The 219,898-nt window shown below is 46.9% G+C and overlaps 3 protein-coding genes across 9 annotated transcripts; all 3 read right to left on the reverse strand.

The window, feature by feature from the left end:
* Window positions 1-38,115: 38,115 nt before the first annotated feature.
* On the reverse strand, window positions 38,116-49,207 carry HERPUD1 (homocysteine inducible ER protein with ubiquitin like domain 1). 3 transcript variants are annotated; one of them, XM_030298114.1, is made up of 8 exons: window positions 48,951-49,204; window positions 46,217-46,294; window positions 46,054-46,125; window positions 44,665-44,795; window positions 42,479-42,601; window positions 41,632-41,982; window positions 40,175-40,280; window positions 38,116-38,880 (listed from the first exon to the last, which is right to left on the reverse strand). In XM_030298114.1, the coding sequence occupies exons 1-8, from the start codon at window positions 49,101-49,103 to the stop codon at window positions 38,716-38,718; spliced, it is 1,179 nt and encodes a 392-aa protein (XP_030153974.1). In that variant the 5' UTR covers window positions 49,104-49,204; the 3' UTR covers window positions 38,116-38,715. The 3 variants fall into 3 exon arrangements, with proteins under 3 accessions (XP_030153974.1, XP_030153973.1, XP_030153975.1); XM_030298113.1 differs by having other exon boundaries at window positions 46,054-46,128; XM_030298115.1 differs by lacking the exon at window positions 38,116-38,880 and having other exon boundaries at window positions 40,201-40,280; window positions 41,789-41,982; window positions 46,054-46,128; window positions 48,951-49,207.
* Window positions 49,208-61,888: 12,681 nt separating this feature from the next.
* On the reverse strand, window positions 61,889-100,414 carry SLC12A3 (solute carrier family 12 member 3). Of its 3 annotated transcripts, XM_030299054.1 has the most exons (26): window positions 100,121-100,414; window positions 99,538-99,684; window positions 98,155-98,230; window positions 97,119-97,214; window positions 96,674-96,813; window positions 96,222-96,332; window positions 95,129-95,240; window positions 94,798-94,928; window positions 89,907-89,991; window positions 88,786-88,940; window positions 88,386-88,493; window positions 87,592-87,715; window positions 85,524-85,625; window positions 84,469-84,624; window positions 83,671-83,770; window positions 82,851-82,962; window positions 82,303-82,443; window positions 81,056-81,162; window positions 79,599-79,681; window positions 78,476-78,565; window positions 77,656-77,757; window positions 75,680-75,791; window positions 73,230-73,316; window positions 70,016-70,151; window positions 68,262-68,329; window positions 61,889-62,771 (listed from the first exon to the last, which is right to left on the reverse strand). In XM_030299054.1, exons 1-26 carry the CDS (start codon window positions 100,400-100,402, stop codon window positions 62,630-62,632), a joined length of 3,105 nt encoding a protein of 1,034 aa, XP_030154914.1. In that variant the 5' UTR covers window positions 100,403-100,414; the 3' UTR covers window positions 61,889-62,629. The 3 variants fall into 3 exon arrangements, with proteins under 3 accessions (XP_030154914.1, XP_030154916.1, XP_030154918.1); XM_030299056.1 differs by lacking the exon at window positions 78,476-78,565; XM_030299058.1 differs by lacking the exons at window positions 61,889-62,771; window positions 68,262-68,329 and adding an exon at window positions 68,336-68,931.
* A 15,601-nt stretch (window positions 100,415-116,015) lies between these two features.
* Window positions 116,016-219,574, reverse strand: NUP93 (nucleoporin 93). Of its 3 annotated transcripts, XM_030298431.2 has the most exons (22): window positions 219,498-219,574; window positions 200,354-200,546; window positions 190,516-190,633; window positions 151,737-151,799; window positions 146,619-146,747; window positions 138,021-138,095; window positions 135,904-135,993; window positions 133,961-134,100; window positions 130,022-130,154; window positions 128,424-128,581; window positions 127,098-127,263; window positions 126,735-126,828; window positions 125,773-125,964; window positions 125,049-125,175; window positions 124,863-124,935; window positions 124,509-124,553; window positions 122,717-122,833; window positions 121,827-121,945; window positions 120,829-120,946; window positions 120,304-120,387; window positions 118,736-118,864; window positions 116,016-116,287 (listed from the first exon to the last, which is right to left on the reverse strand). In XM_030298431.2, the coding sequence occupies exons 2-22, from the start codon at window positions 200,530-200,532 to the stop codon at window positions 116,177-116,179; spliced, it is 2,460 nt and encodes an 819-aa protein (XP_030154291.1). In that variant the 5' UTR covers window positions 200,533-200,546; window positions 219,498-219,574; the 3' UTR covers window positions 116,016-116,176. The 3 variants fall into 3 exon arrangements, with proteins under 3 accessions (XP_030154291.1, XP_030154292.1, XP_030154293.1); XM_030298432.2 differs by lacking the exons at window positions 190,516-190,633; window positions 200,354-200,546; window positions 219,498-219,574 and adding an exon at window positions 166,346-166,425 and having other exon boundaries at window positions 116,074-116,287; XM_030298433.1 differs by lacking the exons at window positions 190,516-190,633; window positions 200,354-200,546; window positions 219,498-219,574 and adding an exon at window positions 161,778-161,817 and having other exon boundaries at window positions 116,074-116,287.
* Window positions 219,575-219,898: the final 324 nt, after the last annotated feature.

Consider the following 219,898-nt stretch of genomic DNA (forward strand, 5'->3'; position numbering starts at 1 on the left):
CAGGAGGACCCCGGGATGAGTTCAACGGTCCGCTCTCCTGGGACGCTAAGGAGGCGGGGACGGGGTGGGAAAGAGGAGATGGTGGCGGCGCGCGAGGAGATGGAGCCCACCCGGCCTGGCTCCTGTCCCTCCATGAAAGGAGGGAGAAGGGAATAACGGCGACAATTGGTCTTATGAACTGAGCCTTTGGCTTTCTGACACGGTGCCAAACACCATCTAGGAATTTCGCTAATCCTCAAAAGAACCCTAAAGCGCAGATGCGAGCGTGACCCCGTTTTACAGATGCGCAAACTGAGGTCGAGCGGAGAGAGGTGAAGGACTCTGCCCCCAGTGGCACAGGCAGAGACAGGAAGAGAAAGGCACCAGGAGCACTGGGCGGACAGAAAGATGAGCTGGCTTCCCCAGGAGGGGCTCAGCAGCAGTCCTGAACGGGGCGACGGCAGTGGGGGGAGTGGTCCGACTCCCCTTCCAAAGCTCCACTAACAACCTCCTGGCTTTTGGCACCCCTCCCGGGACAGGGAGCTCCCTTTCTCCTGCAGGGAATACATCCATCCCTGGGTTCCACCCACGCCCGGGTGACAGCCCTGCAGCGAAGCAGCTTTCCTCTCATCACTTTTGTCCCCCTGCCTCCCAGGCCACGTGTGTGAGGGTGTGAACATGGAGGTAGGCAAGGTGGTGGTCATGAGCACAGCCACATCAGTGCCAGGCACCCCTGGATTTATGCCCTTCTCTCCAACTACTGGCCAAATACCTTTACTCAGGGCTCAAGGACTGTGAAACCACCTTGACCCTGCGAGAAGCACTGCCTGACAGTCCCGAGGAGTGCTCCTGGTCAACTTAGTGAGCCTGACCCTTGATTTGGGCTCCAAGATAAAGAGAAAGCAGCCCAAGAGAGCATTGGAGGGGACAGAGCAGGGGTCAGAAGGAACCTGACTCACTGACAAATCTTCCCAAACCGGAAGGGGCATCCCCCTGCCAAGCACCATATCAGCCCTTGCCTCCTAGCCATCAAGATACAGGCCAGCCCCCTTTGGCATCCTCATGATGTGGACCCTGACCTCATCTCTCTCCCTCTGCTCTTTGTTCTCTGTACTACGTCGGCCTCCATGAAGTTTCCTGAGTCTGTCATGATTCCTTCTTCCCCAGGGACTTTGCACATGCCAGTGTCTTGCTTTTTTTCCCCCATCCGATTCGGCCAACGTGGCAGGAGGGATTTTCTTCATGCGTCTTTCCTGGAGCCTTAGTGCCTCCCACGACCGGGATGATAGAAACCTTTCGTACTACAGCCTGAGGGTGGGAAGAAGACCTCTGATCATAATAAGGTGGTCCAGCTGAAAATATGCTTATGAGAGATTTCTCTTCCATGTTAACATCTGATTTACTTTTTAGGGGCTCCATCCCCCTCTTTTACCGGAAAGCAGACCTCTGTGAGGGTCGCTTACTGCCCCCCCCCGCCATCTTTAGGATCTGAAGCCCCTCGTGCCCCCATAGGTCCTGTCCAGCACTGGAACCACATGGAACAGAGGAGTGACAACTCACGCGGGAAGCTGGTCAGGAGAGGAAACGGCACCTTTGATGGTGGGTAGGCAAAGAGGCTGAAAGGAGCCAGCGCTGTGGGGGAGGGGAGAGAGGGTCTGAGAAATGCTCTCTGCTGACCAAGGGGAAGGCTAGGAGACCCAGCCAAGGCCATTCCAGCTTCCACTCTTTCCTCTCTCCCAAAGCCACATGGGCAAGCAGATATTCACAAGAAAAGCAAAGCCAGCGCACGTATCCTGTGGGGAAGGGAGCAGAAAGCTGTCAGGGCCTTCTCGGGGCCTTCCCCTCGGCACGCCCCAGTAATGGTGTCTGACACTCCGCCATGAGCGTCACCTCATATGGATGAATATCCTACAATGTCGGAGAATTTGGAGAGCATCAAATCCAACGCCCCCATTTTATAGGAAGGGAAACTGAGGCTCAGGGCTGGGCTTGCACTGGGTCCCAGCTTTCCAGCCCACAGCTCTTTCTGTCACACCAGGTTGCTAGTAGGGGACCTGTGCCCTTAAAGTGGGTTGAGCCACCCTGTGTGATGGCAGAGGTAATATTCTTCGGGTCAACCCAGAAACAGGGCTCCATGCTCTGGCTGGGCCATCAGCGTGCAAGGCCACCAGTAGGAAGAGGTGCCTTGAAGGAAGGGAACCTGGGGCTCCTAGTGGCTAGGGGGTCAGAGGCATTTGCAGCTCTGTCTGAGGAGAGCCTAAAAGGTGGATGAGTGCCTCCCCATGAGGTTCGCGTCCCCCAACAGCTCTGGACAGACTTGAAGCTGCTGTGCCTGTCAAGAGAGCCACTGTGAGTGCTCCCTGGGCACTCACGTGACCAATGTGGCGGGGGACCCTACGGCCTGGGCAGGCATCCATCTGTATGGCTGTGATGAAGTCCATCCCAACCCACACCTCTTGTCTTGTTCCCCACCTCGTGTGGTACCTCTCCTGAGAGAGGCCCCAGGGTGGCCTCTGACTGTCCACAGAGGGGAATCCAAGGCCCAGGGAACAGCCTCCTGGCCATTGCTCTCCTGCCCCCTTCGGCCCCCTTAAGCCATACCACCAGGATCCCCTTCCCAACAGACACTCAGGGAGAATGGCGGGTTCCGGAAAGAGACAAGGGAAGGATCCTGGGGTCTTATTTCCTTTGGTCCTGTTGCCTGATTTTCTTTGGGGTCTTCTGTCTGCTTTAAGACATGAGGTACTTGAGGGGCGCTTGGGTGGCTCAGTCAGTTGAGCATCCGACTCTTCATTTTGGCTCTCACAGTTCATGAGTTCGAGCCCCGCATTGGGCTCGGTGCTGACAGCTCAGAGGCTGCTTGGGATTCTTTCCCTCCCTCTCTCTGCCCCTCCCCCAAGTGCATGTGCTCTCTCTCTCTCTCTCTCTCTCTCTCTCTCTCTCTCTTTCTCAAACTAAATAAATAAACATTAAAAAAAACAAAAGACGTAAGCTAATATAGGGCTTAGCTCTCCCCGTCTACCCAAGACCATTTCCCTCTCTCAAGTTGGAAACAGTCTTCGATATAACTCTGAAATCAAAAAGAGATGAGAATTTGGCCCTCCGTTGGACCCTCATGCCCCAGAAAAGAAACTCTGGGAATATTCCAAGTGCTTCTGTCTAATATTTGAGGCCCTTCTTAAGAGAGCCCTTTTGAGCGCTCTCTTGAGATCTGCCTCCAGCCTGCAGTCCTTTGCTCAGGTGGTCCTTTCCTCCCACCCTGCCCTCCCTCTGGTCTTCATAGTGATTCTTCCTCCTAATTAGGAGTCAAGGTAGAAGGGGGCACCTGGCTGACTCAGACGGTAGAGTGTATGACCTGACTCGTGAGTTCAAGCCCCATGTTGGGGCCGAGCTTACTTACAACAACAACAAAAAAGTCTAGGTAGGATCTTGTCAGGTCATAAGTCCTGGAGGGAAGGGACCATATTTCCCCACCGATATCTGTGCCTGTCCCCAGGGGGGGCTGGGGAGAGATCTGGGGAGTCAACCACCCCCTCCTCTCTCTCTCTCTCTCTAAAGCACATCCCAGGAATCCCAGAGGCTTAGGAAGAGCTTCTTGTTGGAAAGTTGTTGTTGGTAAGTGTTGTCAGAGTATACTGAACTTTTCAGATTCCTAAATAACAAACAAACAAACAAAAAAGTAAATAAAATAATACAAAACCTTAAGAGGTGTTCAAAAGGCTAGCTGCAATGTGCTATCCTGGATTGGATCCTAGGACAGAAAGGGGTATCAGTGGAAAAAGTCTGGAGTTTGGTTAACAGCAATGTACCAACATTAATCTCTAAGTTATGACAAAAATACAAAGGTTAGGAATGACTGTGGGGGGCAGTACGCTTTTCTCTATTTCCCATGATGTATCTGCATTCCTTTCGTCTTCAGCATTTGTGCATTAAGAAATATTGAAGATACACATAGTCCTTAGGCTTGATTCCTTATCTACAATGACAAAAGCAAGTGAGCTCTGAAAACTGCACATTTTTTCCTTCAGTCTGTCAGTAGACCCGGCCATTTGGATAGGGGGCTATCTATAGTATTTATCTCACTTCTTGTGATGTGGAGAGAGACCAGTGTGTGTGACTGTGGGGTGCCACCCCACATCCCATAGGGGGTGTCCTGCCGTGTATCCAGGGCACACACAAGGTGCTACCTTTCTGAAATCCGCAAGATCCTGAATGTGGAAGTTCATGTGGTCTTAATGGCCATGAACAGGGGGTTGTGGATCTGTGTGACAAACCCCCCATGTCCTACCTCCAAGCCTAAGAATGAAATGTTACTAAAATGGCTGAAACCCCATGTGTACCCCTCCATAACTTGTGTCATATGGTTTTGATTATCAGGAAGATGCCCATGTTTTTAAAAGCAGTCAATTGCAACAGGGGTGGTGAGAAGAATTTGGAGGTTTTGGAGGCCCCTCTGTGGGCTGCATCCCCTATTTCCCCACCTCGCCCCATACCCTCCTCGCCTCTTCTAAAGCATAAGCCACCAAGAGTTACCTGCTTGGGCATGGGAGGAGTTACACTATCACAAAGGAACTGCCCATGACCTTGTTCTGACAAGCAATCTTGGGCATCCTAGAGCAGTGGACAGTTACTTGAGGATGGATGGTGGGGAAACCAGGGAAAAGCTGTAGGAGACATAAGGGGTTCCACGGCCAGGACAGGGACCTGTCAGAACAGCTGTGGTCACTTCCCCCAGAGATGGGAAGAATGCGTTGATATGGGGTCCCCATGGCTGGGAAAAGAGGAAGCAGCCTGGGGCAGGGGCTGGGGTCTAGGCTGGGCTCTGTGGCTTGAGTCAGAGGCCCCACTCCATCACTAATTTGCCACTGCTGACCTTTGCCCTCTCTGGCCCCTGGCGCCCTCATCTGTATGACAGTGAAGCAATCCCTTGCCTTGTCCACCTGTCAGGGCTTGGCAAGGATGCCTTTACTTAGCCTTCTGTGACCCATCTTCTTCTGCAAAGTGAGGATAGTAATAGTAGCTACCTCATAGGGTTGTTGCAAGGATAAAATGAGATAATCCACATAGAGAGCTTAGAACAGGATCTGCTGCATGGGAACCCTCCAAGAGATACTGTTGCTTTTTCCAACAATATTCCTGGAATAATGACTATACTTCAGCCCTGGGTGAGAAGGTGGGGTACAGCAAAGAGGTGAAAAGACATGGTCTCTACCTTTAGGAAGCCCAACATTCATCTGCTAACCCCAGAACCAAATGCAAAATTGCACCTGAGCAGTATTTTAAAGGAGAAATGCACCAAGCTGTGGTTTGATGACCCTGAAGAAGAGATCTGACCTAGTGTGTGTGTGTGGGGGGGGGGGGGCTTTTCCTGAGGATGAGGAGGAATCAGATGGGGGAAGAGAGAGAGAAAGCATTCAGGGTAGAGGTAATAGCATGTGCAAAGGCCCTTTGTGTGGGGGGAGCATAAAGCATGGCTAATGCAGGGGATGGGGTTGGGGAGTGTGGCCTCAAGTGACCTGGGAAGGTCAGCAGGATCTCCAGTTTACAGACTGTTGGGCTAGGCTCTGGGAGACCTCTCTCCTCAACAAACAATTGAAATCATGGCTACATTACAACAAAAGGTTTTATTTAATACGCAGCTCAAAAGAAAGAAAGGGATGATCCCAGGCACTAGAGATGAACTAGGAACTGAGAGCTAACACTAAGTAAAGTAGCCCAGAGAAACAAATTTGAAGATGTGGGTTCAAACCACACTGGCCTGGGGTTTAACACCCTCAGAGGGAAAGAAGTGAGATGAAGAGGTAGAATAAATAAATGATAATAATATCATAATAGTAGGGGACTTTAACACCCCACTTAGAGCAACGGATAGATCATCTAAGCAGAAAACCAACAAAGAAACGATGGCTTTAAATGACACATTGGAGTGGATGGACTTAACAGATACATTCAGAACATTTCATCCTAAAGCCGCAGAATACACATTCTTCTCCAGTGCACATGGAATTTTCTCCAGAATAGACCATATACTGGGACACAAATCAACCCTCAGCAAGTACAAAAAGATCGAGATCATACCGTGCATATTTTTAGACCACAACACTATGAAATTTGAAATCAACCACAAGAAGAAATTTGGAAAGACCATGAGCACTTGGAGATTAAAGGACATCCTACTAAAGAATGAATGGGTTAACCAAGAAATTAAACAGGAAATTAGAAATTCATGGAAGCCAATGAAAAGATTAACACGACAGTCCAAAACCTCTGGGATACAGCGAAGGGGGTCATAACAGGAAAATATATAGCAATCCAGGCCTTCCTAAAGAAGGAAGAAAGGTCTCAGATATACAACCTAACCTTACACCTTAAGGAGCTGGAAAAAGAACAGCAAATAAAGCCTCAAACCAGCAGAAGATGGGAAATAATACAGATTAGAACAGAAATCAATGATATCGAAATAAAAAAACAAACAGTAGAACAGATCAATGAAACCAGGAGCTGGTTCTTTGAAAGAATTAACAGGATTGATAACTCCCTAGCCAGATTTATCAAAAAGAAGAAGGAAAGGACCCAAATTAATAAAGTCACAAATGAAAGAGAAGAGATCATGCAGAAACACAAACAATAATAATAGAATATTATGAGTAATTATATGCCAGCAAATCAGGCAACCTAGAAGAAATGGAAGAATTCCCAGAAACATATGAACTACCAAAACTGAAACAGAAAGTAGAAAATTCAAACAGACCCATAAACAGGAAGGAAATTGAATCAGTAATCAAAAATCTCCCAAAAAATAGGAGTCCAGGGCCAGATGGCTTCCCAGAGGAATCCTACCAATTTATTTATTTATTTATTTATTTATTTATTTATTTACTTACTTACTTACTTACTTACTTACGCTTTTATTTTTTAATTAATTTATTTATTTGTTTATATTAAACATAATCTATTGTCAAATTGGTGTCCATACAACACCTGTGCTCATCTCAACAGGTGCCCTCCTCAATGCCCATCACCCATCACCCACCTTCCCCTCACCCCCACCCCCTATCAACCCTCAGTTTGTTCCCTATATTTGAGAGTCTCTTATGGTTTGCCTCCCTCTCTGTAACTTTTTTCCCCCTGTTCCCCTCCCCCATGGTCTTCTGTTAAGCTTCTCAAGATCCACATAGGAGTGAAAACATGGTATCTGTCTTTCTAGGTCTGACTTATTTCACTTAGCATAATACCCTCCAGTTCCATCCACATTGCTACAAATGGCCAGATTTCATTCTTTCTCATTGCCAAGTAGTATTCCATTGTATATTTAAACCACATCTTCTTTATCTATTCCATAAATTTGGCTCTTTCCATAATTTGGCTATTGTTGAAAGTGCTGCTATAAACATTGGGGTACATGTGCACTCCTGTATCCCTTCGGTAAATTCCCAGTAGTGCTATTGCTGGGTCATAGGGTAGTTCTATTTTTAATTTTTGGAGGAACCTCCACACTGTTTTCCAGAGCAGCTGCACCAGTTTGCATTCCCACCAACAGTGCAAGAGGGTTCCCGTTTTTCCGCATCCTCGCCAGCATCTATAGTCCCCTGATTTGTTCATTTTAGCCACTCTGACCAGTGTGAGGTGGTATCTCAGTGTGGTTTTGATTTGTATTTCCCTGATGAGGAATGATGTTGAGCATCTTTTCATGTGTCTGTTGGCCATCTGGATGTCTTCTTTAGAAAAGTGTCTATTTAGAAAAATGTCTTTAGAAAAATTTCTTCTGCCCATTTCTTCACTGGATTATTTGTTTTTCGGGTATGGAATTTGGTGAGTTCTTTATAGATTTTGGATACTAGCCTTTTATCCGATATGTCATTTGCAAATATCTTTTCCCATTCCGTCGGTAGCCTTTTAGTTTTGTTGATTGTTTCCTTTGCAGTGCAGTCTACCAAACATTTAAAGAAGAGTTAATACCTATTCTTTTAGAAGCTGTTCAAAAAATAGAAACAGAACGAAGGATCCCAAACTCATTGTACGAGGCCAGCATGACCTTGACTCCAAACCAGACAAAGACCCCACTCAAAAGGAGAATTAGAGACCAATCTCCCTAATGAACATGGATGCAAAAATTCTCAACAAGATACTAGCCAGCCACATCCAACAATACATTAAAAGAATTATTCACCATGATCAAGTGGGATTTATTCCTGGGCTGCAGGGCTATTTCAAAATCTGCAAATCAATCAATGTGATATATCACATTAACAAAAGAAAGGATAAGAACCACATGATCCTCTCAATAGATGCAGAAAAAAGCATTTGACAAAATACAGCATCCTTTCTTGATAAAAATCCTCAAGAAAGTAGGGATAGAAGGAGGGAAACCTCAAGATCATAAAGGCCATATATGAAAGACCCACAGCTAATATTGTCATTAATGGGGAAAAACTGAGAGCTTTCCCCCTAAGGTCAGGAACACGGCAAGGATGTCCACTCTCACCACTGTGTTCAACATAGTATTGGAAGTCCTAGCCTCAACAATCAGACAACAAAAAGAAATAAAAGGCATCCAAATCAGAAAGGAAGAAGTCAAACCCTCACTGTTTGCAGATGACATGCTATTCTACATGGAAAACCCAAAAGATTCCACCAAAAAACTGCTAGAACTGATCCACGAATTCAGCAAAGTCACAGGATGTGAAACCAAGGTACAGAAATCGGTTGCATTTCTACACACCAATAATGAAACAGCAGAAAGAGAAATCAAGGAATCGATCCCAATTACAACTGCACCAAAACCCATAAAATACCTAGGAATAAACCTAAGCAAAGAGGTGAAAAATCTATACGCTGAAAACTATAAAAACTTATGAAAGAAACTGAAGACACAAAAACATGGAAAAACATTCCATGCTCATGGGTAGGAAGAACAAATATTGTTAGAATGTTGATACTACCCAAAGCAATCTACATATTCAATGCAATTCCTATCAAAATAACATCAGCATTCTTCACAGAGCTAGAACAAACAATTCTAAAATTTGTATGAAACCAGAAAAGACCCCAAATAGCCAAAGTAATGTTGAAAGAGAAAACCAAAGCAGGAGGCATCACCATCCAGCTGTGTTACAAAGCTGTAATCATCAAGACAGTGTGGTCACTGGCACAAAAAAAGACACATGGTTCAATGGAACAGAATAGAGAACCCAGAAATGGACCCATAAGTGCATGGCCGACTAATATTTGACAAACCAGGGAAGAATATCCAATGGAAAAAAGACAGTCTCTTCAGCAAATGGTGCTGGGAAAACTGGACAGCGACATGCAGAAGAATGAACCTGGACCACTTTCTTACACCATACACAAAAATAAACTCGAAATGGATGAAAAACTTAAACATAAGACAGGAAGCCATCAAAATCCTAGGGGAGAAAGAAAGCAAAAACCTCTTTGACCTTGGCCGCAGCAACTCCTTACTAGACATGTCTCCAGAGGCAAAGGAAACAAAAGGAAGGAAACAAAAGCAAAGGAAACAAAGGCAAAGGAAACAAAAGCACAAACGAACTATTGGGACCTCATCAAGGTCAAAACTTCTGTACAGCAAAGAAAACAATCAACAAAACTAAAAGTCACTCAATGGAATGGGAGAAGACATTTGCAAATGACATATCAGATAAAGGTTTAGTGTGCAAAATCTCTAAAGAACTTACCAAATTCAACACCCCAAAACAAAATAATGCAGTGTAGAAATGGGCAAAAGACATGAACAGACACTTTTCCCAAGAAGACATCCAGATGGCTAACAGACACATGAGAAAATGGTCAACATCACTCATCATCAGGGAACTACAGATCAAAACCACAATGAGATACCACCTCACACCTGTCAGAATGGCTAAAATGAACAACTCAAGAAACAATAGATATTGACAAGGATATGGAGAAAGGGAAACATTTTTGCATTGCTGGCGGGACTGCAAACTGGTGCAGCCAACTCTGGAAAGGAATATGGAGGTTCCTCAAAAACTTAAAAATAGGCCTCCCCTATGACCCAGCAACTGCTCTACTAGGTATTTAGCCAAAGCATACAAATATGTTGATTTGAAGGGGCACATGCACCCCAATGTTTTAGCAGCACTATCAACAATAGCCAAAGTATGGAAAGAGCCCAAATGTCCATCAACTGACAAATGGATAAAGAATATGTGGTTTATATATACAATGCAATATTACTCGGTGATCAAAAAGAATGAAATCTTGGAGCTCCTGGGTGGCTCTGTCAGTTAGGTGTCTGACTTAACTCAGGTCATGCAATCTCACAGTTTGTGTGTTCAAACCCCACATTGGACTCTGTGCTCTGACAGCTTGTAACCTGGAGCCTGCTTCAGATTCTGTGTCTCCCTCTCTCTCTGCCCCTCCCCTGCTTGTGCTCTGTCTCTCTCTCAAAAATAAACATTAAAAAAATTAAAAAAAAAAAGAACGAAATCTTGCCATTTGCAACAATGTGGATGGAACTAGAATGTATTATGCTAAGCGAAATAAGTCAGCCAGAGAAAGATAAATATCATATGACTTTGGTCATATGTAGAATTTAAGAAATACAACAGATGAACACAGGGGAAGGGAAGGAAAAATAAGATAAAAATAGAGAGGGGGGCAAACCATAAGAGACTCTTAAATATAGAGAACAAATTGAGGGTTTCTGGAAGAGTGTTGGGTGGGGGGATGGCCTAAATGGGTGATGGGAATTAAGGAGGGCTCTTGTTGGGATAAGCACTGAGTTTATATGTAAGTGATGAATCACTAAATTCTACTCCTGAAACCATTATTACACTATATGTTAATTAACATGGATTTAAATTAAATTTAAAAAATAAAAATAAGAGAGGTGGAATGAAGGCATCTCCCCTCAGTGAAAAAAAGGAAAAAAAAATGAATAAGGAAGCCACAAGGAGTGTTAGGTGGGTCTGGGTGTGGGTATAAATTGAAAACTCAAGCTCATGCACATGAAGCAATAAAGTGTGTATTTATACTGCCAGCAGGGTGCAGGACTTCCTGAACTGAGTAAGTAACCTGGGAACACATCCAGACTAATGACTAATGCAAACTTTGAGGTTCCAGGCAGGAATAAGTGCAAAACCACCCTTGAAGGAAATGTGGGTAATCCAGAGAGCACGCTGTCCACAAGACACCCAAATTCCACTCAAGATGAGCTTCCAAGTAAATGAAAACTTCAAGCCATATAAGGAAGCCATCTACCACAAGAGAGAGCTAGCAAAACACAATCAGTAAGAAGATAAGCACCCCAATGATCTGATGCAATAGAACAACCTGGACGAAACTACAAAGGAACTAGTTTTTCACTGATGAAGGAAACAGAACCATAATGAAATCGTAGGACTTCAGGGGTTAAAAAAAAAAAAAAAAAAAAAAAAGAACAGTTAGATTGGAAAATGAACTCAATGGAAATTTCTAGAAATAAAAATTATTGATAATAACATGAAAAACTCAGTGAATAAGTAAATGGATTAGACACAGCTATAAAAAGTGAGAGAATTGAAAGAAGTATCTAAGGAAATGATCCAGAATTTAGCAGAGAGCTCATAAATAAATGGAAATTACAGCAGATCAGCTAAGAGGCATGTGGGAAGGGATGAGAGGGCCCAACATACGTCTAATGGAAATTCGAGAAGTTATGGGCCAATAGAACAGGGAGAGGCAGTAACTGGAGAGACAGTGACTAAGAAACTTCCAGAGCTGATGGAAGACATTGACTCCAAAATTGAACAATTATGCTGGGTCCAAAGCAACTAGGTTGAGAGGCAGACAGGGGCCAGATAATGTAGGACCCTGGAGCCCATGCAGAGAATTTTGCCTACATCCTAAGACTCTCTTTATTCTTGTTGAGTTTTTGGCATGCAAGTGAATGATCAGTTTTGCTTCTTGAAGCTGCCGTGGGGAAGAGATTGTAGGGGATGCCACAATGCAGGAAGACATCAGGATGCAGAAGGCTATAGATGGATCCCCATAAGAGATCATGGTAGCCTGACCTAGGGTGGAGATGGAGACAGGGAAAAGTGGGTAGGCTAGAAATATTGAGGACATAAGATGGACAGGAGTCAGTGAAGGGAATGAGCGAGAAGAGCAGGTCAAGGGCTGCATGCAAGGGAAAGAGAGACATTCCTAGAACTGAACTCAAGGGCTGGAAGGGGTTGGTCTGCAGGACCATGCTCTGTTAGCACAGAAGAACAACAGCAAGTTGGGTGTGTATGGGTTACAGGAAACAGGAAGATGAGGGAGAGGTTCTGTTGACCACACTGCCCAGCAATCTGGAAAGTAGGGCACAAGGCTGATTGCAGGGAGAGAGCTGGGAGATAGATAGGAGGGGGCAGCTGCAAATTTCAGGATGGTGGAGAAGGATCAAAGATATTGTGGCAGGTGGAGAGGAGGGTTGACCAGAAAGCTGAGGGAGGCCTTACTCAGGGCAAAGGTCTATTGGAGGTAGGCGGTCATGGATTCTCAGTGGAACCTCACACTGGGGAGTGGATTATGGACACCACTGCCACTGGGCAGAGCAGGCATAACTTGTGATCTCTAAGGAGGCTATGACCTTCAAGGAGCTTGCCTGAGGTCGACTTTGGAATTGGGAGTAACCGATAGTCACATCCTATTGCTGGGACCCTCTGAACCTGGGTTTGGTCATGGGGTTCCAGCTCCACCACCCCCCCCCCCGACTAGGCCTTATGGGCTTGAGTAATGCCCATCCAGCAGGGGCATGGAGCAGAGTCTTTGGGGGCATCATGGCTGGGCTCAAACCCCACTCTGGCACTTACTAACAGCTGCCCTGCATGTAAATGAGGAACATAAAAGTGCTTTGCCCATGGGATTTTCGTGAGCACTGAATGAAGCGATACATAAAGCATCTAGCTCTGTGCCTCACACCTAGAAGGAACTTAGAGTTAGTTATTATAATGCTTGTCATTGCTATTGGCTCTAGGGGGTGCGGTGCTCCTGAAAAAAAAAAACACAGGACTGGGTGTGCATGAGATAAAACCCAAGCAGGTGAGGAGTCAGGCCTTGGGTCTCCAGCGGGCATGAGGTGCATGATCAAAGGTGGGTCTCGGCAAGGTCGTCTGGGTAACAAAGACCAGAGGGCAGAGACTGGAGGCAAGAAGGTGGGAGGCCATTGGGACACACTCAGACTCTCGGACCCTTTGACTCACCCAAGCCCTCACCATGGGCCTGATCTCAGCCTGCAGAATACAACACAATGAAAATAGCAATTGCTACTGTGTGTCGGGCACTGCCCTGAGGGTTTGTGGGCATTTCCCACATTGATCCTCACAACGTCACGAGGTGGTTACTACTGTTGTACCCATAGAACACAGATGGCAATGGCTCAGAGAGCTTATATGACCTCCAGAGAACTGGGATTTGATCCTGGGTCTGTCTCAGCCCAAATTCTGTATGTGAAGCCACTGTGATCTCATGTGCCCAGCAGCGAGAATCCAGATATCCTTGGTGTTCTCCCTCTCTATTCTGTTCTATTCTTTCTTTCTTTTTCTTTTTTTTTTTTTTTTTTTTTTTGCGAGAGTGATCTAAAGAATTCTCATTGTACCCATCATCCAGCTTCATCTAATGTCAGTCATGGCCAATCATATATTAACTCTATTCCACCCATGTCTGTTTTGGCTAACAATTATATATTAATGAGATTTACTCTATGGCAATCTGGTCTTACTGCATTATTGATGATTTATTAAGGGCAATATTTCTTTTAACTTCTACGGGCACGTTTGCCATCTCTGACCTCTTGTGACATAGGTCTAAGTTGGCCTTATCTACATTTTACAGAAGGGAAAATCGAAGACCAAGGTTCCACAGAGAATGAAGGACTGGATCTGGGACACTCGCACTCCGAACCCTGGCATCTGGTGCTTTCCTCCTGCAAAGTATGTGTGTTCCGGCATCACCAGCACCCCCTTGTGGCTGCAAGACGTTTGCACCGCTCCAACACCAGCTTCCCTGGGTAAAGCTCATTCCACTGTGGTAAGCTTATTTCAGGGGAGGTTGAGGCGGGGGAGGAAGTTGCTTTTAGGACAAAGATAAGGTTTCTGAACAGTGTCTTCCCCACCCTTTGGGCCTCAGACGCACAGACATGGACTCAGGCTCAAGCTTTGTGCTCAGACCTGCGCTTGAGCCTGAGACTGCTGCTGTCTCCATGTGACCTCCAAGCTACTTGACCTCTCTGAGTTCCTGTCTCCTTGTTTGGTTAGCAGGGCTATTAACAGGACGTGATGAGGATAAAACGAGACCTGATTTGTAAAGGTGCCTGGCCCATTGCATGCTTCAGCCCTTATGGAGTCAGGAGACCCATTTTGCTAGGCGATCTCATTACCCTGCCTTCCTTTACCAAAAATAAGACCCTCATCTGCCTAAGGCAGTGGAAAAGGGCTCTTCCAAGGCCTGAATCTTACTGGGGTTGCTGAAGTATATCCCCAGTATATCCAATCTATCCCCAAAGGGCATGTAAGGTTGGGGTAGATTGAAGAAGCATGGCCAGGGGGTGGGCAGGGGTATCAGGCTTCTGCCCGTGGAACCAAGTTAGGTGGGGAGGCCTGAGTTCTCTCTGTGGGCTGGGGGAAAGTATCAGGCTACTCCCACGACCCCAGTGTCCAGCTTGTTCACATGCCCCAGGCCTGACTTACTCAAACAGATCATATTCGACTTGGCCAAGCATCATAATGACCTCTCACCCTTGTTATCTGGGTACCTGGCTCTCCGGGCCACCTCAGTGGTCTCCTGGTTCACTAGAAGAGAGGGTAGTGGTGAAGGGCTACAGGCCCAGGCGCAGCCCCCTACAGGCACCCGCAGCCTTGCCCAAGGCTCAGCCTCTTTGGGATGAGGAGTTGGACTGCGCTGCCTTCCTGTGTAAGTCAGACGACTGTGCCGAAGGGACACAGAGACAGCCCTGACCCCTAACCCTGGCCAGAGATCCCGGTCATATGATAGCTTCTCGGTCCCACACACAGTAGCCCTATGACCCCAAATGGCAGCTCCTGAACCAAGCCGTGGTAAGTCTAGCCTCACCCAGACCAAGCTGGGACACCTCCTCCCTCCAGTACAAGCTGAGTGTACAGTCCTGGGCCTCAAACTTCTGGTACCCTCTGTGTTAGAGATCATCACATTTGGGCCCCCTATGCCCTAACTGTATTGAGCAAGAGGCTGAGGCCCAGAGAGGGAAGAGGAACTTCCTGGAAAAGTCACACAGCAGTCAGTGAGAGGGCCTCCCCACCCTGGGCTCTTTCGGCACCCCTAACCGGGGCGTTCAGGCCTTGGGACATTGACCCGTCGTCCTCTCCCCAGAACTTCTGCCCTCCTTGGAGTCTCCCAAACCCTGTCCATCACCAACAGCCTGTCTCTGGGGGCAGGCTGAAGCCAGGGGCCCTCCTGGAATGCAGCTTCATGACCCCTTGCTGGCACCCTTCAAGTTTTTCTTGTTGTTACAGCTGCCTGGAATCAGAATTTTTCTGGGTGTCTGGACCACTCCTGCACCTGGGCTCCCATACTCTTGGCTTCCATACAGGAGGGGAGCACGTCTGAGTGAGTGCCTCCTGTGCCCAGGCTTGCACCAAACACTAACTATCACAGTGGCCCCCAGGAGCCCTACAGATGGGTGAACACAGGGCAGGAGAAGCCACCACTCACCTGGCACCTCACAGGGGCAGCTCAGAAGGTCTGGGGAGCCTGGGTCCAGGGGGTAGGAGGCCTGGGGACACACTGAGAGAGTGGTGTGCAGGCCTGCCTCACATCCTAAGCTAGTAACAGGAACCAGGCTGATAACGGTCCTGGCTCCCGTGGCCAAGGTCTCTGCCTTTATGGCTGGTTGCTGCCCTACCCACTATAGGACTCCTTCCTTGACCACCCACCTTGTCCTGCCCTCCCGGATGAATTCTCACCGTATCTGCCACCGGACACAGCACTGTTGACCTCGATGAGCTCTTGTGCCATAACATTTTAAAATATCGATCATATTAATTTTTAAAATATAAAATGGGTGCCTGCATGGCCAAGATGATATAGGGAAAAGGAAATCAAGCCACCCGATAGTCCTTCCATCCTAAAGCAGTCCTGTTTTGTGTGAGGGGTGGGGAGCGGGGGACAGGGGCTTTCCCCGAGCAGGTCTTTTGTGCTTCCGCACACTCACTGGACAAATACTTACTGAGCATCTACTCAATAAATGGCCCCAGGCAGGGATGCAGAGGTGGGAGAAGAAGAGAGCTGCTCGCCCTGCCTCTCACGGTTCCACATTCCAGTGGGAGACACAGACACGGTCTTGGGCTCCTGTTCTGTGGCCTCGCCTCCACTGTCACAACCAGAAGGCCATGTGACTAATTGCTGAATAATAATGTCCACTGTTCATTGAGCTCTTTTCTGGGCCTGCTAGACCGTGAGCTCCTCAAGCCAGGATCGTGGCTGCATTGGATCCTCACGTAGTAGGTGCTTGGCACGTAGCAGGTGCACGATAAATGCTTGTTGGGTGAAGACTGAAACAGCAGGAGCTGTGCTGAGCTCTTCACCTGCCTTATTCCACTGTCATGATCACTCTGTCAGCAGCCACTGTCTGTAATCTCCAGTTCCTAGGCGGAGGTCTGAGCCCAGAGAGGTACAGCAAGCTGTTCTAGACGATGCAGCTGGTGGCCTTGAGAGCCAGGACTTAGACGGCAAGGCCATACTCTGTGCAAGGCCCCAAACCCGAGTGAGGGTCGGGTGAGGGCACGCACTGGCGTCAGGGGTGTGATCTAGCCACACCCTGACTCAGTTGCTGTGTCACCATGGGTTGGTCACTAGCTCTCTCTGAGCCTCAGTTTTCTCATCTGTAAGATGGGAAAGTATTGATTGCTGCCCTTTGCATTCAAAGAGATAAAGGGAGTAGGACCCATAAAGCATCCTACACGTAGGCTTTCTCCTGATTTGCACACAATATCTCCGAGTGGGTGGCTCTGAAAACAGGGGCTGCCTCTGGGAGGAATTGGGTGTTTGGGAGAAAGGACAGGGATGCTTTTGTGCCTTTGGAATTTTGACTCGTGTGAATGTGTTATTTTTAAAAACATTACAATATCCAGCATTTTACCCACAGCTGGAGCTAAGTATTCCGTTTGGCAAAAGACCAGTGGTCAGTTCCTCTTCCTCAGAGCTCCTGGGCAGGAATCCAGGCCTACAGGGATACGGCAGGACCTCTTGGGTGGGTCCTTCCCTAGGCCCATGTCATACTCCCGCTCACAGAGCAGGGTGAGCCTCGCTGATTCCCAAGGCCCAGCCAGGGAGGCCTGCTTCTCCTGGGGCACCCACCTGGCCCTCAGGGGTTCACACCCACAGTCATTGCGGGGCTCCCCTTAGCTGAGCTGGTGTGTGCCCACTGGCCTCGCCAGGGCAAGGATTGGAGGGCATTGGTTTTGCCAGGCCTCCTGACACCCCCATCTGGATGGGGAAGCCCTGTTGACGGCTTCCCAAGGAGCAGGAGAACTTCCTGGCAGGCTGCTGTCCTGGCTGATGTTTCTGTTCTGCTCCTGGGGCCGTGGAAGGCAATGAATGTGAGTGCCCCTGGCTGGGGTACTGGTGGTCAATGGCAATGCCTGCCAAGGAGCGGGAGGCATGTCCCTCTGCTGGTGCAGCGGGTGCTGGGACCTGGCACAGGAGTGTGAGAGGTCATGGGATCAAGGTTAAAAAGCAAAAAAAGTAACAAATAAATAAATACATAGATAGATAAAACCAAACAAAACCCAGAAATGCCTCTCCCTGCATCTTAGACTCTTAAACTGTCGTCGGCACCACCATCATCCCATCAGCTATATTTTGAGTGACGTACTTTTTGCATTCTCTCATTTGATCCTTGTTCTTCCTCTTTTTGTTGTGGTAAAATACACAGACCTTAAAATTCATTATTTTAAAGAGCGTACAGCTCAACGGCATTCAGGGCATCCAATACAACCATCAAATTCCAGAACATTTGCATCATACCCACTAAGCCCTCCTCCTTCGGCCCTCCCACCCCCACCACCCCCGGAACCACAGATCTCCTTTCTGTCTCCATGGATTTGCCTCTTCTAGGCATTTTATATAAATGCAATCATGCAATATGATGATTGCGTAAGTACAAATGCCGGCCTTTGCGCCTGGCTTTTTGTAAGAAGTGTAATGCTTTCTTGGACCCTGTTGTAGCATGCATTGGTGGTTGGTTCCGTTATGTGGCTGGAGAGTGTCCCATTGCATGGCTAGACCACGTTGTGTTCAGTCCTCATCCATCACAGACTCTTGGCTGGTTTCCTATCTCATTCAATCTTCATACCCACTCCCTGAGGTACCTTGGTTGCTTCTGCTTCATCACAGCTCAAAAAATGGAGCAGAAACTGTTTCCGATTCTGTGTCTCCCTCTCTCTCTGCCCCTCCCCCGTTCATGCTCTGTCTCTCTCTGTCCCAAAAATAAATAAACGTTGAAAAAAAAATTAAGAAAAAAAAAAAAGAAAAAAAAATGGGGCGCCTGGGTGGCGCAGTCGGTTGAGCGTCCGACTTCAGCCTGGTCACGATCTCGCGGTCCGGGAGTTCGAGCCCCGCGTCAGGCTCTGGGCTGACGGCTCAGAGCCTGGAGCCTGTTTCCGATTCTGTGTCTCCCTCTCTCTCTGCCCCTCCCCCGTTCATGCTCTGTCTCTCTCTGTCCCCAAAATAAATAAACGTTGAAAAAAAAATTAAAAAAAAAATGGAGAAGAAGTTAACATGCCTCAGGTCAGGATTTGAACTCAGAGCTGGGCTCCAAAGTGGGCAGGCCAGTTAATGGGACACGCTGCCCCTTTGTTCCTTGATGCCCAGAATCTGAGAATCATGGAAACACAGGACAAGGACTTTCAGAGCATGACAGCTCCCACGACCCTCCTGGTGTGGCTCCTGGGGAAGGGGCTCCCTGGGGTGGGGAGGGCCAATGACATTTTAAGGTCATGATCCCATGACCTCTCACACTCCTATGCCAGGTCCCAGCTTAGCAGAATACATTCTACTTCCATCCATGTTGTTGCAAATGGCAAGGTTTCATTCCCTTTGATTGCCGAGTAATACTCCATTGTACATGTATATACCACATCTTCTCTATCCATTCATCTGTCGATGGACATTTGGGCTCTTTCCATACTTTGGCTCTTGTGGATAGTGCTGCTATAAACATGGGGGTGCATGTACCCCTTTTAAAGAGCACTCCTTTAACCTTTTGATAAATACCTAGCAGTGCATTTATCCAAAATTTTATCCAATTTTATCCAATTTATCCAATTGCTGGGTCATAGGGTAGTTCTATTTTTAAATTTTTAAGGAAACTCCATACTCTTTTCCAGGGTAGTTGCACCAGTTTGCAGTCCTACCAGCAATGCAAAAATCTTTCCCTTTCTCCATATCCTTGTCAATATCTATTGTTTCCTGAGTTGTTCATTTTAGCCATTCTGACAGGTGTGAGGTGGTATCTCATTGTGGTTTTGATCTGTAGTTCCCTGATGATGAGTGATGTTGACCATTTTCTCATGTGTCTGTTAGCCATCTGGATGTCTTCTTGGGAAAAGTGTCTGTTCATGTCTTTTGCCCATTTCTACACTGCATTATTTTGTTTTGGGGTGTTGAATTTGGTAAGTTCTTTAGAGATTTTGCACACTAAACCTTTATCTGATATGTCATTTGCAAATGTCTTCTCCCATTCCATTGAGTGACTTTTAGTTTTGTTGATTGTTTTCTTTGCTGTACAGAAGTTTTGACCTTGATGAGGTCCCAATAGTTCGTTTGTGCTTTTGTTTCCTTTGCCTCTGGAGACATGTCTAGTAAGGAGTTGCTGCGGCCAAGGTCAAAGAGGTTTTTGCTTTCTTTCTCCCCTAGGATTTTGATGGCTTCCTGTCTTATGTTTAAGTTTTTCATCCATTTCGAGTTTATTTTTGTGTATGGTGTAAGAAAGTGGTCCAGGTTCATTCTTCTGCATGTCGCTGTCCAGTTTTCCCAGCACCATTTGCTGAAGAGACTGTCTTTTTTCCATTGGATATTCTTCCCTGGTTTGTCAAATATTAGTCGGCCATGCACTTATGGGTCCATTTCTGGGTTCTCTATTCTGTTCCATTGAACCATGTGTCTTTTTTTGTGCCAGTGACCACACTGTCTTGATGATTACAGCTTTGTAACACAGCTGGATGGTGATGCCTCCTGCTTTGGTTTTCTCTTTCAACATTACTTTGGCTATTTGGGGTCTTTTCTGGTTTCATACAAATTTTAGAATTGTTTGTTCTAGCTCTGTGAAGAATGCTGATGTTATTTTGATAGGAATTGCATTGAATATGTAGATTGCTTTGGGTAGTATCAACATTCTAACAATATTTGTTCTTCCTACCCATGAGCATGGAATGTTTTTCCATGTTTTTGTGTCTTCAGTTTCTTTCATAAGTTTTTATAGTTTTCAGCGTATAGATTTTTCACCTCTTTGCTTAGGTTTATTCCTAGGTATTTTATGGGTTTTGGTGCAGTTGTAATTGGGATCGATTCCTTGATTTCTCTTTCTGCTGTTTCATTATTGGTGTGTAGAAATGCAACCGATTTCTGTACCTTGGTTTCACATCCTGTGACTTTGCTGAATTCGTGGATCAGTTCTAGCAGTTTTTTGGTGGAATCTTTTGGGTTTTCCATGTAGAATAGCATGTCATCTGCAAACAGTGAGGGTCTGACTTCTTCCTTTCTGATTTGGATGTTTTTTATTTCTTTTTGTTGTCTGATTGCTGAGGCTAGGACTTCCAGTACTATGTTGAACACAGTGGTGAGAGTGGACATCCTTGCCGTGTTCCTGACCTTAGGGGGAAAGCTCTCAGTTTTTCCCCATTAATGACAATATTAGCTGTGGGTCTTTCATACATGGCCTTTATGATCTTGAGGTTTCCCTCCTTCTATCCCTACTTTCTTGAGGATTTTTAACCAAGAAAGGATGCTGTATTTTGTCAAATGCTTTCTCTGCATCTATTGAGAGGATCATGTGGTTCTTGTCCTTTCTTTTATTGATGTGATGTATCACATTGATTGATTTGGAGATATTGAAATATCCCTGCATCCCAGGAATAAATCCCACTTGGTTGTGGTGAATAATTCTTTTATTGTATTGTTGGATGCGGTTGGCTAGTATCTTGTTGAGAATTTTGCATCCATGTTCATCAGGGAAATTGGTCTTTTGTTCTCCTTTTTGGTGCAGTCTTTGATTTTGGAATCAAGATAATGCTGGCCTCATAGAATGAGTCTGGTAGTTTTCCTTCCATTTCTATTTTTTGGAACAGATTCAAAAGAATAGGTATTAACTCTTCTTTAAATGTTTGGTAGAATTCCCTTGGAAAGTCATCCAGCACTGGACTCTTGTTTTTTGGGAGATTTTTGATTACTAATTCAATAGCTTTCGGTTATGGTCTGTTCAAATTTTCTACTTCTTCCTGTGTCAGTTTTGGTAGTTAATATGTTTCTAGGAATTTGTCCATTTCTTCTAGATTGCCTGACTTGTTGGAAAGTAATTGGTCATAATATTCTCTTATTATTGTTTGTATTTCTGCAGTGTTGGATGTGATCTTGGTTTTATTTATTTGGTGCCTTTACTTCTTTTTGATAAATCTGGCTAGGTTATCAATTTTGTTAATTTTTTCCAAAGAACCAGCTCGTTGTTTCATTGATCTGTTCTACTGTGCTTTTTAAATTTAAATGTTTATTTATTTATTTATTTATTTTGAGAGACACAGAGACAGAGCATGAACATGGGAGGGGCAGAGAAAGAGAGGGAGACACAGAATCTGAAGCAGGCTCCAGGCTTATAGCTGTCAGCACAGAGCCTGACATGGGGCTTGAACTCACAAACTGCAAGATCATGTCCTGAGCTGATGTCGGACGCTCAACTGACTGAGTCACCCAGGCGCCCCTGTTCTATTATTTTTTTTTATTTCAATATCATTGATTTCTTCTCTAATCTTTATTATTTCCCATCTTCTGCTCGTTTGGGGCTATATTTGCTGTTCTTTTTCCAGCTCTTTAAGGTATACGGTTAGGTTGTTTATCTAGACCTTTCTTCCTTCTTTAGGAAGGCCTGGATTGCTATATATTTTCCTGTTATGACCCCCTTTGCTGTATCCCAGAGGTTTTGGGATGTCATGTTATCATTTTCATTGGCTTCCATGTACTTTTTAATTTCCTCTTTAATTTCCTGGCTAGCCCATTCACTCTTTAGTAGGATGGTCTTTACTTTCCAAGTATTCATGGTGTTTCCAAATATTTTCTTTTGGTTGATTTTGAGTTTCATAGTATTGTGGTCTGAAAATATGCATGGTGTAATCTCAATCTTTTTGTACTTGTTGAGGGCTGATTTTTATCCCACTATGTGATCTATTCTGGCAAACGTTCCATGCGCACTGGAGAAGAATGTGTATTCTGCTGCTCTAGAATGTTCTGAATATATCTGTTAAGTCCATCCAGTCCAGTGTGTCATTGAAAGTCATTGTTTCCTTACTGATTTTCTGCTTAGGTGATCTGTCCATTGTTGTAAGTGGGGTGTTGACGTTCCCTACTATTATGGTATTATTATCAATGAGTTTCTTTATGTTTGTGATTCACTGATTTATATATTTGGGTGTTTCACATTGGGGACATAAATGTTTACAATTGTTAGATCTTCTTGGTGGATAGACCCCTTAATTGTGATATAATGCCTTTCTTCATCTCCTGTTACTGTCTTTATTTTAAAGTCTAGATTGTCTGATATAAGTATGGCTACCGCAACTTTCTTTTGTTGACCATTAGCATGATAGATGGTTCTCCATCTCCTTACTTTCAATCTAAAGGTGTCTTTAGGTCTAAAGTGGGTCTCTTGTAAACAGTGTATAGATGGATCTTGTTTTCTTATCCATTCTGATACCCCATGTCTTTTGATTGGAGCATTTAGTCCATTGACATTTAAAGTGGGTACTGAAAGATATGAATTTATTGCCATTGTGTTGCCTGTAGAGTTGGAGTTTCTGGTGGTGTTCCCTAGTCCTTTCTAATTTTTGTTGCTTTTGGTATTTTTTGTTTTGTTTCATCTTTTCTCCCCTCAGAGAGCTCCCCTTAACATTTCTTGCATGGCTGGTTTAGTGGTCATGAACTCCTTTAGTTTTTGTTTGTATGGGAAACTCTTTATCTCTCCTTCTATTTTGAATGACAGCCTTGCTGGATAAAGAATTCTTGGCTGCATGTTTTTCCAATTCTTCACGGAATATATCCTGCCACTCCTTTCTGGACTGCCAAGTTTCTGTGGATAAGTCTGCTGCGAACCTGATCTGTCTTCCCTTATAGGTTAAGGACTTTTTTTCCGCTTGCTGCTTTCACAATTCTTATCTTGTCTGTGCGTTTTGTGAATTTGACACTGATATGCCTTGTTGATGGTCAGTTTTTGTTGAATCTAGTGGAAGTTCTCAGTGTTTCTTGGATTGTGATATCTGTGTCTTTCCCCAGATTAGGAAATTTTTCTGCTGTAATTTGCACATAAAACTTCTACTCCTTTTTCTCTCTCTTCATCTTCTGGGACTCCTATGATTCAGATGTTATTCCTTTTTAATAAGTCACTGAGTTCTCTAATTCTTGTATCATGGCCTTTTGCCTTAGTTTTCTTCTTTTTTTTCTGCTTCATTATTCTCCATAATTTTGTCTTCTATATTGCTGATTCACTTCTCTGCTTCATCCATCGTTAATGCTGTGGCATCTATTCATGGTTGCATCTCGATCATAGCATTTTTTTAATATATGAAATTTATTGTCAAATTGGTTTCCATACAACACCCAGTGCTCATCCCAAAAGGTGTCATCCGCAATACCCATCACCCACCCTCCCTCCCACCCCCCATCAACCCTCAGTTTGTTCTCAGTTTTTAAGAGTCTCTTATGCTTTGGCTCTCTTCCACTCTAACCTCTTTTTTTTTTCCTTCCCCTCCCCCATGGGTTTCTGTTAAATTTCTCAGGATCCACATAAGAGTGAAAACATATGGTATCTGTCTTTCTCTGTATGGCTTATTTCACTTAGCATCACACTCTCCAGTTCCATCCACATTGCTACAAAGGGCCATATTTCGTTCTTTCTCATTGCCATGTAGTACTCCATTGTGTATAGAAACCACAATTTCTTTATCCATTCATCAGTTGGTGGACATTTAGGCTCTTTCCATAATTTGGCTATTGTTGAGAGTGCTGCTATAAACATTGGGGTACAAGTGCCCCTATGCATCAGTACTCCTGTATCCCTTGGGTAAATTCCTAGCAGTGCTATTGCTGGGTCATAGGGTAGGTCTATTTTTAATTTTCTGAGGAACCTCCACACTGTTTTCCAGAGCGGCTGCACCAATTTGCATTCCCACCAACAGTGCAAGAGGATTCCCGTTTCTCCACATCCTCTCCAGCATCTATAGTCTCCTGATTTGTTCATTTTGGCCACTCTGACTGGCGTGAGGTGATATCTGAGTGTGGTTTTGATTTGTATTTCCCTGATAAGGAACGACATTGAGCGTCTTTTCATGTGCCTGTTGGCCATCCGGATGTCTTCTTTAGAGAAGTGTCTATTCATGTTTTCTGCCCATTTCTTCACTGGGTTATTTGTTTTTCGGGTGTGGAGTTTGGTGAGCTCTTTATAGATTTTGGATACTAGCCCTTTGTCCGATATGTCATTTACAAATATCTTTTCCCATTCCATTGGTTGCCTTTTAGTTTTGTTGGTTGTTTCCTTTGCTGTGCAGAAGCTTTTTATCTTCATAAGGTTCCAGTAATTCATTTTTGCTTTTAATTCCCTTGCCTTTGGGGATGTGTCGAGTAAGAGATTGCTACGGCTGAGGTCAGAGAGGTCTTTTCCTGCTTTCTCCTCTAGGGTTTTGATGGTTTCCTGTCTCACATTCAGGTCCTTTATCCATTTTGAGTTTATTTTTGTGAATGGTGTGAGAAAGTGGTCTAGTTTCAACCTTCTGCATGTTGCTGTCCAGTTCTCCCAGCACCATTTGTCAAAGAGACTGTCTTTTTTCCATTGGATGTTCTTTCCTGCTTTGTCAAAGATTAGTTGGCCATACGTTTGTGGGTCTAGTTCTGGGGTTTCTATTGTATTCCATTGGTCTATGTGTCTGTTTTTGTGCCAATACCATGCTGTCTTGATGATGACAGCTTTGTAGTAGAGGCTAAAGTCTGGGATTGTGATGCCTCCTGCTTTGGTCTCCTTCTTCAAAATTACTTTGGCTATTCGGGGCCTTTTGTGGTTCCATATGAATTTTAGGATTGCTTGTTCTAGTTTCGAGAAGAATGCTGGTGCAATTTTGATTGGGATTGCATTGAATGTGTAGTCGATCATAGCATTTTTAATTTCATCCTGACTAGATCTTACTTCTTTTATCTCCGCAGAGGGGATTCTATGCTTTTTTTCCACCCCAGCTAGTATTCTTATTATCATGGTTCTAAGTTCTAGTTCAGACATCTTGCTTATATCTGTGTTGATTAAGCCCTTGGCTGTCATTCCTTCCTGTTCTTTCTTTTGGGGTGAATTCCTTTGTTTTGTCATTTTGGAGGAAGAAAAAATAAAGAATAAAATAAAAAAATAAAAATTTAAAAATTAAAACAACACAAAAAAATAAAATAAAGGAAGCTAGAACTTAGGTGTGTTTTGGTCTGGTTGTTGAAAGAAGCTTAATAGAATAGAGAAAAAAGGGAAAGAAAAGAAAAAAACAAAGTTTAAAAGTTAAAAAATGTATATAATGGTTAAAAAGAATACAATGAAGGAAGTGAAACAGAATAAGAAAATTTACAAAAAAAATAAAAAACATAGTAAAAATAATTTTAAAAAAATTTTTAAATGAAAATAACAATACATTTTTCCCTTTCTGTATTCAAGAAAAAGAAAAGAGAGAAGGGGGGGAAAAAGCCAAATAGATGGACCAGCAAACAGAATGAAACCCAAATAAAGTTACATCCAGTTTTTCCTAGAAGTCAAACTATGAAGCATTCTATAATCCGTACACTAAGCAGATGGAGAGACTTGTGGCAGTCCTCTAGGCATGTGCTGGGAGGGCACAGTTGGACGGGATTTGGTGTAACGACTCTGTTCTCCACTAGGGGCGCTGCTTAGCTTACTGGGGTAGATCCGTGTGGCACCCATGTACATGCATGTGTATGCGCATGCACAGGAGAGGCGAAAATGGTTTCAGCCAGCTTTCTAGTCTCTGGCACAGGTATTCTGTGCCCCCACTGACCCGCAATCAAGCATCCCTCCTTTATCTTAGGCTTCCGTCCACTCCCTCCTTCAACACTGTCCATGTCCAAGCCATCAGCCTGCCAGGCAGCACCTCCCTCCAAAATTATATCTCAGATGGGGCTCTGTTTCCAAACCCCTCACTTCAGAGAACCCTGTGGCTTGGACCCTCTCTGACTCTCTGGGGCAGGGTCTCTCTGAGCAATGGCCAGATGCCAGCTTGCCCCAGAGGATGTTTGTGCAACTGCACTGCAGCAGAGGTTCAGAGATTGTGGCCAGGTGCTGTCTTGCCCTAGAAAAAGTCTATGCAATCGCCCAATGGCAGAGGTTCAGAGATTATGGCAAATCACAATACATAGCCAGTGCCAGGTTTCACCGCACTCTGGTGTCTTTGTTCTAATACCAGCAAACATGGCTGTTCTCAGTACGAAATTGTTGAATGTTGACTGTAGGGTATATGTGTCTGCCTGCATGTTCTTCAGCCGCTGAGTGGACGGGGAACCACAAGCACCTTCATGCTCAGGTACGCACAAATACAATGGGCATCAAAGAGTTTGCCCCCGTGCCTAGGCCACTGAGACTGCTGTGAGCAAAGCTACTCTTGGATGTCACTGAGTCAGAGACAGCATTCCCTACCCTCCTCCCCAGGTTCCTACGCCATTTATAGCCCACGACTTCTAGCCTAACACCTTCCTTCCTTCTCCTTTTTTATGGCCATGCAACATTCCATCGTGTGTGTATGTATGTGTATATATATATATATATATATATATATATATATATATACACATACCACATCTACTTTTTTTAATGTTTATTTTATTTTATTAAAAAATTTTTTTAATCTTTGTTTATTTTTGACAAAGAGAGAGAGAGAGTCAGTGTGAGCAGGGGAGGAACAGAGAGAGAGGGAGACACAGGCTCCAGGCTCTGAGCTGTCAGCACAGAGCCCGATGCGGAGCTCGAACTCAGCAACCGCGAGTTCATGACCTGAGCTGAAGTTGGAGTCTCAAATAACTGAGCCACTCCAGGTGCCCCTATGTTTATTTTATTTTTGAGAGAGAGAGAGCATGAGTAGGGGAGGGGCAGAGAGAGAGAGGGGGACAGAGGATTTGAAGTAGGCTCCGCACTGACAGCAGCGAGCCTGATGCGGGGCTCGAACTCACAAACCATGAGATCATGACCTGAGCTGAAGTCGAACACTCAACTGAGCCAACATATGCCACATCTTCTTAATCCACTCATCTGTTGATGGACACTTGGGTTGCTTCCATATTTTGGCTATTATGATAATGCTGCAATAAACGTAAGAGTCCATCTATCTTTTCAAGTTAGTGTTATTATATTCCCTGGGTAAATATCCAGTAATGGAATTACTGAATCACATGGTAATTCTCTTTTTAATTGTTTTGAGAAGCTGCATGCTAACCTAGTGGGGTCTTTTGAGTTCTGCGTGACTTTTTTAGGACAAAATGAGCTTTCCACCTTGCTGTGATAGATTCACGTAACTCAAACCAAGGCTGGGACTAGGGTGAGGCAAAGGATGCACTCATCTTGGGCACAAAATCTGAGAAGCCAGAAAAATTAAGTAGTCAAGATAAAGATTTTAATGAAATAGTTTTAGAAATCAGACTTAGGGAATCAAAGAGATATTTGTACACACATGTTCATAGCAGCATTATTTACAACAGCCAAAAGGTAGAAGCAACTCAGGTGTCCATCAGTGGATGAATGGATAAACAAAATGTGGCATACGTGTACAATGGGATATTATTCAGCCTTGAAAAGGAAGGAAACTCCGACACCTGCCACAACATGGATGAGCCCTGAAGACGCTGTACAAAGTGAAATAAGCCAGTCATAAAAGGACAAATATTATCGTATGCTCTCTCTTACATGAGGTTTCTAGAATAGTCAAATCCATAGAGACAGAAAGTGGAATGGTGGCTGCTGGGGGTTAAGGGAGAGGGGAATGGGGGGTTAGTGTTTAATAGGGACAGAGTTTCAGTTGGTGAAGATGAAAAGTTCTGGAGATGGATGACGGTGGTGGTGACGGTCCCACGACCATATGAATGTACTGAATGCCCCCAAACCGCATACTCAAAAATGGTTAAAATGGAAATACAGGTTATGTATATTTGATCACAATTTTAAAAATCAAAATTAATACAAAAGATCCATAACGAATACAGTGTCAAAACTTTAAGGAAAGACTAGGTCAGTATTACTGATTTCTCCCTTGTGTCTCAGGCTCCAACATGGCTTTGTCAAAGTCTATCCTGTGGCAGAGAAGGCGACAGCCCTTTTCCCCCAACATGTTCCTTTAACCACTCAGTGCTGCCTAAAATCACATCTTCAGAGGATACATCTAGGGGGAGAAATTTATGGCAAAACTGGATCCAGAACCCAGGTCAAAAATTCCCATTCTAATAGGGGGATTCCATTGACTTTGCCATTTAGTCAAGTACACAGTAGTGAGAACTAGCTAATAAATTTCCTTCCTAAGAGTAAGCATTCATCATGAAGAAATGAAGAAGTATGTAGGCATTAGGTAGGAGGAAAATAAACTTAGGATGGGGAGACTGAGGCAACAGTGAGAACCGACTTTATCATTTGTCCCAGTGTGGGCAACTCTGACCAAGGATTTGGCATGGCAGGACCTGTACCCCAGCCCTGGAGGGAGCGTGGATTAAAAGCAGCTGTGGCCTGAGCAGAGTCATGGCCCTGTGGCCTGGCCCCCTAATTCTCTTGGGGAGGGTCCCAGCCTGGGAGATGGAGGGTGGTTATGACGACCCCTCCCAGAAATGTTCGGCCTCACTTCCCGGGAGAGAGCTGGTGGAGGCCTCTACATTCACAAGAGAGGCAGGACAAGGGGTCAGCCGGCTTGGGCAGGAAGGCCTCACCTAGGTTGCACGGACTGAGCTGCCCCTTCACTGGAAGGACATGAGGCGCCCAAGGCCTCCTGTTAGCACCAAGGGCTGAGGCAGAGACTGGCATTCTTGTTGCAGGTCAAGGGCCTGGGGAAATGCACACCCGAGGACACAGCCCTGGCCATTGTCACGGCTCAACTCCAGTGGGATCTCAGGCTTGGAGCACCTCAAACTCCAAGAGACGGCTTCACGGAGTAGAGGGGAGACCTGATCTACCCATAGGAGTCAACTGTTAAATGTTTAGGAATTTTGCAAGCCAGTTATTAAATGCAGTTATTATTAGAAATTAAATGACGTAAGTGATATTAAAAACAAACTTAACTCAAAACGTCACTTCCGAATTATTTCACTTGGGGTTATTGGCATCCGCTGGATCTGTAGAGCGGCCGTAACTATAGGGTGCCATGCTACTGTGCATCTCTTGCCAACTTTGCATTCTGTGACATCATGTTGGGAGCTTGAACTTGGCCATGGTCAGAGTACTTACGCCCCAGAAGTTAGCAAAGGCTATTATATACCAGGCTTTCCTCTCTGCCCCCCAAGAACTGATTTTTAGGCTTCTGCCAGCACACCACTGACTGGGAGCCCGAAATCTAGTCCACTGGCCCCACCAACCCGCCCATGGCTTCCTCCACCTCCCCCAAACCCCCCTTCCCAGCTCCGATGGCACCTCTTCCAGGAAGCCTCCCCTGAGTTCTTAGCCTGAGCTCCCAAATTCTTTCTCACCTCTTCTGTCCTCATATAGTCAGTTTTGTACTTTAGCCTGGCCTTTTCTCCTCCTTAGACACTGTTTTCTTTAATTATATGTTTTTCTTTCTTTTTTTTAATTTTTTTTTAACGTGTATTCATTATTGAGAGAGAGAGACTGAGCACGAGCCGGGGAGGGGCAGAGAGAGGGGGAGACACAGAACCCGGAGCAGGCTCCAGGCTCCGAGCCGTCAGCACACAGCCCGACGCGGGGCTCGAACTCACAAACCGTGAGATCACGACCTGAGCCGAAGTCGGACGCCCAACCGACTGAGCCACCCAGGCGCCCCGTAATTATATATTTTTCTTTATTATAAATAGAATTTGTGCTCATTAGAAAACATAATTCGGACAAGCAAAGTAAAGCAAAGCTTAGCAGCACCGACGGTCCCACTCACCTCTCACCACCTACAACTGCTGTGTGCACCTTAGTTTCTATCCCTGCAAACACTTTTCCTCGTATCTAGGTGATGATTAGTATTTATTTTTAAATGAGATCCTATTATACAAATTCTTTTATAACGGCCTCTCTCCTTACTTTTTTACTTCCTGCCTTCTTTTAAAAAAAAAAAATCTCTATAGCAATCGGTACATTTACACAAGATCTTTGTTTAAAACTCTGTACGTGGGGGAGCCTTGGGTGGCTCAGTCGGTTAAGCATCTGACTCTTGGTTTCAGCTCAGGTCATGATCTCACACTTCATGAGTGCGAGCCCCACGTCGGGCTCTGCACTGACAGCGCGGATCCTGCTTGGGATTCTCTCTCTCCCTCTCTCTGTGCCCCTCTCCCACTCCCTCACACTCTTTCTCTCAAAATAAACACATAAACATCAAAAAAATAAACATCTACACAGTATTCTACTCGGCAGCTGCATTATGATTTATTGAACCCTACTGGACTGGACTGGACACATCCCTTCATGTATAGCCTTAATTATGTCTTGAGTTTAAACGCCTTGCTGGGTAACGAGCATGTACGTGAGTCTCCCCAGTATTTTCCCATGGCTGTGTGGATCCACACGCACACACACACACGCCACATTTTTTACAAAAATGGGTTCCTACTACACATGCTTCTCTGTGTCCTGCCACTTAAAAATTGTTTTATTATTTTGATGATGATGGTGATGATGATGATGTTGCTAATACGTCCTTCCTAGTCATTTGGTGCCTGCATTGGTCTCCTGCGGCTGCTAGGACAACTCACCACGAACTTGATAGCTTAAAACAACAGAAATTTATCCACTTACAGTTCTGGAGGCCAGCCGACTGCATTCGGCGTCCCTGGATGGCACTCCTGCCGAGGCTCTCCGGTGATCCCGTTCCTCGCCTCTTCCGGCTTCTGGCGGCTGCCAGAACGCCTTGGCTTGTGGCCACATCTCTCCAATCTCAGCCTCCGTGTTCACGTTGCCTTCTCCTCTTCTGTCCATGAGTCCCATCTCCCTCTACTTCTCTGAGACCGCATTTATGAGCCACCTGCCTAATCCACGATAATCTCAAATCCTTAATCACATCTGCAAAATAAAAAAAGAAAAAAAATATTTTGTGGCTATATCAAATAACATTCACAGGGGCCAGCGATCAGGACAGGAATATCTTGGGTGGGGGGAAGGCATTACTCAGCTTGCCACAGTGTTTTTGCGGGGAGAAGCCTATATAACATGACCCCACTTCCGTAAAGCAGATAATGATGACAGGCCCAGAGCTCATTCTGTACAGGGTTATTTGTGAGGACACACACTAGATTGTGTTGTAGAGGCTGCTAGGCAGTCCTCCCACCCTGTCCACGCTGGATTATTAACTTGTCACCTGGGGCAGGGGTGGGAAGTAATGTTACCCCTGAGATGCAGGGGACGGCCTAGCTCCTTGTGTTTGGTCACGGGCAAAGACGAGGCCGCCGTGTCCGGGGGTCTCTAAAGAAAGGGAAGGACTTCTGAATGAGAACAAGCTATGTGTGACTGCCAGCACGGGTCACTCACTGGCGGTGTGATCGGATGCGTCACGTAACCTCTCAGAGCCTCAGTTTCCTCAACCATGAAACGGGCTGAGCATACCCGTTGGTGCAAATTCGAGGAGCTATTGCTTAGTACGGGCCTGGCCCACAGTTGGCTCCAGCGGGGAGGAAAGCCGCTGCCCATTCATGTATTCTGCCCCAGCAAGGCCCTGTCACCAAGACTGGCAGCAGAGGGAGCCGCCCATCCCCGGAAGGTGAGTGCCTGGCACACAGGAGGACTTCGGTAAGGATTTGCGGAGAGAAGGATCTGAGAAGGAGCTGGGATTTTTTTGTTAAATGTTGCCGTGGCCTCCAGGCTGGCCTTGGGGTGGTGCAAGTGGTGGTCTTGGACATGAGGACATCTGAACAACACAAAAGCTGTAGGGTCCAGCGGCCCCTCTGATGCCCACTTTGGAGCCTCAGAGAGGCCCATTCCCCACAAGCCCACAGGTTTAGCAGAATTCTGAACAGGCTTAGGACTGAGAAGAGTGGAGACAGACAGCTACAGAGCAGCCCTGAAGAGACCCAGAGACAGAGTGACAGAGCCGAGGCTGTGGAGGAGCCAGAGGTGGCCAGGCTGGCTGACTCCCAGACGTCCGGGTGCCAGAACTCCAGAGACAACTGGCAGAGGCCTGGGGGAGGTGGAGAGGGGCACAGAGAGACTTCGGGTGGAGAGGTGGCGCCAGGCTCAGAGTGGAAGTGGCCTGGAGTGCAGAGGCCTGAAGATCCTGAGGCTGCAGGTTGAGGAGCCGGCGAAAAGAAGGCCCCGCAGCGCCGTCTGCTGCCCCCTAGTGGCTACTGACCAACCAGCCGCAGACTTTCCGCCAGCCCAGTCTCCCTCGGGTAGAGCTGAGGGCTGGGGACTGGGGACGGGGAGGCGGCTCACAGGCATTCTGGTGTCACTGTTAACCGCAGGGACTCAAGATGCGCACACACCGATGCACCCCTACCCACGCACCTGCCCAGATAAAGCAGCGCACGTGCAGATAACCTTGTGCACACGTGTGCACAGACATGCCCACCCCCGTGCCCACACAGGACCCCTACTCACAGGCTCTTACACAGCAACCCCAGCGACATGTGCCTCTGAGACCCATTTGCCCACACACGTTCATGTACAGCCACAGGAACCATCCAAGGCACATACGAACAAACGCACTGCTGTCCCTGTCTTTTTTAAAAAACATTTTCACGGGCCATATGTTCACAAAACTCTTGGTGTTCAGTGTCTCCGGGACGTCGATCATTCAAGAACTACGATCATGATTTTTGTCATCTCTGTATGTGCTTTTATTTTTTTACACCACGAGGAAATTCTTTACTAAGCTATTTTAAACGCTTTAGAACTGCACTGTGCTTTATTCAGTCTATTATTTATTTAACCTTTGAAACTGACTTGGCTTTTTACTTAAATATATTTTTAAAGGGAACTTTATATTCTCACTTGAAGTGGAAAAATACACTTAACTAAACCATTTAAAAAGAAAATAGTTACCGGTGTTCGGGTGGCTCAGTCGGTTAAGTACCTGACTTCGGCTCAGGTCATGACCTCACGCTCTGTGAATTTGAGTCCCGCTTGGGGTAAACACAAGTCCCACTTCGAGTGAGCCCCACTTCTCTCTCTCTCTCCTTTTCTCTCCCTCTCCTTCTCCCTCCCTCTCTTTACCCCTCGTAGGATTCTCTCTTCCTCTGCCCCTCGCTCACCTGCATGCACCCTGTCTCTCAGAATAAATAATTAAATAAATAAAATGTATAAAAAAATAACATGGTTATTAAAGGGTTCTACCATGGACCCTCTAGATTTGTTCTGCATTCCCATCCCAGGTCACCCCTGCCAACTTTGGAAAGCACTGCATTATTCTGAGCCTTGTGCCCCCCGTGTGGTGGGCAGAGCAGGTTTGATATGTCCCCGGGGGTCTGTGTTATAGGTGCGGAAGCAGGAGCTCAGCACGGAGGTTCAACTTCCCTGGGGCCCCACGGCTAGGGCTGAAACCAGCTCTCCTGTCCCCACACACTCTGCCCTTCCCAGGGGACGACCCCTCTGGCCTCACCCCTCCCAACAGCTTCCTGTCGCAGGCCAACCCCAGCAAGAACACAGCACCGCCTTCCCTGCTGTCTCCCCGGTCAGCCTTACTCTCTCTGACCCCGCTTCCCCCAGTCCTGCCCTGTCATCTACAATCTCCATAATCCCATTATTCTCGCTCTTGCCTATGCTTTTATCCCCCGTCCCCCATGTCATTGTCCGTCCACTTGTTCCCTCGCACAGTCTCTGTTATCCCACCAGGATGGAAGCTCCCTGAGGGCAGGGATCACCCAGCACCAGGTCGGTCCCCAGTGGGTGATCGTTGAGTGTTGACGGTAGGACACGTGTCCGCCCGCATGTTCTTCAGCCACTGAGTGGACAGGGAACCACGAGCACCTTCTTCATGCTCAGGCACGCACGAATACGATGGGCATCGGAGAATTCGTCCCTGTGCCTAGGCCACTGGAACTGCTGTGAGCCAAGCTACTCTTGGATGTTACCAAGTCGGAGACAGCACCCCCCACCCTCCTCCCCAGGGTCCCATGCTATTTATTGCCCACCACTTCTAGCCTAACACCTTCCTTCCAGTTGAGGCCTCCTCTTCCGGCAAGCTTACCCAGCCCCCTCCCCAGAACGGGAGACCTTTGCAAGGCACAGAGCGAAGCCTTCCCTGGAGCCTCCCCCGTATGCTTTCGGTCTGAAGCACAGGCAGAAGTGCCCCCTGAGTAAGGGACACAGCCTGCCTGGAAGCCACCTCCCACTGGCCAGCACGACACACGAGGAGAAGGAGCTGGACCTGTAATCTCCAGAGCCGGGACCCAGTATCAGTCAGGGTTCTTTCTGAGAAACAGAACGGGTAGGAGATTAATGTTTTGTTTATTTCAAGGAAGGGGCTTACGTGATGGTAGAGGCTGGCTGGGTGGAGGCTGGCCCGGCAAGTTGGAAGTCACAGGGCAGGACGGCAGGCCGACCGGAAACTCCAGAGCTTCTCCGCTGCATTCCTTGGGCAGAACTGCTGCTTCCTCAGGGAAGCTTCTTCAGAACTTTCAGTTAATTGAATGAGGCCCGCTCAGATTATAAAGGATAATTGCCTTCACTTCAAATCTGATTGTAGGGGCACCTGTGTGGCCCAGTCGGTTAAGCGTCCGACTTCGGCTCAGGTCATGATCTCGTGGTTCGTGGGTTGGAGCCCCACGTCGGGCTCTGTGCTGACGCCCGGAGCCTGGAGCTTGCCTCAGATCCTGTGTCTCCCTCTCTCTCTGCCCTTTCCCTGCTCACACGCTCTCTTTCAAAAAATAAGTAAACATTAAAAAAAAAGATTAAAAGAAAATCTACTGATTGTAAATATTAATCTACATCTGCAAAATACCTTCACTGGCAACACCTAGCTAATGGTTGATTGAATAATTGGACCTAGCCACATTGACACGTTAGACTAACCTTCCTCAAGATCACCCTTTGTCAATTCAGTACCCACGCACATGTTCTCAAACCACACTTAATCCCCAGATAAAGACAATAACAGAGTCATGATTGCATTCAGTGTGATGCAACTCCTGTGTTTAAAACAAAAAACACATGATCTCGCGGTCCGTGAGTTCGAGCCCCACGTGGGGCTCTGGGCTGATGGCTCAGAGCCTGGAGCCTGTTTCTGATTCTGTGTCTCCCTCTCTCTCTGCCCCTCCCCCATTCATGCTCTGTCTCTCTCTGTCCCAAAAATAAATAAACGTTGAAAAAAAAATTTTTTTTTGAAAAAAAAATAAATAAATAAATAAAAAATAAAACAAAAAACATGCTGACCTTTTTCCCAGGAAATGATGCCAAGTCCTTGGGTGATGATTACTTTGCTCCTGGATATCCTGTAACTAAAATCCTGTAATGTGACGTTAGGTATTATTAATTCACCTTATGTTAGAAGATAAGGAGATAAGGGAGGAAAACATAGGTAATATACAAGTTTGCATGTGCGTATAAACGTATACATAATATGAGGAATATTCATGACAGCTACAGTCTTCATTTCTACAACTAGTCACATGGTTGTAATTGGTATTTGCAACTCTCTTCTACCACTATTCATTCCATGTCCTCAGCGAGCACCTCAGATGGTTATGGTTCTCTACCTGGCAGTGGGGGTGGGGGGGAGGGGCAGTGACCCAAACTTTCACTCCCGAAGAGTCAAGGCCATTAGTAATCCTACCTGAATTGGGTTGTAACTTTCCATTGACTTTACTCACAGGGCATGGTACTAAAAGACACCCTGATGGATCTCCTGTATTCCCCAAATCTTATCTTCATTGTACAGTAACAGCCTAATGTCTTCCTGATAGCCAGGATCAATCCACCCAGCCAATAGAACAACTCCCTTCTTTGCCTATTGATTCAGAAGCATGAGGACCCCAAAGTGCCCAGGCGGTAGTCTTAGCTTCCAGTTCAATGGAATCATTGTGTGTCTCCTAGCAGAAGCATTGCTCTCTGTTGTGGGTTTAACTGTGTCCCCCAAAGCTCATGTCCATTCAGAACCTTGAAATGTGAAAAGGGGCCTTTGCAGGTATAAATCCAATGACTGGCATCCTTATAAGAAGGTCATATAAAGCCAGAGACACAGAAACAGAGGGAAGAAAGCCATATGAAGGAGGCAGAAATTAGAGTCACACAGCTACAAGCCAAGGAGCACCAAGAATTGCTGGCAACCACCAGAAGCTGGGAGAAAGGCCTGGAACAGGTTCTCCCACAGGGAGCCCAGAAGATCCAAACCAGTAATTTTCTAAATATTGAGTGACATGAAGTACATTATTTTACTACATTTAGCTACCTGCTGTGGATGCATTGACATTTCTGCCACATCCCCCACCCGTCAGCTGTCTTAAGCCTGATCTGTTGTCTGAACATTCCCCACTTTCTCCTGGTGCAGCTTGGGCCAATCTGAACCCTTGTCAGCTGTCCTTAGGAGCATCCTCCTGGAACTATTTTGGGCCCATGGAATCTGGAAGTTAGGGGTCACAAGCTGACCCCACCTCCTTTAGAAACAGGAGCTGGGCATCTCGCCAAATGGTGATGCCCCCTCCTCTGAAAATGAACAGGCTTTTCTACCCAAGACTTGAGTACTAACGATCACTTTCATAAATCGCCAAAACTAAATACCAAGCATGCCAAGAATCCAGCTTTGAGGCAGGAGGCGGCAAATCTCACCTCTGCGCTCTTGCTTTCACTGGGACCCTTCATCTCCTCAGATTCCTTCCATTATTTCAGACCCACTTCCTCACTCGCAAAACCCTCAAATCTGCAATCTCAAGTCCGTTCTTCCGTCAGGCAAATCCTGCCTTCTTCATAACTTGTCCATAATGGCTGCCTTCTCGTCGCTCCTCTGCTCTGGAGGCCAGCGTTCTTTGAAACTCCAGGCCATTTAACTCCTGGCACAATTATATTTACTGGCTTTTTAAGGCACAACCATATACAAAATACCTTTGTGTCTACCCAGCATCTTGCTTTGAATTGTTCAATGAAGGTTTATTTGATGTAAATGTTTTCAGTAATGATTCATTTAAATGATCACAACACCATAGCATAAGAAGTGATTTAGTGTGCCAAAAACACACTGCCCAGGCCTTTAGCGTTCTGCCTGTAACATTATTTGTGTGAAAAATACACAGGACTGTGCTTTTAAGATTAGTCTTAAATAGTTAAAAGATTAAAATCACAAAAGCAAGCTCAGCTTACAAAAGCCTGATATATGAGCAGGTGTAACTACCGCAGAATTGTCAAGGTGGAAGGTACTTAATGCCTTTTTTAAGAAAATTTTTTAAAGGAGGCTCCATGTCCAACATGGGGCTTGAATTCACGACCCTGAGATCAAGTCACACGCTCTACCGACTGAGCCAGCCAGGTGCCCCAATGTTACTAACTTTAAATCTGGAGAATTCAAGTTTGATGGGTTAGTATATAAGCCAGTACTGCTGGAAACAGGGAATGGGGACAAACACAGTATATTCTTAGTAAATTAAAACTTTCATGGCCTTACCTTATCATTCTTTATTGGTACAAATAGTCCTTTTATAAAAAGAAGCAAAACATTCAGATTACTTGCAAGTCAGCAACTCAACTATTGACCCTCCAGTGACAACGGACATGGAGCAAAATGCTAAGATGACAGGAGTCTCTTCCACGGTCATTCATAGTAAAACTTTATTGAACAGAAAACCCAGCAAAGGTTTTCACCTCTGCGAAGTTCCCTTGGTTTAAAGTAAAGCACTGCATTTTAAAAAGCAATTATACATAAGTCTTCCCTAGAAAAGTCCTGCTAAAACATGTCTAGCAATTTCATTGATTATATAAAGTAGTACACTTAGTGTAATTTAAACATTCCAACAGGAATCAAATCGTACCAGCAGAACCATTTCTGCATCTATGAGATCTATGTACAAACACACATGCAGACACACACATCTGAAAAGTTCCTCAGGCATAAGCATGCGACACTAATGCCTTCTACTTACAATGCCTATTAAACTACATACAGTATATATTAAAGCTCTTCAGAATAAAGACAGGAGAAGCCTTGGGCAAAATTTTTGTTCATCAATTTGAATCATGGCTTCACGTCTTAGTTTCTGCTTTTGCTTGACCACAAAAGCATGTCCTTCTCCTTGTTGGTTCTTTACTAATTCTGTGCCACTGCCATGGCTGGGTGAGGAAATCTAGCTGGAGCTAGATGATCCGGTCCACGCCTGTCGAGGCCTCCAGCAGCCAGAAAGCAAGCACCATCAGTTTGCTATGGCTGGGGGACCTTCCGGAAGAAGAGAGGCAAAGAAAGTCTTGAAGACAAGCCAGGCTGTGCTCATAAATGAAGGGCTGGTCTGCTCGTCATCCAGTACGTCCCTGTCCGGAGGGAGGTGGTTGGGGTCTTCGATTTCAGGATCGGGACCTTCCTGCAGTTATGAAATACAACGAGAACACAATCAGGACCGTGATAAATACCAAATAATGTAATAATGTTAGGAGAGGGCAGACTAAATCCCTGGCCCCATATTCAAAGCAGCCAGGCAGACAGGACCCCAGGGAATGGTGTCCTAGGCTGCATGGAGTTCTCAGGCCTCACAGCACAACTGTGCTAGTGACATTCTCACAGTCCTGAAAGTTCCTGGCAGTAACATTAAAAGAAATGAGGTAACTACATCTTTATTATTAAACTCATGAATTAAGTTAACCACTTCATTAACTATGAATATTCTAATTTTGGCAGTATTCTGAGTTAAGAAACAAAAATAGAAACCCAAAGTGATAATTTATATTATAAAAATGGTAATAGTAGGGTGATAATTAATAATATAAAAGAATTCCTTTAGGATTATGCATTAAACTGTTTTATAAATCTAGGGAAGTTCTCCAGGACATCTATTCTGTGAGACATGCTTATATTCTTAATCCTTAATTAGATTAACTATCCATTAGCTGGGGTGCCTGGGTGGCTTAGCCAGTTAAGCGTTCAACTTCAGCTCAGGTCATGATCTCATGGTTTGAGTCTGAGCCCCGTGTTGGGTTGTGCTGACAGCTCAGAGCCTGGAGCCTGCTTTGGATTCTATATCTCCCTCTCTCCCTGCCCCTCCCCCACCCATTCTCATTCTTATTCTCTCTCTCTCTCTCTCTCTCTCAGAAATAAACATCAAAACAAAATTTTTTAATAAATTATCCAATAGCAGTTTCCATGATAGAACACATTGTTACAGACCACTGAACACTCAAAAACAGTGTGCTAAAAAAAACCATTATTTACATATGCCAAAATGCAAACTGCCAAATGCCAAAAAATACCTGATGGATTTTATGGCACATTCAATGTTTTCTAAAAATAGCTACTGCTCGGGGCGCCTGGGTGGCTCAGTCAGTAAGGCGTCCAACTTGGGCTCAGGTCATGATCTCACAGTCTGTGGGTTCGAGCCCCATGTCAGGCTCTGTGCTGACAGCTCAGGGCCTGGAGCCTGCTTCAGATTTTGTGTCTCCCTCTCTCTCTCTGCCCCTCCCCCACTCATGCTCAGTCTCTCTTTCCCTCCAAAATAAGCATTAAAAAAAACAATAGCTACTGCTCTAAGAATAAATTTGAAAAAATCTTGAAACTTCCGCCTAATGAAATGGTAAACCAGGAGGCTAAATATCTAAAGGTTAAGGATTTGAGAGCCCGGCACTTCACATCAAGCTTGCTGAACTCCAATGGGAGTTCCTTACCTGTAAGTTATTGTTGGGGTCCTGATTTACAGCTTCATGCGGAGGACCATCATTGGGGAAGTTCTGAACTGGCCTCTGTCTAAATGGAAACCATCCAACGTGATGCCTTCAAAGGAAGCACATAAAAGCTCATCTTAGCTAATCACAGTGAAATTTACTCAAGAATTTGAGTCTTCTTGATCAGATAATGTTCCCCTTGCTCCCCTCCTCCAATCAGAGCAGTGCTCTGACTATAAGCTCACAGCGGGCAGATCTGCAGAGATGTTCTGTCACACCATCTCCTAGACTTCCTCACTTGCCCATTGGCTTCTTCAAGGTCACTATGGGGACTATGTTTTATTCACCACTGTATGCCCGGCAACATTAACAGCACACAGTATGTGCTCTATAAATGCTTGCTCATCCAAACTAAACTTTACACATGAAAACCTGAACCGAGGGATGGGGGGGGATAAATACACACACACACACACACACACACACACACACACACACACACACACACAGGCAGGCAGGACTGGGATTATACGTAATAACCTAAGATAATAATACCTAAATTTGATCACTTAAATATATGATTCTAGAGACTATAAAACTTAAACTGACTAGAAGTTTTATTTGGAAAATCCAATTAAGTGCAAGTTTTGAAGCAAATATGACAAAATATTAGTAATGATTAATTCTGGATTTATGAGTATTTTTTATTTTATTCAGGTATTTCTCAAGATTTTTAAAACTAAAGTAAAAATTCTTTTTCACCACAGAGGAAATATTTGTCTATCTCGACCACAAAGGAGGACATGTCACTCGATGCCAGGGTTTCTTAACTTTGGCACTACTGACGTATTGGGCTAGGTATTTACTGGGGGGCTGTCCTATGCACTGTAGGATGATTAGCAGCATCCCTGGCCTCTACCCACTAGATAACAGCAGGACCACCCCCTAGTTGCCAATCAAAAACGTCACACTCTGGGGATGCAAAATCATCCTGGTTGAGAACCACTACTCTGAGCTAAGGACAAGCCAAATGTCAGGTCTGTACAGGTTCCTTGGCCCTTTAGAGCTATGCTGACAGTCAGTGCCTGACCTTTATCCTGGAAAGCAGCAGCTGCAGCTTGGTAAACATGTTTTTATTCAAAACAAATCAATTTTCCCTTCCATGCCTCAGAACGGCCGTTATTATTGTGGTTCATGAGCCTGGCAGGTACCTTATCTAGAAGAAAACAGAATGTTCTCCTTGCATTCACACACGATTGATGTGTTTTCAGCAGTGCCCAAACAAGCCATCAGTTCCTTGCATTGAAAGTGCCAGAATGATATGCTATCGAAATACACTTCCATTAACAATGACTGAGACTGCTCAAAAAAGAGAAAAATCTGTACTTGGCTTGAGTTGAGTCACCATGCAGTGTTAATCTGTATTAAGGGAAAAAAGGAAAGCAAAATCACGTGCTTACAGGTACATGACAACGGTGGCCCCCATGACCATGAGGAACCTGCTCAGGGAGGAGTAGAAGTAGAGGATACTGAGAAAAACGGAAAACGTGGCTGCTGAGTAGGTCCAATCCAACCAATCTCGATTTATCTCATCATCTTCTTCCACAATAGGGCCACCTTGTGCATTCATCCGCAAATTTTGATTCGCCCCAGGATTAACCACCACTGGAGGAGCAGCGTTCTGATTAGCTGGCTGGTTCTCGGCTGGAAACTGGTTGTGAATAGGGGCTGGAGCAGGTGCAGAAACCACAGGTATCTCTTGTGCACTTGGTGAGGGGACAAAAGCCCCTGAGGCAGCAGTGGCTGCTAAACTAAAATAAAAATGATAGAGGCAGATACTGTTGAAAGCAAATCACCGTGAAGACTGTGCTTCTCATAATCTCATTTACGCAGGGTCTTTTACTGTTAAGAATTGTCCGTAGGTACATGAAAAACCTGACTTTTAAGTTAGTGAAGAATTTCTTTACTAACAGTCATATCTATACATGCCTCTTCTGCTCCTAAGAGAGACTGGCCGTAAATTTCATCTGGAGTTAAACATTAAGGCCGCGATAAAAGTACGGTATGTTAAAAAAACTAATTAAACCTTCCGCAAAACTTTAAAGCTACCACATACTGAAAAGGAAGTAAAGTAGGTACAGACACAAACACTCCTGAATTAACACACGATTTAGATAGCAGATATCATTTATACTCTCCTCCACCCACCGAACCAGACAGAACAGAGCTCTGCAGAAACTGATGAAAGTACACTCCTTCCTCCATTCCCAACCCCGGGCGTGCCTAGCATGACGGGAAAGGACTCACTATTGCATGTAGTACTGCCGTGCGTAGATCTGCTGGAACCAGGAGAGCTGCAGCCAACCGTAGGTAGTATAGCCCGAGAAACCAGGCCCCAAGCCTTGGAAGGCTGGCTGGGCAGCTTCAGGCCTACGAGACATTGTTAAAAAACACTCGTTTTGACTTGGTTTAGTATGAATAAATGGAGTTTAAATGACAATAAGGATTTCAAGTCAAAGAGACAAAAACTCCATGACAGCTACATGGTAGATTACTGTGCGATGCCCCCGTGTGACCCAAGCACGGAAAGTGCTGCCAAAGCCCTCCTACCATGGTCCAGACCCCACAGAGAAACGAGCGCCCGTGGCCAGCACTGGGTTCTCATGCCATGTCGTTGCTATGGCGTATAAACAAGCTGGACCCTTTCAGACTAGATGGATACTCACTCCCATTTTTCATTTGCTGAGTCTCACTGCAGCTCGAAACCCACTGTTTATCCTTCAAAGGACAGCTCTAAAAAGCCACATCTCTCTCAAAGCCTTTCCTGAAGGAAACTCCCTCTTCCTTCTGACAGCCATTTCTCCCCACCCCTAAACCTGACTACATGGGGGGCAGAGTTCTGTGTATATGTGGCATCACTCATACATGCTTTCTGACCACTTGTGCCCTCTACAAGCTGCTGGGTTGTTGCCTCACTGGATTCCTGACAACCTTGTGGGGAGGGGGCTATCCCCTCCATTTCACAGAAGGGAGTCTGAATAGAGCTCAGGGAAGACCAGGGATTTGCACAAAGTCACTGAGCTGGTTAAATAGCATGCTGGATTTGAGACCTGTTTGACACCAAACTCCTGTTTCTTAAACAGCCTAGGGCAGAGCATAGGAGTGTCATCTTTGGCCTTGTGTGCCTTAACAGAGTGAACTCCTTTGGCAGCAATTCGCAAAACTGAAACTATAAAAACTTATGGTAAGATCATGAATGGATTATGTCAACACCTCTGCTGGTTAACTCCCATCCTTAAACAAAGTTATATGTATTGACTGTTCAATAAATACGTGTTGGATAAAATCGGTAAGCTTTATCCAGGTGAAATTCACATAGATATGGGCCACAATTCTCAGGCTGTATAGCCAGAATAAGGGAGGCAATTTTAAGTGGTTCTATCCAATTATCCAATTTATAGGCTGACAGCCTTTTACCCAAATTCCCTACCCAGAGTGCTTCTAAAATGGTATTCCAGTTCAAGTAGGTCTTGCTAGAATACTGGTTTTGATCATTCAAAAAAGTTGCAGTGCAAGGAAATGAGACCATAACAAAGTGCTTTTGTAGCTCTGATGAGAACAGCATTGTAGATATACAAGATAACTCTATGGTTTTACTCAAGTATGTAGGGGTGAACTGACATGAAGTCTGGGAATTACGGCAAAAGGAAAAAGCAAAAGAGGAACAGATGAAACAAGCATGGCAAAACCTTCATCATTATTGGGCCTGGGGGACGGTTATGCAGAGATTCATTGCACACTTCCCTCTGCTTTTGCGTGTATTTGAAATTTCCATGAAGAAAAAAACAACTCCTCATTCCCTAAAGACCTGACTTGTCAAAATCAAATATTAAAAACTAGTAGGAAAAGGGAAGCAGGGGAATGGAGGGGTTATAGAATTTCAACTCATAGTTAATGATTTTTTCTCATAAGAACTTTCATAATAAGGTGTTCCAGGAGTTATGAAATCCAAACATCAGAGCATTTAGTCTAGAGCTCTAACTGCTCTAAAGAAACGATCTTTTTTCTAGCACCACCAACTCAGTCCTTGGCAGAGCATTTCTTAAACAATTTTTCACCTTTTGTCACCCATTGTTATGATAGACAAAGCACAAAGCCACTCAGCAAAGCAGCTGCGAGATGCTTACACCAGCTGTTTCCTCTGCAGCAGCACGAATTCCCTATCATGAGGTCAGCACAATGCAAAGCATCTCCATGTGGGAGGGGAGATGCCTATGTTGTCAACACACGCATCCCTATATTTATATGTACTTAAAAGGCTATGTATTAAGAAGAGTTAAATAAATAAAAAATCTTTAAAGTGAAACCCTTAAAGCAAAATTCTGTACATTAAGTTCTGCGACTATATACTATCAACACACTTAATTCTTAAAATTGACGCAAATGATACACATCCATGTTGTATAAACCTGGTTCTTTATTATGACACTCACCTTGAGATGTTCTCCCATCCAGAGGGAGAAAGGTTCCGAAGAATCTCCCTTTGCCTTAAGCTATCACCTGAGGAATCCCCAGGATACTGTCCCTGATGAAGACCAGCAGGCTGCTCTGTGGATTCGGCAACCTAAATAAGTGGAAGATGAACATTAAAACAAAGGATCTGATGCAACAGTCTGCAACCAAACTGAAAGGATTATTCTGCTGTGAATGGCTTATATCTCTCACCCCGACCTCTGAACTTCACAAAATTGAACAGATGCAGTGTTATGTAAAAAATATTCTGAAATTTGTTCAACCCAAATTCAATATACAGATATTCTTTAAATCCATATTTTTTCCTAGAATAACTATGCTGTGGTTTCATTAAAATCTTCCAATGAAGTTATCACTGGTGAGAAAGCATCCTGATAATGTTCTACAGATCCTACAGTGCTAAATTTACTAAATCAAGAAACCAAATCTGACCAACAAGATTTATAAATACAACCCAGCCAGCAACCTAAAGGAAAGAATGTTTTATGCTATGTTCAGATGTTTTAGGAAATAGAGCTGTAATGCTAATTTACAGTCCATCACTACACTAGAATATTATTACTATATATTCAAATCAACACCATGAAATGAAAAATAAACAATTTTGACTGTCAAATGTAAGTCTTTAGAGATCACTTGATAGAGATTGTGGTCTTTTCCTATCCAATTAAATAAATCATGATGAAAATTTCCAAAGAAGGGGTGCCTGGGTGGCTCAATTGGTTGAACTTCAACTTCAGCTCAGGTCATGATCTTGTGGTTCGTGAATTTGAGCCCCACGTTGGGCTCTGTGCTGACAGCTCAAAGCCTGAAGCCTGCTTCAGATTCTGTGCCTCCCTCTCTCTCTCTCTCTCTCTCTCTCTCTGTCCCTCGCCTGCTCATGCTCTGTTACTCTCTCTCAGAAATAAACATTAAAAAAAAAAAAAAAAGAAAAGAAAAAGAAAATTTCCAAAGGAAATATATTCACTTTTGCACTGTTTATAAAAATTAGTGATTCCTTAGAAGAAATTTATTGTGTGCTAAATTTAATAAAAACCCATTTTGAGTGCCTTGCTAATTCAGAGATCTGGATACACAGCTATTGTAGGTCAAATCATGTCCCAAAAGATAGAGTAATGTAGAACTCTACTCTTCTACTACAACGCTAATGGCATACAGTCTACTACTGTAATGATAAACACACACTTGTACTGATAAGTTTCTCATTCTTTATTCTCACTGGGGAGAAACAAAATTTTACTTGATAAAAAGGTAATAAAATCTCTTCAGAGTTTTATCCAACTCCCTTTATTTTTACCATGTGGGTCTGAATGACACAGATGGTTACAATCTTGAAAAAGCAGACATACCTTTGTACTGGTCTCTGACACTTTTGAAGGACCCTTCACATTGCATACCAGATGCAAAACATGCCGTTTTTCCTGCTAAAAGTAATAAGGAGGTACTTTAGGACCTGAATTCAACCTTGTTTAAGTGCTTAAACATTCAAAAGTTAATGTGTAAATGATGTACCTTTGGAAGCAAGTCCTTGAGACACTGGTGATCCAACAAGAGCTTCCCAGAATAAATTAACCTCTGGTCCTCTGGACGCTTGTCATGGAAAGAAAGAGAAGCACAGGTCAGTACTTAGCTCACACAAGTTCCCAAATACAGAAGAAACTGTTTTATACAAACAACTTGAATATGTGTGTTTTTTTCCTAGAATCACAGGAAAACATTTTTTACAAAAGTCTCATATACAAACCTTTCCTTTAGAAAGGGCTGAACTTTGAATTTCTAACATGCAAATAAATTTAGGATGGCAAATTATCTCTAGTCCACAAAACCACAGCCAACTACTTGACTTTTAAAGTCCTAAGGAAATTCCTTTCTGCCACTAAAAACACAAATTTTATTTGGGGATCCTACAGCCTAACTTCAAAACCTGGTTTGGTCTCACACTATAGTCAAAGTACTCCCAACCAAGGTCAGCCTTCACCGAAACGACCTCGTACTGTCCTGAGATAACATAAGGCAATTCTAAACTAAGCTCTCAAAGAGACTTCCCAAAATACAAACGCAGTTATAGAGAAGATGGTGTGTAGGTACCATTTCATATAACCCTGTGAGATTTAGTATCCCTATGTGAAGGGAGGAAAAGTCTGAAATTAACTTGTCCACAGTCAACCTGCTGTTGAAGAGTCAAGATTCCAAACCCGCTTCTCCATTCCAGTGATTTCAAAATCACAGGGACTCTGCACACTTTCATACAAATCTGATTTTTAAAAATCTAGTTTTAATTCCTTTAAAAACCATACTTAAAAATAATGGCATCAAATGACACATACCAAAGTAGGTAGTGATCACCAAACAATGCCAGAATAAACAATTTTGCAAAATTTGGAATAAAGCCGCTCCTGCCAAGTAGCTGGAGATTATAAAGCAAACTGTTTAAAACAATCAAAACAATAACCGCATCTATTTATCTGCAGAAATCAGGACTTTTTGACACTGTGCACCTAAAACAAACCACAGAACCGAAGTGGATACTGCGTTCACCACTGTTCTGATTGACTTTACAGGGAAATCCCATACACATAATTTTGTAAAATGCTACTGCAGAGGTGGGATCCTACATTAAAGAGTTCCACACTAGTAAAGGTTTTGAAATCAATAGGTGCCTGTAATTTAAATTGTTTTCCTTTTTAAAGGGCTGACTTGATATTCTGTGCCTTTACCTAGAAAGCTCATTTGAAAAAAAATAATAAATGTGGAACTATTATAAAAGTAAGACTTCTCAGGTTAGAAACCAAATGCTGAGTGCTCTCTAGCCATAATTTTTAAGCACCAATGTACACACCTGAGAGACCTTTTACAACTTTGGGTCTTCAGACTTAATAGGAGTCATGTTTGTCACCCAAGGAAGCCCTTAAGGGAAGCTCTTCTCCAAAACACTGCCTTTTACCAAGTGATGCAACTAGAGACTACGCCAATCTGTATCTAACAGCCATTCTCGCAGCAACACGGCCACCTAGTTTCTTGGAAGCAGGTGCAGTGAAACTACAAACAGTCCCAAGGTGAGTGCTAAGGAAATGCAAGCTTATTAGATAAATACGCAAAATTCAAAAGAATAAGTCAGAAGGAAAACTCACTTCTACATTCCACCTTGAACAAATCAGGAACAAAAACCACCTGACCCGTGAGCTACCACACACTGCAACTCTTCAGATAATGAGGAACAATTTCACAGTGTTTTTGGGTCCCCATGCTTTCTCTGGTCTGATGGGGATTTACACTTGTGGGCAGTAAGGCACACTGCTGACACTTACATAATATCAGACAGAATAGAAAGTAAATACAGGAAGGTCCAGCTCACAGCCTCCATCACGTGGTGGGGAGAGAGGGCGGTGCTAAGGGTGATGTTGACAGATGTGTCAACCAAAACAAAGCGAGGAAGTCTGTAATTGAGGGGCCAAAGTCTTAAAACGCAGACTCAGGAAGACTCTTGCCGCCTGCTTCCCTTCTAACTCACTCTACCCAGAAAGCGCCAGGGGCTCCTCCCTGGGACTAGGCAAAGGCTGCGGAGTCCGGCGCGGCAGGGAGGGGCCCCGGGCGGAAGGTGGACAGGGCGGGGAAAAGCCACGTCTCGCTCCTGGGCGTGGGACCTTAAGTACACACTCCCTGGGCGCTCACCATGGCTCCCTAGCACTGGCCCAGGGAGCCTCCTCCGCTCCGCACCGACACGCTGCATTCAGAAAATTCACTTCCAACCATTTCCGTGTCCTCGCTTCTATCCAGTGGATGCAATCCTAATGCGGAACACCTAGTCGCCCTGTCTTTTCGGGGAAACTGAGGCTGGGAGGGTGAAATAATTCACCCAAGGTCAAACTGCTGTCTCAGCGGCGTGGCTAAGGCCGGAAGCCAGACCTAGGGGACGGGGCAGTGGTCCGGGTTGGGGGGAGGGGGCGAGGAGAGGGGCTGGGGTACAGCGGGAGGCGAGGTGACAGAGGAAGGCGAGACGACGGTGGCCTAGGACGTGGAGGTGACGGCCACTGGGCAAGGCGAGGCGGCGCCTACAGCGGTAGGACAGGGAACGGGGAGACCCCAGCCAGGGGAGGTGAGCGGGTGAGGGCCAGCCGTCGGGGGAGAGATGGCGAAGGGAGAAGAGAAGCTGTAGGGGAAGGGGAGACGGACGCAAGGAGGGCCGAGGTGAGGACAGCGGGGCCGGGAGTGGGCGCTGGCAGCGGGAGTCGGGGGCCCCTCTCACCGGGCGCTCGGGATAGACGCGGCTCAGATGGGCCTTGAGGCGGCCCACGCTCCAGCTGCGGTCGCCGCTCAGCTCCAAGTCGCGGTGGCGCTGGTTGGGACTCTTCACCAGGAGCGTGACCGGCTCAGGTTCGGGCTCGGGCTCGACCTCCATGTCGGCGGCGCTTGAGGCTTCCGCGGCGCTCTTGAGATGCCAGGCAGGCGGCGTCGCAGCCGCCCCGCAACCTCCGCAACGACCGTACGCGCCTTTGGGACGCGCGCCCCCGCCTCGGGCGCCTTTTATAGGCACCTCGCACTGGGGCTCTGCGGCGAGAACACTCTGTGGCTGCCTCCCATTGGCTGAGGCGGAGGTCACGGCCCTAACGTGGCCCAATCAGCGCCCGGATCCGTGGGCGGAGGGACGGGCCGAGCACGTGGGCGCGGGCTGATGCAACCCGCCGCCGTTGCGTCACCCGGAGTCGCGGCCGAGGCCCCGGAACTCCCGTTCGGCGGCCATGTTTGGGTGCGCTTCGGCCCTGACGGAACCGGAGTGCTACGTAGCTTGGGCTGCTCCCAGTGCCTCGCGGAGGGTCCGGCCGGCGGGCCGCCGATTTGGCGGCCTCTGCAAATTGTTTCCTCACAAAGCAGCAATCCCCGCCCCTTTCCACCCGCAGCCGCCGAGGCCCACTTCCCCTTTCCCTGCCCTTGCGCTCCAACCAGCCCTGCTAGGGAGGCCTCCCCACGCCTACCGCCGCCCCAGCCCAAAGAACGGCTGGGTCGACCCGTTTGCGAGCCCACCCGGAAGGGCAGCCCCACAGGCCTTCGCAGGGCGAGGAAGAAGCCTGGCGGATTCTTCCTGGGGCTACGGACAAAGGCTTCCGAGCCGCACTTGCCACTTACTTCATCTGTGGCCTCAGACGTACACCTTACACCCTCAAGCGTGGGACATCACCTTTGTGCCTGGCAAACGGGCCACAGTCCAGCTTAGGCTAGGAGACCCTTGCAGAGGGCCTCGCCTCAAAGGATACTAACACATGCTTCCTTTAAATTGCAGTTGAGACAAGCCAGGGAGGGTTCTTAGTTAAGGCCCCTCTGACGTAGGCCCCCTCCCTCCCTTCCCTCTGTAGGAAAAAAAGATCTTGAAAAACAAAACTGACATTGCACGGGCCCCATCCTTATTCCAGTCCTGTTGGAACATCTGTTTGTGCAGGTGTCGGGAACTTGACAAGGGCAGGAGGCTAATGGGAGGAGCCTGGTCTGGTTGGTGCCTGTAGTACCACAAACCGGGTGCCCTGAAGGACAGAAATGTGTCGTCTCGCAGTTCTGGAGGCCAGAAGTGGGACATCAAGGTGTCGGGCAGGGTTTGTTCCTTCTGAAGGTTTTGAGAGAGAATCTGTTGAATGCCACTCTACTAGCTTCTGGTAGTTTGCAGGCAGTCTTTGGAGTTCTAGGGTGTGGGGCTGCATCATCCCATCTCTGACTTCGTGGTTACATGGCGTTCTCCCGGTGTGCATGCCTTCACATCATTTTCCCTGCATGCATGTCTGTCTCTGTCCCAATCCCCCCTCCATCCACCCTTTTTATAAGGACACCAGTCGTAATGAATTAGGGTCCACTCTAATGACTTCACCTTAACTTGATCATGTGCAAAGACCATATTTCCAAATGCGGTCACATTCACAGGTACGGGAGTTAGGACTTCAGCATCCTTTTACACAATTCAATCCACAACAGTCGGCCTTACTCTAACACAAAACTAGGATAGCTTCTTCTTCTTTTTATTAATATTTATTTTTGAGAGAGAGAGATACACACCGAGCACAAATGAGAGAGGGGCAGAGGGTGAGAGAGACACAGAATCCGAAGCAGGCTCCAGGCTCCGAGCTGTCAGCACAGAGCCTGACTTGGGGCTCAAACTCAAGAACAGTGAGATCATGACCTGAGCTGAAGTCAGACACTCAACCGACTGAACCACCCAGGTGCCCCTCGGGTGGCTTCTTTTTCAGCAGGCTTTATGTTAAGAAGGGAGGTGGAGGGCTTTAGAGAGAAATTGTCCCCATGGTGCTTCAACTTTCTGTGATTGGCTTTTGTCTGCTGAGGAGGATCTCTGTCCCTTTTCATCAGGGCTGGCTTTACAGAAGTGGGACCTATACAGTCACGTGGAACCCCACTCTTGGTTTAATGCTCTGCTGTTACCATGTGAAAATTCTTAATAAATTTTGAACAAGAAGTTATGCATTTTCCTGTTTCCCTAGGTCCCCATAAATCATGTAGCTGGTCCTGCTTTTCATACATCAGGATGGAAGAAGGTGACTGATTATGATCTGGTAGTTTTGCACCTAGCTAGAAGCTGACAGATGGGGCCAGGCCATGTAAAACAAGCAGAGGCCTTAAAGGAGGCAGCCAGGCAGGTGATACTGACTTCCCTGGGAAATTAAGTATGCCACATGGCATGGTTTCCTCTAGCCTGCAGTGACAATTCTTAGGACCCCTTAAGACAGCCCATCCACTTGTATCCAGTAGTAAGAAAGTAAAGGGGTGTAGTTTTTCTCCTTAGGGCAAAGGGAATCTAATTTCTGTGATTCCCTTTTATCTTCCAACAAGAGAGCTCCTTTTATTTTTATTTTTCAAGTTTATTTATTTTGAGAGAGAGAGAGAGAGAGAGAGAGAGAGAATGCTTGTGAGAGCACAAGTTGAGAAGGGGCAGAGAGAGAGAATATCAAGCAGCCTCTGAGCTGTCAGCACAGAGCCCGATGTGGGGCTGGAACTCACGCACCATGAGATCATGACCTGATCCAAAGTCAAGAGTCAGGTGCTGAAGTGACCATCCATCCAGGTGCCCCTAGAGAGCTCCTTTTAAAGGACTTTGGTGATTTTGCCTATAGCATATTTAGAGAAACATTGCCACAAATAGGAAGATACATGGCCATAAACGTGCCAGAAATAGGAAAATAAACATGGAGTGACCCTATTCTTAGTAACCTTACAAACAGTATGGGCGTGATAAGACAGTACAAAAATACAAAGGTAAAGGACAGCCCAAAAGTCTCCCACTTTCCTGAAGGAATCATGATTACATTGAGGGACTCCGCAGTGCCAGGAGGAGAGGGGGAGTCAGAGAAATCTGGATGGAAAAGGTGGAATCTAAGCTGAACTTTGAATGATGCATGTTTGAATGAATACAAGTAATAATGGCGGCAATTACCGATTAAGCCCAACAGGGTGCCTGTATACAGAATTTGTGTAGGCAGTATAACTCAGTGATTAAACTCAGGGTCCCACATCCAGACTGCCTGTTTTCAAACCTAGCTTTTGCCACTTGAGAGCTACGTGACGTTAGGCAAATTACTTAATTTCTCTGTACCAAATTGTCCTCTTCTGCAACATGAGAAAAATAATAGTATCTACTTTGTAGGATTGTTGTCAGGCTTGATGAATAGAACATCGCTGAAGGTCTTGCGACAGATCCAGACAGTAAGTGCTCAACAAATGTTGGCCGTTAGTACTTAGCAAACTGAAACAAGTCCGGCCCAGTGGTCTTTAAACCCGGCTGTGAGAGAGGATCACCCAAGGAACTCTCTTGTAAAGTGAAGACCCCTGCAAGACTGAGTATTGGCGAAGCTATGAAGCAATTGGAACTCTCATACGTGGCCGATAGGAGTGTAAAATGGTACAACCCTTTTGGAATTCGCTCTGGCAGTTTCTCATAAAGTTAAACACACTCCTCCCTACAACCTAGCCATTTCACTCGTGGGGATTTACCCCAAATAAATGAAAGACTGGCACAAGAACATTCAAGACAGTTTTATTCCTAATAGCACCAAACACTGGGAAACAGTCCAGGCGTCCATGACCAGGAGACTGCATGAACAAACTATGGAACATCCACACGATGGAATACTACTCACTAATAAAAAGGAACCACTGGGGCGCCTGGGTGACTCAGTCAGTTGGGCGTCCCACTTCGGCTCAGGTCATGATCTCGCGTTCGTGAGTTGGAGCCCCACATCAAGCTCGCTGCTGTCAGCCTGTCAGCACAGAGCCCGCTTGGGATCCTCTGTCCTCTTCTCTCTGCCCCTTCCCTGATTGCACTCTCTCAAAAATAAATAAACCTTTCTTTTTTTTTTTTTTTTTAAAAAAAGGAACCAACTACTGATACAGGCAGCAGCATGAATGATTCTCAAAACCACAAGCGAAAGAAACAGACAAAAAGAGTACATATTATAAGTTTCCATTCATATGAAACTCTAGAATAAGCAAAGTTAATCTATGGTGACAGGAAACAGATTTATGGTTGCCTGGGGGGTGAGGTGACAGAGATTGACTTGGAAAGGACACAGCAGTGGTGTGCCGAGGTCACCTGGTACTGGGTCACAAGAACGCACTGTGAACCTCTTCAGTGAGAACTCTTTCAAGGGACATCCTATTGATAGCTTGAAATTGGCCATGCTGGGAATATTTACACCACGGAGATCAGCAAACACTACAAAGAGAGGCTGCTTTTTTTTTTTTTTTAATCCCAGGGAATCAGATATTAAAATTTACCGACACAACACCGGACACGAAGAAAATTTCTGGGGTGTTGAAATGCTCTGTCTTCATAGGATGTGGGTTATACAGGTCCAGGCATTTGTCAAAACAGATCAAGCTGCACACTTAAGATTTATGCATTTCCCTGTGTGCACATTATGCCTCCACTAAACGTGTAAATGAACAAACAAGAAACCCAGGATGGGTGTCTGGGTCCCTTTTTAGGCCTAGCAAACGGGGCCTGATGCATCTAAGTTGGTACTGGTTCAAGGGCCAGGTTTGGAAGTCACTGGTCAAGTTTGACAGTAAGTACAGGGCTTATTTTAAACTAGTAATAATGATAATGTCAGCGAGAGGTAAGACTGGAAAGAATTCTTGGGACCCCCTCAGGAAAGACTTTACACGGCCACCCTTGAGAGCTGGAGCCTCTTTGGTGGGCAGTGGGAAGTTTTCGAGCAGTAGTTCTGCCTCTTCCGGAAGTCCATATAAATGAAATCATACGTACTTATTTTGTGTCTTTCAAAGATAGAAATTCAAGCAGATCAGAAAAAGAAATATAGTGAGCTAAAGGGAAATCCATATTCTTATTTTTTAAATGCTTTTATTTATTTTTTGAGAAAGAGCTCCAGCGGGGGAGGGGCAGATTGGGAGAGGGGGACAGAGGATCCCAAGCAGGCTCTGGGCTGACAGGCCGACAGCGGTGAGCCCGATGTGGGGCTTGAACCCACGAACTTTGAGATCATGACTTGAGCTGAAGTCCAACCCTCAACTGACTGAGCCACCCAGGTGCCCCAAGGGAAATCCATATTCTTTTCTTCTTCTTTTTTTTTAATGTTTATATATTTTTGAGAGACAGAAGGAAACAGAGAATGAGGGGGGAGGGGCAAAGAGAGAGGGAGACAGAGAATCCGAGGCAGCAGGCTCTAGGCTCTGAGCTGTCAGCACAAAGCCGGATGTGGGGCTCGAACCCATTGACTGTGAGATCATGTCAGATGCTTAACAGACTGAGCCACCTGGGTGCCCCGGGAAATCCATATTCTTAAATGAGATTTCTGGAAAGGTGGACATTGAATGGACTATGGAGATATTTTATCTTGATTGTAGTAGCACCTCCATGATGTTGTCTCTGCTGTGACCTAATTCATATTTAAATTCTGAGGAGCGGAAAGGGAAGAAGGAGCCAAGAACTGTTTTCCTTTACAGTCCAGTCGTGAAGGTCTGGAAGGGGCCTTTGAAAATCTCGAACAGGCAAAAGATCACTGACAGTGCACGTGCTTTATTTTAAACAATCTGGTGATTAGGGCCCACTGCACCTCTGTACTTTGTTCTTGGATCTCTTATTTTACTGGGGTGTTAGAGATTCCCCCCAAGCTCCAACCCGAAACCTTGCCTTTTATGGTCATTTCTGAAGTCCCAATTTGGCCACACACGCGCGCGCCATCTTCTTTGGCCCAGGAAATGGACATCCTGTTCTATACTCACGAAATCCATTCCATAGCAACTCTGGTGCCCTTGCTAAGCAAGGCCGGAAGCAGCTTTCTTTCCTCACCAAAAGTAGCTCCCCCGTCCCAGGCAAATCCTCCCTTTTGCCGGGCCAGTGATGGGGGAAGTGTCTTTGCTTGATAAAGGAAAGAGGTATCTCAGATTATGGTTCTCAATCTTTGAGCAGTGTGGCATCCACTTCCTGCAGCTTCCCAACCGTGCTGCCGATCTCTTAAAAGTGCTTGTTACATGCCTTTTTAATTCACAGAAAATTGAAACCGATTCGGTTTTTGAAAACCCCAGGTGCCTCTTGAATGGGAGACACCAAGGGGTATGGCCAGTCAAGGTTGACCATTGTGGCCAACAATGGGCCTGACAGTTACCTGCAGCGTGCGCTTCTAAACCTGGCCCTTACAAGGTTTAAAAATACACCCGGGGTTCATTTACCGGGTAGGTTAAACATAGAATTACCATATGCCCCAGCAGTTCCACTCCTGGGTATATATCCAAAAGAACTGAAAACAGGGGTTTAAACAAAAACTTATCCGCGAGTATTCAGAGCGGCACTGTTCATAATAGCCAAATGGTAGGAACGACTCAAATGTCCGTCACCTGAATATGAATCTATTTATATGAAATATCTAGAGCGGCCAAATTCACAGAGACAGAATTTGTGGTTGCCAGGGGTTAGTGAGGAGGGATTGCTTAATGGGTCTGGGATTTCCTTTCCAAGATGACAAAAAAGCGTTTGGAGCTAGGTGGGGGTGACGGTCACACAACAGCGTGCGTGTACTAAATGTCACTGAACCATATGCTTTAACGCCAGGCTGGGTGTCGGGGTGCAACGATGAGTCAGATGTGGTCGCCATCATGGCTGATGTGTACTCACTGAGCTACTTCAGCAGTTGAGATATTGAAATACCCCATGCCGGTTGGTAAACAGCCTCTCCCCTGAGTACCTTTCAGCTGCCCTGGGCCCTCCCCTGAGACTTCTAGATCTCACTACCATCCATCCAATAACCCAGATGTTCACCCCACTTGCCACATTCGCAGATCTCATAGTCAAATGGTGGACATTGGGTGCCTTGGTGGCGTAGTCGATTGAGCATCTGACTCTTGATTTAGACTCGGTTCACGACCTCATGTTTCATGAGATTGAACCCCTCATCAGGCTCTGTGCTGATGGTGCAGAGCCTGCTTGGGATTCTCTCTCTCCCTCTCTCTCTGCCCACCCCCCTGCCCCACCACCAAATAAATAAAATAAACTTTAAAAAAAAGCTCTAGATTTTGCAAGAATATTATTACCTCCTGCAGAATCTCACACATACTAACCACAAACTACCCTGTATTCTTCTGTCTCCCTCTCTCCCACTCGCACCAAGCACCCTTTCTGTCCTCATGAGACCAGCCCCACTGGTCTCAACTCTTGTAGTTCACTTCTGGCCTCTTAGCAACCTTGGAGCTCATGGTCAGCCATCTCCAGGTATTTTTATCATTCTCCTGGACTCCCTTCTGCCTTGGCCTTCCACTCTTGCTTGGCCAGCCCCATTGCTGGGGAACATGTCAGCTGCCTTCTGCATGTTCACTATCTGCCCTGGTGCTCAGGAGCCCCGCCAGGGAAAGTCACAAGGGCAGGTGTCCTGAGAGTTCTGCACCCTTGGGCTGGCAGACATCAGCGAGGCCTTCTCTTCTGACTGGCAAAATCCCGCCGCCCCCACCCCCGCCAGTCATTTTCTTGATTCCCCATTACCGCCTCTTTGTCAATTATTTTCTTTCTTGCATCCTGAATCTACCCACCTCTGACCTGTAGATACACTCAGGTCTCTATTACTCACCCCCACCCTATAACAGAGACATTTGTGGCTCCGTGAATATTCAAATGTTCCCTCCAATTTTCCAGCACTCTGGCAGTTAGGTGGAGACAGGGGACTTACCTGGCTAATGAGCTTTGAACGGAAGTAACATGTTGCTTCTGGCCTGAAGCATTTGGAAGCCAGAGCACGACATTCCAGCTTTCTTTTCCCTTCCTCAGCTACCGGCTGGAGTGGTGTCCTCACTAACTGGAGGTAGTTGGGATCACTGGCTGTTGATGTGGAGAAGAGGGGCCCCGAAGAGTTGCCTAACCAGCACGGAGATGTTCGGAAAAGAGAAATCAAACTTTGCCATGTAAGCCACCGACAATGCATGGCCTAGCATTGTCCTGACCGATACGCGCCCTAAGATAACAATAATCAGAACTTCTCTGGAATCTACTTCTCCCTCAAGTTTCCAACTTGTTTCTCCCCCACCTTCTTGTCCTTGTGTTTCTCTCCCTTGCTGGGTCACTCACGCATAAGGTCTATATATGCGTGTCTGCCGCTTTCCTTTTCTCTCTACAAATTATTCCTCAGTCCCTGGGCCCTGACTCACCACTTTACCAGATTATTCTCTGCAAAGCTCCCAGTGATGCCCAATACCCCAAATTCAACAGCATTTCTCAGCCGCTTCAGCCCCTCTGCAGACAGCCGCCCTGAGGGCTCTATTGCACTTCTTTGACCCTTTCTCTGGGGTCTTCTGAGGGCGTGGTTACCTGGGTTTTCCTCCTGCTCCATCAATGCTGTTTTTTAGACTGCCCCTTCTTCTTTCTTCCCCCTAAATATAGCCCATCCCAGGGTCCAGTCTATACCCCTCTCCATCCTCTGTACTTTCTCTCTTGGTGATCTCACTCAAGCTTTGGCTTCAGTATTCCTGTTCGAGAATGTGACTCTCAAATCTGTTTATGGTCTCTGTTCTCAAAGAGCGCCCAGCTAACAGTGGACACCCTGAGCTCTCAGAGCCCCAGGACCCCAATTCTGCCCACTGGGACGTCTTCACACTTCAAGTATTCAAAACCAAACCCACTCTTTCTTTCTCCACCAGAAAGCTTGGTACCTCATCCTCCATATTACATGGTTTCTCCATTCTTATAGCTGCCCAGGCTGTCTATCTCCACCCACACATATATCCAGGAAACCCATAGTTCTGGAAGGTATGGTTTCTTCATCCTCTTTTCCGTAGCTTTTGCCACTCCTAGAGCGTTGGGCCTTGCTGACTTGCCTTTGCAGTCTGCACAGCCTCCTCCCTGGGTGCCCTGCCTTCTCTCTTCCAGGCTCCTCCGTCTCTTGTCCAGCCAAGCTTTCTAAGGCTCTGCCCCTTCACCTTCAGTGGCTCCCCAGTGCCTCTGAGTCAGTCATGCGCTCCCCGGTCTGAGAGGGGGAGCCTTCCACATTATGACTTTCCTGATCTTATCACCACCCCGCACCCCCCAGCTCTCATGCTCCAGGAAAACTGGCTTATTTCTTATTTTCCAAACAAGGGCTCTCCTTATTCGAGTCCTTGTTCAAACCACCGATGCCGCCTGAAATACCTCCTCCCAACCACAGTCCTTGTGTCTATCTGTAGAATCCTACTGATCACTCAAACCTATTCTAAACACCATTTTCTCTAGAGAGACTGGCCTAATTCCCTTGCTCTTATGGGTTTGCTCCCTCCCTCACATCCTTAGAGCCTTTGATTTGTAACTCTCTCATAAGCCGGGATGAAAAACACTTGTTCTCTGTTGACACTGTCCTTCATCCGTATGACATGTTGCTGTCCGTCCTCTCAGCCAGGTGGTTCTGCACAAGGTTCTGCCCACATGGCATTTTTAGAAACCGAATTTATTTTGGCTCCCTTTCAGGAAGCAGTGCTTACATGATGCTTGTGCTTTCGATCATAGGTTTAACCGTCACGTCAAGTGGGGAGTTACCGATGCAGGGGTGGCTGGGCTCTCCTGGGTCCTGTTTTTGTGAACACTTTTGAATTTAGCAGCATTTGTTGGGTAACTTCCTGAGCTAAACACAGCTACAAGCGTAACCTGGCTGCTCTGCCTGTGCCTGGGGGCCTCGCAGCTAGGTGGTCCTTTTGGAACATTCCAGCTGGTCTCATCCTTGTAACACCCATCTCTCCCTTGCCACGCAGGAAAGGCCAGGCAGGTGTGTAAAAGGGAACCCAGTCCAAATGGGGACTCTCCGTGTGCTAATGAGGCCCACAGCTTTCTGCCTGGGAGGTAGAACTCAGCAAGCCTATTGGGTGAAAAATGGGCCACACTGTGCTTACTTCAAAGCCACAACAAGTCTGAGCAGGAACTGAAGGAGGATGTGAAATCTGGAGGCTGAAATGGTGAGGGGAACATTGGGAGCTGACTGGGCAGTGGATCCTGGGGGGGACATGAGGGAGGAGTCCCTGCTGAGGTGGCCAGTGTGGCTGCTGGCTGCCGCTGGGCTCCGGCCGTACCCAGCCACTTCCCAGCCCTGAAACTCACGAAAGTGGAGGATTTTACCACTCAAAGGCAGACACACACACACACACACACACACACACACGGGACTGAAATCTGTCACACCTGTGCTGCCCTGTGGGCCAAACAATGAGCTGGAGGACCTTGAGAGCCTCTGATCACACATTAAGGCAGGAGGCAGTGGTGGCTGAGGGTGGGGGGTGACAGAAGAATGTGGTTTTCGCCCCACCCCCAGCATTCACAACTTTGATCAACCATGTGTGGGCCAAACCATAGCCATCAGCAGGCAGCCATCTGGTGACACCTGTTCTGGTCCAGTTCTCTCGTTCTACACAGAGGCCCAGAGGGGTTAAGGGGTATCCGAGGTCACACTGCCGGTTTGGGGAGGAGACAGAAACTCAAGTCCAAGCCTCCTGGTGGCCATGCTGTGACTCTTTCCACTTAACCCCTCCACCTCTTGGCTTGAGGTAAGATTGAGATACTCAGAGACTTTTATCAAGACAGAAGATGGGGCGCCTCGGTGGCTCAGTCGGTTAGGCGTCCGACTTCGGCTCGGGTCATGACCTTGCAGTTTGCGGGTTTGAGCCCTGCATTGGCTCTGTGCTGACGTCTCAGAGCCTGGAGCCTGCTTCAGATTCTGTGTCTCCCTCTCTCTCTCTGCCCCTCCCTGCTCATACTCTGTCTCTGTCTCTCAAAAATGAATAAACATTAAAAAAAAAAAAAAAAAGAAGAAGAAGAAGGAAAAGAAAATGAGTTCCCTGTGAATCTGCAAACACAAGCCAGAGAAGCAAAGGGAAAATTAGTGGCTCCTGTAAATGTTCACGTGGAAGTCTGGCAATATGACCTAAAGATCTAGAAGAAGCTCAGAGAAAAGTTCAATCCAGGGTTGATAAAACAATACAGTTAATTTTTTCAAAACACTCAGCAGAGTTGAGAAACAGCATGTTCCAAAAGAAATAAATTCTGTTGACCAAGTGAGCACATTTTTTATTCATTTGTTTTTGACCTTACTGTTAAGGCTTTTTTTAAAAAAATTTCTTTTTAATGTTTATTTATTTTCGAGAGAGAGACAGAGAGACAGAGTGAGTGGAGGAGGGGCAGAGAGAGAAGGAGACACAGAATCCAAAGCAGGCTCCAGGCTCTGAGCTCAGCACAGAGCCCAATGCAGAGCTTGAGCTCATGAACCGTGAGATCATGACCTGAGCTGAAGTCGGACACCTAACCAACTGAGCCACTCAGGTGCCCCTCAAGGCTTTTTTTTTTTTTTTAAACAAAGCTATTATCATTGCTCAAAATGCAGTTTCCAACAGAGTGAAAATTGGTTTTTTGTTTGTTTTTCTAACGCCCTAACCCAGAGCATTTTTTGTCCTTGGATCAGGGTCTCCCTGAGATCTGAAAAGGCAGCACCCTTCTCCAGGAAATGGTTTTCTATGTGGCTCTAGAAAGACAAGCATTCCCTGACTGAAGCTTCGCCTTATCTGGAGTTGGGGGTTGGTCCCAGGTCTAAAGAATGGCTCAGAGGCAGGACCCCTCTCCGGTCCCTCAGGAGCAGAGGAGCCATCCCTAATGAGCTCAGCCAGGCACTAGGTGACCCTCACCAAGTCCCCATGCGGTGAACCTACTGTGGGGCTTGTAACAGCCTAGAAGCCCCCAGCCTTTGGTGTCTGCAGCCACAGGACCTGGGAGACACTGAAGTCCCTTGGCTCCCGATCCTAAGAAAGAGATTTTTGCCTTCGTGACTAAGTGGGCACTTCAGTGGGCTTGGAGGGGGCTTACCAGACCCAAAGATGCCTCGTTCCTTTGGCCGCCCTCAAGAAAGTGGCCATTGCAAGGAGGCCCAGCCAGTCATACCTTCCAACAACCCACTTGTATGGGTTGCAGGGGTGCATCTAGAGCTGAAATGCCCTTTCAGGGAGGCTCGCCCGCTGGCACGGGGCATCTCTTAATGTACCTTCTGCTCTTGCGTCCTATCTTGGTTGGCGCAAACGCTCTGTAAGCATCCAAACACCCTTACCTGAGCAAGGCTCATCTTCCCCAGGTTCCCTCTCACTGCTCAGCCCCGTCTTGCACTCACCTCCACCGCAGCCCCCTCTGCCTCCGTCTTTGGCTGGTGCTTCCTTACCCCTCGCTCTTCACCAGGCCTTGGACGGGGTGTGGACCTTTCTGGTCCTTTGCCAGTCTGGCCATCTTTATACCTCTTCTCTGCTTCTCCATTCCTGACCCCCCACACCTGCATCCTGAACATCCCTAACCAGACCTCCATCCTCCCTCCCCATCCACACCTGAAAATTAACATCCTTCCATGAGACACCCTAACTCTTGCCCCTCCTTTGAAGCTCGTTCTCGACACGTCCACCACCAGTACCCCTCCTCACATGTTTTTTTCCTTCCTTTTCCTTCTCTGTGGGATATGATGGAGAAACGCCAGTGATGCCCAACATGGCCTTTCTGCAAATCATGGGTCACCACCCATTAGTGGATTGCAACCAACGTCAAAAGAGAAAAAGAGGGGCACCTGGGCGGCTCAGTCTGTTGAGCATCTGACTCTTGATTTCAACTGAAGTCGTGATCTCAGGATCATGGGATCAAGCCCCGAGTCTGGCTCCATGCTGAACATGGAGTATGCTGGACATTCTCTCTCTCTCCCTCTCTCCCTCTCCCCTCCCTTAAAAAAAAAAAAAAGAGGAAACAAAATATAACAGAAAATATCAGAGCGCATCACCCATAGTAAGGATAAGTATCGTTTTGTGACAGTTTATAGTTTCAGTGCATGTTTGTTTCAAGTCTCAACAAAAAATATATTTATCACTGGGGGTTGCAGCCCAAACAAGTTTGAAAGTCCCTCGTCTACTAAAGAACCAACCCAAATGCTGAAGACACATTATTGAAAGTGAAGAGAGTGAGAAGTGGTTAAAGAAATTTGCATCATGGAGGCCCAGAGGGCCCTGTGATTCCTCCTTGGAAGGGCTGCAGGGGGGTGTCCATCCTCCTGACTGTTGGAGGAGGGAGGAACACTGAGGGAGCACTCCTAGGGAAGGTCTAGAAACTTCCAGATTCACACTCAGCACTCCGACTCAAATTTGCAGATAAATCAAAGACGGAAATCTTAATTCGTTGTAATCAAGATCAAAAGAAAACTTAAAAGGAATATATATCCACCAGAGAACTTTCCACACGACTTCATCTGCTACTTCCCTAGCCTATACAAACAAAGCCCAGAGGATGTGTCCGTTGGGAGTGGGGTCTAGCCAAAGTCTGGAAATCTACCAGCTCCTTCAGTCGGATCATCAGATGCTACCAGTTAAGGTACATCAGGGCACGAGTCTTGTCCCCACCGACAAACAGATGTCCCAGGCCTCCTCTGCTTTGGGTAGGCGTGGCCATGCCTGGAGTTACTGGCAGTAAAAGGTGAGCACGTTTTCCTGGTTTCCTCGGATCAGGATGACCGGAGGTCTGAGGTCCTGGGACAGCGTCTCCAACCAGGCCATGTACAGGGAGCTCGGACACTTTCCTTTCCTCCCTATAGGCAAGGTACTGCAAGGCAGGAAGAAGCGGCAGATGAAAAATTACCAGGAGGCCTTCCCCGCACAGCCCCCCCAGCTCATGACTTGCTTTCTGAATAGCAACTCTGTTTATGGAGTCCTTCACCACTCCTTCTTCCTAGCCACCCTAAGAACCATCTCCCATTCTCCCTGAAAGCTCGACTCCAATGTACCTTTACCCACAAAGCTTGTGTAAACAAAGCCATGGCCCTGGTAAGACTCACACGATCTGGTCTCCACCTATCTCCACAACCTCACCTCCTCCCAGCCTGGGCCTCGCTCACACCCCTGTGGACACAATGACTTTCTCTCCATTCCAGAAAAAAAAAAAAAAAATGGCAAGCTTGCTCTTGCCCCAGGGCCTTTGCATGTGATGTTCTCCCCACCCAGAAGGCGGGCCTCCAGCTCTCCACTTTGTCTCCTCCTTCAGATCACTCAGGCCTTGGCTTACAAGCACCTCCTTCTCTGATCACCTTATCCAGAGCCGGCCTGTGCGGGGAGGGGGGGGGCATTGGTGATACAGTGGTTAACATAACTGCCTTCCAGAGCAGGCCACCGTCTCTCTTTATCACAGCACCCTGTTTCATTGTCCTCACAGCCCTTCCCACTCTCCAAAACCTCTTTTCATTTGTTGTCTGTGCTGCTCACTATCCTTTCCCTGTGCCTAGAGCACAGACTGGTACAGTTGGTCCATCGCACGGGTGATCTCACCCCCTCAGGCCCCTCGAGTCGTGCCAGCCTGTGGCCACAACAGTGTGATACGCTCACATGTTTCAGTGTGTTCTTGTCCTGCCTCCTGCCGTGTATGTGAGGCCCTGGGAGCAGCACTTCCCCTTGCCTTGGGACAGCCCTTTGTCCGCACTGCAATGCCGTGCAAATAACGAGGTGCCCTGGGGCGGCCGTTCAACCACATAATTACGGCTATTTCAGGAAGTGACTTTTCCACCACCTTAAGATTCCAGAAATACTTCAGGATGACGGCGGCTGCCCTGCTCTTGGCTCCAGGAGAAGGCGCAGTATCTCACAGGCCCAGCGGGCGTTACATGAACTTGAGACACCGGCATCTCACACGGGGCTGCACTTTACAGTCTGTTTTCCTACGGTCCATCCCAACCGTTATTTCATCTGAACTTCAACACGACCCCGGGGGATGGGCAGGGCCTGCAGCAACCCCCCTTCTTCCCAGCCGAGGGCACCCGGGCAGAAAGGAAGACTGAGCGACTCTGGGCTGCAGAGAACGGGCGGGAGCTGGCAGCAGGGAAGCTGTGAGCAAGGCTCTGCCCCTCCTCGGTCACGTGGCTTTGGCAGGTGGCTCACCGCCCTAAGGTGAGGACACACCAACCCCCCTCACAGGATGCTTGCGAGCTCTACAGAGGACAAAGCACACAAAGGGAGCCACGCAATGCCTGGCACACAGCAAGCACCTCCTAACGCCAGCCACTGATGTCGCACTCATTACTACTTAGCGGCCAGAAAGGACAGAGCTAGTGCGTGGCAGAGCTGGGGCTCCAACCATGGTCTGGGATCACCCCCCCTCTCCCCCGCCAGCTGCCTCTGCTCACTGCAACCCTCACCTCTGCTGAGAAGGCCAACCAGGGTCCCTGAGCAGCTGTCTCTTATTTAAAAGTCCAGCCTCGGGGCGCCTGGGTGGCGCAGTCGGTTAAGCGTCCGACTTCAGCCAGGTCACGATCCCACGGTCCGTGAGTTCGAGCCCCGCGTCAGGCTCTGGGCTGATGGCTCAGAGCCTGGAGCCTGTTTCCGATTCTGTGTCTCCCTCTCTCTCTGCCCCTCCCCCGTTCATGCTCTGTCTCTCTCTGTCCCAAAAATAAATAAACGTTGAAAAAAAAAATTAAAAAAAATAAATAAATAAAAGTCCAGCCTCAAAGCCTCCCTTGGGACCACCTCTACCCTCCTTTAGAAAGCAAGTTCCCTAGGGGTGCCTGGGTGGCTCAGTCGGTTAAGCATCCAACTTTGGCCGAGGTCATGATCTTGTGGTTCATAGGTTTGAACCCTGTGTCATACTCTGCACTGACAGCCTAGAGCCTGCTTCAGATTCTGTCTCTTTTTCTCTCTTTCAAAAATAAACAAACATTGCAGGGGCAGGGGCGGGGGCGGGGGAGGGAGGGCGGAAAGCAAGTTCCCCAGGACTGGGAAAGGTGGCGGAAACAGGGGTATTTCAATCAGCTAGTGTCACCACAGTTAGGACATGTTTGTGTCTGGTGACACTCAGGGGAAGGGAAGTGGAAAGATCGAAACCCAACTTTTCTGATTTAACAGGCTGAAGTTTCAGTTACATTGAAAGACTCTCCGGGAACTCCCACGTCATTCTCAGGCACCGAAATCAGAAATTTCAAAGCTGGTGGCTGCATTACCAGGGGCAGGGGACACCCATCACTCCTGCTGTGGCCTTTCAAGCTTCAGCACCACGTTCCCTTCCCCAGCGGAGCCTGTCCACCCGTCCTCCCTTTGCGCTCCACCCTAGGCCCATCACTCCCGTTCCCAGGATTAACAGCTTTCAGCTGTTAATCTTTAGAAATAACGCTGCTCCAGAATAAAGGAACCTTTTGTTCAGATTTGCATCTGACCTGGATCCAAGGTTTCAGAAAACAATCCCCATTTCACAGCTGTGGGATCCTGGGCAAGTTGCCCTAACTCCCCTGAGACTCAGTTTCCTCATCTTCAATGTGTGTGTGTGTGTGTGTGTGTGTGTGTGTGTTGTGGGGGAGACAGGTATAAAACAGAAGCACTTCACAGCGTTGTGACAATTACTAAGGCCCAATGCCCGAGTGTGGCATAGAAGCTCGATCGACAAGATGCAATGTCGACGACTACTATTGCCTTTGAGGAGGGCGTCTTTATGGAAGAAAGGCGGGTCCAAACCCAAAAGTGGGACCAGAGACAGGTTGTTCATCTCGGCAAAAGTCACCGGGCTGGCTTATCATCCTATAAGGCTGGTTTATCAGCTGCGCAGGTTAAGCTGAACTCAAACACGGGCCATTAATCAGATAAACCGCTGATGGGTACAGAGCAAACACCAAGTTCTGCCCCAAACCTGCTCTAGAAAATGGTCCAAGTGCGCTCTTCAAGATGCTGAAAAATGTAATTTTATCTTTTCACCACGGCCTGGGAGGATTCTTTTCCTTCCTCGGAATTTCTGGGGAATGCAGTTTCCTTGACTCCGCCCCAGACATTTATCTGGAGGGAACAGAGGAACGGGCCATTTTGCTCAGTGCCCCGGTGGTTCTGATGGAAGACCCTCGCTGAACTTGTAGAAACACTGGCGGGCGTGTCTCCAGGGTGGAGACGGGCAATGCCGAGGTGCGGCCGCCGTGCCCTCCCAGTGAAGGTGGCCCAAAGGCTGGGGCCCCTTCGCGCAGCAGATGTAGCTGGTCCCATGGGTTCGGACACCATGCACAGGCGTCTTCTCTAAGATGTCTGGACCCACGATTATTTGTACCTGCCAATCCCACGAAGGTTGGTGGGGGTGGGGGACTGGCTTTCCCTCTGAGGTCCCGGGGATTGGGAAATGGGAAGGGAGAGGTATCAGCAGGGGCTCATCTCCCAGGATGAAACTGCTCGACTTATGGCTTGAGAGACCGACTCATTTTAGTGGCAGGTAAACTTAGAATCACAGCATGTTAGAGTGAAGGACAACCTTGGAAATAATTAGGTTTAACTCTTCTCTATAATCAGGGAGACAGAGACACAGAGAAGTAGGGTTACTTGCTCAAGGCCACACAGTGAGCTAGCGACAGCAGAGACAAAATGCAAAAAATCTGCTTCTCAGGGGCACCTGGGTGGCTGGGTCGGTTAAGCCTCCAACCGGTTAAGTCTTCGGCTCAGGTCATGATCTCACAGTTCCTAAGTTCAAGCCCTGCATTAGTCTCTGTGCTGACAGCGTGGAGCCTGCTTGGGATTCTCTCTCTCCCTCTCTTTCTGCCCCTCTCCTGCTCATGCTCTCTCTCTCTCAAAATAAATAGGCAAACATCGAAAAAAAATTTTTTTTGAAAATCCCACTTCTCTTGGCTCAGTCAAACATCTGACTTCGGTTCAGGTCATGATCTCGCGGTTTGTGGGTTTGAGCCCCGAGTCGGGCTCTGTGCTGACAGCTCGGAGCCTGGAGTCTGCTTCGGATTCTGTGTCTCCCTCTCTCTCTGCACCCCCCCCCCACTTTGTCTCACTCTGTCTCTCAAAAATAAGTAAATATATTTAAAAAATCAAAAACAAAATCCCACTTCTCCGAACACAGGTAGCGTTCATGAAGAGGTGGTTTCGCACACACCAGGTACCACACCCAAAGAAAGTTCCGGGGAGTCAACCCAGGATGCAGCCATCCCCACTGTCTTGCACTCTGACCCAGTCCACAGCCTAGTCCAGCCTTGCCCTGGGAACGTTCTCTGCTGGGCGTTGGCCAGAGGCTCACAAATAAACCCAGCTCTTTCTCTTACCACAGTTTGCACATCAAAGAAACACGAAGCGCTTTCTTTGTACAAAAAATGATCTCCCTACTGGCCCCGGGGAGCACTGCTCCCGCAGAGCCAGCCACGTGGGCGTGCAACCCGTGCAGTCGCGTGGGGCCCCTGCACTTGGAAGGGTCCCACGCTGGGTTTAATCCTCTGCTGCCGCCATCTTGCCATCCTTAATAACGTTTGAACACATTTTCATTTTGCATTGGGGCCTGCAAGTGGTGTGCCGGATCCTGGTTTCAGGATAGGAAAAACCAGTCTCCGCAGGCTTCCTGGCTGCCCTGAGGAACTCCCAGGTGACTAGCCCTCAGGAAATGTGAGCCAGGTCAGCTAGCTGCCTTGCCCCATAGCCCCATTCCCTGGGAGCTGGGCTTCCCTCAGGGAGGGCGCTCAGAGGGCTTGGCCGACCATGTTTTTCCTCCTGGCCTCCGAGAGAATAGAGCCACCCTGAGACCCTCAGTGCCACTGCCACCTGTCCCCTCGCCTTCCGCATACTCAGAAGTGGCCCATAACCGGACACAGCCAGCAGCAGCGGAAGCCGGAGGGTCTGACGGGCATGGAGCCTGGGATGGCGAGCCTCTCCTTCTGCTGCCCAGGCTTGGCACCAACATCAGTCGGGGGTGGCCAATGGCCAAGAAGGGCCGGGTGATTCCCAAACAACCAGGAATTGATTTTCTTCTGGAATGGGCTGGGTCCTCTTTGCCAAGCTGAGTTTGGCAGGAAAAGGAGGCAAACGAGGGAAAACCATGGTCAGGGGAGTCCGTGAGGCCTGGGACGTGTGAGGCCCTAGACCTCTGCCAGCTGGCACTCAGGCGAGGGGGGTGCCGCGGACGCAGGCCCAGCCACGTGCTAACGAGCCACCTGGACTGTGTTTCCTGGAACTTCGGGCCCTTCCGCCTCACAGGGGAGGGCTCGGGTCCCCAGCCCTCCTGAGGTGCGCACCTCCTGAATCCCTTCCCAGAGCGGACGCCCCGGGCCTCTGCGACAGGCTTCCCCTCCCACCAGGGGCCACTTACATGACCACTAGAGCAGCGTCCTGGGAGGAATCCAGCAGGATCTCGTTCAGCCTCACCTGCCGAAGGGACTGGAACGAAAAGCCACGTGGTCACTGCCTACATTCTTGGGAAACGTCCCCGCTAAGCCCACCAGCCTCTTTTAACATTCAAACCAGATGCATGAATTGTTCCCCCTAAACTATTACAGACTCTCCTTCCTCTGAGATGGAAGGGGCCCCTCAGAGTCACTGAGTGCCAAGTTCACCTTGAGAAGCCCTCCGCGGCTTTTCCTTGCCGGACCTTATTACCACAACTGGGGGCGTAGTCGGGGGGAGCGAGCGCCTTCTGTGGTGCGGAGGGAGCTGGGTCTGAATCTTAGCCCTGATAGCTCACAGCAGAGAGAACCCGGGCAAGGCATGCGGGCCCCCCAAGCTTCACTGTCTTCGCTGCAAAATGGGTAGGATAATCCCCTCCCTGGGGGAATTTGGGCAGCGTGGAGAGCGATGACCCATGCAAATCACCAAGCCGAGGTCCTGGCATGTGGAAGCCTCTCGATAAGGTAGAGTCGGAGCAGAGGTGGAACATGCCGTCTCCTTCTCTGCACCAGGCCAAGCCAGAGCCTTCTGGGGACACTATGCTTTATCCAGCGTTTCCCAAGGAGCTGTGGGCCCTCTGGGGCGGAGCCTCAGGGCTGTGACAGATCAGAATTCCCCAAAGCTTACGTGAGGTTGGGTTGGGAGGCTCCCTCCCACCCCAAGACCTGTCTCCAGATGGTTCAGAAATGACTGACACTCAAGAGTCTGACCGTGGGAGGACACCCCAAAGAAGGAGGGAAGTGAGTTCACTGAGATCCCAGACTCCGGATCCTGCCCTAGTGACGTTTGCAGGGAGTAATTCTTCCTTGCGGGAAGGTGGGATGGGATGGTGTCCCAGAGTTTGCTACGTGTCCTCTAAGGGGCAAAGTGGGGGTGGGGGGACCACCGACCCAGAGCACGCAGGGAGCGGAACTGTGATCCCCAGGCGCTCCCACAGCTCGCCCCACCGCAGAGTGGCCACGGCAGCCACCACTTTCCTTTAGGCCTTGAAAGAGTCTGGAAGATGCTACCTGGGCAGGAGCATCCATGGCTTTAGGCTGCTTGTGGGATGGGATCCACAGGCTAAGGGGAACCACCAGGCAGCTTGTTGGCCCATAGCACAAGGTCTACCTTGACCTTTGCCACCTGTCTCAGGAATCCCTCCCACCAGCCATAGAGAGGAGAGGAAGAGCTCCGGCCAGTCCATTGCCATGGCCGGGGGTGACTCAAATGGGCAGGGGGACCAGGCTCTCATGCCAAGAATGGCTCTGAGTTCCACGACTGGGCTACCAAGCATCTGTGGCTTGAGGATACCCCAGAGGCTGGGGCATGGTAGAGGGGGAGGGTTAAGAGGAGAACGTTAAGAAAGTTCAGAACAGGGGCGCCTGGGTGGCTCAGTGGGTTAAGCATCGGACTCTTGATATCGGCTCAGGTCATGATCTCACAGTTCACGGGTTCCAGCCCCTGCATCAGGCTCCATGCTGACAGTGCAGAGCCTGCTTGGGATTCTCTCTCTCTCCCTCTCTCTCTCTCTTTCTCTCTCTTCCCCTCTCCACTCACTCACTTGCTCTCTCCCAAAATAAATAAATCAGCTTAAAAAAAAAAAGAAAGAAAGTTTAAGACAGATACAGCACATGGCCCTGACCCAGAGGAGGGCCTTGACCCCCACCCACCCCGGCAAGGCCCTTCTCTCTCTGGTACCTTGACTCTGTTCTTGTTAATCTCCTCATCTGAGATCTTCCAGGGGCAGTCCCGCCTCATCTCGGTGACAGCAGCCTCATCCTTGCAGCCGTCATTCAGGCGGAAGGGTGCAATCATGTCCTCAAACCTCTTGGTGCTAGGGACAGAGAGAGGAGGTGAGACCAGGTGAGATGGCCCAGTTTCCATGGGAACCAGGTCCCCCGAGGGAGATGGACATGGGAACCAAAGGGACGTTCTTTATAGGCTGAACCCATTCTGCCACTGCGGTTTACATCAAAGCAGCTTCTGCGCAGAAATCAGCACTGACGCTGGCTGTGGCATTCAGCCAACCTTCTGCAAGCTGTCCACACGACCGCCTTGGGATCCACTTCTACCCACTCGACCAGTCCCCAGGTAGCTCCTGAGTACCATCCTGTGCCAGGCTTTGTGCTACTTGCCAGGGAACAAACCCCACAACGTCCACTATCTACAGAGCGCACAGTCTGCTGGGCAATAAACAGGCCAATATAGAGGGGAAGTTTCCTGAAGGCACAAACTGAGTACCAGGACTGGGAATATTTGGGGTGGGGAAGGCCTTCCTGAAGCTGAAGGATGCCTGTCCCTCTGAAGCCAGCTCCTCACAGGTCAGCGGGTGCTGAAGCACACAGAACTGGAGGTGCAAAGGCCCTGAGGCAGAAGTGTGTTTGGTGTGTCTGGGGAGCAGCAAAGGAGCCAGCATGGCCAGAGCAAGGTGAGTGGGGCACCCAGATCAGACAGGCCTTCATTATTTGCCCTGAGTGAGACAGGAAGCTGTCTGTGGCTGTTCTGTGACTTGACTTACATTATTTAAAATAGAAATTGGGACTGGTGAGCATTCAGATGAAGCCACCTGAAGCCACATGGATGGATGAGCTCACATGGGGGACAGAGTCAAGAGAAAAAAATGTCCAGGGCCCAATCCCAAGGATGCAGACTAGTTTACGTCAGATAAAGGAGGAATAATCAGCAATCAAAACTGGAAAGAAGGATGGGGCACCTGGGTGTCTCAGTCGGTTGAGCGGCCGACTTCGGCTCAGGTCACGATCTCACGGTCCGTGAGTTCGAGCCCTGCGTCAGGCTCTGTGCTGACAGCTCAGAGCCTGGAGCCTGTTTCCGATTCTGTGTCTCCCTCTCTCTGACCCTCCCCCGTTCATGCTCTGTCTCTCTCTGTCTCAAAAATAAATAAACGCTAAAAAAAAAAAAAAATTAAAAAATAAAATAAAAAACTGGAAAGAAGGATCACTAAGGTAGGAGGGATCCTGTCAAGGGCGACGTCTCCAGAGCCAAAAGAACTGTTTCAGGAAGGATCGCTGTGTCAAATGTAGTGGAGAGGCAGAGAAAGATAAGGACAGAAATGAGCTCTGTGGACAAGGTGGTGCGGAGGTGAGCAATGACGCTGGCGAAGGTGATTTCCGTGAGGCCACGAAGGGCTTAAATCTCTTTGGAGAAGTTTGTGCAAAGGAGGAGACAGTGGGCCAGGAAGTGGAGGCAGAGAGGGACCAAGGCGGGGGTTTTAAAGATCAGGGCTGCTGGATGGGGTCTGCGTGCTTTTGCTCTCAGTCTCCTCCCCGCTAGAAGGTATTCCCCAGTGTCTCTGCTCGGGGCCTTTCTCAAGGCTTTGCCAACAGAGACAGCTGCATTGTCTTGTGTGTTCTGGTCCGTGTCAGCAGCGTTCTGATGGCTCTTGACTTCCTCTAGCCTGCACTTGGGCCAGAGTAAACCCTGGTGGTGGGAGCTGTGATTACTCACCTCTGCCCCAACACGCAGTAGGGGCCAATATACCCATCACCACTGACTAGTTCCTTTCTTGATTTCCTTCCCTTTCCAGGAAATGGGGAATCTAAGGGAGAATTAAGAGGTCGGACGGACCTTACTTTTTACTAGGGAGGTGGAGTGCTGGAAAACCTCGATTAGACTGATTTACAGAAAGCAAACCCTACTGTAAACGTCTTAGTTTCAGAATATGAAATTGAATCATTGAGCAAGCAAATAATCTTCCTTCTGACCCCACCATTGAGCCTAGCTACAAGTTCACATGGGGGTGTTGCTTAAAGTCTGTGTGCTTGCTGCTGTGGGGGTGGGGGGAGAGGAGGAGAGCCGTGGCCCAGACCATTCAACATTCGCCCCACTCTAAGCACCGATGTATTTAAAAAAATAACATCGGGGCTGTCGCTGCCATGTTTCTGCCTCAGGGACTATGTACCTTCAGTTCTGGAATGTGCCTCTGCCACGGCCCCTGCCCTCCAGCCATGTGCTTCTGGGCCTGTGACTCTGCCAACCCTGGCCACAGCCAACTGGAGCAAAGGAAGCCAAGAAATAGGCTTTGCGGCAACCTCTACCTTCGCCTGGCAGGAAGAGATAAACTAGGCCAGTCTTAGTTCCTTTCTCAGGAACTTAAATTAGGCAATGCCTAGAGAAGGAGTAAGTTCGTCGTGGAGCTGAGACCTCACAAAAAGGTCAAGGTCTAGAGCTCAGAAGCCACAAGTAGGCAGAAGCCATCAATCTGGCATTTTTGAACATCGACTCAGGACTAAGACAGTGGTTCTCAAAGTTGGGTGCCTGGACCAGCACCTGAGAGCTTACTAGAAATGCAGGTTCTCAGGCACTGACCCAGATCTGCTGACTCAGCATCTCGGGGCAGGGGGCGGGGGAGGGGGACCCAGCAAGCTGTGTTGTCATACGCCCTTCCATGTGATTTTGACAGCGGCCATGGTTTGAGAACCACTGCTTTATGAAAACATTCGGGGTGTTGGAGAAAATTTAGAAACTTATGAGTAGCAAGCAGTGGGAAGTGTGAAGCCAGACATCCCCCCCCCCCCGCCCCCGCAGGTCCTTGGGGTGGGTGGGGGTGGGGTCCCTTAAGGATGAAACACCTGCCTCCCCTCGAGGGGCAGAGCAGCCGGGACGCGCGCCAGCGTGAAACACGTGCTCTGAGAAAATCACGAACTGACCATTCACTGTCCTCCAGCCCAGCTGTGTTTCTGGCAAAGCCCAGAGCTCTGATATGCAAAGGAAGAAACCGGCAGGAGAAGAAGCGTCTGCAAACTCCTACCCCTTCCTCTTTCTTCCCCTGAGCCCCGGGTAGGTGGCTGACTGCCCGTGGCTCACCAGACACACAGGGGCAACACGCACAGGGGTCTGCAAGGCACATGGCTGGTCCTTCTGCCTGGGAAGGAAGTCACCGCAGAGAACTTACTGCTCCGCCCGCGGCTTCTGGTTGATGTCGGGAAGGACGTGAACGTCGTGGAATCCCAGTCGGAACTTGCTCAACAGAGAAATGATCCTGGAAGGTGGAGAGTTCTAAACATGAGTTCTTCCAGTCAACGGGTTGGTCTTGAGTGTCTACCGAGGACCCAGCAGCGAGTACAGCAGATCAAACCCTGCCCTCAGGGAGTTTGCATTCAGGACAAGAGCCGAATATTGATAGAGTAGGTCAGATGATGACGAGCAATGTGGAAAAGTAATGAAGCAGGGTTTCCCCAAGTATCTCCGTACTATACTAGCACGCCTTACGTTTTAATGTGTCTATACATCTGCCGGGGACCTTGTCACAATATGCAGTCTGATTCACCTGGTCGGGGGCAGGGGCCTGGGACTCTGCATTCTGATAAGCTCCCAGGTGACGTATACGGCTGCTCCACGGACCACACTTTGAGAAACAAGGGTCTAAGGGATGGGAAGGTAAACCACAGGAAATGACAGCGTGGGCGAAGGAAACAGAGATGCCGCACATGAGCTAAATGCAGAACCAGGAGCGACAGCCACATAGCACTGGCTTTGCATGCAACAGGGGAGGAGACGCCAACGCCGTGGTTTGTGGCAGTCAGGGAGGGCTTCATGGAGGAGGCGGCAAGCTAGCCAGACAGTGCCTGGTGTGTAAGGTTACTATAAGGGGGTGTGGTGTCCACACTGGAGCCTTCTAAATAATATACCTGACTTGGCTCTAGCCCACCCACTGCATCAGAATTCCTGGACGGGATGGGACTTGGGGGATACTCCAGAATGAGCCGGCAGGGTTTGAGTGCATGGGGGTGGGAAGTCCAAATGAGTGAGAACATGGGGGCGCAGGGGGTGAAGGGGGAGCAGTGAGTGGCTAGCTGGGGGAGGCAGGAGGGAGGGATAAACCTTAAGGATCAGGCTGGGGCCCAGGTATCAAGCTGCTGCTGGTCCCTGAACTCGGGAGTGAAATTCGGGAGCGGAGCTGTGGGCAGATGTGTTGGTGTGCAGTGTGGGGGTGGCAGGAGGCAGCACAAGCCTGGTCTTGGGGTCACAAAGTGGGGGGAAGAGGGCTTGGCCTGGTGGAGGGACGGTTGGGAGGCAGAGAACACTCTACAACCTTCCCCTGCAGGGCAGCCCGTGACCCCCATGGGGCCATGGTCTTGAGCCCAACTAACCCTGCTGAGCCCGGCTTCCACTGGGGGCTGGAACTGGAAGCTGAGCCGGCAAAGCAGCCTTCCTGGCCTGTTTCTGGAGATCACAGAGAAGCTAGATGCTGCTCTTTCCAAGCAACGCTTTCCTCGGCACTGCTGGGAAGGGCCTTCCGGTATAGAAGCTCTCAGCAGGGGTGAGGACAAGGAGATGGGGTTGCTGGGCACCCTTAACTCGCACAAGGGGTGACTGAGAAGGCATCATGGGGACGTAGTCCTGGTGCGGGACCGGGGTGGCAAGGCCACAGGGTCCCGGCCCTGGGGCGTCGTGGCTGGGATTGTTGTAGAGGGCACCAGAGGCTGGGCGGAGTTTCTTCTCTTTGGCTAATTAATCGCACGACCTTGAGCAAGCTACCCATTGTTCCCAACCTGTCTGCCCCGTCCAGCGGTCTTCCACCCTACAGCCTTTCACCTCACTTGACCTTGCCCTTGCTCTAAAACAACCGTGGCCCAACTCTAGGCACACGTGAGCCACCTGCCCGGCCGCACACCTGTATACCTGCCTTACCATCTACTTCCTTTTCGACTTAAATCAACTCATTTCTTACTTAGCCACATCTTAAAAGGAAATGTCATAGGGCAATGTTCAAGAGAAAACCAGCATCTCCTGCCGGAGAGAGGCGATCGGTAAAACCCACAAACCACCGTGGCTAAGTTCTGACCGGTAGCCGTTGCCGGCCAAGCTCCCCAGCCAGGCCTGTTCTTTTCGGGTGAGACGGATTAGCCTGGGTTTCCCGGCAGAGGGCCCTCCTCCTGTGGAGTGAGCCACACAATTGGAGGAGAATTAAACGTCACTTCTCACCAAGAAATTCAGTAGGATCTGCGGCCCCGTCTCCTGGCCACGGAAGTCACCTCCTGTCTCACCAGGAACAGCATCCCAAGCTTGGGGGGATGTCGCCCTGAAGGATCCTCAGCCCCACCTCACCTCTCAGCAGGAGGGGCCTTCTCCATCCTTCCTTTCACACAGATTTCTCCTTGAGCAGATTTTGTGGTTTTAAAATGTAACACTCCTCCCCCTCATGGCTGGAACTAGAGCGCCTGCCGCTTATTAAAAGGGGGACAGGACACCGAAGCCTGCCCCGGCCCAGAGCCCCCTCACCACTGCTGTGACCTGGGGAGAGCTGAGCCCACCCGGGGCAGGGGTGCGGGTGCGGGGAGCGGGGGTGGGGGCAGCCCTGGGGAGAGCTGGGCTGGCGCTGGACGAGCAAGCCCCACTTACGCCTTTCTCTCCTGGTCCATCCTGTTGATCTGGCCCCCCACGAACACGCGGATCCTGCATTTGCTCCACCTCTTCTTGCGGCCGAGGAGATAGGGGATGAGGAGGGTGAGGCCTGGCAAGGAGGGTCCCCGTAAATCAAGAGGGAAGTGCTCTCAGGGCAAAACACCCTCCGGGTTCTCGCCCCGCTCTGCCACTGGCAAACCTCTTCCCCTCGCTGGGCCTCAGTTTACCCATCTGTATCATGAGGGTGCTAGACTAAAGCAGGGTGGCACACGGGGCTCTGTGGGCTGGGGTTCATTTAGCCTGCATGATGTTTTTATTCTACCTATTTATTAATATAATTTATTGTCAAATTGGCTAACATACAGCGTGTAAAGTGTGCTCTTGGTTTTGGGGGTAGATTCCCGTGATTCGTCGCTTACATACAACCCCCCAGTGCACATCCCAACAAGTGCCCTCCTCAATGCCCATCACCCATTTTCCCCTCTCCCCCAACCACCCTCAGATTGTTCTCTGTATTGAAGAGTCTCTTATGGTTTGTCTCCCTCCCTCTCTGTTTGTAACTATTTTTCCCCCTTCCCCTCCCCCATCGTCTTCTGTTAAGATGCTCAAGATCCATATGTAAGTGAAAACATATGATATCTTTCTCTGACTGACTTATTTCACTCAGCATAATACCTTCCAGGACCATCCACGTTGCTGCAAATGGCATGATTTCATTCTTTCTCATCTGCATGATGTTTTTAAATAAGTGAGCTGACATTTAATAATTGGGGGCTCCTGGGTGGCTCAGTCGGTTAAATGTCCGACTGCAGCCCAGGCCAGGATCTCACAGTTTGTGGGTTCGAGTCCCACGTCGGGCTCTGTGCTGACAGCTCAGAGCCTGGAGCCTGCTTTGGATTCGGTCTCTCCCTCTCTCTCTGCCCCTCCTCCGCTTGCACTCTGTCTCAAAAATAAATAAGCATTGGGGCGCCTGGGTGGCTCAGTCGGTTAAGCATCCGACTTCGGCTCAGGTCACGATCTCATGGCTTGTGAGTTCGAGCCCCGCGTCGGGCTCTGGGCTGACAGCTCAGAGCCTGGAGCCTGTTTCAGATTCTGTGTCTCCCTCTCTCTCTGACCCCCCCCCTCCATGCTCTGACTCTCTCTGTCTCAAAAATAAAAAACCGTTAATAAATAAATAAATAAATAAATAAGCATTAAAAAAATATGTTTATAATAAGTGGGGGCTTTGCATGTGAAAATCTGGATTGCTGGCATTTTTTGAAGATGAAAGATTTGACCAATGGATGGGAACCCTCATCCTTCCTTGTCATCCCTTCATAGAAGGCCAAGAGCAGCTGTCACTTATCACTGCATAACCCTGGACAAATTACGTCACCACTCTATGTCTCAGTTTCCTTATTTGTAAAGGAGTCTCAAACAACTTCCTACCTAAGGATTGCATTAGGTTAGCCCACGGAAAGCACTTAATGTCAAGCAAGGGTAAGCGTTCTCTCTATATTAACTTTCACCAACAGGATACATACTACCGGAGTGGGAATATTTTCTGTCTACCTGGGGCCCTATTTCTGTCTACATGGAATAATAAAGCTGAGAGGCATGTATCTTAAGAAAAATGGGAGAGGGTATATTTCTTCGGGAACAGAAGAACATTCCTACAGCTTTTCTGTGCACTGGCCCATCTCCCCCAGTTATGGCGGGTGCCCGTGGCTCCTAAGGCCCAGCTTGTCTGAACATTCCATCCCGTGCCAAACTCAGCTCCTCCTATAAAGTGCTCCATTTTATAGCTGAAACACTGGGGGCCAAGAGAGGGGCCCGGCCAGGCTCCCCCAAGCCCAGAGGTGAGCCCGAAGGCCCCTGTTCCCCTTTTCTGGGCCCCGGGGTCCCTCTAGGAACCTTGTCCAGAGTGGCCAGGAAGGGTAGGCCATGTAGGGAAGACAGCCTTGGGGAGAGCTGGCGTCCAGGGGGGCACTGACCTCCGTCGTCAAATAGCCAGTAGATATCTATGGTCTTCTTGCCCTGCTCAGACTGGAAGATGGTGCTGGCCTGCTCCTCCCGTACCAGGGCCTCGGGGTCCACTGCAGGAGCACAGGGGCAGGTCACCTCAGAGCAGTGCACATTCAAATGCCTGCGTCTGTCTGAAAACAGAGCCACCTGCCCCGTGAGGTGGGCTCGCTGTCACCCGGGCCACGCACACAGCAGCCAGAAGCACCCTGCTCAGGACATGCATGGTGGGGACTGGCCCAGATCACCACCAGTGGCTCTCCTGACAGTGAGACCCTCATACCCGATTGTCAGGCAGGTGGACCAGGAGCGGCAGTCCCAGACATGCAGCGCTAGGACGTGCCCCTCCCTTGCTCCTAGCGTCTCTCTCCCAGGATTCTGGTGGGCATTGGAGACCAGGGACCATTCTCTTAAAAACAACCCTGTGCCCCTCGCAAATGCCCACCGGATGCCCCCAGCTCCTGTGCTGTTCCCCTGCCTCCCAGAGCATCAGTGGGAAAGGACTGAAGGAGAAGCCTACTCCTCTCCTCCCTGACATCTGAGTGTGGCCAGGTGCCTTTGGAGGGGTCGGACGTGGGCTGCAGAGCCAGCTGGGTGGGTCCTCACAATGTCAGGATACTGAATTCCCAAAGAGGGTTGTGATGTTGAATATTGCCCCAGCCCACCTGCTCTGGCCCCCAGTTACCCATCCCCAAGGGTCTCGAGCACATCCTGCCCTTGACCAGCTTCCCTCATGGCCCCCCACTAGCTGCCCCACGAGGTGAGAGCGCCTTGAGTGGGGTGTGGACTGACGTGTGCCTGAGACAGATGGCCTGGCCCCGCTGGTGCCGGCTTCTTTGCTGTCCTCCGCTGGGTCAAACACTGGGTCAAACACTGGGTTAACTGCAAGAGAGGGGACAGTTTTGTTCCCAGGCTCTCCTTGCCTAGGGCACTTCCAGGCTCCCCCTTATACTAGAAAGTCCTGACTCCTCACCTTCCACTGACCTGGCCCCTGCCCCTGAGCCAGGAGCCCTCAGAGCATTTCCCCGTCTCAGCGAAAGTCCCCCTCCTCCGAGAGGCCTTTCGGACCACGTGCCCTGTGTTGGCGTCACTGTCTAAAATGACTTGTGGGTCCACTGCACTTCCTATGGGAACAGCAGCTTCCCAGGGGCAGACTTTGTTTTACCCCTGCAGTACCCCTGGCGCCTAGCACAATGTCTGTCAGGAGCATGGGCTGCTGTTCTGTAAATATTGGTTGCATCAATATTCATTGCACAGCCGCTGTGTGCTAGGCATGCTGTCTGCACAGGGTGACATGGGTTAGCACGCCCCGGTCCCCACCAGCCAGAACTGTAGCATCCGTACCTGTCAGCTCCCCCTGTGCCACCCCCACTTATTTTCTAGACCATATATTATTTCTTTCAGCCCTGCAAATATGACTAATTCAGGGTCTGCAGATTCCCGCATGACTAAACGTAAAACACATCCGTCCTCGGTGCCCCAAAGATGGTCTTGGAGATGTCCCGTCTCCGTGGCCTTTCTCTGTGTATTTTCATATTCCAGTGTCTTTATCTGGGCATTCTCCTTTCTTCCCTCTTTTTCTTTCTTCTCTTAGATCCTCTTTATCTCATCTGGTTGCAAAAACCCTGATAGTGATTGGGGAGCCCTGAGTTCCAGTCTCATTTCTGTACCCAGCTGGAAGTGTGGCCTTGAGCTGATCACTTCTCCTTTCTGGGCCTCAGTTTCTTCATTTGGAAACCTGATGAGTTCTAAGAGGCCATTAAAAGCTAACTTTTTATGAATATATGAGCTTTTATTCCTTACTAGCTTCTCTCTCTCTCTTCCCTCTACCACTTAAAAAAATCGGGTTCTAGAACTTTCTGGGCTCCTGTTCTGGCTTTTGACAGGCATGCCAATAGGTGGGGCGTGTACTCACTGTGTGCCTGCATCACTTCCGAGACGTTGAGCCCCTCACGCATCCTCATGACACACACACCGTAGTTGAAATCAAAAGCATCGCTGGGAGGAGAAGAGGTGGGGTCAGGTTCCTCTCGGTCCCAGCCCTCAGCCCCCAGCCCCCAGGAGACCAGATGTCTAGAGTTGGCCTTGCCTTCCACCATGCCCCTCTTCTCTGGGCCTCATCTCCCCCTCTCCGTGACACGCAAGTGGAACCGGAGAGCCCCCCAGGACCCCTCTGGCTCTATGGTCTGTGGCACTATGGATGCTGTGAACCCTGTACTCAGAGGGAAGCCAAGTCAGGCCAGTCTTTGAAGCAGGCTCTGTCCTCCTGATACATTTGGATAATCTGCACAACTCTGCCAACAGAGGTGGGCATGGGAATCGCTAGCCCCATCTTATAGATCCAAAACTTGAGTTTTGGGGAGTAACTTGCCCATGACTGCACGCTAAGGAAGTGGCCAGCTGGGTCTGGAGCCAAATGGCTGAGACAGAACCCTGAGGGCAGGCACAGACACAGGAATGGCCTTGCTCAGGAAGGCAGCCAATAGCTTGTCTATGTGGAATGTCTAGAAGACTCCTACCCCGGAAGTGGATTTACTGCCCGGTTGACAGAGGGCCCCGGAGACCACCAGTAGGGCTTGATCTGATGAGCCAAGCATTGCCCCCGTGGGTTCTTTCAGTTACACATCTCTGGGACAGGGGCTTCTCAGGCCCCAGCATTTCGGGGTCTTGGAGCGCCAAAGCTGGGGGGTGGGGTGCTGAACAGACATCCCACCACTTCCTGCTGTGACTGTGTCCGTGGTGGCTCAGGTGCATGGCTCAGAGTCAGGCAGCTGGTTCACAGCAGACCCGGAAGCAGGTCCCAGGGACCCAGCGCTCAGCCTTTGTTCTGGAAATGCTACTACACACTGCCTCTCTATGCCACATCAACACAGAAAAGCAACCCAGGCAGGCATTTGCTGGCCATTGCGCAGCAAGAGCTGAAGGAGAAAAGGTTCAGAGTTCACCCTGAAGTCCCCAGGGAGTCCCCACATGGTCGCCTCCCTGGAGGCCTTCTGTAGCCCACAGGCGAGCACAAGGTTTTCACCTAAAAACCCACATTTTCAACTTCTCTGAAAAACCAGAAGATCTGGGCAACACTGGGCCCAGGCCCACATTTCTGCCTGGGCACGGCTGGCTGCAGCCAAGTGACAGCTGCTCACTCCAGCTCGCACCCCATCGTCCCACACCCGGCCGGTCCCCTTCTCTGTGTTCCCTGCCTGCCCCTGCCCATCTTGGTGTCCGTGCCCCAGAGTGGCGAGCCCTCAGTGGGTCTGTTTCTTCCTGAGCTTTGAACCGCCTTCTTCTAACACCCACTGCTTCCCAAGGCCCAGGAAACTCCCAAGGCGCAAATCAAGAGACCCCAGGCCCTGCCTCCCTCGTGCCCTCACTCACTGCAGGATGCCAATGTAGTCCTCCACTGTGGCCGGGTGAGCCGACTGCCAGTTCTTCTTGAACCCAATCACCAGAATGTTGGGCTTCATTCTCCCGAGACCTGTGGCCTGCAAGGGGTAGGGGGTTGGGGTGAGGGACCAGGCCTCGTGCCCCGCAGGGGCTCTGTGCTGTGACGAGGGTGGGGCTCTCTCAGCCCCCGCTGCCCTCTTTGCCAGGTGGCGAGGGCTCAGAAATCCCATCCTGCCAGTTCAGGGTCCTGCCTGTCTGGACACACCTGCGAGAAAGGTGACGTGACAACCAGAAGCTACGATCACCGCACCGTCCCCATTAGCTCTGGATTATTCCAGTTCCTGCTTCTCCAGCAAATTATTCCTCGTCACAAGTGACTTGAATTTGGATGTCAAGCTTTAGAGTATCCCCAGGCCATCTCACCTGCCCATCTTTTGTATTTCTTTTTTCAGTGTTTAAAAATGTAAAAAAAAAAAAAAAAAAAAAATCCCCAAATGTGGGAAACTCGACTGCATAATTTGTGGTAGTGGGGGACTGCGTTTGCGCTTTCCCCTGTAAAATAAATAAATAAATAAATAAATGAATAAATAAATAAATAAATAAATAAAAATAAAAATGTTAAAAAAATTTTTTTGACGTAAAATTTACATAACACAAAATTAACCATTTTAAAGGGTATAGAATTTGGTGGAATTTAACATATTCAGAATGTTGTGCAACATCACTGCTATCTATTCTCAAAATATTTTCATACCCCCCCAAAAGACCCTATATGTTCTTTTTTAAAAAATCGTAAAAAATATTTAGAATTATTAGAAAGGACTCCCAATGTTGACTCAGAATTAACACCTATTATTTTATCCCGTTTTACAGATGAGAAACCTGAGCGGTAAAATGAATGGCCTGGTAGAACATTCCGGAACTTGGTCTGAGCGGTGGCATCATACCGCTGGGTGGTATCTTCTTACGTAAACATTTATCAGGCTATACACTTAATACTTTTTCACTTTGCTGTCTGTGAATTATATCAGAAAAGAAAAACAAGGACGGCTCAAGCTCCCACCATCCCCACAGACTTCCAGGTCAGTTTCCCCTAGGCCCTGGGGACCCCGAGAAAGTGCCCCAAATTAGCATATCTGGAAAGGTGAGGAAGGTAGGAGACTCCTGTGGGAGTAGGAGCTTCAACTAGCCCCTTAGGACATCCTGCCTTCCGGGTTGTCCCACCAAAGCCACGGCACCTGCATGAGAATCTGTACACCACTACGGAGGTCCTCGGCAATGACGTCTGAGTAGAAGGCCTTGATCTTCCTCTTGTTCAGCCACTTGGTGTGCCCATTGGCAATGAGCCGGAGCTCAGGCATCCTCTGTTTGTGGGGTCCCTGCAAGTGGGGGGAGCAGGTGACCTCAGGGGCTCCTTCCTTCACCCTCTGGCCTGAATGAGATTCAGCCCCTCTCCTCCCTGGAGGCTGCCCCATGGGCTCAGCCACACCCAGAGGTGCCCATTCTCCCATATGGAGTTAGGGGAGGGAAAGAAGAGGAGGGAGCAGGGTGGGGGGAGGAAAATGGAGGCAAGAGGTGAGAGGTAGGGCAGTGGGGAGAAGCTGGTGACTAGAACAGGGGAGGGGAGAGAACCAGGCCCACAGCAGGGTCCGGTAGGCTTTGCTTCTCCACAGCCCTTCCGTCCCCCACGGCCCCCAACGCTGCCTGCCACCCTTCCAAGTATGGACTTCATGCCCAGGGGCTCCTCCAAGGGTACGTGCCCACCCCACCTGCAGGGGCCACTCACAATGAGCACGTGGCCACAGACCATCAGGCTGAGGTTCCGGGTGAAGGTGCCCACAAAGTCAACCAGGGCCGGGCGGAAGTTGGGGGGCCCCGTGAGCACCAGGCACTGGGGGCTGAGGAGGGGAAGGGAAAAGGGCATGAGCCATCTGGACAGAGCCCACAGGGGTCTGGGTGCAAAACGCAGGTGCCGGGAAGCGTAAAGACTGGGAGTGGGGAGGCATAGCATTTACAAGATCTCTGTGTCACCTGGGTGGGTGACTCGGCCTCTGGTCAAGGGCTGCTGCCACACTCAGCTGGAGCCAAAATTGGCCACGCCTCAGCCGTGTGACCGTAGGCCAGCTACGTAATTTCTCTGTGCCTCCGTGTTCTCATCAGTGACCGCGGTAATTTCATACACCCCAGAGGGCTGTGGTGAGACGGCGGATGGCACTTTGTGCAGCAATGCAACGTTAAGTACTTAATGGCTGACTGTTAGCTATTAAGGTGTGGTGGGAAGGGGTCCAGGACACCCGAGTCTCCCTCTAAGGAGAGGTTCGTCATAGCCTGACGGACACCTGTGGCAGGGATGGCAACACCCCATCGCCCTTCTAGAGCCCTCTGCATTTCAAAGAGCAGATCCGGCTGTGGAAACTCAGGTACAGAGAGGTCACTTGCTTGGTCCCCACTGAGCCACGTCAACCTCGTCTCCTCCCCGCAGGGCGGTTCTCCTCCACCTCTGTTCCCTCTCTGAGCAAGGACCGCGCCCACCCTGGGTTTTCCCCGGGGCAGGGGCACGGGTCTTGGCCTGGAGCCTCCCAGAGCAGGGACATGGCTTTGCTCACCGGTAGTTCTTGATGTGATCCTCCACCTTGTTGAGGCCCACCGAGTAGCTCAGGGCCAAGTTGTAGGAGCCGGCCTGAACCGAGGAGCCCCAGTTCACCTCTGAGCAGGAGGGGTGAGCACAAGATTAGAAATCCCCGGGAGAAGCCAGACGTGCCAAGGGAGGGGACGTTGACCTTCTTTAGGAATCGAGCACCACGGGAGCTGGGCTGGCTGGTGGGTGGACAGCCTACAGATCTCTTCCTGAGTTTGCACATTGTCATACGGCTACATATTTAAAAGTTATACTTCATAGGATCAAACTCTATAAAATATTCTCCTCCCTTGACAAGCAGACAACGACCTGGAAAACCAGGTTCAAATTTAGAATTCCAGGCCTTCCCGGATTGCTGCATCCTGTCCCCAGACCACTGTCACCCCTGGATCCGCACTCGCGCGTATGTGGGCACCACGCTGTGTCCACCTGCCCTGCGGTCAGCCAGCCCCTGGCCACCCGCAGTCCCGGGTGTGCACACCAGCAGGCCGGCCTTTTCAAGAGGATGGACCTGGGCAGGCAATTCCTGGGTCCTGGGTGCCGGCGGGGGTGGTCCGGACCCAGAGATGTGGGTTCTGAGCAGACACATTTCCCGTAGGCTTCTCACCCCACTGGGAGGGACGAGGCTGGAGGGTCAGAGCAGGGCCCTTGAGAGCACAGAGCCTGACACAGGCCCTCCAGCCGGGCCGAAGGGCACGATGGCGTGCTTGGCACCCTCAGGGGGAGAAGGGGCCCCTGGGCCCCTGGGCAGCCTGAGACCGCACACCTGGCTTCTTGTAGATCACGTAGAGCAGGAGGAAGAGAACGACGCCGATGGCGATGAGGGCTGCCCACCAGGTGAGAAGGAACATGATGACCACAGAGATGACCGCCCCGAACAGCGCCGTCCACTTGCTGTAGTATTGGAACGAGGGTCTCCACCCTGGGCGGGGGACACAGGTCACACTCGAGCCTCCTCCTGGGCCGGTGCTGCTGGGGCAGGGCCTGGGTGGCAACACCAGCAGAGCCCAGAGCCGGGATCCCGGGCTGTGCCCACCACCCGGGTCTCCTGGGGCTGGGCCTGGAGGCTCCAGGGAGGACCGCCCGCCCGCCCGCCTCGGCTGGCACTTGGCCACGTCAGGCTACTCCAAGGAGGAGGCATCCAGCTCTGGCCAAATACGGCCACGCGTCAGCAACAGCACCGGCTCCCGTGTCTCCCGGGGAGCCAAGGGGGTGAGAGCACGAGGAAGGATGTGGTTCTGCAGGGCTCCATGCCACCGGGCCGTGCCCGGCCCACCACTACTGACAGCTGCCCACGGCACGACTGTGGGGCACCACAGCCCCCAGTCTAAGGCAAAGGTGGCCTGGCGACCAGCCCACTGGGGATTTGGGGCCTAATAATAATAAGAAGAAAAAGGTTTTCTCGAGACTCTTTACTGCCATCTGCTAGAAGTTTTTCAGGACAAACATAGAAATCGATGACGCAAACAGGCGGCACCCCAAGAGCTGTGGAGTAAACAACCTACAGCAACCCTCTCTGTGACTTTGGGCCATTCTCTTCCTCTTCTGGGGAGTCAGACTCCTGACTCCTGTAAGATTGGTGCAGGAAGGCACTAGAAAAATCTCTGCACCCTGGAAACAGTGTATGAATCCACATACAGGGGACACTGTCCGTGCTTGAGAAAGGATAGCTATTATGATGATGATTTCAATGGTTCCTTGAATCGGTTTTGATTTGGGAGGTGACTTTTGTCTGCCCACCTGCATCACGCCTTCCGCTCCCCCACCCATGCCCCCGCCCCAGGTGCTTCCTCCCACAGAAGGGTGGAGGGGGCTGCTTACCGGGCGAGTTGGTGATGGAGGCGTGGAAACAGCTGAAGTTGATGAGGGCGTAGGAGCACAGGAAGAAGTTGGAGATGATGGGGGCAATGGTGTTGAGCTCAGCTTCAAGGACCCGAGGGGAGAGAGGACAGTCTGTTGGGCAACCAGCCAGGGAGCCACCTGGCACCCTCCCTTGCAGTTGGGGGATTCCAGACAGGCCACAGAGGCTCAGTGAGTCTCGGCCTTCTCATCTGTGAAATGGGTCCATCGTGTTGTGACACTCAAGGGGCCGATGTTTCGTTAACCGTAAAATGCCAGCTCTTAAGAGGATGGAGAGCAGTGGGGAGAGGCTACGGGATCACAAGGACAGTGGCTGTCACATTTTTTTTTTGTAACACAAATTACAGTAGGGAATATACTTTACAGCGTGACCGAAGACACGGGACCTATACGATCTTTTATCTGAAACCCTGAGACCATAAGACACACACAGTTCCACCCGCAGTAGAAACCCACTCAAGAACAAGTTCCTTCCCTCCCCTGCCTCACTCCACTGCCACTGCCCCGAGAAACCCCAGACAAACTTGTGTATGTGTATCCTTGTCTCAGGGCCTGCTTCTGGGGGATCCCAAAACAAGACAAGCACCTCTTACGCATCAGGGCCTCTGTGCACGATTCCACTGAATCCGCCACAAGAGCCCTGCCCCAGAGCATCTGAAATGATGGTTCTCAGTCTGAAGTGCAATCAGAACCGCCCAGATAAAAGGACATCAAATCTGAGTCGGGGGCGGGGGGGGGGGGCACTGCACGGTGAGCAGGAAGCAGAGGTGTGTCTGGGGAAGCCCAGGCCTGACTAGTCATTTCCATCCCCCGGGGGCGGTCCTGCTGCCTCCTCCTCTGGTTCAGGATCCAGAGCAGCCAGTGTCTGGAAAGGTTCCCTTGAGTGGACGTGAGTAGATTGGTAGGGATCGCGGATGCCGGCGTGAGTAGCAGGACCACGGGACCACCAGCCGAACCCCCCACCCTGCTCCTGCATAGAGAGCAGGGGCCGGAGGGTCAGCGTGCCGTAGCGTGGCCACCGCCCTTGCTTGGTGCGGCCACCTTTCTTCTAGCGAGTTCTGCCTCGTCGGTTAAGGAGACCAGGAAGTACTGGGGAGTGTGTGCGTATACGAATGCATGCGTGTGCATGTGTGTGTGTATGCGTGTGCACACCGGTCTCTTCCTGCCCATCTATGACACACCTCTTCTGCACTCTCTCTCCCATTCTGCAAATGAGACCAAGGCTCAGGAAGGTAAAAATGATGTGTCCAAAGCAATACAGCTGGCTTATGGCAAAGCCAGGATAGAGAGACAATCTGGGTCGCCTGATGGCTCCGTCGGTTAAGCGTCCAACTTCAGCTCAGGTCATGATCTCACACTTCGAGAGCTCGAGCCCCACCTTGGGCTCTGTTGTCGGCACTGAGCCCACTTCGGATCCTCTGTCTCCCCCTCTCTCTGCCCCTCTCCAATTGTTCTCTCTCTCTCTCTCAAAAATGAATATAAATTTTTTTAAAAATCTAAAAAAAAAGAGAGAGAGAAAAGAAAGTCCATCTAACTAACTGATTAACTGGGATCTGTCTCCTCGGGCATCTTCTATCTTGAAGTCCAAGGGAGCTGGCAGCTCAAGGGTGGAGAAATGAGTTTAGACACCTACAGAGATACTGACTGAGCTGTTTGTATCAGCTCCCACGAGCTGTCCTGTGCTCCAAAGTTGTCCCGGGGGCTAATTCAGACCTGGTGTCTGGGGGGTGCGGGCAGCTTGCCAGGACACAGGAATACAGAAGCAGGAAAAGAAGGTAGGGTCCCTTCTAACGAAATCGAATGGTCCACCTGCCTGGTGTGGTGTGGGAGCCACCCTGTCTGGAGGCGGGGGAGGGGCGGGCACCGCATGACCCTCCCGAGTCTTCTCCCAGAGAGGGCCTCGCTCAAGAGTTATTCCACGAGTGCCCACTCCCTGCCAGGCCTGGCTGGGTGCTGGGTGCCAAGGTGAGCAGCACAGAGAGGAGCCCTGCCGGCGGTCACAAGCCTCTGCGCCCTGGCAGCCTCTCACCGATGATGATGAAGGCCACGGCGATGGCGTAGGCCAGCAGGTAGCCACGCACGGGCTCCTTGTTCTTGCCGTAGCCCTTGCCGAAGAAGCCGATCAGTGGGTACAGCTGGTCCTCGCACAGGCACTGTGGGCACAGGAAGACGTGCTCACCCCAGGCTGGGAGCCCCCCTCCCCTCCCTTGCAGCCCCAGCTGGCCCTGCTTCCTCCCTCCACCTCAGCAGACTACTTGCCCCAGTCTGGGTCCTGTCTTCTCTCTCTCTGTCTCTCTTTTTTAAACATTTATTTTTGAGAGAGCATGAATGGGGGAAGGACCGGGAGAGAAGGAGACACAGAATCTGAAGCAGGCTCCAGGCTCTGAGCTGTCAGCACAGAGCCCGACATGGGGCTCGAACTCACGCACCAACCGTGAGATCGTGACCTGAGCCGAAGTCAGACGCTTACCTGACCGAACCACCCAGGCGCCCCCTGTCTCTTAAAAGGGAGTCATCTCCCTGCCCACCCCCACGTCACCAGGGAGCTAGCAAGGGGGCAAAGAGAGGGGGTGGCCCGCGTGGGGGTGAGACTGGGTCAGAGAAATTGCAGGCAGGGCGCCAGGCTGCACAAGGGAGACTGTGGGAGGGAAATGCGGGTGCTCTTTGCAGCACACCGTGGGACGGGGGCCGCTTCCTGTGGGTTTGCTCTCTAGCCCCCTTTCTCCTTAAGTCTAGACGTCCCGTCCCATGATACCTCTAGGCCTCTGTAGGGGTCACCTGGGGTCACCTTCTGACACTCGCGGCCCCGTTCCACAGCCTCACCTGGAAGACCTTGGCGGCGGAGACGAGGCAGGCCAGGGCGGAGGAGAGCGTGGCCCCAAAGATGCCGGCCGTGATCAGGGGCGCGAAGCCCGACACCATGCTCATGGTCTGCAAGGACATGGGGTTCGGGCCCCTCATGGTGGGGCCCCTCACGCCCGGAGTCCTCGCCTCAGGCGGGGGCTGGGTCCTGAGGCCCCCGAGTCCACACTCCTCGCCTGGAGATCCCAGTGCCCACCGAGTCAGGGACTGGGCCCAGGGGCCCCCCACCTGAGCCTGAACCTCTTTCCCCCGCGCCCGGGACCCAGCCCCCCAAACCACGTGTGTCCCAGCCCGTTCCAGCCTCTGTCTGGTCCTTCCCCGCGTCTGCTGGGCCAGACTCCCTGGCAGAGGCCGCGCGTACCTGGTAGTAGTTGATGAGGCCATAGCGGCAGCTGTGCTGGTGGGCACACTCGGTGAAGTTCCAGCCGTAGCCACAGGCCAGCCCCTCGCAGGCGCCCGAGCCGGGGGTCACCGTGGCATTCAGGACCCCGGAGGCATCGCGAACCACGCAGGAGCCTGAAGGGGCAGCAGGGCTTGGGGAGGCCTCCCGCCCGCCCTTCCCTCCTTCCTCCTCTCCTCCCACCCCAGACACTGGCCGCTTCTGCACAGGGCGAGAGGCTGCTTGAGGGGCCAGCTCTCCCTTTAGCGTGTGCTACTACTAATGGATGATGACGACGATGACGATGACGGCAATGAAATCTGCGAACATGCAGAGGCACTCACGACGTGCCACGCGCTCCGCTAAGCGCTTGAAACAACCCTGGGAAGCAAGTATGACCATCGCTTTCGTTGTCGGTGCCATTCTACAGTGGCGCGGTGACCTACAGTGACCCGTGAAGATCACCATGTCCTTCTTAAAGCAGAGACCTGGCTGGCTGTGACCGGGGCCGTGTCCCTCGGCCATCCGTGAGCGGCTCGCCTCACAAGGGGGTGGCGGGCAGCCAGAGCGCCTGTGAGGATCTCAGTGCGAGGCAAGGGTCAACAGCCCAGGCCTGGGTTCAAACCTGGCTCCACCACTCAGTGGCTGTGTGACCCTGGGCAGGTCGCTTAACCTCTCTGAGCCCTGCTTTTCTCCTCTGTAAAATGGCGGGTTGGCAGTGCCTGGATTGAATGCGGTGAGGCATGTCAAGGGCCCGGCATGTGGTTGAGTCAGCGGTTAGTGTCGTCTTCACCACCACCACCATCATCATTATTATTATTACCCATCCTTGGGTCAGAGTATTGTTTGTCCTCTAGGAATTTCCCACTCTTGAATCTGTAACCTCAGGTTTGAAGGGACCAGAGGAGCCTGGTCTGACCGTCCCCATCCCCACCACAAACGACCATCCCCCCCCCCCCCCGCGAAGATGTTCTGGTCACCACCGGTTGTCCCCAAAAAGAAGGTTTGAGGGTCCACTTCTTGCGGTCACCATGCTCTCCCTGTTAGAGAGCTGAGCCCCCTGCCCCGTGTGACCCTTCCGGCGGTCTGGGCTGGCTACTCACCGATGGTGGCGGAGATGGCCAGGTAGGAGACGGTGGTCCAGAAAATGGCCATGAGCGTTCCCTTGGGAATGGCTACAGCAGGGTCCTGGGGGAGGGGGAGGAAGAGAGAGAAGGCATCAGGCAGCCTCTGGGTCTCCGTCAGGCCCTTCTCTTGTCTGAGGCCCGGATGGGCCAGCAACTGCTGGCCGTGTGTGAATCACCGTCAGGTACCCATTGATTTGTGTGGTTCCACAGCAATTAACATAAAGACAAGCCCCAAACTCTCCTCTGAGGAGAAACTCTCTGCTGGCATTTTCCTAGCAGAAATAATAAATCTTCACATGCACACATCGGGTATTCCACTCTTCCAGACACTTCCTCAAACATAACTTCCTGGGCACTGGAAGTGGCCAGGGTGTCCCTACCCTGCTGGTGGGGAAACTGAGGCCAGGAAGCGGAGCGGAGGCCCCAGCCGGCTGAGCCAGGGGCGGCTCTGTCCTGACCACACCAAGTCCGCAGCCTCAGGCCTGGGGGGGCTGGTGCTGAGTGGTGCAACACTGGTAGGGACCCTTACAGCAGGGTCCCCCCGCCAGGTGTAGACCCCAGCCCCGGGGGCAGGCCACGCGGGCACTGGGAAGGACATCCGTGCACCTCCCCAGCTTTCCCACAGCTGACAGGTAGAACCACAAATTACAGAGCTTGGAGGGACCGCGACACCGTTCAGCGTCACAGGCAGGTCCAGACAAAGCTGGCAACAACCAGTTCCCTGCCTCAGACACTCAGGAGCCTGAGTTGGAATCGATGGTCACTCAGTGATGAACGAGCCCCGGACCCCGCCCTTAAGGACCCTGTGCCCCAGGGAAGGAGGTCCCGCCAACACAGGGCGGATGGCACCTGTCACGGGACAGCCTGAAGTGTGCTGGAGAACAAGGGGAAGGAGGGAGAGCAACACGGTGCAGCGACCACGGAGGCCCTCACGGCAGAGGGGACGGCTGAGGTGGCTCTGAAGGCCTGGGGTGGGAGGAAAGGTGAGGCAGGCCAGAGCCAAGCGGAAGCAGAGATGCGTTGCTGGAGCGAGGCTGGGGGACCTGGAGCTTCCAGATCTGCTGCAGTGTCTGCTTTGGGGGGCCCGGCAGCTCTTCCTTGGGTACCAGGATGACCTGACTAGGTCAACACACAGACTCCCCCGGTCCCAAGGCCAACGGACCGCCTCCACTTCCCCTCCCACCTACAGTGGGTTGAACAGTATCTCCAAAAATTCGTGTTCGCTCAGAACCTCAGATTATGACCGTATTTGGAAATAAGGTCTTTGCAAATGTCGTTAGTTAAGATGAGGTCATACCCAGTTGGGTGGGCCTTAAATCCAATGACTAGTGTTCCTGTGAGAAGAGGGAGGGACACACAGAGGGAAGAAGGCTGGCTGAAGACAGCCGCAGAGACTGGAGAGAGGCAGCCCCATGCCAAGGAATGTCAGAGCCACCAGAAGCTGGGAGAAAAAGGAAGGATTCTCCCCTACGGCCTTCAGAGGGAACGTGGCCCTTAACACCTTTGTTTTGAACTTTTGGCTTCCAGACTGTGCAAGAATAAACGTCTGGGATTTTTTGTTTGTTTGCTTGTTTTTGGTTTCTGTTTGTTTGTTTCTGAGAGACAGAGCATGAGCAGGGGAGGGGCAGAGAGAGGGGGAGACACAGAATCCGAAGCAGGCTCCGGGCTCTGAGCAGTCAGCACAGAGCCCGACACGGGGCTGGAACCCATGAACTGTGAGATCATGACCCAAGCCAGTGTCAGAAGCTTAACCGACTGAGCCAGCCAGGCACCCCAGTGTCTGTTTTAAGCCCCTGTGTTTGTGGTAGTTTGTCACAGCAGCCGTGGGCGGTGGGCACACCCGGCCTCCATCCTACCCCTATATCTTGGCCTGAAATCTCTGAGCCCGGCTCACAAGTCAGGCACATCCGAGCCCACATCCCAGCCCGTCTCTTCCCAGGGGTATGTGCGCTGGGACAAGCCCCTTCACCTCTCTGAGCCTAGGGATGCCCCGAACCCCGATCTGTGAGATGATAACCCAACGTGGCACGCAGCCAGCACCCACAAATGTGAGCAGTTAGGAGAGGGGACTGTGTCGTGCTCGGGGACACGCGCTGGGACCACAGATGCAGCACAGACCCCACAGCTGTCACCTGGAAGTCCCTTGTCTCTCAGCCTCAGCCTCCCCATCAGAAAATTAAGCTAGTAAAGCTTTCCTCAGCCATAGCACAGGCTGATTGTGAAGAGACACTGGTCACGAGATTGCTCTGTCAGTGCTAAAGGGTCAGGGAGGTGTGAGGGATTAATATGATGGTAACTCTGATGTCACCCTTTAAAAACAATTTTTTTTTAATGTTTATTTTTGAGAGAGAGAGAGAGAGAGACAGACAGAGCACAAGCAGGGGAGGGGCAGAGAGAGACACACACATAGAATCCGGAGCAGGCTCCAGGCTCAGATCTGTCAGCACAGAGCCCGACGCGGGGCTCGAACACACGGACCGCGAGATCATGACCTGAGCTGAAGTCGGACTGAGCCACCCAGGCACCCTTGACGTCACCCCTTTAAATGTCACATTCTCTGAGGTCTCCGGCCACCTTGTGCGAATTTGTACCAGCTCCTCCACCCCCGCCCCCAGGGATTCCCTACCCTCCCTCTGCTTCGTTTCTCTCCCCAGCACCACCCACAAGCCACTCTCACTCCACATCCTCCTTATATTTCGGTGCCTTGTCTCTCTCACGAGAATGTCAGCTCCATGAGGACAGGAACTTGTGCCTGTTTTGTTCCCCACTGTGTCCACAAGACGCCGGCACAAAGCAGGTGCTCAAAACATATCCGCTGAATGATAAACTTAGGATGACGCTGAGGCCTCTTTGTTCTAGAAACTTGCATTCCAGCTCCTCTGCCACCTGTGTGTGTGGTCCTGGGCCACCCCAGCCCTCTCTGCGCTTGGTTTGTTCCTCTGTAACATGGGGGTGATGAGGGCATGAGCCCCCTGAGTATAATGTACCCAGCGGCCACATAGTAAAAATAACCACAACCTTGACTACTAGCCATTAGTACTTTCTCCATGCTGGGCACTGTTCTAAGCACATCACATAAATTAGCACATGGAATCCTTATTCCCTGCTCTGTGAAGGGGAGGGGGCGGTGGGCTGTTAGTCCCATTTTACAGTTGGCAAAACTAAAGCCCAGGGAAGTTTTAAGGGACTTGCATAAAGTCTCCATGAATGGAAGCTTCTCTCCCGTTGAGGACATACTGTCTCACAAAATGGGCAGAGGGCTGGATGCAGGAGGGAAGGGCTGATTGGGGGCTTGAGGGCATTTAGGACAGAGTAGAGGTGCACCCCCTTCCCCCCCCCCCCACTACTGGGTCCGGGACAGCTGCCTGCCACCCGAGAAGCTGGACGAGGTGTCTGGATAAATCGCTAGGCTGCGATGATCTGTAACGGGGCTGGCAGGGGAACCAGGCTGTCTGAGCACAAGACTGGCCACTGCAGGGACCTCAGGGCGGACAGGCAGACCAGGCCTCTGCTGGCCGCTCCCCAGAAAAGGAAAAGGAACCAGACAAACACAGCCACTCCGGGATTCCCAGGCCATGCTGGGTACCGCCCAGGCATACCCAGTTAGAGCCAGGCTGGGTGGAGACTGTCCCCAAGGCACAATTCTTAAGTCGTTTAAGAAAATGCATCAAGGAGGGGCGCTTTGGTGGCTCAGTCCGACTCTTGGTTTTGGCTCAGGTCATGATGTCACAGTTTGTGGGTTCGAGCCGTGTGTTGGGCTCTGTGCAGACAGTGTGGAGCCCGCTTGGGATTCTCTCTCTCTCTCTCTCTCTCTCTCTCTCTCTCCCTCCCTCAAAAATAAATAAATAAACATTAAAAAACTGCATCAAGGAGCACCTTTCGAGTGGGACTGGAGGCTGGGGGAAAGGGCTCCAAGCACAGAGCCAGGCTCTCACCGATCACCCCACATACACACCATCTATCTCCTTGATCCTGCCCTGGCAAAGACCCCACGGCCTTCAAAGCCCAGCCTCAGCCCTACCTCCACCCAGGGTTTTGCCGGAGCCCCTGCCAACATCCGCCTGCCCTTCTCTCCCACCTTCTAGCAGTTTGTACTTCACTCTAAGCCTCCCATCCGGTACGTTTCACCCTCTATCCACTCAATAAGCATGTTGTCTGACTCTTAGCTGGGAATCGGGACATAGAGGCAGGCCCCAGTTGTCCAGCTCAAGAGAACGGGACGGGCGAAGAGACACGTAAATGGCCCGATGTCTTTATGCTCAAGAGCCACGAAGGATCAGGAGAGATTTAAGGATGGAAGCGTTATTTGAAAGAGAAACAGAACTTCTCAAGGTTAAAAAAAACAAGCGTAGGGCATCCCAGGAAGAGAGCACAGCAGAGGCAAAGATGTGGAGGAGAGACAGACAGCAGCAGGTCCTCGGGACTGGGGCAGGGGTCATAGCAATGGCGTTGGCAGGTTGGAACCTTGAGCTCTGAGCCTAGGAAACTGCCCACATCAAGAAGGTGGAGGGCCCTGGGAAGATGTCAGCCCAGCCAAGATGTGCATGAACCAGCTGCAGCTTTGGAAGGTCGAGCTGGCTCCGTCTTCCCCTTAGGCTGACTCCCGGGAACCAGGGAGGAGACTGGCCCACTTTAGTCATTAGTCCTCCAGGCCTAGAGCATAGCTGGTGCCAATCAACAAACCTCAGAACTGAGTAGAATGAATGGACCTGGTTTGGATTGACTGGGGTTGAGTTGGGTTGGAATGGACTGGATTTTAGAAGCTCTGACTCCATGGTGTCTGTGCCAGGCTCAGTGCCCAGTGGGAGATCCCAGCGGGACACAGCCAGGAAGCCGGGGGTGGGGGGGGGGTGGGCGTCTGGCTCACCTTGAGGTCCCCAGAGATGTTGGCCCCTGCCAGGATGCCTGTAGCCGAGGGAAAGAAGATGGAGAACATCCCGAAGAAGCTGCCTTCTGCACCCCGCCAGTCGGGTACCAAGTTCTGGACAAAAATGTCCGCTGGAAGACCAAAGCCTGAATCAGGGATGCCTGGAAGGCTGGGCCCAGCCAGCCAGGCAGGAGGCTCCTCTCTGGCAGCTCCTGGCCCTGGGAGTTGGGGGGTGGGTCTCATCTTCCTCATGCTCACAGAATGGGCCCAACCGGTGGGCAGACTGTACCTGTCCCCAGAGCCATGGGCAGGGGCCCCAACTTGCACGTACCCCGGTAGCTGAAGAAGCCTTTGGAGGCCTTGTCCTCAGATGGGGGGATCAGCGTCCCCACTAAGTAGTTGGCAAAGGAGATCATGATGACGAGGAAGAAAAGCACCTGGGCCTGGGGGGTGGGTAAAGGACCCTAGAGGTCAGATGGCCTGGCCCTACCTGCTCAGGGAGCCCCAGCAGGTCAGAACCTGTCCATGATCCCGTCCTCATTCATTCATTCATTCATTCATCACCCATTATGCTGCAGGTCCCGTGCTGGGAGTCGGCCACATAGCAAAGCTCTTGGCTTGTCTTGCTGGTGAATAAGGAACACGACTCTGGGGTAAGAACGAGGGTGTGATGGGGACTGTGGGTGGGGCTATGGAGCAGAGTGGCCTGCAAAGGTATCTATAAGGGTCCTAAAGGAGGGGATGAGTGACAGCAGAATTGGGGGCACAAGCCTGGGACACTCAAAGAACGGCAAGGAGGCCGCAGAGCCGGAAGCCGGAGGGAGGGGGAGAGAGGGCAGGCGGTGGCAGATCTGGCCAGTCTGCCCGCTGACGCCCGCGATTTCTGCTGCCCTCGCCCCATGGTGCCAAGCCTCTGAATTTTGGCTGGATACAGATTCACGTGAGGACCACGTCTCCCTGCCCTGCTTGCAGCTTAGGTGTGGCCGAGAGATCAAGTTCTAGTTGATGGAATGGAAGTAGAGGAACATGAGCAACTTCCAGGTGGTGCCAGAAAAGGAAAAGGAAGGGGAATTCGCTCCTTTTCACCCTCTCCCCTTCCTGCTGAGCGGACTGTGGACATGGTGGCGGTGGCCGCCGTGGAGCAGGTGCACGGAGGCCACACCCAGGGATGGAGCGGCCACAGGACAGAAACGGTCTGGGCGCCTGAGCCTCCGGGAGCCACACACACACACACACACACACACGGACTTTTACAGGTGAGAGAAACACACTGGTCCTGCTCCAGGCCCCGCCCTCAGGGTCCCTGTCACAACAGCAGAGCCGAAAGCCCAGCTAATACAGCGAGAAGAGGCAGGGCCGGGCCCAGGACCGGGGCCTCACGACTCACGTTCTTCACCTGACCGCTCCCAACATCCTCTCCTCACCTTGGATTCCCACTCCATGCCAGCCAGGGAGATGGCCAGCAGCACGGTGACGGTGACCACGCCGATGATGCGGATGTCATTGATGGGGTCCACGATGGGCGTGCCGTACTCCTAGGGCGGGGCACAGGCCGGGCTGCACACCCCACCCCTCCATCACAGGTGCCCTCTCAGCAAAGCACAAACACAACCACCTCGCCCACCCACAGAACATCCACAGTCGTGCTGTATCGGCCTGGACAGTTTGGCCCTAAAGGCAACACACCTCCCTGAAGGGGACTTCTGGGAATGGTCTTTATGTGATGAGATCACCCAGTCACCCACAGCGAGCAGACAGCGGCCTGGCAGGCAAAGTGGGGCAGAGGGGCAGGAAGGCCTGGCCCAGGTCGGGGGAGGGGAGAGCGAGGTAGGCTTCCCCGGGCTCCCTCTGCCTGGGGTCCAGCCCCCAGCTTTACCTGGAGCAGGTCCCGCACGGTCTCTGCAAAGCCCACGGTGTGCATGGCCACGCCCACAGCATTGGCAAAAGCGAAAATGAGGCCGATGGAGCCCCCGAGCTCTGGGCCGAGACTCCGGGAGATGAGGAAGTAGGTGCCACCTATTAAGGACAGAGCCAGAATCCGTGAAACCAAAGGATCAGCTGGCTGGGGTGGGCTTGGGGCAGGCAGAAGCCGAGGCTGGGAAAGGGTAACCACGGGACCCACGGGGCCCATAGCACAGGAGATAACCGAGGCCATCTGTGGGTGCCCAAAGCCTTCACCTGGAACCAGAGGGAGCAGCCTGGGGAGTCCCCGTTTTGGTGGGGGTGGGGTGGGTGGGAGTGGCTTGGAGACCCATTCCCGGGGAGGAGACGGGGGTGAGCGACAAGAAAGAGGAGGGCCTTCGGGGTGGGGTGGGACCCACCTGACTTGACCTTGCCGTTGGTAGAGATGGCCGAGATGGAGAGGCCCGTGATGGAGGTCACCGTGACCGAGAGCAGGATGATGATCCAGGTCAGGACTGGGGGGTGGGGGTGGGGGTGGAGGGGATGTGATTACCAGGAAACTCAGCTGGGGCATTTCCCAGGTGGGGAGCCATGTGAGGAACCTAAATTAGCCAGCTGGCTTGCCATGCCACCTAAGTCACCGAGCCTTGGTTTTCTCTGAGCCTTGGTTTTCTCATCTGAAAAATGGGTCTCTGTCTACCTCCTGGTATATTCTGAACAGCCAGTACATAAAGGATCATTAGGTATGGAAGGGAAGGTACCCTCTTTTAGTAATAAAAAGTAATGTAGGGACACCTGGGTGGCTCAGTCGGTTGGGTGTCCGACTCTGGCTCAGGTTATGATCTCGTGGTTCACGAGTTTGAGCCCCGTATGGGGCTCTGGGCTGATAGCTCAGAGACTGGAGCCTGTTTCAGATTCTGTGTCTCCCTCTCTCTCTCTGCCTCTTCCTCTCTCTCTCTCAAAAATAAATAAAACATTAAAAAAAATTTTTAAAAAGTAATAGTTACCACTTGATGAACACCTTTGGGTACCAAATCCTATGGTGTTTTACATGCATCATAGAAACCCTATTATAGGTCTGTGGGTAGGGACCGTTATCACTCCCAGTTTACTGATGAGGAAACCAAGGCTCAGGGAGGTTAAGAAACTTGTCCAAGGTCACACAGCATCAGAGCTAGCATCTGAACCTTGGTGTCTGTCCAGAGCAGAAGTTCCTAACCTGGATGCTATGCAGGAGAGATTGGCTCTGAGAGGTTCAGGGACATTGTCTGAGGGCCAACAGGGCCAGGGAGAGTCCTCGGGTCTGTTGACTCCACTGCAGACTCTCCTGCCACACCTCCCTGTCCTCTGTCACTGCAGGAGCCTGCGGGCTCTGCAGCCCAAGTTCAGGATTGTGGCCTGGAAGGATAAGGTCTCAGACACACTCTTCCCCTTCCCCCAGGAGGTGACACTCACCGATGCCCGCCTGGGCTGTAATCCAGGGGAGCCGTAGGTAGAGGATCACGCCCCAGATATTGAGCATGCAACGGATCTGGGAAGAGAGAGGGGTCGGAGGTCACCTGGGGGGGCCGGATACCCCATAGCAAAACATACAAGTCTCTGTCCCCAGTCATGGCATGGCACGGCCTAGGGGACACGTGGGTCCTTTCTTGGCTCTACTCACTGCAATGGGTTCCTACTTCAATGCCCCTCTAACTCACTGGGGCACCCAGGGAGGGGGGGTACCCAGAGACTCACTTTTCTGCCCTCCCACTGGGGTCTGAGGATGGGCTGCAAGCACAATCACCCCTCACCGGGCTCCCGGCCCGGGATCCTGTGTCCGGCAGCCCCAGCCGGGGCCCCAGTGGCCAGCTGCTGGCCCAGGGCCTGGCATCCAGGGGCAGCTCAGCAAATGCCAGCTGAGCCAATGCCCCACATACAAGCAGAAACAGCACTCAGGTCGCTGTGACTTCAGCTTCCAAATTTAAAGCAAAGCCAGAGGCCACAGCTGAGACTGAAATTCCATGGAGGTGGGGGTGCTGATGTGGTCTTGGGCCCCAGCCACGTCTTGGGGAGGGGCAGGAACATGTGGCGTTTACAAGGCAGGGAGACCTCTAAGACCCTCTATACACTCCGAGATACCAAACGGGGCCACGCCAGGCTCTGGCTGCCACAGCTCAGGAGGAAGATTCAGACGCCATATACGAGCTGCTGGGGTAGAGGGGAGCTCACAGTTCAGATGGAGAAACGGAGGCACAGCCAGTAGGCAGCTGGTCAGAGTGAGGTCAGAACCCCGGCCTCCCGCCTTCCAGAGCAGGACCAAAGCCTTCTTCTAACTCTCATGTGATCCCCTCTGTAAGGTCCCATAATGCCTTGCAAAGCCAAGTTCATTTGATTCTTTGCTGTTTGAGGACTTACTGGTGCTCTAGGCCACAGGAAACCTTCCCCTGCCCATCACTGAGAATGAGAAAAACATGCGTGCACACTGTGTGTTTCGTGCTGCCCCCTGGTGGCTGTGGGGGAAAACAACGTCTTCTAATAATTCCAGGGGAAGCATTGATCCAAGCAATTCCCGTCTATTAACTCACTGAACGCACATCATTTACAGATGAAGAAACTGAGGCACAGACAGGTTAAATAACTTGTCCAAGGCCATAGAACAAGTGAATATACACAGATCTTTCCTAGGGCAAGGTATCAGTCTGGGGGTTGAGAAGCGCAAAACCAGGGAAAATCTCTGAGGCCCAGGCTGGACCTTGGGTCTACCCTGGCCACTGACATCTGAGAGTCAGAGCTGAGCCTGGATGGAACTCTGTCTCGCACTCCCATTCCTGGGCATCCCACCCACACCCTACTCACCATCACCCCCTTGACCCAGCCAAAGCGCACGGGCTCCCCAGGGTTCTTCTCACTGTTGGTGCCTGTCTCGTCCTCCACCAGCCCGTCAGTCATCTCATGGCCGGGCCGGCTGTCGAAGGCCAAGGCGTGCAGATGGCTGCCTTCCTGCTGGAAGCCCAGAGGCCACAGGTCAGGCAGGCGGGGGTCATGACACTCCAGCCACCCATCTCGCCTCCTCCACAGTCCAGCCCCGCAGGCAGCAAACCCAGCAAGCCTCCTCTCCGCTGCAGACCTTCCTCATTCCCACCTCCCTACCTCTTTCAGGTGCGTGCAGCCTCTGTTCACGCACCTCCACCCGCCGTGGCTCATTACCTCTCTAGGAGGCTACGATTGCTTGATTGGGTCATCGGTGCCCGGACAATAAACATTACAACATGTGCCCCGAGCTCTATAGCTTCCACGCTCACATTTCACTGAGGCCTCTTGACCCATGAAGAAGACACTTGTTTGTCCCCGGGGCACAAGAGCCAAGGCTCAGAGAAGTTAAGCACCCGTGTCAAGGTCACACAGCAGGACCGTGGCCAGTCTTTGAGACGGTGCTTACCTTGAGGAAGGAGTGCAGATGGGCCAGCGTGGGCCGGACCTTTCGGGGCTCTCCGGGCAGGGCGCTGTTGGCATAGTGCTCGTAGGCGGGCACCACATCGATAGTGTTGTAGCCGAAGGTGCGCATGTAGAAGGTGCTGCCGTGGGTCAGGTGGCTGGGGTGGCTGCTGTCGTAGGCAGCCGGCGGCGGGGGCTCATCGCCCCCCAGCAGCGTGCTGATGGTGAAGCGCCCGCTGCACAGCGTGGGGTCCCCCGGCATCTCTGACCCTGGCAACTCTGCCATGGTGGCTCTGGGTGTCCGGGGAGGGGGCGAGGGTCGGCGGGGATGTGCTGGGTGGCTTTATAGGCTGGCCCACAGCGGGGAGGAGGCAGGGAGTTTGGCCCAAACCGCCCATGGCTGGCGAGCAGGGTCCCTGGACGGGGTGGGAGGTGGAGCACGTGCCCACTGCTGTCCTGCCCGCCACCTGATCGCGGAGATAGCAGCCCGGCCTGGGACTGGGAGGGCTGGGCTGGACCACAGCCAGACGCAGAGCGGGAAAGGGGCAAACACATCCAGCCCCTGGGTCCCCGAGAGGCTCTTCTGAGTCTGAGAGCTGAGGACGTCTGCAGGACCCTAGGAAGCAGTACTCACCAGAGGGGACTCTTAGGGACCCTATGAGGGACCCTAGGGACAGCCTGATGACCTGTGGCCCCACCCTATGCAGGTTCAAAAACCTCTCATTTTACCTAGTATTTAGTTTTAGTTTTTATTTACCTAGTATCTGTGAATAGATGAATGGTATGATGTTTAAAAAGATGCACACGTGTATATAAAAGGTTAGTCTCTCTCTCTTGAACCTCTGACTCCTAGTTGTGCCCGTCCTTCCAAAGACATCTCAGAGTGTATGGGCGCCTGGGTGGCGCAGTCGGTTAAGCGTCCGACTTCAGCCAGGTCACGATCTCGCGGTCCGTGAGTTCGAGCCCCGCGTCGGGCTCTGGGCTGATGGCTCGGAGCCTGGAGCCTGTTTCCGATTCTGTGTCTCCCTCTCTCTCTGCCCCTCCCCCGTTCATGCTCTGTCTCTCTCTGTCCCAAAAATAAATAAACGTTGAAAAAAAAAAAAAAAAACACACATCTCAGAGTGTAAAAGCCATTATATGCAAGCACCCCCAGACCAGAATTCAGCATGCGATAGGTGTGATCTGTAGCCACCTGGGGCCTGAAGGGCCCCTGGGGCTGACTTGTGGCTGGTCAGGGGCCTGCGGGGCAACTGGGTACCCAGCCTGCACATGCACCGCAGAGCCTGAGTTATAGAGCCCAAGGGGGCAGCGCCTCCCCTGGCCCAGCCCAGACAAAGAGCCCCCCATTCCCAAGGCGGACAGCAGCGAGCAGAGGCCCCATTTCATCGCTGGCCCAGGTCAGCTGCCCTGAGGCCATGCCTTGATTGCATGGGGGCAGGGGGGCGGGCTGCCCTCCGGTCACCAGAGGCACCTGAGCCATTGCAGGGGTGGGGGCTGAAATCAGAAGAGGGTTAGGAGAGATGAGTTAGTGTGGTGGGCGCTCAGATGTGCCACCAGAGAGAAGGGGTGCCTGCGCTCAAGGTACTGTTAAGTTAGTGGGGAAAAGGGACATGGAAACGGACTGGCCTGGCTGTGTAGTGAGGGTAGCAGTGGGAGAGATTCCCCTGCAGGAGGGTCAGGGTGGGGACAGCAGGGACTCAACAGACCCCTGACCAGAGCCTTGGAGGACGAGTTGTTTCTCTGGAGGCAGGGGATGGACGGAGACCCCGAGGCCACCATCAGCTCCAGGCTTCTGAGCTGGGCTTCTGCTCAGGGGCCAGCCATCCTTGGGAGGGACAAAGAGGGACACATTTCTCTCCCTCCCTTCCAGAAGGGGGCAGGTAGAAATGCTTAGACTGTGTTAGGTAGTAAACTGGGTTAAGGAGTCACCCTCCAAGATGAGGGTACTTGGACTGGGGTCCGGGAGCCCCACAAAGTTGTGGACAAGTTTTCATACCTAAGTGCATTATTCTGGGAAGGGGGACATACATTTTGCTGCTAGAAGCTAAGCCCACGGGGGCAGGGATCTGGGCCTATCTCGTTCACAGATAATCCCAAGCAGCTAGAAGAGCCGTAAGTACTCCATAAATGCTTGCTGGACGGGTAATGAAGGGGGAGCCAGAAGCCAACAGGGCAAAGAGCGGCTGCCATAGAAACCCCCGGCTGGCAGTCTTAGCCTGAGTCAGGGGTGTAAGGGGCAGCTCCTGGCACTCTCCCAGCCGAGCCAGACATGGAGGTGAGCCGAGGATGACAGGCCCCCGATGACAAACCCGAAAGGTTATGATCACTGTGTATCTGTTTGCAAAGTTTATATATTCATCATATGTGTTCATTTTTTTAAAGAGACTCTCCTCGGGGCTCCTCTTAACGAGCCCCCGGCTTGCCTACCCCCTTCCCAGGATTTCTAGCTGCCCCTCAGAGAGGCTTCTGGAGACGTGTGTCCCCAACCTCCACCCAGTGGGGCCGAAAACTAGGAGGTGAGGTCTCCAGGTCAGTTTTCCACCTTCCCTGCAGGTCTGGGCAGGGAGAGGCCGGCAGGTTACTCATTCCGTCCCATGGGGCCTTGGGGGCAGATCTTATCACCCTCTCACTTTTAAACTGAAAGTCACAGCTGCCTAACACCCCCTTCCACCCATCCAACACACTCCACCCTGGAGCAGCTGTGGAAATTTCCTGATTCCCATCTCAGGAGGGGAAGAGGCCAGGAGGGGCCAAGACTGGTTTCCAGCAGCACAGGGGCCACAGGCAGAGAGAGGGGCCACAGAATTTCTGGGTGATCTTGGGCAAGTCACTTCTTCATCCCTCCATGACACCTAGGCCTAGGGGAGGCCCAAGGTCCCTTCTAGCCCCGCAGCTGCTTCAAGAAGCCGCTCCTGCCCCTCTGCATCTCTCTGGGGTGAGGTGAGAGTTAAACAGGACCCCTTGAAGGGCTTATCAAAAGACCACGTTGAAGGGACTGTCAGAACACCTGGTCCCAAAGCACAGACCCCCAGGAAAGCGGATTCTTATACGTGGATGGAAAGTGATCCATTTGGAGACACTTTCCAGGTGGGGGACACAGTGCTGGGTCAGACACAACACCTGCGTTGCGGGAGACCAGCTTCCATGTGGGCCCCAGAGTCCTGCAGGTCTGGGACCCAGGACTCAAAGTCGGATGTACCCTGAACCAAGCCCTGTGATGTGAGTCTCAGGCTCACACCCCAGGCCTCAGTTTCCACGTGGCTTTGAGCACGTCACCTGACTGTGGTGAGCCTCAGCTGCCTCAGCAGCAAAATGGGAAAGCCACCTGCCCTGGGTCATTGGTGGCTCACCTGTCCAGCGTCAACCCCCAGCGGAGAGACTTCGGGCTCCTTGCGTCTCCCGAGGGGGATGGAGAACAGAAGGGGGAAAGGAACTGACTCAGTGGTCGAGAAACTCCCTAGGAGCGACAACTCTAGCCACAGGGCTGATGTGGTGAGGACAGGAGGGCCTGAGGCAACCTCTGCATCTCAGAGCCTCCTGTCTTCGAGGCCACAGAGCCACTCAAGCATTTATTAGGCTCCTCCTGCATACCAGGCACTGGAACTCGCAACCTAGCCTGGCAGGCAAACCAGCAACTGGCTAGGAGAGGGGGCAGCTGCCCCGGAGAGGGCGGGGATTCTGGGGCCTGGGGTCAGCGCAAGGAAGAGGTGGCCGGGGCTGGAGCACACAATGCCATGGGGGTAAGGGGAGGAGGGAAGAAAGGGGGGAATGTGAGGTGTTTCTTCAGTCACACACATTTATTGAGTGCCTACTGCATACCAGGCCCTGTGGTAGGCAAAGGAAGCACCATGGAGAACAAGACAAGGACCCTGCCCTCTGGGAGCTTACATTCTAGTGGGGAGACAGACAGTAAGTAAACAAACAATCATTATGATACATTTAGTGGTAGGTGCTATTAAGAAAACAAAGCTTTAAAAAAAAATTTTTTAGGAGGGGCATTTAGGCCTGAGAATGAGAAATTTAAGGTAGGCTCCAGCAATGAGAAGAAGCCGCCCATATGCCAGCAGGAATGAGTTCAGGGCTTCCAGAAGGAGGAGAGAGCGTGTGCAAAGGCCCTAGGATAGGAGTGTAGACAGCAAGAAGGCTGGTGTGGTTGAGCAGAGGGACTGAGGAGCTGGGGTCTGAGACACGCAGGGATCACTGGGCCTCGTAAGCCAGGGTCAGAAGGTTTATATTCCATCATGTGACGGTCAGATTTCCATTTACCAGAAATCACTCTGGCTGTTGGATGGACGATGGACTGAGGGAGGCAAGGTGCGGCAAGGCTAGTCAGGGACTACCGCAGGTGCGCCGTGGTGGCGGCCAGGCCAGGGCAGCGGCTGTGGGTGGCAGGGGGGGAGGACTGTTGGGACCTGAGGTGTGTTGTGAAGGCAGAGCTGACAGGCCCAGCGCATGGATTCACGTAGAGCAGCGGTTGGAGGGAAGGGCCCAGGAAGGACCCTATGGGGCCAACGGCAGCATCGCTGCTGAGCAGGGAAGCCTGCCGGCGCCAGGGTAAGGGGCCTGGACTGCGAGATGCCACCTGTCTCTGGGAAGCCGCTGGCGAGCAGGGCAAGGCAGAAAGAACAGGGCCGGGGAGGGTCGGGAGGGGTTACCGCAACAGCCAGGCAGGAACAGACGGCAGCCTGGCTTAGGAGCCCCCGGGCCGTCCCCTGACTGCACGCGGTCTCGGGCATCACACCGGAACCCCTAACAGACGCTGACTCTGTGACCCCAGCCTGGAGAGTCTATGGGCTTGGGGGCCGGCATCTCCCCGGGGGATCCCGAGGAGTGTGCTGAGATCCGGGGAGCTAAAGACCATAATCTTCCACACACAGACTCCCCGCTCCCACCTCACCCCATCCCCACGTCCGTGGCCGCCCGGTCCCACGAGGCTCGCCTGGAGAGGATGGGTATGATGCAACCCTGGTGTCGTGAAATAGCCGGGTAAGAGGATGCGCTGCTCGTCGGCCTGATTCACAACACCAGCTGCAGCAACGATACCAGAACTCCGCCGGCTTCCTCCTCTGCACGTGGTTCCGCGGCTCTGGGATGGCAACGAGCCCCATGCGAGCATCCTCCCCGACCGACGGCCGCCCGGGGCCAGTGCAGTGCCGGGGCGGTGACGGATGGACGCAGGGTCCCTGCCCGCGGGGGGCTCACAGACTGGATGGCAGCAGGGAAGAGGAGGGCACGCTCAAAGCCCCGTACAGTGCAGGGGACAGAACAGCTACGGGGGAACCAGGCACTGGCAACCTGCAACCTCTCCAGCAACCAGGCCCAAGAAACTGAGATTTCTCACGGGCCTTACGGACCACGTAAGCGTGTCTGTTGCAGTCCTGGTCCTTTTACCAGTGTTATAGCAGCTGGACACTGAAGTGTCACGAAGCTGCTGGCAGCTAAAGCAGAAAGGGAAACATGCTTGGTAAGATATTTTCGTTGTTAAAGGAAGGGCTCCTGTTCGTTTTCTTCATGGTCAGGCTTGCTTTTTTTTTTTTAGTTATTGAGCCCACATTCATTCTACAAGTAATTGTAGATATTAATAATGTATTAGACACAGTCTGATGAGTTTGGGGGATGCACAGGACAAGGCATGATCACTGTCTTTAAGAGACATATAGTTCATCAGAAGAGGCAAAGCCAACAGTAACCATAACCTAAGGCATAACGGCATAAATCCCTGGATAAAATGCTACCTGGGTTCAGAGAAGGGACGGCTGCCTCTGGCTGGAGCCATGGGATATACAAAATAGCACAATTAGAACAAAGGTAAAAAGAAATAAGCAGTCGTTTAAGGAGGGAGAGTGTCATATGTTAGCTTGGAGCTTCCTGGCAGGCAAGGCAAAAAGCACAATTATGATCACTAGTCACTATCTGATGAAAGTGAGATTTCGGTTTTCCCCCATCTTCCTTTTCTCATAAGGAAAAGGAATCTCCATCAACTCTTTACCACTCCATCCAGGCTTAGCCGAGAGGATCGTCAATGCAAGGGTGGCCCAAGCTCAGTCCAGCCACACCAACACAAACTGAAGCTAGAATTCTAACACAAATTCAGTCCTGTAGTAACGGATATGACCACACGTCCTTCTGTTTTGCAGGTTCTGTGCAGGTTCAACGTGCTCTCCAAGAGACCAAGAAACCCATCATCTCTCCTGCCTCCAGCCTCTCACGTTATAAGATCAGCGTTCTAACCCCTGAACTATAGAGACCAGCCTTTCATTTTAAATACACCTTTAGCTTTTCCAACTTGACTGTAACCCTTTTTGCCTTTCCTGAAAGCAATAGGAAACATGGGTATTCTGCTCGATTTTGAATTCCACGTGTATTTCTAATCAGAATACTCTTTAATGGACTCTTTAATGGAGCCCGGGAGCTCCCAGAGCGGGGATCAAGGGGTCTAGAATCACAGAGCTGCCTTCAGAAGCTCAGATCCTCCACCCGGTCCCCCAAGCCCACACAGGGAGGTAGTGGGAAGGATGTGAGCCAAGACAGGCCTGGGCCTGGCTCTGTAGCCCCTACCTCAGGACCTCAGGCCTGTCCCTGCGTGCCTTAGCTTCATCATCAAATGGAGAATACCTCTCAGTCAGTGGGGTTTTTTGATGATCAAGAGAGGGAGTAAAAGAAGCATTTCAGAGGGTATTAATACCACTCTGCAATGTAAATGATATGTATATAATTTTATCTCAGCTCCTTAGCTACCAGGAAAGAAAGGGAGGAGAAAACCAACCCATCTCGACTGTTTAAGGCAGTATTTTCCGGTAAGGGCAGCTGCTAAAGTTTATGAAACAACAAAAAAAAGTTGGGGCATGGGAGAAGTGATGGGAGGAGTCACTCAGCATTAGGAAGCAGAAACCCAGAGAGTTGGTTTTGGTCTTTTGCAGTCATCAGAGCTCAGGATTTGTTTGACAGAAGTTGCGTGTAAAAAGGCAGGACATGTTCAGAGGATCCTAGAAGCTCAGAGTGAGGCAGGCTTCTCCCTCAATGGTTGCCTCTTCCCCGGATACTTGAAATAAGCTGCTGGCCACCTTAATATCCCAAGGCAGAATCCCAAAGGATCTTCTGCCAAAGTCACCCAGCACCCCGGGAGTCAGGTTGCAAGATGGCACTTGCCACTCAGGCTGCATTTGTGCTAAAGTGGGGCAGGGGTTGGATCCTAGGGGAATCTCCCCTCCAGATTGGGTCACTATGGCAGAGTGGGGGTCCCACAGGGTATGGAGCCCCCCAGCAGGAAGTTTGAGGGGCTGCATGTGGAAGGGAAGTTGAGTCTCTACCCCTAGAGAGCTCAGTTAGCAGCACCACTGAGCACATGAACTAGAGAGGCTCGGGCAAGCCCCAGTCAAGGCAAGTGCCTGCTGATGGTGAGCACAGGAAGGCGGGGGCAGGTGGGCACTAGCAGAGATTCAATCAGAGTCGTCAGATGGTCATTCACTTGTGATTTCCTGCGAAATGTGCACCACCCCCACCGCACACACCCAGTGATGCTCTTTAATGGAGGCCATTTTTCTTGGTTAACCACCTGGCATCGAAGACCAGGCTGGACAACTGCCGTTGACCTTGGTGGGTACACAATGGGCAAGCTAACCTAGTGAGCTTAGGTACGATGCATAGTTTCCCTAACCAGTTATAATTTTTATCTTCCTATTTAGTGCATCTCAGACATTCTAGGATTTATCGAAAACCTGTGTTGAAAAGTGGGGGAGGGGCTTCCACACTTAGACCTGGAGGCCTACTTCTCTACTCCCTGCGTTCAGTCAGAACAAGGGTTCTTGACCCAGGGAAAATAATCTGGGGAGCTTTTTAAAAAAAAACCTGAATTACTGCCCAGGCCCCTCCCCAGTCCAACTAAGGCAGAAGCTCAGGGGGCAGGAGTGTGGACAGCAGTTTTAAGAGCTCCCAGGGTGATCTGCATATGTAGCCAGGGCTGAGGCCGGCACAGCCCGAGCTGTGAGCTACAGAAAAGATGTGTTGACTGAGCCTGTGTGCAGCCCAGAGTCTGGGTCTTCTTCAGTAAAGGTAATGCTGATTTAGAGTTTCTTAAAAACTATCTTCCATGTTGTAAAATGTCTCTAGAAAGCTTTTTCTCCTGGATAGACTTGTGGATACATAAGCAGGCCACCAGCCCTTTATGCTGAATTCATTGCCCAAGGTCAGCAAGTAGCCTTTAAATTATTGATTTGTAAGACAAGTGTGTGCTCCCAAATCAGACCACCCCCTCATCTCTCTGCCTTAGGGACCATACCTCCCCCACAGCCCCCTTCTCCCCACCTACCCCACCCCGGTCCCACATACTCACCTCTTGAACAAGGTGTTTGGCCAGGATGGGCTGAACATGAGGCCTACAGCCCCTGACAGGTCTCCACCTGGCTCCAGGGCCCCTCAACTCACCTGAGTCCTGCGTTGCTCCTGCTTCAAGGTCGTAGGAGAGATTAACAGTTGCGTGACACCACTGGTATGCGGCTAAGAGACGAGCTGCTGTTCTCTGTGTCCTGGGCAAGCACGTCAGCCACACCCACACCACACCCCCCATGTCTGCGGGTCTGAATCCTGGTCACTTGCAGATGGCTCCCACATCCCCCAGCCACAGGAAATCCTGCCTTGGATCTTCTTGATCTGGCTTTTTCTCGCGGCATTTCTTAGGGCTTCCTATTTTATTATGGTGGGTCTGTGGGCACAAGTACACACACCTGCTTATCTCTTTTCCCCAACCACACTGTGGGCTTAAGAAAGCAGGGACCGTGCCTCGGTCCAGAAATTGCCCCACAGCTCTGTTGGGTGCTGAGTGGTTGCGAGAGGTTGTAGGAAGAGGACCTTTGCTGTGGGTCTCACTCCAGTAAAATGTAAACTCCTTGAGGGAAGGGACCTGGGTTCATTTCATCACTGTGTGCCCAGGGCACGGGATAGATGCTCCCACATTCTCCATTTAGCAGCCACTGAATCAACAGGAATCACAAGTTGAACCTGACATGACAATGTCTGTCACCTAAGAGCAAAGTTTTAGCCTACCAATTTGGACCTAATGTTGTTTCTTGGGGAAAAAAAAAAAAGCCATCCCTGGCGTGGGGGTAGTTGATCTACCCCGCACCCATATGAAAAACCTGTTGTGAAGGACAGAAGCCAAATGGTAGAGGACATGCCTAGAACCCTAGAGACCCGTCTAAACGAGACTGGGAGCAGGGTGGCCAACATTAACTTTTATTGAGGGCCCACGCTGTGATAAGCAATAGGTAGGTGACTTCTATAAACTGCCTAAATCTTCCTAATAGGTCTGGCAGAATAGGAACTGATGTCCCTGCCTTCTACCTGAGCAAACTGGCTCAGAGCGGTCAGATGACTTTCCCTCCGTCATTCGATCACCGAAAGATGAAGAAGGGGCTTTAGCCCAACTTTCAGTCTTGCTCCAAAGTTTGTGGTTGTCTCTGGAACATTCCGGACCTGAGGCCTGGTGGAGCTGCTGCCGGCTCGTTCCATTCAGGTCTCTGTGCGCTGAAAGCCTTCAGTTTTGGGGCTGTTTTCCCGATCTTCCTCACCCTGCCCTCTCCCCACCCACACTGTTGCTGAGCTCTTTTCCTTGCAGGACTGAGTTGTCAGGGAAGTCTGGAAATCTTTGGCAGTTTGTGCTAATGACAGCCGCTGGCCACCAGAGGGCCACGGGCAAACATCTGTATTTGAGGAACCCAGGTGCCCTTTATGGTTTGGTTTAACTTTCCTGAAAATACATGCCAGTTTACCTGTCAGGCTGATCGGCATGAAAGCTCACTCACAGACCCACAATGGGTCTTCATGTGGGGTGACCAGTGGCCCTGTCATCTTTCCTTGCCACTCGGGTGGCATTTCACAAGGTTTAAACAGAGGGCTCTGCTGTAGAACCTCTAACTCCGAGACCTAGAAAACGGGGCCACACTCTGCTACAGGGGCCACCTCTCCATCTGCCTCCAACCCCCTCCACAGTTTCCCTCGCCAACCACAGGCTCACGTGAGCCATTCCAGGAGGTGCTACAGGGTCCTGGGACAGACCATTAAACCCAACAATGGGGTGTGGGGCACCTGTATGAGGCCCAAATTCCCAGGTGATTCATCAGGAAATGATTTCCCATAAGCCCCGGGGGCCAGAACAAGCTGAGGGACCCCCTGCAAAGTGAATGGGCTGAAACTCTCCCATGAAGCCCCTCTGGGACGGGACCCCTAAGCCTCCATGCAGCTGGAGCAGAATCCCTTCAGAGCCTCTCTCCAGGACAAGGTCCCCGTGGTGGACAGAGAGGGACACCTCCTACCTCCTCAGCCATTTGCATATTCCCAAGCCAAATCCCACACCCAGACCCTGAAAGCGCCCCTCCTGGTCAGAAACACAGGCAGATACTGTCCAAGAGAGCAAGAGACATCTGTCCTGTGACCAGGCCCAAGTCTCTCCCACCATCTGATCAAAACATAGCGCCCCACCCCCCAAGTCCTTCCCCAAGGCCCTTCCCCAAGGTCCCCGTCCCCAAGGCCAATAACTGGCTCTCAACTCCCATTTAAAATGCTTTCCACTGAGAGTGCGAAAAAAAAAGTCACAGACTTTTAGTAGTTCCAAGTTCCAGAACGCATGCCACATGCTGGGTTGATCACCAGATGCTCTTATCATCACCCCACCACACCTCCAGCCAGACTCTGACCCCTGGCCAGGGGTCTGAGCTCTGAGGCCAGTAGGGGAGAGCAAGACTTCAGAGCTGGTATGGGAGTCCTGTACTTACACAGACCTGCGGGGACTTCGCAGACCCAGGGACCGGGTAGGCCGTAGCCTTCCTTGCAAGGAGTGGAGAAGGGGCCCGGCTCAGTCATCCCCAAAGGCTGGGAAGAGGCACTTCTGCTGCCTTGTGAGGAGCCCCAGGCTGTGCCTCAGCTAAGAACATTCCCAGGAAAGAAGGCCCAAGAGCGGTTTCAGCTCCACTGAAGGACGGAACAAAGGGAGCACATGGCATTTGGGGAGAACATTCCAGAAATTTACTGGCTATAGACAGGGGCAGTGGTGAAAGAACCATCCTAAACAAAGTAAATGCAGAAGTTACTGTACGAGAAAGGAACATGCAGAACACATACACTGACTCTCCCACCTGCCCTTCTCCCCACAAACACCACACAGCGACAATATCAGAAAAGCAAAGACAAAAGGAAATAACTGAATAAAGCAAAGAATTCTCCCTACTGTGATTCTAATAAAAGTTACTGACCAAGTGAGAAAAGGCTGTACTTTGCCTCCCTCTTTTCTTTATAAAATACACACTTGAAATTCCCGATGGAAATTTACCCAGTAGATGATAGCAGCTGGGGTCAACCGGTGCCCACAATCTCCCACGCAGCCAGCCTGCCTGGCTCATCGAAACTGAATTCCAGTCACTGCCCTCTCTCAAGTGACTTCATATCTCACTGTCATTTCCGCTGCCCACAGAAGCACAAACAGTGCAACAAATCAGGGTAATCCAATTTAGCTGGAGAGCTCCTGGAGCCCCGGCCAAACCTGGAAGCCTCTAGGCAGCAAAAGCCAGCAGAGGCAAGTGCCTGGATAGGGCAGCCAAAGAAAATTGGAACATACTTATAACCAAGAACTTATTGTTTATCGGAAATTTAAATTTAACTCTATGTCCTGTATTTTTATTTGCTACATCTGGCCCAGATGAAGGGACCTCAGCTGTAGGTCATGCAGCCTTGGATGCCACCTGAGAGCCTGTGTAGGCCAGCTAGGCTGAGGCCATCAAAGGGGCTATGGGTATGCCTATTTCCCTGCTAGAAGTCCTCTCTGGGATCACTGGCTCCCCACTTTCTGCTCAAATAGAAGTCACGGTCTGAGACACTCTTTTACCCTCTCATGCCCCCAAAACAGATTCTCAAAAATCCCAAGGGTAAAGGCAACAAGGAGGAGAATATGCCAATGCAATGCTGGGTTTCAGCCGGCCCTCCCTATCCCCTTTTCTCTATCTGGCCTTTACTGTTAACAGGAAATCACATTTCCACCTCCTTCCTCTCAAACTTTCCCTGCGTACCGCGCAGCTCTGTACCCTTCCGTCTTGCAAAGATCAGCTGTGTTTCATCTGACCCCAAGAGACACTCCTCTCCACCTTCTTTCAGATTGAATGCCTTTAGTAGGAAACAGGGAGTCTGAATCCAGGCATATGGAGCTGGTGAGAGGATGTGGGGAGGGGGCTGGCACAGGAAGCCAAAGCAAAGAATCTGTTCAAACATTTGCTGAGCAATCCATCGTGGGCTGTACACCCAGAAGGCACACAGAAGCTATTTCAACAATCAAGGTTAGGACAAAAATTTTCCTCCTTTCCCTGGGTTAGCAACTTCAAATCACCGATATTTCCACTTAGGTGATCGTGGCAAAAAGAAGACTAGAAAGAAAAAAGCCCACATTCTTAGACTTGTTGCACACTCTGGGAGGGCGACTTGAGCACTCTGGCTTATCCCCAGTGACCGAGCCCGGCCCAGTAAATGCAGGGGCTTTGTAACTGCTGAGCTGAACTTGGGCTGGCAGATACCTTGGGCTTGTTCAACCAGGCCCTGGATTCTAGCCAGCCACATCAGTTACCTAACAAGGTGAGGAAAGGCACAAATAAATCATTTGTGTTTAATTTTCAAAACATTTTAGTTAGTGGCTTTAAGTTTTTTTCCACCAACCTTTGCAGTTAGAAACAACTGGCAGGAGGACAGATTTACTTCCCTCCTCTCCCTGCCCTGTGAGGGGTACTAATTTACTATGAAACTGTCCGAAGATGGGCTGGATGCAAGTGACTTCTGAATTCAGCCTGGAAGAATGAAGAAATGGGGGACCACCCCTCCCAAAAGCTTCATTTTTCTTGAGGGCCACACGATTCCTGTTTTAATAAGTTGCTGACTTCTTCCTGACATATCCAAAACACAGGTGCAAGAACCTAATTTTACGGATATAAAGTGAGCACTTTGAATAATGCCATAAAACGCATATTTTCTCCCAATTTGCTGGACGCAGGGCCCGATCTCTGTGGCTGACTGATGCTAAGTGAGAGTCTAGTCAGTGTGGGGCTCGCCAGCACCTTGGCAGGCCTGGAGCAACCCACCAGCCTAGGGTTTTATTCAGGGGTCTGGCACGCTGGAGTCGCCCCCTGAGTGGTGCAAGCTTGTCAGTGATACGAGTTCCCTAATGAGCTGGACAAAATTCTGATGCCTAACGGAGAAACGAGGATTGCGGAGACCCAATCTATGGTGGTAGGACACGGGCACATCCGCATGTAACTGCTAAATTTAGTATTAAGAGTTTGGCCCGGGGAGGTTACTCAGAGCAGGCAGGGGTGATAATCCAGAGTGAATAGTCCTCCATTTGTTTTTTGTTTGTTTGTTTGTTTTTTTGTAAATCATCAGTGCTGGATACTGTGGGGGGAAAGTCTATAATACTATGTGTAGGTACATCAAAAGAATAACAACAATGGCTGCTATACTGCCATTAAAAGTCTCTCATTAAACCGTAAGTTCTAGAGAGGCAGGAGCAGGGCTTACATCCTGGCCCCAGTGTGAACGGGCACTGCCTGCTCTTTGAGGAGCCCGTCCAGCACACCAGCGCCAAAACCGAAGGATCCGTTCTCAGAGAGCTCACCAGCTCCTCTCGTTTCCCCCTTTGAAGTTAGGCAGCCGGGGCTGTTTTACTTTAAAACAAATAAATGAATAAAAGGAACAGAATCCTTGAAATCAAATCTCAAGGTCTCTGAAAAGGACCCTGATTAAGTCTGTACTTCCCTCTGAGTGTCTGAGTAAGACGGTGAGCCACTCTAAGGCAAGCACTAACTCTGTCAGTCTCCAAGTGCCCTTGATTTTGTTAGAAAGATTGGAATCGCATCCCTAGAAGATGCAAGGTTCCCAGTTCCACTTTCTTTGCTTCTCTGCACAAGTGGTAAAATCACAGACCACCACTGAGGGAGAGGATTTAGTTCCCTGAATGGGTGATCCGAGGATGACTTTTACTAACAACCTGTTACAGGATAGGATTTTTGGGCACAAGCTGTAACCATGGGTACACGGGAACCTGTTCTATGCCTCGCAGACTCAGGCTCCCATCTCTCACGTCTCTACACGGAGCAGGCCGTGCATCACCACAGAACCGGCCGACAGGACAGGCCCTGGGATTTGCTCCGGGAATCTGATACTTCTGGCGTGATTCCAGTTATCTTATCTCTCCTACAGAAGGCTCTCTGGGCAAGTCCTCAGTGCCAAACAGGGACTGCTTTCCTCTGAAGGGTGGAGCCCCCCCCACCCCCCCCCCATGCAGGACTCACAGGCAGTTCTGTTTGGAGCTAGCAGGGCTGCACGATGCAAGGAACAGCAAATTCACAGGTAATTCCCGTGGTGGGAAGGACGAACAAGCGGTGAACCAGGGAACAAACACGCATTTAACCTTAGGCTCCTCACATCTGTGGCCCTGCCACATGTCTGCGAGGAAGATCCAATATTTACAAGCAGAACACTAAGTCACACTTGATGCAAAGTCCACTGAGTACTCTTTTTGTAAAAAGCAGTTAAAGCACTGGGCGACTTGTTTTAAAAAATATAAATCAGCACCTATCAACAGGGTACAACTTACTAAAGCAAGTCCCCTGCGGGGCTCATCTTTTAACACTTTCCTAGTGACGCTCAACTGAAGACGAGTGCTCCAGGGTGAACAGGTGGGACAGGAGGAAGGCAGCCGCAGCCCCTGCCAACCCTCGCGCTTCGTCCTTGATGGATAGTGGAATCCAACTGACGAACAGCAGATGGCCCCATTATTATTCTGGGAAAGATTAGTGCTTTCCCAAAGGAAAGTTAACAACTATTTTAACCACCACAGGATAGCAGGGATAACCATGCCGTGTGATGAGAGAGACTTCTGTTCAGGAGGAAAAGCACCTGTGGAGACTCCGGGATCCGCTAATCTCCCTCTGGGAGAGCTGGCCCTAGGAGCCGTTGGTAAAACCAGCAGGCCTGACTGCTGCCTGGCGTCCTGCAGCCCGCCTGGACTTCTCATGTCCTCTCTGGTTTTGTACAGAGCTTTGGGACTGGCGGTGGGAGAAACAGAGTCAACGATGGGGGTCAACCTCTGCTCAGGGACCGCACACCCTCAGTGCTGATGCCCAATGGTGTCTGCATTCCATACCTCAGCAGTCAGAACGCAACCCGTGAGCTTGCCCGGCCAGTGGGCTCCGTGAGTGGGGGAGAGGGAAAGGTGGGCTGTCCAAGTAGAGGAACCGACCACCAGAGAAGGGAAAAGAGAGCCTAGAAGTCCTCTGGAAGAGGGGAGTGCACAGGCCCACACGGGCGCCTCAGCGGGGCAGCTACAGAGGGAGAAGCTGTTGAGGTCTGCCCTTCCTCAAGCTCCAGCCGAGAAACCTACAACGTTCCCTTTTAAAGCTATGTTTTTCTAGGGCTGTTTTCATTTCCAGTGGGATTCCAACTGAACAGCAAACTAATTAATCTTGGAATCAGAGCAGATGATTTGGGGGATGGTCTTGGATCACCCGGACCCCAGGGCACATCTGGGAGAAGAGGGGCCACGGAGCACTCGCTAGTTCACACACAGATCCTAAGTCGCCCACGGCTGACGGTGGCTTTCACAAATGAAAATTTAAAACACGGACAGTGACCCTGCCATAGGGATACTGTATCTAACAAAAGCAACTCCCAAAGGCTTCATTTCCTTGCTCATTTTGGGTGTTTTTTTAATCATTTAAGGTCAACTTTAACCAAATCAGAGATGCCTATATAAGCCTAGCATTCTCTGGCCCAAGCACTAGTGAAGACATTTCCTCCCACACAAATAAAAATTGAAACAAAATTTCAAAGGAAAAAAAAATGAAAATAAAAGAATGTGAAAAGAAATACAAATCAAAGAAATTTATTGGGTGCTGACAAAAATACATAATACAAAAAACAAAACAAAACACAACACAACAGAAACAAAACCAGAAACCCCACCCCAGCAGGCCCACGCGCCTGAGGTACTGACAGCGCGCAGTCCCAGAAGCCCCGCAAAGCATTGCACTTAATTCATGAGGACCTCCATCTGCACCAGCCTTGCATTGGTGTCCCCAGACGTCCGGTAGGGGATCATCCCAGCAAAGGTAATCAGGGCTCGGGCTTGGCTTCGGAGTTGCTGAGAAAAAGGGAAAGAAGAGAAGAAAACCAGTGAGCTTTTGCGTCTGGGTACAATACTGGGAACCACCACCGTGTTCTTCCATTTTCTACCCCCTGGTGTCAGGGGGCAGCTTTCTGGTGAGTGGATGAGAGTCTCACCCTCAACTGTCATGTTACCCATAAGGTGCAGACTTAAGCAAAGCTGGTCCACTGAGGCCCCACTTCCAAAACCCTTCTACTAAGCAAAAGACAGACGGGGTTGCCAGACAAGCTGCCTCGTCTGACACACGGGACCAGCTTCTGACACAGCCCCATTCTGCAGGGGCTTTGCAGCTGAAGCCCAGCTTCAGATGGCCTGCTCTCCTTCTCCGAGCCTCCCGCTCTCTCCTGGCTGGTTTCTGCCCACCTGCCTCTGTGGGGGTCTGAGCTTCTCAGACCTCCCCACAAAGTGGGTCCAGTCACATTCTGGCTCTTTTCCTCTCCTGCTTCTTCCCTTTTCTTTCCTCCCATGCCTCCCATTTCTTCTTTCCTGACATAAGCGCTGGGCCCTCCATTCCTCGGTAATAATATTTATGAGATTCCTAGATTGTTCCAGGAGGGAAGAAGATTTAAATTCAGGTAATTCCAGTAACAGGAAAAAAAAAAAAAAAAAGACAATCTTCACCCTGATTTCCAGGGTATAAATTACTAAATACAGAATAAAGAAACTTAGAAGAACAGCTTCGGGTTGCCCCGTGTTGAGATGTGTTGGATGCTTATAGCAGCAAGAAAGGAAACTAGATCTGGAGTAGAAAGGGAGAGTCTACAAACTTCTTTTAGATCAGTAACAAGACTTTTAAGGATAACTCAGGGGTCACTTACTAGGCTTCCTAAGGACCATTCAAGAAGAAATCTGAAAGCCATGGGCTTTTTACCTGATAGATGAAATAAACTGGCAAGCATATATCCTAATTAATGTCCAAACCGAAAGAAATTTTTACTTTATGACGAGAGTACCCATTAGATTTTCTTCAAAAGTGCACGGGCTCTCATGCGTCATCTGAAGCTACTGTAAGTGAACTTTAGGAGTGTTCAGGCAGAGGGACTCACCCCCTTAACGGGCAGCTCTGCACTTTATAGCACGAAGCCACTTCTCGGGCAGGGAGCTTTTACACAGAAGTCTCTCTGTGACCCTGCTCATCCCTAGCTTTCAGAGAAAAGGTGTAGTGGGTGACAGGCAGACAGGAGAATGGCTTTATTCATGGTATGTGAAAACCAAGGGTCTAAAAAAGAAAGCTTGAGACACACAGAACGTGAGTTCAGCTGGTCCTGAAACTATTCCCTTCACATGTGGGAAAAGGCCTGCAAGGCCACAGCGGCACTCTCTGTGGGGGCAGCCACCCGCCCCCCCGCCCCGCCGCCCTATGAGGAGCCCACAGAGCACCGGAAATGTCCACCACCTCAACACTTGTCTGCCAAGGCCCAGGCACAATGAGCCACTGCTGGCACATCTCCTGACGTGTATCTTTTATGCAGTCCAGGTTCTAGCCTGCCCAAAGGGTGGATGGCAGACCAGCAGCTGCCTCTGAGGCACCCGGGGATGGGCCTACCACTCAGTGGACCATTCCCAGCACTGCCACCTACGCTGCTGACGGTGAAAACTTCCACCATCACTCACTAGACAGCAATTCTCCCATGACAGTGCCTGTAGGGTCACAGCTGAGAGAGCCCCCCCACACGCCCTTGGAGGCAGAAGACAGGATTTCAAACATTAAGTGGGGAAGTTAAGGGAAAGGTAGTTTTCATGGGGTCAAGCACCCACGCCCTTCTGTCAAATCAACCGGACAACATATGCCGTGCAAGCCCCAGGCTCCCATCCACCTGGACCTGGCTTGAGCCACACGATGCTGGAGGCCCCAAAGGCAGCGGAAGGAGCCCTGGCCGCATGTCAGACGGCTCAGCTTCCAGACACGGCTCCTTCACCATCACCTGAGGGGCCTGCAAAAGCAAACGTCTTCCTGACCCGGGGCCTCAGTGCCCTCAGCTGTAAAATGGGGATAACAATCACTGCCTCAAGGTACCTCTCTGGGGTCACTGAGAGGTTCAGATGAGGGCAGAAACAAGGTTTGAATCAAATTCATTGTTGACCAGAAGTACTTATGATTCTGATGAAAATGCTGAGCTAAGACTCACAAAATAACCTTCCAATTTCAAAATGTGTATGAAATTCCTATGGAATCACCACAAATTAGTATTCTATTTTTTAAAAGGTAGTATCTGCAGACTTCACTTTTTTTTAAAACTTGAGAGCAGCGGCGATCCCGTTAATGTTCGATTTCTTCTGAGAGCCTGACACAAGGTTTACTCAGCAGCTAGGCAGTAAGGAAAGAGCATTTGGGGTCATGAGCAGGGGTCTCATGAGGTGCCGAGGACAGCAGACCAGAAAGGTGGTTCTCAGCGATGGTTCTGGCCAACGCTGGGATCTTACAGAGTCACGGTCCTCGACGACTCGCTGGGGCCTGGATGCCGAGGACGGACTTGTCCCTTTGAGCCTCTTAAACTGTGTGAACAAGATGTTCATGGTGGCGAGAAGCACTTCTGAGAGGTTGTGCCTGATCTGCCCAGAGAAAAACACATGAAGTAAGGAAAAAGCACCGAGCCCTGGGGCCGACAACCAGTGTATGTCCAGGCACGTCACGTCCCACAGCTGCCAGGGAGAGAACTACAGGGTCACCAAAAAGCAGCCAATGGCACCGCCATGTCAAGCATGAGAGCAAAGCGCAGGCAATGCTGATCAGGTGAGACAGATTATTCTTCTCCTTTCTGTATGCCATTCCTCCTAGGCATAAAGAGGGGCAGCGAGCCAAAAGCATGCTGACCGTATCTGGCCACTATGTAGGCTTGGACTGGCCAGCAGAGTGATTAACGTAAGAAGTCTGGATTTCAATGTCAGTGGGTAGGGATGTGCACCCTGGTTCTCCAGGCCCCACCACTCCCCACTATCTTAGACCTGCCAGACTGTCTCCACGGAAACTGCCCGGCCCTAGCAGAGTCGTTGGGAGCGTCTTCAAGGGCAGACCCTGGTGCACCACTTCATTCCCTAATGCAGTGAACAGTATATCCCAGGGAAGGCAAGAAACAACAACAGGGGAAGTGGCTGGGGTAGAAATGACAGCAGGTAAGAAAGGCAGGTCGGCAAGGGGCAAGACCTTCTAAACTGAGTACCATAGCAGGCAACAGCCCCCCACGTGCAGAAGCTGGCCTTCCCTCTTCCTCTAAAACAGAAACATGTCTTCATAAGAGGTATTTGCTTACTGTGTAACGATTTTAAATGGAAACAGCTAGTGACATCCCAGGGCCAGGCAGCTGGCCCTGTGTCTGTGGTTCCCGAGAAGAGTTTTTTACGTGTGGGAACAACCAGAGAAGTCCTGGGCCAGTCCAGATCACAGAAGCCAGAATTTCTGGGGTAGGCCTTGGGTATGAAGATTTTTTACAGCTCTCTTAGAAATTCCAGTGGGCAGCTCAACTGCGCACCCTTGGGCTAGACGGTGGCAATGTGCTAGAAACTCTGCAGAGAGACAGTGGCTCTGGGGCTCATGGGCTGGCAACTGAGTCCATGGTCACTGTTCTGCTTCTCAAGACAAACAGTTCAGAGAAGCGAAAGAAGGAGGTGTATCATGGTGCATGTGTCATACACCCCCAATGGAACTACTTAAGGAAGATCAGAGTTAAGCACTAAGATTCCCTCTAGAACAAGTGGATAATACAGATTTAAACCAGACCACACAGGATCAACCAGGAATCTGTGCCCCCGAGAACATGTCTAATCACTAAAGAGACTGTGTTTTCTGAGTCAGGAATTTGGACAATGACCTGATAGGGATATGTGTACTCACAGAAAACCAACCTAGGAATATCTGAAATTGGACTCGCCTTAGAAAACTCAGTCTACATGGTTAGTGTACTGGGACTCTTAACGTCATCAGCCACACTAAAACAAAAGCTTTCAGCAGAACTGGGGGAAAAATTCCATAATGCAGGAAGAAAAGGACTCACTTCATCACTGAAATTTCTGAAGGCAGCCACTCTCTCTTCCACACTTTCCTGATTCAGGGGCACCAGCTTCAAACGATCAATGATCTGTTTAAAACAAAACCCCACCGGCTGCGTATGAAATAACCATCAGTCATCTTGTCTCCTTAGACAGACAGCAAGCATCTCACATGTTACAAAGGGCTCTTTAATACAAAATACTACCTTCCCTCAAACACACAAAGGCTTTGGTCTAATTTTCTGACTAAATTCCCAACCACATTTTCTGAGGCAATTCTAAAATTCAGAGATTGCAAGTTACTCCAAGAAATCTCTCCATTTTCAGATTAATGAGGAAAGGAATGGGGGACCGGAGAGAAAAAAGAGCAACACAGAAATCCCCTTTCAAGTCCCAGGGTGACACTTGTCTTCTTTGCTTAACAGGCACGTTGGTAACATTTCCTTTGTTTTAGATGAATCCCATATAGTGTTTTGGATTTCCAAGGGCATACATCAACCTGCACTTCAAATAGCCCTCTTAAAACTTACATCAAAGGCTCTGTCAATATGACCACTGTGATACTCGTCAAAAAAGGTGATCAAGTCCAACAGAAGATAGAACGTGGAGTCCACAAATTTATTGGCACTGATTCCCTGAGCCCTATACCTGAAAGACAAAAAAGAGGGAAGAGGGGACAGGGATAATTATGAATTTCTATGCAATTTGTAACTTTAGAATAGCATTTGAAAAATGTCAAAACTTCTTGAAATCTCTAGGTGAGGTGAATTAAGGAGTGGAAAATAGCGTTTCTTTTCCAATGGCCAAGAAGTTGATGGTGGATTTGATACGAATCCATCTGTAAATATTCTGCACGAAGCATGGCTCTCTAGCCTCGGCCACCATTAAGCATCCAAATCTCCAGGAAGGATAAAAAGGTTCTGATGGGTCAAAAGTCCAGTGGCTACCACCGTAGAGTGTTTGCTAAATGGATTATTTGATCAGGAGTCTTCTTCTGTGCTACCCCAGGAAAGCATCTCGAACCCAGTTTTCTCTAAGTCACTTTACTAGGAGTATCTGTAGAGAGCACAAAAGGTAATGACTGTGGCCTCAGCCTGGGAGCTCCACCAAATAAAGTCTGATAACTCCGTTATCTCACCAAAGAAGGAAGAAGGTGGCTCTTAAACACTGGCCACTACCATCTCTAAGAATTCCCCCGTCCACCTATCACTAGCTTCGTTCCAGAATGTCTTTAAGATGGCTTATAACTGTGTATAGATGAGTACAATGCCCAGAGTTAAACTTAATGAGCCAGATTAGAATGTTGACATATGCTTTCATACCCTTCTTTCTAGCAAAACTTATGAAGTCTGATAGTGACAAGTACTGGTTATGATGTGAGGCAAAAAGAACTCTCAAGCAGTGCTGGGGGGATGGGGAGACTCTGGAAGGCCACCTGATGTGACTAGTAAAGCTGAAGACGCATGTGGTGGGCACGGGCGGCCTGGCACTGGCGCCGTGCCCCCTCGGAGCCAGCTCTCGGTCTTACCGTTCCGCGATGGAGAGCGCCATGTTCTTCAGCCTCTCTTTGTTGGACTGTGGTGCGCTGATCTGGGGGACAACAGGGCTGAGCAGTTTGTTCATCAGCTCTAGCACCTTGTCAGCATTCTGTTCCATTTTTTAAAATTAAGGAAGGAATCGATTATAAATAATCAGTAAAAGAGAAAAGGAAAAACAAAATAACCAAAAGAGGGAACGTTCTGGGGTGATGGATTAAAACATTCTGTACCTTGATCTGGATGATGGTTACAGACATACACCTATGGAAAGCTCATCAAGCTGGACCCTTAATGTCCGCACATTTTTCCACATCTTAATTAGAACTCAATCAAAACATCTTTGAATTAACAAAAAATGAATTATAAACCTTCTTTTGGCCCACTTTTCTCAGTTTATAAAAGAAAGAGCATAATCTTTTTTAGGCCACGTAATGATCAGCAGTCACCATATGTCCTCATGTCGAAGTACTTATTCTAGTTCTCTCGAAGCACCTCAGCTGTCACCGCCTTCCCTAACACACAGGCCTCACGAGCGTGTCTGTGGCGACCAGAAGGGTAAGCACGAAGGCATTTTGTCCCAAAGCTTCACCATCGAAATGTGATGGACGCCTATTCTGCTGCCAAGTGAGATGAGAGCTCAAGGCCTACAGGATGTCCGGGCAATATGTTGTTCTTATTTGGCCAGAAATACTTTATGGGCAGAGGTAACTCTGTAAAATGGGAATTTCACCCTGACTGGACCATTAACTGCCAAGCACTAGGAGAAAATGCCTCATCAGGACAGTGGTGCAACAGTGGCATTGTCAAACTGTTTGTGCATTTAATGCCAAAAGGCCGACGGATCTATTAAGTACAGAAGAAGGAAAAGGGCATGTCTTACCTTGGCAAGGTCATAGAGCTTTGCTGCTTCTTCAAACAGTCCTTTATTTTCTGCCACGGAAGCAACTTTGTTGATAATAGGCTTTGTGTCACTAGTAAACTTATCTATGACTCCAGGCTGACAAGACAAATTACAGAGGGGAGGAGGAGAGAGATGGGTACACAGAACTGTTAATTTAAACACACAGAAGCAGTTGGGATCTGAAAACGACTTTAACTGAAAATGCCTGCCCTGGGCAATGCATATATTTCATCTGCTAGACTCTGGCATTCTGGAAGATGTAAGGTCCTATTAAACATATGAAAGGGACCAAGGAAACTACAGATGAAGAAGCAGACTCACGGGCAGCACAGAGGAGTCAGCAATAAGACGTCTGTGCTGCCTGATTGTCCAAAATGATCCAGAGGGTAGCTGAAAGAGTCAATGATTTTAAATTTGCTGATGCGTAGGCACTAGGAGGAAAAACCAGGAGGCTCAGAGAAAATACCTGAAAGATTCTGGATTTGTTTTCTAAGACAGATGGTAAAAGAAATTCGGTGCTGAAAAAATATATGGCAAATGGCATCAGGATATTTTTTTAAAAAATCACCATTAACATTCAACAGTAACCAAATGGTCAGGAGAGCACGAGAGGCCTTAGGAACCACAGAAGAGCTAGTGTGGACAGAGTGACATCTGACAGGCTATTCTGATTTTCCATCAGCGCTAGACCAAGTCGGGGTGACCTGCTCCTGCCACCCTGGAGGCAGCACAGGAGGCAAGTGAAGAGCATGGGCTCTGGAGTCATGAAGGACTGGGTTCAAATTCCAGCTCCCCTTCTTACTAGCTGTGTGATCCTGCGGGAAATAATGAACTGCTCTTGTTTTCTTTTCCTCATTTGAAAACCACCTTGTTGGATCATTATTGTGGTGATTAGTTAAAAAATACCTATAAAGCATTCAGCACGGTGCTTGGCAAATGTCACTGCTCAATAAGCATGGCCACTGTCACCAGTACTGTCACTGTCCGTTCTTCTGAGCTGGAAGGTGTGCACATTGTGAGCTCATCTTGAGATTGCTGGGTCCAAACCACCCATTTTTACAAGTGAGGAAAGGGAGTCCCTGAGAGAGGCAGGTGACTTTCCCAAAGCCACCGGGAGAATGCCTGTGTGGGGTCAGGACTGGTTTTTGGCACCAGGGCCTCTGCCCCTTTTGCTATGGCTCCCACTGCGCACGACAGGTCTCAGGGAATCACTAAGGTCACAGGCACAGCTGTATCTCCAGGGTCAGAGTGAAGTTCTCAGCCCTCAGAAACTACCTTCTGAGAGAGGTCAAGCATATTTCTAACTTTTTTATCTGGGAAGAGTAGGTGCAGTAAATAATTCCTTTTCTTGCCTATTTTCTGAGCCAAGAATGACAGAAATGCAGCCTTCTTAGCTCAAAAATCAGCAGGCATGAACAGATGAGTCCTCTGCACATAATAAAAAAGCTATCTCATCAGGGCGCCTGGCTGGCTCAGTCAGTAGAGCCTGTTGACTCTTGATCTCGGGGTTGTGGGTTCAAGCCCCCTACTGGATGTAGAGATTACTAAGAACAAAGAAGCTATCTCGCTATACATTTACATAGTTTAGAGAAATAGAAATGTGTGTTAAGATCAAGGGCATCATTCGTGGCCATTCTTTGTTGCTTAAACTACAATTTCATTAAGATCTGCATCTTTATTACTTTGAATCCTAAGATTTAACTACATTCTTTTGACAACTGTACATCCCCAACTGCAAACTAACACATCTCTAGAGGCACATTTAACCCACCTTTCTACTTCCATCATTCTCTAGTTTCCCAAGAATCATATCGAACTGTGGAGACAAAAAAAAGTGTACTCAATTTACTGGACAACGATATACACACAATCCACAATTCTCTGGACACAAAAGAGAGGAAGAAAACAGGGGAGGCAGGAGAAGTTTTACATGAATCAGAAAACAGTGAGACTGAATCGGTATTTTCGCGATCAGAAACCAAGAAAGCAGAGACAACCGAACCCCCCGCTAACCCCGCCCCGGGCCTTATCCGCCACAGCCATGCTAGCGTGACCACACAGCATCACGTCAGCACGGGTGTGTGCACTGCAAAGTGTGGGTGGGAGAAAGGAGGGACCGACGTACCTCTCGACTTTCTATCACAAGCTCACTCACGCAGCGCAAAAACATGTTTTCTCCTTGACTATCTTTCTCATCCCTGGAAGGGGACAAAAGCAACAAGGTTTCTGGCGTGGACCTGAGGTCTCTAATCGTTCTCAGGATGACAGAGACGAAAGCCAGCCGAAGTCAACGGTCAAAAGTGGGTGTTACCTGAGGAAGTAGAAGTACTGGAGTGCCTCCCTCGGGTCTGTGGACTCAAACTTGCGGGTGTAGAGCATGAGTAGCCGCACAAAGTTCAGCCGCCGCATGCAGGGAGGGTCGCCAGGCTCGTGGCTGACTGCACCGTGGGGGACAGAACCGGTCACGACCACCCTGCCCCTCTGACCCAGGCAACCAGGAATTATGGGAGCTGAATCCAAAGACCCTGCAGCCTGGCCAACGTTTGCCACTGTAAGCTGCACTACCCTGTCCTCAGCTGCTTTCCAAGCAGAGTGGGGGAAATGGCATTCTGGAGTCCGTCACTAGCGTGCTGCTCTCACACTGGAAGGTGGAGACAGCTGACTGTTACGGCACGCGCTCTGAGGAGACCTGGCTGCACTGCTAAGGAGTCTGCAGGCATTCATCCACATTCGTCTTCTGCCCCTCTTCACACTCTCCCGCCCCGGGCAGGTGGGCACAGAAAGTGGCGGCTGGGGTTTCCGATTAGGGCCCTAACGGAATGTGACTCAGGACTCCAGGGACTGCTTCCCGCTCCATTCTCCGGGCAGTCCGACCGACTGGCCACAGAGCTAGCCCTCCACATGGTGCTACCTCTACTGCCCTGACACGATTTGTACCGTGTGCCCAAAGCCTCGGTGGTGGCAGGTGCGTGTGTGCTGCTGCCCGATGGGGGAGGGGGTGAGCGATGGGGACGCCAGTGTCAACAAATACTCACGGAGCTGAGCACTCTGTCCCGAGGATTTTAAAAGCAGCTTCAGCTCAAAGAGGACCAGCGCCACGTGGACTGCATGGCAGCGCAGCCGCTCCATGCGGAAGAGAAAAGCGATGGCAGCCTCGAACTGTGCCGTCAGGAAGAGTACTTGGAAGTACAGGAAGGGCTGCTGGTTCACCGTGAAGTGGGACTCGCCTGGGGGAGGAGGAGGCGAAGCTGACTCAGGAGCCAGGCTCTCAGCAGCCCCGACCCCAGGCAGAAGCCCCGTGTGCTCAGAGGACCTGCTGACGGGATGAAGGGGGCCCCGGGCACGGTGGACTGCCACAGGAACCATGACCTGGTTCCACAACCTTCTCCAGACCTCACAACACAACTGGCGAGTGGGGTCGTGCTGTAAAACCCAAACCGCTTGCATAAGTGGGAGAGAAACAGAGTTCAGGACCTTAGGACGATACATAAAAGAGGCTGCTTATCTCCTTTGCCCTGCGAAGAGTCACTTGATAAGGAGAGGAATGAAGATTTCAAAGAATCTTCAGTTCACTCAGATTCACAGGTATGTGGATTCAATAAATGCTGGCCACTAGTTGGGACCTTCTTTTGCTCCCAGAATTCTTAAACAGAAACAGTGAGGAGGGAGAGCTATGTCCCGCTCATTTATGCTCAGATACAGTCATTGCGAGATCCACAAGGAAGCAATAGCCAAGTCCTGCCTCTGTCTCTCCCTGAGCAAACGTCTACCAGAGCAGTTCAAAGAACTGGAGTAAAATAGCTTACTGTATATGACCATATAAGTCACACACACTGCTTGAGCTCACATGGCCTCTACTTGAATCTGAAATCATTGATGTATTGTGTTGTGTTCTGAAGATCCGGAGTTCAGAGACGAAGGACGTTCCTAGAGGAAAGCTAAGTTGTGACCTTAGGTGGACAAGACAGAGAAAGTAGTTCTGTTCAGGATATCTTACCATAGTCTTCCAACAACTGTTTCTGGAACTGTGAAAGAGTGAGCCTGTCTTGTGGGGAGCTGGTGCCGTCGTCATCAAAACACACTTGGTTCAACTAAACCCCCAAGAGAAACACATGCATTGGTACAAACTACTTCCTGAGCCAGGCATGCAGACCTGTCGCTGCTCAGCAGCTCGAGGCTGTGCTAATGGCTGTGGTTACTGGTTGAGAACTATATAACAAAAAACGGGGTCAAGAGGCAGGAAATCCACTAGCCCTATCACCCTACTGGCATCACACATTAAGCAGGTAAAATGTGTGTGTGGAACACAAGCAGAGGGAAGGGGCTAACGCCCTGCTCAGGCAAGGGAAGCGGTGCCTGCCTTCAGCCACAGGTAGTCCTCGGTTTTGTCAGCTACTTCGCTCTGGTTGTCGGTGATGTCGCATCTGCCAATGATACAGTACACGGCCCGCTTGTAGGGGTCCGTGTTGTTCCTGAGGGCCCTGCGGTAATGCAGTCGGAGCTTGTTCTCTGTGGCTGGTGACAACCTAAAGACACAAGGGAAGAGCAGCATAGATACACATGCTGAAGACCCTCAGGGGTACCTGAAAGCACCCCGGGTCCCAACCACATAGCAGAGTTGCGCAGCCTTCCTTCACAGACACCACCCCAGCCACATCCCCCGCTACCACCATTTTCATCCAACGTGCGGCCACCAACACCTTCGTCTCCCCCGCCTGCCGGCTTCCTCTGGCAGAGGCCTTCAGGGGCACGTCAGAAATGCTGGGGAATTAATACTCCACTGCACTCCCCAGCAACCCTCAAGCCGTGATGGACAAAAGTGAGTCCTTCCCTTAAGTGTCTTGGCCCCCACTCTGACCTCCTTGCTCCCTTATACATGTAAGATTACCTCCAAAATAAACTACTTGCACTCAGATCCTTGCTTCGGGGTCTCTACACCATTAACCCTACTTTGAACTCACTAATGCGAGCAAAGAGAGAGGCTTATGGTTTACGACAATCTCTGGACATGGCATCATTAACACTGTCTAAAAACCTGCCTTGAAAAGTATCGCTAGTATTCCACAGGAGAAAATAGGGTAACCACCGTTATTCGTCTCAAATACAAATACATATATTTAAACTGGGTTTCAGTGAATATGAACTTAGCCCAAGTACATTAAAACCCAGAGAAAAATTAATCCTTAGCAGTTCCTTAATGGAAAAGAACTGAAAACAAAACAAACAAACAAAAAACCCAGTTTCAATGATTGCATTTCAAAATGACTAACTTCTCGTTGTAGCCTTTGAGCTACAAAGTGTGTGACAACACATTTTCATATTGGGCCAACCACAAAAGCACTGAGTGTTAAATGAAGTGTAATGCAGCAGAGTTTTTAAATAAAGCATCCTGGATATGCCCGGGATTTACAGGATATGTAAAATCGTGCTCCTAACCACAGTGCCTCCCTCCCACACAGGAACAGAAAAATCCCCAAACACAAACGCTTCAGTATCAGAATGGGGCTCTTTTAATGTTCTCAACTGATACTCTCAAGCAAGTTCTATTTGCTTTCTAGACTTCATTTTTTTCCCAAGCAGAAACTTATTCTGAGCCATGCACGGGGCAAAAAGAGCAAATGCCGGTGGAGGCCACCCTGTTGATTGCACGTGGCGTCTTCTGGATGCACCATCTCGTTCGCCATACCTTCTGTCCTTGCTGTTCATGTACTCCTGGAACCAGGTTTTAAATTCTCCCAGCTGGTGCTGGGCTCGGTTAACCACCTGTGAAGCGGCAAGCAGGTCCCCACAGCGCATGCAGTAATAAATTAATGCCCACACAGGATGGCCTTCCACTTCTCCATCCTAAAAGAGGAAAGATGCTCAAATAAGCAGGCAAACAAAGCTAACTGATGGCTTTCTGCTACACTCACCTCTTCTCATACTAAGTCACTTCCGCTTCACAACCACCCCGTTAGGTAGGGACCTCCCTGTTTTATAAACAAGGAAACTGAGGCACAGGGACATTAAGTACCTTGTCCAAGCTGGTGAACGCAGCCTGGCTCTAGAGCTTTTCCTTGAGAACACCATGTGCTCCACCTGACTGAAAGCCAGCCTGTGGATTCACCTTGGAATCCCAGTAGCCAGTAACTGGGTAACATGCTCTGTGATAATTCACAGACGTGCGCTCTTGCAACCCCCGCAAAGCAAGGGCTAAAGTTTACCGACCAGTAAGAGACTACCGTTACTATACTTGAGTTTACAAAGTGTTAACTACAAATGATTAGTCAAATGGACACTGGCACTTTCATTCGTTTGTTGGCTGTTCATTCACTGACTATCTTTGTTTTCGACACTGGGGATCTGAGAAGGCAGCTCCACTCCCACTGTCCCAGTACCGGAGCTGGTCTATCCTCCAAATGCTTCTGTCATCATCTGTACGGAAGCCTGGGATTGCTTTTCTCCGCTTCTCCCCAGCTCCTCCAGAGGGGTGGGCCTCAGACTTCCTTTCTTGGTCCCTCAATCCTTCCCCCCACAGGGCTCTTTCTAAAACCAGATCTGATCATTATCACTTCTCCACTTGAACCCCTTTGAGGTATTTACATCCAAAGTGCTTAGTCTGGCACTCAAGGCTTTCACCTGCCAGTCCCACGTTTGCCAAGCCCTACCTCACACCCGATATGCTATGCTAGATACTCTTTCCTGCCTCCACGCATCTGTTCATGTTGTTCCCTCCACCTTAAACACCCTTTCCTAAGACCTGTGGCAGGTGAGCCCCTATTTTTCAAGCGCAGTGTGAACCTCACCTCCTTTATGAAGACAGCTTCCTCTGTATCCCACCACCTTGGCACAAAGCTCCAGCTTAGTGCTGCTTTGCACAAGGTATTAAATCTATAAAATAATTCCCCCAACTGGACTATGTATGAGCTGAAAAGTGTCACATTCTAGGAACTGTATCTAACTCCATTCTTCCAGATGTTTGAACCAACAATCCCAAGAGTCATCCCTGACTCTGCCTGTCACTCCCACATCCAAGTCTTCAACAAGTCCTACTGGGCCTACTTTCAGAACACGTCAAGAATCCAATCACATCCTCCCCCTGCGCCCTCCTCCACTGAGCTGAGCAGCCACCATCTGTTCATCACCTGGATTCCTGCAAGGTCCCCCCAGCCTTTCTCCTAGCCCCACTCTAGTCTCTTTTCCATACAGCAGTTTCCACACATAGCTTCATCTTCGCTGCCAATGCCTATCTCAGAGAGACGACTCCAGGCGTGTAACTCATCACACAGAGAAAGATGCCAGTACCTGAAGTCCAGGCAAGGGAGCTGGAAGTTTAATGTTCAAGAAACTTCGAACCAACTGGTAAGTCCCAGGCACCCCGCCTAGCTGGGCCTGATGCAAGTTTCCAAAGACAGTCACAAGGGTGTAATTCTTATAACTGGAAAAATTGAAAAGGAAAACAAAAAAAAGGTTGAGAACACATACAGGTATCTGTATCCACATCCCTGACATTAGACTGTGAACTCTACAGGACAGGGCCTGGACTTCAAACCTAATGCAGAGGAGGAAACAGTGCATGCTTCATGAAGCAAACTATGTTACTTATTCAGTGAGGAGTAGACAACGTACAGATCTTTCATCACTGTGGATGCTCAAAAGCACCCCTCGAGGAACATAACAGCAGACTTCCAATGCATTAAGGCCTAATGTACAGGTTGCTTCAGCTCACAACCGAATGCTTTGGTGCATTCTTTTTAAACTTTTTATTTTGGAAAATTTCAAACCTATGAAAAATTAAAAAAAATAGCCCAATGAATACTCATATAACCTTTACCGAGATTCATCAATTGTTATTAGCCTTTGTGCACATGTTTCTATGTAGATACATACATATATATATATATATATATATATATATACACGTACATACACGTGTACATATACACACCCACTTGTTTTTTGAACCATTTGAAAATGTATACAAATACAGAAAGCAGGGGCTACTTCATCTGTAAATACTTCACTATGTACCTTGGAAGAACTAGGGCATTCTCCTACCCAACCTCAATACCATTATGACAGCAAGAAACTGAACATCAACACACTGCTATTATCTAAAATACAAGCCACGTTCAAATTTCCTAATAATACCCTTTATGGTTTGTGTTTCTCCCCCCAAGTCTAGGATCCAGTCAAGGGAATGCATGGCACTTGGTTCTCATGCCATTTCTATTTCCTGTACTCTAGGGTAATTCTACCACCATTTTCCATGACACTGACCTTTTAAAAAGAATCCAGGCCAGCTGTTGGGTAGAATGTCCCACAACCTAGACTGTTTCCTCATGATTTAATTAAGATTCAACTTTGTTGCCAAGAATCCCACACAGCTGATGCTGGTACTGCCCACTGAGCCCCAGGTAATATTTGGTTTGATCACCTGCTTAAAAGTGTCACTCACCAGATTTCACCACCTTTTGTAAAAGTACCTTTCCCTCTGAAATTGGTAAGTACCCTGTGGGGTAATACTTGGAAGCCATGTGAATATTCTGTTCACCAACAATCTTCTACTGAATGGTTTCAGTTTCCACTGATGTCCTTGCTGAACCAATTACCACACCGATGGTTGCAAAGGATTTTGTATCATTTCTTTTTCACTTATTTGCTAGTATTCTTAAAACCGTGCAATTCCTTAAAACCTGTAGTGTTTTTAAGGTGCTTCCATACTAAGATTAACTGGTTCTAGTTACAGATACTCAGATATGGGGTTAACAGAATAAAGAACTTTCTAAATATGTTTCTTGTCCAAAACAAAACAGACCAACTCAAAAAGTCAGGTGCTCCATATGCACAGATATTCAACACCAGATTAAGTAAAATAACAGAAAGAGAGTGTGAGAGAGACAGAGAGAAACATCTAAATGTAAATAAAAAAAAAAAAAAAAAAAAAACACCTCAATGGAATTCGATGCAGTTATGCAAAATGATACTGATAAAGATTTTAAAAAGCAAACTACATAAAACCACATACTGTACACATTTGGATCATAACTACAAAAAACAAAATCAAACAAAATATTCCCATATCAAAAAGTGGTGGTGTGGGGGGGGGAGGAAATGTGAAAAGGTACAAGAGCCTCTGGCATTTTTCTGTACCAGTCCTACATTTTCTCAACATTTTCAGCCTTATCTGCAAAAAACCATTTGGGGCTGGGTCTACTTTGCCACGCCATCAGGATTCGCACCAGCAAAACTACTTTAAAAAGTGAGTATAATTATCATGAAATAGTCCCTTTATCAAGAAATGACAACAAATCCTTGAAAAGGATACGGGTGGGGAGTGACGCCCCTAGAAAAGAAGGGCAATAGGGTGACAGTAATTGTGGACAGCAAACTTCCAAGTAGCTCCCAAGTGCTGCCAAAGGAATTAAGGGGAAAAAAAAAGAATTTTTAAGACAAATAAATATGTAAAATTAAATAAGCAAAATGAAGAGAATAAATTAAATGGGATGGCTTACCAGATATAAAATCAACAAAAGCCTTGTACCATTGGTGAAGTCAAGCACCAATGTTGAAGAGTGGGTTTACTAAAGAAAAAGCAGTCACGAGCAGTCATATACCCATTAAAAAAACAAAATCCTAGGGGCGCCTGGGTGGCTCGGTCAGTTAAGCATCCCACTTCAGCTTAGGTCATGATCTCACCGTTTGAGGGTTTGAGACCCACGTCAGGCTCTGTGCTCACAGCTTGGAGTCTGGAGACGGCTTCAGATTCTGTATCTCTCTCTCTCTCTCTCTCTCTGCCCCTCCCCTGTTTGCACTCGGTCTCCCTCCCTCCCTCCTTCCCCCTCTCTCTCTCTCTCTCTCTCTCTCTCTCTCAGATTCTGTATCTCCCTCTCTCTCTGCCCCTCCCCTGTTTGCACTCGGTCTCCCTCCCTCCCTCCCTCCTTCCCCCTCTCTCTCCCTCTCTCTCTCTCAGATTCTGTGTCTCCCTCTCTCTCTGCCCCTCCCCCGTTTGCACTTGGTCTCTTTCTCTCTCTCTCTCAAAATCAAACATTATACAAAACTCAATCCTAAAGGTTTTTATATACTGTCAGAAATTTTGACTCTTACTCTGCTGCTTGTAGCAATATTACCATATACATTAGGATCTTTATGGCTCCATATACCCAAAACTTACATTAAAAAATTTAGCAAAAGCCTATTATAATACTCTATAAGCTCTTTTGTGCCTATGTAAAAAAGAATAAAAAACATTTGGAGTTCCAAATTTTTCTTAATAAGGGAAGTTTATGTCTGATGGCATTCATCTCATGTGACTATTGTATAATTATGAAAGTATTTGATAAAAACCTATTCTCTGCTATACCAAGTCTGAATCACCTCAGTTAATGCACAAGGAAATCTTAGGACTTCCTAATGAAGTATTATTTTGTTGATAAAGGGCAACCACACTATAAGGGGACCGGCAGCTGCACAGCTCACTGGCAAAGAACTGCAATTTAGCAAGTGTATTCAACTTGGCTTTCTCTTCTCGAACTAGCAGAGGCCCAGCACTGTGTCTCTGAAATAAAGAGGGTGCGTTGCACACTCATGACAACCCCTGCTGGCAAATTCAGAGCTGGAAGGAGGGTCCACAGGGAGGGATGAATGGCATAGGTCCCACCAATGAAGGGGACGACAGGGCACAAGGGCATAGCCACAACCCCCTCAGTGACCAACTCCACTTAGTGAGGAGGTGGCAAAGAAACCCAGGCACAAATCACAGGCATTAGCAGCTGGGAAGGATCCAGATGCATAGGGATTAACAGAATAGAGCCAGAAAGAAAATAAAGGTTCAAGGACTCTTCCTAAGGCTCGAAGGTGATAATATTGCCAGCTGTAAAAATTAAAATGCTCAGAGAACAAAAGAGCCTAAGAAGTAACGGCTGAACAACATTAGGGAACAGGATCCTGACCTAAGGCATCATGGCCTAATAACCATGATGTCTCCATACCGAGGGACACAGAGTGGAGAAAGAGAAAATGAAAAGTCTAACAGCACTCCCATTCACCATGACTTTATACTGCTGCAGAAACAGGCCCGGTAAAGAAGTGTTTCTGAAAGCAGGATTGTATCTCTCAGCCTCGCTCAACCTTGTTTAAATTATACCAGAGAGAGGGCACTCAGCCCAAGGACTACTAGACACGAGACAAGGCTGACTTCTGGGGGGTTCTGAAGCCAGCCCCGCTAGGCCAGGGCTGCCTTACCTCTGCTCGAGGTAAGCCAAGGCCTGCCGGACAAAATCCATGCGCACTTCCACGCTGTTGCGGCTCTTCAGAGCATCGGTCGCCGGCACCAACAACACATCTGTCATTTGTTTCACCATGTTCCACATGTCAGAGATGTTCTGCGCATAAATGAAACTGCACGTGACAACGCTGCAGGGCTGGAGAAACGGTCTGGCTCTTCGAGGCTCTGACCGCAAAGGCAGAGAAGGTAAGGAGGGGGAAGAGGTTAATGTCCTCCGTCTGAGGCCCTCAGGCTTTAAGCTCAGTACAGAAGATGCGCCTGTGCCCTGTCAGCTGCTAGACTCCATCTTCCAAGGAGCACCTTCCTGTCCCGAGCTGGTTTTCAGATCAGTTTCTATTCCAGGTCTGACATAACCACCCACATAATTGAGACCACACAACAGTAAAAGGAACACTGAATCTCAGTGGGTTATTCCTTACAAGAGAGTGAATACATTTATAATTGTCCAAAGCTCCAGGAGTTTAAACTCAAGTAGCTGCATTTCAGTCCTTACAAGGTCATTTGAGTTTCTTAAGGCTTAAAATAAAGAGTTTAACCTAAATAATATATAGGTTTTGTCCTCCCAGAGACTCTCCAGGGGCCACTGCTCTTACCCCATTTTGTGAGTGTCACAGCCTCCCATTTTCCTTCCCACTCACTCCCTTCAAAAGATGCCTCCATGAGAGCCTCCCAGGAAAGGAATGGGCATTCTCTCCTTTGTGTTACCACCACACATATGGGACTTCCTCTCCCAAGAATCCTCCTGTCTGTAAATCTCTCCTTAAAAATGGATTCCCTGGGGCGCCTGGGTGGCTCAGTCGGTTAAGCGTCCGACTTCGGCTCAGGTCATGATCTCGCGGTCCGTGAGTTCGAGCCCCACGTCGGGCTCTGTGCTGACAGCTCAGAGCCTGGAGCCTGTTTCGGATTCTGTGTCTCCCTCTCTCTCTGCCCCTCCCCTGTTCACGCTCTGTCTCTCTCTGTCTCAAAAATAAATAAACGTTAAAAAAAATAAAATAAAAAAAAAATGGATTCCCTGAATGCTCTGCAATATTCTAAAGTTAAGAATCCTTAGAAGAGAGCACTGATGAGAAAAGCAGGTTTACACTTCTCTCACAAAAAGAGACAAAATCCTGTTTTCATGTTCTCAGAAACTAAAACTGTAGAAAATCCACCCAAATGTGACTCTTGGTGGTGAGATGGTAGGTGGATTCTTAACTTTCTTCCTTAGATTTGCTTGCGTTGCCTTGTTATTTTATTATTAAGAAAAAAAAAAAAAAAAAGCTGGATGCATTTTTAAGGACCAAAATAATAATAATACTTATAATCTGTGTAAGATTGTGTTTGCTTCCATTATATTCTTCCCTCCTTCTCCCATTCCTCCTGGCCACCTAACAACCCACCTATCTGCTTTTTTCCTCCCAGGGTGAGAAAACTGGCCAGGGATAAGAATTGAGGGACAGGAATAAAGATGGGGAGTCAGAGAGGGTGGGAGCCAGCGGCATACAAAGAATGCACCTAAAGATCACATCTGAGTCAAGTTTAATGGGCTCCCGGGGGTAAAAACCACATCACCTTTACAATTCAGCTCTTATAAAAGAGTCCGTTAGTCTAAGGAAGGAAACTGGTGAGGGAAGAATTGAAGCCTGACAGGACTTCAAAGCAATACATCTTACGGAGACCTCTTGTGCCCATTAACTGATCCCGGCTGGGTCTTCTGAAGATGCATTAAAAATACACATACATAGCATCATCATCAAAAAACCACCCCAAAGCTATTTAAAATGAAACTCTGAAGGACAGTTAACATTTTATTCCACAGAGCAGGGTGTCTCTTGAGCACGTTTCTGCCCAGTCAGCAAGCTGCTAATCCCATCTGAACACCGGACACCGTGTCTCCCCTTGGGTTAGCTCCGGGCGCTACCTTATCGTCCAGCTCTGCAACGGAAGCACAGAGGTCCACGAGGTTAGGCTGCAGGTGCCCATTTACAATCTTCTCGTTATAGATATAAATCTGAAATGAAAAGCAAAGGAAATGGCACAATTTCTATTTTCTCCTCTTCTTTTTAAAACCTCTTAAGGCACTTCTGAAGCCAGCTTTCTGCCCAACAGTCAGCACCAGAAGCTTCAGCCAACCTTTCCTTCCTCAGTGTGGCTGAGCTATCCATACTGCCTGAAGGTCAAGGCCTCTGGCCAGCTTCCCAGATGTGCCTTTAACTTTGGAAGGCAGTATCAACACATCCAAACTAACTGCTACCCCAGCCCTCCTAAGAGCTGAAGAATGGAAGGAGGGTGGTCCCGGTGGAGGAGACCACAGGCACTTTTGCACCTCTCCACCCAGCAGATCCCCAGTTCCAGCAAGCAAGGACCAAAGGGGAAGACAGGATGATGGGAAGACTTTGGCTGCTGCTTTCCTAAGAACCTGGGGCAAAGTTTGGTAATCTTTGCTGGCAAAAGGACTGAATGGCTCTAGGCCAAGGCTGGTAGACTGAGTAAAGAGTGTCAGGCTGCAATCCTCCACATGGGTTTGAACAGCAGTCGCCGTGTGTCTGGAGTACCCACTTCTCCAGGAAAGAATCCTTGCTCCTTAGGAAAATTTTCTCAAGAAAAGGGAACTATTGTGGTGTTTAAGGTGTGGGAAAACCACTATTACTTTGAATTTTATTTTAAAAGAACTAAAGTAATGACATTAAGAACTCATAGGTTCTCCTCTTTGCCTGTGAAGTCCTTGCCCTACCAAGGATGGAACACAGTAGTGAGGTCAGATGACAGATCAGAACTCTCACTGAACCTCACTGCCCCCTACTCTGTATGAGGGACGGCATCGTGTAGCTTCCAGGGGCATTATAAGGATGAAATAAAATGGTTTTTACACGATAAGGTGGAGTTTATTCACTCACTGTGCATTTATTAAGGGCCTCCCCTCTGCAAGGTTTTTTGTTCAACATAGGATGTAAAGATTCACTCTCCTCTGGTGGGATAGCCACATAAACAGGACACGGTGCTCCGAGTCTGGAAAATGTTAGTTTCATGGAGTCTTACTTTCACAGACAAAGAGGCACAGCTTCTCTGCTCACAAGCTTATAACTTCATGAGGCCTGAACTCTGGTGGTGGCTGCGGCAGTGGGAGGAGTCAGCCACAGAGGGAGGTGAAATTTAAAGGATGGAGGTGTGGCAGGGAGAAAGAGAGCAATCTAAAATACGGAGCAGAAAATAAATGAAGGCCTACTAATAAAACACAAGGGAGTTGGACGGAGAGGGACTGGCAATGGTACGCCCAAGGAGAGAGACTTAGAAAACTGTTCGTAACAAAGGGGTGCAAGCTCACCACCCTCAATTCAAGAAACAAGATGGTTTCTCCTTCTTGATATTATTTTGTGTAGGAAAGCAGCAAATCAGAATAAAACACACAGGCAGCCAGCGCTGTTTTATTCAAAAAGTCAATCCCAGGTCTGTACTGTCTCCTTAGGGCAGCTTCAGTCCAACAGTCCCTGTGCTCGCTACAAAGCATCCCAATCCAACTGCATGCCACTGTGTGACCATCACATATAGCCAGAGCCACAGCCCCTAAAATATCATGAGCTTCTCCAGGACAATATTAGAGAGTGGTAAATACACTATGCCTACCAAGGCAGAAAAGCATTTAGAAAACTTCTATCAACCACAAGGGGTGAAGAAAGATTTCTGATTATACCATCAGCCTACTAGGTAATTCAGGTTAATAAAGAACTCCATTTGCTAAGCAGTGCAATTACTCAAGGCTGTACTGTACATGGGCTACTGCCAAATACAAAATGAGACACCTTGGGTCAGGGGAGAGGGCAGACTTCCATTTCCCTAAGTCAAATGTGAGTCATTCTATTACCCAATTTGATGGAATTCTCCAGGGACTGAGGTGGTAAAATATTAACCAGTCCTCTGAACAAAACCCCAACTTGCTTTCAGGGTCTGACTTTCACATGAAGTCATGGTTCTCTTTTACTCCCCTGAGCACTCACATAGAATTTTCCTGGTTTTGATCTTCTCTGAGAGAATGCTCACCTGCCGGGCATAGGCCATCTCAATGCTATCCAGAGAGCTTCGACCAGGGGGTCCCCCATCGCTGATGTAACTTGGCTGTAGGTAAATACACAGGCAGCATTAAGAACAGCATTTAGTCATGTAAAGAAAAAAATCTTATAAACATACATTTATCTTTAAGCTGTGAGAAGTCTCTTGCCTAGTCAGACTTCCTCAAAATGATGATTTTAGGGGTTTCAATAAGACAATACTCCCTTCCTATGAATACACAAGAAGGGAGCAGGCATGAAACCCAACTCAAAAGTAGCAGGAGGCTAAATAAACTGTCAGGAGACATCAATGACTGTTCCTGGAAATGCATATCTTTCCAACAATCGGTTCAATCCCAAGCCCCATCTCCACCCCATCCTCTCCCTCTAGGTGTTCACACCAGCGAAGCTGTTGATATTTGTGGGCCTCCTGTTTCCTTCCATCAGTCACATCAGACAGTTAAGGGGCTGGGGCTTAAAGGGTTACAATATGGAGATTCAGGCATTTCCAATCCAGAATCCACACTAAGAGAACAGCTGCTGACTAACTTTCTACATCTGAAGATATGAAGCTAGTCTACATTGGACACTCATTCATTCATTGCTTCAGTAAATGTTTGTGAAGTGTCTGCCTCCCGTATAGCTGAGTGCAAGTGCCACGGCCACAGGGATGACAATAGGCCATGGGTATGGAGCCTGTCCCCAGAGAGTCCACCATCTATGGGGACAATTAGACACAAACATAGGGAAAAGCTGATTACATTTTTTTTTTTTTTTTTTAAGAAAGACTAAAATCAATCTTCAGCTAAGCTCCATTCCCTACTGTAAACAAGTATGGGTCAAAATCAGGTATCTCCCATTAGGTATATTCTGAAATTTCCACTACATTATAGTTTATACTGTGCTATAGCAAATTCTTTAAGTTTCTCTCATTAAAAAAAAATTCAGTGCTGGGGCGCCTGGGTGGCTCAGTCGGTTAAGCAGCTGATTCTTGCTTTCAGCTCAGGTCATGATTTCATGATTCTAAGACAAAGCCCCATGTTGGGCTCTGTGTTGACAGCATGGGGCCTGTTTGGGGGATTCTCTCTCTTCTTCTCTCTGCACCACCCCCCCCCACACACACGATAAATAAACATTAAAAAAAATTCAACGCTGTATTCTCTAAAATCTTAAAAAAAAAAAAAAAAAAGGTGGGAGAGTTTAAAATAGGTCTTCTGGAAAACTGACAAGACAGCAGTAAAACATCCTGGCACTACCAAAGCTGGTAAAAGGAATATTTGTATGGGTAAGGACTGAGAGTAGCATAGAGAGGAGAGAGAGCAGGAGGCAGAAAGGTGAGATGTAAGCCCTCAAGTTCTCAAGAATGAACTGGGACACCTGGGTTCCAGGAGGGCCATTTGACTCCCTGGCTCTGCGGTCTGGGGCAGAGCACATTCTCTTGGAGCCTCAGGTTCCCATCAGTTGAATGAAGGGGATGCCCTAGACAACCTCAGAAGGTCCTCCTCAACTCTGATTTTCTGCAGTCACTGCTATTAAAAACATTGAACAGTCTACTGACTTTGGCAGATGCTGCTGGCTTGATGACCCAACGACCATTTCAAATCCTTACTTCTCACCTCCACTCCCTGTCTGGCATATGGAGTTAAAGATACCTAACAGTGTGCTGGTAAATATTTAACAACCAGCTTGGGGAAGGGGCCTGATCTATATAGCGTTGGCTGCTTTCCATGATATAAGTACTCCCGCCATGACCGATTTCAAGCTATCCCAAGGAGTATCAGATAGACAGCAAAATTTCTGAAAATTTAACAACAGGCCCCCATGAGCTGACCTCTACAAGCTACCGAATATGCCCTTCCCCAGCCTCCACTGCAGCTAGGAGTGGCCGAGAACCCTAGTTCTAGTCCATGAGATGAAGCACAAGTCTGGAGTACATTTTGGGGACAGCTTCTGCTCTTTCTGGTAAAGGGAGCATGAAGAGCCTCGCATGGCCGCTGAACGCCCCCGCCTTCTCCCAATGTAAATGGGGTGTGTAGAGCTGCAGCAACCATCCTGTGAGCCTCAAGGGAGTGATGTGCCGAGGATGGTGCTGAACAAAGAGAGGCGCTGCGTGTCTGATGGCACTGCAGAACAACTGAATGGAGGCCCACACTCTCCACACCCACGGACTTCTTGTTAGGTGAGAAAAAGAAATCCTTAGGCAAGCCGCCGAAACGGATTTTCTGTTACTCACAGTTGAAAGCATTCCTATCTGAAACACAGAACTGGTGAAAACCACCAGGTTATAATAATAACAGCTACACTTACTGAGCACTACTATATGCTAAGACTGTCTTAAGTCTCACGACCCTGTAAGATGATATACTGTTATTCTATCAATTTTATAGATGAAGACGCCAAAGCACACAGAAAGCAGCCTGTCCAAGGTCACTCCAATAGGAGGCAGTGGAGCCATGGTTTGAGTGCACATTCTGGCCCCGCAATGTCTGCCAGGGCAGCCCAGGGCAACTTTCCAAGGACAGCCATCAAAGAACCAGAGAGCAGTGGTTAGAAATCCTGGCTCCACTACTCACTAGCCATGTGATCTTGATTGCATATACTGCTTCTTTTGAGCCTCGGTTTCTTTAGCTACAAAACGGGGGAGGTCACGGTATCCACCTTGGGTTTGTGGTAAAGATTAAACAAGGAGAAAAATAGTATTTACCGCACAGCATTGTTGTGAGAAATAAGTAGAAAGAACTCAGCACAGGGCCAAATACTTGGCCAATAAACACTAGCTATTACCACTTTTTAAACACAAAATAAACAACCATAATGAACGTAGGAATAAATCCTATAGTGAACACCAATGGATAGATATGGACACTACAGAAACATAACCTAAAATATTTCAGTCTGTGCTGGTTGGAAATTCTCATGTCATTTTTCTAAAATAAACATAATCCTTGCATGAACAGAACCCCCAGCAGCTCATTTTCTCTGCTAACTCTGAGGGTTCCCAGTAACACATAGCTGAGGACTGTTCTATTCGACAGCCAGCCACCCTTCCAGAACAGAACTAACCGCGTGAATGTTGATGATCCCAAAGTCTTTTTAAAAACCCAGGGCACTAAACTTGTTAATTCCAGTAGCCTAATCAAGGGGAATGACTAAGAGGATAAAAACGGGAACACAACACTAAAACATTTCTGCAAGGACACAGTTGTTTCAGCTACATATACATAAACAGCCTTGAGAAATATTTTCCAGTACTAAAACCTAATTTTTAAAATTATCCATTTAAAAAGTAGTTGGGTTTTCAGCCTTCAAATTTCCATTTAAATTAATTTTGCCTAATGCTCTTGTTTTCAAGGGTAGCCTTCCTTCATTTGCCCTTGGCCAAGTCTCCATCTCACCGCACATAAAGTCAATTATCCCAGAAACAGGATGTGTACACGCACATTCCTGAGCTGAGGAACCAGCAAACATTCACTGGAATTTCAAACCCAGGAGCTGCTTGAGGGCTGGGCAAGCAGCCACCAGTATGCTGTGTGGGAGTAACATTCTGAACCCCTTGGACATTTGGGTTTCTCTGCACTGGGGCCTGATGGCACCAAGTGAGGACGACAGGAGCAGGGAATCAGAGACCAGAAAGGCAGAGAAGATGAGAGGGCAGGGCCAGAGAGGGACTCATCCAGGAGTCTAGAGATACGATATGTGAAGAAACAGCAGCCTCTGGGAGCACAGACATGAGAAGAGTCTTCTCAGAGTAAACGATATTCCCAAAACAGTAAGAGAGCATTCCAGATCAGGTAGGAAGTGGCTGGAGGGTGGCAGGAGGGAATCACAAGCTTTTATTAAACAACTACTTTTGTACAAAGACTCTCCAGATATAAATAAACTCTTTTCCCAAGAAGGGCACATTCTAGTTAGGGAGGAAGGAATGTAACTAGCATTCCTAGCAAAAGAAGTATGGAGTTAAAACACACACACACACACACACACACACACACACACACACACACACACACACAAAATTGCCAAGTGAAATGTCTGGTTTTACATAAGCAAAATGGAACTAAAGTGATTAATTCACAATAGCTGGCTATAAAATCTGTACACAGAAGCCTAGTACTACTAGGAAGAAAAATACCAACTGGGGACCAGAGGACCCAGGTTCTAAATGCAATCTAACTGCGTGACCTTTGGTAATGACATCTAACTTCTTTGGAGCCTCATTCTTCACGGACAAAGTGGGAAGAATACTTGGGCCATTTAAATAATGAAACCTGTAGAGCCACTAAAAAATGGCAGACACCTACATGTACTAACCTAGAAAAGCCTCCAAAATAAGTTCAAAAAAATCAAAACATAATGATAAGTTGTAGACTCTGATATATAAACTGGTGTCATTTATGGAATAAACTGATACTGATCAGATGAACGTACATGGACCAATGTGCACATGGATACGTGAGAGGGAACTGGCAGGGACAGCACATACACCGCTGTCAGAGGTTACATTTGCGCGGGAGGGAGGGGGTGGCAGAGTTCTCAAAAGTGTATCCATACACCTCTACCATTAGCATACTGTGCAAGGAGGTGCTCAGGTATGATACAGCATGATGTTAAAATGAAAGGTCTCTTTGAATTTTTTTAATGTTTATTTATTTTTGAGAGAGAGCAAGCACAAGTGGGGGAGGGGTAGAGAGAGACAGAGGGAGACACAGAATCCAAAGAAGGCTCCAGGCTCTGAGCTGTCAGTGCACAGCCTGACACACGGCTGGAACCCATGAACTGCGAGATCATGACCCGAGCTGAAGTCAGACACTTAGCCAACAGAACCACCCAGGTGCCCCAGGGCCCGTTTGGATTTTTTAAACTTCTTTTTGAAAGAACTGCAGAGCTCTTTCTATACTTGAAATCCGATTCAAATTCTGATATGTGAAACAAATCCCTCCCCCACCTCCCGGCCCCAGGAAACTACCAGGGAGTCATAAAACACAGTTTGAAATCATGCAGTCTGGAGTTTTCCAATTAAACTCTGTCGGTCTCTACTTTACTGTACTGCATTGAATCTTAATACATCATCTATTATTAAGACATGTTATTTATGCACCACCAGGAAAGAAAAAATGTTGTCAACTAAATTATGACACTGGATTTAAGACACACCCTGATTTCAGAGATGTTAAAATGTAGAAGAGTTCTGTGACTGGGAATTGAACAAATTAAGTCCGTTATCAAAACAAGACATTATATTCAACACACAGTGTTCGCACATCACGGTGTGAAATGTTACCTTCACTATCTGCAGTTAAGCTACAACTTAGCTTCTCAATGGAGCCTGTTGCTTGCTAGGCTCAGTCATTTCCCAGACAATACATTACAGACCCATCTACTGACTATGTCTAAAACCAACACAGGCACTAGACTGTACAGAAGTTAGATAAAAGTTGACTTTTAAATACTGTTTTAAAAGTTGGCTAAGATACACCAAGGATTCCCAACACTGCTCAAACCCCATGTGCTGTCATGCAAGCAGTGTAGCACTGGGGGTGTTCTTCCTCCCACTAACCACATGCAAGTATAGCACAGGGATTCCAAAAGCCTCTTCCTTGCTTCAAAGCACATGTGTTCTCTCTCTCTTTTTTTTTTTTAATGTTTATTTATTTTGAGAGACAAGAGAGAGAAAGGAAGAGAGAGAATCCCAAGCAGGCTCTGTGCTGCCAGCACAGAACCCCACGCCAGGCTCGATCTCACAAACCATGAGATCACGACCTGACCTGAAATCAAGAGTCAGACGCTTAGCCAACTGAGCCACCCAGGCACCCCACATTCCTGGAGATACTTTATAAACCAAGGAAAATCCCTAAAAAGGGACAAATCCATATTGAAATGATTAAAATAAACTTAATGTGTAGCTTACCAAACACGAACACCCACTATAAAGACTGCTGGGATGTGCTGCGTGCACATTCTCTGCCATTCCGGGCGAGCACTATACTGTGCACATGCTCTACATTCCTTAGGACACTTCTTCCTGAGAGGCCATTTATAATAAGGACACTCAGGCCCGGGAATTCCAAAGCCTATCTCTGGCCTTCATACCATGAAGACTCTATAAATAGGGTAGAGGAAAATGTCTGCCCAAATGGAGACGTACATCACCTTTCTATCATCTTGAAGAAAATTACAAGGGAGAAGCCTGTAGAAATGGTTAAATTTTAAAAACACCCCCCCCCCAAAAAAAAGTGTGGCAAGGGTATGGAACAAATGGAATTCTCACATACAGCTGGTGGGAGGGTACATCAATACAACCATTATGGAAAACCGTATGGCAGGACCTACCAAAGCTGAATATCCTCTGACCCAGCAATTCCCCTCTTAGCTGTACCCAACAGAGATGCAAACATACGTTCACCAAAAGAAACCTACAAGATTGTTCACAACAGCACTATTCATAAAGGCAAAGAACCAGAAACTATCCAAATGTCCATCAACCCAAGAACAGATAAATAGATTGTAGTTATACTACTCAGCGATGAGAATGAATGGCCCACAACTACATGCAACAATATATAGAATGTCAAGCAAAAGAAGCCAGGAACAAGAGCATATGCTGTATGACTTCATTTATATAAAGTTCAAAAAAACAAGCAAAATTAAACTATGATGTTAGAAGTCAGAACAGTGGTTCCATTGGTGGTGGCGAGAGGCAGTGACTGGAAAGGCACACAAGGAGGGTTGTTGGGGTGCTGGTAGTCATCTGTTTCTTCATCTGGGTCTGTGCCATTTGTGATAATTCACCAAACTGCATACTTACAATGTGCACACTTTTCTGTATATATATTATACTTCAGGAAAGAAGTTCAAAAGAACAGCAACAAATAAAACCTAGAAGGTTCCAGAAAATGGCATTCCCTAGTAATCTGAAGAGAGAACCATCTGCATCCCTTGCCAGCTTTTACAGCAAAGCTATCCATTCTGCTAGGTGTCACAATAGAGAACAGCAAAACTATCGATAACTTTCTTCCAAGGGGACTGGAGGTCAAGGAAGAGAATTCTACTAAATAGACTAACCTATTTTTAAGAAAAGAGCAATCAAAAAAGAACATTTCATTAGCAGCTTATAATTACTTCCAAATCCCAATACAGACCACAACCTATTAACACCATTTTAAAAAATGAAGTTTATAAAACCATGAGCTGTTCTACTTATCTATTCAGACTCACAAGAAATAGAGAATGAAACATTAGGCTGACCAAGGGTTTTATACATTAATTCTTTCCCAAAGACTCTGATCTTAGTCTTTGAAGTCTTTGAGTGGAAGAAATGTGGAACAGGATCCTTAATAAGTAATTTCCTAACACAAAGGTCTTTAGCATTTATTTGGGGGCTAACTTAATGGAAAAAACTGGTTTTTAAGGCAGGAACAGATGTGTAGATATGGGATGTATACAGTTATTACCCCGTAGGCATGATAAACTGCCAAGCCACTCACCTTAAACTCAGACTTCAACAGAATGATGGTGTAGAGCCAATACTCCTGAGTCTAACCAGTATATTACATGTCTCTCTGACCCTCAGGTGTCCTATCTCTTGTGAGAAATGAAACAAATTGTAGGAAAAAGATTTACCAGGAAGCATTGGTAATATTACTTGAAATGTCTTACATGGTAATTTTCACATTATACTTTTGAATCTGCACCTCTAAGTCATCTGAAACTACTTTTTTTTATAACAATAGTAAGGAATGGCCATTATGGGTCAGTTGCTCACATTATTACACAACTGAATCTGAAGTTTTTGATCTGAGCGAGTGAAAAAATGGAATTGCCATTTATGTAGAGAGGATAAACTCTGTGGGGAGAGAAGGCTGGCATGGAAAGGGAGATGGCGGGCAGTTGCTATCATGACTCAGGTACGGACGCGTTTAGCTTGAGATGGCCATGAAACATGCTAGCAGAACCAAGAGGCCACCAGATAAATGAGTCCGGGGTTTGCGGCTGCAAGGTAAATCTGAGTCTTCGGCATAGAAATGGTATTTAAAGCTACATGCCCAGATGAGATCAACAGGGCAGTGACTGAGGGAGAAAGAGCAGGTCAGGGATTGAGTCCCAGACACTCCAAACATCTACAGGTCAAGGGGTCAGAAAAATTCAGCAAAGGACACTGAACAGAAACAGCCAGACATGCTGAAGGAAATACCAGCAAATGTGGGCATCCTGGAGGCCAAGTGAAGACAGTGTCTCTAGGGGGAAGATAGTGATCACCTGCGCCAAGACTGCCAGTAGTCTAGCAGATAAGCACTCCTTGACATCACATTTTTATTAGTGGTGGTTTATCTTTTTTTTTTTTAATTTTTTTAGCATTTATTCATGTTTTGAGAGGAGAGAGAAAGAAAGAGAGAATGAGAACGGAAGGGGAAGAGAGAGAGGGAGACACAGAATCCCAAGCAGGCTCCAGGCTCCGAGCTGTCAGCACAGAGCCCAACGTGCGGCTCGAACCCACGAACTGCAAGATCATGACCTGAGCCGAAGTGGGACACTCAACCGACTGAGCCACCCAGGTGCCCCGGCAGTGGCTTATCCTTTGGACTCAACCTACCTCGCTTTCTTGAGTAAAGTCCAGCGCATCTTCTCCTGATGCCAGCAGTGTGTGGAGGATTCGCTGTTTCACTTGCTCCCACTCAACCAGCATGGACTCTCGATGGTACTCCTCGGCCATGCCAAAGGTCTGTCAGAGAGGAACAGAGGGAGATGACCCCAACAGGAAAACAACACCGTTTCCTTTAAAGTTCAACAGAAACTCGAAAGTCCCTCGGTTTCTCATCTTTCCATAAGTAGAGCAAAAGCAATCTACTTTAAAAAAATTATCCTTAGCGTCTAACACGTTAAAGAGATTGTTTTAATCGTGGTAAAATACACGCACAAATTTACCTCTTAACCATTTTTGAGTGTACAGTTCAGGATATTAGTACGTTCAGACTGTCGTGTAGTCACTACCACCGTAAAACTCCACAACTCCTTTCATCTCGCAAAACTGAAATCCTGTCCCCAATTCAACACTAACGCTCCATTTTCTCTTTCCCCCAGCCTCTGGGAACCACCACTTTCCATCTCTAGGACTTCAACTACTTCTCGGTACCTCATCTAAGTGGAATCATACAATGTTTGCCTTTCTGTGATTGGCTTATTCCCTTCAGTATAATGTCCTCGAGGGTCATCCGTGCTATACAGCGTATGCAGAATTTCCTTCCTTTTTAAGGCTGAGTAATATTCCATTGTATGTGCATGCCATATTTTGTTCATCCAGCTGTCCATGCACACTTGAGCTGCTTCCACCTTTTGGTTATTGTGAGTAATGTTGCTATAAACATGGATGTACAGATCTCTCTTCAAGCTCCTGCTTTCAGTTCTTTGGGGTATATACCCAGAGGTGGAATTGCTGGATCACATGGTAATTCTATGTTTACTTTTTTGATGGACCTCCATGTTTCCATAGAGGATGCATCATTTTATATTCCCACCAACAATGCACAAAGGCTCCAGTTTCTCTACACCCTTGCCTCTTTGCGAACGCTTACTATTTTCTGGACTTTTTTTTTGACCGTAGCCATCCTAATGGGTGTGAGTTGTTCTCTCATGGTTTTGATTTACATTTCCCTAATGACTAGCAATGTTGAACATCTTTTCATTCGCTCATTAAGATAAATACATATTTTAAACCTTTGAAATAAGGCTACATATTACAATTGTCACAGTTTAAACTGAAGTATTTTTAATTGGATTATATAAATCCATGGTTTTTAATAAGCATCTAAGAAAAGACAAACACAAAAGATTCTCCCAGTGTCTTTATTTTTTTTTAGAGACAGTAATATTTTCATAGAAGGAGGCAAATCAGTAAAACAAAAACAGAGCCTTCTACAATCAGGTTTCCTACCACTGTGCTCAAAGTCACTACTGAAATGTCTGGCAAACCTCACTCCTGTCTAGTAGTGATACAGCAGGTTGTTGCCAAAATAAAGGTGCTCAGAAAGAAAAGGAGAAAGAAAGAAAAAAGAAAGAAAGAAAGAAAGAAAGAAAGAAAGAAAGAAAGAAAGAAAGAAAGAGAAAGACAAAAAAGAAGGGAGGGAGGGAAGGAAGAAGACAAAACAAAACCTTCTGAAGAGATCAGTGAAAGCAACTTCTAGACACACTAAATCATGACCTAAGTTCTTAGTCTATTATTCTTTAATTGGCAGACCACGTCTCCCATCAGCTTAAGCCCACTTTTCAAAAAGCCATTTCATTTGCTATCAGATTGGCATCTAATTAGGCAGCACCAAGGGAATGAGTATTAGCGATGCCTATTTTATTTTTGGCAACACATAATTTATACTGATAATACCCATATACATGAGCTCTGGGAAACTGCTAGAAAAATCACATACACTCTTCCTACCAATGGGATGTTTGAGTATGGACCGATATTTATTAAAATGTGAAAGAGGTAGATACCACACACACACACACAAATGATTAGGAAGAAGGCTGGCATATCCTGCAAGTCTGATTTTGGTCCATTTATCAATGAAACTCTTCTCTAATATGTATTCTAAAGACACAGGAGAAATTATAATCATAAACTTTACAGTCTTCCACCTGGCTTGCTTCTTGCTGCAGTCAGGCAGAATGAACCATTCCAGTCAGTTAGCGTAGAGTGAAAAAATATCCAAGGAAAAAATCACTTTCTCTCGTTACATTAGTGAACTGAAATATGAGAGCTCCACATTTTGAAGAGAGAGAAGTACGCTGGAACAGAAAGGCGGTGGCAGGGTAAGAGAAGGGGTGATTTCCCTAGAAGATAACCAGAAATCATGCACAAGTGAACTGCAATTTCTTCTCAACTCTTCCCACTTAGTGGTCAAACCAACAACTCCCTCAGCGGTGAGCCTCTCCCAGCAACGGAAAATGAAGGGTGATGTGGCACGAGGACCAGGGCAGGCAGAAATAAGGAGGTGGGGGAAGGCTGACAGACCGTACAGCTTTCTGAGCTTGCAACAGGTGAGGCACTAAGCTGTGGTATTGACCCAGGACACCGGACTGATGCAAGAGTTTTTCTTAAGGATAAGCCCTCTGGCTGATAAAGAAAGGCAGAATAGTAAAAGCAGCTGAAGAAAACAGACAATATACTACCCAGAGACCCTGCTGATAAGGACGGTGGGGACACACTTCCAGCACCATTTAAGGGTCAGAGTGACCCTTAATGGGAATTAAGAGTGGGAATTAAGCAATACCTATTCATCAGGCTGCCCACCTATGTGCCAAGAACTCCTGTTTCAAGAACACAGGGAAGTCCTTTGAAAACTGGCAGTTTTCTGGGCTCAAATCCTCAGATACATCTGAGCAGTATGCCAGGCTACTCATTCAGAAACAGCACCACAACTTGAATGAACAGCACTGTGGTTCCATTCATCATTAGTATGATAAGGAGCTTCCAATAAAAACAAATGGCCCAACATTAAAATTCTCTTCCTTTGACCATGCAACCTCCAGCTTATCTTAATTACATTAGAGCTAATGAACATTGAATTTGTGGGCTAATCAGGAATGATCAGCCACCCATCTGCCCTATTCCAGCCTATTCCCTTTAGACCCACATCTGAACCACTGGATTAGGTACAAAGAAGAGTGTCAACCAGAAGAGCTAGTGAGAGAGGATCGACAGAGCTACTAACTAACAACTAAGAGAAGGACAGTGAGGGTCTGAGACAAAGTGAAAGGTAGGGAACAGTAGGGACAAGAAGGAAAGAAATCCAAGGGAAGAGAAAAGGAATAACCTCAAAGGCTGTGCGGATGTGTACAAATTAAAAGGAAGGAAAGACAAACCACAGAAAATGACAGAGCAGTGGAGAAATTGTAAATTAAATTGGAATCTTTCACATTACATGTGTAAATCTCTTTGAACACAGTTAAGAAAGGAAGGCAGGAAGAGAACTGGGCAACTGAATTAAAAACAGGTGGGGAGCACTCGAACCCCAATTTCATAAAGGGAAGAGGGCAATATGCTTTGACTTCACACCCGTTTATTATTGAGCTGTTGCTGGCTTTTAGAAACTCTACATATGTTCTGATAATGTTGTTCTGTTTTTGCTGGGATGCACCAAATGGAAAAAGATAGGACACATTTGTGGATTTGTAGCTTGTTTTCTTGGCATTTCAGCAGGACATTGGCAAGTTATTCAAACATGAAATTACCACCAAAATGCCAGGAAGCTGCTCACCTTTTGTTTGAAAATAATTCTTGCTCAGTGGTTAGCCTCTTGGTGTCCAGAGAGGTGAAAGGTCTCCCCCCATGCCGGCCCCCAACACCAGAACATCTCCCTCACAAATACATATGCACACATTTTGCACTGTGGTATGTCACTTAAATGTTTTGGCTGGCTGCACATTTAGTCTCAGTATGGCACAACGTTCAGAGGCTGCCAATTCCAGAAACACATTCCGCAGGGTAAATGGATTAATAAGGCTCAGTGGCATTTGACAATCCTAATTTAATTTCATTGGTTCTCTACAGCAGGAGAATCAATGTTGGTGAGTAACTCACTGAAGTGTGAACAAGAAAAAGCATTAAAAAAAATTTTTTTTTTCAAATCTGAATCAAGTGAATTCCTCTATTTCCAGGGATAAATACTATTGCCAAGGATATACTTAATAAAATTTTAGGGATTTTTTACTCTGATAATTAAAATTTTCGGTCATTTAAAGAAATGCCTTCGGAACATCTTCTTGTAAATTAGAGCTGGCAAGCTCCCCTGCTGCCCTATCTCACTCACGTCAGCCCTCCTGAGACATTTCCACCTGCAAAGAACATTTTAATGAAGCACACTGAGAAGCGTATGTTTTCTTTATTATTTTTTTAAACGACATAAATAATACATAAACATATTTTACTTGATATAAGAGTTATAAAGTAAACAGCAAAACGGAGGTTTTCCCTTCACCCCTATTCACTTTTGCCAAGACAGCCACCGTTGGCAGACTGGCATGAACCCTTCCGGGGAAGAGCTGCATTTTTAGAACCAAGTTCACATGACTGCTAACCTTCCTCCTCCCTCCGTAAAGGACTCCAGTGGCCTAAAAAATCTCTCACTCCATAATGGGATGTTTTGGAGAGGTTTTGTTCTTTTAATTCTTGTCAGAAAAAAATGGAGATAACACATGTTAGTAAACAATCTTGGAGTATCTTGAGGGAATGCCTGATGCAAAGTATTGCCGCTCTCACCGACTTAGTTATCATCCTTTGGAGCACCAAGCTCCAAGCCTTTTTTTTTTAAGAGCTTGGGGAAATTGTTAATATAAAAGGTAACACAGAAAGTCAAACTGTATGATAAAAAAAAGGAAAAGAAACAAAGGAAAATTATTGATGGTCATACCTGCTTTTCTGAACTGCTGATTCAGTAGAAATCAAAATACCACTTATACTGCAATAATGAATTGTCTGACCCTTCCACTTCAGGATTAATTTAATAATTAACTGGCGAATCTATGTTTCAGATGCATTTCAGTTACTAAATACACACACAGATACAAGCATCGTATCTTCCTCCAACTCCCTAGAACTCCCTCTGGTGAATTAACTAAGTAGGAGAGCTGGGTCTAGGACACAGGCTCCAGCTTCCAGAACCTGTACTGCGGGTATACACTATGCCCTCACAGTTCAGCTAGGGCCGTTTCTTACCCTCTTCCGAGACTCTTCAATGGCGGACAGCAGGGCATTGTCCTTCTCATTCTTCAGGAAACCCTAGGAAAGGGGGGAAAATGACACAACTGAGGTTAAAATTAACCTTCAAGTAATCAAAAAAGTATACTGTAGGGGAAAGAAAATAATTTCTGTCCACCTTCACCCTGACAGAAATTTCTTAACTCAAAACCATCAGAACAGATGGTTTTTCCAGATGTTTCCTAGTTCCTTTCATTCTGGGAAGCACATGATGGCCGTTAGAAAGTAAAGTCCCCATGGAACAGCAGCATGAGTCCACGTCCTGTAAACATATCAAATGTGAATGAACAGTCAAGACTGCTCTTCAGTATTTCCGAACGGCCCACATTACAGATATAGCTTTACCTATGCGGCCACTCACAATGCTTCTTGGTCTAGATTTCTCTATTGCTTTCAATGCATTCTCCAGTTTCTTCCTACCGCAGTAGAAGCATCACCATTCATCCAGGTGTTTTCCACTTATTCGTCAATGGCTGGGATACCCTCCCCCCAAAATCTACACATTTCTTCTGGGGTTTTGCCATGTGTACTCCCTATCTCAGGTCCGATGATATCAGCTGCTTGTTTAATATGAGTGGGAGGAACAGAAGACAGTCCACAAGTCTGGTTAAATATGCACGGGGCTAAATGCCTACAAAACACAACCACACAGTAACACAATGCAGACCTAGTTTCAAATCATGGTGCCTCCATTTACTGATGGCATGAATTGTGCAAAGTCACCCAAACTCTCTATTAGTTTACTCATATGTAAAATGAATATTAAGTGAGATAATGCAATCAAGTGCTTGACTCAAGGTTTAATACATGTAGCTCTATTATTGGAATCAATTAGATTTAGATTTGTTGGTGACATCAAAGAGAGAAATGCCCAAAAATATGAACTCTCTGAGGGAACATAATACAGAGTAGAATTAAGCTAAAGATTTTAAGATATGCTACATTTAAAAAACCATTATTTGAGTTTTAAAAAATTTACTGTATGGTTAATTTTTTTTAAGTTTATTTATTTATTTTGAGAGAGAGAAAGCGGACACAAGCTTGGGAGGGGCAGAGAGAGAAGGAGAGAGAATCCCAAGCAGGCCCTGCACTGTCAGCATGGAGCCCAATGCGGAGCTCGAACTCACGAGCCACGAAATCATGTGCCAAAATCAAGAGTCAGACGCTTAACCTACTGAGCCACCCAGGCTCCCCATGGTTAATTTTTGGTCACCTATTATATTTTAACAACTATAACATTTTAACATATGTTATTCAAGCAGTCCCAGATATGAAGTTGCTGATTCTTATGGGGGGGGGGAAAACAGGGCAGGCAGGGGGGTGGGGAGAGAGGTACTATAGTTGGGCATATAAATTTAAAAAAAATATTACTAATGTTCTAGGTTTCCCTGATCTCTTACGTAGTCGCCCATGATTCTCCCACACCTGTCACACCCCAATCTGGCAATACATTGGAATGAACAAGGGTAATGGCCAGGAGCCCAGGAAATGCTCCCCTCACAGGCTGCTCTGGGCAGTCCCTGTGGCAGCTGAGGGCACAACATGAAGGCTGCTCCAAATACCTACACTGCTATTTGGTGGTGGGGTGGGGTGGGGTGGGGTGGGGTGGGGTGGGGTGGGGTGGGGAAAGGCATCGTCACTCGTTTGCTAATGCAGTGGCCTCACTAAACCACAGCACATAAAGTTAGGACCCTGTGTGGTGCATTCAGAAAGAGGCAGCTTATCACCACATCCCTGCCTCTGGCCAGATGTGAGATGATGGGAAACCAGACACGAGATGATGGGGAGGATTTTAACAGATCCTTATACCCTTCCCAGCAAATGAATCAACTCAACAAACCTTTACTGTAATTGCCCTTTCACAAGCAGTCTTTACTGGCTAAAGCTAAAGGTTTTAGTATCACAGTTTATAAACAAAGCTATGGAATTGTCACTGAATGCTGCTCGCAAACAAAGAGTAGGCATAGACTGTGCTTTGCTGCACCTCTTTCCGGCTGCTGCTCTGGGAGGTGGACTGTCTACACAAGCCACCTCTGGGGTAGGGGGGTGACAACCACTGCCTAACCAGGCCTGGTGTCATTTTTTTTTCTTTTTAGTTGGGGTGGGAGGGGCTGTGCCCAGCACCCCGTGCTCCCTCTGGACTTCCTCGGCTCTTTCCAGTGACCAGCCCATCCATCCAATTCCTTTAATGTAGCCACGTCTACATTTAACCCAGGTACGTGTACACACACACACACACACACACACACACACACACTCTTAAAACACAGATGCAAAGCAATAATCAGATACATTTGTTTAAAAGCAACATAATTTTCTGTAAGAAACACAATTCCAAATTTTCTAAGAGATGAAATGTCAAGTAGTAATGAAAGAAAGAAAACCAGATGTTGCTTTAGGGGCAGATTATACTCCTCTTGAAAATATTCATTATAAACCTACATTCCAAAAGTCTCACTAATAAGTAAATCAACCACTTGTGCATGAGCATCACATTTTAGACATCATCTTCCTATGAACAAAGACCATGAGCCATTACATACCTCAACAACTGAGCTTTCTTCCATAGCGCAAACTAGACCCCCAAGATACATAGCTTTTGAATTTCAATTTTTAACCCTTTATTCCTCTCTAAAATGAAACACTAAAAAAAGGCTACATATCATATTTTATTTTCAAAAACAACACACTGGTGACCTATCTTTTGAAAAGAATCTTTAAAAGAATAATAATTTATGCAGTGGGAATAGTGCCGGGATCCGTGTGCCATCTAGTGGCAGTTACTTTCCTTTAAAGAACACACACCTCAAGGGAAAATAACAAATTAAAGAACTAGTCGGGCAGAAAAATACCTGCCTCAGCCCAAGTTTCACACAGATCTCTCCCCCGACTTCCCTTTTCCACATGTTTCCTTTCCTTCCAATTCCTTCTGTGAGGCACCTCTAACACCTAGCATCCCAGAGACATGCTTTTAGAGCTCATCAGAGAATGGGCTTTCTGTAGGACTGAGGGCATGAAGGGTGAACTGAAGGTGCCTTTTCTCATCGGGTGGGGCTCCCTGTTACAAAGAAGACCCTGGTCACCTCCCACTAAGATGCCAGTCATTTAGCTGTGACCCTCAGAGCACCACATCCCTAACGTCCCCTCTTCTTGCCAACAAGCACTTTTTAATTGCTCAGAGTCTCCCATCTAACCGGTCTATTGCCGGCCCACTCAGTGAAAGAACACTCCACAAACATCTACTGGCCTGCTAAGTAAGATAACTACTCCTGACTTCCCCATCTGTATACTGCTCCTCACTGCCAGAGTCCTGGAAACTGACCCTCTTCTAACTGGCTCCTTGAATGCGTTTTGGTTTCAAGCTTTCTGTAACATATAATAGCTCCCATTCAGCAAGCAACTAAGGGCCAGACGCTGCTCTAAGCAATTCAAAGACATTATGGCTAATCTTTTAACAATATGAAAAAACAGGCATGATCACTCCCCCCGCCCCCATCCACCCCTTCCCCATTTTACAGGTAAGAAACAGAATCTGAGCATTTAACTAACTGGACCACGGGACCCCAACAAGGATAAGGAAGAGGCAAAATTTAAACAGAGTTCTTAAGAGACCAAATGTTACCGAGATACTTAGGGAATAGTACTTCTATTTATTCTATATTTTATTTTCTTCTAAATCGAGAAAATAAAGAAAAACTTCCTTTCTTTCTAAACAGGTGGGAGTCCAAGAGGGAAGCAAAGTATCTTTAGTTTGTTTTCTTTGTCCCCTTTTAGTTCCCCTTTACAAATGATGAGTTGAAGGCTCAGAGAATTCTGTTATACCAGTACAAGTAAGGGCGAACCCTTTCATGGCTATGGGGATGACGCCATGCTAGGTGTGCGTTACACATATCTGGGTCTAGTCCTTGCTTTTAACCCAACACTAAGCTATCTCTCAGGGCTGCCTAACTGGATCACACTTTAATGCATGTCCTTAATTAATATAGGTTTAAATGTTGAAAGGGCCAAACGAGATGGTTTCTAGAGCTTCTATCAACCCTACAATGTTGTGGTTCCATATTATTTAGATCACCTAGTTCGTTAGTAGCAAAGCCTAGACTTAGAAACCAAATTTTCTGACCTCTTTTCTACCTTTTTCCATCCTACCATACTGTCTCTATCACAGCAAATCAAGGTAGAATAAACATATTTTATGACTCAATATTTATTCATTTCTTCCCCTTATGTCACACAGTGAGGGGAAGAATGAGACAACAAATAAATATCAAGTTTGTGGCATTCCTTGAGAATGGTGTTTTTCAAAATGTGGGTCAGAACTGGTAAATGGGTCATGAAATCGATTAGCATTTTTTTAATGAAATAAAATGCAACAGAGATATGTGGTATATGTAAACACTGTTTTGTGAAAGTTTTCTTTCAATTATATAGTTGCAAGCATTTATATGTATGAAGTGGGTCATGGTGTAAAATATAATGCTTCTAAGGATCACAGACAAAAAGCTGGAAATCATTGCTCTAGATGTCAACTCTATGGCGTCTCAAAATATCATTACTGTTTATTGCTGTGGAACAACACACACTGTACAGCTGTCCAAGATCTCCAGCCACGTGTTCCATCTTTAACAGAGGAAGTGGGCTGCCCTGTAACGTATAAAGGTTTCTCCTGCTATTTGAAAGTAGAACATACCTTTGAACCCTTTCGTAAGTTAAAAAGAAAGAAAGCGAAGAAGCAATTACCATTAACACCTGTGCAAAAAATTCCGAGTTTTCCCAGACCCCAAAAATAAACTCTCTTAGGCTTTTCTGATACCTTGAGGCACATCTTGTTAATGGATGCACAAAATAAATCAAAAGAAAGCACAGATGCCCACAGACACAGTTCAAAGAGCTCTGGCGGCTGAGGCCGAGGCCGCGATGCTGGTGTGGCTCCCAGGGAAGGAGTCTGGTGATGCTGCTTTCGCCGCCACTGCCCGGTGCACGCTGCCTCTCTAACTGCTTGCTACAAAACAGATGCTGAAGGCTATTTTTGCTTTTCACCTTTTTCATAAAAACAAAAGTCCTCTTTGAATTCCTTTTGGTTAGCACACAGGTACTAATGTAGGTCTTTTATAAAAGCAAAGTGGCATAACACAAACTTTTGAAAAGCAAAGGACACCTGTACTAACCAAGAACCACCCAGAACATAACCGCAAGCTAAGCCAACTCTCCTAAAAAACGTGTGGTTACATCTCAGGTACCTGACAGCCAAACGAGCTTTGAAATGGCCCACGTTGGGAAAGACAGGCATGAAACGGCCTTATTTTTAGTCACCAGGCAGACTGGGTCTCAGAATACAAGTGGCAGCTAACTCCTACTGCAGAAGACGGGAGTGGGCACAGGGATGTTTTTGTCAAATGGCCAAATTCTCTTAGCTTATTTGCTTCCCAAAAGTGAGAACTGTGAGAAATAAGGGTCTCTGGGAGAAGAATTCCGGTGTCCATTTTAGCTAGGAAAGTAAGATGGCGAAAAGTGCTTCCCGTCTACAAGGAAGAAGTGCTCTGCCGGACAGTTACGTAAACAGTTTGAAATGAAGACTCTGAACACAGATTTCCTGGCCGTTAAAAAATTAAACAAAAAAGATACAATGATATGGCAAAAGCCGTATTTTACATGGTCCTTCCCCTTCAAAACACAAAAGACCATTCCGTGTCTCTTCCCCTTCAAAAGATCAACTGTCAACTGCAATCTACTCTGTCAAAAATTCAAAGTGAAGCCCCCACAGCAGGCCAGACTGCCTACGAGAAGGTATCTGACAAAAACACATAGTGAGTGCTGTAAAAGCCTTGTATCTTCTCTCATTTAATACATACAATGTACAAATTAATAGATCTGTAACCAATATTCCAAATCAAAATAATAACACAAGCAAGCAGTGACAGTTGACAATGGTCACTGTGGATTAAAAAAACATTGCCAAGATATAAGCAACAGCTAAGAAGGTAATGAAACAAGGAAAAGAAAACTAAGCAGATCAAAAAATAAGCTTAACAGACGGAATCCTCAAGAGGGTCTGTTCCAAGATGGAAACCAGAATTCCAATAAGCACGGCAAGTAGCCATTACCTTTAGATAGTGAAACGGAGAAGTGTCTGATTTCTAAAAAGACAGAAGTGTGAGTTATACCCATTATCCTGCTTCTGCTCATTCTGAGTAAAATACCTATTCCCTTAACCTCTCCTAAATTTCCCATCTTCCCAGTTTCTGAACAAATGACCTCTTCTGAAACCTTCTCTTGGGTGAATTTTCTACAAAAGTAAAACTGCTACTTGAGGAGAAAGTGAGGAAGGACAAAGCAAGATGCTGTTTTCAGATGGGCACAACAGAAACCCTGCCAGTGCTCAGAGCCGCTGGGCCTATCAGATGGCGTGGACACGCTTTTCATTAGCTCCCTTGTGGTGCCCACGGAGAACGCCTCGAGGAATTTGCAGGTGCAAAGAGATGTTCATTACTGATAAAGCCTAAAAGATGAACAGAGAAATTTTTAAATTTAAACATTTTTAAAATTTGGGGGGATTTCATATGGTCTTATAGCATGTTTGGTTATTTCATCAGAGAAATATTTAACGCAATAGAGTAAGAATACATAAAATGTCAGCCTAAAACACCTAAGAGACAGTGAAATCTTCTTTTGCAAGGAATACGATATGAATAGCAAATCCAGGCTTTATCCTGCAACTCGGGTATTTAGAGTCAATCCCATAGCTTGTTTTCTACAAAAGTTTAATACTTTAAACTGTTCTTCACAGACCGCATCATATTTTAAAAAGCAGATGCATAGATAGAGGTCTTTAAAAAATCCCCCTGCAGGGCACCTGGGTGGCTCAGTGGGTTGGGTGTCCGACTTTGGTTCAGGTCATGATCTCGCAGTCTGTGAGTTCGAGCCCCGCGTTGGGCTCTGTGCTGACAGCTCGGAGCCCGGAGCCTGCTTCGGATTCTGTGTCCGCCCCCACCCCCTCTGCCCCTTCCCCACTCACGCTCTGTCTTGCTCAAAAATAAGTGTTAAAAAAAAAAATCCCCCTGCAAAAAGCAGTGCAAAGCTGGCAGCTGACATCACCAACTGTACCATGTTTTTAATGCTGTTGTAGGATCTTTCACTGTGCTTTTATGCAAAAGTCTAGCCACTCTCATTCAGCAGGTGGCAGCAGACCCTGCAAGAGTGGCTGTGAGTCCCACCATTTGCCAGCTCAGCAGATCCATAGGCCTGCAGGCAGCTCTGGAGCCACAGGTGGCAAACCCTGTCGCTGTAACATGGCGCCGCATGGGCACCAGGCCATCTGTCACTGTCAGGCTTCAGGGTCCCATTTTGTACCTGGTTTCTACTACTGGGCTAAACAAAGGACCACGCAATTAGGTGACAGATTTGGGCCCATTAAGGCAAAACAAATCAGTCGCTCCCATAATTCAAATTGGTTTAAAGAATGGTCTACAAATTCTCACAGGTTAAATCTAACTCAATGTGTCCAAGGAGATTCTAAACCTAAGAACACACAGCTCTGAGTAGTGCCTCCTTCTGGATCTGCCTAGGGCCTTCCGGGCAGCACTGACTTAAGGGGGCTGACATGCCTCGTCTCTTCAAGGGCATGCCAATCCAGGCGTGATGAAATTCCATCTCACCTGTCTGTGCCGTCTGGAAAAGCCACAGGCCTTTGAGAGAGCCATTCACACGAGTCCACCTACTGCCTTTTGTGGACCCCTTCCTATTATCTTCTCCAGCCCACAGAAGAATGAAGAAGAGAAAGAGAAGGGAAAGTAATTACCATACAACAAAAGCCCAACTTCCAAGATTTTCAGTACTGAGTAAAGAAAGACAATGTAAGAGGCGGGACTCACCATGACCCAGAAGGGAAGGTTTTTGAGAACAGGGACATGCCATTCCTGTGTGCGGTAGTGAGGGGTGCAGGAGGGCACAGCACACCTCCCTTGTCAACACAATGTAGGCACATAACTACTAGATGCCTCTTCCTATTTCTACACCAAGTCATGAAGCAAGGGCTGCTTATCGGCACTTTGAGTTTACTGTCCTTGCAAAGTAAGGCTGAGGTTAAATAAGGGCTGTCCCCCCGTGAGGGCCATTTAAATCGCTTGTGCCACTGCTGCAAACCCAGCTGTGCCCTTGCAGGGAGCCCAGGGCAGTCCTGTTACGTTACCTACCTCTGGCCATCCAGGAAAGGAAAGCAATCTGTTCAGCTCAGTCATTGGGGGCCACGTGCAGAGGGGGATCAAGTAGTAAGGGCACAATATAAATAAGTAGGATCGTAAACGAGGGCGATTTAGGCACTAGGGAAGAAAAAATGTTTTCGGCAGAACACCCCTCCCCGCCTCCCAAATCCAGCAAAGCCCTGCAGTAACCTTTCAGGGTTGCATAAATGAGTTTCCCCTGCTGGTCACAAGAGGTCTGGGGAGATGATGTGGCTTGCTCAGTGCTAAAAACCTTACCACTTCATGAAAAACAAGCCAGAGCCTGTGTCCTAGTGAAAGAGGCCATGATGCGGCAGGATGTGCCACGCTGCAGTGGCTGGGCCTCTGCTGGCCATCCTCTTCTCTCTCCACTACTAGAAGTGGGGCAGGGAAGAACAGGAACACTAGAAGCCAAGACAGAGATGGAGGGAGGGCAGCCGGCCAACTGTTCTCAGACCGTTGAGGTGGCCCCATGGGAGAAAGCAAGGTCAGCAACTCTGAACATTTTATCTCCCTGCGCACCCCCCTCCCTGCCATCACCAAAAAAAACTAGTGCACTTGCTAGGGCTAACCTTTGGGGACATAAGAACAGGGGGGATTCTGAAAAGAAAACTTCAATGTAGTTTTGCAAATGGTATGTAACAGTGTGGCAAAGTATGTCTGGCTTTAAAAACCAGCACCAGAACCCTCTCCTCACTCAAGGGTATGAACAGATCGAAAAAATATTAATCCCATAGCCACCTGACGTGACAGGAAGGTAAGAAAAGGAGGATACGCATTAAGGGATGATAAAAATGTTTTAATATGTCTTTGAGGAACTGATTTCCATCTTGGAGATGGATCGGTCCACATTCAAAGAACCTTGGGTACTCAAAACGCACTGCGGTATAAAATGGGAATGCTCCAATAATGGCCTTTATCGTGGCCACCGCTGCCCCCACCATCCCCCAAACCCACTCTAAAAGAACTCACTAAAACAACCTCATATTGTATTAAAAAAACAAGCCACAGATCCCCTGCTTTGCTATCTAGTGTCTTTTCCCTTTGGAAACAGGAAACAAAAGCAAGATTTGGGGGGTTGTGAGAGTTGACAGCGGAGGGTGTGTCTCCAAGCCAGTGAGGTGGGAACCTAGTGGGTTTGGCCAGGCCATGCCAGGCCGTTTCCACAGCGCTCAAGATCCAGTTCTACTTAGCAAGCAAAAGGCGCGCCGCTGGGGAAGGCCATGTTTGAGAACCACGTGTCATATTAACTCCCTACTGGCACAGGGTGTCAGTCACTCACACTGCAGTCGGAAATCACAGCCCCTCCCACTATGCAGCACTGCCTATGCCTATGGGACGGATCATCATGGCCGTCACAGAAAACGGAGCTTTGGTTTTGCTGCAGTCTCTTCTTATTCAGAAATTCTTTTTCAAACATTTGTCTGGAGTCCACTAAAACGAGCCAGAGACTTTTCTAACTTCCGTTGTCTTGCATGGAATTTGCCACGGTACGCTTCTGTCCTGCTAACAGTCGCTGGGATTGCACTCTCTAAAACCTCAAGCTTGGAAACGTTTTGACTTCACCCTGTCAGTGTTGAGGGAATACCACAGGATACACCATTCACCATTAATCACCATGGGTACAGGAAACAGAAAACACTGCTTAGCTGGAGTGGCAAATACAAACAACAGGAGAGAGAGCAAGACCACTTTACGAATACAAACAGCCTGAAACTGACCTTTCGCCCAGCCCATCCTTACTAGGAAAAGGGACAAGCCTGCACTATGGGATCCCTCATACCTTACAGCTGGAGGAATGATCTGCTGGGAGGGGACGTCAGAATGCCCGGCTCCATCGAAGCTCGGGGCAGACGGACGTGACGCTCATGACTATCACAGGAGATGAGCACTTCCTCCTCTGAGCTGAGACAACATAATGGACCTAAAAGCTCAACTTGCAGAATGTCTTATTTTTCAATGTTTGTTTATAAATGATAAATTTATAAATGCCTATCAACACAGGCCCGGGAAGACTCCAGGCACAGTTCAATTAAGTCATTTCTGGCAAGACGAGTAGGGACATCTCCACGAGTTAAGCGGCTGAAGTAAATATAGGTTTTGCCAAAAGCTCAATCCATTAGGGCCACCAGTCACCAGTGAGCCCACAAAGAGAAAGACAGGCAATCAGATGTAGACAGTAGCATACACAGCACAGCAAAGATAAGGAGTCAGGTGGCCTGAAGTTAGGGCAAATCAACTGCTTTCCAGATGGATGACCTTGAGAAAGTTATTTAACTACTGTAAACCGTACTTTATCTAACTGCAAGATGAGCTGATAATACTTCATAAACTCTGAGGCCGGCTCCCGAAATTCCAACTCCATGAGACATGGGAACAGGTAAGAAATTAGCATTGTCCTACTACCATGACTATAGTTCACTTCCAAAATAATCCATACCTTGAACCACAAAGAAATGAACTTGGGTTTTGAAGGTGGCAACATATATTTTATATATAAAATAACCAAAGCCCACACAGAGCTAGAATGAAAACAGACTCAAAAACAAATAACATCTTTTCATAGGAATGCTGGCTTCATCTTGTCATAAAGGAGACTCATACTGTCCTGTTTTCTAAAATCCATCCTCTACTGGAAGAAGTTATGTTTCTACGTTTTTTTTAAGAAAGAAGAAAACACAAAGCAAGGAGTTTCAAAAGCACTAATATAAAATAACTATTTAAAAATGTATTTTATCCATATATGTCACCAATTTCTTAAAAGGAACAATTGGAAGCTATTTAGATATAAATGCTAATTAAGTCTTTTACTTCAGGAAAATCTCAAAATTTCCATCTTCTAACAGAATAAAAAAATAACTGTAAACTGGCAAAGCAGTGCTACTAGAGGTGTCCTCAAACTTGATTAAAGAAAAATAACTCATGCGCTCCACCTCTTATCACAGTGTTCGTGGTGACGCCATTTTACTCCTTCCTCACTGCCATCTTAGTGCCACGGAATGTTTCTAGCGGGCTGGCCGACATGCTTGCTTATCTACATTATGGCACTGCCAGAGCAGTCAAAGGTTTGATATGAATATTTTTTTTTGTAGCAAAAAGAGCGAGCCCCTGACTCTTTATTAGCAGCTAGGCTAAAACTGCATGAGAAAACCGAAGAGCTTCTAGATTGAAGAGACTTGGGAACCCCCTATAAGTATGAGAAAGGAGAGCCTCTTCCCAGGAGCCAAACTTGAGTAGACCATGGTAGAGGCAAAGACCCGGAAAGCAACTGGGTCTCTGCTATCTCCCCAGAGTACCTTGTATGTGATTTACATAAAGCCAGAGAAAGAAAATAAGATCAGAATCTTCAACCAAGTTTCACTTTAAAAATTTCAATGGAAGGCTTTGTGACACCCGTCAAGCCATCCAACCAACCATTTTATGCAAGCGAAGCTGCAGTTAAAATGGGAGTTCTAGTTTGCTGCCCCAGAACTCTTTTATTTCTGAGTGCAAGCCTTGTAAAAATCAAGGGGGAGGAATCCCTTTGCATTCTACCACACATCTAAACAATTAATATATTAAATGTCCTTCCCAGGGTTACAAAAATCATACGGAGATCTAGGCTCTTATGCTGCAACCCTGAGATTTATGTAAGATTTATGGAATCTTTGTAGGATTCTGAACAGGGCTCAGGAAAGTGAGCCTTCCTATTTCAATGAAAAGACTGATGTGAAAATCCTCCTCTCCCTTAGTTTCAAAAACATCTATCAATTAGAGAAAACCAGCATTCAGTGAGTAGGATGAATAACAGCTAGAGCAGTAGGACTTGCAGGAACAGCTGGCTTTATAAATTTGGTATCAAGTTAAAAGGATTCTCGGATACTCAGTTCTGTGAAGATTCAACTCCTGAAACAGCTACTAAAGCATTTTGAGCAAATTCTTCATGGTACAGTTTACTGTAAAATACACTTACTATACATTCTTCAGGGTTAAGTGCCTTTAAAAAAATAAACACAGAAGTCGAAGTTAAAATCCACTTACTTCTCTTAGGAACAGCATAAAGGAACAAAGGAATAAGCCAGTCAAATCCAATTAATTTTAAGAATCAAGATCTCTAAACTTACAATCACAAACAAGAGTTTTCCACAAGTAGCTTTGAAGTCACAACTATTAATTAAACAGAAGACGCTAAGAATTATCCCCATTAAAGAGAGTGAAAGTCTCAATCTATTGATCTTTTAGGACAAAATCTTGTTTTGTTAAAACACTTTTTCTTATATATTTCAATCAGCTACCTCAGATCATTAACATGGAAGGGTTTTCTTCTAAAAACAAAACAAAACAAAAACTAAATTAAAATCCAGCAATTTTCTTCAGGATTGAAAAACAAACTCTTTGTAAAAGACCGTGAAAAGATGCCTGAACTCTTAAATATAGAATATTTGGATTTTTTTTATCCAAGTGTCATTTTCACCTTTTGACTAGTGATAGATTCATACCTCTCATTAACTTAAATTACCAAATAATGAATTGAAAACATGTGTTAAAATCATTCATAGAACCTATATTCCAAACATATATATATACACATGTATATATATCTTACACTTGGTTTCTGACACACACATAAAAAAAATACACCCAAGAACCTCTGTTACACCTTTAATATTTGCAGCATTCATTTAAAAGTCTATTTTGCCCTTTCAACCAAAGACAAATTTTCAATCTCTCCCCGCTATATGAGTATATGAGAAATACTTACTGTAGACAAAAGGATTCCATTTTCTTTCTGAGAATATTCTCCACCCTCTTAGAGAACTCTTCTATGCGGTATGCAAATTCATTTTCTGAGTTTTACAGTCACAAAGCTCTTGTGCCACAGAGCCGAATGTAAATGAAATGGCCCTGCAGCTGCCTTCAGAATGCAGCTCACCTCAACCATGATACAGCTAATTGTTAAAAATGGTGGCTGAGACATTTTCCATACATTAAATTAAGGAGCTCTGATGAAGGCGCTGGCATCCACCCACTTCAGACAAAGGAAAATAATTTGCAATTGTACCAAGGCACGGATAATTGAGTCATCTCCCATACAGGGTCAGTGTTAGAGGTTTCCTCCATCTTTACAAAATGCAAACCACAGCTCATTGTCTCATCTCACAAATCAATTCTTTGCAATGCTGTACTGGGTCAGAGTTTTAAAGGAATCTTAGTCGTGGGCAAATCCAGATCTCCAATGCTGAGATGAGCAAAATTCTCAGTTCCTCTCCCTTCCCTGAGCAGCTCTCCTCCATTCCCCACTTGACAGCTCCTCAAATCTTCCTATTGTTAAGAGTACAGAAAGTCCCCCACCTCTGAAGAGAGCTTAATCTCTCAACTAGGTGAGCAATTTCCAAGTCCCTGCTGCAGAAAGAAGTCTAGACCCTACAGGTCCCATGATACAAATACATTCCTTGGGATAAAAAGCTATACATCACTGTCTTTTTCTGTTGTTTGTAAGGGAAGGCAACAAGCAAGCTGCTTTTTAATGCTAATTAAAAGCATTTTCAACTCTGATATTAATCAAGGTATTAAAAGTGTTATAGGCAACATTTATAATTTTATTACCCTCCAGATAATGCTTACATGACTTAGGAAGTTTTCATCTCATGTACTGAAATCACATTCTCTACACCAAAAATGTGAAATATACTTCAAGGACTCATACTCTTTTGAGGATGAATTTAAGAAAGAAAAAGTAACTACCTTAATTTAAATCGCCTACCTGATAATACTTAAAAACCCATATCTTTGATGTTATTATTTAATTCTTATTTAAAGCTTTATGCTAAAGCATTTCCTGTGAGATAATCCCAAATACTTCCAATATTACTTCCTCCCTATAACAAAATATAAATGATTAAGGCATAATACACACACACACACACACACACACACAGAGTCACCTACAATCCCAAAGGATCTGGTTTTATCAAAAGGAAATTCTATTTTAATATTTTACCTCATATAAGAATTCTACACTTCACATGCATCTTTTTAAAAAAACCTTACAAAGTCCATACTACTTATTACTTAAAGATGAAGTCTGAAAAATCCAAAATAACCAACTATTTAAATCTTTAAGCAAATACCTCTCTGCCCCACCCAATGGATTTTTTTAAGAAAAATATTAGAATGACAAGGCACAAATCTGAACAATTCTCAGGAGAATCAAGTACTTTTTCTATCAAATGAGTTAAATCTTCTGAATTTACCTTGAAATTTTAAACAAGCCAAGATCTCGTCTTTCAAAGGTACTGCAACAACATGCTGTCACTCTATTTACTAGGGTGCATTTATCTTAATTTCTTTACAAAACATAGGTAATCCTACCTGCAGCTCTCAAATTTTAGGAGTTACAGACCAGTCGATGCTGTTGGTCACTGCAGCTCTTCCACACCTTCTATGTGGGATGAGCTCCGTTGGAACCAGTGCTCAAGTTTTTCCCACTCCAGACAGCCAGAATTCAGGGGGGGGGGGGGGGGGGGGAAGGAAGAGGAAGGGAGAGAGGAGAGAGATGGAGAGAGGAGAGAAAGAAGAAAAAGGAAAAGAGAACACCCTGCAAATGTGATATGACTGAAGCATTAAAGAGTCCAATTAGACAATGAGACTGCAGGGTCCCCTTAAAAAGGGTGTCCTGCAGCCCCAGGGGCACAGCGTCATCTTTCGTGCTGCTCCACACAAATTCAGAGAAGTCAGCTATCAGTTTGAAAGCACAAACTGATGGGAGTAACAGTTTATAGGTTACAGAAGGGTATTTTATTGTTAACGGACTGTACCAAGTTAAGATTTAAGAGGGGGAGAGACAACATGTAGGCAAGGAATGCTACGATACTTTTTCTTTTTCGACCCAAGCCACTGCAATTACTCTGATGTGAATTTTTGATGACTTCCGACATCTTGCATGGTTAATAATCGCTTCAGCTGTCATGTTTGGTTAATGTGGAAAATGCATTTGCTGCATTGTGATGCAATGCTGTGGCCACAGATTGTAACACCAGTTGTGAAGCTGGTCCCTTAACTGAGCAGCAGGAATTTGCACATGCCATGATGCTAAAATAAATGGTAGTTAAAAGATTTTATACAGCAGCAGACAGATTCTGCCATTTTAGCCTACAGGATGTGTAGATCCAACATACACAAGCATCTCAGATCGCCGTGCCCTCATCAACTGCACCATCCTTCAAACAGAACAGTACATTCACCATCTTAAATGTTTGGCCTCTCAGTAGTTAAAAGATTTCAATACTGTTTAAATAACTATTCAGATTAATTATAGCTTTGAACAGAACTGAGGCTATTTTGCGTTTCAGGAATATACAGCCAATGAAACTGTCAGTGACACAGGAAAATGCAGACCTTTTATTAACATATGCTCGGCTCAACTGTCACTTCTTCGTACAACATTTAGGGAAAAATATATGATGTGTAAGTAATGAATATTCCCATTCTACCGTAATGGTTTTTAAAAGAGCTCCTCAGACAGGATTTTTTTTTTCTTCTGTGTTTTAATGTATAACCTGAATATCAAAGACTACATTAAAATACTAACATATGCTTTTCATTGTCACTAAAAGAAACTCAATGCAGCAAAGAACTGTGCAATTTCAAGAAAGCTTGCGAACAAGCAAAGATCAAACTGCACGAAGAACCATGCATCAGATAATTAAAGTCAGGCTAGTCAGGTAGTAGACCATCATTATCATGGTGCAGATTGCAGGAAAAAAAAAAAATCGAGAGAAATACCCTTCCATCTTCAAAACCAAAACCCACAAACCCTACAATTGCAATCTGTTGATTGCAAAACCAACACCTATACTGCAGAACCAGAATGACACATGGTATTTGCCAATTTTGTAATATATTTTTATACAAATATTAACTTGGCTATTAGCATCTAGAATTTGGCTACCTGGGCTTCTTATTCATCTACAGTCATCATTTTGGTATTTAAAGAAGCAGAACCAAGTTAGACTTTGTTGCTTTAAAAGAAAAACAATTAATATAATTAACTTATATTTCTTACGTCAGAACTTTAGCCAATTAAATGCTCCGAGTTGAGATGTTGCAGACATTTCTGCCTTTATAAAAAACATGACCGAAAAAGAATGAACATAGGAACACACTGGGGTCTGAACAGTGCATAACGATGAAAGAACTTCTGCTACTAACATAAAAATCAACTCGCGATTTCCTTTGTTTTATTCACTGTGATAGCACCAAGTGCATAATTTGGAGGTGCATGCGTTAACAAGCACTGTAAAGCGGAAGAGCATTCTAGTTTTGTTTCTTCCCCTAACTTAAAATTAACTGCACCAACAGTGCTATTAGGTGCCATAGCAGGTATCACAGCAGTTGTAGCTAACATTCAACAATTCAAGCTTTTGTTGTTGTTGTTCCAGACCCAATACAAGGTACCACTAGCAGCTCAGAAACCACACAAGGAAGGGAGGAGGGGGGAAGGGAACGTGTGTTGGGGGTAGCTTTGAAATTAACCAGGCTCAGCTTATGCTCCAATTACCGAACAAAAGACAATCCTGGGGGACCTCTCTCTGAACCGGTGCAAGAAGCAAACTCTTTTGTTTCTGATCAAATAAATACTGCATTGGAGCCCAGTTGGTATGCAATAGGAGTCTCTGCCTGGGGACAGAAGGGGCAAGAAAAAAAAAAAAAGAACCCCCAAACCCCCGTGTGGTTAAGTCAAACCATTTTACTGATGGTTAAAACCTATTCCCAAGGGAGACATCTGAAGTTCACTACAGGAGAGTGAGAAAACCCACTTTCATTACTAAAAAAACCCTCCTCACTGAGTCACTATTAAGATATTTTTCTCCGACAGTACGGCCAACAAATAAATTAACAGGATATTTCTTTACGCTAGAATAAATTGTAAACAAGCTCGGATTCTGTCTTCCTCCAATCTAAGAAACCAGATGAGTTGCGAAATATTCTGATTGCAAAGGACCCTGGAGCAGAGGGTACAGAGAAGCGTTAACTAACCTGCTTCAGACCCCAGGGGCCTGAATACGTACGTGGAGATCATAAAAACACTGAAAAGCAGCCACCTTACAAAGGAGGCACTTCTCTACTTGTTTTATCACTAGCTGAACATAAAGTGATCAATTCCTAAATGTTTATTCGGTAGCCTATTATTTATTTTTGTTTTGGTTTATATTGACCCAAGCACCAAAAACTAGAATAAAAAGGGTAGACAACTAATGAACACAGCATTTATTAACACAAGGGATAAAAATGGGCTTGTTTATACAAATGGAGATCATGTCTGATCCTTCCGACCAAAGGGATCGACACATTTCAAAACCCTCTGTGCACCACACCATCCCCAACTACAACAGCTAGTTGTACACCAGATACACACTACATAAAAAATCTAGACGCCCAAAAGTGTAAAGACAGATGGAGCTTACTGCCACAAAGTGGATTTAGGTCTCTGTGTATTTGAAAGATCTCCGAATTTCAGGTGAGGGCTTGGATTCTCAAACAGTATTCTATGCAAAATCCAACAAAGCACACCTTTACACAGTTCCTTAGAATTCATTATAATGAGACTCTTTGATAGAAAAGCTTCAAGTTTGTTATTTCTATATCCATCTTTCTACAGATCCTACCAATCAGTCCATGAAAGAACTTCTCAGCAAACTACAGGTATAGGACAAAGATTTTTCCGAAAAAAAATAGGAACACTTTATCCAACTTACGGCATCCAGATGCTGAAGACTCTCTGACCTTCATATGAAGGTTAAATGGTTTGAAAGATTTCTGAGTAGGAAGAAAAGGGGGCCAATTTCCTTAGGCCTACACTTGAAATCCAGCAAGGATGAGACATTGTTGAAGGTGTGGCATTAGTATTCCTTCTTTTTTTTCTACCTGTTATCATTAATAAATAAGATTATAGAACAGAAAAGGCAAGCCACTGAAATTCTGTGGTTCAGGTAGAATTATAATAATAATCGCCAGGTGAAATTACCACGTTCAAGTGAACCACTGTAAAGCTCTAAAGTACCATGACAATATGCAGGGCTTTATGCAGAAATCAGACTTTGACAGATCCCTGGTGAGCTCTGTTCTACCTTCTGCCAGGTTCACTGGGCTGCTGGGAAGATAATGTAATATCACTGGTGGGTAAGTGCTTTTAAGAGTTAGGAATGAGAGGCCATGTGAGGTTGGGCAATTACTGTGCCCTACCCCCTAGCCTTCTAAGGCATAGCTGGATCCCGCTTCCCTTCCCCTCCATCACCAACCTCCTCCTGGCTCCTCTCTCCTCACTGAGACCTTGTTCCCTTGCCCCATGCTAAATATTCCCCCTCCCATACATTCATTTTTACTGCCACAATTCTTACCTCTAGACCAGAGGCTCTGGAAAATTCTGTCTGGAGCTATTTTCTGAACAGTGCTTCTTATCCTATCTCTAAATGTTTCAGGGGCATTTCTATGGGATGTCTTGCCAGAACATCAAAAGCTGAAATGAAATCTCAACACTCAACCAGTTAATCTTCCTAACTTCTCTGCCTCGACCGACAGCACCAATCCTTCTCCTCATTACAAACTTCAAGTTATTTCTGAACATCCTTCTTAAGCCCATCAGGCACCAAGTGTGGCAGATGTTTTATTCCAAGCATCTCTCACACATCTTTTCCTCTGCGTTTTCTCACCAACCCACCTGGTCCTGGTGTCATCACCATGCCTGGATTATTACAATTGTCTCTGAACACCACCTCAGCAGGTATCCTTTCTACTGGCCAATCCAACTTCCATGGGTCTCCACACCCCCCTCCCCTTCTTCTTGACATTTACCTGCTCCAAAACTTTCAACAGCATGTGCTGCCTACACTCCACTGCTTGGCAGTCACTCCTTCCACATTTGATACCCCCTCCCTGACAGATTTCATTTCTTAGCACATAACTTCTGTTCTCACCTCCCTGACTTTGGTCAGGCTATTATTCTCATATCCTCTTTCACTTCCTGCAAGCTATGCCCATGTAATCTTTCAAAGGCCCATTCAAATCCTGTCTGTTCCGGGGGGGGGGGGGGTCTTCCCCAATACCCCAGAATTCATTCATCATTACCCACTCTTCTCCTCTGAAGTCCCAAGCCATGGAGAACCTCTTATCATTCCCATTCAATTCTGTCCGTCATTTTACACTGCCTTGGACGGCTTGGTCCTATTATAGAAATGTTGGTCAGTCTTGAATTTCCAGGTAGAAGATGATGGATGAACTTCCAGAGGACAGTATCCAGAATTTATGTTTATTCTAATTACATCGGTGCCTACCATAGTGCTGTCCGTAGTGGACACTCAACAAAACCACTTCACTGATTTGTATTAGTGTTCACTAGACCCCACCCAGGCAGATACAGGCAACTACTTGAAGAGGACCTAAATATTACTTTTGCTTGTTGTTTGTTCTTTCAAATCTCTTTAGCTCCCTGAGATCACTGCAGCCTTAGGTAGTAAGACGGATGCTGAGGTGGTTCTTGGCCAAAGTGCAGAGGCACCGAACTCTACTCTGTGACTAAGCATCATGACCAACAGTATTCAATTCCCAAAGTCGGCTTCCTTCTCCGTTGCATCTATCTAGTGCCAAGGAGGTTCAGGGAAGATGAGATGGTCCTGGCCCAAAGTCAGTGGCGTGGCATTCACAGCTGATCTGTCCTGACAAATCAGCTGAGAATGAAAAAGCAATCTGCTAATTTTATCAATGACATTTCACCTTGAGTATTGTTTTAAGTGAGGGCCTAGATTTAGGCAGTCAATAGAAATCAGCTGACTTCCGCAAGACATTATTTAGCAGTAAAACAAATTAAGGTTCTGATGGTCATATGCAAACTCATCTGCCCAGGGGTCAAGAAAAAACAGGGAAAAGAAAGCTCCCTCTGCAGGGAGAAGCTAAGGAGTTTCTGCTGCCCCAGAATACAGTTCTGCCTCTGGTATGCCTATAAACCAAAAAGGGTGGGAGGAGGGTGTAGAAGCAGGCCCAAACTTAACACACCAGGGTGAACGTAATTTCAGATGTAAGATTTCCACTTCAAACACGTTTTCAGGAAGTAGTTCCCCAGTAAATGCAGTCATTAATGGGAATAGGCTAAAGTGGAAGGAGGAAAGATCTCTCCTTAAATATTCCTCCAGGGCAATTCACTGCAGTCCCAGATTTCAGAAACTCAGAATGAGGAGAGCTTTCTATCAGTCTGTGACTGTCTGTCCCATACATACACGCACACGCACACACACACACACACACTCTCTCTCTCTCTCTCTCTCTCTCTCTCACACACACAGACACACACACACACACACACACACAGCATCTATCAGCCTCAGTATTTAGATAGAGGAAGCAAGTGATTTTGACAAGAACGAGTAGACTATATGAAGAAGTTCTACCTCAATCAAAAAATTATATAAATATATAAACATTTTATATATATATAAATATATATATATAAACCCAAAGTATATGAAGACTCATTAGAATCATAGCCATGAATTTTCAGGGGCAATTCATTTATTTCCTGTGGCACACATTAAGAAAATAAGGGACAGAGAAACTCAGATTCTGGCCAAGGTCACACAGCGACCCGGTCTAGGTCCTGGGTTCAGGATGTGGGTTTCTTGTTTACAGAACTCTTTGCACAGCACTATGAGACACCGTACCAAGAAAAACTGCTCGAGTATGTGCTTGCGTCCCAGATTCCACGGCATCTTAAGTTATTACATGGGGATAATGGTGGATACAAAAGAAGGGCTTCTAGCTTACTAGTTCTTGTTACCAATGTACTTTACACAACAGATGTTATTTCTTACCAGGTTGATTGTAAATAGAATTCTTTTAAACAAATTCTATTTTTAATTCAGTAGGGAAGCTGTTATTTGAAGGAATTCTAAAGCTAAATATCACCCCAAGATTTCCTTTATAAATGCAGATAGTCAGAGTTTGGATTTGCTTACTAAAGCAAGGTTCATCATATTGTTACTATTATTTTATTTTTTTTTATAAAATTTTTTTTTTCAACGTTTATTTTATTTTTGGGACAGAGAGAGACCGAGTATGAACGGGGGAGGGGCAGAGAGAGAGGGAGACACAGAATCGGAAACAGGCTCCAGGCTCCGAGCCATCAGCCCAGAGCCCGACGTGGGGCTCGAACTCACGGACCGCGAGATCGTGACCTGGCTGAAGTCGGACGCTTAACCGACTGTGCCACCCAGGCGCCCCTGTTACTATTATTTTAAATAAGAGATACTAAAACTTTAACTTTCATGTAATTTTTTTTTCTGCACATATTTTCTATTTCTACTATTAGCTGGAAAACACTGATAAGATCAGAAAGTGATTTTAAAAAAAAAAGGCTCCTCAATAGAAAGAAAAGGATTACTAAAATTATTCAATCCTCAATGACTTAAACAGGAAAAACCTGCATTCCATTATCTGGTCAGGGTTTCAAATTCACTGCCATACAAAATACAGTTCCTGAAATTTTTCTATGAAGGAAAATTGTAGGCAGGATTCTATTTTTTCATTAACCCTATTAAAAAGTTGACTATGGCATTCCTCAACGCAATAAACAAAATGTGGCATTAAGATGTAATAGAATTACACTCAAGGATGCAACCCTTAAGAAAATTATAAACAAAAAATAACCAGGGGAAAACTTATGAGAATAGCAGCAGAATGAATGTGAAGCAGATGCCCCACAGGATGCCGGCGAGGCAACAGGGGCGGCCGAGGGGAGAGGAGGCCCCCACCGCTCCAGGTCAGGTCAGACAACAAAGGCAAGCGAGACAGGTGGCCCTGTCTCGGCCCCAGGAACTTATGATGCCTTATAAAACACCCAGTCAGGTTTTCATCTCTGTGCTGCACGCCTCTCACCTCTACAACAGGAACACAAAGGACCTGCAATTCTGAAATTTTTTATGAAAATTAGCCTGATTTTAAAATCTGCTTTTCCCATACCATTCTTCTCTCCACCAGCCTTCCAGCAGTGACATGGGTGGAAGTCATTTTAAAGACAATGGTCTAGTTTTATTAACATGCTTCCTACCACTAAATCCTCCAGCAAACTACCGTGGTGGCTTCAACATTTCCAGTTCTACTACTTTGCCATCTTGCACGCTTAAGTTGATAGTGGGGCATTGCGGGTAAGCAAATCCCCTCAGGCAAACCTAAAACACTGAAAATCCACTAAAGATAGGGACTGTCTCATATCCACTTAGGGTGCTTAACAAAGCTTCATGCACAGGGTTGAGTGCTTATCATATATTTATTGATTAACCTATAAATTGCTGAGGGTTGTTAATCAGAAGCTCCAGAAATGTTTACACAAGTGCAGACTGTCATCAACCTTCTCTGACTGTGGTGCTTCTTGGCAAATGTACATTTAGAGTTTAATCGGAAGTGTTCCTTATGAAGCTGGCTACCCATGTATTATTCGAACTTAATCTAATTAATTTCTGTTTAAGCCTTACTAACGAAATGAATATGGTGAAATATTGATAAAATGTCTCTCAAGGCTATCTACATATGATTTCTAAAAGGAAGAGGTAATTAAGTCTAGTGGAAAGCATACTGGTCTTGGAGTTAAGAACTGGCTTCTAGGTAGCCCTACACAAGTCATTCACTTCGTGTCTCGGTCTCCTCATCTATAACATGGGGAAATGACACCAGACCTACGTGGAGTAAGAATGTTATGTGTATCTTCAACTGCCTATATAATAGAATTAGTCTTCAAAACAAAGAGAAGCCATTTCAAATGATTTCTAAGACACAGGCTGCACATTTTAATACATTTTTCAAATATGCAGACTGATTTAGACATTTCCAAGGAAATACTTATTCTGCCTCTCTGCTTTCTCTCACGGCATCTGTTGTTACTAGCAGGGAAGGAAAAGTAAAATCTAATGTCATTAACAATAGACCCAACCAAGATCCCCAGGACTCACTTAATGCAGGAGGAGGGCACATAGAGAAGCAAATGAAAAGGTAAACAAAATGAGGATGAGAGGAGCTGAAGAGAAAGGCAGAGAAAATCAGGTTAATGAATAAAAACAACAAGTCCATCTTTCATCTCTCCTGGCTCCTACTGATGGCAGACGGTGTATTTAAACTGCTGAGAGACCAGATTTAAGGCCTCCCTTTGGCATAGTCCATCCATGAATTATTAACATCTGCAGAAGCAACAGCACATCCGCTCACAGCGATCAGAGAGGATAATGATGATTAACAAAGATGGGATTATTAATCCCTCCACTTCCCTTTCCTGTCTCCCTCTCTTCATTCCCCTCTGGGCTCTGACTGCTTTTTAGGCAGTGTATTTTGAGCTACAGCCTCAGTCTCAGAGTCGATACCTCATAGTGAAAAAGTAATCAATGACCAATTAGAAGTCATAAGTTTTTAATATATATATGTTTTTCAGATATATTTTATTGATCATTGTGTCCTTCATGAAACAAAGATACAAACAGGGGTGGTTACAAATTCTTGATGGACTCAAACACTGAAAAGATAAACACACTGCTTTGCAGGCTCCAAGTTCAGGGTTGGTCCACAGGTGGATGAAGTTTAAAAGTTGGCAGAGATGGCCAGGGAAGCAGGATATACCTACACTAGACTTCCGTCATCATTTAATTTGGTCCATCTCAAACTGGAGGGCTTATTGAACAGATTCTGGGCCTCACCTCCAGAAATCTGGATTTAGTAGGTCTGGGGTGGGGCTTGAGAATCTGCATTTCTAATTAATTTGTGGTGATGCTGATGCTGCTAGTCTGGGCACCACCCTTTAGAATAACCAACAAAGGCTTTCTGTTTGCCAAAGGCATTCAGGGCATGAGAGGAATGGAGTAGGAAATTAAACCAACCTGAGGCAGAAAGCTAATACAAAAACAGAGATGAGATTTGCAGCTCCTTTCCCTTCCTAACCCCCAGTGAAAAACTTAGATGCCTTGAAGGGCTCTGCAATATGTCTGCTGCTCCAAAATAAACCCCATTCCCTAACACTCCTCCTCCCCCACCAAGAAACGAGCTAGTTGGATGAATAGTTAACAAATGGTGAAGAACACATATGAAACTGGGAGCTAGATTAATTTATAACTTAATTCCCGAAACATGAGAAAGAATTTCAAATATTCTCCTTCCTTTGGTCATTTTCTTCCCCATAACTCCCTCTTCTTAGGACCTGGCTTTAATGTAAAACCAATCCTCAAAAAGAATGAAAGGTTGTAACACCCTCACCCAAAACCTTAGTTCGCTACGTAGAGAAAATTCTTACATATCCTCAATGTCAAACCGAGTCGGGCACGAAAAATAAAACAAACAAAAGCAGAGTATCAGCAGAGGCTATAGGAAAGGGCCAAATATAAGGAAATGCACTTGAACATCAGCTCTGTTAAAAGAGCAAAATATAAGCAAGTTAAGTAGACGGATAAAACTAAATTCCGTTTCTTTGGGGGTTTGCAAATGCAATTGAGAACAGAAGTAATGAGAGATGTGAGGTAGAGGCAGCCAGCAAGGCCAGGCTCACACAGCACCCAGCTCTCACCCGGCCCAGGCTCGCTCCCTACTGCAAGACAGCTGTGGCCGTACAGGCTCCAAGGCTGCAGGAACCATCCTAACAGCCACGACTTCACAGCTAATAGATGGTTGGGGAAAAGGAGGTACACTGCCCCATTAGCAATAGCTGCTGCTGATGGGACAGCCAGTCTGAAACGTTCGGGGGGAGAGGAGCAGAGAAAGTGGGACGCAGAGGACAGAAACAAAGTGAGAATGAAAGGAAGACAGGAGAAAAGATAAAAAGAACAGACAACAACAATGGAAGGGAGGATAGCCTAAAGAGGAAAGAAACCAGGAGGGAGGGAGAATAAAAAGCAAAAGCTGGCAAAAACAAAAACAGAAAACCTCACCCCTAATGGGCTCTCAATTCTGAGAGTCCAATCCACCCGAAGTTTCAAATATGACATGCGTTCCAGTTGGCCACTTTGCAGTTGCTTGGCACCAAAGACCTACTCAGACAGTAAAAACAAGGCTGATAGGCTCTAGCTAGTATGACAAGTCTCAAGAGACTGAGCCCCTTCACAGAAAGGGCATTTGGAAACTATGCAGCAGCAGCAACAAACATCAGTATCGTTTTTGTTCCAAAGTGTACCGCAGACGGGAAAAGTGAGGTCTGCCACCGTTCAGTTTATGGTATTACTCTTCTAACATTTTCGTCTCTACAACTGATTTAGTCAACTCGCAAATCTTCCACACAGAAAGGAATAAACAGAAATGCAACTTCAAAGAAATAGCTAAAGAAAGGTCTGAAAGGAAAGACCAAAACATCAAGAAATGACCAGTGACAAAAGACCTAGCTTAGTGTCTGCAAAAACAACAAACAAACAAAAAAACAAACCTGCAATTTACCCTCATCCCATGCCTTCCTGAACAAGGCATGATAATAAGGACACAGGACAAGGGACACCTAGATGACTCAGTTGGCTGAGTGTTCAACTTCGGCTCAGGTCATGATCTCACGGCTTGTTGAGTTCAAGCCCCGTGTCGGGCTCTGTGCCGACAGCTCAGAGCCTAGAGCCTGCCTCGGATTCTGTGTCCCTCTCTCACTCTGCCCCTCCCTCACTCATGCTGTGTCTATCTCTCAAGGATAAGTACAACATTTAAAGAAGAAAAAAAAAAAAAGGACACAGGGCAATGCATTAAGAAGTGTCTGGGTTCAGGGGTGCCTGGGTGGCTCAGTCAGTTAAGCGTCTGACTTCAGCTCAAGTCATGATCTCACGGTTCGTGGGTTTGAGCCCCACATCGGGCTCTGTGCTGACAGCTCAGAGCCTGGAGCCTGCTTCGGAATCTGTGTCTCCCTCTGTCTCTCCTCCTCTCCCGCCTGTGCTCTCTAAATAAATAAATAAATAAATAAATAAATAAATAAATAAATAAATATTTTTAAAAAAAGTGTCTGGGTTCAAGTTCTACCTTTAGATAGTAAGTAAACTCTCCATATTGGTTTCAGTATCTTCTCCTTCTAAATAAACAATGTCAACACCCATCCAACCCATTCCACCACAAGAAAGAAGACGGTGATGGGCAAAGCCCACTGCAAAGTATCACACAAATGGAAGAGTTATTATGGTGTACCACTCAAAGTTCACATAATAGTCCTGGCCTGTTCCTTTCCCCTACATCTTCCAAATTAGGACAAAGTCACAGATTCTTTCAAATGGTTTGAGGGGAGTAGTAAAATGACATAATAGTTATTCATAAAACCAGCCATGTCTCAGATTCCCCTTCACACGTTAGGAAGCTTTACTTTTACAGAATAAAGGAAAAGACCGTATGTTGTTTTGTAAGAATTGACCAATTCTGAACTATGAGGGTCACTTTTATAGCCGATCTCTAACACATACTTCATGGACTAATCCATCATCTCTCCATTAAATCCATTTTCCTTGTCACTTCAAACTGATGTTCTATAATCTCAACTACCTGGTCAAAACAATCCAACACTTCCAAATGCCGGCTGTTCGGACAACTTGGAGGGGCAATACAGCCAGTCAAGAAAGTGTAATTGGGGGCCATTTTCCAAGTTCTCTGAATTAAGCATGTCTTACTTTTGTAATTAGGGGGAGAACCGGATTTTCTCTAGAGCCATTCAGTTCCTATTCACACTCTCAAAATCCCAAATTTAATGTTTTCTTGTCAGTAACTCCCTCGGGCTTCACCCTCTCTTCCAATCAAGAGGTGTCTAGGTCATGAAAGAGGAGGGTAAAAGTCTTTTGCAGACAATGATTACTTCTCCTCCCACCTCTCTAAGCCTAGCCCCCTCCGTAAGAACACTTTACCAGCCCCTCGGCTAGACTCTAATTCCGACTTCATACAAGGAGAGTGGCACCAGGCACATGCTGAGGGCTACCTACACGGGAGTGCCTAACTGTGCCCTACTATGGATCACCACCATGTCTTTTCAGCTCCCTGCTTGGCCTTCTTCTCGAGATTCTGCTATGTTAGTCTGTATTTATTTTCAAGAGCCAGGTAGTCCAAAGAGCACCAATCTACACGACTCCAGGTCACCTCACTGTTGTGTTGTCTCCCAGACAGGAGTAATTTCGCTATAGAGAAATTCTTTCCTGTATTCTGGAGCACACACAGAGTTAAGGGCCTTGTGTGTGTCCATAAAAACCAAACACACATAATACCCTTAGACAGCCAAATCATATTATAAGATGCAAGATTTCAACATTCCGGCACACTGCCAGAGCTTAATGGCCAGTCAGACGCTAAGTAAGGAAATGGGTCTGCATTAAACCTACAAATAAGTCAACAATCAATAGTTCAGGATTACAGTAAAAAACTGGATGTGCCCTTTAAATTGCTTCTAGCATCATTCTTCTAACTTGAGCTCCGCTTCAGAAGCAAAGCAAAACAAAACAAAGATGATCAAGCAAGAAGCTGAACACAACCTATTTTCACAAGCACAAAGCCTTGGCATTTCGAAACTAAAAGCTACTCAAGGATTTCACAGAAACCTTTTACAGTATACCTGTAGGGCAGCAAACCCGAGGAATAATAGGCTGAGCTTTAGACAGTAAATTAAACTGACAGCTCAGCAAGCACAAAACTATGGCAAAAAAGCAAGCACCTGGAGATAAACGGATGAAGCAGGTTTGGCCTTCCTGCAAAACTTCTCCCCCCCCCCACCACCCCCAACACCCCCAAACCAGCAGGGATTTGTGTAAAGGTTTAGAAAGCATGTTCCAGCTTTGTCCCTCAGTCAACATGATTTGACTACTAAGCGTATATAAATAAGCGCGATACCCACCACATCCATTCACTGTGGGCTTTCTGGCCTTTATTTTGCTCTAAATGAGCAATCACTGAGCAGTACTTCTACTAAAATACTTCAACTACTTTACTCTTTCAAATATATCTTGAAAATTCACTTCTTTACCAAACAGCTTTGACCTACAAATGAAATTTAAAACCTAGGGGACTAAGGGCATAGTACTGAACTCAAACCAACAGAAGGGAGTTCAAGTCTGGCATATCTAGCCTTTGCAGGCCTTAGGTTTCCCCATCAGTGAAATGCAGCTGACAATAGTATACGCCTGAAATAGTTACCAGAAACCCAGGAAGTGTTTAGTTCAGTGTCTTTTTTTTTTTTTTTTTGAAGTTTGCTTATTTTGAGAGAGAGAGAGAGAGAGAGAGAGAGAAAGAGAGAGCACAAGCAGAGGGCGGGCAGAGAGAGAGGGAGAAAGAGAATCCCGACCAGGCTCTGCACTGTCAGCACAGAGCCTGATGTGGGGCTTGAACTCATGAACCTTGAGATCATGACCTGAAGCAGAACCAAGTCGCCCGTTCAACTGACTGAACCACCCAGGAGCCCCCTAGTATAGTGTCTTGACAAAATAAATGTTCAGTAAACCTTAGCTCTGCCTCCTCAATATTAGCTGGGCTAAAACAGAAGACAGGAATTAAAAACTTGTCTTTAGTGCCATGATTCACTACGCCAGCAGGAAACACTTAAACTAAAGAAAGGAAGAAAAGTAAGGAAGGAAAGGGAGAAAGAGGATAGGTTGGGGGGGGGGGGGAGTGGAAATACAACTATTTAAACTAGCGCTACTCAAAGTGTGGTTGAAGGAGCACCAGTCCCCAAATAGGTGGTGCCTGGTCTGCAGCAGGTAAGTACAAAAACAGAGAATAAGCATTTAGAACTTTTATAGCAAGCTGATGGAGTAATTTTATGTCTACTGAATTTAATTAGAAAAACTAAGGCTTATCCTTTGCATGTCTTTTATTTCTTTTTCTCCTAGTAATTCATTTGTACTGTATTTTTCTAAGAGCATCTCTCAGCCTAAGACAAACTCATTTGGGAGGCACCGATTCAGTAAACACCTTCCAAAAGAAAAACACCAACCACTATACTTCTTCGCCGTGAAGACCTCTGGGACAGTTTGGGACCCCGTCACAGAACTAAGTGCTACTGTGAATGCCCATGAACCAAGGATTCCCAGGTCCTGCGCTGGTCCTATCTAATACAATATGGGAGACTGATATGCACCGTGGATAAGAGAAAACCTGGCAGAAGACAAAGTGCTCCCAGATAATACCACACCAGATTATTTTGGTACCTTGAACAAATCAAGCACATTATAACCTTCATGGCCATTTCAGCCTGTCCCTAAGATAGTGACAGCATTTTAAAATACACAAACTTTTTTTTTTTTTTTTAAGAAAAGGGAGGAATAGAGGAAACTCTCCCTCATATCCTGCTCATGTCACTCAAAGAAAGAGACCAAATCAGGTAGTAATAATAAAAATCAGTCAGTAAATCCACCCTCCCACTTGCATTCTGCTGGCCTAATCCTCCCCTTTGTTTTATAAATTAAATGAATTGCCTGGTGCTGGTTGTAAATATGTTCCATATGACCAGACTTCTTTCTGTACAAGTTCTTGGAAGCCGTGTCACGCCCAGCCCCGCGCAGCAGCCTCTGGGCAGTGCTTCCAGGGCTGCGGTTCTCTCAAAAGCACAGGCAGGATTTGGCTGATGGCATCTCAGCCTCACAGCCACTCCACGGTGAGAGGCAAGGCCTCGCCCTTCCATCCTCCAAGATAATTAAAGTGGCGTCGTTAGCGTTGCAGACCCGGGGCTGTCAGAACTGAGGGCCTTAGTCTCGGCTCGGCTGCCAGCAACCTGAGCTTGAGGGGCTCACTGAACCTCTCCATATCTGAAGTACAAGATGGAAGCCAAGCATCTGTGAAACGGGGGAAAAGCTTAAAAAGAAAGCAATACATACTAGTTCTGAGAGCTCTGCAGCAAAAGAAATTCTAATACAGGTCTTGTCCGTGAAGGATGTTGCCCAGACTTTCTCCCAGCTTCTTCTGTTCCTGGTCCCCGACAAACAAACAAAAAGAAGCAAAACCAGGGGTCTCCCCTGTCTGAGCTCCCTCTCACTTCCTTCACAGAATGTGGATTTTTAGTGGATACAGTAGGAACCTGGACCCCAGAGTTTTGTAACCGAAGAACCACACTTTGCAACTGATAACAATGGAAGGAGCCACATCAGGCTACCGGCCTGGAAAGCTTCAGGTCGAACAATCCAAAACGGAAGTAAGCGATCACAGGGTGCCGCAGCAAGCGGATCAAAGTGATACACAGGGTCAAGGGCTGCCATTTGAGAATGACGGACTGGTCTACAGTAATGTGTTCGATAATCAGTGAGGTTTTAACTCCCATTTAAATTACACTCACTCCAGTATCAAATAGGTCAGCAGATGAAAAGACATGCCCATTTCTGGTTCCTGAAACCAAGCAACTTTTAAAGACACCAGACTGAAGATGACAATATATGCTCCCCGTCTCCACAGTGCTGGGGCATCAATAGATATCGGCAGGTTAAGAGACAGCTCACGAAGGAGGGAGGGGATGACTCAACTCTGGTTCAAAGGCACCAGGGCCTGGCCAATATTTGAAGTGCTCTATTAAATTCTTAGATAAATATTTTAGCCATGGGCTTCTTCTAAAAACACTTCTACAGAACCATTCCAACTTCTTTCTTCTTTAGTTGGTAATTGATATTCCCTTGCTCACTACAGGATATAAGAAACCTCTGAGAAGACAAAGAAGCCTGTCATTTCCTGCTTGCTCAGAACGCATTCAGCATCCATTTACTTGCTTGTTCTGAAAGCCCTGCATTCAGGAGTAAGTGTGAATGGATAAGTAAAAAGGCTGAAATCTTATATCCTTGGCTCACATAAAAGCAGTTTTTCACATTTTCCACAGACGACGCCTTTAACACCCATTTTTATTCCAAAGTTACCATTTTTAATTCCATTCACAGGATACTTTAATGTAATTGCATACTTTCCACCAGACCACAATGCCTACCTTTTCCCTTATCACAGACAGGCAGAAAAATTAAATCATTTCAGTACTTACCCCAGTAATCAGGATCAGAATACCTAATTACAAACACAAAACAGGATGGCATATTAACCAGCTTCTGGGAAGACACTATTTTTTTCTTTTTTACATGTTTACTGGTTTTTACCAGCTCTGAGATTTACCCTGGGTCAGGATCTAGCGACAAGGAATAGCAAATATGTTTGTTAAGTGGGAGTGACGTGGACACTGCAGTGTTCACACAAGAGACAAAGCCTGGCACCATGACCGCCCTGAACAAGAAGCTGAGGCACAGTGAAATGGAGGTCTTTTCCATATGCAGTCTGGCCACTGCAACTGAATGCTGGCCTAAAACGTACCTGGTGTTTGTTCCAGGAAAAGGTTTCTCTCCAGCTAGCAGGGCTTTGGATCCCATGAGAATTGGATTCATTAGCTAGTGTGAACCCAAGACATTAACTATAGGTTGTTTGATTTAAGTCCAGGATAAGCAGCTGTTACAAAGCTGCAAAAGGGCAAGATTCAAATATCCATTAAAGTCCTCTAAAAACTCAAAAGAAAGGTTACCATCAACTTCCCACTGACTCTTTTAGGGGCAAGAGGAACATAAGCAAGGAGGTCAATAAAGACAAATGCTTAACTAAAAACCTTCACGCTCTTAGATTCTCTTATATTTTTATATTACGTGAGAACAATTAAAGAGCAAGATCTCATTCCTTCAGGGTGCCATCGATTCAAAAATTCTAATCATCCAATGTGGGCTAGATCACCACCACAGAAAAGCCTGCTCAGGCATACTAACAGCTGAAACAACAGGGGAGCTAGGTATATTTTGCCCACTTAAAACATTTCTCAGGACTGTTACACAAATTATCAGCATGCAAACAGATGCAACTCTTAATGAACGAACCCCATCTCTTCCTTAAATTTACGAAAGCAGCTCTGGTCAGACCTGTCCTCGGTATACACGCTCAGTAGTTTCAATTTCTAGAAACAAATGAAAAGGGCTACTTAAAAATAATCCCAGAGTTCAGATATCGTTCATCCCTTCAGACTGCACCTTCCCGCAGTTGGCTTAAGCGAGGGAAAGCTTACCACACTTCTTCCTCAATATTAATATTTTGCCAGTAATATTCCTGAAGAGCTGCTATTAGCACACTAATCACTCTAGGCAAGTCTGACCCTCTTTCCAACAAAACAAACTGCCACAGGATTTCTGGAACCAATTCCCCACTAACAACTTGCCAGTACTACAAACACACAATTAGTAAGCAACACAACCACTTTTCTGCTTAGCTGTTATATATAGCTCCATTTAAGCAGCGGTCTCTTAATTCCGAAGATATAAAATTAAAAGATAAACCGGGAAAATAACAATTTAGGTGATAATGGGTTACACAAGCAGTGATTCATTTTTATACTTACTAAAGCTATTTAGTTTCTTCTGATTATTTAAAAAACATAAGCTAAGAGTGGTCTGAGCATACTCTACATTGCCAAGGCCAAGGGCAGAAAAAGGAAGGAAACAATGAATATTTTATTATGGATGCAATGTGGTAGGCAAGACAAGTGTCTGACAAGTGAATTATTATTGCATCATTAGCCTTGTAATTGATAAATCAGTTTCTCTGGCTCCAATTTTGATACAGTTATTTTATCCACTATTTAAGACTTCATTTTCTCTTTACTCATACAGGGCAGGACAGATTTCCATCTGGAAATTTACACAGATTATGAAGAACTTCCGTACAGGATCCTTCTTTCTGCTTTTGTTTTTTTGGGTTTTTGTGTTTTGGGTTTTTTTTTTTTGTTTGTTTTTTTTGTTTTTTGGTAGAAGGATCTGAATAGATAAGAATCACTTATGTAAGATCCAAATGGACTGCTAAATTAATTCGAACATAAGCTCAATTTCTGTTTACTTTGTGGGGAAACATTTGGAAAGTTTTGGTTTTTTCCTAGGCAATAAAACGGACACACTGCATTTGTAGGCTGTGGGGAGAGATCTGAGAAGGCCGCGAAAGAGGCGCACATGAGGAGAGCCTCACAAGTGAGGCCTCGGACATTTCAGAGGCACTACTCTAGGCTAAAGACAGGTGGCTGAAGTCCAAATATACACATGCACACACATACCCACACATGCATGCATGCACACACACAAGGCAGCTCCTTCTACTGCAGTGTGCTACCACCGGCTACCACTGCAGACTCTGGGTCTGGAGTTCTCTCTTGTCCAGCAAGAAAGCGGGATGCAGGATTAAAAATGCGAGAGAGGCTAACGTCCAAGAGGAGACAAGAGCCCCGAGTTAAGGGTCCTTGCTCTGTTTCTGCTAGGATCAGAAGACACAAACGTGGTGATGGGTGTGCACAAAGAGACAATGAAATAATGAACACTAACTCATGGGTGTGAGGGAAAAGGGGGTTTTGAAGATAGGTGGTGTTAAGGGTTTGGGTTAATACAAAAGAAAATCCTGGCGCTAGGCGGGGGGTTACTTACAGCAGAAGTGAGGCACCACCTCTGTTTACCTAAACAGGTCTAGGGGACAAGAAAGACAGAGCATGCTACCTCAGGGTCAACAAGGCACCTTTCTTTTGCTAACTAGCTCTGCTCCGGGCAACTTCGCCCTGCAGCAGTCTATAGCCCTATTTACCCATTTACCTAATTTGGTCCTTCCTTCCAGTGAAAGCAGCTTTCTGCTATTGTACTAAGTTGGGGGGTGTTTCCACCCTGAATACCTAATCTTGTGTACCTCATCTTGGATGTTTTCATCCTGAGATTCCCTATTCCTATACCTTTGTCCCATACTGGAGGCCTTTGCCCCACTTGTCCTATACTGGGGGCCTTTGCCCCGTTTATCTAATCTTGTTTACCCAAACTTGGGTGTGTACATCCTATGGTTGTCTAATTCTTTATGCCTTGTTAACCCATTGGTGTAAGCTCAGGGAATTCTTAAGTTTATTCCCCACACTGCAGTAAAGTATCACAAGTTAATCCGACTGATACATACTCCAAACACTAGTATGTAATGCTTTAGAAAAGTAAACTGTTTCTATTTGAAAAACGTCTCTATAGATATCTCTTGGGGTGCCTGGGTGGCTCAGTCAGTTATGCATCTGACTCTTGATTTTGGCTCAGGTCATGATCTCACAGTTCATGAAATCAAGCCCCATGCAGCATGGAGCCTGCCTGGGATTCTCTCTCTCCCTCTCTGACCTTCTCCACTCACGCACACTCATTCACTCTCTCTCTCTCTCTCAAAATAAATAAATAAACTTAAAAGAAAAAGAAAGAAAACGGAAGATGTTAAAACACATTGGAGCGTTAGTCTGTTTGGAAAGAGTAACTACTATTAAACTCTGAAGTCAGATAGGGGTCCTCCCAAAGGCCCCAAAGAGAATGATGAGGGCGAGATCAGATATCTGGTTGAGGTCTGCAATCACTGGAACAACTAGCAATAGATGTCTTAGCCCAATATTCCATACAGCTATGAAAGAATTAGATTTGATGATGTTTCATTAATTACGGTTAATTTAGTCTTAAAATTTCTGGCACTGTATGTGTAGTGGGTTGACCTGTGTCCCCCCACCAAAAAGACATGTGTAAATCCTAACTCCTAGTCCCTGTGCATATGACCTTATTTGGAAATATGATCTTTGCATATGTGATTAAGATAAGGATCCCAAGATGAGATCATCCTGGATATAGGATGGGCCCTACACCCAATGACTGGTGTCTTTATGAGAGAAAGGAGAGGGAGACTGGACACAGAGGAGGAAAATCTTGTGGAGATGGAGGAAGACACCGGAGTTAAGAAACAGCTTGGTGCCACCAAAAGTTACAAAAGGAAAGATTCTCCCCTACAGCCTTCAGAGGGAGCATGGTGTTGCCAACACCTTGATTTCAAAGTTCTAGAGTCCAGAACTGTGAGAGGACAAATTGCTAACGTTTTAGGCCACTAAGTTTGTGGAAACTTGTTGTGACCGCCCTAGGAATCTAATACAATAAAGTTTAGCAATAACATTATTATATTTTGGTCCCATGCCATTTGGAAGTAATAGAGCCTAATGCAGAGAAACTGCAGCTCCCATTTTTATGGCCAACTCAGGCAATTTCCACACAGCCTTCTTGAAATATACATGTAATTTAGTGAAAAGCCCACAATATAACCAAACTGTGTAAATTCGCACCTTATTACTATATAATACACATCATCCATGGTACATTAGGTCCGTTCAGATCATAGTAAAGATGTGCAACCTGCCCTTGATATTTTTCTTCCAAAGACAGAAGTGAGCACGTGGATCTCTGTGAGAAGGCCTGTGCTTGCAAGCACCACGAAGTAACTTAGGACAGAGCAGTACGGTCATCGCGGTGCCCTGCTCTGTTAACAGCCATTGCTCTTCACCTCTATTACACAAATATGCAGGCTTCTTTATAACCATTTCCAAAAAAGAAAAACCAATACATATTTTAAAAAATTCTCCTAGCGTTAGCCATACATATAGATTTAAGTAAATTTTTTTAATAGGTTACTTTTGCTGGCCACTACAGTCTTTTAAAATTGCATTTTCAGTGCATGCCAACATCATCAGTCGTGACAAACCACCAAACAGCAACAGTGAAAATCCTCTATTAATTTCACGCTTTCCATGAGAAACAGAAGGAAACAGAATCAATGTTCATCAAACTGAAAAGGACTACACACGTATCTATATGTATATCTACACATGGGGAAATGCCTTTTCAGGCTTCTAAGTAATATAAACAATGGGTGGTACAAAGTCCTCGGACAGCATCCATCAAAGGATCCTTCAGCATTTCCCTCTACGAATTTATAAACTGACATAATAAATTCACTCTGACTGATACTCGGCATGTGGGATTAAGATGCATTCGCATCGCAAAAACGGCACTGGTTGGAAAAATTTATACACAAAAGTCCATTAGGTTTATGGTATGTGGACTGCATCTCAGTATGTTAAGGGGAGCCGGGGTGGCTTAGCCGGTTAAGTGTCCAACCTCAGCCTAGGTCATGAGCTCATTTCATGAGTTTGAGCCCCAAGGTGGGCTCTGCACTGACAGCTCAGAGCCCAGCTTTGGATTCTCCATCTCCCTCTCTCCTTCTGCCCCTCCCTCATGCCCGTGCACACTCTCTCTCTCTAGAATATAAATCAACATTTAAAAAGATAAAATAAATAAAGCTGTTAAAATAAATGAGAAAAAAAGTCTGTCAAAAAGTACATCTGGCTTTTGTAAAAGCAAAAAACTGAAAGTGACCAAGTTGACTCTTCTTGGAACACCAACAATGCAATGAGAAGGATTAAAAGAAAGAATGCTCCGTGTTCAGGGTGAAAGCTGACTTGGCACTTACATCTAACTACTAAACAAGAAGTGTACTTCTTGTACTAAACAAGAAGATACTGTATGCACAGGAGGCTTAAGTACAGGTGGGGTGAGCCCCACAATACAAAACTTCTAACCTCTATCAATACTAGAACCATCTCAGATTAAGCCAAGGCCTCAGCCCTTTAAAACTTAAATTGAGTTCTCCTTTGCCTTTGTTGGCAAGAAGATGAAATCAACAGAATATTTTGAAAATCGTAAGTCTTAAATCTTTAGGTCTAGATCATCAATTCCCAATTCATCAAAAGTTCTCTTGGATTGACCATTTTGCATTTTTGGAGCTATTCTAGAAAAGGCTTGAGGTAAAATTCTGAAATGGAAGCACGCTTCCTCTCAAAGTTCAAAGATTTCCCAGTGGTGCAGGACCAAAACTCTTAGCCATGCTCATTCCAAATTAAGAAACTCTCTTTGATGTGACCGAGCATCCACTGCTGGGAAACCATCTAATGGGGGTGTTGAAGCAGAGCGTTCATGCATTAAACAGAAGGTTAGAAGATCATCATGACTCGATACATTTATAAACCTGTCATTAATATCTCAAATCAAAAAAATGGAGTACCACATCAGAGGGAATTCATGAAGTGCATTACTAAATGTGCTGAGTACTCCAAATATGTATTACAGATATGTTAAAGAACATTTAAAAGCTGGTGGTTTAAAAAAAAAAAAAAAACTTCTTTGGAATTTTAAACATTAAAAACACACACACAACCTTATAGCGAGTGCCACTTCTTCCACACTATTAGGGATTCTCTTCAAAATATATGATTATTCAAATTAATTTGAGCTCTATCCCTTTTGCCCACCTCATCCCTGTTATAAGTATCGGTTTATAGAGCATCAAGCAGTAAAAGAGAAGGGACAAAAAGGCACAGCTAAAAATAAAACAGAAACGACAGTTACACACACATGCCATTTTAAGATTACATGGAGGGGCGCCTGGGTGGCTCAGTTGGTTAAATATCCAACTTCAGCTCAGTCATGATCTCCCAGTTCATGAGTTTGAGCCCCACGTAGGGCTCTGTGCTGACAGCTCGGAGCCTGGAGCCTGTTTCAGATTGTGTCTCCCTCTCTCTCTGCCGCCCCCGCCCCCTCCACTCTCAAGCGCACACACTTTCTCTCCCTCGCTCTCTCAAAAATAAATAAAACATTAAAAAATTTAAAAAGATTACATGGAAATGAGCAGGCATCTATAAGGTGACAAGCAAATATGATTTAGTACACAAGATTTAAAAAAACTGAAGACTATGGAAACATATCAATAACAGGAAAAATAACATCTATAGTTATTTAACTCAACACAAACACAGGGTTTTCAGTTACTGAAATGGAATAAATGCAGTAGAACGGTGGCCATTAGATGGATAAAAATAGTTCTTGGGAAGGATAGTGGGTAGAGAGTATTAATTCAAACTGAGCCCAAATAATAACACAATTAGTACCCATCTGTACAATGGTTTGCCTTTGTAGAACCTGCATCCTTTCATTTCAAATGTGAATCAATGATTAAAATGGCAGTTCACTGTCCCTTCACTCTAACATGAATGCAGCCTCCCAATTCCTCAAAACTAAATGAATCACAAGGTTTTCCTTAACAATCTGTGTGTGTGCGTGCACACACACGCACATACCAGTTTCTGATTAGATTAAAACAGCAATCAATTATGCCAGTGGCATGTTAGGTTAAATGAGACTGGAGTGCTCTATTAGACCATTTCCTGGTGCCTCTAATGCAGCCAAATACTTCCTAGAAATCGATGAGTACATTTCAGTAAACAGTACTCTAAGTTTTCCCCAGCTCTTTGCCAACCAATACAAGTAAGATGTAGAAAAGAAATGTGGAAGACAAAGAGTAAAATTATTTGAGATCCAGCACAGAAAGCAAGAGAAACTTATAACTAATGTCTCTGTGCCTTGGATTAAGCCGAAGGAAGGAAGGAAAATCTGTTCTCATAATTACAATAATCTAAAAAGCACAGGTCAGAATTGCTTTCCTAAATTCAGCCTCTCAGAGCACTCTGAAAGTAACCGATGTTCCCCACCACATCTCCAAAGCAGAGTCTCCCATTCTCTTAATCTCTAGGGAAGAGAATTAACAAAGAAATCTAAAATTCCTACATCCTCTGGACAACAAAGGTCCAGGGCCTTCAGCCTGGTTTGCATGCTAGGGTTCCACCCGCACCAGACCTGGCACCTGGCAGCTCTTACCTGAATGTCTGTATCCTTCACAGGCTCAAGAGGCTCAAAGGTGGTGGCTGCACTGAGACTCTCCAAACGCTGGGAGATGTGGGATATGTCAAGTCCCCGAGACCCGAGGAGAACTGACCTACATGAGCATACAGGGCAGGGAGAAAAAAGCAGGATTAGGACATCTAATATGCTTTATAAAATATTAGAGAGTAATTTTTTTATTCAAAACCTCCTAGGTACAGCCCAGACACTTTTATATGGTTTTTTTATGCCTTTCCATAAAGATCTATCACATGGAATAACAGACACGGTATTGTATCTGGTAATAAGCGATAGTTCTGATCATGCCTGAATTACACTAAAGAACTTGCCAAAATAAAATGATAGAATATCAATAAAATGATAGGCTAGACTACAAACATTTTACAGCAAAGTAAATCATGAGGTAAATGCTAGTCTCAATCCCCATTTTACATACAGATGGGGGAACTAAAGTGCAAAGAGGTTGACTGACTTATCCAAAGTCACAGAGCCAGGAAACGGCAGAGCCAGGTCATCAGGCTCCAGAGCACAAACTCTTACCGCCATCCTGTATTCACAGTGTCTGTAAAGACAGATTATAGTGAACCACAAATTTTAGAAGCTTCAGGAGTAACCCAGTAGAAACTTTATTCATCAGCTGAGAAAACGAAGTCTGGGGCCATCAATGATTTGCAAAGTGCAGTCAAACCCAAATCCAAGGCTGGTTCCCCATGGCTTCTCTTTAAAAGCCAAACACTAGGGACACCTGGGAGGCTCAGTCGGTTGAACAATCGACTCTTGATTTTGGCTCAGGTCGTGATCTCATGCTTCGTGGGACAGAGCCCCACATCAGGCTCTGTGCTGACGGCACGGAGCCTGCTTGGGATTCCCTCTTTGCTCCTTTCCTATTCCTGTGCAGGTGCGAGCACACACTCTCTCTCAAAATAAGTATTAAATAAATAAATGCCAAACGTCATATCTATCACATCTTCAAGCTCCCTCTCTGTTGCCCAGTCCAATAATACAGGAGCCTGTCACCTAATAAATGCTTTTGAAGAGAGATGGGAAAAATATGGCTGGTTTCACTTCTACTCACCTGGGGCAATGTAACAATGGAAGAGTTGTTTGTTGTTTGTTTTTTTTTTTATAAATCACAGTCTTTCTAATATCTAGAACACTCTCTGGAAGAAAGAAACTTAGAATTGGATGCTTAGACCATTTCTCCTGGATGATGATTTAGTACCCAAAATCCCACCGACAAAGTTCATGTCCCTTCTAACTGAGAAGAAGCTAGACCCCTTGGCGGCACAAATAACCCTAACACTTATAGGGGTGACACCTAAGATTTCCAGTCCTGAACTAACAGACTTACTGGAGAAGAGAAAGGACTCCGTGTTTATTTCTATTCTTCTAAGTACTACAGAAATAGATGGTGTGCACCCAGAGGGCTCCCCACTGTAGATTTTTGTCTCTTCCATGTTAGAGGGGTTAACTAGAATGCCATCTCTGAGGTTTCTCCTCCAGGCTACCATGTCAGATAGGCAATCTTAGCTCTCTTCTAATAATCCGTAATAGCTAACTTTCTAATACAGCAGTTCCCAGCCCTGGCTACACATTAGAATCACCCAGGCAACTTTCCTCCCAATGATTCTGAGTAGTGCTGGGTGAAGCCTGGAGCATGGCTATCAGGGTAACACCCTCCTTCCTTTTATAATAGCTTTACTCAGATATAATTCACATACCATACAATTCAATTGGTTTTAGTGTATTCATAGAGTTGTACAACCATCACCACAATTTTAGAACATTTTCATCACCCTCCAAAACCCTAGCCACCAGCAGTCATTCCTCATGTCCCTTCCCAAACTCCCCACAACACTTGGCAACCGTTCATCTATTTTCTGTCTCTACAGATCTGCCCTATTCTGGACATTTCATCTAAATGAAATCATACAATACATCCCTTTTGCGACTAGCTTCTTTCATTTAGCATCACACTTTTTCAAGATTCATCCATGTTGTAACTTGTATCAGCACTTTATTTCTTCTTATAATTGAACAGTATTCCATTATATGGATACATCACATTTTACATTTATGTATGTATCCATTCATCAGTTGATAAGACATTTGGGCTGTTTTCACTTTGAGGCTATCATGAAAAATGCTGCCATGAACATTCAAGTACAAGTTTCTGTGTGAATATATGTTTTCATTTTTCTTGGATATATATACCTTGAAGTAGAATTGCTAGATCATACAATAATTCTCTGTTTAACCTTCTGAAGAACTGCCAGATGGTTTTCCAAAGCAGTTATACCATTTCATATTCCCATCAGCGATGTACAAGGGTTCCAATTTTTTGTACAACCTCACCAATATTTATTACCTTTTTGAATATAGTCATCTTAGTGGGCCCTCCTTTTTAAACCCTTATAGAAAAACACGGGGCACCTGGGTGGCTTAGTTGGTTAAGTGTCCAACTTCGGCTCAGGTCATGATCTCACAGTTCGTGGGTTCAAGCCCTGCATCAGGTTCTGCTAACAGCTCAGAGCCTGGAGCCTGCTTCAGATTCTGAGTCTCCCTCTCTCTCTTCCCCTCCACTACTCGCACTTTCTGTCTCTCAAAAATAAATAAATGTTAAAAAAAATTTTTAACTTATAGAAAAATAATTTTAAATACAAAATTAAAATAGTAAACTTCCTTGTACCTATTATCCAGCTTCAACAATTAACATGTCATAGCCTACTCCGTTTCATGTGAATCCCTACCTACCTTCCTCTTTCCACCACCCAGATTATTCTGAAGTAGATCTAAAATACTCCCCAATTATTTCATAATTTAAAAATGCGTGGCTTTTTTGGAATGGGATACAAATAAGGGTCTCTGCTTGTGAATGACGATATGCTTCCTAAATCCTTTTTAATCTACAGGTTGTTCCCCCATCTCATTTTTTTTCTTACAATTTCTTTATTGGAGACTCTGGATTATTTGTCCTGTAGAGCAGTACAACTCAGACTTGAACTGTACATGTGAATCACCTGCAAAGCATATTAAAATGTAGACTCTGATTCGGTAGGTCCGGGATGGGGCGTGAGATTCTCCATTTCTAAAAAGCTCGCAATCCTGTTTACCTATGGGACTACACTAAAAGTAGCAAGGGCGTAGTTTCTCCCGTAACAGGTTTTACTGACTGCAACCCCACATGCCATTTAACATGTTCCTCCAGCCTCTGTGTTTCCTTTAAATTGAAAATAAGCTCTAAAGGTCTGATTGGATTTGGGTGGCATTATTTTTTGCTTAGATTACTTGAGATTTTGATCAAGAAGTCTGCAATGTCTGGTTATTTCTTTTGGAATGTAGGCAGATACTGGTGATCACTGCTGAGAGTCATTAATTCCCAAGGGGTTGCAAAATGGTGGTATTCTATTTTTATCAGCTAGAATATTTCCTTTCAGAGAAACTCTCTTCATCCACTATGGTTACTCTGAATTAGGAGATCGTTCTCCAGCACCCTCAAAGTGACTGATGAGTTTCATTTTAATGTCATTATGAACTCATAGATATTCATAGATATATGAACTGGAATATATTAAACACTTATTGATGTGTTTCAATCCATTGTAGTTCTACCCTTATGATGCTCAAATTGTCTCTTCAGCCAGTAGAGACCTTCTGAAGACGGTTTCTGAGTTCTTTTGACACGACTCAAGTAGACCTTCATAACTTCCCTCTGTTTGATATGACGAGGTGTCTCATGTTCATCTTACACAGACCTGCCCCAGACCTGGAGTCAGCTAACTCTCCAAAGAGCCCCAGCTGCTTTTATTAAAAAATGGATTTTAGGGGCACCTGAGTGGCTCAGTCAGTTAAGCATCTGTCCGACTCTTGATTTCAGCTCACATCATAATCTCACAGTTTCGTGGGTTTGAGCACCAAGTGGGGCTCTGCACACTGACCGTGTGGAGCCTGCTTGGCATTCTCCCTCTCCTGTCTCTCTGGCCCTCCCCTGCTCACGCTTGGTTTATCTCAAAATAAATAAACAAACAAAAAAAATAGATTTCAGAGGCACTAGGCCTGCTCACTGCTACACTCTTTCTAGGCCTTTTCCATAAGCAGAGCTAGACATGAAGTTTTTACTTCTGTTTCAATTTTCTTAAGATAGATTACATCATGAGTTTATACTGATGCTTCCAATTTAAAATTTAAAACACAAAGTTTGGGGTTAACTTCACAGATTTTCTATCTGCATCTCCCACACTAAAAGTTCCAGTTCTCAACATCACCACCCTAACTACTTATTTGCTTTATCCTATACTATACACACAACAGTCCCAAAACAGCAGTAACAACACCTCCGACATGATGACTGAAGACAGATTATGATATCACTTGGAACTGTTCCTTTATGTGTGGTTATGTCACCAACTGGGTTAAGCATTTACTTTCCTTTTTTAGGAACTCCTTTTTTGAAATTTAATTTTGTCTTATAATAATGTAAAATATTTACACGATTCCCAAGTCAAATTTATTTAAAAAAAAAAAAAAGTCCCTGTTTTCTCTACTTTATTCCCTCCCTTTCCAGTAAGCAACCTTTTGTTTGTTTACTTTGTGTATTAATCATGCCTTTTTATTTTCTGTATCTGATGCTCTCACAACTGGGGCCTTGCTGACATTGGAAGGACGGCCCCTCCCAAGGTTAGCAAATTCCAAGAGACCATGAGCGCAAATTTCAAACGTGAACTAATGAGTCCAGAGTCAATACCTCACCACCTCTACTGGGCCACTAATCATCCCACCAACAGTATAGGGCAGTTTCAACTTTTTCCACATGCTCAACAGATACTATGGTCTGTCTTTGAATGATAGCCATCCTAATGTGTGTGTGAAGTGGTATGTTGTGGTTTTTTTTTTTTAATGTTTATTTATTTTTCAAGGAGAGAGAGCATGAGTGGGGGAAGAGCAGAGAGAGAGGGAGACACAGAATTCAAAGCAGGCTCCAGGCTCCAAGCTGTCAGCACAGAGCCCAACATGGGGCTTGAACTCACAAACCGCAAGAACATGACCTGAGCTGAAGTCAGACGCTTAACCGACGGAGCCACCCAGGCGCCCCAGTATGTTGTGGTTTTGATTCGCGTTTCCCTGATGGCTGGTGATGTTGAACATATCTTCATTTGCTTGTTGACTGTACATCGTCTCTGGAGATACAGCTATTCAGATCTTCTGTTCATTTTTAAATTGGGTTGTGTTTTTATTGTGTTGTAAGTTTTTAACAATATTCTGGATACAAGTCCCTTGTCAGATAAATAATTTGCAAATATTTTCTCCCATTCTGTGGGTTTTCTTTCTTGTGTCCTTTGAAGTACAAAATTTTTTAATTTTGATGAAGTTCAATTTACCTATTTTTTAATCGGTCACTTGTGCTTTTGGTTTCCTATCTAACAAGGCTCTGCCTAACCTAGGGTCAGAAAGATTTAGACCTATGTTTCCCTCTAAGAGTTTTAAAGCTTTAGCTCTTTACATTTAGGTCTGTATTCCATTTAGAGTTAAGGTGTCCAACTTCATTCTTTTATATATAGATACTCAGTTGTCCCAGCATTATTTGTTGAAAAAAACACTAGATGCTCTTGGCACTCTTGTTGAAAATCAGCTGATCATAGACACATGGGTTTATTTCTGGATTCATAATTCTATTCAACTGTCTGTCCTTAATGCCAGTACCACATGGTGTCGATTACGGTAGTTTTGTCTGAAGTTACAAAATTGAAACTATAAGCCTTCCAACTTTCTTCTGCCTTTTAAAAATCTGGCCACTCTAGGTCTCTTGTATTTCCACATGGATTATAGGATCAACTTGTCAATTTCTGCAAAAAAAGCCAGCTGGGATTCTGATAAGGACTGCACTGAATCTGCAGATCAATTTTGAAAGTATTAACATCTTAATAATATTAAGTCTTCCAATTCATGAACACTGAGTGTCTTTTACCTGCTTTCTTAAATAAGTAAGAGTACTGTACATATTTCTCCACCTTATTTTCTATTTTACTTGGCAATATCTCCTGGAGTCATTCCATAGTAGTGTACATTCTCATCCTTCTGTACTACTGAAAAGTACTCCATTACGAAGACATACCACATCTATCCAACCAGTTCCCTATGGACGGATGCTTCAGTCATTTCCAATTTTTGCTATCACAAATAATGCCACAATGAATATTGCTGGGCACACGTCTTTCATAGTTTTGCCAGTGTATCTTTGGGATGGACCCTGGAAGGGGGACTGCTGGAAGAGGGACTGCCAAATTCTGTCCCACAAGTGCCATATCTCCACCCGCGGTATGTGGGAATGTGCCCAATGCCTAGGCAATTTTAAGGTGTACAAGGGTTGACAGCCTTGACATGGAAAACCTAGCTATTAGAATAGTCCAAAGAGAAAGGTCCCATCTGAGGGGGTAGCACCCACAGGAACTGTCCAGTCACAGGCAGAAGCCTTGATGGGGAAAGGGAGATGACTGAAAACTGAGGAAAGGAGCAGGGAATCTAGGGTAACAAGCGGCTTTACAAATAAAGGCTGTACCAGAAACTTCTAGCTTGTAAGGCTAGAAAATCCAAAGGCTCCCTGCCTTATACCTGCCCCAATTTCCGCAAACCAGGCAGCTTCTCCTGAGCAAAGAACCACAGAGGCTGGAGTCAAACACTCTAGTCCCAGAAGAGGAGGACAAAAGGTGTTCTAGGAGCACACGGGGAATAGAAACAAAGTCAGGAGGCCTGGGTTCAAGTTTTACCTGTCACTACTGCCTGAAAATCTTAGACACATCAGTTTTCCAAGCTTCATTTTCTTCCTGTCAAATGTCAAGACAAATCTCTGCCTCTCTCACCTCTCAGGCTCGTGACCATCAGCCAGGAGAACGCCTATGACAATTCTTTGGGAACTGAAAAGTGCCACAGGAATGGGAGAGATTCGTACTGACCAAGCTGCATTTGAATTCTGGCTTGGCCCTTGCTATCTGACGTTTCTCAATTATAAAACAGAGATAATAAACACTTATTTCACAGGGCTATTTTAAGAAGAAATTATATAACGCATGTAAAGTGGTTGGCACAATGCCTGACAAAGAGCAAGTGCTCAAAAAGGTTGCTTAGTGGTATTACCTCAAGTAAATTTATAATTTACTGAGAAACTGTGGGCACATAAATGTGCATCTATGCTTTGCATGAACATGGAGAGAAGTGTGAAAGAATAAGCAAATTAATAACCCTGGTTACTCTGGGGATAAAGTTAAGGACAGAGAGTGATTGCTGGCTTTCTCTTTGTACAACTCTAAGTTGTTTGGCTTCTGAATCTGACTGGAAAAATCCAGTGAGGCATCTCTGATGGGAAAGGAGGGGGGATGAGATTGAAAATGGGTACCCAGGGAGGGCTTCACAGATACTGACGATATCTGTGTCTTCACCGTGCAACGTGCAATTCATTTTATTATTATTTACACGAGGAGTCAGCAAACTTATCCTGTAAAAGGCAGACAGTAAATATTTCAGGCTCTGCAGGCCATACGGTCTCTGTCATAACCACTCAACTCTGCTATTGTAGCACAAAAGCAGCACAGACAATACATAAATAAGTGTGGCCATGTTCCAATAAGACTTTAACAGGCAGCGGGCTGGATCTGGCTCATGGATCACAGGCTGACAACCCCTGATTTACACCTTTATGTATGTTATGCATATTCTTTGTGTGTGAAGAAATTTAACAATTTAAAAATATCAAACACACATGCAAAAAAGCTTTCAAATCTGTTCCCTGAAATGAAAAATCCAACAAAGTATATTTAAACAAATGAATTCAGCACAGAACAATTCAATCTTAAATCTACAATTTAATCTGAACTAAAATCTTAAAGACACATTTTCTTTCAAAATTTATTTCATGTAAGAAAATGTTTCCTACTCAGTTCTCTTCTCTGCCTTCACCCTGTACTAAAATATTCACATCACACTTTATGTCTGCCTATCAAGGTGGAAAAATACAGTCATCAGCCCTTTGGTTTCTTTTTAAGCACCTGCCCCACCCTATACCCATTCTTTCAATGTTCCAACTTCCTCCTCCCTAAAATAATGAATTTAAGGTAGAAAGAGATGAGGAAGAATGGAAATTTACAAGAAAGAGAGCATGACTGATAATTGTTACCAAGAAAACATTTTCCCTTTTTGCTCTTAATAGGCTGTAAAGCTGATGCAATTAAATTATAACTATAGCAACTCAGCTGGCATCACGGTCTTTTCGCTCCCGCAGCATCCCTGCACACAAGCACAGAGCCTGCGTGCTCAAGACTGAGGGTAACGGCAGGCGATCAGCAGCAACAGTAAGGAGCCTGCAAGGAGGGCAAGTAAGCAGATCTGTCTAAAGGCTGGCGGGGGTGTTGGCAAACAGTGCAGAAGAGCACCTGGCTGGATGGTAAAATATTCCTGCCAGAGTTCTTCTGACTTGCCTTTACCAAAACCAATGGAATCAAAACTAACCAGCATTTTAAATAAAAATTCTGGGAGACCTACAGAATCTCCACAAAGTCCTTACTAACTCAGCGGAGCAGCCGAAGCACTCAGCTTTCAAGATTAGTTGGGAGAAGAATGTAGCACTTATACTCACTCCTGTGACATTTGTTACAAACCCAAAATAACATCCTCATGGAAACATCAGTACTTGGGTCTTTCTCAAGTTCAAACAATGAAGACTGAACAGACGATTAACGATTTCCCACATCGCCCACACAGAATCTCAGTGATTTTCCAGACCCACCAAGGTCACAAGTAATAGCACCCCTCCATCCCCCCATGGCCCTTCCATCAAGGCTCTGGAGTCAGCCTTACTGGATTTGAATCCTGGCTCAACACTCACCAGGTCTGTGAACTGACAGTTACCTGCCCTCTCTGAGCCCTAGCTGCTCAACTGTAATGAGGGGACAAGAGCCCTAATATTCGTTGAGAGGATTAAGTAAAATTTCTGACACAAGTAATCAGGAAACCACAGTTCTTATGGAAAGCAGCAAAGTTTTGTTTTGTTTTGTTTTTCCTGTCTCCCCAAATTACAAGCTCCTTGAGGGCAAGAACCACATGTAATTCATGGCTGTAGCGCCAGAAGTGGCCCAGGACTGGCTGGTGGTGCCCCAACCCCCGACTGTGCAATCAACAGCCGGGCGGATGCCGTGTGGCAGCAGGAGCCACTGGCTGGACAGCCAGTCAGCACTTTTCTTCAGCTGCACTCTCTTGGGCCCGCCTACTTTCCTGTTCTATGGGCAACTGGCAGGCACTGCACGTGCAAGGCCTCGCAGAAGCAGCTGTTGGGGTTGCCAACAATGACCAGAAAGAATCACCCCTCACTCGAATGGCTTTTTGTCACTGACAGCCCATCAATTTCTTCTGAGTGCTCTCAAAAAGTCTGCTCATCTCGGAGTGCTCCCTGGCTTTGAAGGGAACACTTATCTGTGTAACGGCATTTACTAACTACGGGAGCCGGTCATAAATACGACCCCGTGGTCAGCAAACCCAATCAGGAACTACTGAAACGGGCTTCTGTGTGATAAAACTCTTCACCTTTTCCCATCCTAATCATCTCTGCCTGTGATACGGGACCATGGCTTGGTCAGGCAGACAGGCTGGAAAACCTGGGGCAGGGAGACAGAGCAAGGCTGCTGACTTGTTTACAAAACCTCTTGAATTCCCGAGAATCTGGCTTGTGTCTGTCATTTACAGACTGCATCCTAATTCAAGGAAGGAAAGAATCGGATCCTGCCCCTGAGCCACCCAGGAGCTGTGCTGCCTCCCCACCAGTACTCACGCCTTGACATCTGCTGTCTCCTGGGACGTGCGTGTGAGGGTGCGGGAACGCAGGCGCTCGCCCGCCTGCTGGATCTCCTGGAGGTTCCGTTCCACATGGGGAAGCTCTGAGATGCCCTCAGTCTCCGCGGCAAGCTGTTCAGCTTGCTGAAGGAGCTCACCAAACCCCTCAGTATCCATTGGAGATGCAGATCCTAGATGGGGGAGGAAAGAGACCTAAATCAAGGGAAAGACAGGCTTCGAATGCTGCCTGAGTCTGTTACAAGCTAAACGGAACACGAGGACTTTTTGTAAACAGACAAGGAGACAGCTCATCAACAAGCAGGATTTGTTCCTGAACAGAGCCCAAGAACAGGCCTGACAGAGAAAATGAGTCAGACTGTGAAGAAATAGATCATTTCTGTGCATATTGACAGCCCCAAGATTGATTTCTGCCACGAGAACAAATGCAAAGATACCGAGCTACAGAACAGAATTCCTGCCTCCTTCCACAGACTCAAAGCCAACAAGGAAATGGAACCACGGTGGCCCCCGCTGGGAAGGCTAAAGAACAATCACCCTGGCACCTCCTATTCCTCCACCTGTCTTAGAAAAACCCCACCATCCACAGACGGCAGGGCAATTTATGAGGCCCTTATATCATATGATTCTCAACAACTCTACGAGGCTCCTGAGTAGACAGGAGAAGCAAGGCCAGTCCACACAGAGCTCAGTTCGGTGCCCTGAGCACTCTCAGCTGCAGTGTGGCTGGACGAACACAGGAACACAGGTCTCCTGACTAATCCCGTGTCATTCTCACACACCTGTTCCTCCACTAACCTAAAAGACAGTCTTAAAATTCATGTTCAAGAGTCCATTCACACATTCTTTCACTTACGAGGTTACTGAGAGCAGAGATCCATGTCTGCTGGTGATAGATGATATTCAGGATATTAGACTCCATTGTTACAGTACCTACTACTTTTAGAAATGCCACTGTTACTAATAATTGTGTTAATATAAATAGCAGCTGGCTTCTAGATCACAAATATTATTAACAAGACCACCTGTTTGTCCAGCAGTTGACAGAGAAAAAGTCCTATGAACAGTGTTACTATTTAATGGATATTACACCTTTATGAATCTTATACATACTGTACATCCCTTGCGTAAGATTCTTGAACAAGAGCATGTTTTTAACTCCTACTGCTATTTGTATCAACAGAACGTAAACAGTATCACTATCATTAAAAAAAAACTTACACTGCTAAAAGACTGACAAAATTATTTATTAGAAAATATCTTTAGGGGCGCCTGGGGGGCTCAGTCGGTTGGACATCCAACTTCAGCTCAGGTCATGGTCTCGCAGTCCGTGAGTTTGAGCCCCACATGGGCTCTGCGCTGACAGCTCGGAGCCTACAGCCTGCATCGGATTCTGTGTCTCCCTCTCTCTCTGCTCCTCCCCCACTCATGCTCTGTCTCTCTCTGTCTCTCAAAAATGAATAAACGTTAAATTTTTTTTTTCAATCTTTAAACAGTAGCCTTTGTTGATCATACTTTTCTTCTTTGTTTTAAACCCATGGCTTTCACCGAACCTTTGAAATGCCACTAGTCTAGAATGGTAGTTAAAACGGTAACGTAATATATAATTATATCTAAGCTATGAAGCACAGGTTAATGTTAAAAAGGCATGGTTATCACCATAAATCCACAGGAGGAAAATGAGCATTTCTTTCTTAAATGGACATTAAAGGATATTAAATTTATAGGCAAAGGCACAAGGTTAAAACAAATATGGCTCAGTTGGGGTAAACATAAAAACACTTCGGTATTCTTTAATCTTTAGGCAAAAAGTCATATACGTGCTAACTCTTTTTCCTAAAGTTTCTAGATAACCATTGTTTTGTTTTGAACCAATGAAGTGAGGCTGTAATTGGCCATCTCTACCTGTGGGAAAATGGGGATGGCAGAACAAGGGGATGGCAGAACTTTCTTCTGTTCTCGGGGACAGAAGAAAGAAACAAGAGTATTTTTTTTTAAATATATATTTATTTATTTTGAGAGAGAGAGAGAGGGGCAGACAGAGGGAGAGAGAATCCCAAGCAGGCTCCGCACTGTCAGCACAGAGCCTATGCTGGGGCTCAATTTCACGAATCGTTGAGATCATGACCTGAGCTGAAATCAAGAGTCAGACACTTAATCGACTGAGCCACCCAGGTGCCCCTGAAACGAGTATTTTTAAACAACGGCTCCTGTCTGATAGAGAAATGTTTTTCCTCAGAAACCAACAGGGCCAATGACATTCTACTAACTAGCAGAAACATGGTCGCTCACCAGAAAGGGAAAAGAAAAGTAATATGCCGCCAATTCCCCCCACCCCTTTTTACTCTAAGATAAAAATAATTCGTCTAACAGAGCCAAGGAGTAGGAAATACTTTTTTTCTTTCATAAGGAAAATCTTGTAGCTCCTTTAATAAAGAACTGAATGAAACAAACTTTTCTAAGTTTAAGACAGAAGGAAAAGGGGTACCTGGGTGGCTCAGCTGGTTAAGTGTCCTATTTCAGCTCGGGTCATGATCTTGCAGTTAGGCTCTATACTGACAGCCCAGAGCCTGGAGCCTGCTTCAGATTCTGTGTCTGCCTCTCTTTCTCTCTCTCCCTCCTCTGCTTGTGTTCGCTCTCTCTCTCTCAGAAAATGAATAAATATTTTAAAAGAAACGAATAAAAAAGGCAAAAAAACAGGAAAAATACATCTAACATTTTGCATCCACGTCGGACAAATTCAGACAAAGGAAACGCTCAACTTCTCAAATGACGTGCCCCTACAAAGACGTAGAATGATGGATATGAGTGTAAATAATAAGTGCAAAATAAAAGTCACATTTTACTTTAATATGGCCTCAAAAATAAGACTTTTAAAAGTTAACAGAATTATTTGACCATGATAAACTAAGAGCTGAATCTCTAAAAGCACCATCTTAAACTTAATATGTCTAAAGCTGAGCTCTAATCTCTTGTTAACAAAACGCGCTCCTTGGCCTTCTCTGTGTGGAGCCACCACTACTCAGCTGCTTGGGCCAAAATCTTTGAAGGCCTCCATGACTCATCCAGGCCAACAAAGCCTTTCAAGTCTACCCACAAAATGCACCCAGAATCTACCTCATCCCACCACCTGCACCCATTCAAGTCACTATCACCTCTTCCCTGGCCTCCCTGCTTCAGCCCTTGCCTCCTACAGTCTAGTTGATCCTTTCAAAGTCAGGCCACATCCTTCCTTTGCTTAAACCTTTTGTACAAAGTGAAGCCCTACAGAAGCAGCCTCCCTTCCTCTTACCTTCCAGACTTATCTCCAGCCCTGTCCCCCTTTCCTTTCCTGGGCTTCAGTCCCCCTGGGGCCCCTGTGCTACTCCCCCAACGGGTCAAGCACATTCCTGCCCTAGAGCCTTTCTACCCCTTGTTTCCTCTATCTAGAATGCTCCTCTCCCAGATTCACTCCTGACTGACTCCCTGTCTCTCTGTTTCAGCTCAACTGTCACCTGGCCTTTGATGCCAACCTGGAACAAAATATTTAGGAGCGCAAGCTGCAACTGTCCCTAGCACTCCCCCATCTGACTGTCACCCCTGCTAGAACATAAGCTGCACAAGGACAGGGATTCTGTGTGTTTTGTTCTCTAATGGATCCCAAGCTTCTAGAACAGCACCTGGCACATAGTAGGTGCTCATTTGTGGAATGAATAGTTTTATTCTTCCATTTGTGGAGAGTCTGTTCTTCTTGAAGGCTTCCTGCACTCTCCTGCCAAATCAGCACCCACTGGCAAGCAAAGACCAGAGCAAAAACATTCCCTTCCGACTACCAACTGATACTTAACATTTCTGAGGCTGCACAGCATAAGGCAGTGACAGTATAAATGCCAGGAATTCAGATCACACTTGGTCCAGACTGGTACTTTCCCTCTAAGTACCCAGACAAAAACCAGTGGAATTTTAGAAGAAACAGCTCAGTTTTCAGGTGAACAGAATTCCAAACCAGAAGAATAAATATATAGAAAAAATATCATTATTCAACTTCAGAGTTGAAAATAAGCTTGTTCCACGTCTGTCTGAGAGAAAAGACCTATATATTTAATGCCATATTTGGGAAAAACTGGATCTATCCTGCATTATAACTCAACCAGTGGATATTAATTTATAAAAACGTTATGAGGGCTTCCAAATCTATACTGCGATGTAGTCATCATCCCATCCCATTTCATTAAAAATTTTTAATTCACAATTAATATCATAAATATAAGAAAAACTTTATCTCTTCCACAAAATAAATATCAAGTTAGCCATAAAATAAGTGCGTTAAACCAACCAAATATCCATTTTGACTCAAGATACTGAACGATGATCAAGCAAATAACCTTACTAACCTTGTCCAAGAGAGAACTGGGGGTAGGAAGGGACAAAGTCCAAGCTTTATGTTGGGAAATCTGGCCAAGACACATGCAGAGACTGGATGCCAGCTGTATCCTTGGTGAGGTATGGAAGAGGGAGACAGGAAAATGCCACACAGAGGACCCATGGAAGTGGAACGTCGAACAGTCAAGGCAGCAAAATTGGGGCTGGATGGGAAACGGCCAGCAAGGACAAAGCCGCAACACCAGGGCTCCTCTGTCAGCAATGACTGAGCCTGATCAGGAGAGGAATTTGGAAACACTGACAGGTGCTTCAGAAAGCATCGCAGGATACCAGGGCCCTGAGAATCAAACCTCTCCCATGCTTCGTAGCAGAAGTCTTCCTGAGTCTCCACAGACCTCCTCAGACACCGGCAACCAAAAGTTTTAAAATGAAAGGCTACCTTATCACTGCTATTAGAAAGCAAGACTGGTTACTCTTGGGGGGGGGGGGGGACAGAAGGGAGGTTTCTGAGAGGCTAATTTTCTGGTTTTTTTAAGCTGAGTGCTGCTTAACAGTGTGTTCACTTTGAGAAAATTCACTGAGCTGGACTCATGATTCGTGTACTTTTCAGACTGTGTATCATACTTCAATAAAAAAGTTACTCCCAAAATGAAAGACAACAACCCAAGGTTTTTCAGAGGCCACAGTAGGGCACCCCACTATATTAGAAGAATGCTCTTAGTGCAAAGTCCCTGTAATCCAGATCTCTTCACCACACCTAGAGGATGCTGAAAAAATTAAGCAGAGGAAAAAATTAGAGCCCACAGCTTTATAGACAGCTCTTCCCTACAGGTGAAATCAAGGGCTGAGCGGACTTCCATCTCAAATTAGTCAGCACTCACCTGTCACTCGCTGCCCAAAAACTGTCCCCTTCTGGACACATACACATCCTTTAGCAAGAGGGAAAAAAAAAATCCCCAAATTGCTTACAGGATGAGATGAACTAAATAAAAAGGCAGAGCAAAAATGCATCAAATAATTTCAGTTTATTTGCTACTAAGATGTGTCTTAATTATGAAAAATATGGTGATTTTTACAATTGCAATATAACCATGTTAAATATTTAATCAAGCCAGAAAAGAGTAGTGAAGTATAATAAAAAATTTATTTGGTCTTTGTCTCAGTTCCTGGCACAAAGCTCCTAAAACCCTTGGAATATCCTGAGATTGGGAGTCTTTGCAACTCACAAGGAGCTCCACCTGAACACACTTGAGCTTATGTTAATGAGGTGACTTGGGGATGGGGCATCCTGGACAGCCTTGGGATGGGGCCAGTCACCAGAAAGACCAAACGATTAGAGGGCTGGAACTCTCAGCCCCGGCCACTCTACAAAAACTCTTGAACAATGAGATCTGCTGAGCTTCTGGGTTGGTGACCACATGCTTGGAGGGTGGTGCCTGGCTGGCAGTTCCATAGGGACAGAAGCTCCTGTACTCAGGGGCCCTTCCAGACCCCACCCTAAGTATCTATCAGGGTGTCCATCCGTATCCTTTATAATAAACTCGTAAACACGTAAGTAAATGTTTCTCTGAGCTCTGTGAGCCCCTCTGGCAAATTAGTCGAACCTGAGGAGAGGGTTGCGGGAACCCCAGATCTAGAGCCGGCAGGTCTGAAGCACATGTAGCAACCTGGCTTCGCGACTGGCTTCCGAAAGAGGGGGATGGGAGGTGGGCACGGTTCTGTGGGACTGGACCCTTAACTGGTGGGATCTGCCGCTATCTCCAGGTACACGGTGCCAGAAGTGAGTTAAACTGTAACAGCCAGCTGGTGCGCAGGCAATCTGAAAATTGCCTGATGTGTGGAAAACCCACACACTGGGTGTCAAAAGTGAAGCGCTGTGGTGGTGAAGTAGAGTAGTGTGACAGCGAAGGAAACACACGAAGGGTATTTTTCCCTTCCAAATGGATAATTAAATATTCAAACTGCTCAACACTTCTAGACCATTTTAAATCAGTATTCTCAGAGTGGCCCCTTCAGGATTCTGCAGATGGTCTGATTCTCAGTTTCTTACAGTATTCATGCTTATTGTATTAAAATGTCTACACATCTGTTTTCTGATATTAATTACTAGTTCATTAGTGTCTTTTCTTCTAAAGCATCAGTCACAAGTAGAATGTGCCTTCCCACTTTCCCAGGGCTTTGTGGACCCCCAAGCTGGGGAACCACGGTTTAAAAACCACTGGGTCATCTCAGAGGTGGCTGTGAACCCATGATACTTATAGGACATATTTCCATAAACGAGCACCTCCAGTACCTCAAAGCTGACCGAAAACAAAGGAAAGAGTGAAAAAGCCTCATAGCCATCCATCCTGTCTACCAAACTCTTTTCCAGTTTCTAGTCTTTGAGACTGGTATGCTAGGGCAAGGGTCAGCAAGCTTCTTCTGTAACGGGCCAGACAGCAAATTATTTTAGGCTTTGTGGGCCATTCTCTGTTGCACCTGCACGGCTGGGCTTGAAACTGGATGATAGGTAAACAAATGAGCATGGCCGTGCTCCGATAAAATTTTAATCATGACCACTCAAATACGAATTTCATATAATTTTCACTTGTCATAAAATATTCTTCTTTGGATTTTTTTCCCAACAATTTAAAGATGTAAAAACCCTTTTTAGCTTCTCAGGCCTACACGTTATAGTTTGCCAACCCCTATTTCGCCTAGGTAAATCTGAGCTAGACTTGGTAAGTAAATCCAGGTTCAACGCTTACTGGCTATATGCCCCTGGCACAGCTCCCTCACTAGCAGTGAAAACACTACCGTGTAAAGATTAACACAACAGGCCTGTTGTCATCCCCCTTCCCTCTGTAAGGTGTTTATTTAGACAGCAGATTTGGGGGGAAGAAATCCGTTTTGTAAATGATGAAATCTATCCAGAAAGTGTTCTTCTGACCTAACGCACAGAATGCTAGAGGGAACTCCCTGCCCTTTTCAAGGACAGGGCAACATATCAAACCCATGTGCATTTTCCCTTTTCCTTATCACCCACAATCCAAACAGAACAGTTATCCGAGGAATATGAAGGGGTAACAAAGAGATGAAAAGATAAAGCAAGGGCCTCTGTCTTTGCTTCAGTCTTAAAGGAATCTCTCTCAGTTCGGTGACTGCACAGGGAAATGACACCAACTATTTTCCCTGCAGAATGTCAATACACTCAAGCAGTACTTCTAAGTACTCACTGTGAAATTCTAATCTTACCACACACCCAAATATTATCTCTTTCAACTACAAAGATCTTGGAATCTAAAAAATGCACTTTTAGCCTGCTCTATTTTGCAGATGCTTTGGCAGGGGGCGGGGGGGGGGGGTTGTATACTTCAGAGGAAATAACTGGTGCTACTTACACCTCTTTTCTTCTCTTCAAAATATACAATTAACAATGTTACTCCTTTTTGAAAATTATTTTTAAAAGTTTTAATGTGACAGTAAAATAAGTAAAAACACACATATACATATTTAAAACAGAATGGGTAGACAGGAGAAGAGTGGACTCTGAAGCACCTCGTTTGAATCTACAATGTTCGCTTACTGGCTTAAAGTAGGTCGATTTACCCCTGGGATAAAATCCAAATCTTTCCTCTCAATTTCCTCATCTATAAAAAGAGGATGATAATCCCTAACTACTTCAAGGGGTTGATGATACACAGAAAGGATTTTATAAACTCTACTGATTTACATCATTGTAAAATGTTATTTTAGCTTTTATTCCAAAGTTGCCAATTTGGCAACATTTTGTCATTTAATTATAAACATCTCTGCTTCAAAAAAATCTTCTAGTAAATATTTGATACTAAATTATAACTTACTTAAGCACAACTTCATTATCATTCAGTAAGAACTTCTGATAGACAGTTATAATTTTTAAATGTATATTACCCACTATCAAATGTGGTTTTTATTAGAACTTCAAGTTTCCACAATGAAGGTGTGATTCAAAAGAAATCTAGCATTTCATTTCAAGAAGAAATCTTGCCCTCAAACCTTCTTATTAATTGGGCTTAATAGGATTAAAACGAAAGAGAAGTGTGTTCAATATTCAGCACCAAAGATTAATGAGTAAAGCCTCACCCGAGGTATCAAAAGTTTAAGACTGGTGTTGCTTTCCTCTCTTCTTTTGAAAATGTAAACCTTGGTTATCATTCCACTTTTTGCTGTATCTGTCAGCTGTCAATTACAACAACAACCAAAGAGAAAAACTGCATCTTAACAGATACTATTTATTGTTTCAGATGCCTTTAGGAAAAGGATGAAAAAAATCTGTTGTTGGATAATTCTTTCTAGTCCCATGAGACTAAGTAAAAGAGACTTGGATCTCATCATTACTCAGAAGGTAGACTTCTGGAGAAAACAAAGAGCTAAAACAAATTACCCTAGACAGAGTGAAATGAAAGAGCTGGGTGATTCGGGACTAGCACTGGCCTGGCTGACTCAGTGTTTGCAGTAAAGAAGGCACAGTATCAGCTTTCCTGATACATAAAATGCCCCTTGTATTGTTTCATATCCAGTGAGCAAAGAGGAGCAACCTGGCATCATATAAAAACATCAAGTATTCCCCAGGGAAGTTTCTGATAAACTCTCAGCAGTCCAGTGGGCTGTCCAGTGCAATAGCAGAGTAGAAGCTGGGCCTGGAATGGAAGAACTGTGCACTGGCTCTGCCCCACATCAGCCTCTGGCCCTGGGGCTAGCCCTTCCCCCTCTCTGGATTGCAGTCTCATCACCACTGAGGTGATGGGGTTGGCTCAGGTAATTCCTATGAGACTGCTCCTACAAATGTAGAGATTTTAAGTCAGTCTTTTTTTTTTTTTTTTAATGTTTATTTTTGAGAGAGAGAAAAAGCACACAAGCAGGGGAGAGGCAATGAGAGAGAGGGAGATGAAAGATCCCAAGCAGGCTCCACTCTGTCACCACAGAGTCTGATGCAGGGCTCAAACTCAGGAACCGTGAGATCATGACCTTAGTCGAAGTCAGATGCTTAACCGACTGAGCCACCCAGGCGCCCCTTTAGTCAGTCTCTAAACTCACTTAATGTGTCCTTAGAAGGAGCAGCCTCATTTGAGTGGTGATGGAAATTAATGACACCGGCCACATCTTACAACTGGCATAAGCAGGGAAGATCACCAAATCAGCCTCTAAAAGGTCTTTGGCTCTGGCTTTTTTCTCTAAACCAATGTTTCCCAACTGAGGGCAATTTTGCCTCCCCAGAGGTCACTGGCAATATCTAGAGACATTTCTGGTTGTCACAATTCAGGGAGAAAGGCCACATACCATTGACATCTAGAGGGTACAGGTCGAGGGTGGAGCTAAACATACCACAATGCCTAGCACAGCCTCCACAACAAAGAATTATATGGCTCAAATATAATGCCGAGGCTGAGAAACCCTGCTGTAAACCAAGGAAAGCTTATTGTCCTGAAGGCCATGACACCGACATCAAAGTCACTAGGAAACCCTGCAAATACATGTATTCTGTTTTTCTTAATATAAGAAAAGCACTACAGCTTTTATCAGATTCTAATAAAAGTCTGAGCCCTCCACCACCACCAAATAATCTTAAAACATAGAGGAGGGCACCTGTTGGGATGAGCCCTGGGTGTTGTATGGAAACCAATTTGACAATAAATTATATATAAAAAAATAAATAAATAAAATAAAGTTGAATAAATGCTATGTCACTTTAAAAAAACAAAACACACACAAAACAAACGAACAACAAAAAACACCATTGTACAGACAGAAGTATCGCATTTGAGATTTTTATGGCAGCATATTCATACCCTGGTATACCACACAGCAACAGGAAAGACTGAACTACAGCTATGTGGAATACGGATAAATTTTGCCGACACAGTGGTTAACTAAAGCAGCCAGATTTATTTTAAAGAAAAAACACATACTGCACGATTGCATTTACATGGATTTTAAGAACAGAAAAAACTAAATCTACGGTGGTAGAAATCAGAACACTGGCTCTTCTAGGGTGGGGGCACGGGAGTAACCGATTGGAAAGGAGAACACAACTTTCCGCGTGCTATCGACTATAAAGTGCCCCTCCAAAATTCCTATGTTGAAGCCTTAAGACCCAATGTGATGGTATTTGGAGAAGGGACCTTTGGAAGGGAATTAGGTTCAGATGAGGTCATGAAGATGGGGCCCTTATGAAGGGATTAGTGTCTTACTAAAGGACACCAGGGAGCTTGCTTCCTACCCACCCCACCACCACATTCAACCAGGAAAGAACATGTGAGCACACAGTGAGATAGCAGCCATCTAACAACCAGGAAGCAGGTCTTCGCCAGGACCCGACAACGCTGGCACTCTGATCTCAGACTCCCAGCCTCCAGAACTGTGACAAAATAAACTTCTGCTATTTAAGCCACCCAGTTTATGGTATTTTATTATGGCAGCTCACGCTGTAAATGTTCCATATCTCAATATGGTTAGTGGTCACATGATTGGATAAATACGTAAAAATTCACTGAGCTATACACTTAAGATAATTCACAGAAAATTCACAGAAAAGAAACATTACATAGCGAGAAATGTACCTTAGCATTACCTCCAGAAAGCAAAGGGAAGAGTTGGGATTTTCCATTTATACCTCTGTCAGTCTGAATTCTTTTCCATGGCTATATGTGACCTTGTCTAACTTCAAACAACTTGTTAATTTTTTTTTTTAATTTTTAATGTTTATTTCTTTTTGAGAGAGAGAGAGAGACAGAGTGTAAGTGGGGGAGGGGCAGAGAGAGAGGGAGACAAGAATCCAAAGCTGGCTCCAGGCTCTGAGCTGTCGGCACAGAGCCTGCCCGACACAGGGCTCGAACCCACGAGCCTTGAGATCAAGTAAGACACTTAACCGCTTAACTCACTGAGCCACCCAGGTGCCCCAACAACTTGTTCATTTCTAAATTGCTGTACATCCCCTACTTCGGAGCGTCTGTCTCACCAGTGGCCCTGAATCCTCGATGGCAATGACTATCAAATCCACACTCCCACTCTGCGCCCTGCACTCACACTGCAACCCAGAGTTTCCAGGCACTGCCTATGCATTTCCACTCAAGCACATAACTGTCACATCTGGCACATCTCAAAATGCAGTAACCCCCCCCCCCAGCTCCCCCCGCCCAAGACCTGCCCTCCTCATCTCCTTCACTCTGTCCCCTGGCTTCTCTCTCGCTCTCACTCCCTCTCTCTCTGGTTTTAACTCGCCCTTCTCCTTTACATCTGCGCATGACTTCAGATGGTTTATATACAGGTACTCTCTGACTTCCAGACTCAGAAACCAAAGAGATGCAGATATATTTTTTGAGAGAAAGCAGACAGGTATTTCTCACTATCCAAACCACTGTTCCTCCCTAACAAAAACTCAGGAAACCAAATACTTTAGATTCAGATGACAAGATAGCCTTCACTCTCCAAATCTGCTATCCCAACTCTCATTACTTAACAGATTTAGATAGCAAAAGGTACTTGCCTTCCTCCCCCAGCTTTATTCAGATATAATTGATACAGAACAACGGGTAAGTTTAAGATCTACAATGTAACATGCGTATCTCTGCCCATATTGGGAGATGACGACCACGATGAAGTTAGTCTAACTGCTGCTTCTATCTTATTCACCATTACAGGAGGCCGGACTTCCACCCTTTTAAATCCAAGTTCTTGAGAGACACCAGGATGTCTTCGAGCCCCTCCCACTCCACTCCCACGTCACTCTGCTTGCTGTGGTTGCCTCAATCTTTCCACCATCACTTTCCCTATGTCGCTCCTGCTCAAAAGCCTCAATGCCTTCCACTCACAGGGATGCAGACGAGGCACTGCTTTTGATTAAACCCTATGTACCAGTTACCCGATTTACTCTGCTCCTAACCATCCTTACATACGCCCTGCTCATGCCATTTTCCCCACCTTCCACTGTACCCCTGAGCTCCAGCCAGCCCCTCCACTCTCCGGTGAGGCGCCTTTGGGCAAGTTAATTACTCTTGCTAGGCCCCATCTGTGAAATGGAAAAAGAGCTATATCTTCTTCACAGGCCATATAATAACCACGCAATAATCCTCAGCTATTATTTTTACCACCAATTCAAGTGCTACCTACCAAATGGTTTTCCTAAATATCCATCTCACAAAAATCTCCTCTCACCTAAATTCTGTTCATTTATCTGCCTTACAGATTTCCATGTAGCCAATCCTCAGTTTTGGTGCTCCACAGGGTGTCTGCAGCTGCCTTGTGTCACTGTGGAGCTCTCACAGACCTATTTTTGTCAATATGTGGTTTTTGTTAGTTGTTCTGTTGTTTTTATGCAGAGACAGGCATCAGGACCTCTTAGCTTGCCATTGTGCTGATATCACTCTCCTTCATTTGTTTTATGTTATTGTCTATTTATATCAAGACTCTCCATCTCTTCCAAAAAGCCTAAAGTTTAAAGCATTCTGTAGCTTTACTTTTCTTAACTCCGACAATGTCCTTGAACAGCAGCTAGATTCCCCAACACAGTCACTGACTGACAGAATAAACTTCCACAAACTTTGCCAAGAATATCTAACTGAGATTAGGGAAACAGAAGGGACCCCATGAAAGACTGCTTTTTTGCTGCCTTCATTCTTGCTAAGGCCTGAGCCCCCGCCTTACACGCGTCTTATAGTACAGACAGTGCATGTCCTCCTTGTGAATGATTTCTTGATTTAATGATTCTTGAGTTAATGATTTCTTTGGAGTCTTCCAGCGCAAGAGACAACATCTAAGGAGTGACCAGCGAGGCTGTTATGTATGTTTTCCAGACCACTGACTTACCAAGACCCTTGGCCCCAGGGCATAAGCGGCTTATAGAGGACACCTAAATACTTGTCCATTTTAACCAGTTCCCAGATGCCTAAAGAAGCACTTACAACGAACGGATCACAATCCTCAGTAAGAACCCCAGCCCCCCAGCATAGATGACACTCCCTCGTCTTTCCTTTCTGAGTCTCCCAGATGCTCCATTTGTATCTGCACTCTGCGTCTTCAGGAAACTCTGCTCTCACTTCCTCTCGGCTCATGTTTGATTTCTATCTGATGGAAAGACCAGAATCCTCTTGGCTGGTCCTGTGGGACCTCCTCTGGGTCCCTGGACCCAGCCAGCCTGACTCCTATTGTTTAAATTCCTATGCTGACCTTGTTGGGTCCACCAAAGTCACAGCCCCATCTTCCTTCATTTAACAAATATTTATTAAGCATCTCCCATGTGCTAGGTACTATCTGTTCAAGGCACTGGGGATGGAGCTGTGGAAAAACCAGACAAGGTTCTGGGACTCAAAACACTTGTGTCTGTTAGGAGACAATTAAAATAAACAAATAGACAAATGATGCCAGGTATTGGTAAGTGCTCACAAGGAGATAAAACAGGGAAATGTGGCAGAATGAGCAGTGGCACTGCTTTAGCTGGGGTGTTCTGCAAAGCTTCTTTAAAAAGGAAACCTTCGGGGGGGCCTAGGTCAATCAGTCGGTTAAGCATCCGACTCTTGGTTTTGGCTCAGGTCATGATCTCACGGTTCGTGAGTTCAAGCCTCGTGTTGGGCTCTGCGCAGACAGCTGCTGAGCCTGCTTGGGAATCTCTCTCATCCTCTCTGCCCCTCCCTCCCTCACCTGCACTCTCCTCTCTCTCTCAAAGTAAATAAATAAACATTTTTAAAAAAAGGAAACTTGATGGGGCGCCTGGGTGGCGCAGTCGGTTAAGCGTCCGACTTCAGCCAGGTCACGATCTCGCGGTCCGTGAGTTCGAGCCCCGCGTCAGGCTCTGGGCTGATGGCTCGGAGCCTGGAGCCTGTTTCCGATTCTGTGTCTCCCTCTCTCTCTGCCCCTCCCCTGTTCATGCTCTGTCTCTCTCTGTCCCAAAAATAAATAAAAAAACGTTGAAAAAAAAAAAATTAAAAATTAAAAAAGGAAACTTGAACAAAGACCTAAATGAAATAAAGGAGTGAGCTATACTGATATCTGGAAGAATGTTCTTGCAAAGGAAACGGCGACTGCAAAAGCTTCAAGGCAAAAGCAAATTTAGCGTATGTGAAGAAGAACAGGAGGCCACATGACTGAAGCGCAACATGACAGGGAAAAGTGGTGGGAGAGGGGTTACGGCAGGGGCTCCGTGGTGTAGGTTTCACAGCACATGGTAATAAGAACGTCTGATTTTCGTCTGTGTGTGATGGGAACTACCAAAGGGTTAAGCCTTTTCAAAGGCTCATTCCCACTTCTGTACAGAGAACAGACTGCAGGGAGGAAGGGCACAAAGTAAAAACAGGGAGACCAGTCAGGAGGCTGCTCTTACTACCCAGATGTGATACAGGAGAGTGGTATGGACCAGGATGGTAGTGGCGGAAGAGACTGACTCACGTATACATTTTAAGAATAGATTTCGCGTAAATATGAATCACTTATGTAGAGCGTGAGAGAAAAGAAGTCGAACACGATGCCGAGGTTTTAGGCCTAAGTAAGTAACTCAGGAGCATGAGTGTGCCACTTACTGAAATGAGAAAGACCAGGAAGGGAACAGATTTAGACATCAGAGAGCCGTTGTGAGGATGACGTTAGATTATGCAGGCAAAGCCCGTGGCGGGGACTTGCACACAGCCAGAGCTCAGGAAATGATGGTTGTCTTTGGCGGCTTCTCCTAGAGTTCAGGTGTCTCCTCTCCTAAGATAATTCCTCATCAGTAGGGGAAACTGGGTGAGGAGTACAGAGAACTCTGTACTAATCTTACATATTTTCTGTAAATCTAAAATTATTCTAAAATTAAAAGATTAAAAACAATTCCTTGGGGTGCCTGCGTGACTCAGTCAGTTAAGCATCCGACTTCAGCTCAGGTCATGATCTTGTGGTCCATGTGTTTGAGCCCCGCATTGGGCTCTGTGCTGACAGCTCAGGGCCTAGAGCCTGCTACGGATTCTGTGTCTCCCTCTTTCTCTCTCTGCCCCTCCCCTACTCATGCGTGTGCACATGCGCTCTTGCTCTCTCTCTCAAAAAATAAACAAACACAAAAACAAACAAATCCTCAATCCCACACGTTCCTCCAGCTCTCACTCTCTCTTCAAAAAAGATGGCCATCCTTTGTCATGCCTCATCCACACATCACCCGCTGCAACCTAACTTCTGCTTGCCTCACTATCTTCCCCATTTCTCTGCAGCCACCACTGACCTAACTGCTAAGTCCAATGGACTTTCAACCCTTCCTCTCAGCCTCTGACACCCTGACCATTCCTTTCTTCCTGAAACACTCTCCTCCCTTGACTTGAAGATGCCACCTTTCCCTGGTTCGCCTCCTGCTCTCCCAGCTTTTCCCTCCCTCAGCCTCCTCTGCTGTGGCTTCTACATCTATCCATCCCTTAAATGCCAAGCTTCTATCCTTGGACCTCCTCTTCCCACACTGTGTATTTCTCTGGATAAGATCCACCTTTGGCCATGGCTTCAACTAGAACCCCTACCAGTGATTATTAATATTTCGAATGGCCACAGACGTCTGTGAGTCTAATGTTCGTGTACACATGTGCACATTACAGAACCACACACACACTCTTGAAGATACAATGGCAGGAGGCTCATAGGACCCCTCCTCCAAAAGGCCACCCAAAGACCCCTGAGGACTATCTGGGCCTAGATAAGAACCCTAATTTATCAAAACAAGGGTTTGGTAGAAATTATTCTATGTCCAGGCCAGCTCTCTCCCCTGAACTAGTACCTCCAACTGTCCACCTGACATCTGCACCTGGATGACCCATGGGTGCCTCAAACTACACATGTCCCAAACCAAACTCATCACTTCTCTCTCCTCTTAGCTACCAACACCACCAATTTCTCCTCCTGGGCTCCCAGTCTCTCGGTAAAACTATTAGCATCCAGCAAGTCAGCCAGAAACCACCCGGGAATCACATGAGGGTTGCCTTCCTCTGCTCCTGAACAGCCAGCCAATATCCAGGTCTACCTCTCAAACCTTTTGCGAAAGGCAATCCTCATCTCTCTCGCCCCCGGTCTGACCCTCAAGCTTTTCTCCTGACTACCTCTTGTTCCTCTAACTCACCCTCCCCTTAGCAAGAAGTCTTTCTGAAATGCTCCCCTGCCTTAATCTCACCAGGGACACCTTCCATCCTCTCCAGGAGGAAATGCATGCATTCTGACACTGTCACTTTTACCATCCACATCTCTCACTCCCCTTCCCCCAAAGATACCCTAGTAAGTCTCTACTCTTGGGGGTGATTCTCACTGTTTCCTCCCTTCGTACTCCTGCATATGCAGCTGCATATTCTGCTATAACACATCCCAAGCCTACACTGTCACATGGGGAACTCCTATGTATCCTGCAAAGTCAGCTAGGGCAGTCCTCCCCATCCCACACCCCTCCCACACTATTCTGAACCTTCTGTTACTGTTCTTCTCTGGTGAAATAGTTGTAATTATTTCTTCCCATGTTTGTCTCCTCTACATGGCAAATTCCTGTAAGGCAGACTGCTCAACTCTGAACCCTCAGCAGCCAAGTTTAGCATTAAATAGGTACCAAATACATGTTTGATGAATTAAAGTGGCTTGTTCCCTGAATACCCCTTGGACCCTCACCTCTGGGTCTCTGCTGACCTCTCCCCCTCTTTGGAACATCTGTATTTCTACCTTATTTTCTACTTCAGTCCATCAAGAAACAGATTCAGACACTCAAGCTCACCACTTCTGCAACTGTTCCCACCTCAGGGTCTTGGCACTTGGTATTCCCCTTCCAGGAATGCTCTCGCCCCAGATATTCCCATCACTTGCTCTCTCATTTCAATCTGTTCAGAAATCCTTGTCCTCCTTTTAAAAATAGTCTGATACTACACTCTATATTTGTTTGTTTATTGCTGGCGGTGTCCTCCATAGGAACATCAGTCCAACGAGGGCAGGACTGTTTAATTCATCACTGTATTCCAAGTCTCTAAAGGTGCCAGGAACATTCGTTTATTTAGCATTTATTGAGCACCTACTGCGTGCCAGATCTAGGTGCTGAAGATTATCAGGGAACAAAACAGATAAAAACACTCTGCCCTTCACATTCTGGAAGGGAAAGACAATACACAAGGTGAATAACTAAAATATAATTGCTAAGAAGAACAAGTGAAGCAGAAATGAAGACAGAAACTGGGGAAAGCCTCACTACATGATCCCTGAATAAAAACCTGAAAAAAGTGAGGGAGCAAACCACATGGATATTGAACCCCTAGCAGAAAGGCCCTGAGGTCAAAGCATGTCTGACATCTGGAAAGGGAGAACAGCAGAAAGTGAGAGTGGGAAAGTAACAGTGGGTCAGATTATGTAAAGCCTTATGGCTCACTAGGAGGCATTTGTCTTTAAATAAGACGGAAACTCACTGGAGGGTTTTTGTGTAAAGGAGTGATATGATCTGACCTGCGTTTCAAAAGGATCCTTCTAGCTGCTGTGCTGAAAAATAGGGCATGAATGCAAGGGCAGAAGCAGGGAGACCAGCTGGGAGACTATTTCAATAATCCAGGTGAGAGGTGGTGGTGACTTGGCCCAGGGTGGTAAGCACTGGATGTGGAATGAGAAAGAAAAAGAGCAGTCAAGGGTGACTCAAAGGTAATTGTCTAGATCTTTTATATTACCGAGATAGAAAACAAAAACAAAAACAAAAAGAAGAGCAGTTTGGGAGGGGAGATGATGGGAAGCTTGCTAGGCCTCTCTTGACAGGTGCAGTCTGAGTTCACTAACATCCATCTCGGTAGGGATAGAAAATAGGTAGCTGGGTAGATGTCGAGGGAGAAGCCCCCATTGGAGATACAAATGGAGGATCTGTTAGCCTAATACATAGGTATTTAAAACTATGAGCCTTGAAGAGAAATTCATCATGAATGGAAACTCAAATGTCCCAAATACAAATGCACAAAGAACAGCTGAAAGAAAGAAAAGCTATGATGCCCAAGGACACCCTCTGAGGTTCCGCAGACAGAATACAAAAGGTGATCCTTGCTCATGCTGAAAAGCAATTCGGCCAAAACAAACAACAAAAAAAAAACCCAAATCTCCTTCTCACTTGACAAGGGCAAACCATCGGATCTGTGAAAGGGTGGTCCAAACTCTGACCGAAGGAAGATCCCTGGGGTCCGTCCCGCAATGTTTTAAAGAAACCCAGTAAACTCAGGCATTGCAGCGAGGGCCAAGAAAGTGCTAGCCATCTCCAGGTTCTAATCTCTTGCGTGTCCCTACGTGCGGAGCAGCATTCCCCTGAATGCGGGTACAGCAGACAGGCCAAGGGTGGGGAAAGGCTAACAGGGTCGACACCCCCGCCCTTGGAGGGAGGACAGGGTACATCCCCAGGAGCGAGCACGCAGGCGGAGTGCTGTGGCGGAGAGGGGCGCCGCCCCAACCCAGAGTGGGTTCGCTGTGCACAGGGTGGGGGTGGGGGTGCGGGTGTGGGCGTGACGCGCCGCGGCAGAGCGCCGCAGTAAGGGAGGAGGGGAGTCAGGAGGCCAAAGCTCCGTGTTCAAAAAGAGAGCGGATAGAAGGCACTCCCAGGGCGCTGCCAGACACTATAATGGGGACGGTTCCACAGGGAGATGAGTCGCCGGCGTCAAGCGTGCTCGGCTGCCAGACGGCGAACGGGAAGTGAGAGCAACGTGGCTCCGAGCGTGCGGACCGGACTCCGCCCAGCCTCGGGGCCCCGGGTTGGTTCAAGGACAAGCCCCGAGTGGGAAGGACATAGACACCGACACCCTTACCTGACACTGCAGCAGTCTCAGCAGCTCGGGTCCCGGCTGGAGAACGCGGCCGCCGCTTCTCGCGCCGCTCGCCCGCGCTACCTGATTGGCCGAAGTCGGCCCTCCCAGAAGCCCTCGCGCGGCGCGCCGCCAAATAAACTTTATGGAGACCCGCGGAGGAGAACAAGGACACGGGCGGGGCTGTGGCCGGGGCCTCGGCTGAGCTGCCACGCCCCCCTAGCCCGTGGCCTTGGCCCTCAGCCTTCCCTCCTGGTTAGAGTTGGCTGAGAGCGAATGCACAATCTCTAGCGCGGGTTTCTAACTGTTTATTGAGCACCATCGTGGTGCCAGGTACTGGGGGCACAGTGGCGCTGGGAGCACAGTGGTGACCACGACAGACAAGATCCTTGCTCTAATGGAGT

This window comes from Lynx canadensis, chromosome E2 (assembly GCF_007474595.2).
Source record: "Lynx canadensis isolate LIC74 chromosome E2, mLynCan4.pri.v2, whole genome shotgun sequence".
NCBI classification, from domain to species: domain Eukaryota; kingdom Metazoa; phylum Chordata; class Mammalia; order Carnivora; family Felidae; genus Lynx; species Lynx canadensis.

Bases quoted from the DNA above. Each gene is read 5' to 3' on its own strand.
- HERPUD1 (XM_030298113.1), bottom strand. From the start codon at position 49,103: ATGGAGGTCGAGCCCGAGCCCGAACCTGAGCCGGTCACGCTCCTGGTG. The intron at 41,983-42,478 runs GTGAGTCCTTTC...TTTTTATTTTAG, and splicing joins CGGCAGTACTACATGCAATA to TTTAGCAGCCACTGCTGCCT. The intron at 40,281-41,631 runs GTAAGCACGTGA...CTTCCTTTGAAG, and splicing joins GCCACCGTTGTCATGTACCT to GCATCACGTTGGATGGTTTC.
- SLC12A3 (XM_030299054.1), bottom strand. From the start codon at position 100,402: ATGGCAGAGTTGCCAGGGTCAGAGATGCCGGGGGACCCCACGCTGTGC. The intron at 94,929-95,128 runs GTACGTGCAAGT...TTGGTCTTCCAG, and splicing joins AGGCTTCTTCAGCTACCGGG to CGGACATTTTTGTCCAGAAC. The intron at 70,152-73,229 runs GTAAGTTCTCTG...CTCTGTCCCTAG, and splicing joins CAGAAGCCGCGGGCGGAGCA to CACCAAGAGGTTTGAGGACA.
- NUP93 (XM_030298431.2), bottom strand. From the start codon at position 200,532: ATGGATACTGAGGGGTTTGGTGAGCTCCTTCAGCAAGCTGAACAGCTT. The intron at 151,800-190,515 runs GTAAGAGCTGCC...CCCCTTTCCTAG, and splicing joins TGAAGGATACAGACATTCAG to GGTTTCCTGAAGAATGAGAA. The intron at 135,994-138,020 runs GTGAGCATTCTC...TTTTCATTTCAG, and splicing joins AGATGGCCTATGCCCGGCAG to ATTTATATCTATAACGAGAA.